Consider the following 282,001-nt stretch of genomic DNA (forward strand, 5'->3'; position numbering starts at 1 on the left):
ACTGCACCTTGTATATACCATGGCAGCTAGCCAGCCACACCGGGCAGAAGCAGCCCTGGCCACTTCAAGCTAGCCAGCTGGCGAGACCCTGGTCCCGGCCATGGAGGGCCAGGTGAGCTGAAGCGGCCTCAGCTCAGCAAAAAGGCAGAACCCTGGCCACAGCCATGCCAGGGTGGGCCCAGTCCAGTTTTCATGACTGGCAGGGCAGGCTGGAGCAGCCCCTTCCATGCCTAGCTAGGAGGATCACAGCACCAGTAGGCCCTGCTGCCCTGCACTGGCCCACTGGAGTAAACCTCACTTAACCATTAACTGATTAAATTATATAATTTTAATTGTTTAACCAGTTAACTGTTTTAACCAATATTTACATCCCTACTTGACATAACTTTAAAAATGCAAGTCCGGCCCAGCAGTACAATTTAAAATACTCCAGGATGGTTAAAAATGCAAATCTCCTTCTCTCTCACACAATTCCTCACTGACTCCTGCTTGTACCTTACAAGTTTTGACAATAGTAATTGAGCAATGCGGAAATATTTTCAAATGGGTGCTATGAAAAATCCATTTGCTGGAAATAATAAACAAAAACAAAACGTAGGAAAGACATTCACTAGCCCTTCATTGCTTATAAAAGGAGCCAGTGTGATAGCCCTAGAAAATAAACGTTCACTCTTGCAATATATGATATCTACATCAACAGCAACAGAACTCAAGCTTCTTATACTCCATATTAATAATACACCTCAGTTCACTTGTGATAGCACCATCTATCTCTAAGGGTGGTACTTAGATAGTCCTTCCACAAGTGAAGGGTGAAATTGTACCTTAGTATCTATTGGAAGTGATTTTTCCACTGACGTGCATGTTATGGAGTCTTCTGTGTGCAAAGTACATTTAAATTTACATTATAATTAGTAGCATTTGACATCAATTTTGCACAGGTGTGACCAACCACACAAGATGCCAGGAGAGAATCAGGCCTCAGAATGCTGAGATTGCCAATAAGGCCACCAATTGTAATGTTCAACTATTAAGTATGTATTGGAGTAACATCACCAATCCATTTAATATACTCCACTAAATGCCAGCATTAATTATTTCTATTCAGTAATAACCTTGGCTGGATTAGAACTGGTGATCAAGCAAAAGGTGCCATAATATAATATTAATCCCCATACTCAAAGACAGCATATAAGGTACTAGAACTAGCACATAGGAATAGAAGCCAAGGTTCCTAACTATGCCATTAGGTGTGGCCTCATTTATTTAAACTCTCTGTGCATTAATTTTCCTGTCTGTAAAAATGGAAATAATACAGGTTGAACCTCTCTAGTCCTGCACCCTCAGGACCTGACCACTGCTGAACTAGAGAATTTGCAGAACCAGGTGAGGTCAATATTGTCTAGCAGCATTACCAACACTTCTGCTGCTTACTGCTTCTTAGAAGACATTTAGTGGTAATTAGAGCTACATAACAGAACAGTACACTGAGAGCCTGGACTGGTGCCTGTCAACAAACTTTATGGGACCATGGCAAACTTGGCCACACCCATGAAAAGTGGACACTAAAATCATGCTGGTCCATGAATGCTGGCAGACCTGAGAGTGCTAGACTAGAAAGGTTCAACCTGTGCTATTTATCTATCTTTGTAAAATGCTTTGAGAGCTATACATGAAAATTACTAACCATGTGATGAGAATTTTGGCCAACAGTTCCACGAGTGACTAGAGACTTGGGATTTACTGTCTGGCCTAAAACACCTAAATTGGACCTGACTTTCAGAGGGTGACTCTTGGCCTTAGCATTTTTTGAAAATCAATAAAAAAAATTAAGTTGAACACCAAAAAAGTGAAGCACCCCAAAATCACTAGCAATTTAGAAAATCTGGGTTGTTAATTCATATTTAATTATCCAGTCTCCAGCCATCCTTGTTTACAATAAGAGCTAGATTACGTAGTTTTATTATACTGTTTAGAATTCTGCATTTCTCCTAAAAAGAGTGCTACGCAATGCAAGTCAAGTTAAAGTGTATCTTTCAGCCACAAAGAAATTAATATATATGTTACACACACAAATCCTCCTATAAATTTACTTTGTCATTTTGTGAGATACAAACATTTTAAAATTAATTATTTATTATGATGTAACTACAATGCACTGGAATAAAAGCAAGGAGAGTTCAAACAACGGAGAGTGGGAGTTGAGGGGAAATTCACTCCTTTATTATGGAAAAAAAAACCTTACCAATGGGAGCTAATGGAGAGGAAAGGGGGGAAAAATGAGATTTGTTGAGCACTGGAGATATATGTGGTATCAAAGGATAAAAACCATTCTTATATCTTAAAAATAAATTAATATGTTGCCTGTATGAGGCTACCTTTCCCATTTTATTCTATTCTTATTACTGTTATTATTTATGATTTTTTATTTTGCCAAATGCTTCTTGGAAGACAGAATCATAGCTCCAAATAACTTGTAATCTGAGGGATAGTTTCTATAAATTGAAAAATAAATGCCACATTTTGTCTTTTAAAAATACTTAAAGTACAGATGCCACAGGTTATCAGACATAATGAACAGTATTAGAGAGAATCAGGTTGTTTCATTTAAACAGAAAAAGGAGCTTTTCATAGTTGTAAGACGTGTCAGCAGGTTTTTCAATCCTCAATTGCAACAGTGATGCAGTTACACCAAAAGTTGCTGGTGTCATGCTGTTGTTTTGTTTGTGAACGTCTGAGATTAAAAATAAATGTCTAGATTTACTTCACATCCATGTAAATGTTAATCTGCGAGAGACCCTAACAGGACTGCATGTGTCATAGGGAAAACAACATGTGTATGGCATGCTGTGTATATTGTACTGTTATAATATCCCAGCTCATTAAAATAGCTTCAATTGTCCATATTAACATTAATTTTAAAAAACTAACAACATATTGTTTATGTTAAACTGGTAAGGGCCTCAGAAACACCTTTTGGAAAGAAAGATTATTAACGCAAGATTCAGTACCAGTCCTTCATAGTATCGCTTTTCAATGTTATTGTCTGAAAACCTTTTGATAGTTCAGTGAGTAAATGACCATTTCAGCAAACTGTTTATCTTCATTGTTTTCAGTTCAGGGTGGTTGAACTGATTTTCTGTATTTACTAACTAACTAGTCATTGACTATATGGATGCATTTCAGCCTCTCTGAACTTCTCTGTGTATGTTTGGCCTCTGAATGAAATCATCCCGACTTAAAACAAAATCATCAGCAACAACTGAAATCCTGCCTTTGCTACTTGTTTACCAGCTCAGACTGGCAAATCATAACACAAAGAATTTCTCTTCCATGGGGCACTAGACAGTGGCAATAAAAAAACCCCACTTCGGTATCCAGTGGAGTCGTAGTTTATTACCACAACCCTCCCAAGTCAACCAATGGACACCAGTTTCAAGCATGTATAACTAGTGCAGATCTGCCTTGCTCTCACTGACCTGAGTTTGCTGGTCCTTCTACCTGCCTTGCTAGGCTGCCTACAGGTCCTGAAACATTATTAAAAGAAACGTGATGATCTTTGTGTGTGAGTGTGTGTGCATAGGAGAGTGTGTGTGTGCGTCTCTCTCTCTCTCTCTCTCTCTCTTTGGGTGTAACGGGCCAGCTGTATGGCTGGCGAGCCTGTCCTTCAGCCCCTGAGCCAATGGCAGGCTGCCTTATATAAAAATGAATGTTTTCAGTCTCTCCGGCTTGCATGTACTGTATGTGGAGCAGTGTACAGTGGAAACCCAGGCTGTGCTGTGAGCTCGTCTCTTCACTTTCCCATAGAGAAACACTGACTGGCCACTGAAACACACACACACTCAGGCACACAGAGAGGTAAGTGCCCACCACCCAGCGCCTTTCCCTTCTCAATCCAGGCAGGAGAGGTGCCCTCTCCTCACACTTTCCTTTTTTTATTACTCACTTAACAGCACTGGGGCAGCCCCCAAGGACTCCTCCAGCAGCAGCCGCCGCCGGGAGGGTGGACTTGGAGGAAGGCAGAGACCTTTCCATGTCCTGGGCTGCTGCTGCTGCCACAATTCCCAGTCACTTTTCCTCCCTCGTTGCACCCCAGCCTTCCTTTCAAACTTTGGATGGGGTGGGGGGAGTGGGCTTGCTTCTCTCGCTTCCTTCCCTTCGTTAAAAGGCCAGGCGTGGAAGGCGGGTGGAGGGGGGAAGAGGTGAATTGCAATGCAATGCATAAGGGAAAAAAATACACCGGGGTAGGCCAGCCAGTGCCAGGCTGCGTTTGAACCAGTACCTCTCACCACACAGAGGCAAGAGCAGCAGCAGCAGCAGCAACAACGGAGGACCGGGGCGGGGGGGTGCAAAAAAAGAGGGAGCGAGAAGCTGGAAGAGAGAGGAGGGATAACAACAACAAACCAGCCACACCGGCTGTGCGTTTGTGAGGGGGCTTGACAGGGAAATTGTGGCAGCTAGAAACGAAACTTCGTTCCGGGGGGAGGGGGGAAGTGCGTTGATTTATTTTCGTGGCCAGGTTTCTCTGTGCCACTGAAAAAAAAAAGGGGGGGGGGGGGGGAAGCCAACATCAACCAGGCTCAGTTGCTCGCTTTGAGAGTTGGGAGCTGTATTTTCCGGTAGAGCCATCCGTGCGATGCACTCCTCCTCCTCCTCTAACAACCACCAAAAATGTTGTAATTTACTAGAGAAAAAGTGGGGATAGTGCAAGCCGGGGAGGAAGAAAGAATACAAGGGGGGGGAGGGACGGAGGAGGAGAGAGGCTGTGTCAGGATTTTGCATGAATGTGGGATTATGTTGTGTCAATAAGTTTAAGGTGGAGAGAGAGAGAGGCTGGGGGGAAGGAAGGCCTTGGCTGTTTAAAGTCCTATTTCTGAAGGTAAGTTGTGACATTGGATGGTCGCGATGACAGAAAACTTGGAGATAATTTGCCCCAGGAGGGGGTTGGTGCCTTTAATGGGGGTTACTCAGTCATTAGGAGCCAGATTGGTGTTAAACTGTTATTTGCTGCTGCGATATCGGGTCGCTGGTAAATTACAGAAATCAGACTCTCTTCCCCCCCCCCTCCCGTTTCTCTCTCTTCTTCCTCTCTCTGTTATTTGCAATGTATGAAACTTACATGGCTAGGAAGAGAACCGATCCAGTGTAGGTTTGCAATGGGGGAAGAAGGGAGGAAACAGCATTGCTCCTGGGCTCTGTAAAACGGCAGGTTTGGGTTAGAAATATCTTTTTTACAGCCCGCTGCCGCTGAACGAGGAAGGTAAAATGAAACGATGCAAAAAGAAGCTGAGACAACATGTACGACAGAGAGAGCGAGCGAGCGAGAGGCACCGACAAGCTATTTTTTGCTTTCCTTTTCTGTAGAAAGGGGAAAGAAAATGCCTGGGTCTCTCCCACTCCCTGTGAGCAATGGCTCGCTGCTTGTCTTTTAACTGTGTGAGGGGCAAATTAGCGACTTCTCACGAGAGGATCTTGTTTAAAAGTTTTTAAGAGGTGAGAGTCTGTGTTGGGGGAAAGGCGGGGAGGGGGAGCAGAGCCTTGTGGAAGGTTGGTGGCGAGAAATCAGCCAGGCTGCTGAGGATGGTCACTTGGCCTGGGGCTTTGAAACCATTGCCTGTCCTACTAATGACACGTTCAAGTCCCAGATCTAGGCACGGCAGAGGTGGGGGCCGCTGGCCAGCCCTCCCCAGCCCCACTCCCCGATATTAACACGCTGTGGAGATGGAGCAGGGACAGGAGTCCAGGTCTCCATGTGGCTCTTTGCAGCAGCAGCAGCACCTCCTCCCCGGTGGCAGCGGCAGCAGCGGGATCAGCGCCCGGGCCCGCGGGGAGGAGGAGGGGAACAGCAGCAGGGAGGTGTTTTTTTGCCAGTCTGATTCACCAAATCTCGTTGGGGAGGGAAGGCTGCAGGGTGGGGGGGGGGGGGAAGCCTCCCCGTCGCCCCCTATTCCCCCCTTTCTCCGTCCCCTCCTGAAAGGTGTTGTGCAGACTTTTCCCCCTGGGAGGGTGAGATTTGTGCATTACATTATTGCTCCTCTCCTCCCCCCCAAAGCAAGATGGACTCTCTTCTCTCTCTCTTTCTCTCCCCCCTCTCCCTGTGTCTTGTCAGCCTTTAAGATCGACATTTTGTAACTAAGATGCAAACTTGATGGTGACCAGGAGGCAAAAGGGAAAGCCGGGGGTCAGTCTCGCCTCTCTCCATATTTAATACCTTCCCTTTCACCCCACCCCAGAGCCCGGATTCCGGTGGCCCTACACTTCGCACAGGGGGTGGCGGTGGTGGTTTGCAAATGCATTTCCCCACGCGCTGTCTGGATTCAGGTCTCTCTAATCTCCGTATGGATTGCGAGGGTGGAGGGGCTTGTTTGGCGTTTTCAGGACTCTCCAGACCTGGAAAAGGGGAATGGGCATTACCTGGAACTGTGCTACAACGTTACAGGCGCCTCTCCTCCTCCCTCTGTGTACATCTAGTACCTGAAATCCGGGCTTGTTGATTTCCTAATATTATTACTACGTCGCTGAATTTACCACGCTGGGGATTGAGCCAGGGCACTTGTGTAAATCGTGTGGGTTTTATTGTGGCTTATTTTTTTGTGATCAACTTTCTGCCTTTTATTTGGATGCGGCGCATATTTTCATGGGGAGAGCGAGCAAGAAAATAACCCACCCCGCTGATGCACACTCAGATGATTTGTTCCACTTGCCCAGTCCCAATGCCCTTTAAAGACATGGTGCATCTTTTGTTTGCTGTTTAAGGGTTCCTGTGACTGTCAACCTGCTTCCCGTTTTAAGGAGAACTTAGAGGCGGGGGGAGGGGTGTGTGAGGAGGAAGCAAGTTTCAAGTTTTGGGAATTTCTCCTCTTGTTGGCGTTGTGGCGAGTTGCAATACTGTAAAATCATGGTGTACTGATGATGTGCCTGTATTTGATACTTTATAGGTCACTATCACATGACAAAGGCTCGGAGACAGCTTCATCTTCCTCTCTCTGTTATTTCCATTTGCCTTCCTGGGTAAGTATGTAAACTGTTCACCCAGGGAAAAAGTGTAATTGTTGTTAATGAGATCCAGCCTATCTCCCTGTTCCTTTTCATGGGGAAGATGGTAGTTCAGGATTTAGCAACCCAGAAAACATGTTTTCTCTTGGGTCCTCACAGGAACTGTCATATTACAAAGTTTGTATTTTAGCACTGCAAAAGGGATGGGTTTCACCAACATGTAAATTAGAAAGCTCTCAGTTTTGAGATCTTATTAGGTCACTTATGAAAGAAAAGCCCTTGCCTTTGAAAGAACAGTTTAATTATGGGAAAAGTTTTAAAACAATGATTGGTTTTAAGTGCAACACTGTGAGTTAAAAAGTTATTAGCCATAAACAGACTGTATAACTTGAAGCTAGGAATAGGGATGGAAAAATATGAAGGGATATATATATTTAAGAAATCCATGAAGTGTCTGTTAGGAGTTGGGGGAAAGTTGTAATGCTAGGTTGACAGGAGTTAACTTAGTTTTAACATGCAAATCCCACTTTCCTGGTAATTCTAGTGCTTTCTGTATCTTTTACTATTTCTCTTCCTGAGATTGGTTAATATAGGTAGCTACTGAATTTGAAAGACAAATTTTAGTGATTAAATTGCTAATATTCCAAAGTACTTTTAGGTACTACCGCATGTTTGTTTGTTTATTTTTGGAAGAGTTTTATACTGTTGAACCAATGTAATTGTTTCAGAGATTCGAGCAATGCAGGCCAAATAAAGAGCTGGTATAAGTGCGTGTAACTCAAGTGGTGTTGGTGCAGTTGAACCTAGCCCCAGTGGTCTGATTTTGGCCACTGATGATGGAAAAACAGCAATATTGCAAATATTGAGAATATATAGTTTAAAAAACCCATATATTTAGGGGATGAGATTTGTTCTCATAAAAAGCTCATAAATAACACAGTCTTGATCTTCAGCAGTCCCTGTATGGCAAACATGTGGTATGTGGTGATTTCAAATAGGCAAAGGAGGCTGTTGAGAGTAGTTGTTCTTATGGAATCTTTTGTAATGGGTGTAGCCACAATACTAACTATTGGTATACTTGTAGCAGAGAGACTGCGTCCCATGACTTGTCAGAATGTTGGAGGGAGGTGGATTCTGTCACCAAGTTAACACCTAAATTCCAATATTCAGTCTGTATGGGCAGGCAGACGGTTGGAATATATATGTGCCTTTCATCCTTTGACATATACTATAATGGCAAAAGAAACTGAATGCAAAATAAACCAATTAAAATTGTATTGCAAGAACATTTGCATTGGAAAAATATAGCTTTCAAAAACTGCTAGCCAGACTTTATAATCTTATTCACAAGAATTGCATTTTCTGCAGAATAATTGATGCAACAGTCTTTACAAAGTGAAATCGTAGTACAAAAATTCTAAATCTTATAGCTAGGACTCCGACTATGTGTTCAGATTGGAGCAGCATACATTGACTTCTGAAAAAAAAAAAAAGTTCCATGCATACACTTGAAATCAAATTAGAATTCTGGACCGACAAAAGGTTTTATTTGGTGTATTGGTGTAGGATTTTTGAGAAGAATAGAACTTTGAGAGCTTGCATCATAACTGATAAATGGTCCTGGCATGACTAAAATACTATCCTCAGACCTTGCACTTAATATATTAGCTTACAATACAATATGAAGATGTATGGGTGCATAGAATTCTTTTCCATAAGTGTTGGGCTGATTGTGTTCTCCATACAGCTCTACAAGATAGTTGAATTCTACTTATACTTACAGAGTCAGTGTAAACGCAGCTCCAAATAGCATTGAAATGGTATTTACAAATTACGAAGCAGAGAAATGGTAAAATATTGTATTGAGGAGAAGGGATACTTGAAGCTTTAAAAGAAGCACTAAAATAATTTTTGTGGAATTGAAAGAGTAATATAAAATGTATCTAGTTAACAGCAGAATGGAGATTTTCTCAAGTTTAGCTATTACCAGATATTTTCATTACTTTTGGGAATTCTTTTGTTTGATGAAAGTTATGATCACATGATTTTAGGAGATATAATGACCATATAATTTAAACTGAATTTAGTAAAAAAAATTCCATATAAATCCCAATATAGTATAGAGCCAGAGTTTGATCTGTTATAAACTAATCTATAATAATCACAATGAAGTCACTTGTTGAGTGCAGGGGTGGAGGGTTGTTTCCTACAGGATTTATATGCAGAATAGACCTGCCATGCGCAAGTTTCAGACACTGGCTTATAATCTGAAATGGTGGGTATATCATCAACATATACAACTTGTCTGAGTTACTAGAGCAAAATAGTAAAAAGGTTTCAAGTAAATACACAATTCAAAATAATGTAAAATGTTCTTTGGTGCTTTTGATAAGCACAAAATGTTTTACTGACTGGCCCATTAATGCCTGACAAACCTAACACCTGTGTCACAAACCTACTGCAAGCTTATTGACATCAGTGGACGTTACCTTCAGCAAAAGGCCTGTAAGAGACAGTGATGCAAATTTGAGTATAGATATCTTCCTGTCCAAGGTGAGGAAGAAAGCCCTAATGCCTCTTAGTTGTTGTTTGAATAATTTAAGATATTAAATGTCAGTTTTCCACATTCAATATCAGTGATGATATGCATTTTTATACCGAACATTTTTTTCTTTCATCCCAAAGGATCTCAAAGCACTTAACAACCTATGACCTCCAACCCAGCAGATCATATAAATAATTTTAAGCAAATGAGTGGTCCCATTGAAGCTGCTCATCTGGTTAGTATTATTCCCATGCCTAGGTGATAGCTGGATAGGAGGCCTAAATACTATACTTACAACAACACTAAAACATCACCAACAAGGAGTGAAAAATGACAGTCCTCTTGCATACCACACATGATGTAACAATGTGCAGAAAGAAATTTTTGGCCTAGATCATTGGGGTAAATCTTTCTTTTATGTAATGTGCAAAAGGAGGATCAATACACAAAAAGTAGCTAAATCTTCTGTTTTCCTTTTTATGATAGATTTATTTGTGCAGAGTAATTAGATACATGGTGTGTATAGGTTGTTTATGCATTAGTTCACCCAGCACCTGTGAGGCAAACCATGGCATTTGTTTTAGGAATGTAAAATGCTGTTTAATCAGTTAACTGGTTAAACATTGCGTATAACTTGTTAACCGATTAAGCAGGATCCCACGGGGTGGGGAGCATTCACTGGTTAACCAGTTACCAGTTAGTATCACCCAGAAAGTATTACCCATTCACACCCCTAATCTGTTTCATAGGGTATAGCATCCATAGTATGCAAGATTTCATGTATATTCAAAAGAGTTTTAGAGCAGAAGGATGGCATAGATTAGGCCCTGGAATAGGATTTAGGAGATCTGGGTTCAGTTTTTGCCTCTGCCGCAGACTACCTGAGTGACATAGGACCAGTGATTAAGTTCAGAAAGTTTCAAAAATGGCCACTAGTTTTGCCTGACTTACTTTTTCAATGTGCTGCCTTGGTCTGAGCAGCCACAGTTCCAGCTGAAGTCAGGGGGAGCTACAAGTGTTCAGACTGAGTCACCCTGAACTGGAGACTGCTTTTGAAAAGGGAGGCTCTTATCTCCCTCTGCTTCACTCTTCCATCTATACAACTGAGATTAATAATATTTCTTTGCTGTAGGAGTGTCGGAACATTAAACCCATTCATATTTGCGGGATACCACGGTAATGTGGGCAACAGAAGTATCTATGTAGATACGTAATGCACATACTCTAGCTCACTTTTTTGTACTGTTATATGTTTCATCTCTAGGACTGTAAAAAATCAGTTAATTAGGTGTAACTGCTGCAAATCTTAGCAGTTACATGGTTACACACTGCGAGCTCTGCAATATAAGCTTTATAGTGCAGGGCGGCAGCTGGCTTCCCGGGAGTGGGGCTGGGAGCCATTGGGTAACCATTACGGTAACCAATAAGCTCATGGTTATTGGTTAACCGTTTCAATGGTCAGGGCTCGACAAATAATACAATCTACTTGCCCGTGGCGAGTAGATTGTAACCCAGAAGAGCCGGGTTCGGGCGATCTGCGCATGTGCAGATCACCGGAAAGCGCGACTGGCGAGCGGGGCTTGCCGCAGTTCGGCGAGCCCTGTTGATGGTTATACTGATACATCCCTAGTTTCATCTACTATATATTTGAGAGAGTTTGCCTGGGAGAGATTCATGCTTCGTCCCTATTCCTAATTTGAGGCATTCCAGCTCTGGGAGGAAGGAGGGCAGGGGCAGAGTTCGAATCAGGCGATTCGTGGTGCTCAAAAAGTGCTGGGAGGGAGGAGGAGTGGGAAGTAGGAGGCTCTAATGCCCCCGTGTGTGAGAGGTGTGTAGGATAGTGGGGCAGACGGGGCAGTCAGCAGGCCGCAGGTGGAAACCAGTTGCCATCACTGATTTAAATGAATCACATACATTTTCATTTTATTTTCTAAAAAACCAAAAATGTACTTGACTTAACGACCCAAGCAACACTAGGTACATCTTCTAGAAATTACATAAATGGTATTATCTAAATAGCTTTTATATTTTCTTGTTACTTTTATAGGCTACTTTGATTTTAATACTTGAACTATATGTATTAAAATTACCTTTAGGAAGTGTTATTTAGTTAGCTAGTTTTGTCTTTTTTGAACCCATTTTTAAAATTTATTATATGAAAATGTTACTGGTTCAGATCCTTATTTGTAGGACCACAATGACAACCGGTTCTGTTAGCTACGTTGATGGTCTCAGTTCTGTTGCTAGTGAACATTTGTCAATTTCACAAAAAAAGACGGCTACAGCTGCCATTCTCCTCTGTAGTTTCAGAAGAGCCCAGGACTGAATGAGCATAAAGATGAAGTTAATTTTAGGAGTGAGCTACCAAGTCTCTGTTGAATCACATTGGTGAGGCCATGTGGGGACGTTTGCACTAACAGTGCTATTCTTGTTCTAAAAATAAATAATAACAATAAGAATTAGCAGTGAGAGGTCCTGATTCAGAAAAGCACTTAAACATGTGCTTCCAGCAAAATACTTGAACCACGCTAGAGTCATAAATCTCAGAAGGGGGTCAACATTATTATCCCCATTTTGCAGATGAGACACCAAGAAATAGAGAGATGAAATGGCTTATGCAAGGTGGGGGCAGATCCAGGAATAGAATGCAGATCTTATCCCCAGCCTAGTGCCCTTTTCCCTGGAACATGCTGCCTCCAAAATCCTGATTCAGGTAGTTGCTTAAGCAGGTGCCCTGAGCATGTTAGATGTCCAATTGCCTTCAGTGGGACTGCCTGTATGCTTAAAGTTAGGCAACATAAACATCTTTATGAATTGTGGATTTGAATTTACAGGACTCCAGCTGTGTCAATTTGCTCTCTTGCTAGTGTTCAGTAGTATCCACTTAAAGGTACTAGCTTAAAAACACTTTTTGCAACTAATACTCAGCTGTTACTTTTTCATGATAGTCAGATTTATAGACAGGGGCTTCTAAATATCCAGCAATTTATTAACCTGAGGCTTTTGTCTTTTCTATTAAGTTCATCAGGATTTAACCAACAGTGGATAATTTTTCACTTCCCAGCATCAAGTTTTACAAATAAGATGTTGCCTTGTAGGCATGTGGTAGTACTGTAAAGGAAACAATGTACTAACACTCACCTTCCCCCACACTGAAATTATTTTAAGATTTATAATTCATCTAAAAGTCGGTATTAACTTAGATATAAAACGTAGAACTTTCTGAAGCAGCTACTTTGGCTATATGACCATATTTTGGTAAATGACAGTGTCCTATCAATTTGAACTTTTACTTCTGAGCTCAGTAAACATATTTCAGTGTATCAGATTATTCAGATTTGCTGATTACTGTTTCTTGACTGAGAATATATTAGCTTTGATTTCAAATATACTTGAACCTCTTTTAATCTGGCAATTTTGGAAAACAGAGAATGCTGGATGAAAGGTTTTGCCAGGCCAAGGAGGGAGCTGAGGGGTCTAGGCATGAGAGACATGAGGCTAGGGCACTTACTTGGTGCCCTGCTCCCTTGGACACATGTGGCTCTGTGCCACTCCCAGATACCGCTCCCCCCGCTACCCTCCCACCACTGTGGGAGTTGGGAGTGGTGGGGAAAAGCTGCAGGGGAAGTGCACTGCTGTGTTGCTGCTTCCCCAGCTCTGGGAGAGGGCGAGCAGTGGCATGCAGAGCTGCTTCCTCCATACTCAGATTAGGAACAAGGAGTATGGAAGTTTGAGTGTAAAAATTCTCTTTTGAGAAAGTGGAAATACTCTACTAAATGCTCAGGTGTAGAGCTATTTGTAGTGCGGGCTTTGATAGTGGTGCTTTATTATTTTTAATATTTACACGGTCACGTAAGAGAGTAATCAAGAAAGAAAAAAATGTTTTTCATAGAGAAAGCAGAAGGGTTGGAAGGTCTTTCTCTGGCACAGATATGCATAATGTAAAAGCAAGTCCATTCAATTTTTTTTTTTTTTTTTTAATGAATAGGAAATTTCAACAATTCAGCATGTGAAACTGTACTGGTTTTAGGTACTTCTAACTTAAAATTTTTAATGCAAAGAAAGCTACTGAATTTTTTGAGATTAGACTCAGGATATTAGTTGCTTAGGAAACACAGATTTTTATTATAATAAGATGACTTTCTCACTACAATTTTGGTGGAAGAGCTTTTATAAGTAATGTAGTTCTCCATAGGTGCAAAAATTACTTTGAAAATATGAAGTAGCACGCCACTGGTCTGTAATATAACTAAGGGCCGTAACAATCAGGGGCCTTTTTCAACACAATGTATATTCAGTGGACTTCCAGGAGACAGGATCTGTGGATCTTAATTCAGATTTGAAAGACCAAAAATATATGTCTGTCTTTGCTGTGGATCTCACTCTCACCAAGCTTTGGCTCCCCCTTCCCTCACTGGTTTGCAAGTTAATGGGAAGGTTCATTTCCTCCAATGCCTGTTTTTCTGCAAAGTAGTAAATACGATAGGCTGCGTCAGATTCTGCTCTGAGGTTTGCCTTTATAAATTCAGAGTAACTCCAGTTCACTGTAGTGGAGTTACTCTGTGTATGTACAGGTGTAAGTGAAGCCTTCACGTCACCCAGTATGCCTGAAAGTGTGCATAATAAGGGATTCATCCTGGTTCCATTTAGGGACGTTAAATTTAGTTTAATCAGCTAATTGGCTAGTCGATGGAACTAGTCAGTAAGCGAGGGAGCCACAGCGGGATTAGCTCCCAGCCCCGGGAGCTAACCCTGCTGTGGGTCTGCTTTTAAATGTATTAAGAGCCAATAGGCTCTTAATACATTTAAAAGGCTGGTGCGCAGTGCTGGGAACCTGGCACATGCCAGGAGAGCTGATTCCCAGCTCCTGCCGTCCGTCGCTGTGCTTCTGCTTTTAAATATATTAAGAGCCCACTACCCTCTTGCCTCCCGTGCCCCCCCCCCCCATGGAGACAGTACTGGGGGCACCAGCATTTAAGCCGGCTCTCCTCAGCACTGGTGCCTGCTCCTCTCCCCCGCTTGCTGCCTCTATGAAAATTTTATTATAATAAGATGAAGCAGCAAAGGGGGGGAGGAGCAGCAAGGGGAAGAAACAACTATCCAATAAGATTATGCTTATTGGATAGTCAACTAGCTGCTTACATCCCTAGTTCCATTGAATTTGGTGGGAGCAAGATCAGACTCTAATTAGAGCAGTATCAGGCCCTTCTAATGTCAGTGACAGCAGAATAGTATACAAATGAAGGAAGACCCGAGGCCTTTTCAGTCTTTGCACTGTAATATTTTCAATGAGCTCCACCAAGACCTTTCAGACTGCTTTGACACGGGTCTCATTATGTGTGTCCCACAGTCAATCAGGAATTATTCAAGACTACTAGCAAAAGTTCTGGAAACTCAGTAATACAGATCACATGATAATAGTTAGGATTATACTTCTTGCAGAGGAAAAGTCGTCTTTCTCCAGCCAGTGTTCTTTTTATTGGATTTTTATGGTTAAAGCAATACATGTGAGGATGTCATCACAAGAGATTTGGAGGTGAACTTGGGGTAGAGAAGAAACAGGGTGGCTAGAACTTTCTCCTACACCAGCTTAAATCCGGAGCAACTCAAACGAAGTTGTTAGAGTTAAACCGATGTAAGAGTCTGATCCAAAACCTGACAGCAAAAGCCCCAAAAGGAAGTTTTTTGCCAGGCTGCTGAAAATATATTGTAGAGTTTAGCTAGGTTTGATTTGGTTTCTACAGATGGTCTTTGGACTATAGCAGCCAAGCAACAAAATACATGATAGTGCTTTTTGAGAGAGAGGAGAGAGAAATTGATTGATTGATTTTTGGCTTTACTGTCATTAGAGAAGACTAGGGCTTAATTCTGCAACTGGATCCATGCAGTTGTTTCTTCATAGAGCCACAATGACTTCAGTGGGGCTCCATGTGAGCATAAGAATTCACCCATAAGCATTTTATTGCATGATTGGGTTCCTAAAATTATTAGAAGCCTCTAATTTTCCTCAGAGGAAGCAGCACATTCCTTTGCTTCGCATTATTATTAATTATCACGTATATTACAATAATGCCCAAAAGGCCCAATCTGGGTCATGGGCCCATTATGCTGGAAATGCACAAACCCATACTAAGAGACACTGCAAAGCCTGAAGAGTTGACAATCTAAGATGACATGAAGAGAGGGGAAAGAGACAGAGAGTTCAAATATGTAGATTCCTGTGACTGAGATGATATTCTCCCATTTTATGTTTTCCAGTGTATTTGTTGATGAAGTATATAGCACACACATTATGATTTCTTGCAGTAAAACATACTACCCTAATTTGACCTTGGTCATAACAAGAAGGATCTTCTCTGTGCCGAACTATCATTTATGTCTTGTTTAAACTACATTACCGGTAATGCTTCCCTAACAGACAGATACATTTGTAAGTTTAAGAAAACCATTATGCTTCCAAGATTTGGTATTTGAGTTTCAATACTCATCAAAAAATCTTGTACAGACCTTCCATGTAGATTTCCAATACTTGTTATTAAAGAAAAATGTTATTGCCATTATAGTTCAGAGCAAAACCAGCTTTGAAAAATCTTAGATATCCTTGATATCTAAAGCTAGGGCCATACCACAACCAAAGGTTGGCTTAAAGTATGCAATTCCATAGAAAATGTAGCTGGAGTCAACATACCTTAAGCCGAGCTTCGGCACCATCCTCATAGCAAGAGGTCAAAGGGAGAAATGCTCCTTTCAACTTCCCTTATTCTTCATGAGGACTAGGGGTTCCAGCATTGACAAGGGCACCATCAGCTTTAATAGACCCACTAAATCGAACTCAGGAAGATCGACTATTGCAGCACAGCGTCAATCTTCCAGAAAGTGAAGGCGTGGCCTATGTGAGGTAAACTTCTGGTAAATCAGAAATAGATTTATGTATGGGGGAAGAAATATTATCACACCCACCTTTCTTTAGCATTTCTTACTCTTTACAAATGGCATCTTCATGCCTTAATTTCCAGTTGACTAACACTGATTTTATGCAATATGGAAAATGATATACATGGCTCAAATCACACCAGTCAGTGGGCATTCCATGTGCCACACCTGCAAGATCAGAGCATAAATTTAACTTGAAACAGTCTGTAAAATAGATTTTAAAAAATGTAGAATTCCTTTATTTGGTTTGTGTGGGATATTATTTCTGTACATCATGTTAAATATCACCACTGAATATTTTAAAATAAGTGTGCAAAACTGCAGCATGATCAAATACTGATTATGAAGCTGGTGTACACATAAATATGCAAATTAAAATAGCATAATTAATTTCCAGCTCCATTAAAAGAAACAGAGGCATGGAGTAGGGGAGACAGAGGAGGAATTCAATGTCTGAAAAATAGATAGCGCCAGAACTGGTAGTGAAGTGGGTTGTGCAAGTATCTATTCAAAATGTAGTTTTCTGGTACTATTGAGAAGAATTTTCTTAATGCATAAATAATAACAATAAGTTCCAAAATCATGCAGTTAAGCAGGTTAGACTAAATAGAGACAGATACTTTTTCAGCTAGAAATATGGGAAGTAGTTTTAAATTTTGTTTATTGGTATATAAAAGATTAGCAAGAGGAGGTAAAATATGATGGGCTAAATGCTGTCCTTGGAAGTATGTGTGGAACTGCCATTGACTAGAAAGAAAATGTCATATGTGCATTTGGGGGCAAAATTTTGCTTTAAGAGTTTGAATGCAAATTTGGTAACACACCCATACTTGCTGTAAAGCCATTCATTGTTTGTGCCTGTTGCCAAATTACAATACTGCTTTATTCTAAGCCAGTATACAAAGTACTCCATGTTGTTACGCTGCACTCAGTGTTGTGACCAAGCAACTGCAAGGTATGTGAGATGAATTGTACAGTCAAAAGGTGAACTATATGGCAAGGCTAAGATTTTCAAAACTGGCAGTGATTTGGACACTCAGTTTCCATTCAGATGAATTAGATGAGCATCCAAAGTCCTTTGGCAGTGTTTAAAATCATGGCCAAAATGTTTAACTTTTAGAAATGACTATTTTGCCTGTTTGCAGGAATAGTCCTGTGTCCCCTTTAAAAAAATCTTTCTACAATTGTCTGATATTGGTCAGTAACAAAAACCTGATCTTTCCTAAGTTGTTGGAGAAAGGCCACTGATCACGTTCAGTACAATCTTATAATGTAATTGTTAAGCATCCAGTTTCCATGTACTGTGTGGAATTTGGGCCAGACTGACTCAGAAAAAAGAGGCAGCTCAGAAGGCCTGGCCTTATCAGACATTTCACTAGTTATGAGAAGGGATTTCATGTAAAGAATTGTGATTAGCAGATAGCTCTGGCCAATAGCCAAGTGGCTAGTTTAACTGGGGAGAAATCCCTTGCCTGATGGATCTGTAGAGTAGCACTTTGGTATATGCTGTAGCTTTCCCACTAGTGTGGTCAGACAGAGAGACTACAAAACAAAGCTGTCAGCAGACTAGGTGTCATCAGGGTCAGACACACCCTGTCCCACTGATAGGTGGAGACATGGGATGTACATGTGTGTCCACCCCCCATTAAGGAATGCAAAGTTCCACATTTGGTTTGTAGGCTGTGAAATGTAGTGCTCGTACAATTACACAAAATGTTTATATTTTAGATGGCTTTTTTGAAGTAGCAGTTATCCATTTATAGGTGTATTCTAGCTCTTCCTCCTAAAACATAGGTTTTGTGATCTTGTCACATAATCCAGTTTTTCCATATTCTGTCCTAATCAGTGAAGTTGATATTCAAAATCTTAATAGTTATGGTGACTTTTGTATGCCCAAATATCTCTAGATAAGATTAAAGGCATACATAGAAATTAAGTGCAACTCTGAAATAGAGGTCAAAATTATTTTGTAAAGCATGAGTATTTGGAATAAGAAAATCTTTCTGAAAAAAGTATAAATCGGGGTCATCTAAAAAACAGATGGGAGAATTACTCAATATTATCTACTCTTTTTCCTAGGAGAGCAGGCCTAAATAACAGGAATTGGTCACAATGAAGCGATCACCATTCTCATTTTAATACATATTTGAAACTAGTGCAGTCATTTATGGGATTTGGCGAAAGCCAGATATTTGGGTAGCTTATTATTTCTTACTGAAGCTGCAGGTTAGAGAGACACTCTGTGAAAACCTCTTTAAAAATAGCACTTGTTTAATATGAATATTTTGAGCAGACTACTGATGTGGCCAATTTTCATGTAACTTCAGGTAGTTTAACTATTCTTAACTGGTATTTTTTTTAAATGTAAAATATTTTGGATATTTTCCTCAAGAGCTCCTATGGTCTGAGTTGTGCCTCTGTGTTTGGATCGAGATTTTCAAGAGTGATTGGTGATTTTTGGGTTCCCAAACTGAGAGACCCAAAAAGGGTCTGCTATTCAGAAAGTACTTATCTGATTTTTCAAAGGATGGTGCTATGTAATGTGTTTCATATTGGATATGCAGAAACATTGCCACTTATTCACTAGTCATATTTGAAAATATGTACTAAAACTTTTTTTTTTAATCGCTCTCATAGTCTTTGGGCTGAACACAGACTTGGTACAACTCTGTCAGCCATAACTGCACAATGCAAAGACAGAATTTGGCCTTTTGTTTATCATGAAAGCAGTGGCTAAGCCAGCTAGGAGCAGTGCATGTTTGATAGCATGTAGTTAGATTCATGGAAGTTAGGTCCATCAATGGCTATTAGTCAGGATGGGAAGGAATGGTGTCCCCAGTCTCTGTTTCTCTGGAGGTAGGTGACGGGACGGATCACGTGAGAATTACCTGTTGTGTTTCCTCCCTCTGGGGCATCTGGTATTGGCCATTGTCAGCAGACAGGATACTGGGCTAGATGGACCGTTGGTCTGACCCAGTATGGCCGATCTTATGCTCTTATGTAGTTGGAAGAACTTTTATCCATTTTTATGTTTTATGGCTACAGATAAAACTCGCTGTTTCCCTTCTCTTTGATGTATGTGATGATTTTCCTAACTTGTTGAAAATACCTCCCCAATAGTCCAACACTGCTCTTAATATATCCTTATGTATGGGCACTTATAGAAAATCTTATCCTCATTATCAAATGACATAATCTCGTAACAGGAAAGACTCCACAGTGAGTCGGATCATGCTCTTGCTGAAGCCCGTGACAATATTGCCATTGACTTGGTGGATATAGATGTCGGTTTAGAAGATATATCTTCATGAATCTTTCCTAGGCCTCAGCTACAATTAAAAGTTTTACCAGTATAATTATATTGGTTGGGGGGGACGATGGGGGTTAGATAGTTATACCAGTAAAAGCCTTAGTGCACATACAGTGATACCAGTGAAAAGGTTCCTTGCATCCATACAGCTTATTCAGCTTCTCAAACCAGAATAAACTGTACTAGTATAAGCACTTGTATATGGGTGTAAGTGTGTCTACGCTAATTGGGCATTGCCACTTTAACTATACAGTGTATCAGGTAAATTCAAATAAAGCTAGATTAATGAGTTAAAGATAATACTTGCATGTTCCAAGCTAAAGAAAGTGTCACCCCTCTGAAGGACAGTGACTTAGGCTTTTTAGATCTATTCTGCAGACAAAGCAGCCCTTAACAAAGTTCTGTGTGTTCTTACAGCAGCCTACCTGTTTGGTACAAAAGACCCGGGCAATCATCTGGGTTCTGCCACTGACTTGCTTTGTGACCTTGGGCAAATCACTTTGGGCTAGATCCATGAAGGAACTTAGGTGCCCAACAGCCTCTTGTGGTGCCTCAATCCAACATTTAAGTGCCACGGACATTCTCAAAAGCACTGCTCAGCTGGTGCTTAACCCTGCAGGCATCAACTTTTCCCCTGAGAGACATGCAAAGACAGCTAAATCCTGATTCCACCCCACAGCTAATGAGCTGCTCAGAGCTCTAGCTAATATCTAAGTGCAGTGAGATTCTCAGACTTGGCTTTTTCCTATCTCTCCACCTGTGGCACCCAATCTGGGAAAAAACCACATCCCTGAGCAATGTAGTTATACAGATTCTTAACTCCACCCTTCCCCTGTGTAGATAGCACTGTGTTGGCATAAGAGCTTCCCCCACTGACATAACTGCCTCTTGTCAAGATGGAGTTAAGTTAATGGGAGAGCTTTCTCTCATTGGTTTAGAGCAATGGTCCCCAAACTATGGGGCTTACTTCTCTGGGCATGGAAGAATCATAAAATACTAGAACTAGAAGGGACCTTGACAGGTCATCAAGTCCAGTCCCCTGCCCTCATGGGGACTGATCTGGGGTGGGGTGTGAGGGGAGACATGATATGGGGTTTGGACCAGACCGGGGTTGAGGGGAGAGAGCACCATGCTTCCAGTCCTACTCCATCACCAGACTAGCTCTGCTCCTCCCCTATTGTCTTAGGCTACGTCTAGTCTGCAAGATTCTTTCAGAAGAAGCTTTTCCTGAAGAGATCTTCTGGAAAAACTTTTTTTTCAAAAGAGAGCGTCTACACAGCAAAAGCACAACGAAAAAGCGATCTGCTTTTTCGAAAGATAGTGTCCACATTGATTGGGTGCTATCTTGCATTTCAGCTGTGATTACCATGTATGGAGTGGCCTCTTCTTTCGAAAAAACACTCTCTTCTGCATCTAGACGCACCTTTTTCCAAAAAAGCTTTTTCGGAAAAAGTCATCTTCCTCTTAGAATGAGGTTTACCGCTGTCGGAAGAAACCCTCTGTTCTTTCAACTTTCTGTTGAAAGAACACAATAGCAGTGTGGACCTAAGTGTAGTTTTTCCGGGAAAATGGCTGTTTTTCCAGAAAAACTCTGCAGTGTAGACATACCCTTAGAGTGTCATGACGAGATGTGCTAATTTGCAGTTTTGTAACATAGACCTGCCCTAATTCTCAGTTTCACTATTGCTAAAGCAAGGGCAGTCAACCCTACTTTGTAAAGCCTTTTGTAACCTATGTTGGAAATCTTTTTGCTGTAGAGCTGGTCATAAAGTTTGAAATTGCCCCTCCCCGCCTCCCCAAAAGATTTTACTCATTTTTAACTCTGTTTCATCTAGTGAAAACACTTAGTATTAATATTATTACTACCAGTTGCTGTTTGGCATACTCAGCACATGAACCTATTCAGTTTTGGTTTAATGTGCTTGCAGATGACCTGTAAGAGTTGGAGAAAACATTCTTTTCAGTTCCCTGGAAAGCTTGAATTTGGCTAGATTGATTTGTGGCTTTCTGTCCTGTCATAGAAAGGAAATGAATCTCTCTCTAAACCAACATGATATTTAGGATACATCTGAATACATACAAACTAGGAAAGGCTTTCACATTATACAAACCAAAGCAGCGGAAATCCTATTTTGTCAAACAGGGAAAATGTATTATAAGTAACAACACTTAGTGCTTTAATTGTGAACTTTACAGATATTAACTTTTGAATCCTTACAACATGCACACGTGAGAGTTATTCTCATCTCTATTTGACAGATGGAGAAATAGACCCAAGGTGAGGCCAAACATTGAATAGCGGTGTCAAACGGTACTCCTGAAATTCCTGACTTTTCAACCTAGTTTAGTCCACTAAACAATGCTGTCTCATTGGTGTTGTAAATGAAGTACTGTATATGCAAACTCCTTGGCTATGTCTAGACTGGCATGATTTTCCGCAAATGCTTTTAACGGAAAAGTTTTCCATTAAAAGCATTTGCGGAAAAGAGCGTCTAGATTGGCATGGACGCTTTTCCGCAAAAGCACTTTTTGCGGAAAAGCGTCCGTACCAATCTAGATGCGCTTTTCCGCAAAAAAAAGTCCCGATCGCCAGTTTCGCGATCGAGGCTTTTTTTCACAAAACAAATCTGAGCTGTCTACACTGGCCCTTTTGGGCGAAAGGACTTTTGCCCGAACGGGAGTAGCATAGTATTTCCGCAAGAAGCACTGATTTCAGACAGTAGGAAGTCAGTTCTTGCGGAAATTCAAGCGGCCAGTGTAGACAGCTAGCAAGTTTTTCCGCCAAAGCAGCTGCTTTTGCGGAAAAACTTGCCAGTCTAGACACAGCCTTAGTGTCTGGAAGAGAACTGTTCCCTAACTAATAGGCAATATGTATGTATTTAATCAGTGATGACATTTCTCAAAATCATTCAGGGTATGTCTACACTACAAAGTTAGTTCGAACTAACGGACGTTAGTTCGAACTAACTTTCATAGGTGCTACACTAGCGCTCCGCTAGTTAGAATTTAATTCGAACTAACGGAGCACTTAGTTCGAACTAGGTAATCCTCATTCCACGAGGATTAAGCCTAGTTTGAACTAGCTAGTTCGAATTAAGGGATGTGTAGCCCCTTAATTCGAACTAGTGGGAGGCTAGCCCTCCCCAGGTTTCTCTGGTGGCCACTCTGGCCAACACCAGGGAAACTCGTCTGTCCCCCTCCCGGCCCCGGACCCCTTAAAGAGGCACGGGCTGGCTACGATGCCCATGCCAGGTGCAAGCCTGCCAGCACCCAGCCAGCAGACCCTGCACCTGGCACGGATCGAGCCACCCACCCGATGCCCCCCAACCCTCCCCCTCCTCCCGGGACCAGGCTGGCGGCTCCCGGGAGCTTGCCCAGGACCACAAGAGGCGGGCACCCGCCTGGGCTAGTGCGGACATCGTGAACCTCGTCCACGACCTCCGCACTAGGCACAGGAAAGTGGCCGGCTAGGGCAGGAGAGCTGCCAGCCTGGCCACCCAGGAGCAGGTGTGCATGAAAATCAAGGTGGTCCACTGAGACCCCCGACCCTGAGCCCTGAGCTTACAATGGCCGTCCTGGGTCAGACCAAAGGTCCATCTAGCCCAGTAGCCTGTCTGCCGACAGCGGCCAACCCTAGGGACCCTGGAGGGGATGGACTGAAGACAGTGACCAAGCCATTTACCTCGTGCCATCCCTCTCCAGCCTTCCACAAACCTTGGGCAGGGACACCACTCCTACCCCCTGGCATTTAGCACTCCATGGACCCAACCTCCATGACTTGATCTCACTTCCCTTTAAACTCTGTTCTAGTTGTAGCCTTCACAGCCTCCTGCAGCAAGGAGTTCCACAGGTTGACTCTTTGCTTTGTGAAGAACAACTTTCTGTTACTAGTTTGAAGCCTGCTACCCATTCCTTTCCTTTGGTGTCCTCTAGCCCTTCTTTATGGGAACTAATGAAGAACTTTTCTGTATGCACCCTCTCCACCCAACTCCTGCTTTTAGAGACCTCTATCCTGTCCCCCTTCCGTCTCCTCTTTTCTAAGCTGAAAAGTCCCAGTCTCTTTAGCCTCTCTTCATATGGGATCTGTTCCCAACCCCTGATCATTGTAGTTGCCCTCCCCTCTCCCACCCTCTCTCTTCCCCTCTCCCACCTCCTTTTCCCAGTCTCCCCCAGTTTTGTTCAATAAAGACAGATTCAATTTTTGAACACAATTGTCCTTTATTTTGTACATCAAGAAGAGGGGCTAGGGAAGGGTAAGTGGAAGGAGGTGAGGGAGGAATGGGGTACGCCCCCCCGATGGGGAGGACTGGGCTGGCTCTGCGGGCTTCTGGGGGTGGAAGCTCTCCTGCAGCCCCCCAATTTCCCCCTCTCCCCAGATGGCAGCCTGCGGCAAGTGCAGCCGGTCTGATGGCCGAGTGTTGTGATGTGCCCAGTGTAGGTACTCCGGGCAATCCAAGCCAGGACTGCTTTGCAAGCGGGGTACCCCTGAGAACTGTCTGTCCGGGGTGGGGGTCTGGACCCTTTAACACAGCCCTTGGCTAGCCTGAGACAGCATCTCCACGCTCTAAGTCCTCCTCTGATGCCCTGCTGGCACTGCTTCCGGCCATCCTTAACCCCGGTTCAGGGTCCACTTAACCTGGACGCGCTAGTTCGAATTAGCAAAACGCTAATTTGAGCTAGTTTTTAGTTCTAGATGTGTTAGTTCGAATTAGCGCTGTAGTGTAGACATAACCTCAGATTTCAGTATTATTAGCTATGTGTATGCAGGTTCAGACTAAACCTTCTTAGTGTCCTGGATCTATATATTGTGAAGTGTTGTATATTCAGGATGTTGTGGTGCATGATAAGAACTCTGTTCTGGATCACACCCTTTAGAGCATGGATCCTCGTTCTGTTGATCAAAGGCTCTACCTTTAATCCCTTGCCTTCAATGCATTGCCTTGCAATTTTCATAAGTCCCTAAAAGTCTCGAAGGGTATGTCTACACTTGCACCCTAGTTCGAACTAGGGATGCAAATATAGGCATTCAAAATAGTCAATGAAGCGGCGATTTAAATATCCCTCGCTTCATTAGCGTGATCTCGCCAGCGCGTTACTCCGAATGCCAGCTGTTTCGAAAGTGAAAGTGCGCGCCGGGACGCGTTAGTTCGAACCAAACCCCTTGGTTCGAACTAAAGTTACTCCTAATTTTTTGAGGAGTAACGTTAGTTTGAACCAAGGGGTTTGGTTCGAACTAACGCGTCCCGGCACGCACTTTCAGTTTCGAAACAGCTGTTGATTGAAGTAACGCGCTGGCGAGATCATGCTAATGAAGCGAGGGATATTTAAATCGCCGCTTCATTGACTATTTTGAATGTCTACATTTGCATCCCTAGTTCGAACTAGGGTTCAATTGTAGACATATCCTAAGACAGGCAATGCTTTCTACTACAGGCAGTCCCCGAGTTACGCGGATCCGACTTATATCGGATCCGCAGTTATGAACGGGGCCGTCTCCCTGGTCTCCAGCAGACCAGGGAGAGGAAGCAAAGCCGCGGAGCTCGCGGGCAGCGGACAGTCCAGACGCGTCTGGGCTGTCTGCTGCCCGCGTGTTCCGCCGCTTTGCTCCCAGTCCTCCTGGTCTGCAGACCAGTGAGACGGGGAGCAAAGCAGAGCAAAGCCAAGGAGCACGCGGGCAGCAGGACAGCCACGGCACGTCTGGACTGTCCCGCTGCCCCCGTGCTCCACGGCTTTGCTCCGGACGCCTGTGGTACAGCAGCTGGGGCGCTGCCGGTTGGTCCCGTAGTGCCGGTCTGGCACTACGAGGAGCGGCGGCGCGACTGGACCAACCCAGCAGCACCCCAGCTGCTCTGCCCCAGGTGTCCCCAAGTCAGCCGCTGCTGAAACTGACCAGCGGCTGACTACAGGAAGCCCGTGCCCCGGGCTTCCTGGAATCAGCCGCTGATCAGTTTCAGCAGCAGCTGACTTGGGGATGCCTGGGGTTCTTAAGTTGAATCTGTATGTAAGTCGGAACTGGCGTCCAGATTCAGCCGCTGTTGAAACTGATCAGTTTCAGCAGCGGCTGAATCTGGACGCCAGTTCCGACTTACATACAGATTCAACTTAAGAACAAACCTACAGTCCCTATCTTGTATGTAACCCCGGGGACTGCCTGTACTCTCAAGATCGACATCACTGGTTTGGAAGCCAAAGCTGTGTTTTCTGAGGGACTTGATAATAAAAGTCCCAAAATGTACTTTGTCAGCTTTCTGAAATGCAACAGTTTAATAACATAGGCAAAATAAATGACTGTCTACAATAAGCAAATTGGCCTGAAAATCCTTTGCTCTCACTCATGCTTTTCAGTGGCTAACCCTGTTTTCAGCTCTAGGTTTTTATGCTTACTCAAGAGTTCCAAACACGTTCTCCCTCTTACTAGATGCCTCATCTGAGCAACTAGAACTCCATTTCTCAGAAAATTATTACCAGACTAAAAAACTCACCAAAGTGTTAAAACCTGCACTGTATTGAGATTTTAAATAATTTCCATTAAACTTGTTCAGAACTTTTGAAAATGTACAACTTCTGGGCTGGTATTTTCCATGCCTTCCTTCTGGTCAAAAGAGACTTTTATGGGGTGGGGTAATGGGGAGGCTTGCATGAAATCCCTTTTTTTAGTTATTTGAGAATGAAATATATATATTTTTCAGAATAATAAAATATACCCTATCCTTTCCCCAAAAACACACATGGATACCAGAAAAATCAGCTAAAGTCTGGAACTTGGCATGAGGACTAATACTTCAGCTTGGCTTGAAAAAAAATTATTTTTTTTTCGCAAAAGTAGGGGTTCTTCAAAATTGTGCCTTGATCATTCATATTAGACCCAGGTCTTTAATCCTGCAATTGCACAATTTAAGTCTGATCCTGCAACAGTACAATATGTGCATGCTCCTAAGCGCATACAATTGTGTAAGTCCTTGCTCCTACATGTGTACAGCTACAGTAAAACTCCAATAGTCCGGCATCCAATAGTCCGGCACTCCTGATAGTCCCGCATCAAAATGGCAAGAGCCTAGTGAGTGAGCTTTGGCAAAAAATGAGTCACAAGGTAACAGCGGCAGCAGCTGAACTGAGCAAAAAGGGTAAAAAAGTCTTAAAAAACCTAAAACATTACAGTATACTGTATACAGTATGTACAATAAAAAGGGTTAAGAACACTTTATATACAGTATATAATGTATGCAGTATATACATAACCAGCTTATAGTACCTCCTGATAGTCCGGCATATTTGATAATCCGGCACCACCTAGGTCCCATAGGTTCCGGATTATCGGAAGTCTACTGTAATTAAGGGCCTGCTGCCACATTCAGATCTGTTCCTATCGATACCTGTGTGCATATGGAGTTTTCTTGAGGCCAATGGAGGTCTGCTTAGGTACTGCACTATATCCAAGCAGATTTGATTGTGGGTAGTCGTCCATACTCCGAGAACATGGAGGTCTGTCTAGCAAAGCTGATGGAATTTGTAAACTGCATAAGCTGGATCTTTTTGAGTCAAGGAGCCTGTACATTCTATAAGCTGAGTCATTCCAGACTTTATCCCATTTTTTAAGAGATGCGGGCAACTGAATGCTGGGGGGGGGGGAGAGGAGGGTTACAAAGTTAAGCATACACAATTAGCATCAATAACGAGTAGTCCTGTGGCATCTTAGGGCATGTCTACGCTGGGGAGTTATTTCGAAGTAAGAAGGCGAGCGTTCACATGACCAAGCCAGTTATTTCAAAATAATAACTCCTGCTTGTGAAGAGATATCAGCTTATTTCTAAATAGTTATTTTGGGCATTATTATTTCAACATATAACTTATTTAGAAATAACTCTATAGGCTAACAAAAATGTGGGCCTGAGTTTGCCGAAGGGGCAGAACCTTTCCCTCTGTTCTGCTCAGAGATGTTTCCCATTTCTGGCTGAGGGGAAAACTGTTTTGGTCAGTTTTCATTACCGCTGTTCAGTGCCCCACAGACAGCAATGAAACTGAAAAGAATCCGATCCTGTTCTGTCTGCTGCTGCTTGGGAAAGCTGTGGTCAGTAGTGGAGGCAGTCACTGGATTTATTCCCTGGGAGGAAGACTCTCAAAGACTGGGAGAAGGTAGGGTAGAGGAGAGCCAATCTAGCTTTGCAGTATCCAGGCAGGGAGATGCTTGGTGCTGGATTCTTGCACCTTTTTCTGAGGCACCTAATGCAGGCTACTGCTGGAGACACATACTGGGATGAATGGGCCGTGCTCTGGTCCAGTCCAGTGTTCCTAGTCACTTCAGTTTTTCCTTTTCAGCTGTGAGAGGTTTAGATATGTTACCTTATTCCTTCAGGTAAATATTTTTAAAAATACAGCACTCTAGCTGAGTGTAGGGATAGGTAATGCCTTGGTAGGAATCCAACCACCCATGACTTCCCCAGCAGCCAAAACAAGGGAAGGAATTGTTAAATTCTCCTTGTGGTTTCACTGCTAGATAGTGCTTGCTTCCCCTCGCTTTCCGATTGGTCTTTGACATTAGGTTTAGTTCTGTGGCTATTGCATTGGGCCTTTTAAAATGTAAAGGGATGCGATGGTTAGAAAAAGAGAAAACCCGCTTGCATAGTGGTTAGGGGAGTCCATGATTCATGAAAGTTCTCCCAATGAAGAAAGGGGAGTGATAAAATGAATGCTGATAGAGAACAGTTGCTTTGTCATAGGTGGATAATAACACTTTGTTCCATTCCAATTGACCGAGATATCATGGTTGCTTCAGTCTGCTCTATTAGATGTTAAAAAACAAGTGTGTGGTTTTTTTAATACTTTGAGTATGAATGAAAGCCGTCGTTCCTGCCATGTTTTCCTCTCTGGAAAAAGGTGTGAAGATCTGTCATTCTTGCTTTGGAATGAGTTAGGATACTAAAGCCTTTACCAAATATTTGCTAAGTCTCATTAATAGGCTATCAAACACCTATCAAAAGCCTGCTCTGCACCTAAAGAGAGTCCAGAGGAGTTAAATTCGCCCAAGAGGGTCTGCTTCATCTTGAATATATGGCAGTGTAACTTCTCTCAACTCAGTGATAAATACTTCCTTATTTACCTTGGTGTAAGGGGAGAATTGGTTCCTAAGTCTTCTCACATTGCTAAACCTCTGCCTTTTTCACAAATCATTTGCTTCTGCCAAGCCTAAAAGAGGACAGTATCATTTAGGTTGTTGTTTAGATTATGGATTTGTCTATATTCCACTTTCCTCTATTCTCTCTGAGGATTGGAGTAGCACAGGTTTTATTTAAATATAAGCGGGGACCTAGCAACCAGATATTCAAAGAAAACCCTGCACCTGGTTTTTCATTGTTTGCCGCTTGTGTGGTCATTGGCACCTGTGCTAAATGGGTTTGGAAAGCTAGCATTCTGATGGGGTACCGTTTACGTTCACTTTACCCCCACAAACACAAGTGTGAGTGACTGCACCAAGTGCTTGTTAGAATCTGGAACAAAATGATCAATTACCAGCTTGCCTCAGCTACATCCTCCTCAGCCTTCTGTAGCGTACACAAGTGGAATAAATCTGTCCAGTGGGAGAAGGGCTATGAAGTAGAAAGTCAGCCAGGCCGATGAAAGGTTCACATGAAGTCAACGCTGCAGTCGTGGCAAGGAGAACGCAACTTCTGAGAGAACTTGACAAATGTCATCAGTGATTTGATGTCAGTGGGGCTGCTCACACTAGTCAAGCACATGCACAAAAATCATTGCAGGACTGGGGCTTAATGTGCTGTTGGAGTCCGTAAATATTTCTGATTGCCAAGAACAGTAGTCATCAGGATTTCCCACCTAAATTTATGGAATTTCTGTGTGGGTTTTATTTCAGAGATGTGGAATTTACATTGGGTGGTGACTGTAGTGTTTGACCTGACTGTATTTTTTATTAATTTTAGACTTTTTTGCAACGATAAGTGGATGCCGGCTAATTAAAATCATGCCAGACCATGCATGTTGCTGGGCCAGAGAGTGCCAGACTAGAGAGGTTCAACCTGTATTAAAAACACAATCCATGTGAACAATAAATCAGCAGTTTATTGTCACACACAAAGCTGGAATTAGTAAACCAGGAAACATTCAAAATAACTCTGCCCTTGTTCCCCACGCTTTCCCTGTTTTAATCTTGGCTACTGTAAAATACAAGAAGGGGCATTCATAATTATTTATTCACTTAAACTGATCTGCCTTTGCTGCTGCAGCAGCAACAGCAAGCTTCTTGAGAGACCCACAAAACCCCACAAGGTGGCAGGAGCTAACTATTTTAGATCACAGACATACACAAAAGAACAATTTTCCCCCATTGGTCCATGTACTCAACTCCTCATGTAACTAATGGGAACTGTGTAGATGTGACTGCAGAAGTTAAAAAAAATTAACTCAGAAGAAATTGAGCTAAACAACACAAACCAAAATCCCTCCCTACTTCAACAGCATACTCCACTGCACACACTGGGTAGAAAATGGGAGGGCCATCTTTTTGTTTGGTGCTTGTACAGTGTTTAGGTCTGGATAACAGGGATTTTGGCCATGAACTTAGGCTGCAAGTGCATATAATACGAATAATAATAACAGACATGTCAGATGTAAATCACATTGCTTAGTCCACTACTAGAAGGCGTTCTGATACTATGAAGAAGAATGTGGTATAAGAACCTATATTAAAAGAAAAATTAATTTATGTTGGTGTTGCACAGACTTTGGACTGAATCAGGAAAGCAGCCTAACCACTAGTATACTGATGTGAGAGAGAGAGTGAGCGAGCAACATCACCGTAGAAACTTGACTTTATAAAGCTGCTAAATGGCAGAGAGTGAGATCCAAAGTTTGAGAAACTGGCAGAGAGTGTGAGTAACCTGCACATTCATCCAGAGAAAACTCACCTTGGGAAAATTGAGCATGAATGCAGACACGAGCCAGGGCAGAAGGACTAGGTGGAGAAGAGAAGACATTCTCTACTACATTTTTTTTTTAAATAAAACTCTCCAAAAGACCATGAAGAATCAAAGCTGCATGATGGGGATTTGAGGATATTTGGAAGGCATGAACGTACCTATTAGGAAGGCAGTATAGGATAGAGGATTAGGCCCTAGACAGTCATGCAAGACACCTCATTTTTCTTTCCAACTATGCCACTGGCCTGCTGGATCACCTTGGTAAAGTTACTTTTTTCACTGTGCTTCTGTTTTCTCATCCAATCCTTCTTTGTTAACCACTTTGTGACCTGAGGATAGAAATACTATGCAGACTAGAGGTTATTAATTACCCAGCTTCTTTCACCAAATACATGATTCCAAAAGATCACTGAATTTGTAGGCATAGCTGCTTAAACTCATGCCTTTGGTCTGAGACTGATTTCTCAGGTTTACCTCCAAATCTCATGACTTTTAACTATAAAAGTGACAACATACTGAGTACAGGAAAAATTGTGACGGGTCCTGAGCAGGCCACAATTCTTGAGACTTGCTGTTGATTGGAATCACTTAAAGTTGGAGAATACTTTTCCTGATGATTTTTCTTTTTGTATACCCATGGCAGAGTTTCATTTTTATCCTGAGAGGCCACCTTGGGGACAATGGCAAGGGGAAAAGTGAATACATTTTGGGGAAAGGAGTAAGTAGAAAGGTTAGAAGAAATTCTGCTGAGTTTCATTGTAGCAGCCAGGTATTTCTGAAAGGTTGAACACAATCCTGTTTGTGCAGAAGGATTTCAGGATCCTTATTCAACCCATTAGACTGCCAGGTTGTGGGTTGAACAAGGTTGGAAAAAATACAGTGACTTGAAGCAAGAGTTGTATCTTAGGAATAGAAATAACTTTTACTGCTGTGTGAAGTTTGAGTGTTCTTCCCTCTTTCCACCCATCCTATAACACTGTACATAGAAAGAAAAAAGGCTATGAAAGTAACCACAATGTTGTTAATATCTGTAATAATTTCATTTAATGTCTTGGCATGAATTCTTCCATGCTGAGCTATGAAATCATGTTGATCCCTTCCCACTATGTTGATGGAGATGGACCCCTTAGTCGATTAAGGAAATTTACATTCCATTCACATTTGCCTCACCAGGATGCTCAGCTGAGTTAGGTGCATACTCATACAGCTTGCTTTCCAGAGGAGAGACAAATCATGCTGTAGTAGCAAGCACACTCATCTGGGGTTCAATCCCTTCAGAATGCTATGCTACCAGAAGTTAGAGGGGATATGTCCTTTTTCAAGCCTCTGTATTGTGCATATGAATTCCTTAGAAAACTGACGCTTTGGGTTTAATTTTCAAGGTTTGCTCTTAGCCTAGAGATGACTACTTTTTTTTTTTTAAGTGATCAAATTCAACTTTTTTTCTTTTAAGTGTGACACATGGTGATTTCCAGTAATTAAGCTGTTTAAGTGCTTAGTGTTTTTTATGTTCTGTGTCTAGATGAGGTTGTTTTAATGTTATATTTATTCTCTCATTCTTCTTTCCCACTCCCAACTAAGCAAAGACTTAGCCATTAATGAGTATGACAGAGTGAAATATATATTAGCCTGCAGACAGATTTCAAGAAATCTGGTTCACAAGCGATGTAAAACTATGACAAGACTATAGATGCATGATGTGTTCTTTTTTTCCTCATTTCTTTTCATAGAAAAACATGATATTCTAGCTGCATTGACAATCATGCTCATACTTCATTGCACACTAAAATGAACATAGGTATATTGGTTTCATTTGCCATGGCTGAGATTTTCCAGGTCACCCAAAGTTCTTAGATGCCCAATTCCTATTAAAAACCAATGAGAACTGGGTATTAGATAATCTAGACTACTTTGAAAACCCCACCCTAAATATTTAAATAATACATGCTCTGGAATATGCAGAGCAGAGCTCGCAGTAAACACATTTGATGCTTTACTTTACAGATTGCATAAGTACGCACATGTGCCAATTTCAGAGGCATCATAATTTGTATCAAAAACTTTTATACCAAAAGAGGTCCTGGTCTTGATGGGGAAGTGATTAGCAGAGCTGTCCTTCCCCTGGCATATTCAGAATCTAGCAGAAATTAGATGTGGTTAGAACTAAAATGTAAAAAATGTTTTAAAAATAACCGCTAAAAATCTTAGTACAGTAGTTACATAGATAACCGTTTTTGGTCAGGTGGGGCTGGGGAGGAGAGGTTATTGGAGGAGTGCCTCCTACAGGCTCTGCAGTATAACACTTATATTGCAGAGTCTGCAGCACAGCTGACTCCCTGGAAACGGGGCCAGAGCTGGTGCATGCCAGGAGCTGGCTTATGCACATTGGCTCCTGGCTCCCAAGGAGATGGCTGCTGCCCTGCATTATGAGATTTGATATTACAGAGCCCACAGTACAGGGTGCAGTCAGCTCTCCAGGAGCAGAGCTAGCAGTTGGGAGCCAGCGCTCACCAGGTGCCTGAGTGCACCTTCAGGGCAAAAGAGTTTAACCACAATGGAACCAATAAACTGATGCTTTATGGATTTTTTTTTTAATGGCTACACTCTTACATCCATAATTTGAACACAAAAGAGACTTTACACTAGTTCAAGGGAGGTTTCTGATTGATAGAAGTGCTATGGGCCTGAAAAATTAAGCGAGGATTTGATTGCTTATTGTGGTTTAATGAAAATGCAAACTTGGAAGGATTGGGTTACAAGAAGAGCTTCTATTGTCAATCATCTTTAGTTTCAAGGAAAATTTTTTGTTCACAAAAAGTTTGTTGTGACTGTACCAGCGCCCTGTGGAGTAGCACAGAGACTTGTATTTATTTGATTGCAGCCTCAGTGCAGAAAGACGCTGCAATGTGCACAGCCTCATGTTCTCTGGTCCAAGAGAGGCCTTTCAAAGTACAGCATATAACGGGGTATGCAATGCATTTAGAATGCATTACAGTGAAACCGAAGGCATGCATAGATTGCTGAGTAATTTTGTGATTAGTGACACTGCTGTATAATTCCCACTTTGCTGAAAGCACTAGTAGGGCCCTCTTGCCCAGTGCAGATACCCATCTCCAGAGCTGTATTTACCTTCCCTATTGCAGGCTCCAGACCATGACTTCAAACTCTCAGCCATGCTGGTGGTTCCAGTTATTGAAGGGGCAGCTAAGGCCAACTCATCTTCTAGGGCATGTTTCAATGAGATACTCAGCACTTCTAGCTCTCACTGACTTCACTGTGAAGTCAAGGCTTTTGTACCTTGCAGGACCACCTACTGGAATAAGAAGAGGCCTCTAGTAAATGCCTAACATAATAGAGAAGTCTGTCCAGCCAGGCATACCTACTGGCTGTTTAACCGGCTGGGTCAAATGCATTCTTCATGTTTCTTGCTTGTATCAGGATTTAGGTCTTATGGTTTGTATAGCACGCAGGGTCTTGACTAAAAATTAAAGGTTCTGCACTCTTACCAACCCTAACCATCCCAAGCCATCCAATTCAAACACAGCATAGCTTGGATTTAGCCATCCATAAAACTAGACATAATGTTTTCACACACCAAGACACACTTTCTCCAAGCTGACCAGGATGCCAAAGATGATTCAGTTTATGTATTTCCTTTTAGCACTCAGGAATTGGAAATAATAATTTTGCACTCAGAATTTATTTTAACATTAAATTGTCTTCACATGAAAATTGAGCTCTGTGAGGTTTTCAGTTGGGCTTTTTCTTATATGCAGTTCTTTGTAGTTGTGCTCAAGTAGAAGAATTATCAACTTAATTTTTATGTATGGTCTTCTTAGGGATGGGAAAAATACTAGTGGAAATAATGAAATAAGTCACCACTGAGGACAAGTTCTTGATATCTATCTAAGGTATTTATAGAGCGTCAATCGATTTAATATTTAGGAGGTAGTATAATCTACAGTATTGCTAAACAGACAAAGCTTGTCTTTTCAATAGTTTTGGAGAGAATTAAGGGATATTTAAGTGGCATCAGTTGTCCAGCAAGTTGTGAATGTTACATGTGACTAATGCTTTGAATAGATCCTTACCCAGTCATAATCCCATAGAAATCTATGTATATGCAGCCTAGTACAGAAATATTTTTTTCTAAATAATCTCTTCTAGAGAAAATATTATGATATAATTTTTTAAATCAATACATCATTTTAGTGTGTTGAAGGTTTAAGTAAGTGCCTATAGACAGGGGTTATTATGTCTTTGTGGTTGAAATAGTGCAATGGTCTGCAAATTAAGTAGCTGAAGTTCATAACCCACATCCATACCAGAGTCAAAAGATTAAATTTATAATAACAGGACTGCTTTAGGAGAAACAAACAAACAAATAAATAATGAAACCTAACAAAAACATCACAGGACTCAAATCCCCTCATGTTAGTTACAACATGTGGTTGTACATAGAAGAGACAGGTTGTGTTTTTCACTATGGGCAACCTGGAGCAGCTATACTCCTGTTTTATCACACGTTCCATCCAAAATACAATGGAGTAAAAAAACTACATGGCACATCTGTGGGGTCCAGGGAGAGCAGGAGACTGACTACCAGTAATTTCTCTACCTTCCCCACTTCTGCAGGTGTGTGTGAAGGGGCTTTCTGTATGACTTTGTACCCCTGTGCTTCTCTAATAACACGGTTGTCCCTTTTGGTCAGAGTGATAAGTCAGTATTCAAGAATTCTCACATTAACCTAGTGGCATCAATCCACTACACTGGGAGCTAGGTTAACTTTTTTTTCACAGCCCTAAATGATTTGGGCAGGTTTTCACTAGACAATTAGGGTGGTTTAATTACATTGGTCAGGGTTGTGAAAAATTCACCCCACTGAGTGGTGGCGTTAAGCCAATTTAAGTCCCTGTGAAGACTGCACTAGATCAATGGAAGAATTCTGACAATTTTGCTTCTGCTTTTTGGGGAGGTGGATTACATACACTGTCAAAAGAATGTCTTCTGTCCACATAGGTAGTATCTACACTGAGTACTACAGCAGTGCAGCTGTAGGGCAAAACTACATTCCTCTTTCGAAAGAGGAATGTAAATTAGGCAGATCGAAAATGCAAATGAAGCGCAGATTTAAATGTCCAGTGCTTCATTTGCATATTTGCATCTGAGTGCTTTTTTGAAAAAGGCTCTTTTGAAAGTGAAAGCGCAGTCTAGACACGGTTCTTTCAAAAAAAAAATAAACTTTTTCGAAAGAACCCCTACTAATTTTTTCAGGAGTATGGGTTCTTTTGAAAAAGGGTTTTTTTCCCGAAAGAACAGAGAAAGTGCTCAGATGCAAATGAAGCACAGGCTATTTAAATCCGCGCTTTATTTGCACTGTCAATTTGCCTGATTTACATTCTTCTTTTGAAAGAGGAATGTAGTTTAAATATGCCCATAGTGTTTTAAGTGTAGACAAGCCTTTAGCTAGCTTAATCTGATTAAGAATAGACCAAGTCTTAGACAAAGAGGAGAACTGAGTCACTAGTTATTATAGAACATCTGAGGAAGAGCTAGAATTGGAACGCCTGTCACTTCAAAACCATTCTAGTGTCCTTTTTTTTATTAAGTACCCCTTTTAAAAAAAAGTACCCCCCAGTACCTAGAGTTTTCGGACACAAAATAATTTTCTACTATTGCAACACATTTGTTTAAACAGCTTAAACCGTAGCCTTGCAGGCGATTAAACTTTTGAGTGTAAATAATACAAAAATAATAAAGCACTATAACATTTAAAAGAAAAATTCTGTTTTTTCCAAATTTCAGTTGTTGAAGTATCCCCCAGACATCTCTTCATTACCCCTAAGAGTACTCATATCACTGGTTGAGAAACAGTGTAATGGTAAGGTAGAACAGTATGTTGCCTCTTTGTATAGGAAGAAGTGACAATTTAGAACTATAAAAATTACGTTCTGCAGAAATGGAGAGTTTATTTATACAGTTCACGTTTGTGAGTTAATATTTAGACAGTGGCTGGATCCTGTGTAGACACATTTGAATAACAGTCATGGCCCCCTTCTTCTACAAATTCTTGCTTAACTACATTACAGACATGGTTTATACTCAGTTTGTATCTACCAATATTCCTTTGAGTTGATTTTCCTTGCAAAAAAGTATGCTGCATTTATATCTTTAACACTTAGCAGTATGCATATTACTTCTAAGTCATTGGCTTCAATTACCACAAGAGAGATTTTCTCAAGGATATAAGTGATCCATTGTTTTTAGGAAAGGGTGAATATTGGTAATCTCCCTTGTACTTTTATGCTATATACATTTTTACACACACACACACGAAAAAAACTATGTCAATTTTTGATTGATTAGAAAAGGTGAATAAATCAGTTTTAGGCCCCGTGCTTACAAACATCATATAAATCGTTTACTATATATTTTAGTAATGTGCATCTGTCTCTGTGAGACTGTTTGTTCAAGAACTCCTTCTAAATGTTAAGAGTTAAGATTACCAAATGTGGTATGCAGCTTCGTCTTATCATAGCTTAAAGCAAGGTCAGGGTTTGGTTGTGCCAGAATAGGATGTGCATGGAATTTGGTTGTTTCTTATAAAATGGAAAGAGGAATCAGGTAGGAGAGAACTATATTGCAGAGTGATCAGAGGGGCAGCCAGGGGTCTCAGACGGGGACTCGGACAGCTGTAATCCCATTGGGCCTTCAGCTACGGTTGCCAGGTGTCCGGTATTGGCCTGGACAGTCTGGTATTTGTGGCCTCTGTCTGGTAAAAAAAAAAATAATCAGAAAATACTGGATATGTTTTTCTCAGAAGGAAGGCTGCTTGGTACATTGTTCCCCTGCCATGTCTGGCAGGGTTGGGGGGAGCGAGGAGCATGGGGATTTAAAGGCGCAGTGACTGTGGGGGTTTTATGGCTGTTTTTTTGCTCAACCTATTTTTTCCCACCATGTTTGGTATTTTTTGTGAAAGTATCTAGCAGCCCTATCAGCAGTGGGCAGGGACGGAGAAAGGGACAGCTATCTAGTGTATATTTCAGAGAGTTTGTTTGTGTGTGTGTCTGTCTGTCTGTCCGTCCCCCAGCCAGAGGACATTCACCCCTCCTCCCTGGCTGTGCCTGCTGCAGTGGCCATGGACAGGTGCTTCTCACCTGGCCCCAAGCTGTTGCAGTGAGAGAGGGCTGGGGTTGTCCTTTCTCTCAAGGGCTGCCTGCATCTTCATTCTCAGAACAATGATTTAAATGAAGAAAAACAAAATGCATTTGAGTTAAGGACCCGAGCAACGCCGGGTAAATCTTTTAGTAGCCTTAGAGAGAAAGGGATTTACAAAAGCCAGTGATTCACATCAGCTTACTGCATTATGTTTTCATATACAAATGGACTTCATAATGAGCAGGTAAGACAACTATTTATTTAGGGGAGCAGAATTTCAGTATGCAGATTTTTTTTATCAAGGTAAAATATTAAGTGAGATTGCAATTAGCTGAAGCTAATCCATTATTTTATAAAGAAAAATCATTCATCATAAATGTACACACTATTGGATGGATGAAATGTGCAGAAGAGATCCTCACGGGGGTGGGAGGAAGCTATACTATGGGTCAATTTGCATACAGAATGCTCCTGAATGTGGTTCTTTTGTGGTCACTTAGGCCTTCATCCTCAGTGCTTCCATAGACTTCTGTAAAACTGGTATTGACTTCAGTCACAGCTGCCAACAGGTTTGGCTGGGACTGTTCCTTGTTTCAGGCATTAGTTCTAGGGTGTGTTTTCCGGGTCCTGGCCATTGTTCTGGGTAGTAGGGGCTCTAGCTTGGCTTTTCTGGTTGCAGAGGCAGCATGTGATCAGTTCCTTGCTCCCCCTGCTGGCTCTTGTAAGCTTTAACACGAAGTCTCTCCACTGTTCTCAGTGAGACTGAAAGCAAAAGGCAGCTGCTTCCACTGACGCTGAGACACACACTGGAGATGCCTGGGTTGGGTGATCAATATTTTACATAATGCCAGGGAGGCCAAACTAGGAATAGCCTTGGGCAGTGGTAGGATGGTCCTTCAGGGGCAAGAGAGGGGAGCATCATGGAGTGGAGAGGGGAAATGTTGCAATAATTAAGGGACAGATACAGACCTAAAGTGTGGGTGTTCTGGGATCCTTCATGTATGTACACACACTCTTCCCTCTCAGGATTCCAGTGAAGCTTTAGTTTATTTCCTCTGCCTTTTTTAAACTCTTCTAGAAAGAACTTTTGTGGTGAAAAATACAAGGTAAAATTTGTCACAATGAGGTTTATGGCCTCCAATGCTTCCAGACACCTCCCGGTGATCTCTTTCACTGCCTACTCCAATAGAGGCTGCTCTTACTTACACTGGGGGCCGAGCAGCCTCTGGCTTTCCCCAAAATGTGAGGAATACAAAGATTTCTTAGAGCCACCCTTGCCTCAACTGCCTCTTTTCTGCCTTCTCACTCTTGCACTTACTTCAAGAAAGGGACTTCTCGGAATTGGGGCCTGTGACTTTCAATGGGAACAAGACAGGCCTCTACAATCTTGAACTATAACCAAGAGACAAGTAAAAAAACCAGCAAGCAAATGGTCTGGTAGCACTTTATAGACTAACAAAACATGTAGATGGTATCATGAGCTTTCGTGGGCATAGTTCACTTCTTCAGATAACCATCTTGAAGAAGTGGGTTGTGCCCACGAAAGCTCATGATACCATCTACATGTTTTGTTAGTCTATAAAGTGCTACCAGACCATTTGCTTGCTGGTTTTTTTCCTGTAACAAACTAACTCACCCCCTGAAGCAGCAAGAGACAAGTGACTCTTCAAGCCTCTGACAGGCACAATACCCATGTGCAAGTACGCTGGAGCCCTGACTTCAAATGGAGTTTTAGAACAGTGGTCATCAACCAGTAGATCGGGATCTACTGGTAGATTTTGGAGCCTTTGACAGGTGATCCTAACTGGTTTGGCCCGGTGGCTATCAAGTGCCGGAACTTCAGCTGTTCCTCCTCCTGCTGCTGGGCATCTCCTGCCCTTTGCCTTGGAGCTGTTCTCCCAGGAGCCTCCTGCTTGCTGTGCAGGGCAGGGGAGGCAAAGGAGGGTATCAAGGTGCCCCCTTCTCCCACCCTGTGTCCTATCTCTACAGAGTGGGGAGGGGAGCACAACAGAGTATAGGATGGAGGGAGTTTGCTGGCTGCTTTTGGGAGTGGTGCAGAGCTAAAGCAGGGGTGAGCCTACCTTAGCCTCACTGTGCCACCAAGCAGGAGCCACTTGAGGTAAGCAGCATCCAGCTCAAGTCCACATCTGGACCCTCTACCCAAGTCATGAACTGCCTCTTATACCTCAAGTCCCTGCCCTAACTCTAAGCCCCCATGCATCCATATACCTTCCCAGAGCCTGTACCTAGAACCCCCCTCCTGCAACCCCGCTGCTTGCCTCATGCCCAGTTCAGAGCCCCTCACACTCTAAATCCCTTAACCCAAGACCAGAACCTGCACCCCAACCCTCTGCCCCAGCCTGGTGAAAGTGAGTGAGGATGAGGAAGGGAAGGAGGACGGAATGAGCAGGGGGGGCAAGGAGCATTAAGTAGGTGGGGCAAGGATATTTGGGTTTGAGGTAGAGCTTGGATTGCACTTAAATTCAAAAAGTGATCTTGTGTTTAAAAAGATTGGAGACCACTGGTACTGAATTATCTTTAGCTTCTGCACTTGTGTGTTGCTCTTCATTTTTGCCTAATAATAAGCAGCCAGGTAACCACCAGTTTCAGGCTTTACAATATACAAACTGACCAGTTCATTTTTAAACTGTAGTGTATATAGCCTGTATTCAGAACTCATCCATAATATGTATTAGTGTGCTTAATAAAACTTTTTTAATGTTGTAAGTTAAACTTCCCAGGAATCCAGTGTTGTACAAAGATTTAGTCAATGGCATTTGAAGCTAGAGGAATTTCACCTGAGAGAAACTGCATTATTTGGCCCAGTTATTCAAGAGTTCAATAAAACAGTTACACATATTTGAACAGGAAATTAGTCAAACAAATAGTTATATATGGTGTCTGGTTCTAATTGAGCTTGATGTTTTATCTGTTAGCTCCCCATTTAGCTTTATGCTTGCTATCTTCCTTCCTAATACAAATTAGTGGGATGAGAGGGATTTCTTTGCAACTGCTCTCAGCAGGTTTGTCTCTTTTTAAAACAAATATTTATTGAATGCTGCAACTTTAACAGTACAGCATTGAAAGAAAAGAGAATATCACACTGTAACGCAGCAAAAGGATATGCCTTGTTCATATTGCCTCTAATGTTAGTGCTATAAAATGAACAGAGGAATATATTAATGCAGCTTTTGAAAAAATCTATTTTGCTTTTCAATCTTGGATTCACTCCCATTATTCCTAAGAAAACAAAAAAATCCTTCATTTTATAAACGAGTTAAGGCTGAAGATGTGTTTTAATGGAGTCCAGCTAATGCTCCATGGCATTACAGAATTATATATATATAAATATTGTGCACCTTAAAACCCAGTGTAAAAATAAATAGTTATCTACCAATATCTGTCTCTTGTAGGGTTTTGCAGTGCTGCCCATCACCATAGTATCTGAGTGCCTTCCACACAGAATGAAGACCAATAGTGGAGACCCTAGCACAGTATTTTGGGGAGGTAGGAACTCTGCATGTGGTACGCTTTTGGTTTTGATATTTTTACACCTCTCTCTCTCTCTCTCTCTCTCTCTAAGTAGGCCTGTAATGACATAGCTGAAGCCCGGCCCTCCCCAATGGCCGGGGGGTGAGCTGGGGTTGCCTGCTCTTTCTCCCGCCCCCCGAGTTGGGGGTACAGCCCCCTAGTTTTATTTATTTGTATTTTTTCTTTTCATTCATCCCCATCTGACCTCATAGTTTTGCCGCTTTTGGGGTTACTTTGTAATGGTGATATGGTGTTGCATGCTCTGTCTAAAAATGAAGTAAATCTCTCAAAAGATGCATCGTGCCAAGGTTCAATAATTTATGTCTGTTCTATAGGTTCTTACAGTGTGGTAGTCTTATGGCAGTGGTCCCCAACCTTTTGAGGTTGTCGGGCGCCAGGGGGCGGGGACACTTGCGCGCCCGGGAGCGCCCCCCCCCATAGCTGCTTGCCCGGGGCCGGGGGCCCCCCCATAGCCACGCGCCCGGGGCCGATGCCCCCCCGCAAGCGCCGCGCGCCCGGGGCCGGTGCTGCTCCCCCCCCCCGCAAGCGCCGCGCGCCCGGGGCCGACGCTCCCCGAAAGCGCTGCGCCATGTGCCCGGGGCCAGGCCAGCCCCGAGCACCTGGCGGGCGCATTCAAATGCCCCCGCGGGCGCCATGGCGCCCACGGGCGCCGTGTTGGGGACCACGGTCTTATGGGAATTGAAGAATATATTTATGCACAAAAGGAATGATCTGTGTTATATTATGAAACACTGAGTGTTGATTAAATGTTTTTTGTAAGTATTTTGGAATTGGCTGTTTGTACTATATTATCAACTAGCAGGATTTTTTTTTTAAACTGGTGAGTACAAGTATTGGAAACTGATCCATTAAGTAGGAAGTGGAATTAGTAGAAATCATAATTTATTGACCTTTACATATATACATATTTATTTATTTATTTATTTATTTATTTTGCAAATTTTAGGAGGCAATGTTGTTGAAGAGTAGACGAGCATTACAAATCTGGTTCAGTAGTGGTGAGTTGTCATATGGCAGTGAGGAATTGTTTGGATCAGTTAACTGATAGACGTGATATTTTCTGAGTGTTCATAGGAATCCAGTGAAAGATGCCTTCAACCTTATTTTCTTTATAACTGTTATTTCTTCACTTCATATTTTTTTTCCATCTCTTCTCTCTTTCCTCTCCGCTCCCTCCCTATTTGGTTTCTTTCTAAGTAATTTTAGAGCTTAGGAAAAAGCATCAGATTGACAGTCGTCTCATAAATCCACTGAGCCCTCTGCTTCGTTCATCTTCCACTGTTGGAGCAAATCTTAAAACAATGTGAATTAATTCGCCCTCTGTCACTAACCTTGGGGGGGAGTTAGAAACCCTGTTAAATAAGTTTGGACAATTCTAGTTAACTAGTTGTAAAATGTCAGAATACTATTGATGATGGGACATCATATCCATTAGACTGTAAAAGGTGTGAATTAGAAATTTAGACAGTAATTCAAACATGACTTGAAGGAAAGCAATATGCAAACTGGCAGGTATTGATTTGCCAACATACTCATCAGAACATTCTGTGCTTTTTTCCCCCTGTTATACAGTAAATAATTCCATAACCATTAACTGATCCCATTTGATGGTGGTAATCCTGCAAGATTACCCTCAGCATGGTCTACACCTCCATGGACAACATTTTCAAACCCTGTAAATACCTAAATTTACTTAGCACCTACATTTTTATTCCTTTGGTGCCTAAGTTTCTGCCTCTGGTCATGCACAAAATGTCTCACTTTAGGCATCAGGATACCTATCTATTATCCAAACTCACCTATCTCATATCCAAGATCCAAGTTTATTCTATATGTAGATTCCTATGTTGAATGCTCCATGCAGTGGATGTTCCCTATCCTAAGGATAGCATAGCACCAAAGTGATTAGAGGCATAGAAAGACTTCCATATAGATGAGAGGTTTATAAAATGTGTCATATACAGAAGATTAGTTGGGGACCCCTGTTGGCCTTAATACAAGGATGGAGAACATCAAATGAAATTAAAATGGTGACACTTTAACTTGTAAACTGTTTTCTCCCAAAGCGCACTGTTAACCTCTGGAACTCATAACCACACGATTGAGGCAAAGCACTTGGAATTCATTAAATAATTAGGTGTATATAGAATAAAAACATCCTGCACAATTACACTAGCTCAGTTTTTGAAAATATAGGAGATATCTATTTTCGTGATTTTAGCATATAACCCAACCCCTAACTACCTGATGTTAGGAAGAATTTTTTTTTTGTAGGCATGATGTTTCCCATTGTAGCACTTCTACTCTTTCCTTTAGAATATCTGATACTAGCCATTGTCAGAGATAGGGCACAAGACTAGAATCATTGGTCTGATGCAGTCTAGCAGTTCCTTCACAGTTCTGTTAAATGACTTTCGTATTTGAAAGATGTGCTCCAAACAGCATTTTTCCAAACTGAAATCTATTTAGTTGCTGTAACATTCTGTTTCAGCAGATCTTTGTACTGCCCTCATTGCAGTGGTAACTGAGTGCCTTACAACAGTGTGATAAGCAACATTACTAACATCTGTATTCTTATTGCTATGAATCAATTCGCAAAGACAGCATTTTCTTACAATTAGAAAACAGCTAATAAAGTCCTTTTGGAATTTGCACCTCAAAGGCACTCTCAGTTCTTCGGGTCAAAATTATTCTGTAAATAACCTCTGTCCTTTCAACTACAAAATTTATTTAAAATTACTCCTGTACAATGAGCGTTGATACTGTTATTGAAAGTATGCTCATCTCTTTTTGGTGCAAGAAAGGAATTCAGGATACTTATGAAAGCAAGTAAGTCAACCCATTATTGAAGACTGGGTTTCAGATTTACTTTAGTTTACAAATGCAAACAAGTTTGATGCTGCATAGTTATAGTTTGAGTAGGCAGCCTATACGGGCAGTCCCCGAGTTACGCGGACCCCGACTTACAAACGGGGATTTTCTCGCCCTGGAGGACTGGAGCGGCGGGACGCCTGGTCCCGCCGCCCACCTCCTCCGGGGCAAGAAAAGCTGCTCCCCGCCCCCTGGTCTGCTGGGGGAGCCAGCAGACCAGGGAGACGGGGAGCAAAGCGACGGAGGACCCGGGGCCGGACCCGCGGCGCTGATCTGGAAGTGCCGCGGGTCCGGCCCCGGGTCCTCCGCCACTTTGCTCAGCGTCTCCCTGGTCTGCAGCTGATCTGGAAGCGCCGCGGGTCCGGCCCAGGTCCTCCGCAGCTTTGCTCAGCGTCTCCCTGGTCTGCTGGGGGAGGACGCAGCTAGTGCCCCCCCCCCAGCAGACCAGGGAGACGTGGAGCAAAGCCCGGGGCCTGTGGTAGAGCAGGTGGGGCGCTGCCGGTTGGTCCCGCAGCACCGCTCCTTGGCGCTACTGGACCAATCCGGCAGCACCCCAGCTGCTCTGCCCCAGGAGTCCCGATTCAGCCGCTGCTGATTAGTTTCAGCAGCGGCTGAATCAGGACGCCTGGGGCAGAGCAGCTGGGGTGCTGCTGGGTTGGTCCAGTAGCGCCGAGGAGCGGCCGCGCTACTGGACCAACCCAGCAGCACCCGAGTTGCTCTGCCCCCGGCTTCCTGGAATCAGCTGCTGATCAGTTTCAGCAGCCACTGACTTGGGGACGCCTGGGGTTCTTAAGTTGAATCTGTATGTAAGTGGAACTGGTGTCCAGATTCAGCCGCTGTTGAAACTGATCAGTTTCAGCAGCGGCTGAATCTGGATGCCAGTTCCGACTTACATACAGATTCAACTTAAGAACAAACCTACAGTCCCTATCTTGTATGTAACCCGGGGACTGCCTGTATACAGAGGAACCATGTTGGGCCGAATCCGAGGTGCATGGGCAGGTTTGTGTGGGATCTGCAGGAGATGCTTCAGGTCAGGACTTAAGTATCTTGATAGAACTTCAGAAGGAAGTTTGCATATGTTACCTGTACTATGGCCCTGTCTAGTGCTCTCAAGCTCATTCTTTCATGAGTGGCACATGAGAGGGACTGGTGGTGGTAGGAGGGAATTTATTGGTGTTTGTGTTAGCAGTAATACTGGTATTTCAGTAATGCAGTGGTATTCAACTGTATTACCAACAAAAAGCTATAAGCGAATCGTGTCTCTGTTGCACTTTTCTTTAGCTCTGTTCCTTTCTATTCTGCTCTTGGTGCTGTTGAAATCAGCTTCCTGCTTTTCAAGAAAGCTCTTCTCCTCTAGACGCTAATACTCTTCCTCTGAAAGAATTATTTTTTATAAGTCTGGAGTCAGTTTCTTGGCTAGCTATAGGCTTTTTCTGACAAGCTAACATGACAAGCTAGGAAAGCAATATCATCATCATTTTGTTTTGTTATCACATTGTGCCAATATTGCAACCAGATCTGCAGACTGCTGCACTCAAATCATTTCTGTGACAAGTGTGTGACTGAAAGGCTAAGCGGTGAGTAGGTTTTAGACTCTGTAGATCTAGGTAGTTGCTAAGGTAGGGCTTAGTTCTTAAAACTAATTAAACGCAGTATTAGGAAACAAGCAATTGTTGTACTACACCATTATTAGTACAGTGTGCTCCGGTAGCGCTAGTTCATGCCCATTACAGTATATAAACACTTATGGTGTTTGAAGTAACTATTCTTTGATTTAAAGGCATACATAATTAATTGTTTCAGTAGTTTATAGCCATGGAACAAATGGCAAAGGTAAAATTTACATTAAGCAGCTAGAGGTAGACAAGTACTTAGATGGCTCTAATAATAGCAGAAAGAAGCTATTTTGATATTTTAATATTAGTTGTGGAGATAATCAGAGTAGCCTGATATATCTGAGGACTTTATATGCGGTAAATATCACTATGGATATCCAAGAACTTAGGTTTGATTTTAAAGTTAGGTGCCCAAATCCCTAGTCTGTCTTGAAAATCCCAGCTATAAAACATTGGGCCCAAGTGTGGTAACCACTAGATAAAAATACTTATAGTGAGAACATCTCTGAGTTTTTTACTAATATTCAGAAGAAAGTGGTAAGGAAGGAAGATGACAGGACACTACTAAAATGGTAGTAGTTGTGAAGCTAAAACTATATAGAGATGTCAGGTCAATGGAGAGGTAGAAAATAAGGCCCCGACGCTACAAATGTTGATGTCTGCTTAAGTTGGATTTTTCACTGGACATTCTCACATAAGCTAAGTGTGTGCATCATCATTGACAGGATTGGGATCTGAATTTACAGACTACATTTTATAGAAAGAATGTAGTTATCTGAAGTCAAGGTAGTGGCACGAAAGATTGTACTAAGACAATACAGTCATAGAATCATAGAATACTAGGACTGGAAGGGACCTCAAAAGGTCATCGAGTCCAGTCCCTCATGGCAGGACCAAATACTGTCTAGACCATCCCTGATAGACATTTATCTAACCTACTCTTAAGTATCTCCAGAGATGGGGATTCCACAACCTCCCTGGGCAATTTATTCCAGTGTTTGACCACCCTGACAGTTAGGAACTTTTTCCTAATGTCCAACCTAACCTCCCTTGCTGCAGTTTAAGCCCATTGCTTCTTGTTCCATCCCCAGAGACCAAGATGAACAAGTTTTCTCCCTCTTCCTTATGACACCCTTTAGATACCTGAAAACTGCTATCATGTCCCCCCTCAGTCTTCTCTCTTCTAAACTAAACAAACCCAATTCTTCATAGGTCATGTTCTCTAGACCTTTCATCATTCTTGTTGCTCTTCTCTGGACCCTCTCCAATTTCTCCACATCTTTCTTGAAATGCGGTGCCCAGAACTGGACACAATACTCCGAGGCCTAACCAGCGCAGAGTAGAGCGGAAGAATGACTTCTTGTGTCTTGCTCACAACACACCTGTTAATGCATCCCAGAATCATGTTTGCTTTTTTTGCAACAGCATCACACTGCTGACTCATATTCAGCTTGTGGTCCACTATAACCCCTAGATCCCTTTCTGCTGTACTCCTTCCTAGACAGTCGCTTCCCATTCTGTATGTGTGAAACTGATTGTTCCTTCCTAAGTGGAGCACTTTACATTTGTCTTTATTAAACTTCATCCTGTTTACCTCAGACTATTTCTCCAATTTGTCCAGATCATTTTGAATTATGACCCTATCCTCCAGAGCAGTTGCAGCTTGGTATCATCTGCAAACTTAATAGGTGTACTTTCTATGCCAATATCTAAATCGTTGATGAAGATATTGAACAGAGCCGGTCCCAAAAACAGACCCCTGCAGAACCCCACTAGTTATACCTTTCTAGCAGGACTGTGAGCCATTAATAACTACTCGCTGAGTACGGTTATCCAGCCAGTTATGCACCCACCTTATAGTAGCCCCATCTTACAATAGTATGTAAAAATACCACTTATCTAGCACTCTGTCCCCTCTCTCCTGCGGACACATACAAGAAACACAAGGCATCTTCCTTTCAGTAGTTAAGTGAATACTAGCCTGAGCTCATTAGGCTGGATTTCTATAATAAGCTGTCCTAAGTAAATCGTAAGTGTTTGGTGATATTCCAGTTTATTATTTAACTTTCTTAGCTAGGAATGTGAAATGTTAACCATTAAGCATCACCGTAACCCATGGGTTCTCAAACTTTGTGATATCACAACCCCCCTCTAAGTTGTTCGTGACCCTCCAGGGGGTTGGGAAACGCGACCCTAACCAGTTCTAGTTGACCAATAACTGGTGGGGGCTCAAGCAGATTCCCACGTGCTATAGATGGGGGCTGCTTCCTCCCTACAGGGGGCTTGCCACGGACAAGGGTTACCCTGGTCTACAGCAGCCTCTGTCTGCGGTGGGCCTAGGCACCCTGCAAGCAGGAGCTGCTGCGGTGAGAGCTGGGAGCCAGTGATAGCCACGCAGGAGCTGGGACACAGCAGAGCCAAATGGGCTGGAGCAGTCCTCAGCCCAGATCTGGCTTAGTTGATTAACTGGTTAAACATTGCCCCTCATGCAACCTTACTTTTACTTCCTGCAGCTGCTGTGTCCAACACGCTAGCCATGTGTGGATATTTGGCCAATTGAGTGTGGCTAGTTGGCTTGAACAACGTAGCTGTTTGGTTGGTTGAGTGTGGCTAGTTTGCTACAGCAGTAGCCACTATCCGTGGCTGCTGCTTCAGAACTGGTTGGACACCATGGGCTTAGAGACACCGAATTAGAAGTACATTAAGTAAAATCTGAAGTTTTTTAACTTAACCTAATCCAAGGATAGTTTTATTTTTAATGCTATCTTCTCCAGTTCAGAGATTGAGAGAGGACTGATTTCCCTCCCTCCTCCCCTCTTCCCTCCCCCCCCCCCCCCGTACAGTGTGGAGTGGCTAAGTGCTATAATAAAACCTTAGAAGAGGAGCTATATTACCTGCTTCAGAGAGGTAAGTAGTTGTTCAGAGAGATAAGTAAAGTCCATATGTTCATACTGTTGTAGAAAGCACATTGGTCCTACCCCACACTAGGGATGTGAAGGACTAGTCGACTATCCGACAAATAAATGCTTATGGGATAGTCGACTAGTCGCTACCCTCCCCCCTTTGCTTCCTCTATCAGAAAGAGGCAGTGCGGGGGAAGGGAGGAGAGGAAAGGAAAGGGTACCTCAAAGCAGCAGCGCTACTTGAAGCCTGGGGCCAGACACCGGGCTCCATACAGCGCTGCCGCTTTGAAATGCCGCGCGCAGCCTGGGACCAGTTGAGGTGTCCCCAGGCTGCATGCAGTGTTTCAAAGCGGCAACGCAACATGGAGCCTGGGATGAGTGGAGGATTCCCCTGCTGACCCTGGGCTCCGTGCAGTGCTGCCGCTTTGAAACGCCACAAGGAACCTGATGCCGGGTTCCTCGCAGTGTTTCAAAGCAGCAGTGCTGCATGGAGTTGGGGTCTGTACAGAGCCCCTGGGAACTCCCCGCTGATTCCAAGCTCCATACAGCACTTGCGCCTTTGAGTGTAGCAACAGCCCTAGTGCTACATTCAAAGGCGAAGATGTCCTATCGACATTCAAAGGCAGAGATGTCCTATCGACTAATCGAAAAGTTGATGCAAAATGCATCAACTATTCGATTAGCCAATTAGTCAATATATAACATCCTTGTCCCATACTTTACTGCTGCCCCTTTCCTTTAAAAAGGATGAAATCTGGGCCCCTCTGAAGTAAACAGGATTTCATCTTTTTCTTCTACTGCAGATCCCTTTTAAAGTAATTAATAGCCACAAGAAATCTTCAATGTGAGTATCACCACTGGCTAGCAATGTCCCTTTTCTGCACTAGGCAGATCTCCTGTCCTCTGAAAGGAATTAACAGACCAAGAGATAAAGTATGAAAGAAATCCTGTACATCGATCATAGATCAGAGTTTTCAGTGAGTTAGGTAATGAAGTTGGTACATTGAAAGTCACAAAGAATCTGAAATAATCACAGCAGTTATAATATGAAATATAAAATAGCATAATAAATTCAGAGGACAATGTGGCAAGGAGAAATCTTGATGCTGAGAAGTAATTGACTACTGAGCAATGCAATAAGGAAGAAAAAAGAGTAAAGAATATTAGAAGCAAGAGGATAAATTTGAATACACCTGGGTTATTTTTATTGGTTTATTTTTCTTAGTAGCTTAGATTCTGTTTTCTGTCATGAAGTCCTCCCCATGTTGCCTAAAGGGACTAGAGACAGAGATATCAACAACATACTTTGCATTCATTAATTTTAGCTTTATTTGAGCAATGGTTCATATGTGCTCTAATTGGAGGAAAATTAAATCCTTGGACAGTGTTTAGATAAAGTTTGTTTTCCTTAACTGTCGTGGAAGAATTTTTACTTTTAATGTTCTGAATGCTTCTGGAGACATTCTCAATTTGAAAACAAAAGTTATGATAAATTCAAATGGCGAACATGAGACTTGTGGTAAGATAGGAATTTTGATTGGAATTGCAGGAGCATTATAAGTTAGGATTAATGTTTATTGGAACGTGTTTGCAGAGAATTTTCTATAGCAATTGTGCTGTGTCTGATTACTGTAAATCGGCACTAAGTAGAACTACATTTATTTGAAGTATGTTCTATTGACAGATTTATATTGACCTAATATGAAATGTGGGGACAGATAGTTATGAGTTTAATACTCAAGAAGCCAACAAGTTATCACCCAGCTACGATTGTTGGGGAAGGTTATTACAAATGTGTTATTGAACCTCTTCCTGTCATTTCCTGATCTCTTGTGTGTCCCTTAGCCATATGCCTAGTTTCAGGATTGTGTGTAGTACACAGAGAGAGCTGGTTGTTATGGTCCTTCACCTCTTATGAATTCACCACCACAAGATCCATTCCTTGCAGCAGAATGGTGCTTCAGAATCTAAATGTTCATTAATTCAACCCCTGTGAAGGTAATATGTACACTGGAATAGAGTGTAAAAGAAGAGATCTAGGGGGTATCTGCAGCTCTGTGCACCTCAATGTCCTGATTCTGAAATCTAAAGGTGACATTTTTAAATTGTCAGGAGACACACTGAAAATGCAAGGACAACACATAATTCACTATCCGAGTAAATAACGCAGCAGCTAATGTTGGTTTTGATATTTAATGTGATTTAAACCTCCTTTTTAAATGGAAAGGAAGGTCAGTCACGGATTTGCTCATTCCTCCCTGAAGAGATCTCAAAGTATAGTGGTGAGTACTTCCGCCCTGAATGCAAATAGATGTGCGATTCCATGGGAATCTATCTTCTCTATCCCACTTGTTCAGTGTGTAGGTATGTTTGCTGTGGGAGGCAGACATTTGGTCTGCAGTGTCCTCAACGTAAGTAGAAGAAGAGACACTCCTTTTAATTGAATCATTGTTACAGCAAGTATTTTCCCCTACCCTCCAAAGGGCTGAACTGTCTTAGACTAGTCCAGATAAGATGTATGTAAGAAAGAGGAAGCACCTGGAGAAAGGACAAGATTTGTTACGTGTACCTTGCGCTGGGGAGTGTATGTCTACTGTGGGAAGTAAAGATGTAAAAAAATTATTAACCATGTAAGCGGCAGCCATATGAAGAGTGTATCTGGTACCAGTAACAGATAAGCATTAGCTTATTGGTTAACTAATTACACTCTTACATCCCTAATATCTATTCTCTTATGATATGATAAACAGTGGCTGTGTCTACACTGGGCCACTTATTCTGGAAAAGCAGCCGCTTTTCCGGAATAAGCTGCGAGCTGTCTACACTGGCCACTTGCTTTTCCGGAAAAGCAATGATGATCTAATGTAAAATCGTCATTGTTTTTCCGGAAAAACTATGCTGCTCCCGTTCGGACAAAAGTCCTTTTCCGGAAAAACTGTTCCGGAAAAGGACCAGTGTAGACAGCACAGTAGTCTTTTCCGCAAAAAAGCCCCGATCGCGAAAATGACGATCGGGGCTTTTTTGTGGAAAAGCGCGTCTATATTGGCACGGACGCTTTTCCGGAAAAAGTGCTTTTCCGGAAAAGCATCCTGCCAATGTAGAGGCACTTTTCCGGAAATACTTATAACAGAAAAACTGTTCCATTTTAAGCATTTCCGGAAAAGGGTGCCAGTGTAGACGTAGCCAGTGGGGCGGTCCTATGAGATGTTATTACTGTTGGTTTTACAGGTATCTGCTGTGGCATGTAGTGAGTCTGTAATCTTTGTTGCCCTGTAGGCCACGTTCTTTGTTCTCCAGTGCAGGACTTATCTCACCTCCTTGCCTTGTAACCTTCAGGTAACATACTTAAACCTCTACAGTTTCAGTTCATGCCCATTTTTACTGGAAAATTCCCAGGTTTTTACAGAAGGTGGTATTCAGGTTTTTCTGATTTTTCACCTTACTCTTGTATCATTCAAATATATTTTTAAAAACTACTTTTATTAGGAAAATACAATATATTGCATGAGATTTGTGTTAAAATTTTATATCAGTCTGTGTGTGTATACAAAGCTGTCTGTTGTAGTAAGGCTATGTACTAATCTAGAAGATACACACAATAAACAAATAGGCATACAAACAAGCTATGAAGTGCATTCAAATCTGAATGTAATGATGAATCTCACGCCTACCACTTACACATTTCAAGCTATTAGCAAATAACAGTTTAAAGATTTGACTCACTAAAATAGACAGAAAATGAAAATCTCTGTCAGAATACGTATCGTAACACAAGGAAAACATTTTAAAAACAAAAACAGGGAAAATGATTAAATTGAGTATATGCACTTCAAAAGGTGTGGCCCAGTTATTAAATGAAAATATTTATAGGCTTGCAGTTCTAAGTTTACAACAATAACTGCTTATTCAAATGAAACATTTTATTTGTAGGGGGTTAGAGGTGGATTGTTTTCCTAAATTCAGAGGTGACATTGTGTTTTGAATTCTATTTTAGTTCTGAAGCAAATCACATTGATGAATGGAGTTCAAAGCATTAATCTACTGAATACATCCCCCTCTGTCTTTACATCAACCTAATAAACCCCAATATTTATCCATTAAAAATAACAGTTGTGTCTTTTTTTTGCATTATTTTCACCTGATTTTTTGTAGTGGTAATAAACACTGAAAAGTTCCTGAGAAAAATTAAATAAAATAAAAACTTAAGGGTCCTAAAACATACTTGAAAATTACATGTATTTTTTCAGCTAGTGATAAATGCAGTGGGCCCATGTATGAGATAAGCTCTGAGCTTCAAACAAGCTGTCCCTTTACTTCAGAGCATGATTCAACATAGTGGTTAAATGTGTGGGGCCAGAATCTTGGCTCAGGTAAACTGGCATCCTTCTACTTAAGGTAGTGCACTCTATTTTACCAGTTGAAGATCAGAAATACATTGTAAAGTGCTTAGCGGTTCAGGACCTGGTTGGAAGCATGCATCTTTGATCTATTATGAGAGTTATGCCCAGTGGTTTGGTTTTATAGTTTGTTCCTTTGACTAATGGCAGGGCCGTTTTAGTGGAGAAGTGTGTGCTTGCCTCTAGTCATCTGCCAGAATGTGACATCATGTCAGGGCATAGTGCAACATTTATTTGTATGGCCAGTGCATTAAAAGATTTTTGGTTTAGTTTAGTAGTACAAATTTTGTTGTTTGTGTGTCTTGAAGGTTTTAGGAAGTTCTCGTTATTGTCTTTCGAGCTTAAACACTACTGTTTTTATATGTGTAAGATACTCAGACACTCAGCAGTGGGGGTAACATAAATTGGTCTATACGTTCTCTAGTCCCTTTTGTTGCTAAACTATTTGGATCCCACAACTACATCCAAAGGCCAAAATCCTGTACTCTGATCCAGTAATACAGTTCCTTGGGCTTGTATGGAGCCCTGCTGCTGTCCCTGAGACTTGATGCAGGTACATGTGCGTCCACTCTTGTGGATTCTGATGCAGGGTTAAAGGACTAAGATTGTTTTGTGTGGACGCTACTCAGGCAAGAGTTATAAATATCAAAAAAATCAAAATTCTAAAAACTACTGAGGTGGCATTAAAGGTGGGAGGTCAGGGAATCCTATACAGGGACTCAACAGCATCCTTTTTGAGTGCTTTCAAATGTTATTTAAGATCACTGTAAACTTAAATGTCTTCCAAAATGTGAAGTGGGAAGAGAGCAGAGAGTAGTGGAGGCTTCAGGGGGAGAAGAGAATATTTTATAAACTCTCACAGCAAAAAATAAGTTTCTGTCATACTGTTTTAAAATGCCATTTAAAATGGTAGTTTTTGAAGTGATATTCTTACTGTGAAATTCATTCAATTAAAACAACTCAGTGAAATGATTTCAGATACTACTCTGAAGACCCCTACCTATTCTTGTCCATTTTACCATTTTGTTTCTCTTTTTTTTAACATTAACAGGGGAATAACCATCTATTGAGAGGAAACCATGAAATACTCACTTTGGGCTTGTTTATTCACTAATTGTACCAGTTCTGGAATAGCTAAAGCGGTATAATCCCCTTGTACTGATGCAATATAAAAGTATAAAATCCGTTACACTAGTGCAGCTATGTGAGAGAGGAATAAGCTATAAGGGCATGTCTAAACTGCCGTGGCTTTCGAAAGAAGATATGCAAATTCGGTGTGAATTTGCATATCTTCTTCCGATCCTGTTTTCGGAAGAGTTTTTTGAGGGGTAAAAAAGCAGTCTAGACGCGGTTCTTTCGGAAAAAAAACCCTCCTTTTTTTTTTAAAGAACCCTGTACAGCTCATTTTTTAAGGAAGAAAGGTTCTTTCGAAAAAGGGGTTTATACTTTATATCAGTATAAAACTGTGACAGCTTTTGTACTAGTATAATTATGGCTAGGTCTTCACTGGAGGGTTAACTCCTGATTAGTTAGCCTAGCTCAAAAGAGGGCAGGTAGTCTGCAAAACAATATACAAATAGAACACAGTGGTTGCATTAGTAGCTGAAAAGCTGTTAACTTAAGCCAGTTGTCTCCAGACTTTTTAAGTGCAAGATTACTTTTCCAATTTAAGTAAATCCAGGATCTGTCTCAAACTCAAATACCCTTGTCCCACATCCTTTCCTATCCCTTCTCCAAGGTACTACCCTGCTCATTCTGTGGGGGGAGGAGGGGTAAGGGAACATCCTTACATCAGTGCCCCCCCCTTCTGCCTTCCCCACCTTGTACAGCAAAAAGAAGCCCCCCCCCCAGGAGCCTCCCAGCAGTAGGGGAAGGGCATCTGAAGTGCTCTAGGTGTAAACCAAACCAGTCAGTATCACCTGTCACAGGCTCCAAGATCTACCAGTAGATCCTGATCTACTGTTTGGTGACCACTGACTTAAGCTATACCCTGTACCTCCTGAAAAGCCAACAGACTTTAGGAAAAAGCACCACCACACCCATATTAAAGGTTTTTGTTTATGAACATAGCTCAAGTTATTAATCCAGTTAGCATGATAGTGACAATAAGTCCTGCATTAGTTAAAAAAGCCACACTCCTAACATAAATTGTTAGAGTAGCAGAACAAACATGTGCAGGCGGGATCTTAGCTAGGTGGTGTTAAATACAGAGAGTAAACCAACTGAAAACAATTTTTTCTTCTAGAGAGGAGTAAAAAAGAGGATAAATAGTGACAAATAGAATGAATTCTTTTTAGTACTTTCACTTCTGGTTACCTACGGTGTTATTAATAATTTAGATAAAGGCAGGTGTATGGTTATAACTTACGGGTTTTGTTTATTTTGCGTTGTTTCTTATAGTGTCACTTTAACACATTGTGTGGACAAGTGCTTACTCCCGACTAACTCCTGTGTGGGCATTCTTGTTCTTTCTCTTAATGTATTTTTGAAATGGATTAAAATAAACCATGAACAAGTTATCCATTCTAAAATAAATATATCTGTACAGGAGGTTATTCAGGAATATCGGCTGTGCTTTAAATTCGTACTCTACCTTAATTCAAGCTAATGTAAGTATTTGGAACCAACTTGTACATATTAGGTGCTGCTTCAAAACACCCAACCAGCTACTCAGGTACAGTATAGAAGCAGAATCTCCTCAAATTGCAGCTATCCACCACTGGGATCAATGAATATCATTTGCTTCCTCCTGCATTAAAGTGTTTAAAGGGCAATGTAGCAACCTCATAAGTTCTCTTCTATTTTGGAGAAAGTTGGGAAATTGGCAATAAAGTAAATGCAGGGGGGGTTTTCACTGATAAAGTGGCTGGAAGAATTAAAAATGAGGCCTAAAAATACAGAAATAATACTCTATGGGAGAGAGTTTTTTTTGGTACATTGGGTATCCAAAACTCTCTCCGTTTTTTTCAGTGGAGGTGCATCGACGCAGCACCCTAAACTCAAAATAAGATACACAATTTGCACTCCGCAAATTGCTTATCTTATTTTGAATCTATTTTGAAATAAGTTATTTTGAAATTTGGTGTGTCTTATATAGTGCCAAATTTTGACATAATGTGCTATTTCGAGACATTCCTTAACCCTCGTAGAATGAGGGTTACCGGGATACTGAAATAGCATGCCCGTTATTTCAAAAAATATTTCAAATTAACAAGTGGTTTGTGTAGACATGGGGTAGCTAGCTGTGCAGTATAGATGTACCCTGGTGACTAACTGCCCTTTCTATCTTTGACTCTCTATTCCTAAATTGTACATTTTGAAGTCTAGCATGGATTCATGCTATTGATGTGGATGACTAGAGGAACCTAAATTGACTGTAGTGATGCCAGTGTCAAGGGAGTGAGGTACTTTCCTACAGAATGTTTTAAACATATTAATTTACTCTGTGAAATACCTTCTCTTATCAGTGTTTTCTATTAACGTTTCCACTTACACATCTACAGACCAATGCTTGCAGATATAAAAGAAAATAAATCACTCATGTCTGCCAAGTGCCTTAGCGGTCCTGCAAGTCAACAAATGTAGGCTCTTTAGATGATAAGGGTGCTTTCTGATGAGCATGCGCTGCACCCCAGGTCAGTGCATCTGCAGACTGACTGCGCAAATGTCTCTGGCTAAACTCAGCGGCCGGGATAAGGCACAGAGAGACCTCCTGACTCCTAAAATACACCAGTCCAAAACAATGATATGTTTCTAAGGTGTACAACAGCTCTCTCTGCCCCCTGACATTCCCAAGTGGTTTGGGGGTCTAATCCCAAGCAGAATAGACTGTGTCAGTCTTCCCCAATGATGACAAAAGTATGAGTAATGTGATGAGGCTGATATCTGAAAGGAACCCCTGTAACCTCCTTGCCCAACACAGATAGAGGGAAGCAGTACCTGATCGATGCTCTCTGGACATCTACAAGTAGCAGAGGTTCCAGTGACAACCTAGATGGCTGGAAGGTGGCTAGACACTCCACCGGTAGACATGGTTTTACCTCAGTAGTTGCCTCCAGTTGTTTTCTCAAGCCTGCCAACATTTCCTCTGTCCCTGCGTTACTGGTGTTTTAACCATATGGCTCTCATCTGGGCCACGAGCTCTATGCTAGATTGACTCGGCTTCTCATTCAGGGTGTGACGAAATAGAGAGGCAGCTTCGAGTGTCACCAATGGTACTCATGACCTTTCCAAACCAAACCATCTCGTTACCTTTTCTGAATACCCCCACAATTATACATATTCTAGGGGACAAAGGAGCAGTAGATTTGTATTTTAATTTCATAACGCTTTGTGCAAAATTCATTTTCCAGGTCTATGTGGTGGATCTTGACTAAATACTCTGTTCTCCAAGAGAGTGGGGCATCCGTAAAGAGAAGGCTGAATTTTAAATTGATGGTGTGGTGAGATGAGAGCAGAATTTTACCCTTTGTTCTAGAGCCTTAGCTGGCATAAGTTAGCATAGCTCCCCTGAAATAACTCAGTTGTCTGATTTCTACCAGCTGAGGATCTTGTCCTTTATGGGGAGAGATGCTGCATACACACATTTACTTAGACAAAATAACCATAAAACTAGAACAGGTCAAAAGGGTGTGATGGAAGCACTGGTAAGAAGACTTGCCTCGCGCATGATTACAGCTTACATCACCATAGAATGTATTTTTATCAACACGATCTTGCTTTAAAAAATAGAAAATAGATCCAAGCTCATACTAACTGAAAAATATGGATTTATGGAGTTTGGTCTATGCCTGGGCCCCTAGGTGCTACAGCAACACAGATAATAGATATATAAGATGAAGAAATGCTATGTATACAAACAAAGAAGCACTGGAGGATTGTTTTCTAGTGTACGGGTTCCTGAGGGCAGCTACTTAGCACATTGGCTGCGTCTGGACTGGCATGATTTTGCGCAAATACTTTTAACGGAAAAGTTTTTCCGTTAAAAGTATTTGTGCAAGAGAGTGTCTATACTGGCATGTGCCTTTGTACAAAAGATTTGCTTTTGTGCAAAAGCATCAGTGCCAGTGTAGAAGCTCTCTTGCACAAGAAAGCTCCGATGGCCATTTTAGCCATCGGGCTTTCTTGCGCAAGAAATTAACTTGGCTGTCTACACGGGCCCTCTTGCGCAAGAATACTTGTGCAAGAGGGCTTATCCCTGAGCGGAAGCGTCAGAGTATTTGCACAAGAACCACTGATTTTGTACGTTACAAAGTCCGTGTTCTTGCGCAAATAATCGCAGCCAGTGTAGACAGGTGGCAAGATTTTGTGCAAAAGCAACTGCTTCTGCGCAAAATCTTGCCAGTCTAGATGCACCCATTGAGTCTTCACTCTGGATCACAAATCAGATCAACTTTCATCCAGATTAGTGCAGTAGACATGGGAGTGATCAGTGGAGGCAGCCAGTTAAGAACACAGAGAAGCTAAGTTGCAAATTTAAATATATTTAAGGTGGTGCTTATTCCAGACCATTTTGAGGGAAATATCTATTCTTAACTCTTAATTGCAGGCAGTTGCTCGTTTGTTTTGTTGTTTTGTTTCCCTAGTGTTTGTTGTTCTTAGCAGTTTGAAATATATTGTTGTCCAGAAGTGCTAAACTATCAATGATAATTCACACATCTGTAGAACCTACAATTTGAAAATATCAAGGTAATTGATAGACATCAATGAAAGCCCCGTAGTGCCCCTTTGAGTTAGGTAACTGAGACAAATAGAGATTCTGAAGTGGAGAGATTAAAAGGTCTCATAGCCTGCCTTAGCGGGTGATTAGGAGAACCCATGGTTCTTTAATTTCTCCCTCCCCCTATTCTGACTTCAACTTTCAGAATTAAGTAATAAAACCTCAGACCATGTGGGTAATACATTGCCTATATCCTTGCCTTTAATGTGCAACAGCATGCATTTCAGCAATTTCACCCCATGTAAAAGTGCAATAATCTAGGTTGAAAACATTAAAAAAAATGACTCACCACAATATTGTACAATTGTCTTCCACTACTGAAGAAAGAAAAGCAAGCTACACCCTTTTGTACTGTTACTGCATGGGATATTGCTGGTGAAATACCCATGAGTGTGGGTGGCTTGATGGAGTTACAGTATAGCACTACAGCAAATGGTACACATGAACTTGAGGAAAACTGAAATGAGTTACACTTGCATTCCATTTATCATAGTGCTTGCATTTCTTGTCATAAGACATCTGAAAAAAAAAATAAACAAAGAAAGCTAATCTGAATTTTTAACTTTTTAAAAGTTTTTAAAAAACTAGTATAGTGGCTACCCAAGAATTAAAAATCACCATTTGTCAAAGAAAGATGCTCAGGCACAATCTGTGAGATAAATCTTCGAATTGTCCTAACAAGTGTTCTTCCTTGTTAACTCCTGAAATTTTCCTGACTGAGGAAATTGAGTGGAGAATTAAGGCTGCAAGAGAAGGGAATAAATGTGCTTGATATGTATAATTTAATTTGAACATTTAAACTGCTATCACCTTTTAATTATTGTGCTTTTAAAAATAGAATGGTTGAATTTGACCTCTTTTATATGTGGTAAACTACTTTAGATAAATAAAGCTTATGTGGCCCACATTCCTGTAGCATCTGAGTACTTCATAATCTTTAATGTATTTTTCCTCACAGTTCATCTGTAAGATAGGAAAGTACCATTGTCATTTAAAAATGCTGAAATGAGAGAGTAAAGGTACGTCTACACTGCACAGCTATTTCGGTATCCTGAAATAGCTACTCCATGTCTACAAAAACCACCTGTTATTTTGAAATATTTTTCGAAATAACGGACGTGCTATTTTGCCATCCCGGTAAACCTTGCTGAATGAGGGTTGGCTCAAAATAGTGCCTTTATTTCAAAATTTGGTGCTGTGTAGATGCCCCAAATTTCAAAACAAGCTATTTTGAAATAGTTTCAAAATAACATACATAATGTACCTACTGCAAATTGAGTGTCTTTTTTTCGAGTTTAGGCTCCTGTTTAGATGTACCCTAAATTACTTGCCCAAGATTATACAGGAAGTCTGTGGCAGGGTGCAAAATTATCCTGAAAGAGTAGAAATGAGAATTCTATTAGAGATGACAAATGTGCATCATTAACAGTATCTGAACCTGGTACCTTGAAAATGTGGAGTAGATGCAGTCTCGGTGTCTAGTACAGAGTTTGATTACAGAAGTTGTAACTGTATTACTAACAAAGATGGTTTTCATGTGTGTGTTTGTGTACACACACATACACAATTTTTAATCATGAAAATTTTCTACTCTAGTAATATTTTTATAATTATACATGTAGCATTGATTTTAAGTATTACAGTCAAGTGTTGTGTTTTTCATACTTCAAACAGCTGTTAAACATTGTAACTAATCTTTGCCTACTGTGAGTCAGGCAATTGTCATCTATATTTTTAAAGGGAAACTCAGAAGACTTAAGTGACAATGAGTCAGTAATAGACCAGAGTCTAGAACCCTGGACACTAGATAACACTTGAAACTGCAGTGTGGTCTATGTAAATGTAATCAGCGGTTCAGGAGAACACTTTGTCCCCCTTTGGAATGCAGCTACTTCTGAGAAGACAACTGCACTGAATTTAGTTATGTTTAGGGCACAATAAAGTATTTAAGAGGAAATTAGGGGGTGGAGTGTAGCAGAATTAAAATGTGGTTTGGATTGGTGCTGGTACTCTCTACTTGCCTGAAAAGTGCCACTGTACATCTAATGGTACAAAGTCAGGCCCAGGCCCTCTGTTTGTTTTATTCGAAAGACTATCTTCCCAGCAGCAGATGCCTCCCATCACTATACAGAGATATCCTGTGACACTTACTGAAGAGCCAGCGCCACTTTCTGTAGCAATTAGGTGTTTATTGGAGTTATAATCCTGGCCCAGGCCTCAATGTGTAAGCTTCAATATAGTCATAGTGCAAGTTAGAATGACTGCAAGTATTATTTTAGGCCACCAGAGGGCTCACGTGCCTTTCTGTTGGAAAACCCCGACCTGCGGAAATTTTAATACACTACTCTGTGTGTTTCTTGTTACTTTCCCTTTTCAAAGTTAAGAAACTAGCTAGGATTTTAGCTATAAGACAAGGCATCTACAAAAATCACTAACTTGTGACATTTCTCAGTAGGAGTTTGTGAAAGCACCTAGAATAAAATTCTGAGTTCTGGTTTGGTCAGGGAATTCGCATGGGCAATAGAAACCTTAGGTAGCTAATTTTGTGGTGGTCATTACTTTCATTAACTAGGCTGCAAGTGATGTCTGTACTGTTGCCGGGCTCCAATGTTGTGGCTTCTAGGATTTGTACAAGTTCAAAACACAAAATAAAACTTAGCTTGTAGCTGATGGTTAATTAACATTATTAACTTGTGATTGATCCTCCTTTCATCTTGTTAATTAAAGTAAACGAGTAAGACCCACAAGAATGGAAAGTAATACTCCCTACTGAAATTCTGCAGATTTTGGAGGGACCAAAGAGCCCAGGTAGAACTTTACACAAATTCTTGATAGATTACAGTACTTGCCCTTTGGGCAGTTGAGCTGATGGAATACTTTTCTTAGCGCAAGGCACCAATGTTGCTGCTGCTAAAGTTAATAAAGCAATAGTTATTATGATGTGTGTGCAAAATATTTGGCTACTGCATCTGTGTCTAAAATATGCCATGTTCCCTTTGTTGTTCCATGTATTTTCTGAAGCATTAACTTCTGGTTTGGGTCCAGAATAATGAATTGATATTGTTCATTAACTTTGTTTAGTTCTCATTAATAAACCTATGGAGAAAACACACATGATACAGAAGGGTGTCTTTAAAAAAAATCCGACAAACCTCTTCCCTTAGAGAGATGTGACTTGGCTCTTTTAATGTCTTGCGAAGGCTTTACGTTGTTGCTCAGATTTATAATGTGCTGTGGGTTTCATGAGAATTCCAAAGTTTGTTGTATCTAATGTGACAGGTGTGATACTGTAAATGATTCCATCTTGGGAGTGCACATGATGTAAGAGCCATGCACTTGCCAGCCCTTTCATTTCCACCTTGTTTGAAGGTTTTTTTCTTCATCAAAAGATCTTCCTTTCTCTGCTCTGATAGTAAAGCCCTTCTGGTATGCACAAGATGCCCTTCTGGACTGGTTGCCTAAAATAAAGTGTTAGATTCTGGATTGAACGAGCTCTTTGCAGATCAGGAATGGATGCTTTTTTTATCCAAGCATTACAGTAGTCCTTTCAGAGGTGTATATTTACCAGGCAGTGAACTGGGGCTTGATTATTTGAACTTGACTATTCACTGCCTGATGGTGTAAAAGCAGCCTCTGGAAAGGAGAGTGGGTTTTTTTTTGTTTTGTTTTGGTAGGACTCATTCATGTATGTCAAGCTGTTGACTTTTTGGATTTTGAAAGTGTATTGGATATAAGATGAATATGTATGATCTTGTATTTTCAATCCAAATAATAGTTCTTAAGTTAAATCTAATATTGCTTAGTTTCTGTTCATTTGTTGGGAAAATAATTTCTAGCACCTTTATTGAATTAAACCAGGGTCATAGAAAGTCATCCGCATCTATCTTTCCGCTGCTGCTGCTATTATTGTAACAGTTAAATTGACTGACCTGTCCTATTTGCTTTTTAAACTTGAAACGTCTTAGTTTCAGTTTTGTAGTGATTTTCTTGCCCATTGTAACATAAACCAGCAGTTTTCCCACTGAATGTGGCTAGGGGTGCAGGAAGGATGGAAAGGAGCAATTGTTGACACAGTGTGTTCCTGATTTTCGTCCTGCATCATAGTGTAGTGTAATTCCTGAGATTTCAGTGCAGTTACTCCTGATTTACTCCAGCATAAAATAATTGAAGTTACATGAGATCGTTCAACTGAAAAATGCTTACACCAGACTAGATGGTATAGTTATTTAATTTTTTAAATCTCATTGTTCCAAGTCTAAAAACTTCCCATTGTAGCAGGATTTAAACTTTCATAAGCTGTTAGCTGTTGTGTGTTTTCTTGCCCTTAATGCATGCTTTTTCCTGTTGCAGAATTGTTTGTGAGAATTGCAGAAGCTATAGAGGGCAGTATACTGTATTGATCAAAGTGGGGTAAATGCTGTGAATTGGGAATTTGACACAGTTTAGCTGATCAGGCAGTCAGAATGGACGGTGCATCTTAATTTCACTTGCATCTATGTAAAAGGAACTGTCATTCATGTTTGTTTTCTCTGCAAGCTTCCTTGTATAAAATTTTCAGGACTCAGGTTATGTCTACACTACAGTGTTAATTTGAGTTAGCTTAATTTGAATTAACTATTTTGAATTAAGTTAATTCAAATTAACGTATTTACACACAAAACCTATTTCAAAGTAGCATTTTGCTCTTTCGAAATAGCGCGTCCACACTCAGTGGATCCTGAACCGAAGTTAAAGCTGGCTGGAACCAGTACCGGCAGGGCATCAGGTTAGGACTTTGTGTGTGGGGCTGCTGCCTGAGGCTAACTGAGCTCCATGCTTAAATGGACCCTACTCCAACCCCAGACAGACAGTTCTCAGGGTTCCTCGCTTGCTTGTCTACCTCGATGAGGGACAGCAAAGCAATCCTGTCTTGGAGTGCCTGCACTCAGGACACCACAGCACTCGGCCACATGGAGCCAGAGCTGCCCCTGGGCACACCGGTGCATCTCATGGGGTCGTTGCCATCAGCCCGGCTGCACTTACTGCAGGCTGCCATCCGGGAGGATCTGTCGGGGAGCTGTCAGGATCCAGGAGGCCCTGCGGGAGATCATCCACCCTGAGGAGCCCTCAGAGCCACCCCTGTCCTCTCTACCGGGGGCCTGTGACCCATTCCTCCCTCATGTCCTTCCACTTACCTCTCTCTAGCCCTCCTTCCTGATGTCAAACAAAAGACATGTATGTTCAAAAACAGAAACTGGGTTTATTGAACAAAACTGGGAGAAGGGGGATGAACCTCTGGGAAGATTGGGGAAAGGAGGTGAGAGAGAGTGGGAGAAGGGAGGCGGAAATCTGGGAGGGGGGAGCTGGAAGGGGGAAGAAGGGGGAGGGGAAGCTCAGGGCCCAGGGTTGGGCGTCTCGCCGGACCAACTTGATTTTCATGCAAACCTGATCCTGGGTGCCCAGGCTGGCAGCTATCCTGCCATAGATGGCCGCGTTCCTCCGTCTAGTGCGGAGATCATGGACATTGGGGGCATCCCCCCCAAACCTGAATAAGGTCCACGATCTGCACCCTGGACCAGGAAGGCGCCTGCCTTCTCCAGCCCCTTTCAGGCTCCTGGGAGTTAGCAGACTGCTCCTGGCTGCCAGTGGCTTGCTGGCTCATGTTTTGGGGCCACTGGGTCGGGCCCCAGTGGCCACTGCTGGCTCTGGGCTGGCACGCTTGGTGCTGGCACAGGCACTGTGGCCGGGGTCTACCCCTTTAATGGCTTGGGGGCTTGGGGAGAGGAGAGTAAGTTTTCCTGGTTGTGCCCAGAGTAGCCACGAGGGCTCCCTGGGAAGAGCTGGAGGCCTCCTATTTCGAATTAAGTGTCTACACAGCACTTAATTAGAAATAGCTATTTCAAATTTGGCGTTACTCCTCACAGAATGAGGTTTACCAAATTCGAATTAAATGCTCCGCTATTTTGAATTAATTTCGAAATAGCAGTTTGCATGTATAGACACTATTAAAGTTAATGCGAAATAACGTCTGTTATTTCGAATTAACTTTGCAGTGTAGACATACCCTCAGTGAAGTGTTGGAATTTATACATCTTATCTATCAACTGTTGAACATCTCACATTGAATGAAGTAGGGAGACAAGGTGGGTGAGGTAATATTTTTGGGGGGGCCAAATTCTTTTGGGGTGAGAAACAAGCTTTTAAGAAGTTGGTGCAAAAAAAAAAAATTACCTCAGCCATTTATGTCTATTATTCTGGAACCAACACAGCTATAACTACACTGCATTTCATGAAGTTGTTCATCTGGTATAGCAGTCACTAGAACAACTAACTTCGTATGTACTTTTTGTTCTAGTATCCACTAGTTGAAGTGAATTGATTAGCTGTACTGAGAGCATAGTGGAAAAGGAGTGAAATTCTCTTTCCCCTTTTATACTGCTGTAATGCTTGTTTAGTAGTAGTAGTTGTTGTTGTTGTCTTCTGTTCACAAGTAAACCAATGTGATAAGAAAACCACTGTGGACCTTTGTGTTACTTCTTCATTTATTAACCTTACTATAGAAACATCAACCCAACTGATAGTGGCTAAGCACAATTTAAGAAAAAAAGCATTGAGAATTGTTTGAAAGTACTGATAGTGAGCTCATTGTTGCACAAGATGCAGGAAAGAACTGACTGTCCCAGAAAGACAATGCAAAAAAGTACAGTGAGAGTCATAAGGAACTGTTCACTTGCAGTTTACGGTGCTTTGGGTTGGTTGGTTTCATTGATGGGGTTGCTAACAGCCGTTTTACTGATTTGGATTAGTGGTTTCAGGGGTCAAAAGAATTTGTATATATAGATAGTTGCAGCTGCATTTGCAGGATAACAGATGTGTGTGGATTTCTTTCCACTGGACCACAAGAAAAGATTTGGCATAGCAAAGTGACATGTGACATTTTTGTGCAATCAAATTCTCATGTCACTTGAATCAAAATGTACTGATGTTTTGTGGGGTCTGAAGGTGTTGCCGGGGCCCAGGAATGTCACTCAAATGATGTTTTTAGTAGGGATGTTAAATTTTTATTTAAGTAATTGAATAGTCGATGGAATTTCCATCGACTATTTGATTAGTCAATAATGACATCCGCATTCCACCTTTGAAATGCTGTGTGGAGCCCAGGGCCAGCGGGGGACTCTGTCAATTAGTTGTTTACATCCCAGGTTTGTAGGAGGAGGCATTGTCCTTCTCTCCCCAGCTTGGTCCCATTGCCATCCCCACACTACCACAATCATGCCCCTCGCAAAAGTTGAGTTTTAGCATTGAAAATATTACTGGGAGCAAAGCCCTGCTCCTGCATCACGTGAAAGAGTTTAATAAAATCCACGAGGAGATTTTAATGGAGTTAGGAAATCTTTGATGGTGGATGCAGAAGTTGCTTCAGTGGATTGACACGGTGGATTCTGTGTTGACCCTTGAATGCAGACTTCCTGCTAGCACCTTTTCTTAAATGTCTCAGTTGGTAGGAGTTCACCATTCTCTTTTATGTGCTGGATTCAATTGAAACAGTCCATCTTGAAACAAGAACCTTGAAGTTTTAATTGATCTTGAATCAGACGGGGAATAGTTTCATGGCTTGGCCTTTCATCTCAAAATATCTGTGTTTGTATCATTATCACCTTAAGTGCAGGCAACGTTTCACTAACATAATCAGCAAGTTTCTATAACTGGAGTAATCCCCAGCATAAGTTTTTTAGACGTCAGACTTGCCCTTCCTTTTCCAGTCTTGGCATAATTTTAAGACTAGTCTATTGTTTCTTCTTCAGTGTGGATGTTCTATGATGCATATCCCGAAGCTGGCTTTGAATATGGTTGGGCAGTCTATATTTTAGGAACAGGGGTCATCAGTTAACTCTCATGGTGCATGTGTGGAGCTGGCTTTTAAAATGGCTCCCCAAGGGTGCGCCTACACTGCACCATAGCTCAAAATAAGATAAGCAATTTGAGCTATGCAAATTGAGTATCTTATTTCGATCTTATTTCGAGAGAGCTTATTTTGTACTTTGGCGCTGTCTACACAGCACCAAATTACGAAATAACCCGCTATTCTGAAATGTCCCTTACTCCTCATAGAATGAGGTTTACAGCGATATCGGAATAGCGAGCTGGTTATATTTTGAAAGTTGAGGAATAGTTACTTTGGGATACTCTGGTATCTTGAAATAGCATTGCAGTGTAGATGTAGCCCAAGTGTGCCAGCTCCAGCAGAGTTGCTTCCCACAGAGGCGGCCGCGTGTGCAGTGGGGAGGCCAGAACTGGTTCTCCTGCCTGCATTCTGCATGTAAATGTGTAACTGCTGAAAATTTCAGTGGTTAAACATTTAAAAAATAATATCCCTCGTTGCCTCTAGTACTAATTTTCCTCAATCTCAAAAATATACTTTGAGATGAAGCCATTCCTCCAACTTCTGAGATCTAGACTTGCCTTAAGGTAGAGCCTGTTGACAATGCTGTGTATCAGTAAGGCCCTACTGAATTCACAGTTCATTTTGGCCCATGTCATGGCCCTAGGATTTGAAAATTGGTCAGCATGTTTTCAGATGTTTCAAATCTGAAATTTCACAGTGTTACAACAGTGGGGGTTAGATCCAGAAGGTGATTGTAGGAGGGATCACAAACCTGTTGTGTGGGGGTAGGTCAATGGATTGCCACCCTCACTTCTACGAGAACAGCCCCTGTCCGTGGTAGGTCCTGTGCAGGGCTGGAGCAGCCTCCTGTCGAGAGCTAAAGCTTCCACTGTTTTACCAGTTAACCTTTCACATCTCTAGCCCTGTCCGTATGGGACGTGAGACTGTTGCAGTCCCAGCTACTGAGCCTGGTTCTTTAGCTCAAGTTGAGAGACTCATGCTTTCGGCAACAGAGTTTCCAGGTTAAATCCCTGGCACTGGCCAAGACAACAGCTATTATTTAAGATGACTAGGCCTGGCGAGCCAGTTGCCATAGAAGCAGCAGTCGAAAGTTGTGGATTCACCTAGGAGATGGATGTTCTGTCTTGTTGGGCTATGTGCACTGTGAGCTGTGCTGCTCCAAATTTGTGTAGGTGAGTTAAGTTATGTATTTGGAACCTATTCGGTTAGTAGGGCTCAAATTCAATCAGAAATGGGATTTCAGTGTCTCAGAGAGAAGTTAAAAGCGCCATGAAAAGCAGACATTTTCTGTGGAAAAATCCTTAAGTCAACAGTCCAGTTTTTCATCAAAATAGTATCAGTGGAAAATTTTTGACCAGCCCTGGGCTCTGTCATTGAATGATCACGTAGCACTGGGCGAGAACATTCCATACCATGCAGTTCAGCAAATACTTATTCTGCAAATATGGGTTAATGGTTAATTATGTGTAAGTCTAGAGACATTCATACAGTAATTACAGTTAATTACCAGACTGCACAGGTAAATTGACATCTGCGAGGTCCCCAGAATACTCTGCAATTATGAGATGTGCTGTTGGGGAAGGATCTGAATATTAACCCATCTTTTTCCCATATAACAGTATAAATTTAGTTCTTTAAAACCAATACAACTACAAAAGAAATGCTAACTAGTACGTAGTACCTGCAGGGCCAGCCCACAACATTTTGGCACCTGAGGTAGGGAGCTCAAATGATGCCCCCATGCCCTCTCGCTTGGGCCGAAACTTTGAAAGGTCTCAGTTCTGCCTTCTTCCTATTCTACTCCTCTCATGGTACTGCTCTGCTACCTGCATACGCACCAGCAACAGACACAATTTTCTACACTCTGGGTCCTAGTGGTGCTCTCCCACAGTCTGGTATCTGAGGCGGCCACCTCAGTTCGCCTCATGGTAAGGCCAACCCTGAGTACCTGAACTATTTTATCAAAGGTTCAGAGAACCTTCAACTCCAAAGCCAAATTCTCCCATTTGGGAGCAGTTCTCAATCCAGCTTAGTGAACTTTTTCATGTGTGTATCTGAGAGCAGAATGTGACCATGGGGCATCATAACTAAAGCTGCTGTGTGGCACAAGTTGACCCATTTCTCTATTTTTGATCTAAAAGCAAGGTAGGACACAGGTAGCTTTAACCTACTGTATTTTCTTGTATTGTTTTTTGATTGTCCAGCAGCCTGCCTGACCCAATTTAGAGCAGTCCCCAGGGTGCTCTAGCTTCAATGAATCTCTGTCCAGCAGCCCCAAATACCTGCTGTGTTTCTCCCCTTTCCGTTCCTCTCCAGTGATTTATGAATGGGCATAGAGTTTTTGCAACAGCTCTGTGCCACCTGACCTAGCCCCATGGTCTCGAGCCTGCACGTACTTGTACATAACTTGAACTAGATCAATATCTCCATCAAAGTGACTGCTCCTGATCTTTAAAGTTGGGCACCTATATAAGTATTTGCAGGCTCAGGGCCATGGCTTATGATGCACCATGTAAATATATCGGCACTATCTAATTTAAAAACTAATAATAAAAATATATTGACAGCTCAGAAGTATGATAAATATGCTGTCCAGTAAAGATCTCAGAATGGTTCATTGTGACGTTCTATTTAAGTCATTAAATATTTACAAATTATATTGCTTAAATAAAATTTAAGGGGTGAGGTCCCAACTGCTTGGTCATTCTACCCAGTCAGTAATTGCAGGAAATGCAGTACGGTAGAGTTTTCAACCTATGGTCTGCAGATGTCTGAGAGACTGCAAGCTACATTTAAGGAGTTTGGAAAAGGTTGTTGTTACCACAAAATAGTGTTGTTTTACCTTTCTGCCATCACAAGGCAGAAGCACCAAGTTCTAACTGCCCCCCTATTTTATGCTGCTTTAGAGGGCAAATACCCTGTACTTACGGGGTAATTATTTTTGTCAGGCAGTGTGTGGTTTGTTTGTTTTTTAAACTCCAAATAACACAGTGATTTTAACCTCTAAAGCAAAATTCCTAAGATTTCATTTACCTTTCAAGCATATCCCTGGCAAAGAGAGAACCTGTCACAAAAGTGTTGACTAAGAATGGAATAGCCTGAATATGTAGACAGGCAAAAGGTTTTATTCTACCTATTTTAATGTCAGAACTCAGGTGTGACTATTAGAAATAGCTTGCATAGGTCTCCAGAGTAGCCTTTTCATAATCCAATCATTGACTGCTGCTCAATCCCAAACCAAGAAAATAGAGGCAGCTATTCTAGTCCATTTTTGAAACTGCCTGTTTCAATGTAGGAAAGTGTATTTTAAAATCAACTAATAATTTACTGCTTCAGGGCTTATTTTCATCCATTTGAAATGAATACAGACTTTTTGTCCCTAGAGGGGGGAAGAAATTTAATAGTTTCATGTCATTTCATCTTTTATCCATCCTACTATTTTCATCCCTTCTGGAAAAGCCTTATAGAACTAAATAAGGATTAAATCAATAGAGTTATTGAAGAATTATAGTTTCTCTAGATTTTTTTAAACCATGCTGTAGTAATCTAAGAAAGAATTAGAATTCAATCGAGAATTATATACAGAGGAGCCAAAACACAGTTTATATTTATTTATTAAACACAGTTTAATTCTACTAAATTTTAGGGGGCTGTTTCATACCCAAACTCTTATTTATGTGTATTGCAGAAACTCACAGATGCTCAAATCAGAATGCAAGGCCTCACTGTACTGAGCACTGCATAGACATTACCTAAAGAGACAGCTCAGATTGTGAAGACCTTGCAGACTAAAGTATAATGTATTTGTTTATTAAACAAATGGTAATTGTGGAAAAGACAAACTCAATAAAAGTTTTGCCTCCCCAACAGTCTACTGTAGCACTCTGCCTGCCTGCTTTCTAAAATTAAAGTGTCTTCTTGATAACTGGTTTGTAGGTCAGTTTGAGGAGCATGCAGATAAATGTTTGAGGGCTGTGGTTCCTTAGAGTTCAATTTTATTTTATAAAGAGATTTGGTTAAAATGGCATTGTCCAGATTTGTCTTTCAGTGACTCAGTGTCGGGTATGTTGAATCAACAAGTCACAAGCTGATTTTGTTTATTATTTGCCGTTCTTTGAAACTCACCCACCTATGGAAGCTAAGTTGGTTCACTCTGGCGGATGCATTATTGCCAGATCAGTAAGAGAGAGATGTTTAAACCAGGTTCTGTGCACAGTTACATCTGTGCCAGCCCACAGTTTCAATGCAGAGGAAAGAGGAAATAAGTCATGTCTGTAACCGTGGACAGAAAATGGCCCTGCAATTAAAATTCGGTTAGTGAGCCTGTTAGTGATGTGAGAGTCAGAATAGAAGCATGGTCATTGTGGCTCAGCAAGGAGCAGAAAGTAAAACAATTCACCTTTTGTCATGGACGTGAGCAACTCTGTCTTTCAATACGCAGCATGAACAGAACTTTTCAAAGGAAAGGCATGTTTAATGGCAGACTAACATTCAAATCCAGAAGCTTCAGAGGGGTAGTCGAGTTAGTCTGTAACAGGAAATACTTTAAAAACAACAAATATTCTTTAAGGTGCTACTAGACTGTTCAGATCCAAGTTAGCTACTCTGGTAGCAAATCCGTACTTTTCAAAAATTTTCCCCATGAAGAGCTTGCATTATATACAGTAAATAGTAAGTGAACACAACTGTCAGCAACCAAAGTCGTTTGGTTTGGTACAACTCAGTTAAAACATCAGCACTTACGTTATTTCCAAGGTAGGCTTTGCATTCATACTGTTCAGATTAAGGAAGGTATATGTGTACTGGAGTTCATTGGGTTCTGCTGTTCCCTGTGGAGCTAATAAGTCATCAGTGCATTGATTTACAGTCTGTAGATTGTTCTTGGGCATACATAGGAGGGCTAGACTATTTAGGTTTTTTTTTAAGTATGTATCTTTAAATTTTACACAACACAGGACAGTCTTGGGGAATTGCCTGTGTTAGCAGAACTGCTGGCCCTTTGAGAGAAATGTGGGGCCCCAGGTCGTCATATTCACTAGGCCTCTCCCTCACATTTCTTGACTGAAAAAGAAATGTCAGGGCCTCAGTACAATTGTCCTCTCTTTTCCCCCATTCTCTCCAGTCCTGCGTGTGCTTCTCTCACAGAATCCTGTTATCCTGGATGCTGACATCTGTCTTGTTTCCCTATGCTTCTGAGTGAGTAATGCTGGGCCTGATGGGAAATCTAAGCATCTCACAGTTCCCTCCTCCCTTCTCCCCCATGTCATCAGGGTGTTGTCTCCTGGAGCACAGACTACAGATCCTACCCCAGGTACCAGAGGTCATCCAGTGGTGCTTTCCTGCCTTCTTTGCATCCCATTGATTTCCCCACTCCCTCAACTTCTTGATAGGATGGTTTCAATTAATCAATGCTTTATCAGTAGCTGCCCCCAGTCCCTTCCCTAAAGGGCAGTGGATGCTCCTGTCTTGCAGAAGTGGAGTACATTGTTTACTACAGCTTTTAGGCTTTCTACCACAACTTCCTTCCTGGACTTTGTGGGGGCTACTGCTGAGTCAGTATTTGCAGTACAGGCAGTCCCCGAGTTACGCAGATCCGACTTATGTCGGATCCGCAGTTACGAACGGGGCTTTTCTCGCCCCGGAGGACGGGAGCGGCGGGATGCCCAGATGCGCCGCGGTCCGCCGCCCCCGTCCTCCGGGGCGAGAAAAGCTGCTCCCCGTCTCCCTGGTCTGCAGGGAGACGGGGAGCAAAGCCTTGGAGCACGCCCGCAGCGGGACAGCCCGGGCGCGCTTGAGCTGTCCCCCTGCGGGCGTGCTCCAAGGCTTTGCTCCCCGTCTCCCGACCAGCAGACCAGGGAGATGGGGAGCAAAGCCTCGGAGCACACCCGCAGTGGGACAGCCGCGGCGCGCCTGGGCTGTCCCGCTGCGGGCGTGCTCCAAGGCTTTGCTCCCCGTCTCCCTGGTCTGCTGGGGGGGGTGCAGCTAGTGCCCCCCCCCCCAGCAGACCAGGCTTTTCTTGCCTACCCCTGGGGTAGAGCAGCTGGGGGCTGCTGGGTTAGTCCTGCAGCGCCGCTCCGGACCAACCCGGCAGCACCCCAGCTGCTCTGCCCCAGGCGTCCTGATTCAGCCGCTGCTGGTCAGTTTCAGCAGCGGCTGAATCAGGACACCTGGGGCAGAGCAGCTGGGGTGCTGCTGGGTTGCTCCAGTAGCGCCAAGGACAACCCAGCAGCACCCCAGCTGCTCTGCTCCAGGCGTCCCCAAGTCAGCCGCTGCTGAAACTGACCAGCGGCTGACTACAGGAAGCCCGAGGCAGAGTTGCTCTGCCCCAGGCTTCCTGGAATCAGCCACTGATCAGTTTCAGCAGCGGCTGACGCCAGTTCCAACTTACATACAGATTCAACTTAAGAACAAACCTGCAGTCCCTATCTTGTACCTAACCCGGGGACTGCCTGTACCGGAAAACTAACCCATTCAGAAATCGTTTCAGCTCTCAAAAAATCATCAGATTAGCTTTAAAAAAGGTGATTTAAAAGAAATGGGGGAGGGACCTCTGTTATTTGTGTTCTTGTTTTTGAGCTTTTTAGGGTGCACTTGAATCATGTTTGAAAACATTTCTCAATAACTATGATGGCAGCGCCAAGACAAACTTGAGGGTTTTTGCATCACCTTGCCATTCCCAGATAGGTGTGCCACTTGAACAATTTAGCATGTCCTTATTCAGTTATAGTACCAAATTAGTGCTAGCCCTTTCTATAGGATGCAATTTGGTTTTTATTTGTTAGGGGAAAAAACACCTTTCCCTGATATGATGAAGTTAAGTCTCTGAGATGCTTTAATCAGGAAGCAGACAGGTTTTTCTATGTACACTTTGGGGTCTATCTTCACTGAGACAGTGGCTGTTTGCTGCACTTCGGATATATTGCAGGGTATGTGTCTGAGGGAACTAAAAGAATTTACAATTGGAAATGCATCATTTTTTTAGAGACAGCAATAACTCTCCCCTCTTATGTTCTCCCACCATTTGAGAAGGTGGTGGTATATTCCATAGATACTGGATGATCACTCAGTGGCAGCATGAGTCCTAAGGAGACTCTGGAAAGTACAGCTGCGAGGAAGGCCATCCACTGGAATTACCTAGAATTTATGGCATTATGCTCTGTTTTCCCTGTGGTTGTTTAGGATTTAGGAACCTCATTTCATTGTAGGGGAGTATCCAGCTTCACACACACATCCGTCCACCTTCCACAGTCATCTGCTCTGGCACGCAGGGAGAACCAGGAAACAAGTATTTTACGTCAGTGAAGGGCAGTTGGTTTTCAAAATGTGGACACTAGAGGGCAGCCTGGTACTTTGCTGCCTAATTTAGCTACTGAATTGCAAACTGTAAAACTACAGAATTACTAAAATCTAAAACACACTGATGCATGAGTAGAATACATATTTGTGGCTATTGGCTTGTTTTAATAAAACAAATTAGAAAAACAAATGTTCACTTTAGTTGAAGATTAACTAGAAACTGTCTTCAAAACAGCGATGGTCCCTTTCTGTAAAAGAAAACCAAAAAAGCACAGTTTGGAAAGACTTTAAGTAGTGATGTGGCTATGTGTTAGCAGCCTTTCTACTATTAATACTGTAGAGCATTGAGATTTGATTGGTTTAACATTGTGACATTATGGAGCAAGTTTAACTTTTATTCTAGGTAATGTTTCTATGCAACAGAAGTGTGTGTGTAAATGCACCACACATAGAGATTAATTGGTTACTCAGCATTCAGCAAACTGACTAGAGAAATCTCATGAACTATACAGGTCAGCAAAAGGAAGTCAAGTTACTGAAGCTTAGGACCTAAATAGCCATTGTTCTTCGTTCTGATGCAAATTACATAAGGAGAAGTGAGAAGCTACTACATAGTGAATACTTCGCTATTTTGACACAGTGATTTTCATCAGTGGATATTAAAGTCCTTGACAAAGAATGCAATATCATCTCTATTTTTTACATGAGGGGAAACTGAGGCACTGAGTGGAGAACTGTTTGTCACTGTCATGCAGCAGACCAGAGCAAGGATTAGAAGCTAAATCTTCTGAGCCCCAGTTTAGTGCTATCCTATAGGCCAGTGTTCCTCAACCTTTCAGATACCAGAGATCAGCTTTCTGCCTTCTTAAACTGTGTCAGGGAGTAAGGATGTTAAGAAGTGGGTAATTGACTGATTGTGTACACAATTAGTCGATAAGCTGTGGCTCTGCAGTTTAAAGGTAGTAGGAGCCGGCGCTCAGGCAGCCCAGCCCTAGTGCAATTAAACTGCAAGCCACAGCAGGAGTAGGTCCAGGACTCAGCAGTCCTGGCTCACGCTGGGTCCCAGACCGCTGCTAGCTCTGCTTTTTAAATGTAGTAAGAGTCACCTGACTCTTACTATGTTTAAAAAGCAGAGCTAGGAGCGGTCTGGGACTGCTGAGTCCCGGCTCATGCTGGGTCCTCCACTGTGGCTCTGCCTCCCCTGCTACCCCCTCTGTGCACTGCAAAGATGGTGCTGGGGGGAACCAGCCTCTGATAGAGCGAGGGGGAAGCAAGTGGTGGCGTAGTGACTTGAGTACCCGATAAGCTTAGGCTTATCGGTTATCACTTATATCCCTATCGGTGAGATCTCAAGGACTGGCACTGGTCTACAGACCAGTCATTGAGAGAGAATGCCCTAGACTACAACTCTACAATGCTGATTAACAACATTTTCCACAAACTGCATGAGACATTGGAAAACGAGACCCAATGTATGAAGCAATACAGAATCAGGCCCTTTTCTGAAGATATTAGATGATGAGGATAATCCACAAATTAATATTACAATCATATTTTTCCAAGTACACAAACTAACAGATTAATTTTACCTTGAGCCCAGACTTAGAATTTTCAGTCCCATGTATTTGTCTTGGCTGTCTCTTCTTCCCCCTGAGAACAGACTTATTAATAAATTATGATAATGAGAGTTGATCTGCTCAGTACATTTCCAGGATCATAAAGGGAGCTCTGATTTATCATGTAACCTCAGAATATTTTTTAAAAAAAAGAGAGAGAGAGAGAGAGAGAACAGCTGGTGTGTACAAGATCAGGGGAGGTCATTTAGCAGAATTACTGTTACAAAAGAATGGGAGAGTTTCTTCCATCAACACCATACCCTCCTCCCCCGCCTGCAGTGCAGACCTCATGGTAACTTGACCTAAGGTTGGTTGACTCCAGCTAAGTTATTAAAGTTGTGTACCTTTAGTCGACTTTCAGCTGTAGTATAGATTTAGCCTAAGTGACAATCTCAGCTTTCATTAAAAAAAAAAAAATTCAACCCCTCCGTTTCAGAGAAACATGCAGGCTTAAAAAGAGAGAGGCAAATTAAAATAATCCGTAATTTATTGTATTGTATTTAATCTCATTATTTTTAATTCAGTCTCATCTTTTGGAAAGGAGGGGTCTGTTCCAGGATGCTTGAATATTTGGGATTAGCAATATTGTTACATCTATTCACTCGCCCTAATAGATTATATCATCTACTCTTTCTTTGAAAAAATGTGCCAGGAGATTGAAAAATAAAAACAAACATGTTTGTTTCATCAGACTCTTTGGTGGCTCTGAGAGCGAGAACACTAAACAAGCCATCAATCTCTCCCCTCTCTCTTTTCTTTGTGTGTGCGCGCACAATTGGCTGGGGCCTCTTCAGTTTCAGCTCTGTAGCTCATACAGCTAAATATCCTCATGCAGGACCTGGGGAAATGTGTGTGCCATCAGCATAATGGCAAACTCCCATTGTATACAAACATACCTCTCAACCTGCCAAAGCTCCAATGTGGGTGGGATGCAATGTGTAACAAAACCAAAGCAAAGGATGCAAACAAATTATTCCTGCAGAAAACTTAAAATGCTGTGGGATTCCTTCCTTTGACATAAAGAACCCTTTCAACCACCACCGTTTTTATTATTCTGTGTCACTGGTGTAAATAATTTCTTGACAATAAAAGCAAGGGGGCAGCAAATCTATTTGGAGCATAGATAACTTTGTAGCTAAATATGGTCTTAAAATGAGCTACAGTTGAAAGCTATGTACTCAGACGAAAGAGACAAGTGTCTCTCCCTTCCCTCTTTCAATTATGTTGGCATTTTTAGAGGTTACTTATAACAATAGTAGGTACAACATATTCAGATTTCAATTGTGATATTTCAAACCAGTAGTGTGCTTGTTAAAATCCTGGATTGTTATTGACTGATTAAAACTACTTCACTGGTCGAAACATCTTTTCTCAAGCAGGTGACCTTCTCACAGTCCGAGTACCAGGATGACACATTTATTTGAATAAACACTAGAAATCACAATACTGTTTTCAAGTTTCATTGAAATTGTATTGCAGCCCCCTTTTTTCTATGTTTCTTTCTTCCTTCGTGTCTCCTTTGTGTTCCCTCCTCTCTCTCTCTCTCTCGAGACTGCTTCCCATCTCCTCCTCCTATTCAGGGCTTCTTATTACTGAGTTGCATTTTCTATGGCTGTAAGTGATCTCAAGGTTCTGTCAATAGTTGGATAAACTCACTTTTACTTTGTACGGTAAAAGTTTAACTTACAGCTTTTGATTAGTCTCTTTTTTCATTTTGTTTCTTTTTTCATTTTTTTTCCTTTCATTTCTTTCTTTCGTTTTGTTTCTGTTTGATTGTTCCATCAGCTGTTAGGTAGCATGAGCAATGCAAGAAGGAACCATTGCTGTTGCATTGCTTTTGAAAATGTAAAACAACTTCCTTTCTCCTCCCTTTCCACACTGGAGGAAATGGAGGCAGAAAGCACTTTAAGACCTCCAAACAGTAACACAAGTTTCATGTCTTTCTCCCCAGTTTTCCATGCATGACCAGATCAGCTGATTAATTTCGGCTTGCACCGAACATTGACTGCTCCTGAACAATGTTTTGTCCAGTGAAACTAAATGGCTCATTACCTTGAATCTTCAGTGTAGTTCCAAGGTGAGGCTGGTTTCAGAGCCACAAGAGGAGCTAAGAGGAGAGTGCTGCATCAAAAAAAAAGAGGATGGAAAAATTAAAATGGAATAAAACAATTGCATTTAGTTTTTCCCTTCTTGAAATTCCCTAGAAGCTTTTATTAGGCTTGATATTGGTAAAGATAAGCTTCTACACATCAAATATAGAATGTGTGCTGGATAATTATCAGAATTACTGGGATCAGAAACAGGCAAAGAGAGAGCTTAGGAGAGTGAATGAATATCTTCCCATTGGATTCACTGGAGTGAGAGTTGAGCCAAGTGTGTCAATTCCAGCCCTAGGGAGGGTGAGTGTGTTTAAAAGTTCTTTTGTATTCCTGTATTCTAGGGAAGTTAGGGGCCTCGCTTGTACTAATAAGCCCTGATTCCTGTGGGGCCTGGCTATTAGCTAGGATGGCCAGGGATGCAACCGGGTGCTCTGAGTGCCCCTAGCCTCTGATTGCCAGAAGCTAGGAGTTGATGACAGGGGATGCATATGATTACCTGTTCTATTAGTTCTTTCTGAAGTACATGGCATTGGCCACTGTTGAAAGACAGGAAGCTGGGCTCGAGGGACCATTGGTTTGACCCAGTATGGCTGTTATGGAAGATGATGACAGCCGTAGTACAAGTATGCAACAGATGTACATCCTCTCCATCCCCTCATTCTACCGTCTGTTCCCTTCCCCTGACATGCCCGCTGTGCTTCGCGCTGTGGTTCTGAAGACCCCTTATGCTAGCTAGGGAGGCAGGAATTATTGTCATTTGCTTCTTTCCATCCCTATTAAGGTCCCATTGAACTGCCAGAGCAATATGCCAGGGCCTGAGCATTAATGAGTGGCTGGAAATGAGGAAACCCGTCATAGCAGTTTTGCAGATTCTGACTCCCTTTTAATTCAGCCATGTTCATAAACCTCTTGTTTACGTCATGTGAACAGCCAAGTGCATGAAGTGTCTGTGCATATGGATGTTGTCGGGAAGCCCATTCCAGGCCTGGTGCCAAGCATTGTTTTAATCAAGAAATGAAATTTGTTCTGCAATCTAATTAAATTTGTTTCAGGCAGAAGCTGAGTTCAGCTAGAAAGGTTACATATGTCTTTCATTCTGAGATTAGATACCATAACATGGCTCAGAGCTTCCCTTCAAACCCCTCCACCCTCTGTGGTCAAACCTGTGGAAGAAGGTCATGAAATGAAAATCCCTGAGAGGCTCAAGACACTCTTTCTCCTCTCTGCCCTGTCTCAGGAGGTAAGATTTGGGCCTCCCCTGTGGAACAAGCTTCAGAATCCTCCCCCAGTTCTGGTCTACTTTGAGGACCCTGTGCCCCTCTTCACTGGATTTCCCATCCCCCATCTCTCCAATTTTCTCTTGGCCACCACTTCCTCTGGATCCCTTCAAGTGTGGGAGGAAAGCTCTCTGCAGAAAATATAACATGTAGCTTTGACTTTTGACTAATCACCATAGGGTTAAAAAGGGGACAACATTTTCCTCCAGCCTGGCCTTCTGAGGCTGTAGCTCTTCTGCTCAACCCTCATCATGGATTTGAAACTATTTGGATAGGTCTCTACCTGGGATCTGTGTGGATGGGGAGGGAGGTGTGTGTGTTCTCTGATGTGTTACCATTCTCTGTAACCAGGGCATTTTACCACTCCATGTCTACAGTATGAGTCATTGTTAATTTAACTGATTTTTAGTATCTTTGAAGATGGAAAGTTATGTAAGAATGAGGGATGTAAATGGTTAACTGGTAAGCCTCACCCTTAATGGGTTAGGCTTATGGGTTCTGGTTAACCAGTAGGGGTTGGAGCAGCCCTTGTCTGTGGTGCCACCCTGGCTACAGGTTGCAGGGTCTGCTTCCAGAAAGGCTTCATTGCAGACTCTACAGCAGCGTTTCCCGGTAGCGGGCCACGGGGAAAAAAATACCCGGCCTCAGCGTGGCTGCCGGGAGGGAAGCAGAGCGGGGCGGACTGGGAGGGGGTGGCGGGGAACTGGCCACCCAAAAGCAGGGCTGGGGGCAACGGGGCTGTCCCGCGGAGATCCGGGCGGGCAGGTGGTGAAAGTAGGGCTGGGGGCAGCAGGGCTGTCCCACGGAGATCCGGGCGGGCAGTCTGCAAAAGCAGGGCTGGGGGCAGTGGGTGCTGTCCCGCGGAGATCCGGGCGGGCGGGCAGCAAAAGCAGGGCTGGGGGCAGTGGGGCTATCCCATGGAGATCCGGGCAGGCGGGTGGCAGCAGCGGGGCTGTCCCGCGGAGATCCGGGCAGGCGGGTGGCAGCAGCGGGGCTATCCCGCGGAGATCCGGGCAGGCGGGCGTGTGGGTGGAGAAAGCAGGGCTGGAGGTAGAGGGGCTGTCCCATGGAGATGGGGTGGGGGGGGGGGGCGGTGGGCAGCAGAACCAGGGCTGGACAGGAGCTGGGGGGGCTGGTTGGGGGAGGTCAGGAGGAGGAGGACGGGAGAACCAGCTGCCGGAAGTAGGGCTGGATGAGGGCAGCAGGGCTGGTCAGGGGGGTCGTCAGAGGAGCGGGGCTGACCGGGGGAGATTGGTGGGGGGCAGGAGCACCAGCTGCAGGAAGTAGGGCTGAACTTGGGAGATTGGGAGGAGAAGCAGGGCGGGGGAGCGGGACTGACCTGGACACATGCAGATCCTGGCAGACGAGTCAGTCTGGCCGGGCATTGCCAGTTGCAAACTGCCTGGCAGGTAGACACACTCAGGCAGCGTGAGCACATCTACCAGCCAGGCAGTTCGCCGCTACGGACTGATACACCTAATTATAATAAAACTTACCTAATTAGAAAATAACAGGCATTTTATATGTCTGGTAATTTCTCAATTTCTTTCCCGGACAAAACCCTCAAATACTGGACTGTCAAATACCCTCAAAACTGGACACCTGGCAACCCCACCCTTCCTTGCACCCTCCCTCCTAGCCAGATACCCTACCCCTAATCAGCTCCTGCTCCCGCCTCCTGGAGTGCTCATGCGGCGCCGGGTCCCCCAAGCCCTGGCCCGGGCTGGATGGAGGATGCAGCCAGGTGAAACGCTGAAAATTTATTCGTTTTACATTCTTTTTTTAATATGCGTTTATATTTTGGGGCTGCAAAAAACAGTACTAAAAAAAACGGGTTTTAACTACAATAAAAAGTTTGGGAAACCCTGATCTAGCCAGCTTTCTATCCATCTTACAGCCCATTTATCTAATCCATATTCCCTTAACTTGCTGGCAAGAATATTGTGGGTGACTGTATCAAAAGCTTTGCTAACGCTGGCACTGAGGGCTTCGGGAGGACCAGAAACAACATATTTGAATATTCATCATTTGCTTAATGAATATGCAAATATGCAAATGAATGTTAACGGTCCTCCAAAAGCTTGTGAATGGATTTAGTGGTCCCCATGTCAAAAAGTTTGGGAACCACTGCTCTACAGTGTAAAGCTTATTATACTGCAGATCCTACAGCATGTATAACCGCTAGGATTTTTAGCGGTTACAAAGTTACATTTTTAAACCACTTATTACATCCCTAGTAAGACTGTTTAAGAATTCAGTGAACTGTGAGCTCCTTGCAGCAGGGCCTGTCCTTGAGAGTTTGGAAAGCATGTAGTACATGGTGAGTGCTAGCATACATAGAAAACAATACTTTGGATCCAAGCCTTACTACAAGGCGTAGCATGTATTATAGGGAGAAGTCCCGCTAATTATAAGGCCATTACTATTGTTGAGGTGACACTTAAGCTCCAGGTACAAACTAGAAGGCCTTGTGTGTATGTGTGAGGAGCTTTTTTTAAAAAGCATCTTGTTATAGCATCTCAAGTACACAGAAGTTTGTTTGAGGAAAACTTTCAGGTGAATCTGTTTTTCCCTTTCCCCAATGCACTTACATGTTCTGACCAGATGAGCAAATAGTGTCTTTCTTGTAATTGGTTTGTCTGGTGTTATAAAAAGAGCCCATTTCAACAAAGAGACTAATCCTCATTATTATGAACCTTGGCTATGTCTAGACTGGCATGATTTTCCACAAATGCTTTTAACGGAAAAGTTTTTCCGTTAAAAGCATTTGCGGAAAAGAGCGTCTAGATTGGCACAGACGCTTTTCCGCAAAAGTACATTTTTCGGTAAAGCGTCCGTGCCAATCTAGACGCGGTTTTGCGCTATAAAGCCCCGATCGCCATTTTTGCCATCGGGGCTTTTTTGCGCAAAACAATACCGCGTTGTCTACACTGGCCCTTTTGCACAAAAGCGTTTGCGCAAGAGGGCTTTTGCCAGAACGGGAGCAGCATAGTATTTCTGCAAGAACACTGACAATCTTACATGAGATCGTCCGTGTTCTTGCGCAAATTCAAGCAGCCAGTGTAGACAGCTGGCAAGTTATGGCAGCTGCTTTTGTGGAAAAACTTTCCAGTCTAGACGCAGCCCTTGTGTTTAGGTTTTTCAGTTTCAGTATGAAATTTGACTCTTCCACTGGGGCAGGGCTCTATTTTCCATGTAGACAAGAGCTCTAGAATAGTTAACTGGAAACATTCTAGATCACAATGTACAGGGCAGCAGAGGTTCTCTGGTCTGTTAACTTGGAAAACCTCCTCCAGAATGGAGCACTTCTAGGGGAATGTAGTTAGGATTATGCTATCTTCTGTATTGATGGTGTTCCTTCTGGGGCGGAGTAGGTGAGTCTTTAGAAGTCTTTTTCAAGTGTAATAATATCTCTTTTAAAAATGTTCTATGAACATAGTTTCCTGGAGTAGTTGCTGGAGAATCTTAAGGGGAAGAGAGATGGTAACCTCTTCCCATCAAAACAATGACAAGAATGATTTGCCTTTTTTTTTTTTAATAAATAAGTAAATAATATTGGCCCAGTTTCGTACCTGTAGCCCCATGGAATTCACTGGGGTTGTGGTGATGTACAACAGTTTTTCTCAACCTTTTTTTATAAAGTACCCTTTTTAAAAAAAAATTATAAGTACCCCCTTTAAAAAAAAAGTACCCCCAATATCTACAGTTTTCAGACACACATTTTTTTTCTGTCATTACATTTGTAGCCAGGCAGGTGATGAAATGTTGGGGTGTAAAAAGTACAAAAATAATAACATGCTGTAAAACTTAAAACAAAAATTCAGTTTTCTCCACATTTCAGCTGTATTGACATTCCCCCCTGATTTCTCTCGAGTGCCCGTAAGGGTACTCGTACCACTGGCTGAGAAACACTGATGTACAATATCTGCGGGTTTGTATCACTGTTTTTAAAAATAAGGACTTGAAAGTTGAAAATGCAGTGCTGTCTAGTTACATGTTACTTGCAGTATTTGTTGTGTGGGTTTTCAGAAAGCCACCCTGTACCCAAGTCTGGTCTTGGTTGCTCAACCCCCCAATTTTATTTTAAAAAATACAACCTTAAACTAACTCTCAGCAAATCTGATAGTAGGGTGTTTGTCTCAGCAGATGGGGAGTGAGGTGGTGCTCCTAAGCCTGCAGTCTTACAATCAGGGGAGACTTATTAGAGTGGAGATGAGGTGATGCCCTGGCTTACTGCCAAATGCTGCCTGTCTTACCCAAGCTTTCCAGTTTACTTCAGGCAAATATCTCACTGAAAACACAGGGCTTTCTTGCATGTGTGGGTTAAGCAAGATTAGGCCCATAGTGTGCTCCTGGACTGTGGTCTGACTTTGGAGGAAAAAAAAAAAAAACCACACCTGATGGCTATAATTGGGCTCTTTAAAATAGTAAATACCTTAGAAATGTCACCAGCCTACAAACCTTCCTCTTGAACTTTGATCTCATTACTATGACTCATGCCCTTATGGCGGCATTATGGCAACAAGCTCTCCATTGACTAATTGAAAAAGCCTTTCCCTTGCTTGCAGCAGCTGCAGACCATGGTAGCAAAGACTGCTTTCTAGGGTAGAAAAAGAAATTCTGTGTGCATATTTTTTTTCCCATGCTCAACTAACTGCCGTTTAGGGGCATGAATTGTATTAGTCATTCTTAGAACCTGAGGACCTTGTTCATTTCATTGTGATGTGTAATAGCAGGTGGTTTGGGGAGCCCCTGAGGGCTTACAAGTGTGACCTCTGGATCCCTCTCTCTGTAGAATGTAGGGATGTAAAATCCCGCTTAAAATATTAACTGGGTCCCCTGAGCTGCTGCCTCTGTGGGGCTCAGCAAGGCGGGGGGCGCGGCAGGTGGTTCTGCGGAGCAGGCTTAAAAGTTTTCTCCCCATGGGCACTGGCTCTCCTTCATCCTCCCTTCACCCCTGCTGCCTCTGGTACAGAGGCAGCAAGGGGGGTGTTGTGGGTAGTTGATCTGATTAACCGATAAGCCCAGGCTTATCGGTTAATCGTGTAATCATCTGCATGCTGACATCTCTACCAGATAATACATACATTTACATACCTAGTGGAATTCTCCTCAATTTTGTGTTGAAAAATGGTACCGCTGGACCAGTGAAAGAATCCACGAAGTTTTATGTCTTTCCATTTCAAAAAAGTGTTCTGCATGTTGCTAGATGCCATTTTAATTTGTCTGGTGCACTTCTACTTCGGTCCTTTTAATGGGCTTAAGTCTTAAGTTGGTGGCATTACAGTTACTATTGTGCCTGAATCAAATTCTTCTGATTTTCAATGGTTTTTTACTTGCCTCCTAGTTTTTTGAGCCTGTACAGACAATCATGTTTTCACTCTCCTCTTAACTTTTCCAACAGCCTTACGGTCAAGAGATGCTTGTTGAATAATCAGATTTTTCAAAAGTACAGTTTTAACTATATGAAAAGCCAGTTTTATGAATCTGCTTCTTTGCTTTGAACATTAGCTAATTCATATGTACTGTCATAGAACCATGTATAAAGAGTGATGCTGTTTTCTCATTGTTCAGCCATCTCAACTGGTATGAAGTAGTGATGCAATGGTTAACCAGTAAGCCTCACTGGATACGGTTAACCAGTGGGAGCTAGATCAGCTCTCCTCTGCTGGCAGGTGGCTGTTCCAGACCCACAGGGCCTGCCTCAGGTAGGGTTGCTCCAGCAGTCCATGATAAGCATAACCTGTGAGCAGCCCCCCTGCACACCTCCCCTTTAATCAGTTAGACACTACATTTAACCAGTTAACCAATTAAATGGGATTTTTATTGTCGTCTAGATACTTAAGTGATGAAGTGTTCGGAGCCTGAGGCCTTCAGATATTTTCAAGAGAAAAACATGCGGTTTCTCTGTTCATTTCCCCCATCAACCTCTGGCCAAGTTGGGAGTAATGGGTTCCTGATGCTTTTGATTACTCCTCCAATGAGTAGCTCCTGACTTTCTCAAGTCATCATCAACAGAATGGAACTAACCTGATTGTCGGTTTAATCTTGGCCTGCGAGATTCTGAGTAGCGTTGTGTTTATTCTTTCTGACCACAGCAGAGGAAAAAGATTGGACCTTTAAAAATGTTTAACAAAGTTCTGATTCTACAGGAGAGTGCCATGTATTATTATTAAACTACTATAATTAAACCACTGATTTTTCTTGCAGATAAGGTTTGTCTTACATGCAGAGTTGTGCCAGGGTAATTTGAGGTGCAATTTTTTTTATTAAAAAAAAGCAGTTTAATTAAATCAGTGCAAAAAAAAAGCTATGTTGAGACTCTCTTATTAGCTTAAACTAGGCTTATTTCATTTCAAGTCAGTTAGGACCAGGTTTAAGCAAAATCGAAAAAAGCCCCCTTTAAACTGAAATAAGGTGTCCACACATAGGGTTGCAAGGTGTCCAGTTTTGAACCGGACAGTCTGGTATTTGAGCTGTCTGTCTGGGAAACAAATTGAGAAAATACTGGACATATAAATGTATGGTATTTTCGAATTAAGTTTTTATTATTATCATGAGTATCAGTACGTAGTTGCGTACTGCCTGGCTGGTACACACGGTCACACAGCGTGAGCGTGTCTACCAGCCAGGCAGTACACAACTATGCAGTATAGAGGAGTGGAGCGGGATGGAATCCCTGGGGCCAGACTCACCCATGCGCCCCGCCGGGACCATGTGTGGGACGGGCAGCACTCCGGGATCTGTGTGCGCCTAGGCCAGCCCCGCTCCCTGCTGGCCAGTTCCCCCCCTCCTGCTCCCACCCCAGCCAGCCCCACTCCCCCAACCTCCTTCTGGCCAGCTCTGCTTCCTGCTGGCCAGTCCCTGCCCCCGGCTAGCCCCGCTCCCCCCAACCGCTCCTGGCCAGCCCTGCTCCCCTCCCGACTGGCTCCCCCCCGACTGTGTCCGGTATTTTTTTTTTTAAACCATCTGGTAACAGTATCCTGAACTGTATATTTAAACTAAAGGAAGACTATGTGTAGGTGAGGCCTAAGGTTTTGTTTTTCTGTCCATCGTGCAGTAACTTACATGTAGCTATGCTTAGATTTCAGTCATAAAACTGTCTCAAATCAGTTCAGTGAATGGACAGAACTCCTGTAGTTGTACAACAAATGTTTGTTGCTAAAAAAAACAAATGTTTCAAATCATACACTGAGTGGAGTAATGAGAGATGCCTTAATTTAACAGGTGTTCATGTGTAGTTCATTCTGCTGTTGAACACTAGGGCAGCACAGCTTGCTGTTTTCTAGGGTAGCACCTTGCAAGACAGACATCAGTGTCATGAAAGGGACACTTCTCATGAGCCTTTTGGAAATATGAACAGAGACTTTACGAGGGCGTGATTGTTTAGGTTCTTGTAAACACACACACAAAGTTAAATAAACTTGTAAAGCCACAAGTTCAAGAGGCCCTGGAAGCAAAGCTATTTCTCAAGCATGTGAGGGCTAACATTTATCCTTTTTTGCAGAAAATGGGTCTGATTTCAGTAAAATAATTGCTCTTTATTCCATTTTACCTTTGGTCACATGCAAAGAAGCAAGACCTTTGTTAAAAACCTCTCTTAAAGAACCAATTCACACCAGCTAAATTTGGGTACTTTCTTCCCCAAATGCATATCATTGATATGAATGGATCTTCTGGAGACTTGTAATAAAATGGAAAAATAGTACATATGTGAGAGGAGTTTATCCTCTGCAATGCTGAAATTAATAAAGTCTTAGGCCAGCAATGTTTATATTTTTACATCCCATCTCTGTCCTACTCATACCTGCCACCCGGTAGCCTGCCTCTTTTGGAGGAAAAAGGTATACCTTCCCACCAAAATCCTGGCTCTTTCATTGCGATGTATTTGGCCTTGCTGTGGACTACCTAAGATTTGGTTCTTATACTAAGACATCTAGAAAGTTCACCGGTGGTCTCCAGGCATCATCAAATAAAGTTGTCCATTTCAGTTTTCTTTCTTGCCAAGTTTTTTTTCTCTGGGAACATTTGCTACGTGCTTTCTGTGCTTTTGAAAAGGGACAGTCTCAAACCGCTTCAGACTGACTAGGCAGGCCCTTTAAAGATATCCAACAGTTATCTGTGTCTCTTGAAATAATGCCTTACTAGTACAGTCTGGCCCTTGGGTTGGTCAGTCAGCGATGATCCCAGTGTGCCACCTGCATGCCACATTTCATACGTGCTAATTCAGATTCCTTTCTGAGTGCAAAGTTAATATATCCTTAGGTATGACTTTTGTCCTGAGTTTCTCAGATATCTGCCATAATAGAGATTTTAGGTTTGTTTGGTTTTGTTTTCTGTTTTTTTTTTTTTTAAACCTCATTTTAACACATCCATCAAGAGATACCCTTAGGTTTTTCTGGCCTAAGTCTTACAAAAGATTTAGTATTGTATATAACTTGTACATGGGAGCTATTCTTCTACTGCAAAGGGCATTAACTTTTTTTTAAAGGAAGAAGAAAATTGTGTTACTTTACAGAGATTGCTTTTTAGTAAAGGAGACAGAGAATGGTATTCAAAACATTTAGGAATATCGTGGAATAATTTCTACAGACATGTGGTTGATTAACAAAGATGGTCTCTAATACAGGTTTCTCTGTGGATTTTAGTTCTGTGTTTTCCCAGTAGGAGGCCTTGGCATATTGTATGTTTTATACTAAAACAATAAGTAGATGAGAACTTTAGAATGCATGTGCTTAGAGCCAGGGCCTGGGTATTCCTGTATATTGGAAAATTTACTGCACATGTGGTGTGCTATTGGTTTCTGAATAATAAATAATTGCACCCTGCATTGAAAGGGATGAATTAAAGAAATTGCAAACGTATGCTGTCAACAGCACTGTTGACAGCTTTCCCTTCAATCTCTTAGCATTACAAGAAACACCTATGATTATTACAATTGAAAGAGATTAGTCTCTAGTGCTTGTTTGTTTGCTTTACATAAATTTGACAGCACTCTGTGAATAATTATGTACACTGTTGCCTTTGTATAGTCAGTCAGTCAGTTTCCCGTTAGACTGAGTCTTAGAAGCAGTGAAAGGGGAGCAAGAAATCATTTTATTATAAAAGGAAGCCAATTGTAAAACCACAAATATTAGCAGTGGGACTCAGAGAAACATGTGAAGTGTCTCCAAACTGCTATTAGCTCTGAGAGGTCCAGGTGGGAGTGCCCCCTTTAAAAAGAACTTGGGTTTTATAAAGACTCTCAGCTACCGAGGCAGCGAGGACTGTAAAATACCTGAGAATAGAGACAGAAAAAGGAACCTGTGTGGATTATTAAATATCCAAAATAGTGAAAGGGGGTTAACCTTTTAGCTGGAGTGCTTCACTGCACCTGTGTGCTGATGTCAGCCTCTGACATCAATTAAATGTTCAGGCTTGCCTAGTGCAGTCACTTTCTGCAGGTGCGTGCTGCCTGAGTGTACTGGGAACATTCAGCATCAGTTAATACAGTTAAAGTAGGGCAGTAGACTGAGGTGTGGTAAAATCACTATTCCAGGCAGTGTGAGTGAGGAGCTAACCAGTGCCACTCATTCTTATGATATTACTGCAGGCCTTGTACTAGGGGTGTAATAGTGTAGTCAATTAACCTGTAATCTTTTGCTTATGGGTTAACACATAGACTACATGCATTTCCCACCCCCTTGCCAGTATATTTTTTTAACAGGCTGTCCAGCAGCCCAGCTCAGTCCTGGCTCTCACTGGGTCTGGGACCTACCACTGCTGCAGCTCTGCATTTCAAATGTATTAGGAACCAACTGGGCAGGCAACCCCAACTCAGTTCTGGCTCGTGCCAGGTCCAGGAGCTCAGCCCCATCCCTGGACAAGGTCTGTTATCATCCCGTGCTGCTGCCTCTTTATCAGAGGCAGCAGCACGGGGTGACAGGCAGCCGGTCCATGAGGGAATCTGGCTGTTAAACTGGCTCCCTTCGTGTACCAGATCCCACCTGGCACCCCGTGCTGCTGCCTCTGATACAGAGGTAGCAGTGTGGAGTGGCAGGGGGCTCCTCGGGAATGGGGCCAGAGTGCAATGGCTGCCTGTTCCACCCCCAGGGACTATAGAATAGTCGAGTAACCAATAAGAATTCATGAGGTTAATCGACTATTCAATTAACCATTATTTAACATCCCTACCTTGTACAAAAGCTTCAGAGGGGTAGCCGAGTTAGTCTGTAACTGGAAAAACTTTAAAAACACCAAATAGTCTAGTAACACCTTAAAGACTAACAAAACGTAGAATTATAGCTGGTATCATGAGCTTTCATTTGACTTAGGGGTTTATCATAATTGTCATTTGTAGTTAAGAGTGAATTTCACTTTGAGGGCTTAATAATCTATCATGTATCATTGACCATTCTGATTATTATTTCAATGCCATTGAGGTGCAAAAGCATCTGTTGGTATTTCTTTCCTGGATGTTGTTTAAAGATTTTCCTTTTATTCTGTTTGCTTCAGTTGTTTTTTGAATGCCAGGGAATTAGGCCGAATGTTCAGAAAGCAGATTAACCAGTGAAACTATATGTTTAACCAGTTAACATTTTAAACAGGATTTTACATCGCTGCCCAGGTAATTAAATGTGGCAAATACACAGTGGAAGACCCTAACAGAAATGGGGAAAGGGGTTGATTCCTCTTTTGCTGCTTCATGATGTAAAAAGAAATGGATTTTCCCCTCCACTCTCAGAAATATCAAATCTTGTTTTACCTGTTTTGTTGGAAAACTGTAGTAGGAGTTTTCTCTGCCCTTGGTTTATGTGGCAAAATTGATGAATCTTTCATAATGAACTATTAATCTGAGTGGGTGTTAGGAACTGAGAATTAAATAGGCGATGATATAAACAAAAATCAATTATTTTTAGTAGTCTGACTAAAATCCCTTCTCCTTTTTGCTTGCTTAGGTTTCAGTCTCTTGTGATGTCATAATCCTACTAGTTCTCCAGGCTGCCCAGACTCTTCACACAGAAGCAGGTAAATCAAATTGTAATGATCCAGGTTCCTCAGTTGGTGCCAGCATAACTACAGTGTGGCCAATGGAACTATCCCAGTTTGCCTCAGCTTTTCTGTAGCAATGACCTTTTCCTGTGATTTTAATTTTGTCCTACTTGGGGAATAATCTACAATGAGAAGATTGATGTGGGACTCTCAGTTGGTTTGGCTTTGCCACATTTTATATTTTGAGTGAGGCAAGCTTGAGAGTCTCAATAATGAAATACTTAATGCTAGCACCAAACTGAGTTCCATCTAGAACCAGCTCTTCTAAGCCCTCAGATGCAACTCTGCTCTTAAATTGGGAAAGAGGGATTTTAATCTGGGGCAAATGGAAAAAGCAAAGGCCAATAGGGCAAGCAATCTCTACGGATACTCTAAGTGGATTTTGGGACACATTACACCACGCTGTTGGTTGGTGCACCTGCATCCGCTGCTCCAGATGAGGACCCATTCCACAAGAGTTCAGGCTTCAACCATGGCCATCTTCCACAGTGTGTTGCTTCAAGACCTGTAGAGTGGCCACATGGAATTCAGTATGTACCTACTCTGTGGTGCAGTCGTCTACCACAGATGCCTCTTTTGGTGCAGTGGTCCTCCACTCAACCACGCCATCCTCACCCTCGCACGTTCCTCTGACTTGGGTGCTGCTTATTAATCACCCTCAATGAAATACAAGAGGGACCATCACTCAAAGAAGAGGAGATTATTTATCTGGACCTGGAGGTTACTATTACTCCAGACGCATGGTGTGCATGCATAAACCCTCAATGCAATACAACTAGGGACAATTCTTCACACCGTGTACCACTAACCTTTGTAACTCATTGCCTTGGAATGTGGTGATGACCACATATAACTGGGGTCAGACAAGAACTAGATAAGTTCATGGAGGATGAGTCCATAAATGGTTATTATTGAAGATAGGGATGCAATCCCATTCTTGTGATGACTCTAAACTGGCCTGCTTGAAGACCGGGGTGGATCACCTAACTGTCCTATTCTGTATACCACCCCTGATGCTCTGATAGCCCTGGTCTACATTAGGGAGTTATTTCAAAATTACTCCCCTCCCCATTTTGAAATAATAAGTGGAGTGTACACACTTCTAAGCCCTACATTATTTTGAAATAATAACTCCTGCTTTCCTGGAGGAATAACTGTTATTTTGAAATAGCAGAAGTGTGGACGCTCTACTTTGGTTAAGTAAACAGTCAATTAGCTGTCTGTACTCCTGGGTCTTCAGTCAATCATACACTATTACTATTTTTTCTGAGCGTATGAGTCTGCCACAGGAGCTAAAAGTTTTTATTAGAAAAAAACACAAGCTGTTTGGCAACAGTATACTTTAATTTCTCTCATACATACACACACGTGCACACAGACACACGTGCACACACATATTACTATAAATCTAGCAAAGTTCTTTCCAAAGGTAAGTAAGTATCACCCCTCTTTTTAACAAATGGAAAAATAAATCCTAAACAGTTAAGGTCTAAATTTTCAAAATAGGCATCAAACTTTGGGTGCCGAACATTCAACTCCTTTTCTCCTGAAGTTATATATCCAAGATTAGAGATTACACTGAGAATTTGCACCTACTTGATTTGTACAAGGTCACACTCTGAGTCAAAGGCTCAGTTTGGAACTGAACCTAGCTCTCCTAACATCCATCATCATGCTAATCCTCGTGGTCTACTCTGTTTGATGCTAGATCCACACAGGATAGAATCGGGTTGTACTTACTCTTTGGGACTTCGGTGTATGTTCCCCAAAGCTTTAATTAGGCTCTGGTCTTAGCTACCAGACAGCATTCCATAACCTAGAACTGGCTACTATTTTGGGAATGGTAAGGAAGAGGCATTAAATGGGGTTTGTCTAGTGGACATGGGTTAATTATTGTTAACCTATGTTGCTGAAATGTCTGGACTCAGGGAATTGTAGGGTTTGCTCTCTGTTGTTTTTAATGGTTTCTCTAGATAAGATCTTTTAAAGGCTTGATCCTGCAAAATGCTGCAGATGCTGCCCTCAATTCAGTCATCAGACTGCTTAAGTGTATACTTTAATTTTTAAAAGTGCTTATTGTTTTAGGTCTTGATGTTGCAGTGCTAAGTAACAGATTTTTCTGTTTAAAAATGAAGAGTTAAGAAAACCACTAGGTGGCGCCTGAAAGTTGTGTAATCAGACATTGCACAACCTTCTGGAGCTTTAATAAATCCAGAAGGGGCTTCTGCAGCTCATTGTGGTTAAAAGAGGCAGAATGCTTTTGCAAATACAGGTTGGGGCGGTAGTAGGGGGCCTGAAATGACCTCCTTTGGTCCAGAAAAATCCCTCATCTGGGACCAGTCAAGTCCTGAGAATGCCAGACCAGGGAGGTCCAAACCTGTATTTTACACACATACAAAAAGAAGTACCGTATTTTCCGGCGTATAAGACGACTTTTGATGCTAAAAAAATCCCCCAAAAATCGGGCGTCGTCTTATACGCTGGGTATACAGGCGGCGGGGCAGCCCAGGCGCGCCGTGGCTGTCCCGCTGCCGGGGCATCCTCAGAGGCTTTGCTCCCGGTGTCCCTGGTCTGCTGGAGACGGTCCCCAGCAGACCAGAGGCACCGAGAGCAAAGCCGAAGCGGCGGCGGTGTGCCGCGCTTCTGAGGCTTTGCTCTGGCAAAGCCTCAGAGGAGCGGGACCCCGCCGCTGCTGCGGCTTTGCTCCCAGTGCCTCTGGTCTGCTGGGGACCGTCTCCAGCAGACCAGGGACACCGGGAGCAAAGCCGGGGAGGCGGAGGGGCGCTGGGGTATAAGACGAAAACCTATCTTTTAACTAAAAAATTAGGGGGTCGTCTTATACGCCCAGTAGCCTTATACGCTGGAAAATACGGTAGAGTAGCAAACCTTTTAGTTTGTTAATTTTACTGTGGCTAAATAGAGGCTCTGAACTAAAGTATTCAGTGCTCTAAAAATCTGTTTAAAATACTTTCTGCTGTAAAGGAGGAAAGCATAAGTGAGAGTGAATTTGCTTGCTCATTGGATGTTTTGTAAAATGTTTGATCTCCAGTTTTTTGTTTACATTCTGTTTTTTAATCTGAATTTTTCAAAATTTTAAACCAAACTTGAGAACAAATGTATCCTAACTTGAGCAACTGTCCATTTTAACAAAATGCTACTTTATTACATTAAACTTTAAGTCTTGCATGTGTCATACTAGCTAATTAGTATACCACCACCCATCAAAAGTCCACTAGGGAAGATATGACAAGGGATTCGAATTCATGGGCACAAGTGCTTTTCACACTGTAATTCTATCAGCAGAGTCTTGTAGCTATCTCATTTAAACAAACAGAAGAGACAGGGACAGCTTGATTTTTGCAGGCTAGGTTGTGCTATTATGTTTGACCATAGCTAGGAATGTATATAAGATCATCTCAGGATATTTCTCTCGATACGGATTATGGGCATCTGTCTTGTTTAAAGTGAATCCAGAGTGTTTTCATTTACTCCTTTTTTTTTTTTTTTTTTAAGATGTGAGAATGCTCCAGTGTTATAATTTATGGCCTAACAGTACTTAATTGACGAGAAAATCAGGTTAAATACACTGTAAAGACATTCATTTATCTTGCTTCTACTGTCAAAAGAGCAGTGGGTGGCAGTTATTATGATAGTTTATTAACACTGGTATTTTCATCTGTTGTACATGAGTTGAAGGTGAAAGCGAAAATAATAACAAACACTGGGATTGTGCAAGAATATTTTATGTCCCATTAAAAACGTATTAAAGGCTAATACTTTCACTTGCTCCTATAACTGTATATTGTTCCCTTGGCTCCTGCAGTAATTGAGTGAATTTTATAATAAAAGCTGCATTGCGTGTAGTCAGGCCTGTTGAAAGTAATTTTGGGCCCCTGTACATTATGTGTGCTGGAGCCCTACCGTGTTGCTTTTTACTAGAGATGTGAAAGTGTAATTGTGTAAACCTTCATGGTTAACACATTGGCTTCTTGTACACACAGGAAACCAGCTCCCTACATACACTGGCTCCCAGGGAGCCACCCCCACCCCCTGCGCTGCTGCCTCTGTATCTGCAGTTACACAGTTATTTAAACACATTTTAGCATTTTTACCCTGGCTACTGACACCTTTGGGGCCCCTGAGGTTGGAGTACCACTTCAGTTATCCCCACTTTTCCCCTTGTCAGCAGTGCATGTACTCTGAATGGATCACACCCATGATGCACACATTAATACTATAGAATCATATAAATGTAGAGCTGGAAGGGACCTCAAGAGGTTTCTAGCTCAGCCCCATCACTGAAGTAGGACTAAATATACCCAGACTATCCCTGGCAGGTGTTTCAGTGATCACCAACCAGTAGATCAGGATCTACCAGTAGATGTTGGAGCCTCTGCCAGGTGATTCTGCCAGGGTTTGGCCAGGTGATTCTGCCAGGGTTTGGCCAGGAAGCTACCAAGCGCTGGCACTTAGTTGCCCCTCCACCCAATGTCATGCTGTTCCTGCCCTCTGCCTTGGAACTGCCCCCCTGGGAGCGTCCTGCTTGCTGTCCAGGGTGAGGGAGGGAGAAAAAGGGGGGTGCTGATATCAGGGTGTTCCTCCCCCACTCTCCACCCCTGTACCCTATCTCCACATGGAGAGAAGGGGATGGCAGGAGCTTGGCAAGCAAATCTCTGTCACACACACACTGTGTGTGTGTCTGTCATTTTCACAAACACACACTGTCCTTCACTCTCATCTACTGACCCAACACATACATGGGAGGTTGTTGTTACTACTTCTACTGCTTGAAAAGTGGGTTGTTTTTGACTAATCTGTGCATTTCATAATTTTCATCTCTCTCTTAAGCTTAAATGTAATTCTTTGGGTAGTGAGTTCTAAAATGCCAAACCCGTCGTAGCTGAAGTCATTATCTGTACGGTAATTGATGCTCCTGGCCGTGTCTGGCATGTCCCTGCAGCCCCTAAGAAAGGCAGAGTAGGAGGTCTTCACATGCTGTCCTTGCCTGCAGATACCGCTCCTGCAGCTCCCATTAATCTGTAATGGGAACGGTGGCCAGTAGAAGCTGTGGGTTCAGTGCCTGTAGATGAGGGGCAGTACATGGCGCCACTGCTGTACATGCCAGCTGCTTTCAGGAGTGGGGCAGGGCCAGGGCAGGAGTAAGCCTGCCTCAACCCCACTGCTCCACCATCCAGAAGCCTTCTCAGTTAAACGATGCCCTGTCAGAGCCTGCTTCTTGAACCCCTGTCCCTGCTGTGAACCTTCTCCTGCAACCAACCTCCTGCCCCAGATGCAAATCCCCCCTGCACCCAAACTCCTTCCCAGAGCTTGCACCCTGAGCCCCCTCCTGGATCCCAATCCTCTGCCCTAAGCTCCGAGCCCCTCCCACATTCCAAACACCTTGGCCCAAGACCAGAGCCTGCATCCCAACCCCCTATCCCAGCCTGATGAGAGTGAGTGAGGATAGGGGAGGAATGGAGTGAACAGGGTGAGACCTTGGAGAAGGGGTGGGGCAGAGCCTCAAAAAAAAGGTGGGGGAAGGAAGCGCAGGGCAAGAGTATTTGGGTTTGAGGTAGACCTTACATTGCACTTACATTGAAAAAGTGATCTTGTGGCTAAAAAGGTTGGAGACCACTGCTCTAACCTGTTCTTATAAACCTCCAATGATACGGGTTCCATTGGAAGCCTACCCCAGTACTTAACTATCCTTATAGTTAGAAAGTTTTTTCTTAATATCTATCTTAAATCCCTCTTGTTGCTGATTAAGTCATTTATTGTTTGTTTTATCTGCAATGGAGATGGAGAACAGTTGATCACTGTGCTCAGCCCTTAACATAATTGAAGAATATTATCAAGTGTGCCATCAGTCATCTTTTCTCATGACTAAATTGACCGGTGTTCTGCATCTTTCCTGATTGGTCAGATTTTCTGGATCCTTTATTATTTTTGCTCTTCTCTGGACCCTCTCCAATTTATTCATCTCTTTCTTAAAGTGCACTACCCAAAAGTAGATACACAGGCCTCAGCAATGGTGAGAAGAGCTGCACAATTACCTCTTGTATCTTATGTACAACACTGCTGCTAATACAGCCAAGAGATGTTAGATATCGTATATTTTAGTAATCGGGTACTCACAACAATTTTTAGCAGTTACACGGTTACTAAAATACTCCCTGAGGCAGGGTCGGCAGCTAGTGCAGTCTTGTCCCCACTCCCAGGGAGTCCCTTGCTACCCCATGCTGCAACATCTGATACAGGAGGGTGGCACTGAGCTCCCAGCAGACGCAGGCTGCTCTGGAGACAGGAGGGGCAGGGGGGACCAACACGTGGGGAGCCAGCTTTACGCCGGCTCCCTCGCGGCTCTGGCTATCGCCTTCCCTTCAGCCCCTTGCTGCCTCTGATACAGACACTTAGATAAACCAATAAGCCTAGGCTTGTTCAAACAGCTATACGTTAACATCCCTAATACATCCTAGGTTAACTTTAGAATTTTTTCATTCAATTGGTGAGCCATGATAATCCTCAGATCCTTTTTCATCAGTGCTGGTACTTATCCAGTTATTCCACAGTTATAACAGTGTATTCGATTTTATTTTTCTATCTATATTTAGTACTTTGCATTAGTTGTTGAATGAATTTAATCTTGTTGATTTCAAACCAATTCGCTAATTCTTCAGGGTTGTTTTCAATTCTAATCATGACCTGAAAAGTGCTTGCAACCCATCTCGGCTTGAAGATATCGGAAAATTTTATAAGCATCCTCTGCTGTCCAAGTGGTGGCGGTGATGATGATGATTGATAATAATAATAATGAAATGTACCGGAGTCAAGGCTTATCCCTTGAATGGGACTCAACTACATGTAGTGAAACATTGATAACTACTTATGGAGTATGGGCTTTCAACTAGCTGTGCTAGTAATTTCAACTAGACTGTGGCTCTGATGCTCCCTTTTGGCCTTAGACATTTTATTAGTTTGCTTACATTGTCTTGTTTTTCAGAAGACACTACCATACATCAACAAGAATTAAACCAAGAGCAAAACAATGTCCCTATTCAGGCTTCTCTATCTTTCTTATACCTACTGCTGTCAGCCCACGGCAGCACAAACGTCTCCTTAGCTTTACACCTTTGCAGTGTGCCAAAGGGATTTGGCTGTCTGTGCCATGACTGGACAGCAAAGGATTTTAATGCGTCATATTGGATAGAATTAATGAGATTGGTGACGTGCATGTGTGCGTGTGCGTTTTTGTTCCATTTTTTGAAAATTCAAAACAAAATGCAAACCTTTGCTTTTTTCAGGTTTAGTGATGAATTTTCAGACGTGTCCTCTAACAAAGAATTATTGCACTTGCACTGTCATTCTGCAATAGCACACATGACAATTTGGTGATGATGTGCCTACTAATGTCTGTATCTGTTGGCATTTAATTCCTATTTCAAATAGAAATCTAGAATCTGGAAATATTTTAAGCAACGAAGATGGGGCACGATCTTCATCTGGTGTTAACAGCAAATATCTATAGACTTTTGTACAAATTTATACAGTTTATAATCTGGGCCGATTACCTGAATTGTAGTCAGAGTTGCCAATTCTCACAATTTTATTGAGTCTCATGATAACCCTCCAATGCTAAATAAAAAGAAACCAACATATTCCTTTTAATCATTGTTCCATATAGGTGCAGGAGTCTGCCCATGTGCAGCAATATGCAGGATCAGGGCTTCTGATTAATTGTTCTAAATCTGGAAGTAAAGAATGCAGAGGCATGCCATTAGGTTTTTTTTCAAGCTTTCCATCTTATTCTCCCATTCAATCAGTGTCTAGTACAGTAGTTGGGAAGAACTAGACCTAGGATTAATTAAGGTTTGTTTTTGTTTGTTTTGTTTTACTTTCAAGATCATAACTTAAGTGGAAGATAATTTGAAGAGAGTCTCCATTGCCTGGTATGCTGGTCTTTTTGCCAAGCAAATATTTGGGAAGTTAATGACATTCTTGAACTGTGTCTGGGAATTGTTTGGCTCTCTGACTCTGCTAGCTCCACTGTCCTGTAACAGATGCTTATGTAGCTTTTGGAGCTAGACTGTGATTTGACTGAACCTGCCTTGAGGAAAACGTATAGCTGTGCTGCCTCCAGAGCAGAGTCAGAAATCACTTTCTAGTCTCTGTGTGTATTCCAGTAGGAGAGTAATCTGCTGCTGCTGTGGACCAATAATACATTACTTCCTTCTCTGTTACCTCAGCTGCACTGACCAGTAAGAATCAGGGCTTCTCCATTCCTCACCCCTTCCTGTACATGGAGAATTGACTGTGCTGAGCAGAAAGGAGGAGCTTGTACACTCCTTTATTCCCCATGTAGGCATGTAGGACTTCTGTAATCTTGCCTTTAGACTTTATTCCTTGTTCTTTTTCTGTCCCTGAGGCTGTCTCTAGACTACATCCCTCTGTCGACAGAGGGATGTAAATTAGACACTTCAAAATTGCAAATGAAGCGGGGATTTAAATATCCTGCACCTCATTTGCATAATTGTGTAATGGTGCTCTTTCAGACAAGTGCCATTTGGAAAGTAAAACCACGGTTGTACAGGATCTTTCGAAAAAGCCTGCTGTTTTCGACAACCTTGTCTAAACCACAGTTTTAGTGTCGAACTGGCGCTTGTTCAAAAGAGTGTCATTATGCGATTATGCAAATGAAGTGCGAGATATTTAAATCCCCACTTCATTTGCAAATTTGAAGTGTCTAATTTACATCCCTCTGTTGAAAGAGGGATGTAGTCTAGACACAGCTTACATATCAAAGATATTTGCAATGCCATGGAACGCCCAGCCATCCATTTATTTTTTTGCCCTGCTATTGATCAGTGTTTTTAACCTTTTTTTAAATAAAGTACCCCCAGTACCTACAGTTTTCAGACACACACAATTTTTTTCTACCATTGCAACACATTTATTTAAATAACTTAATCGTAGCCGGGAGGGCTATGAAATTTTTGGGTGTAAAAAGTACAAAAATAATAAAACGTAAAACTTAAAACAAAATTTCAGTTTTCTCCAATTTCAGTTGTGTTGATGTACCTCCCCTTCCCCCCCCCCCCCCCAGGCTTGTCTCAAGTACCTCTAAGGGTACTCATACCACTGGTTGAGAAACACTGATCTAGATTATATCCATATTTACTGATATGAAAATAATCATCTACACTTGCAAGGGTGGGGAACCTTCAGCCCACACGGCATTTGTCATGGTTAGCTGCTGGCAGGCCATCAGACGCATCTGCAGGCATGGCCACTCACAGCTCTTAGTGGCTATAGTTCACCATTCCTGGTCAATGGGAGCTATGCGAAATGGTGGCTTGGCTCATGCATCTTCCCTCAGCACCCGTTGGCCACAAACAGTGACCTGCGGCCACTGAGAGCAGTGGGGCTCTGTGCCTGTGGATGCTCAGGTAAACAAAGCATCTGGCAGACTGCCAGAGGCTAACTCTTAACACCCTGCATGCAGCCAGCATGCCAGAGTTTCCCCACCCATGATCTATTACAGTATTCCCACTAGATAAGGATCCATTGTTATTTTGTGATGGCTTCTGTTTCTCCTTGATTGTTTTTCATTACATTCATGCGCACATATCTTAATATGCTTCTGAATTTTCTGATATCTGCTTTGCCTAACCAAGGTAACTGCCAGACTGAGCTATGCAAAACCACTTCCTGGACCCCTGTCCTTTCTTTCCTAGTCCAATGAGTATTGTGTTTTTTGAATGCACGAGGAGTTTGATACTTCCTCTTCTTAACAGGAGGCCATCCAAATGAACTAGTTGGTTCCTTTCTGAGCCAAAAAGATGACAGAGCCTAGTGTGTCAAGAGCAGCAAGTATATTTAAAAACTACTACCTGCTGCATAGTAATTTCCCTGTAAGATACTTTTGCAGTCAGTATTTGAACTCCTGACAGATTCTTTATTATTGCTGTAAAACCAATTCTGGTTTAAAAGATATGATGAGACTAATTATTTTCACGTGGTTTTCTGAAGTACAGCTAGTAAAATTCTATCGTGCATTTCATTTAGGAAAATAAATCATATTGTATTACTCTGCATTTTGCTAGCTTTGGAGTTATAAGTTGATTCATTCAACCTTAGTCACTCATGTCCTCCAGTTTTGGGAAACATTTTGAATACATGAGAACTTCAAGAAATCTGCAAGTTGGTTTGACTTCACAGCTTGCAGTCAGCTAGCATTATAGTGGGAGAAATGTTCTAAGCTGAGAAAGAATAAGCAAGAGATTGAGGGTCTTGATATTATTTAGGATATTTTGGGAACCCTATGTGCATGTGTGTGTATGTATAAATTAATTAAATTATCTAGGGTGATGTCATTGATTTTAAACTGCAAAATACAGTTTAAACAATTTGAGGAATTCATTCAGCAGTTCATTTTCTTTTAATGTCAATTTCTCGTATTTATAAAATAGAAATTTCTAGGAACGTTATTGCTGAATTACTCATTAAATGAGTATTTTGTTCTGTTTTAAAGGCAAGCATCTGCTAACACTTCAATGCAGGCGCACACAGTTCTTTTTTGCAAAACCACATGTGTTACTATATTATATTTCTTGATCAAAACCAGTTAGCTGTTTTAGCTCTGTTGCTGTTGTGCATGAAAGCCAGTTGTTGAAATTAAAAGCAGTTTTGTGTACAAATACGCTAGCAAGCACTGAAAAATCTCAGCTGTCTGGTGGGCAGGATGTGGAAAGGAGGTTGATTAGAGTTGGTTGTATTTATACTTTGTTCAGTAGCAGTTCAGATCACATAGCACTTGGCAGACATTGAGTTAAGTTTCACAATTCCTATGAGATCGATATTCTACCTATTTTGCAGATGCCTCAGTTTAGCTTTAGAAGATGAAATGCTGACCTTAATGAAATCAGTGATGGCTTTTCCATTGAATTGAGTGGGAGCAAGATTTCACTCAGAGTTTAATCAAATACTGCAACACCTTTCTACAAAACAGTTTACTCACACGGATTAGTTAAATGCATCAGGTCAAACTAATATCATGTCTCTTGCTTTAGCTCATTGAGGTCAGTGAGTTATAGCTGGGATGGATTTGGTCTGTCTTCTTAAACTAAGAACTCTTTATTTTAATATACTGCTCCGCAAACTTTCTTTCATAACTAGTCTTTCTAGAAAAGAGATAATTGCACTAGGGATAATTGGTGTCAAGCGCCACAAAATTAATTAACAGCTTTCTTTCTTTTCTTCTTTTTTCATTCCCTTTCTCTCTTAGGGTGTGTCTAGACTACAGGGTTTTTTCCGAAAAAAGTGGCCTTTTTTCGAAAAAACTTCCCCTGCATCTAGACTGCCGCCGAGTTCTTTCAAAATTAAATCAAAAGCAAACAGCGTTTGTTTGGTTTTTTACTGCGGTAAACCTCATTTCACAAAGAAGAAACCTTTTTTTTCGAAAAAAGGCATTCTTGAATGGGAACAGGGATTTTTCAAGAGAGAGCATCCAGACTGCCTGGGTGCTCTTTCGAAAAAACGGCTTGCTTTTTCGAAAGTACTGGTTGTAGTCTAGATGCTCTTTTTCAAAAGAGGCTTGCAATCTAGATGTAGCCTAAGTGTCTAATCCAGTCAGAGTGCCTTTCAGAGCGCCTTCATGTCTTTCCAAATCAATGGAAATATTCTCATTCATTAAATGTCAGTTGCCTGAAGCAGGGATACAAGTGTGTCTGGGCGCACAGAGTATTTTTGCTTAGAATAGGCACATTTTACTAGACATGAAATCAAAATATTGTAATATGTTCTTGTTCCATCCTGTGCATTTGCTGCCTCATGTGGCTTTCATTTTAAAGGGGTATTTGCTTTAGAAAGATTCAGCAGATAAAGAGCCTTCACCATCCTAATTAATGATAGCTCTTTAGAGTCATGGTACTGTAGTTACGAAATGCAAATCTAAAACAATCAACACAAAAACACAAGTGAACATAGGTATTCCTCTTACTCTGAAGAACCATGAAATAAGATTGCTGGTGTGTGCAGTTTTCTAACACGAGCAGAAGGCTTGTAAATACTAACCATAAAGACTTGTAATACTAACCAAACAGCCTCGTGTGAGAAATTCCATGGGTAGCTTTCACAGGTTTTTTAGGTACATTAGCAGCTCCATAGTTTGGATCGCATTGGACATTAGCTTTTCAAGAAAAGTAAATTGTCTAAATGCTTTATTGTTGACAGCCCCAGACCTAATTAGTTAAAAATACTCTATTTGGACCTTTCACTCCATCGCAGTGGTGTCCAGTAGTATTTAAAGCAGGCGTGGGAAACGTTTTTTTTGGTTGGGGGTCACTGATCTAAAGAAAAATCTTTCGGGCTCCACACACCAGTGAAAAGCAAAAAACAAAAACCTCTCACTGGCTCCTCCCTCCTTCCCAGGAAACAAAAAAACAAACAAAAACAAAAAGAAGCAAACCTTAGGATATGTCTACACTAGCCCCCTAGTTCGAACTAGGGTGGCTAATGTAGGCATTCGATCTTGCTAATGAAGCCCGGGATTTAAATATCCTGGGCTTCATTTGCATGTTCCCGGGCGGGCACCATTTTTAAATCCCCTTAGTTCGAACTGACTGCCCGCGGCAGTCAGAAGTTAATCCGAACGAAGTCCTTAGTTCGGGTTAACTGTTACATCTCATTGTAGGAGAAGTAATAGTTAATCCAAACTAAGGACTTAATCCAGATTAACTTCTGACTGCCGCGTGTAGCCGCGGGCAGTCAGTTCGAACTGAGGGGATTTAAAAATGGTGCTCACCCGGGAGCATGCAAATGAAGCCTGGGATATTTAAATCCTGGGCTTCATTTGCAAGTTTGAATGACTACATTAGACACCCTAGTTCGAACTAGGGGGCTGATGTAGACATTCCCTTACTGGCCTGGCTTCCCTGAGGAACGAACAAACAATGAGGCTCTCATTGGCCTGGCCCCCGAGAAACAAAACGAAAAAAGACACAGAGTCACACTTGGGGCGCTAGGGCTCTCTTGTGCTGCAGCCCCCTGGGGCTGGATCTAGCCTTCGGCTTTCCTTGATCTGGCTTGCGGTGATGTTTGGGGCTTCTCTTCCCCTTTCTTTCCTCCCCTACCCCTGCAGTGGGGCAAGCGAGCACTAGTGCACCAGCACTTGAGGGTGCAGGAGGGGCATGGAGACTTGCAGCACACTAGCACCAGCTCCCTCTGCTGGAGGAGGGTGGAAAGGGAAACCCCAAGTCTTGCTGCCGTCCGGACCACGGGAAGCTAGGGGTTGGATCTGGCCTGCTGGTTGTAGGTTCCCTACCCCGGCTTAAAGCTGTATAACACCTATCATGTATGGTTCATTCTCTCACTTAATCTCTAGAGGGAGAATTGCATATGTGTTGGAGTGTTTATTTTGGTGGAGGGTGGTTTTCCAAACTGATTGTGCTATATGTATTATATATTAGAGAATGCATATCAAAGAAGTATACCTGGCAGTTGGAAGATGAGGTTTGTGATGGTCATTATTAGCTACAGGGGTTTGTCCATATTCTTAGTCTAGCTCCCGTGAAAGTCCTTTCTCCTGCACAAATGAGCTTCACTTACATGGAACAAAGTTGCATTGTGCCTGAGGAGTGGAGCTGTTGACCACAATCTTCATGCTGGAGTCCCAGGATGGTGGAGGCCCAGGCCATGTGGTACCTTGAAGTTAAGGACTGAGACCTTAAACTCAAATCTGTAGTCTGTTAGAAACCCATGCAAAATGTGGAGCACAGGTCTGACGTGAAGTAGACATGAAAAGTGGTATGTCTTGTCTCCTTTCATTTTTTAGCATAACTAGAGTTAGAGGTGTAGGTGTATGCAATATGTGTGGTTTTCTTGTATTTACATTGTCTGTGTCTCAGTTACTCTGTTGTACCCTTCTGGAGGACATGAAATGAATAATTCCTAATGTTTCCAAGTGGGAAAAAAGTTTGTGAAAGGAAGGGAAAGTCTTAATAATGAGTGAAGCAAAGGGTTGCCACTGGAAATGAGCATCCTTTTCCTCTCATATGTAACAGGTTTTTTTTTTCCCCTTGAAAGCTCATAATTTTTAGTGGGGAGGAGAGAACACTTTTGTGGACCTTCCATGATGATTTAAAACACAGAAATTCAAAAGGTGTATTATTTTTGGGGTAGTCTTAAATAAATACAATTTTAAAACTGAGAACAAACGGAGCAGTCAGTGAAAATTCAAAAAGAGATAAGGATTAGTTTAATTGCTTAAACAGGAAAGAGAGCTTCATTAAAAATTAAGTAAGAATTGTTACTATGTTAGTTACATGCGGTGACAGTCTATACCACATTTTTGCAGGCAGGCAGTATTCCATTTAGTCACAGCATGTCCTCCATTAAACCATCACTTCTGTGAAAGTTAGAAAAACTCATTAGTGACTCTCCGCTGTGAAACAAGAAGAAATACATTCACTATCTGGTCAGTAATTAGTATCAATTAATTTCCTTTCTTCCTTATATCAAGCTAAAAGAAATTCTGCGGGTCAAGTTTACTCCAGAGCTAAATAAGCTATCTAATTCAAAGCATAGTCTTTTTACATTTATAGATAGATATACCATATTACATTTTATTTTTAATTAAAGTATAAAGAATTGAGCTTCTCCACTTGGCGCAATGGAGCCGTGAGAGGGGCAAATCAATTATTTATTCCCCAGACTTGGCCTAAACTTCTGTACTATATCATTCCCTTGCTTCCTGGTTGAGACAACTCACCACATCAGATCATTAGCCGTATCAGTGATTCAATGCTTTCTTCCTTTCTTTAAAAGTAGCTTAGAAATTTGACTAGTATGGTATGGAATGAACATAAGAATGGCCATTATTGGGTCAGACCCAGCATCCTGTCTTCCAACAGTGGCCAATCAGTAGACGACGCTGAAAAACTACCTTAACATTACCTCATTGCTGCTCATGTCCGAATATTCCATGTGAACACAAGAGCCCAGTTCAGCTCCAGTAAAGTCAGTTTGACAAGCTCCTGTTGAAATCAAGTGGAAGTTGGAGGAAACCTTTACAATCCGAGTTGTCAACATCCCACTTGATAGTCGCAACAGTTTAGGTTTAGTTCTGTTCATAGCTTACATTAGTTTTTGTCTTGGCATTTCAAGCTACATTACCAAGTATGTTACAGTTCATTTGCTGCAGTAGATAACGGCAAAGAATACTGATTTGTTTGCTAAAATGTTGGCTGTGCCAGAGATATCATGGCAAGGCAGATTTGGTCTGCGATAACCAGACACATTCTGCTAAAATCCTGCCATTTTTACATATTCCCCAGAGAAAGTGTTGGCCCATTGTAATCTTAGACCACCTAGGAGTTGCCATTCAGATCCCTGGAGTTTTACTTTTTCAAGTAGACAGTGTTGATCTGGTGTTCCTTAGACTTAGAAACATTGATTAATAATAATTACAAAATGTACACATAGGCAAAGTAAGAGAAATCCTGCTTGAGAACTTCTTAGAATTTGATTTAGGTATGTTTACTTTCTATATTTTGATAAAAGATGTTGGAAATTAGTGTTTTGACACTTACGAAGCATAACCGTTTTGATATGTAATGACAGACATTTGAGTAATTAGCTGACATCCTCCATAATTTTCTGTAATTGTAAAAATATAAATTGATAAAAATAAATGTTTAAAAATAAAATGACATTATATATTGAAATTACAAAAAAAAAACCTTTGAATTTTGCCAGTCCTATTAGTATACACTAATATAAATATCCTGCTACTGATTACTTACTTGTGAAGACATTTGAAAAGATTTTGATGATCACCACTGTAAGTACATAATGTTGTAAATGTGCCATTAGTGGAACTATCATTAATGCCAGTGTTAATGCAATATGTAAGGATAAGGAGTCATGTAGGCAGTGTTCCCAAGCTTAAGACAATGGAATTGGACCGCTGTATTTACATACTCTTTGATGAATAATCTAGGAAAATAGGGGGAGGGCAGAAGTAGATGCCATAGGAAAGGCAGAAATAAAATAGTTTGGGATTTTTTTGAATTTTTAAAGATGAAAGCTTCTATCTAATTCTAAAACTAAATTTAATAAGAAACTGTATATTAAAAGGTGTAAATAACAAAAATAAAACTCTCAAAGCTTGCGTCTTCAAGTCAGTTGATTCAGTTTTTTTCCGATGAAAGCCTGAATTGGATGGTTTATGAAGTGTCAAACAAAACTATTTTCAGGAACAGAAGGAAGATCAAAGATAGCCAAAAGGAAAAGGCTGAAATAATATTTTGACAGTTCTATTGGTAAAATTTCTCTTTCCCATCTCATCTACATCTCTTAAAGGTACTTGTAAACAGTCACCCTGGAAGTATCTCTGGTATCAGTGAACATGGAATATAAGCTTTGACAAGAATTGTGGTGCTGTTAGCAGGTGGGACTCGTTTTAATTAAGGGTGTCATATTTTGTCCATTTTTTTTGGAACATAACGTTTTTCTCCTCTTTATGTATCAATTCTTTATTGTGCATGTCCCTTACAATTGCTTGTTATTTAACAAGACTGAGTTTTCAGTTTCCTTTTCTCTTTTTATATTAATGCTGCTTAAACATTATTTTATCTATATTATCATTCCTTATTTTTAGAGTGTCCATCTGTATTAAGTTGGAAGATACCAGATAACTCTGCTGACATTGTTGTTGTTGTTGTTGTTCGTCCATCGTATTCGAAGAGGACCTTGACATCTAATGGGTTATGGACTGTCTATGGTGTGTCCGCAAATGGCTGATAAGGCCGATACGGGCACGGAATGTTCTGCCACATGTCGGGCAGACATGTGTGGGCACCACTGTTGCAGCTTTTGCAACTCTGGCTTTACGGAGTGCTCGCTTCTCTTGTGCTATGGTTGGGTTGTCCTTCTGGCTTCAGATGTTTGACAGCCTTGGTAGATCAGCGTGTGCCATGTTGATCGGTCTTGTGCCAGGGTCTCCCAGGAGGTGGTGTCAATATCCAGGGACTTGAGAGAGGCTTTAAGCGTATCTTTGTATCGCTTCTTTTGTCCCCCGTGCGATCGCTTCCCTTGAAACAGCTCACCATAGAAGAGCTGTTTAGGGATGCGATGATCTGGCATCCTTGCAACATGGCCTGCCCAGCGTGTCTGAGCTTTCATCAGCAGGGTGTAAACTGACGGCAGACCTGCTCTAGAAAGGACTTCTGTGTCTGGCACCTTATCCTGCCACCGGATCCTCAGAAGTCTGCGGAGGCAAATCGTGTGGAAGTGGTTCAGTTGCCTAGCGTGCCTCCTGTATACAGTCCAAGTCTCACTGGCGTACATCAGGGTAGTTAACACTACTGCTCGATAGACTTTAAGCTTTGTAGCAAGGCTTATTCCACGGCGGTCCCACACTTTGGTCAACAGTCTGCCGAATGCAGAGCTTGCCTTGGCGACTCTGCAGTTGACCTCGATGTCAATTGTCACTGAGCGGGAGAGGGTGCTGCCAAGATATGTAAATTGGTCCACTGCTTGCAGCTTTTGTCCCTTCACTGTGATGGTGGGCACTTGATGTTGAGCTTTCGGAGCTGGCTGGTGCATCACTTCGGTTTTCTTTGTGTTGATGAGAAGGCCGAAGTTGTCGCATGCTGCTGCAAATTTGTCCATGCTGGCTTGCATTTCCTGCTCTGATCCAGCATTCAGGGCGCAATCATCAGCAAAAAGGAGATCTCGTAGCACAGTCTCCTTTATCTTGGTGACAGCCTGGAGTCTTCGCAGGTTAAACAGTTTCCCATCGGTCCTGTATCTCAGTCTGATTCCCAAGGAACTGTTCTGAAAGGCGTCTGACAGCATGGCTGAAAACATTATGCTGAACAGGGTCGGTGCCAGCACACTCCCTTGCTTGACGCCGTTTGTGATGGGAAAGGCCTCTGAAGCTTCTCCATCATCCAGAACACGAACCGTCATGCCGTCATGGAACTGACGTACCATCAAGATGAATCTGTCAGGGCACCCAAACTTCGACATGATGCGCCACAGACCTTCGCGACTGACAGTGTCAAAAGCCTTGGTGAGATCCACGAAGGTGGTGTACAGTTCATGATTCTGTTATTGACACTTCTCTTGAAGCTGTCGGGCTGCGAAGATCATATCCACCGTGCCACCCTCTTTGCGGAAGCCGCACTGTGTCTCAGGTAATAAACCCTGTTCCAGGTGGTCAATCAGACGATTCAGCAACACTCGTGCAAGGATCTTATCTGCGATGGAAAGCACTGATATTCCTCTATGATTATTGACGTTACAGGAGAGTTGATATGTCTCCTGATGTGATATACTTCATAAATTGCACTTAGCAGAATTGCAGTTCTGTTCAATGTACACTAATGTAACTGTTCTTTTGTTACCCTGACTGGTATTGCAAGAGTAAGGCCTCAGCCCTGTAAATAGATCCCTACCTAATTCACAGCCCATTTTCGTCCATTTCACAGTTACAGGATTTTTAAAACCATAAGGTCCATGATTTCTGGTATTTAAATGTGACATGTCAGCATTGTAACTGAAGGGGCCCTGATCCAAAGAAGACTTGTGTTGAGGATCACAAGGATGGGGGGGGGGGGGGATAATGGTATCGCTACCCTTACTTCTGTGTGGCTGCTAGGGATGTGGTGGCACTGCCTTCAGAGCTGACAGCTGGAGCGTGGTGGCTGCTGGCCAGGAGCCCAGCTCTGAAGGCAGAGCTCCTCTGAGCAGCGCACAGAAGTAAGGTTGGCATTGCATGGTATTGCTGTCCTTACTTCTTCACCACTGCCTACAGAGCTTGGCCCGCAGTCAGCTGCTGGCTGCCCAGCTCTAAAGTAGTATCAGTGGTGTGGTATGGTATTGCCACCCTTCTGTACTGTGGCTTGTAGGGTGCTGCCTTCAGCCACTCTTTTCCGACCATTAGCTACCACTGTCCATCCACCTGCTCTGAAGACAGTGCAGAAGTAAAGGTGGCGATACCGTGACCCCGCTAAAATAACTTTGTAACCCACCGTATCTCCTTTTTTGAGTCAGGCCCCCCAGTTTGAGAAATGCTGCTCTACCCTGCCAGATCTTTATAGCACACAAAAGACAAGATTTCACAGGGAGAGACCAACATTTATAGTCCGTGATGGCCCTGAATTTGGTAGGGCCCTCTCTATAAAGACTCTTGCATGTGCTTAGCATTCCTATGCCATGAGTAATCTTGATGCTTTCAATGGGACTAGTCACAGTGTAAAGCTAAGCAAAGTCCTATCAAAGTCCTTTCAGGGTCAGAGCCTGAATCAGCAAACATCCCTCCAGAAAATTGGTCTTTGAGAGGCATGGCAGCCCCCACTTTTTTTCTTCTTGTACAGGAAACCCTCACCATTCGCAGTGGTTGAGTTCCAGGAGCCGCAGGGAAGTCACTGCAGCTCTAGTCCCCGCTGTCCTCCTCACCAGGACAGCACAGGAATACATGGAACCGTGAACAGCACTTCTGCGAATCGTGAGGGTCTCTGGTATAGAGTGTGCCTTGCCTAATAAACTGAATGACAGATGCAACAGTGACCATGCTGATTTTTCAGGCACCTTTTCTGTCTTCCCATGAGATGGTGTGGAGATGCAGAATCAAGAAAGCATTTTTATATTACTATTGGTGGCATTGTGGAATGATTACTGGAGACCTATTAATAGTTTTACATTACAAACTGAGGGCATTGCCTTCAGTTTGTATCACTACCATATGTTTATAGAGCAGTGTGAAGAACACAGAAATGTCATTTGTAGTCAAAATATAAACTTTCCATTAAACCATGCTATGTTTATTTGTATCTAACCGATTACCATGCTATTGATTTCATATTAAGAAAAAAGGATAGACATAAGAACCCAAATATTCAACTAAATGAATTCCAATAATGTTCCAATAACTTAATCAATAAGTAAGCAATAGTAGTACAGAAGAAGATACTTTTAGCTGATTTATGTGCTCATTTGAACTTTAATTGGATTTTTTCCAAAGTAGTAATACTGTAAGTAGCCAAGAACTTGAAAGGAAAAATGAAGGAAATTATTAAATTTGTGTGGATTAAGAGTATGTTAAGCAGCCCTTGGTAATCTACTCACAATGACTGTATGTCATTATGAGTATACTGTATCTGTGGAGTGCCTGGGCAGAAAGGAGAGAACCTAGTTAAAAGAAAAACATTCAACGTGTGGTATCTCAGCTTCAGTCCCCAGAAGCAAAGGGGACTGTAAAATTTGGTAGAGACTGATAAAGTTTCTATACAATGCTTACATCCACTTACGTTGTGAGAGACTTCTGCCCACAGGAGAAAAAAAAAAAAAGCACAAGGAATAATTCTCGGTAGACACCAACACATTTAAAACTACTGTGAAATGGATAGAGCAAAGATTACAATAAAATGTGTGCTCCCCCTCCCATAAAAAATTCAGAAAAGCTAAAACATTACAACATAGTGATCCAAATAACTTGAAAATGCCTACTATGACTTGCTTCAAAGTTTGTGCCTTGGTGGCACAGGGTGTAGCTTTGCACACTTCCTGAGAACATTGCCTTTTGTTTCCTTGCCCTGCTGCCAAGTTAGAGGGGAGACTGAAAACTGGCCTTGTTGTGACCCTGATTGTTCTCCCACTGAAATCCTAGCAAAACTCCCATTGACTTGAGGGCCTGTGTCTGTACCCATCAGAGACTTCTCCAGCCTTGACAGAGGAGAGACAACGTGTCTCTCTAGAGCAGCAGTGCTAGTGAATGGACCTCGTGACTGGGCCTCCTTCATTTCAGTGGGCCTCGAGATGGTCATAACCAAGAGGGTCTCCCAGGATAAGGTAGTTTTGCTTGCATACCTAACATTTTTGGCGTGTCTTGGCTGAATTGTAGCAGCACTTTGATTGGATGCAGAGGTAAGCGCACCACTTTCATAGTCCAATGTTGTGTGCAGTCAGCACGCACCTCACTTCATTGTGCCTTTGCTTTGTATGTGTGTCACTTTAGTAATACTGGTAGGAAAAAAGTCCACAGATGGAAACCAGCGGAATCTGGCAACCCCCGAGTGTGAGCAACGGTAAACAAAATGTCTCACGAGCCACCAGGGGTGGCCCGTGAGCCTAGGCAGACTAGCCTAGGCCAAGGGCACTGCTGGTCCGGACGCCCGATGATGATGTCACGGCCATTGATGGCCGTGCAGGCGGGGGCGCTGATGGAGCCTTCCGCCTGGGGCGCCAGCTGCCTCAGCTGGCATTGGGCTGCTCCTGCAGCCACACACAGAACCCTGATAGGCTGCAGGTTACTCACCACTGCTCTAGAGAGATCTACTTCTCTATTATCTAGGGCTTTGAATGATTTTTAGTACTGCAGATGCAAGTTTCTTGTTTTCTAGTTATGGTGAGTTGGCAGCTGCCTTATTCAGAGTCTTGTAATAGGTGAACTGTATCATCTTATTGACTGCAAGGGTAAAATAGATCACAAGTTTAAAAAACTAACTAATGTAACTAAATTGCAGGAAGCTGGATATACATACATCTTTACCCACTCAGTGCAATGAGTACTTAATTTAGTTAATTGTTTTTAAAGGATAATTAGGTACTTAGTGTTTGGCCTCTGTGTAGTATAAACAGTTGTTTGTGAGTGAGGAACAATTATAAATAAAGATCACAGCATGAATCCCTTAGGGATTTTAGAAATGGCTAATGTTCAGGTTCTGTTTACATTTGTCTTTTCCAAAACTATATGCTTGGATAAATTCTCAGATATAATTGAGAACACATATAAAGCATGCAGTGGGATTGCTTGTCTTTTGTGAAGACTTGTCTTAATCCTCTTTAGAACTCAGGGGAACAGAAAGCTTCCTATTAAACTTGATTTTTGAAATAGTAATGAGACTTCTTAGTGGTTACAGTTAATTATCAGTGAAATAACTGACGTGAAAAGCAGTTTAAGCGTTACATGGGAGATCAAGATGGTACAAACAACAAAGCTGGTACAGGAAAGCTGCTAAGTCACAAAGCATCCTGAACTGAGTGGGTCCCTGATGTGTGAAAGGGGAGAGAGAAAACAATTTGAATGCATGTGTGTGAAATTACCAAGACGGTACAAGTGGTTCCAATTTTCAAATAATGGAACCAACTTCTTTTGAAGCCGAATTTTTCCTGTTTCATTGAGGACTATTGAAATTACACAAGTTAGAACTTACTGTGGTAGTTTCTGATGCTTGCAGAGCTGGCCCAAACATATAGGCAAACTAGGCAGTTGCCTAGGGCACCAAACTTTAAGCGGCACCAAAGTGTATGGAAGTACATTTTTTTCCCTGTTTAAAAATGTTGTTAATATGTTCTCTCTCATAAACCAATCTCTCAGAGATTGTGCTTCTAATACAGTGCATCTTTGCCATGTCAAAAGTTGAGTTCTGTTATTTATGTAACATTGTGGAGCATGGCTGTGAATGTAAATACAGTTAAAATGTGTCACGGCACAGCTTCAAAAGAGCGCTGCCTGGGTTTGCTGCCTGGGACCAGTATTGGCCACTCATACAGTTGAGTCAGTGTTGCTCACCACTTAGTGAAAGCCAGTCAGCGACCTGCAACAGTTGTTCTGCCATATTGCGAGATGTGAACCAAAAAAACCTCTGCACAATATTAAAACTGAAAACTGGGTTTGGAATGGAACATGTAATTTGGCCTGAATAAAAGTAGCTGTTTCAGGTGACTACTAGACCAAACGGTTAAAATAACTTGTTTTAGCTAATCTTTATTAATATGGGTGTGATAAACACTGTATAGTTTTCCACTGTACCTTTTACTTTAAAAAAAGTCACAATGGTTCCCTCTAATGTTTCCATCCATGTGCAGAATAAATTTTACGTGCACCAAGGCACCGCCAAGAGTTGTTGTTAGAAACCCATGGGTATATTTATTTTTCAAAAAGAAAAGCTTATTTAAATAATGAAATAAAAATCCAATTTAAGTTAAAACAAAATCTGAGGTTTTTAATTTTTTTAAATCTTTAATTTGTATCCACTATGCAAAGAGGGATATTGTGCCTTATTTCAAGATACACCTGGTTATCAGATCTCTTGAACAGGATGTTAATATGTAATTATTATGTATTATACCGAAGACAGATCTGAGATACTTACTACAAAACACAAATATGCAAGATAGTGGATAAATATGATCTGTATTGTGTGGGTATGCACTTCATTTTTCCAGCGCAGGATTGTATTGTGTACATGTTCACATAGACCAGCACTTTGAAAATGTTGTTAGCATAATTGCTTCTTGTTGTTTGCTTCAAATTCATAATTCATCCCTCTAGGACTGGATTTCCCTATTGCACTTGTTAATGGCACTGGGGAAATTCTGGCTCATGGTGTCACAGGATTATATATAATCTTTGCTAAATATAAGTGCATATTTGCAGATGAGTGGCTGACGAGATGTTCTGGTGCTAAAAGAAGAGATTTCTTGGCTTTGCAAAATGTGAAATATTGTAATAGACACAAGCTTGGAAGAAGCTTGAAGCTTCTTGCTCACTGAGCTGATGAGGTGAATACTCTGAACTGGAGATTGAGCAAGAGCATATTTGAAAGTTAGACAGGGCTAGTGTTCCAATTAAAGAGTTGAAATCTGGGTGTCACAGAGCTACTAGAAGAACTGAAGTGAGTGTTAAGACAAGAAAGGATTCATCCTCAGTGAGTTCACATGATGCCATATAAAAATAAAGGTCTATGTTTAGTGTTGTCAAAAACAATTAGGAGAATTTTGTATTCGATAAACCTCTGAATTGGCATCAGTTTGTTCAGCTATTCATGGGATGATCCCTTACGTTTAACATAAATAAGTGATCCGCATGAATTTGGTAAGATGACTTTTGTGGCTATTTTTGTATGGCAGGTCACAGTAATGAAAGGCAGTAATCGGAATAAGGATCATTCACCAGAAGGAGAGGGAACTGGGAAACGACCAAAGAGAAAGTGTCTTCAGTGGCATCCACTACTTGCAAAGAAAATCCTTGATTTCTCTGAAGAGGAGGAGGAAGACGACGAGGAAGAAGATATCGATAAGGTAGCCTGTCCCTTCCAAAAGATAAGCCCTCAGCATTACTCCATTTGTGATGAGAGGCAGTTCCGTAAAGATCTTTAAGTTGAGCATTAAGAGCCAGGAGCATGGTTGATAAAATAACTTTCTTAGGCACAGGAAAAAAGCATAATTAGTTAGAAAGGTGTGACAGATTTGAGGACATTAATGTGTTAGGTTTTGGGTTACAACTCCTTTTATCTTTTACTACTGTGAGGAAACAAAGGACATTGGAATAGATTTGTTGTAGGCTGAAGACACTTAATTTGAATAATTTAATACAAATATTCAGTGGTACATAAGATGTGTACCAAGGTCTATTTAAGGTAATTCAACAAGATTAAAATGAAAAACCAACGTTGAGTTTATTACTGCCAGGCCCACTGACACAGGGGTGGGGAAACAAAGGAGGTAACTGCCCCAGCGCCCAGTGATTCAGAAGAGTCCAGGGCTCCTGGCCACTGCCATTGTAGTGATGATGGCAGCTGGAGCCCCAGGCCCTTTAAATTACTGCTGGAGCCTCATGTGGCATGTTCCAGCAGTGCTGAGGGCTGCTTGGGGGAGGCTAGCCCCAGCTCTGCTCTTCCACATAAGGCCCCACCCCTTCCAGTGTATGGCAGCATCATATTTAGTCTATAACTTTCCTGTGCTATCAAATGGGCATCTGTGATCTTTGTTGTTATTCCAGGGACTTTCACTAGTCATCTGTCAGGTGGGTCTTGCCACATTGACACTTGCATCTATAAGCCCAAGGCTGAATTACTGCTGTGTATTCCAGCTGGGGAAAGCATTAGTCAACTTTTTTGTTATTGAATTGCCGGGTGCAGTAACACAACTTTTGAGTGGAAAGAGTTGCTGGGATTACACTGCACTAGTCCTCTGTGCTAGCTAATTGTTCATTTCCAGTGACACTTCACATTGTTGGTTGCAAGTCATATGGTCCAAGCTAGGTTAGCTAAGCTTGCCTTTCTCCTTTGTTGCCTTGTGATAGTTATGTAGTGGATTACTTTTGGTTTCAATTCCTGATGTTGAACTCTCCAGTGCTGGTGGCAGAGAATGTCCATCATTCGTTCCCTCTCTTAGTCTGAGCTTGAGTCTGGCAGAAGAATTTCAGAGTTGAAACTTTGGCTTGAATAAGCTTTTTACTGATCTTATCTTTGGTACAAGATGTTGGCAGGTTTTATGTGGACATATTTTAGGAGGGGTGTATGTATATCATTGTTTCTGTTATTTATATCCATTCTCACAAACTTTAATACAATGGCTAATGCTTTACATGTTTTATTGACTGATTTTTTTTTAATATTTAATATTTTGGTGCTAATAGGTACAACTTCTTGGAGCTGATGGTCTAGACCACGATGCTGATGAAACAGAAGATGATGAATCTTCAGAGCAGCGAGCCCGCAGGCCAATGAACGCATTTCTCTTATTTTGCAAACGTCATCGTTCCCTTGTGCGGCAGGAACACCCCCGTCTGGACAATCGTGGTGCTACCAAGATATTGGCAGATTGGTGGGCTGTTCTGGACCCAAAAGAAAAGCAGAAATACACTGACATGGCCAAGGAGGTATGTACTGTCCAAATAATGGATGGCTGTCACCAGAATTTGTGTTATTTGTCTCCTCTTCTGTGTATTGTCTTCACATTTAAGATCATATATTATGTATCAATACTTATTGTATCAGAAATTCTTTCAAGTGCCATTATGCAAGGTAAAAATCTGTAATTTGTGGTTTTGTACAATGCTTTAATTTTAAGGTATCTGGTGTGTATTACAATCAGTACAGTAATTCCTCATTTAACACTTGCCCGCTTAACACGTTTTCGCGATAGCATGATTTTTTTTTTTTAGGGAACATTTTTTGAATTACACGACCGTCCCTGGAATAACATGATTTACCCAGCCGATCCGTTGCCAGCAGCTGCATGGGGCTTCCCCCGCCTCCCTGCAAAGTGGCGGAGGGTTCACCGCTCACCACGCCGTTCCCGGCGACCCTCCCTCGCCTGACGCAGTGCAGGTCCTGGCAGACCTGTCATGGGCATACTCCCAACCCCCTCCACTTCCCTTCCCCAGAGCCAAACGCCTCCCTTCCCTGCTGTAACCCAGTCCCCTTTCTCCCCCAACCTTATGTCCCGGTCCCAACAGACACCACCGCTTGAAACACAACCCCCACCTTTTCCATTATTTTCAATGGGAAAATTGACCCCGTATAGCACGTTTTCACTTAACATGATCATTTTCTGAAACATATCTATAGTGTTAAATGAGGAATTACTCATGTTATTTTGAATCCGAGTGCAAGGGAAGCAGTCTGCTTGTATCCAAACTACCTTGCCCTTGTGTAATCTTATGAATGCATACAGCATTTGTATGATGCTAGCATGTAAATGTCATCTGCCCAAAAAGGCATTCCAGGAATGTCCCCAGTGAAGGCATAATGAATAGTCCATTCCATGTTAACAAACAGTACTGATAGAAGCTTCAGTTAGCCTGTACAGGACAAACTTAAAAAACAACAAATGGTCTGGTAGCACTTTATAGACTAACAAACCATGTAGATGTTATCATGAGCTTTCGTGGGCACAACCCACTTCTTCAGATGACCAGAGTTAAAAGCTCATACCATCTACCTGTTTTGTTAGTCTATATAGTGCTACCAGTACTGATAGAGGAAGCTATCTTGAACTGTGCATTTCCTGTTGATAATAGAACCTGTTAAATTTGAACCCAATATTCTGAACACTTAAATCTTTTTTTCTTTACTAATAAAATTAGTGTTCACCAAATAGTTTGGCCAAATAATTTGTAAGCTGTCAGTAAACCATGAACTTTTCACGTTGCCTATTCATTATTCTCTCTCTGATGTGTAACTGATCACCTGGCAAGGATTGCAATGACAGAATCCAATCCCCCAATCAATGAAAAATATGCCCTCAAAATCCCTTATCTGGGAATTATGTTAGAAGCTCCTCATTTCATAAAATGTCTCGGCTTCTTCTCACAATTTAAATGTGAGGCTTACTATGGGAATAGCTTTCCAAGTAAATTGGTCCCAAAAAGATTCCAGGTGCTGATGTGGGACAGGATTGGCCCATAGCCAGTTTTATAGGATAGATTTCTGAGCCTGAAACAGAAGATAGTAATTTGCTGTTTTACATGGAATGCATAGGGAACAATAGTGTTTGACTTAAAACAAGTGTTGGGGCAATGAAAAAGGAAAACACGGTGTCTGAGCTCATGGACTATACAGCAAGCACTAGATAGCTATTCTTAGGACAGTTAAGGAGATATCTATAACTTGTACATCTCATTTAGGTTCATTTGCTATTGTTTCCAAACACGCATGTAGTTTGGATATCTTGAAAGGAACTGCATTACATTGTGCGGATCTCTGGAGATCCACTTATTTCTGGAGCTTCTGGGACATGTTCAGAAATAGTAAGAAAAGATAAGCATTGTATGTGGCATGTACAAACTTTATAAATGAAAAATTATAAAAGAGATGTAAACAATTTCTGAAGCACCCAGTGGTGTTTACAGTCTGTGATAGGGTATTAAGGTGGATGAACTATGGGTTTGTTCATATTATTGCAGTTCCTAGTTTATTCTGCCCTCCCACTTCAAATTAGGCAGTGCTTTTAAAAATTAAAAAAAACTCCAGTGAGGAGATATGATACAGATATGGGAAAGAGGTTTTTTTTTTTTTTTTTTTTAAGAAATAGTCTCATATAACTGCATCTAATGTGATTGCTTTTTAAAAAAAAAAAAAAATTCTCCTGCTGAAAGAAACTTTTATTTAGTAATGACCAGAAGGGAAATAATTACATGACTCATAAGAAGTGACAGATCTGGAACTATTAATCATACTATTGTATGTCACTGTTCCTGTAATGATTTAGTTTTTCTTGGATTTAAGAACATGTTGTATGTTTGCTATTGAGGAGAAACAATATACCCAAAGGAGTTCAAATCATTAAAATGAGTTTCAAGAATGTGTGCAAGATATAAAGCTTATAATTTTTATTCTTCAAACAGTTGTGTAGTACAACAAAATAATAATTAACAACAATACTTTGCAACTGAATATCTTTAGTGCATCTTCATAATCAGGGTTAGACTGTAAAAATAAACCTATCAACTGAAACTCCATTTTAAATTATTACTTTATATTATTTAATACTTGCATTTGTTGTGGGGGTATTCTCAAGTGGGGTAACACAAATCCTGTTAAGAAATGTTGTTTGCCTTTTCCTAAAGACAGGTAATTTACAAGCTAGCAGTTGGCCACCTACAAAAGTAAAGAATAAAATTACTTGCATTTTGCTAATTTTTGTCAAATTATTGAACTGTCTAAACTGACATATTTCAGAAAATTATTATTTGAGATATTTCATTAAAAGCTTTTGACTGTGGTGGTTGGTATTCCACCATTGCTATTATCAGATCTCAAGATCTTTTACTGCAAATGGCCAGATTTAAAAAATTGAAGACCTGGAGTTTGATGTCAATGAACAAATTTCCTCAGAGTTGCAGAGCATCCATCAATTCTCATGTACTTCAGCAATTTTGAACTTCAGATCATTTATTTAGTTATCTGAACGTGAACTTAGAAATCTAGCTATAGGTATGAAGGCCAGATTTTCAAAGGTATTTAGGCACCTAAAGATGCAGGTAAGTTCCTAATGAGATGTTTAATAATTCTTAAGCAGATTGATTGCTTAACTTTTATTGCTTTTCTGGGAAATAAGTCTATCTCACTGAAGTGGAATCTTCAAAAGTGCCTATCTGCATCTTTACAATCTTTGAAAATCTGGCTCCTCGTTCTGAGAGTACTTGGAATTTTTGTTAGTTTAAAACATGGAAGTCAATGGAAGTTCTGCTATTGTTTTCAGTAGCAGCGACAGCAGACTTTTGATTTGTATCCTGTAGTCTTTGTAGATCAGCTTCAACTTAAACTATGAAACTCTGATTGCACAAAGACAAAAGCTAAATAGCAGCTAAAAACTCCCAGAAGAAGCATATGTGCTCACTGCTACGATAAGACTGAAAAAACCATTTTCTCCTTACTAGTTTTTATTCCCCAGTCAGTTACAGCTTCAATTGTTCATAAATACAATTGCCTGTTTTAATTACCTGAATGCATGAAAGAGGGGTAGTGTTCATCTCTTCAAAACGTCTCCTACTTCTCCCTTTATATTTGGGTTAGAATTTTTCAAATTGCGTAAAAAAGGGGGGAAAGGACATTACTGCAAATGCTTTGTTGAGAAACAGTTTTAAAATATGTCTTCGAATCCACAATATCTGGGTCAGCAGAATGGTAGGGCTCTTTCCTGTGGTGAACAGCCTGATGATGCAGACTGTTGCCACTCAGCAACAGATTTGAGCACTTCACACTGTGAGGACTCTTGCAGCTATTTCACTGACAGGATTGCACTCCGACCTTGTTTTGCTGCTGCTTTGAGAGCAGCTTCAAAATGAGAGGAGACAGATATTTTGCTTTCACTGATGGGAGTTTTGTTAGAAATGCCAGGAGAGCTGTGGACAATGATGTGTTCCTTAGCCAAGGCTGTTGCAGATTCACCAATCTGTGAATGGGCTAGATGCCACTAGAGGGGGACAATGCCACACCAAGCAGGAATGGGTTCTGTAGCTTCTGGATTAATATGATTTGTCAGACTATTTCTTTAAAAAAAGAGAGAGTTTATCAAATTTCTGGCCTTCCATAGTTACAGAAAAAAGCTGGAAACGATAATAATATAATATCTATTGTCATCAGTAGATCTCAATGCCCTTCCCAATATTTTGATCCTCCTAACACCCTTGTGAGATAGGGAGGTGCTATTGTCCCCATTTTGCAGATGGGGAACTAAGGCTAAAAGACTTGCCCAAGTTCACCCAGGAAACCTATGGCAAAGCAGGGCATTAAACCCAATCTTGCACATGCCCGGCCAGCCTCTTCACCCCTGGACCATCTCAAAACCACAAATTCTCAAATCCCAGAAAAGAAACAGAGACCCAGAATTTATTATTTTGAGTCAGTCTCATGATTATTTTTCTTATTCGTGTGTTGCCTGATTTGGGAGATTTAATTGCTTGGGTTTGCAATACATGGCTGACTGAAAGGAAATTTGCCATGGAAATTTGTAATGCTTCTTCCAAGAAGTGCTGGCCATCATTAAATAACTAATTAGACCGTTGCTCAACAAAACATCCTGTGATAGGAAGGCCATATCAGTTAGAGTGCTGCCTTGAACCATCTATTTTCATTTTGTTTTAAAGATGTTATTTTTAAGAAATGTTTTTAAGGACATATTCAGATCTTATTTGGGCTCCCAAATCTTTACAAGTCACTAAAAATGAATGGTGATAGAAATGTAGCCGTGTTAGTCTGGGGTAGCTGAAGCAAAATGCAGGACAATGTAGCACTTTAAAGACTAACAAGATGGTTTATTAGATGATGAGCTTTTGTGGGCCAGACCCACTTCCTCAGATGTTAAAATTCGACACTCTCCAAAAAGTAATGAACAAACACTCAAGCTATCTTACCCATTACCAAGATAGCTTCCCCAATTATCACCTCTAATACCATTAACTCACAAACATCCCACTCTCCCCACCTCTAATATCATCAACTCACAGACACTTACCTTCCTTCCTTCCCCCCCTCCCCCCCGCATCCTCCTCCTGTTCTGAAATGTGATTTGTCCTTTTCATGTGTTCATTTTTTTTAATTGTATCCTTTGGTAATATGGTTGTGACTATTTTCTTCCACTATTTGATCTGAGGAAGTGGGTCTGGCCCACGAAAGCTCAACATCTAATAAACCATCTTGTTAGTCTTTAAAGTGCTACATTGTCCTGCATTTTGCTTTAAAAATGAATGGTAATTGAACAATAGACAGGATTTTTTTTTAAGTATAAATAGATGATGTGTTATAACCCTGAGGGCTCTATTCGGGATTCTGTGCTTTTAACTGTAGGAACAGGAAATCTGATTCATGAGTGGGCTTCGTGTTCTAACAACAGAAAGTAAAGCTCTTTCTGTGTGTGTGTGTGTGTGTGTGTGTGTGTGTGTGTGTGTGTGTGTGTGTGTGTGTGTGTGCGCGCGCTTCTTGCCTTGATGAAGCTGTCTGCATGTAATGCACATTCACTAGTAAAATTCTTCAAGCTGAATTTAAAAAAATTAGGAGGCGCTATTAATACATGCGCTCTATTCAAGATGTACAGAGAAAATATGTGGGTCAGCAGCACCTACAAATTATGTACAGAAAAGCTTATAAATAAATAGATACCTCACACACTTGGTTTACATAATATTATTGGGGTTTTTTGAGGTGGATTATCCATATCCATTCTACAATCGAGCTGGACAGCAACAGTTGATAGATTAAGACTGAAATAGAAAGTACAAGACACATACAAACAATGTTAATACTGCCACAAGACACACAGGGATTTGCAGTTCACATGAATATTGATCCGGAAAAGCACTGGAGTAGATCTGTTAGAGAACATGGTTTTAATCAGTTGCCAAAGGATTTTTTACATGGAATCAGAATACTAGACTGGAAGGGACCTCAAGAGGTCATCAAGCTTAGTGCTCTGCCCTCGCAGCAGGACCATCTACATCATCCCTGATAGATGTCTCTCCAACCTGCTCTTAAATATCTCCTGTGATGGAGACTCCGCAACCTTCCCAGGCAATTTATTTCAGTGTTTAACCACCCTGGCAGTTAGGAAGTTTTTCCTAATGTCCAACCTAAACCTTCCTTGCTGCAATTTAAGCCCATTGCTTCTTGTCTTGTCTTATAAGAGGCCAAGGAGAATAATTTTTATCTCTCCTCCTTGTAGTACCCTTTTATATACCTGAAAACCACTATCATGTCCCCTCTCAGTCTTCTCTTTTGTAAACTGAGACCTTTAATCATTTTTGTTGCTCTTCTCTGGACCTTCTCCAATTTCTCCACATCTTCCTTGAAATGTGGTTCCCAGAACTGGACACAGTACTCCAACTGTGGCCTAATCCGTGCAGAGTAGAATGGAAGAATCACTTCTCATGTCTTGCTCAGGGTGAAGTATGAGGGATCATACAAATGTTTAGCATACCTGGCACATAAATACTTTGCAGTGCTGACTACAACAATGCCATGCAAATACTTGTTGTAATCAGTATTAGTCTTACTTTCAAGTGACATTGTAAATAGGTAGCAGGCAGCATTATCTCTCATAAGTGTAAACAAACTTCTTTGAGCAATTGGCTGAATAGAAAGTTGGACTGAGTGGATTTGAAGGCTCTAAATTTTTACATAGTTTTGTTTTAAGTGGAGGTAAAAAAAATTGTACATTTGTAAGTTGCAGTTTTATGCTAAAGAGATTGCTCAACAATATTTGTATGAGATTAATTGAAAAATACTATTTTTTATCTTTCTCTGCAAATATTTGTAATAAGAATAATATAAAGTGAGCACTGTATATTTTGTATTTTGTGGCGTAACTGAAAGCAATATATGAAAATGTAGAAAAATATCTAAAACATTTACAGTAAATGTAAATTGGTATTCTATTATTGTTTAACTATAAAATTAAAACTGCAATTGATCTCAATTATTTTAATCAAGTTAAATTGTTTTGAGTTAATTGCATGAGTTAACTGTGGTTAATTGAGAACCCTAATATGGGACCAAAAAGCAATTTTAATATTTAAAACATCACTGTGATATTACAAATTGAATAAAACATCTTCTAACCAAATCTCCATCAGAGCCAGGATTATCTTGTGTCTAGATAAAGTGGCTAGTCCCTCTTGTTGTCAGAAATGTACTCAAACAACTTGGATATATGGTTTGTGTGTTCGCAGCCACAGTGCATTCTAATACTATAGACTGCTATGCATTGTGGTAAATTCTGATTAAGGGCTAGGAAAAAAGTTTCAGATGCACTGTCACAGAAAATGAGTCAGTATCTCTAAGTACTTGGCCTTGAAAATAATATAACTCAAATATCATAAAATACAAAGTTGTCTTCCTCCCTCTCCCAAAAAAAAGCAAGTGCAGAGCAAGAAGCCATTAAATCTTGCTATCCTTATCTCTGAATGGTTTTTTTTTCCAGCTACTGATAGCACACAAGTTTTATCTGTGAATGTAGTTAACTAAATAGCTGTCCGATTAGATCAGGGATGGGCAAATTCCAGTCTGCGGGTCGGATCTGGTCTGTAAGGTCGGTCCCTGGTGGGTCTTCACCTCTATATTTACCTGCACCTCTGCAGGTATCGGGTAATTGCAGCTCTTGGGGACAGTGGGAAGCAGCATGGACTGGGACACCACTTACCACTGTTCCCATTGGCTGCGAACGATGATCCGTGGCCAACGAGAACGGTGATTGGCTAATACCTAAAGAGGTAAATATAGTTGCGGTGACCCACCAGGGACTAACTCGGGAAAGATGCCTTTATTTGATCCTAAGAGTAGGAGATCTCTTTGGGCTTTGTGAGAGGGGCAGAGAATCTATTCAGATGGAACTATTTTCAGAATCTAGACTTATGTACACTCTAGATGGTAAACACCAGGAAAGAGAGGAAAACCTTTGTTATGTTTAAATTCAGTTTAATAACTTCATCTTGTCAGCTTTGTTTTGGTGTTCAGACTAAACTTAAAGCACAGGATTAGAGATATGACTAAGACCTTTGAAACTCCACAGTTGAGAATGTGAAAGTCTATATGCTGAACTCAACACTTTAGTGAGTAGAGTGCTCTCCCATTGTCCTGTAAATATCAAACTGCCATGTCTGAGATAAATATTTTCCTTACTGCTTATTATTTTTCCTTTCCTATCTAGTACAAGGATGCATTTATGAAGGCAAATCCTGGCTACAAGTGGTGCCCTACGACAAACAAACCTGTGAAAACCCAGTCATCCACTGTTACAAACAGGAAAAAACTGTGGGCTTTCCCACCAGAATCTGCAAAAGATTTATCAAGCCCCAAGAAAGTGGCAAAGACTGAAGAAATGCCTCAGCTGAACTTTGGAATGGCAGGTGAGCTTTCTGTCTTTGTTCCCTGTGAGCAGGGCTGGCCAACCTATTAAAGGCAAAGTGCCACAATAGTTGGGGGGACAGTGCAAAGGGCCACTTTTGGTTGAGCAAATAAAAAGGAGGACACTGCCCCTTTAAACAAAACTCCGGATGGCTTTTTGACCACATCAGACTCCCGTCGGCCAGCGCCATCTTGTCGGTGCCATTTTGCTTCGCTGCACCAGGCAGCGAGCATAGGGAACCAGGGGTCGGGATCAGTTTTTAGGGGCACTGGGATGGCTTCACGAGCCACAGGGGGGAAGAGCCACATGCGGTTTGCAAGCCGCGGGTTGGCCAATCCTGCCTCTGAGTATTGGCACTCTCCCTGATGGCATTAGGAGAGTCTTTGCTGAAAGACAGACAGACAATCTTTCTCTATTCCAAGAGTAGTACAATTCCATGTTCTCCATTCCATGTTACATACTGGATAGAGCCTTATTCAGGAAAGCACCCTACTTAGGTGCTGTGTACTGTTCTGAGTAGAGGTAGACTTAAGTTCATTTAAGCTGACTTACGGGAGCCTGATGTGGGCCAGAGATCTGACAGCATCTGAAAGTGGGACAGTTTCTGGTCTAGATCCAAAGCAACCCATTAGTTAGAGCTAGGTCTTTTCCCTATACAGGCAGTCCCCGGGTTACATACAAGATAGGGACTGTAGGTTTGTTCTTAAGTTGAATCTGTATGTAAGTCGGAACTGGCGTCCAGATTCAGCCGCTGCTGAAACTGACTGCCAGTTCCGACTTACATACAGAATCAACTTAAGAACCCCAAGCGTCCCCAAGTCAGCTGCTGCTGAAACTGATCAGCAGCTGATTCCAGGAAGCCCAGGGCAGAGCAACTCTGCCTCGGGCTTCCTGCAGTCAGCGCTGGTCAGTTTCAGCAGCAGCTGACTTGGGGAAGCCTGGGGCAGAGCAGCTGGGGTGCTGCTGGGTTGCTCCAGTAGCGCCGCTCCTCGGTGCTACTGGACCAACCCAGCAGCACCCCATCTGCTCTGCCCCAGGCATCCTGATTCAGCCGCTGCTGAAACTGACCAGCAGCGGCTGAATCAGGATGCCTGGGGCAGAGCAGCTGGGGTGCTGCCGGGTTAGTCCAGTAGCGCCCAGAGCGGCGCTGCGGGACCAACCGGCAGCGCCCCAGCTGCTCTGCCACAGGCGTCCGGAGAAAAGCCTAGTCTGCTGGGGGCGGGGGGCGTACTAGCTGCGCCCCACCCCAGCAGACCAGGAAGACGCGGGCGGCAGACCGAGACGCACCACGGTCCCGCTGCCTGGGTCCTCCGCGGCTTTGCTTCCTGTCTCCCTGGTCTGCTGGAGACCAGCAGACCAGGGAGACGGGGAGCAAAGCCTCTGAGGACGCCAGCAGCGGGACAGCCGTGGGGCGTCTGGGCTGTCCCGCTGCCGGCTTCCCCCGAGGCTTTGCAAAGCCGCGGGGGAGCTCGGGCAGCGAGGCAGCCCAGGCGTGCCTGGGCTGTCCCGCTGCCGGCTTCTCCGCAGCTTTGCTCCGTGTCTTCCTGGTCTGCAGACCTGGGAGACGCGGAGAAAGCCCCGGAGTACACGGGCGGCAGGACCGCGAGGTCCCGCAGTCCGTGTCCTCCGGGGCGAGCCCCGTTTGTAACTGCGGATCCGACGTAAGACAGGGACTGCATGTACATCAAAAAAGTATACTTACTCACTGTATGTGTTTTCTTTCTGGAATTGCTCATGGCACTGTGCTATGTTTATCAGTCTCATGTCAATAGAAATGACACTAGAAACTACTAAAAAAAAGTTAGCTATGTCCCTGTGGGTGAAAATATTTAAAGAAGCAAATCCTTTATGATGCTAAAGATCTCCTACGAGGAAATTTCATTTAAACCTAATAAAACAAAGCCTGCTTTTATTTTTATTTTTTTTTTACTGGAAAAGTCAGCATGGATAGGGGATAGAATGAGTGATGTACTAAGCATCCTCAAGTCTCATTGATTCCGTGAGAGATGAGTATGGCCAGAACTTTCAGGATCGGGTCTTTGATCAATACAGGCTGTATGCTTGAGTTCTAGCAACTTTACAACCTAAAATGGCATAATTGGAAGCCACTGGAAGGGGACAAAACAAGCTCTTTTTCTCCCTATCTCATGTTTTTAAAGTCAACATTTTCACAGAGTGCCACAAAAGGTTTCAGACTTGTTTAGTGTGGTCTGTGCTATGCTTGTGACAGATTAGAAAAGCCCTCTGCATTGGAGAGCCTACAGACAAAGGTGTAGGAGAAATTTGTGTGGGGAACAGGTTTGAAAGGATAAAAAGCTTATATCCAATTTTGCTCAACTCAGGGGTATGAAAGTTTCCATAATGAAATTGTTCCTCAGCATGAAGGAACTGTGAAATGTATTTCAAAATGAGGCTTATCGTGCTAGTAAATTACATAATTTGTGTAGCTTGTTATTTGAGAGCCCAGCATCAGATACTGTAAATCCCTTCATTCCATCCTGCTTTTAACATTGGCAGAATACCATTAACCATCTTTAAGTGTTCTTGAGATTACACGGTCAGCAGCTAGAATGACTTATTCCTCCTGAGTGTAACTGCCTCCCCTCTGTACTGATAAACACATACAGTTTTCTTTAGTATAAATAGGGTTTTAATCCAGAAAACATGAAGGATAGCAATTTAAAGTTAGTCAACCACTGCAGAAGAGTTAAAATCAACAGAAAAAACCACTAGATTTCAGGTAGGATCTGCTACATTGAATGAAAAGGAATCCTTCATCTTCCTCGGAGTAAACAGCAATCATCTACAAGCAATAATAGGAAGGTTTATAAGTTCTGGTCCTAACAGTACAATTAATTATGCAGGTGCTTACCTCTGCTCAGGTGAGCAGGCTACTTGTGAGAATGAACATACAAACTCCCAGACTGAATCAGACCAAAGGTCCGTGTAGCCCAGTATTCTGTGTTCCAACAGTGGCCAATGCCAGATTCCCTAGAGGGAGTGAACAGAACAGGGAATCATGAAGTGATCCCTCTTCAGTCATCCATTTACAGCCTCTGACAAACAGAGGCTAGGAACACCATTCCTACCCATCCTGGTTTATAGGTCCTAACAGCCATGAATTTATCTAGTTCTTTTTTGAACTGTTAAAGTCCTGGTCTTCACAAAATCCTCTGGAAAGGAGTTCCACAGGTTGACTGTGTGCTGGTGAAGAAAAACATCCTTTTGTTTGTTTTATACCTGCTACCTATTAATTTCATTTTGTGACCCCTATTTCTTATGTGATGGGAACAAGTAAATAACTTCTCTTTCTCCTTACCTGTCATGATTTTATAGACCTCTGTTATATCTCCTCCCAATCTCCTCATTTCTAAACTGAGAAGTCCCAATCTTTTTAATCTCTCTTCATATGGCACTCACTCCAAACCCTAATAATTTTTGTTGCCCTTTTCTGAACCTATCTAGTGCCAAGGTATTCTTTTTGAGATGAGAGCACATCCGTACGCAATATTCAACATGTGGGCATACCATGATATTCTCTGTATTATTCTCTATCCCTTTTTTTAATTATTCCTAACATTCTGTTTGCTTTTTTGGCTGTCGCTGCACATTTAGTGGACATTTTCAGAGAACTCTCCAAGAGAAATTTAAGCATAGATTTGTTTAGTAGAAATAAATTACCGTATATTCCGGCATACAAGACGACCTCTGATGTTAAAAAACATCCCCCAAAAATCGGGGGTCGTCTTGTACACCGGATGCCCCGCCGCCGGAGCCCCTCCACGGCTTTGAAAGCCTCGGGGGAAGCCGGCGGGGGGGCATCCCAGGCGCGCATGGGCTGCCCCCCCGCCGGAGCCCCTCCGCGGCTTTGAAAGCCTCGGGGGAAGCCGGCGGCGGGGCATCCCAGGCGCGCCTGGGCTGCGCCCCCGCCGGAGCCCCTCCGCGGCTTTGAAAGCCTCGGGGGAAGCCGGCGGGGGGGCATCCCAGGCGCGCATGGGCTGCCCCCCCGCCGGAGCCCCTCCGCGGCTTTGAAAGCCTCGGGGGAAGCCGGCGGGGGGGCATCCCATGCGCGCCTGGGATGCCCCCCCGCCGGCTTCCCCCGAGGCTTTCAAAGCCGCGGAGGGGCTCCGGCGGGGGCGCAGCCCAGGCGCGCCTGGGATGCCCCCCCGCCGGCTTCCCCCGAGGCTTTCAAAGCCGCGGAGGGGCTCCGGCGGGGGCGCAGCCCAGGCGCGCCTGGGATGCCCCGCCGCCGGCTTCCCCCGAGGCTTTCAAAGCCGCGGAGGGGCTCCGGCGGGGGGGGGGGGGGCAGCCCAGGCGCTCCTGGCGGCTTTGCTCCCGGTGCCTCTGGTCTGCTGGGGACCATCTCCAGCAGACCAGGGACACCGGGAGCAAAGGAGGCGGAGGGGCGCTGGGGTATAAGATGAAACCCTATCTTTTAATTAAAAAGATAGGGGGTCGTCTTATACACCCAGTCGCCCTATACGCCGGAAAATACGGTAAGCAAGTGGCCTGGAGTGGATGGGGGAACAGAGGGATCTGAATTGACATTAATCCTCCCATATGTGCTGAGTCCAGTCCAGCACCTTGTTTCCAGACCTCCCTCCTTCTGTGGAGACCACAGTGTTTTTATGTTGTCTAGGAATAGTGTACTGCAGTCTGTGTGTCACAGATTAAGTTAGTAGGGCTTCTGCTCCTACCAGCACACAGTTGCACTCTATTACTGATGAGGATATGTTCCACCAGTACAAAAGTTGTCTGTGAAAGTACTGCATGGTCGTAATGGAGTTCACATCACTGAATTGTGAAAGGGCTAAGTGTTGCCATACAACTAAAAAATCTTTTTGACAGTTCTCTATAGGGATGTAAAGGGTTAACTGGTTAACCGTAGATGGGGGAGAGAGGACTGTTCTAAAGTTAACTGGTTAAACGTAGCGTTTTATCTGTTAACATTTAAAGTATAATTAGCATCCCTAGTTCTCTACCCGTTGCAGGTAAATGTACCTTGCTGAAATCCTCCTTCCTCATACTTGCAAAAACTCATTCCCATCTGACTGTTGCCTCCAAGATAACGAACTTTGAAATCCCGACCATCTATTGCTAGGAAACCAGACAGTAGCTGAACCTAGGAAGAAGTAAAAAGCACAGGATAGTTGTTCTTTAAACCACTGGTACTCCCTTAATAACATCCACCTTCAGGAAACATATCTCTAGAAAAATGTGTGGTGTGAAGGACACCGCATGTTACCAGTTTCATTCAGCATGTGTTGGTAAATGTTTTCTCTGCTTTTATGTGTAGTAATATTAGGAAAACAAATACATTACGGAAAATCCTTCTTGCCTTTTACAAGTTGTGTCATTGGAGTTAATAGGAGTTACCAATACAAGTATAGTACAAAATTTGTCTTTGTTTTAAAGAAGGGTACTTTCTGTACAAGAAACTTCCATTTCACCCCCTATATTTTTGACCTTTTAAATCAGATATATGACATCTGACACTTACATTAGACTATCTATTCAGTGTCACTAGCAGGGTCTTTATTTATTTATTCCTAAAGCAAGATAGAAATAGTAATGGAGTATTATTAAAAGATGTCTCTCTCTATGGGGTATCTTCTAGGGCACGAGGCAAAACTTAAATAATTTAACATGCAGACATTCTGTACAAAGTCTCTCTTGCATAGACATTTCTTGCAGTGTCTGTCTTTTTATTAGATATAATCCAGTAACAGTAAAGTACATCATTTGCAAAGTGATACTCTTGTTTGCTTTAACAAGAAAGAAAGCCATAGTTAAGGTCACAAATCAACTTCCATGATACTATTAATATTTAATATTATTTTCTGAATAAAACCTATAATGAGAGAGATCTCTTCTTTATTAGTGTTGAATACCTGTACATAATTTTAAAATAGTATTTACCATTTTAAACTATCTTTCTTAGTTTGTCTTTAGTGCCATAAATAACACTTAAAGAGAAAAGGGTAGACACATAATGCAGTGTGTTATCACACAACTCTTCTTTTCCATTCTGTTACTTCATTTTGTAATTTGAAACCTTGGTAGCAGTATTTTTGTCCTCAAGAGCAGACAGCTAACCTTCAGCTCTCTGCTTCAGCTGCAACATGACTATTCTTTACTTTCTTAAGCAGAAAATTAAACTTACACTTTCCACTAAGCTGTCATTTTTTCCCTTTTTATTTCTGTTTTTAAATTCATGTTGCAACTACAGTAACACTTTAAAATAAAACCCTAAATCTTACCCTGTGATAAAGAAGGTACTCATTTAAAGGGGAGAGAAACAAGACCTTCTTTTAGAAAATAAAATGAGTAGAAACGGAGATTTGGAGCAGACGATCATAGACATGGTCATTTGTATTTGAAGGATAATATTTTCCTTTCACCCACCAAATTCCATTGCTTTGATGTCCCGCAACTGGAAGGACAAGAACTGCTGGCTGTCAGTGCAGTTGGACTGCTCTTCTGGTGAGGAGGGCTTTTAGAATTGGACAGTTTGGTCTGGCAAGACAGTATTTCTGTTGTGTAGTGTGCCTGAATTCCACTCCTGTCCTGCCTTCTGCATCTAGAGTTTTTTCTGTCCCCTGCTTTTTAAAAATTCCACATCAGTGCACCAAACCAGTGTATTTTCATTTTGAGGATTACTTTATCTTCTCCTTACTACGATGATTTTAAACCTGTATTTGGCCCCATCAAGCTTCCATTTTTTACCCCTGAGAAATTAAATGGGAAAGTGGAAAAAGGCTCCTAAAGTTTCGAGAAGAAAAATGGTTGTCTGATCAACACAATGGACAGGAATTTTGGAGGTGTGGGCTCAAATCTCAGCTCTGTAACAGACAGCGTATGAGACTTGGGAAAGTGATTTTATCTCCCTGATCCTCAGGGTAAGCCTACAGAGTATTGTAGCCCCAGGTGTGTAGGACCGAGGCTTGTGGACTCTCTGTTTTCCAGCCTGTATTTGAGCATCCGTGCTGTATTGTAAATCTCATCTTAAAATTACTAGACCCAGCCATGCTAATCTATACTGTAGTAAGCAGCTCTTCTAATTTGAGATTACGGTTTGACCTCTGTCTGCACTGCAAAATGCCAGGACACTTGGACCCACTTCACAGGCAGGCTCACACTTTGACCCACACACTAGCATGGTCCAAGATCCAGGCCCTGAATGCTTGCTGACCAGAGTCAGACTGATTTTTTTTATTTGTGTGTGAACAGAAGCGGGGGGTGGGCTCAAACCTGCATCAAAGTCCATGCTTAGTGTTGAGTATAGACATACTTCATCTGTAAAATAAGGATAATTATTTTCTTTCTCCTCCCCTTGGTCTATCTTGTAAGTTCTTGTAGTGTTTTACTGTAGGTACAGCACCTAACATAACAGGGGAAGCCTAGAGGCATTGCTCTAATATTAGTTACTTGTAATAATAAAGAAGGCAAGTTTTGAGAGATCCCAGAAGAAGACACTCTGTAAGTGCACGGTGTTACTGTTTATTGCTTTCACTGTTTTTTACTAGTAGAATTCTTGACATTCAGGAAGGCCTGGGAGGAGTAATATCAAAATCAGACATTTATTTTTTTAAGATTACTTCAACCCTACCTCATACGATATTGACTGGGTGATAACTGGGCCATTTGCCCAACCATATGCCTGAGCTGTATTGGTGCTATGGATGAAGAGAAGGCTTCCTTGTCCAGAGCTGTCAGCCTGGCCTACTTGAACCCAATTCAGCTCTGGTTAAAAAATAATCAAAAAGCAAACATGCTTCTCTCTTGTTAAAAGAAAGCTTCCTCTTGTTCTGCAGCTGCGGGAGGGTTACTCCCCATTCTGAGCTTTCATTTCCATAGTAAATATTTGTGATTTTAGTCCTGTTTTGCATGTGCTTGGTATGAGATCGTACTTGCAGGTTTAAAGATGTCTGTCCACTACTACAGTGCTTGGAACCTGTGGCAGTAAAATTGTAAATCCACACAAAGGAGAGAAAAATCACACACATCCAATGAAATCCCTCATACAGCTTTGAATGTCTATCCCAGAGGGAATGTAGACATGGTGATTTGTGATTCTCTTGGACTGGCTCTGTGGCATCTTGCTTTGGACTATCTGTGACACGTAGCCTTTTAAGGTTTTTCACTATGGACACTGGGTCCTTTCTGCATGCAGATGAATCCCCTTCATATTTGTTTTTCTCTTGAACAGATCCTACACAGATGGGAGGCCTGAGTATGCTGCTTTTAGCAGGGGAACATGCCTTGACTGCACCAGAGGTAAGTAACTGTCTCTCCACCCCAACCCATCAGTTAGTAGCAATGCCGAATAGGAATGTTCGACAAATATTAATGTATTTTATATTATTTTATAAATAAATATTAATGTTGTTATATATGATATATTAATGTGCAATATATTATATAACTAATATATTTATATTAATATATATTAATTCAGTATACATCTTAGCCAACATTTCGCATCCGTGTGTGTGAAGCATGGCTTGATTCTCTTTAAATCATGATTTTGGTGTGTTTTTCAGGCCTGCTAATGGGGGGTGGAGGGAGGCAACTGCCCCAGGGCCCAGTGATTCAGAGGGGCCTTAAAATCGCTGCTGCTGCCGTACGCGGCATGCTACAGAGCACCAGGCAGCACACTTTGGAAAGGGATGCAGTCAGGGCAGTGCCATGGGCTGGTTGTTCTGGTCCCACCCCTTCCAGCCGAGGCTCTACCCCTAAGGAGCCAGGCCACCCCCGAGTCTGCCAACTCACCTAGTGTCTTCTGAACTGTAGCCATATAATGTCGCGGATCGACTTCAGTGATACGAGATGAGAATAAGACCCCTTACATACTCCTATTAAGAGATCGTTGTTGTCAAAACCAGAAGTGCTGAAATGTTCTGATTCTGTTAGAGCATGGATTGCAAGGACTGTCTCTGCGCGTGTGTGTGTAGTGCCTGGCACAACTCGGTCCCTTTCCTGACTTGGGTCTTTGAAAGAGAGAGCAAAATAAATAGTTAATAATATATTTACATTGGCCATATGTAAGCTTTCATCTTGAAAAGGCTGCAAGAGTTAGCATGCATTCAAGGTATTATAGCCTATTCCTGTTATTTAGGGCTCGGTTATGCACAGCAGGTATAAATGTTTTTTAATTCATTCAACTGTAATACAAACATTTTACATTTATGTAGGATCTGGTAAATAAAAAAAGTCTTTTCATTTCTCTGGCAGCAGAGGGACCCTGTGGGTTTCAGCAGATTGGTTACTATTTAGGGTACATTTGAGGGTTCAAATCGTACATTTGGTGTCTCATGCCAAACCAGTGCATTATGATGGGCATTGTATACCACAAGTGAGATGTTTGATGCCCAGCTTTAAAAATTTGGACATGTGACACACATTCCTATTCCAAAAAGTATATAAAATGACCTGCTTGGCTCCAGAAGGGGGGGAAATATTTTTCCTGTTGCAAATGCTGAAAACAGTAAGGCTACGTCTACACTGCGGAGCTATTTCGGGATACAGGAAGTATCCCAAACTAGCTATTCTATGTCTTTAAAGCAGCCCGCTGTTTAAAAATAGATTTTGAAATAACGGGCACACTATTCTGGCATCCCTGTAACCCTCGTTTCATGAGTGTTAAGGGACATTTCAGAATAGCCTTTTATTGTGAAATTACCTTGAAATAAGCTATGCAATTTGCAGTTATCTATGTGGGCCTGTCTCTAGACGGCAAGATGAATGCTACCAATGAGTTTCACAGCTATTTGCTAGTAGCCAACAAATGCTGAACTTCAGCACCATCCAGGTTCTATAGCACCATGTACTCTAATAGTTATAGACCCATCTACTCTTTATCTGCCCTTCTCCTTCCCTGCCCCTATCTCCCCTTTCACTCCTCCCTTTCCCCCACAAGGTCCTGTCCTTGACAGAAAAGACAGTTGACTTGCTTTTGATTCTGTTGCTAGGTGCCAGGGCGTCCCACAGCAGCCAGAAAGAGCAATCGTAGAGAAAGTCCAGCTAAGTCACTGAGATGGCACTTCCAAGGCTGTTGTGACAATTAGTTAAGATTTAAAACATGGTGTGTGAGTGCTACAATTCACCAGAATGCACATGCAGCCTTGCACTGACTAGGGACCTAGCAGATTCCAGGCATCAGTTATTTGGGTAGTTGTCCTTCACAAATCCCTTTTCAATGCTGGCATTTACACTCCCTCCAGCACAAGCAGCTGCGCTCTGCTTCTGAAGCAGGGGGCTGAGAGGTGGAAATCAAACTGAAGATCTGCTACTATGTAACATGAGTTCAGCTTGGGGTATATTCACAAGAATCATGTCAGTTAACCCGTCTCAGGATCCTTTGGCAAATGCAGCATGTAGTAGTGTCATCCTGTAGGTGCATTTAGCTCAGGGTGCACGGTGTGAAGACCAACCCATGATGGTAAAACAGACCCCCAGGAACAGGCATCACTGTTGAGACAGTAATATGGGCTAAAGTGCTTTACTAGTTATTAAATCTAAATTAAAGAAGGGGGACACTAGTCTTAACATACATTTCTTGGAGATTAACTGGAATATGAAGATACAGAACTGTTAATCCTCAATAAATTAGCTGACATTCATGGACTTCCTTGTTAAGGCTACATAAAATGAGGTGCCAAATGTTACTCATAGTTGTAAAAGCTGTGAATGTGTATATATGAAGAAGGAGAAAAGATGAATCAACAGTGGAATTTGCATTGTAGCGCTGTAGTTTCTGCCCCCATTCCTTTTGTTCATCATGCTGCCAGCTACATCCCTGTTTTCATAATTGTTCAACCAACTACACTGTTTTCCACTGTTGGTTCAGTTTTGCTAGCCAACATAGTGTTTAAACACAAAATTGAGTTTATTAGACAGGTGGTCAGGAGACATTAAAGGTGCACACAACAAAAGCAAAATGCTTTATGGGAACAACAGAATCTGAAAAAGGTTTGGGATGTGTTAACTTGTCTCCAGGGGAAATGCCTCTTGTTTTCAATTTGACATCCCACGGACAATATCCTGTTATCCTGTTAGTGGAGATTTTTGTTAGACTTATAGCAACACCTAGTGGGTTCGATGAGTTATTTCAGAGAAGTTCCTCTGAACAGTAGTGCTGCAATTTTGCTGTCACTCATTATTCCCCCTGCCCTCAATCTGTGTAACCCATTATAATCTTTTGCAGTCAAAAGCAGTGCTTCTCAATCAGGGAACGTATACTCCTGGGGTTCGCAGAGGTCTTCAAGGCGGGGATACATAAACTGATCTAGATATTTGCCTTGTTTTACAAGAGGCTACATTAAAAAGCACTAGCAAACTGGTACAAATTAAAATTTCATACAATGACTTGTTTATATGTGTTCTATATACTATTCACTGAAATGTAAGTATATTTATATTCCAATTGATTTATTTTATAATTATATGGCAAAAATGAGAATGTAAGCCAGTTCTCCAACATAATGTGCTGTGACACTTCTGTACGTTTATATCTGATGTTTGTAAGCAAATAATTTTGAAGTAAAAGGAAGTTGGAGGGTACACAAGACAAATCAGCCTCCTGAAAAGGGTGCAGTTGTCTGAAAAGGTTGAGAACCACTGGTCTGAAGTATTTTAAGGTGCCAATCACTGCAGGTTTTTTTATTTTACTCTTTTTACTTTAGGCTAAGTTTGGGGAATATATGAGGAGAAGCGAGAATATGAGCAAAGCATGAGGATGTTTCTCTTCTGCTTCAAGTAGAAGGGATGCATTGTGCTGTTTGGGGGATGGATGTTGAGCCCTTGGCTCAACTGATAACTACAAAGAGCTACATTACTAGGGTGTAAGTCACAAGAGATGGTCCAGTGTCAGTTGTGTGTTGCCGAGGGTAAGCTGATACCGCGTTGGAATGGACAAGAGAGGAACAGCAAAAGTAGAGGTTTAGTGATTGCCATTACCATTCTAGGCCCTGATCAAAGACCTAACTACATTCTTTCACATCAAACTCAGCTGGGCTATTCACATGCAAGTCTTTGCAGTGGTCTTAGACTCTTTCATTGTTTCAATTCCAAATTCATATGGGTACATCTGAACCTGGACTTGGAAAAGCTATTCTTAGCTTGGGAGTAAATAATTTGGTGTAGTGGGTGGGGAATGTTTGGCAGAACTGAGGGGAATTCAAGGGAAAAAAATCAGACTTGATTTTTAATTAATTGATTTTAATTATGCCTATATCAAACCCTGCAAGATGAATATTAGTCCGGGCTTATTACCTATAGCCATGGTTATACTGCCATCCCGAACAGTTTCTTTTTTCAGTAATAACTGTGTTTTTGTAGTCACACAAACAGCTTCAAGCCAGAAATTCTGCCTAGTCTCCAGCATCACTGTGTGTGCAAGTGTAAGGTGACAAGGAACCTCTTCTCCCTTTGCATGTCCACCCAGGAACAGAGCACATTTCCAGCCCTTGACTAGCCCCATGCAGGATATGTCCACAAAATGGTGGGACAAGGAGGTGTGGAGTAGGCTCTCCTCTCTAGTTGCTTTGGGCACCTCTACACTGCCAGGCAAAAGGTGAATTAAGATAGCAACTTCAGCTATGTTAATGGCGTAGGTGAAGTCAAAGTAGTTTAACTTGACTTTTGGCGCTGTCTACACAGCAGGAAGTTGAAGGAAGAACATTCTTCCTTTGACTTCCCTCACTCCTCATGAAGTGAGGGTTACAGTAAGAAGTAAGGTCAAAGTAAGAAGTCCTCCAGCTCAATATTATTTCAAAATAATGTCTTGCTGTGTATACGTGCTTTTTGTTATTCCGAAATAACACTGCTGTGTAGACAAACCCGTACGGGCCTGCAGAGTTCTGCTTCTGTTGGGGACTGTCTACTGCTCCCCCACCATGTGGAGCTCTGTCTGAAAAGCAAAATTAAGCCCTCGAGGATATTTCGCACTGGTATTCCACGAGCTTTTATGATGTCAGACTTCACTAGTGGCTGGAGTAGCATGACAGTTGAATTGAGTTTTATAAATTTCATAAATAGGGGCCAACTCTGAGGAACTTTACTTTGGGCATATTCCCCATCAGTGTACTGGCCTGAAATAAACCAACTCTGTTAAGTCAAGGAGTGTGTTTCACAAATGTTCCTTTTTCAACTGTTGTGATGATTATAATTAGGTTCCAATAATTTATGATAGTCTGTCCTATACTCACAAGTGCTGTATTTTGTGATCTTGCTACAACTCACTGATGCTAGACTGTGGTTGAAAGGAAGCAAAATAACTGTTCAGAATAGCAAATACTGTTTGATGAGGTTCTATTGGGATATGAATTACCAACAGTCTGGAATAAAATTGGTGGGGGTAACTTCTTTAAAGAGGGGAGATGGCAGGAGGGTGTCTAGATAGACTTGTGGAGTTTGTAGAATCTCGTTCACTAGCCGCATGTGAATTGCATTGATCATCAGGAGGGCGGCGGGCGTGGAGGCAGTAGTCCATTAGTAAACATAGAAGGCTAAATGAGCTGAGAAATCATCGGCAGCATGGTGAGAGCAGAATCTCAAGTAACAAATTCCTTGCCACTACCTGCGCTTAGACTGCAAAGAGTAGTCTGTAGCTAGGACAACTGTACGTTCTGGTGCTTTTTCTGTACGTTGTCATGCTTACAGCCCACAGACAGGTGTGTTCTCACAAATATATACAGTCCGTGAAGTCCAAAGTTGCACCATTTCAGTTGCTGCTGAGTCAATTTTTCAACTTGCATATGAATGAATCAAAAAAGAGTACTTCTCCAGGGTTCTCAGTGCCTTTCACTCATTTACAATACAATTTAAAATACAATACAACCAGCAGTCTCCCCTCACCTTAAAACCAACATTTCCAACCAGTAAATGGGGAAGATAGGGTGTGGGGGAAGAGAATGTATCTGGAAAATCAGCAAGGACATTTGGGGGCCTCTGTATTTTGGTGTGCAACATCTGTTTGTCATTGGCAAATTTACCGTGGTGAAGAATTTAAGACATCAATGCTGGGGAAATTGTCTTGTTTGCTTATCAAATATTGATGTTTTCATGCAAATATTTTAACATCTTCTTAATGCACGAAATTACATATAAAAACTCTGTGGGGAAGTGTTCCTAGAGCCTGTCATTTAATATGCAAGTGTGAGAGAGTGTACATACCCACAGTTCCACATAGCCTCTTCACTTTTAATTGGCTATTGGTCACCTTACAAAAGGTGCATAATTTTATCATGCCCTGCTTCTACACACATCTATTAAGCTGCAGATACAAGTCTTCTGAGACAAATTTCCTGAGACAGCAGTTTACCCTGAAAAATTTTGATGTTTCATAAATATACTATTTTATATTATCCTTTAAATGGGACTTGTTTTCCTAAGTCACTTACGTGCTTTTGAAAATCAAGTACAACGCATAATCAATCACAGTAGCCTTTATTCTGACCTACAAAACAGTGTTTTAAATGTTCTATTTTGGTTAGTTTGTTTTGTGCTAAGTGAATGTCAGTGGAAAGTCCTAAATCATCATAAGTCACTAAGGGTATGTCTACACAACCACCCTAGTTCGAACTAGGGTTGTAATGTAGGCAACCGGAGTTGAAAATGAAGCCCGGGATTTGAATTTCCCGGGCTTCGTTTGCATATTGCCGGGCGCCGCCATTTTTCCGTGCCCCGCGGCTACACGCAGCACAGACTAGGTAGTTCGGATTAGGCTTCCTATTCCGAACTACCTAGTCCGTGCCGCGTGTAGCCGCGGGGTACGGAGTCCGCACTAGCGGACATTTAAAAATGGCGGCGCCCGGCAATACGCAAATGAAGCCCGGGAAATTCAAATCCCGGGCTTCATTTGCAACTCCGGTTGCCTACATTACCACCGTAGTTCGAACTAGGGTGGTAGTGTAGACATACTTTAAGCTCTTTTGAAAATTGCATGCCATGTCTTTCTTTATGTGAGCAATGCAAGAGTTAGTGACCATTTCCTTGCTTTTAAGTACATGGTTTCTTTTTCAATGTTATAAGTAAATTCATATTTGTTACGTAGCAAACTCCATCAGTTTTGAAATAGTGAGTTACTGTTGGAATATTCAATTTTTTTCTCCATAAACAATTTGCAAATAGAAGCTGCAGCAGTCCCCACAGCATAAACAACACAAGTTATATGTATGTTTAATATTTGGTTCATCAACTATGATGAAGTTGAAAATCAAAACCAAATACCGTTATTTTGGGGCCTAACTGCTGTTTAAACTATTGTGAGGTGTATTAAAAAGGATAATAAATTACTGATTTTGGCTTTGATACCATTCACTTCTATGTATGCACAGATTGCCCATCTTCTGTTAAACATTGCTTCTGAATGCTGCTGTTGCTACTGCACAATATTACTTGTTACTAGATATTGCTTCTGCCTTTGTAGGCACATCATTGATGTTTTATTCCCTGTTGTCACTGTTTCAGGTTTCCCCAAGTACTTGCCAGTCTGATGCATCTAACTCTACTGAAGCGTGTCAGAAGTCACCATTGTTCCAGTTTGCAGAGGTGAGTTTCTAAAAATAGGAGGATCCTTTTTTTTTTTTTTTTTTTTGTCAAGGGAGGAAAAAAAAAGAAATCCCAAATACTTTTGCTGAAAGAGACTGGTCTGTTATTTATGGGTAATGGTTCATTACCAGTTGGGGAAGCCAGATTTGAGCTGCAGAAAAGTGAATGTAGAACATGATGGAAACCCTAAACACAATGCTGTAATAGTGTTCAGAGAAGTATTCAGTTAGATATAGTGTAGGAATGGCCTTAGGTAACATGGCCCTTTACTGAGAAGCCAAGGTTGTGATAGAGTTCTGTATTGTTTAATTACATATCTGAACCAGTGTAACCATTTTAGCAGTTGACTCAGTCAGAAGTAATTGCATGGCTTCTATGAGCCTGTGGACGCTCCACAGTCTTCCTTTATCTACAGCCACAGAGCTGACCAAATGCTAAGGGCCTGTTCTTGCAAAGACTTAATCCACCTTAGTCGCTACAAATGTGTGAACAGTCCCACCTAAAACTATGCCTTGTTTGGATTGTGTCCTGAATTCTCAGTTGTCCTAGAAGGCAGACTTTGTACTTTATATCCCTTTCACTGTTGCCTTTCTTTCTAAACCTTCAGAGCTTCTTTTTGGCGCTGCTCGTGTCTTTTATGAATAGTACACAAACTTAGTTAAAGTGTAATGGATTCATTGACGTAGTATCTGTTCTCAGAGAGAATCTAAGCTCTTATTGACCATCTGTGGCTCCTTTGAGTAATACAGTTTTTTTCTGGTTGGTTAAAATAATTGTAAATAATGAAATGATGTGCACATATAAACATATGAGCAGTGCAGTTCTTGAGAACTGTCCAAGGGGTGTTTTGTGGCTAAATTCTGTACAGCTCTTGGATTAAAAAATGTAAGGGCTAATCTAAACCCATTTGCAGAGACACTCAGTTAAAGATGAAGCACTTAGGGCCAGATCAATAGCTGGTGTAAATCAGTCTAGCTCCCGTGCAGATAATCCAGCTTTGCAGATAAACACCAGCTGTGAATCTGAGCCTCTGTCCTTTTAACGCTAATAATTTTGCCCCCTCCACTTCCACTGCCAAAATAAATAAATGCTGGCATGTACAGAATGGGATTTTTGTCTTGGCTTCAATCCATGAATCCCAAGGTTCCAAGTTAAGATCCTGGAACCCCTGACATATATTAATAGGCTGATCCTTTACATGTCAGGAAAGATAATAGCCAGGATAAAATGTATAATATATGCTTTGAATTCTTAAAAGCTAATGGCTTCACTTTTGAAGGGAGGGGGAATGCAGTCTGCCAGATAGTAATATCACTTATCACCATTTTAAAATTTAATCAAGTATATTATCCATTTTTGGTGATAGTGGGGATAATAAATAAATATTCATCATCTAATATTTTAATGTTGTATTTTGCACAATTTCTGAAAAATAGCAAAAATCACTATTTTCCACAAGTGCCTTTTGCTTGGGGTTTCCTGATAAGCCTGTGAACATACAGAGGAAATTACAGCTCACCTGCTGACTGCATTTGCTCATTTTGCAATGCCTCAGGGAGTGGGCAGGGGGACATTGTGCAGCATTTTTTAGGTGCTGTATTTAGGCCCGGTGACCTCCCACTAAATTCCATTGGGTTTTCCTCACCCAGTGGAAGGGTAGAGTGCCAATCCACTGCCACAACTGGGAATCCATCTTTTGGTAGGTGAGCAAGCTGGAAACTACTGATATATGCTTCATGTAAGAGGCCTATCTGTTGGCCTGCCTTAATTTCCTTGGAAATTAAAACCTGCTTCCAGTTGCATTGTAGGCATTTATGGCAGTAAAAAATAGATCACAGTATAAACCCAATGTTCATCTGAAATTCTGGTTCCTTCTGTGAATAACCCAATCCATACTAACATAAAGTGTGGTGTCTTTTTCTACTGGAATTTATCCAGTGCCTTGCTGTAGTTTTGTGCAGCCTTTGTGATGTCTGCATCCACACATGTTCCAAACTAAGTTGCTTGTTGTGCTTTGTAAATGCCAGCACACTGGAATGAAATAACTCTTTCATTGAACTCTGAAACATGAGACGGTGTTACTTTTATTATATTGCTATTTTAACTCTACAATGAGCCAGTAAAAGCACTTAAAAGCTATTATGTAGTATTCATTCTCATAGTGATTTTAAGAGTGAAAGTGATGTATTACCATTGATTAGTCCGTTAGGAAAGACAAGTACTCTCTACAGTAGTTATCTTCATGGCCTTGGATATAGGGAGTCTTTGTACATTTGGTATGAGAAATGAACAATGTTGAAGCTAGATAATTAGTCACAAAACCATTCTTTTCCCCTACAGCTCTCTTCAAGCCCATCACAACCGGATGCCCCTGTGGCTGCAAAACAAACTGAGGAGTCGGCACTGTTTCAGTTTGCGGAGGTATAGCAACGTAACCTTTTTTTGTTTTAAGTGGGAGAGAGGAACAGATATTGCTAATTATGACTGATCAGCCTTTGCACGCATAGCGGGGGAATGGAGATGTACAGGCAATATTCTGTGTGTCTGTACACTCTCCTTCTTCCTGCACTTCAGCTTATCTCTTTGCTCAAGAGTTGCCCCTGCACTCTCCCTCGCTCTAAAGGTAAGCCTACACGGGAACATTATTTCGAAATAACTTAGTCCACATCTGCACAGTAGGCAGTTATTTCAAGATAACGTCGAAATACTGTCAAGCTGGAGGACTTCTTACTGCGACTCCTGCAACCCTCATTGTTCGAGGAATAAGGGAAGTTGGAGGAAGAACGCTCTATTTTGACATAATTGCAGTGCAGATGCTCCCCATTTTGAAATAAGCTATTTCAAAATAAGCTACACAATTGACATGCCCCGAAATAAGCTATGCAAATTGAGCTAAGCCCTGCTGTGTAGGCGCACCCAAACAGAGACAAAATCCCAGTTTAGAGCTGTTAGGTAATAGCTAAATTTAAGTCCACAGGCTCTGTAGCATCTAGGGGTAACAAATGCTCCCCTCCCATCTCTCTCTGTAGGCCCATAAAACACTCCATGGTCCACCAAACATTATCCTTCCCTAGTAAGTAATGCTAGAATAGCTTTGACCCATATCCAAAATGGCAGAAGGACAGAGACTCCACCCTCATGGCAGACACATATTTTGGTCATGTGTACAGCAGCTATTGAGTTCATAGGACTGTTTTTAACTCCTCAGTAGCCTTTCTCCATCTTTTTCACTCTGATTTACTTAGCTTTCAGAGGGTGATAAGGGTGCAGTGACCACAATGGAAAAACTTCCTATAGTCTCAGGATAGCTACCAAGCATATCCTATAATTCTTCGATCCCTTTCTGGAAACTCCCTGGGTCCTTCTATCCGGGTTACCCTGCCCTGCTCTCGGCATCTCAGCAGACACACAGAGTACCCTGATAAGATCCATGCCTCCTCCTCACTGCATATTTCTTCTTCCTCAAAAGAATCAGTCAAATGCTGCAGTACAACGTGTGTGGCTTACACCAGGCAATATCAGTAGAAGCAAAAGGAACAAGTAGTAAAATCCCAGGAGCAAGATAGAATTGATTTGCACCTTCTGCTAGGGAAGAATGTTAGTGTAGTAGCCAGAGATCCAGGTTTGCTGTTCTAACAGCTGTAATACACCGTACATAACACGCCAGGTGCCACATATCCAAAAGCGTTGGAGTCAGGGATATTATGTCTTTCCGTACCGAAGAACAATCACAGAATTTTATTCCAAAGAGCCTCCTAATTTAGATCAAGGGAAACAACAGCAGAGGCTCCAAAGTAGTTGTGTGTGCTTCCTTTGTAAGGAACTGCAGCAATTGTGGAGTAACAGCTGCCTTTGCAGACTGGAAGCATATACTTCAGAGATAGAGAGAGAGAGCATAGAAATCAAATCTGAAGGGTTACAAGGCCACCTAATCCCATGGTGGATCAATAAATAATGCACATTAGACAACGTATCCAAAAATACCTTGAACATGTGGCTAGAGCTTCTTACAGATGGCAGAACAAGGAACAGTGGTCTCAAGTTGCAGTGGGGGAGGTCTAAGTTGGATATTAGGAAACACTATTTCACTAAGAGGGCGGTGAAGCAGTGGAATGGGTTACCTATGGTGGTGGAATCTCCTGGCTTGACAGAGCCCTGGCTGGGATGACTTAGTTGGGATTGGTCTGGCTTTGGGCAGGGGGGTGGACTCAGTCACCTCCTGAGGTCTCTTCCAACCCTTTGATTCTATATTTTTTCTGCTCTGTATACTTGAATCTCTACATTATGATATCAATAATGTTAACATCGTTCCCTCTGTAGGAATATATTGTATGTATTTAATAATGTGGTCACACTTTCTTCCAGTTTACTTTTGGGAGTCTAGTATTATTTGTGGAGTTAGATATTCAGAGTCTCTGCTGTTTGAGCATAAGAATTGGGATCTTGTCTGGCCTACTCTTGGCTGCGTTATGGGATCCAGGAACCTTTGTAGTCCCCACTCATTGCCCTTTGTGCTCATATGTTCTTGGATATAATCTAGCCCAGTGTTTCTCAACCTTTTTTTATGAAGTACCCCTGTTAAAAAAAAATTATAAATACCCCCCCCCAGTACCTACAGTTTTCAGATACACACAATTTTTTTCTACCATTGCAACACATTTGTTTAAACAACTTAATCATAGCCTGGCGGCTGATGATATTTTTAGGCTGTAAAAAGTACAAAAATAATAAAACGTAAAAATAAAAACGAAAAATTCAGTTTTCTCCAAATTTCAGTTGTGTTGATGTACCCCCCAGACTTCTCTCGAGTAACCCTAAGGGTATTCGTATCACTGGTTGAGAAACACTGATCTAGCCTAGCGTCTTCTTTTGTGTTAAGCTTTAAGCTAATTATGTGTTGCCTGGATATGATGGACAATCCAGACACAATTACTGACAAGAGATCAAAGTATAAAACATTAATTTACAAGTAACCATTAAGGGGTCAGAAAATGTCCAAATAGCAGTATGCTGGCAAGATGCCCTATAGCATGAATATACAGTAGTTGTGAAGGACTTTCCAGATATACTAAATGTTTTTCTTTATAAATCAGACTGGGCAACCTTCATGGGAAAAGCTTAAAGCATTTAGTAGGACAAAGCCGTAGGGTGAGACTTTTGAAACTAGCTACAGGATTTCAAAACACAACTCCTGTGAATGTGAATACCACAAATGAGTTGTGTAACTAAATCCCCTCATTTCCTATTAAGATCTCTACTATTGTTTGGGTGCTATCCAAATGACTCTGTTAACAATAAGATGTAGAACTGAGCAGAATACGACTGCTTGCCTGCAGAATTTTCAGACCACTCTAAAGAAGTTAATAATCATTGTATCTATGTTTTTAGGATTTCCTCTATTAAAATGTATAACATTCCCTAGATTTCTTGTAGGAGTGACCCATAAGTGAGTTTAATGATGCACCTGCTTCTTTCTTCTAGTTTACCCAATATATTGAAGATTTTATATGAAACAGTAGCCTTCAAGGGGACTTGGAAGGTGCATTTTATTAATTAATTTGAAAGAGGGATTTTTTTAAAATGTAGGATCTGGGGGGAGGAGGGGGTCCCTGTTGAAAATATTAAAACCTTCCCTTATTCTGTTACATGTAACTAGGAGATATTTCATGTTGAAAGAAAATAATTTCTGTTCCAAACGGGTCTTGCCTCTGAAGTTTAGGATAACCATTTGCTTCAAATTAGGGAGCTGAGAGAGAAATATGGACAGAGCCATAAAAACCACTTCATCACCAAGAACCTTTGTTCATCCCATGCGTCATGCTAACGTCTTAGTACAAAGCATCAGGGACATGGTATGCAGCCGGGTTTTATCCAGGTTGTTCCAGGGTAAACACACAATAAGCTGTAGTATCTCTGGTTAAGAATCTGAAAGTGGGAGGCATCTTGGGTGAAAGTGATCATGAAATTGCCGTGTTCATGGTTCTAAGGAATGGTAAAACAGGGAAAAGAGCAAAATAAAGAGAGTGGATTTCAAGAAGGCAGACTTGAGCAAACTCAGGGAATTCGTAGGTAAGGTCCCATGGGAAGCAAGTGTAAGAGGAAAAACAATTGAAGATAGTTGGCATTTTTTCTAAGGAGACACATTATTAAGGACACAAGAGCAAACTATTCCACTGCATAGGAAAGATGAGAAGTGGAGCAAGAAACCACCTGGGCTTAACCAGGAGATCTTGAATGATCCAAAAATCAAAAAGGAATCCTACAAAAACTGGAAATTAAGTCACGTTACAAAGGATGAATTTAAACAAATAACACAAGTATGTAGAGGCAAAATCTGAAAGGCCAAGCCACAAAGCTCAAACGTTAGTGATGGACACCTAACATAGGGAATGCAGGTAATAATGAGGTAGGTTCAGGAGTTAAAATAAGAAAAGAAGAAATTATGTAGCCATGTTAGATGTCTTCAAGTCACCAGGATCCGATGAAATGCATCGAAGATCACTTAAGAAGCTGATTGAGGAGGTATCTGAGCCATTAGGGATCACCTTTAAAAAGTCATGGAAGACACGAGAGATTCCAGAAAACTGAAAAGGGGGTGTATATATAATGCTCATCTACAGAAAGGGAAATAAGGACTACCCAGAAAACTACAGAAACTGCAGACCAGTCAGCTTAACTTCTGTATCAGGGAAGGTAATGGAGCAGATAATTAGGGAATCCATTTGCAGACATCTAGAAGATAAGGTGATAAGTAACAATCATCATGGATTTCTCACGAACACACCAAGTTGATCATGTTCTTTAAAAGGATAACAAGACTTGTGGATAAGGAGGAAGCAAAAGATATAGTATAACTAGACTTTAGTAACGTATTTGATACAATCTTTCATAATCGTCTCATTAATAAACTAGGAAATACAACCTATATGGGACTACTACAAGGTGGTTGCAAAACTGGTTGAATAACTATTTCCAGTTAGCAGTAGTTCACAGTATGCTGGAAGGGCATAAAAAGTGGGGTTCTGCAGGGATCAGTTTTGGGACCAGTTCTGCTCAATATCTTCATCAATGATTTAGATAATGGCATAGTGAGTATACTTAGAGAATTTGCAGATGACACCAAGCCGGGAGGGGTTGCAGTGCCTTGGAGGATAGGATTATAATTCAAAATTATCTAGACACACGGCAACTACCTTGTTACAAGGAGGAGGGAGAAAAATTATTTTGCTTAACTCTTGATGAGAGAACAAGAAGCAATGATCTGAGGTAAATAGGAGGAAATTCAACAAGGACAAATGCAAAGTACTCCACTTAAGAAGGAACAATCAGTTTCACACACAGAGAAGAGGAAATGAAGGGCTTTAGGGGTCATAGTGGACCACAAGCTAAATACGAATCAGCAGTGTTACCAAAAAAAAGCAAACATCATTCTGGAATATTTTAGCAGGAGTGCTGTAAGGAAGTAATTATTTTGCTCTACTCTGCGCTGATTAGGCTTCAGCTTCAGTATTGTGTCCAGTTCTGGGTGCCACATTCAGGAAAGATGTGGACAAATTGGAGAAGGTCCAGTGAATTGCAACAAAATGATTAAAGGTCTAGAAAACATGGCATATGAAGGAAGAGTAAAAGAACTGGGTTTGTTTAGTCTGGAAAAAGAGAAGACTGAAAGGAAACAAGGTAACAGTTTTCAAGTGTCAAAAAGGGTGTTACAAGGAAGAGGGAGAAAAATTGTTCTCCTTGACTTCTGATGATAGCACAAGAAGCAATGGGCTTAAATTGCAGCAAGGGGGGTTTAGGTTGGACATTAGGAAAAGCTTACTAACTGTTGGGTTGATTAAGCACTGGAATAAATTTCCTAGGCAGGTGGTAGAATCTCCATCACCGGAGATATTTAAGAGCAGCTTAGACAGACACCTGGCAGGGATGATCTGCATGGTTCTTGGTCCTGAGTGCAAAGATTGATGACCCAATGAGGTTCCTTCCAGTTCTGTGATTTAAGTCCTTTTTTCTGCTCTTGGCCCTGCTTCCGCTTGATTCTAATACAGGACTTTCATTCACACAGGGCATCTTTGTCACATTTGGCAAATATCCTGTTTCTTGCTCTGCCACTTCTTGCTGTGCCCAGTCTATTAATGCATTGCTACCATTAGTAAGAGGAGTTATGGTAAGCAGTTTGCAACATACTGCAACGAGCAATGTACAGTGCCATTAAAAAAAATGAGTGAAAGTAGATATTTAACTAGTAGCAGAATAGTCCTGTGAAATGATGTGAATTGCAATTGTGAGCCGGTATGCCTGGGGATTCTTGGCTGCCATCCCAGACAACGTTTTGTTCTGACTGGGTGTTCCTCATATGTTCCCTTTCTCTTTAGTCCCTTCACAGCAGGAGAGAATAAGACCGACTCTTTGTGAAAAGAATGACCCCATCAAGTAGATGGGTCACTTATAATGGCCATCTTTACCCCAGGAATAGAATTCCCCTGTCACTCAAAGACACCTCATTATGCAGCATGGCATTCTTACTTCCTGAGATTCCCAGTATGCCTTTCATCTTCTTGTTTTCACCAAGTACTATATATTTCCATTTAAACTGATATATTATGTAACTAATAATGCCTGCCCGTTCTTGCCTGGCTACAACAGGAAGACAAGAGCAAGAGCCCTCAGTAGCGTGCAGCATGCCTGGGTATGCCTGCCGATGTTATAGAGATGCTTAAAAATCCATAGGAAAGTGCCACTGATCTGAGAATTATATTGAGTTAAGGCCCTTGCTCACCCTATAGTGGTCCTGACCGCTTAATGAATTTGAAATGTTGTCCCTCCATGGGATTTTTCCATGGAAGATCATGATCTAAGTCAGAGTTTGGTCAATGGACAATGGTTTGAAGTGTACTTGCTGGTCGTGGCTGCAGAGCTGTCTGATTATGTGCTGCTGGCTGCTCTTCTCCTTTCCAAGTGAGGGAAACAAAGCAGATGGAAACCCTTGCTCTTGAGGCCTACTGAATATCTGTTTGGCAAATGAGAACAGATGGTGATGACGGCTGTGTAATGAAGAACTGCAAGCTCCTCTTGGGTTTACTTAACTAAATTCTCATCTTTTATTAAACAAAGAACATGTTTCCAAGGAATGATGGCAATAAAATCAACAATCTAATCATCTCAAAAAGCAGTACTCTTCTTTTAGTTGCTCTACTAAAGCTTTTCACTAGACTAACTTCAAAACAAGTGGAGCTAGTATTCTTCTTGACATGTCGTATCATTTCCTTTTTGATTCCCTCACCCTACCTGCCATCAGGAGACGCAGGAGCTTGCGGAGGAATTCCTTCTCCGTGCAGCTTCACTAGCCCACGTGTTGTAGACTTAGAGATGGCTTTTTATTTTTTGTTGGGTGTTGTGCAAAATGGTTAAATCTAGCAATTCAAGGCAAATTGCTTGTAAATCATGTTGCCTGCAAATTAAAGGTTGCCCTAGCGGCGTGATATTTGTGTACACAATAGTTGATTCATTATTTCACCTCTTTCCCCAATCCCAAATTTGGACAAAAGTCATAATCTCACTATAGATATATTCATCATTATATAAAATATGCAAATATGCTTGTAGTATTAGTGTCATTTAAGGCCTTAACTGTTTACTAAATGTCTGAGTTGCCATATATGTCATGGGCAACAAAAAGTGTAAATATGGGGCATGCATCTCTTCCCCCAGCTGTACCCACTGGAGCTGCAGCAACCATGGAGAGGTGCTGCTCAACTGGCTCTAAGTTCCTGTGGTGAAAAGACCTGGGAGAATCCTCTCTCCCTGGGGCAACTTGCCTACTCAGCCCCTCGTCCCCAGCCCTATCCCAGAGCAATGATTTAAATGACGAAAAATAAAAATTAATTAAGGACCTGAGCAATGCCCAATCGTCTAGTATTTTTATAAAGTAAATTACTATAAACTAGAAATGCAAGAAACTTAAGGCCCAGATTCTGCAAGCCAATCTGCAGGAAGATCACTGGAGTATTCTCACTCATGACTATAGTTGGGCTCTGTGGACTTAGTGGGTGCTTCTCTGGCACTTATTGTAGGATCAGGATTTTAGACTGGATGCTCTTTGGGGCAGGGACCATGGCTACACAGTGCCTCGCACAACAGAGACCTGCTTTTGACTGGGAGCTATGGTAATTGAAATAATAACTATTAATAAACATAAAACAAAAATGATGTCCCATTGTATTTTAAACATAGGCCTACGGTGAATAAATGCCAATTAGATGGAGGTTTGTTTGTTTTTCATTCAAAGTATCCCTTGAAACTGCAAAGTAAAGGAATCTATTCCAAAGGAAAAATACAATCTAAAATCACATTGTCATCCAGGGGTGGTCTAGCATGCAATCATAATTCAGTGACTTTGTACATCCCCAAACTGGAAATATAAATCCGTGTGTTAAGAAGAAACTGTCTCAGGAATACCTGTGCCCTAAAAAGCCAGTGTTCAGGAATGGGGCCTCTCATTCCTACCAATGTCGTTTACTTTACAAAGCCAAGGTCGGGATAGCACAATGAACTGGTCTCTGTGCTGTGTGCCTGCTATTAGGTTAAAATGCTCTTTCTGCTGTGCCACCTGTAGCAAGGTAGTTCTGTCGAGTGGCTCACTAGGCTGCTGCTGAGGCAGGCATTGCAGCCTCTGTATAAGAGGGCAAATAAGACCTTATTGAGCCAGAAAATGTTCCCTACCAAAGCTTTTGTTTCACTTTAAAGGAATACATTGAAGTCTGCCCCCTTCTCAAACAAACTGTTTTAAGTAGCTTCACAGGGCTCTGCCCCAAAGTTTCCAGTATAAATTTATATTTTCGCAAAAGACCTACCTCTGCTAAGTAACATTTTTTTTCTGGTCTCTTAGGTGGTCACTTCAGAAAAGTTATGTAGAAAAGCCTACATGCACAACATGTCATCTATAGAGGTTACAAAGCCACTAAAAATGTGGTTACTCACCTGCACCCTGATTCAGAAAAAAAAACTCATGCACATTCTTATGCCCTGTTGACTTTCATGGAATGTCAGCACCTGCTTCTTGAAGAGAGATGCTTTCCTAACTTGGGTCTCAGGAGAATGCAGGTGCCCTGTGTTTATACTGACTCTCTGCAATAGAGAGAAGTTGGGAGTCCATCTTTTTTTTCCCCTTCTCTCTTTCCCTAGTGACCCTGAAATGTCCTCTTTTCTCTTTGTTCAAAATGTAGATCTCATCAAATACTTCACAGCTGGGGAATCCTGAGCCCGTAAAGCACTGTGGGAAGTCAGCACTCTTCCAGTTTGCAGAGGTAAGGTTTCTGTTGCCATCATGATGTGAATATGTTTGTGCATGTGTTCCCAAAAAGTGTGGATTTCTCAAGTTAGTCTAGCACCAAACTTAGCTTTAGCAGCCAGGGAAAAAAAGCTATCCTGAGTAATAGCTCAAGTAATAATGCTGTGGTTGGGAATACTTACTGCTTACCTTTTAATTCATTTATTCTGTAAACGTATGTGGCCCCTTAGAAAACAGGGTAAGATTCCTGTCCTGAAAAACTCACAGGACAACTTGGACAAAAAAAACATTATTCAAGACAACAGCTAAAGAAAGTGAAGGTAACAGTGATATTGTCATTGCGAATGCCAAGGTTACGATTTGGAAAAGTATGCACTTCCGTATGTGACTTGACTAGGACTTACAAGTAGGAATGCTTTCCTGGACTATGACCCAATGTAGGAAGCAAGAAGCAGGTTTTGAGGAATGTGAGGGTCTATATGAAGAGTGGAGGCTGCAATCAGTAGCCAAGACTAAAGTTACCATGTGACTATTTGATGGCGATTAAGCAAACTAGCTGAAACTTAGGTGTTCCAGACTCTGCTGGAAGTCCTTGATGCATCTGAAATGTCAGCTGTTTGTTGCTGATAAAACATACCCCACCCATTTAAAGTTTGGATTTCAGATACTGCTTTTCATATGTTGATAAACTACAAATTAAAGGATGTCTGCTGAGTTTCCTGAGGTATATAAGGAAAAGGGAACTTTTCAGCTTGCTGGTCATGAATTATTTTTGTTTATTATGCAAGACCAAAGCTTGCAGATTGCAGTGCCCAAAGTGGTTCGCTGACACCCCTATAGCGATATCACAGTATTCATAGAGCTGGACGGAAATCTAGACTCTGGAACCCCTCAAAAAAACTCTAGAATTTGGACACTTGTAAACTGGCTTCTTTTTTTCCCTCGAGCTGTATAACAATAATGCTTTGTGCCTTCTTGGTTAGAAAATAAGGATACTAGAAAAATAAATGTTAAAGAAACATGCATGAGTGGAAAGAAGAGATTTGCCTTACTCTTTAAGCAGTCCCGAGGCTCCATCAGAGTTCATTAGTGTGTGTGTGTGCATGCTACATTGCCTGCAGAGTGCATGGTAGGGTGATTGCATTTAGTAGGAGCTAGTGATCTGTAGGGGCATGTGACCTTTGCAGCTTTGAAAACAAACCAAAAAAGTTAGTGAGCACTAGCAATGTGGTGAACTATCCCTTTCCTTTGCTTATTAGGCAGCATTTTGTACATCCGTGGTCACCAACAGGTCGATCGCGATCGACTGGTTGATCACGAAGCCTCAACCAGTCAATCGCGAGGCGTCCTGTCCACCACGCCCCCATTTCCCTCCCACCCCTTGAGAAGCCCCACTACCTACCTCAAGTGAAGATGGAGGTAGTGTTGGCTTCCCGGGAATGGACAGAAGTCCCACAGCTTAGCGCCACTTCCAGCGATTCCGGAAGTGCGCTTGCTGCTCTGCGGGGCGTACTGCAGGAGGGAGCATCAGCTCCCTGCATCACACAGGAGTGGTGAGTTAATTCCGGGGCAGGCGCGCGCGTGGGGTTTCCCTGCGCCGTGGGGGGGGGGGGGGGGGTTGGGCTGGGACAGAGGCTTCCCTCCGTGGCTGGTGTAGGGGACTCCCTGCCCCCAAACCTTGTTCCCTCTCCCCTGCCCCCCCCCCCCGCCCCCTATTCCTTCTCCCCTACCCCCCTTCTGCGGAAACCTGGCCCCCACTGACACCCTGGCCCCTGGTGCGGAAACCTGTCCACCACTGGCACCCTGTTCCCTGCCCCAGAACTCACTAGCACCCCTCCCTAGTACTGTGTCCCCTGCTCCCGACTGACTTTTCTATGGGTTAGTGACCCCTGACTCAAGGCAGGTTCCCTGCCATTCTCATAAATAAAGACAATGCAGACATTTTTTGTGTTTGACCTAGTATTTTATTTAAAAATGAAGCCTTGCCAAAAAAAAACCAGTTGGGGCCAAGCCCCCATCTGGCCACAACCACTCCTGCATTCCCCCTTTTTCAGACCCTAGATTTGAGCCTATCATGCACTGGAGCCCCCTGCCCTGAGCCCCTCACATCCCCCAACTCAAATTCCTGCACCCTCACATCCACAAGCCTGTGGCTTGCTTAGTACCCCAACACTGCCCAGCCTGGAGCCCCCTCCCTGAGCCAATGTCCCCTTCTCCACCTCCTCCTGCATCCAGATTTCCTCCCAGAGCTTGCACCTCTCACCCCTTCCCACAGCCAAATCCCTCATTCCCACCCCCGACTACACATCCTGTCTCAACACAGCAAGGGTCCAGCTAGACTGCAAGAGTTTTTCAGGATTCTGGAGATTCCCAGAAAAACTCTTCTGCATCCAGGGTTGCGTTTGTTCTTCTACTTTTTTTAGTGGAAGAGCAAACATTCTCTTTCGGTCACCCCTATATTCCTCTTTCTACGAGGAATAAGGTGGCTTCCAAAAGAAGGTGTTTTTTTCTGACATTTGGTTCGGTCTAGACAGGCCAAATGTTGGAAAAACCTCTTCCTACAGAAGAATTTTTTTTTAAAGCAGCAGTATAAGGATTGGGGATAGCAAGTGATGGAGAGGAGGAGAATAGAGAGGGCGGGGCTTCAAGGAAGAGGCAGGGCAGTAGATCTTGACTTGGTCTGTCATTTAAAAAGTGATCTTGGGTGTAAAAAGGTTGGAGACCGCTGTTGTACATGATCTTAATGTTGTGCCCCTATCGTAATACTGAGCCTGACTTCACTGGAGTTACACCAGCTTGGCAGCGGAGTAACACTGTTGAATCAGGCCTGATGTTGGCATGCCGCCACTGGCTCAACGTCGGACACCTCTTAAGAAGCAAATCTTTAGTGTCATAGGAAAGTCCATATGCTGGCCCACCGGGGTGCAGAGTTGTAGCACAATTGAAGCAGAAGAGGAGAGGGAATCTGGTGATACAAAACTTTTATCTGAAACAAATATCCAGGAGCTTTCTCATGATGACTATTCAGATAGGTCCATCCAAACCCAATTTAATATACAAACTAAAGGCAATACACTATCTCTAAATTAAATATGTTAAAAAATGGCAGACATTCTCCACATGTCCTTCTTAAGATGCAGCATATGGGTCAGCCTGAATTAGCCTGCCCTTGTGGCCGTGCCTGCACAAGTCACCTTGTCGCCATGGTTTTGTCCATTAGTCTTGTGGAGAAGCTTTCATAGACTTCAATGTCAAAAGGGGCCATTATGATCATCTGGTTTGACCACCTGCAACATTGCAAGCCACAGACCTCACCCACCGATTCCTGTAACAGACCCCGAATCTCTGAGGACATGTCTACACTAAGAAGTTATTGCGAAATAACTTATTTCAAAATAATAACTCCTGAAATAGCTATTTTGAAATAAGCATTATTCCTTGTGGAAAGCAGGGGTACAGATTTCGAAAAAAGCAGCCCGTTAGGGGTTGGTAGTTTGGACTCTCCACTTATAAACTCGACATAAGGGGAGTTATTTTGAAGTAACGCCCTAGAGTAGACCAGGGCTGGATGAGTTACTGATGTCCTCAACTCATATTTTGAAGATTTCAAGTTTTAGAGGATCCATCATTGACACTAGTTTAAACCTGTAAGTGACCTGTGCCTCAAGCAGTAGTCTTTCTTGGTGAGGTGCTGGTACCTCACAACATAAACTAATAATCTTTTGCCTTTCCCAGGCTCCACAGTCAATTCTTTCCCATTCTTCTACAGTGAGAGATGACTCTCAGGTCCCTTAGGAACCTCCCATCTTCCAGAGCCAGTCATGGGGGGTAGCTGGACTCGGTACTGCAATTCTCAATCCGCCTCCAGGTCATCTGTCTGGGAGTTACCCTTCTCCCGAGTCTACCAGATAAACAAGGCCATCTGATTTCTAGCTGGTCAACTGGGAGGCTATGTCTACACTGGCCCCTAATTCTGGAAAAATCATGCAAAGCAGGAATAAGAGATCCTCTGGAAAAGGGCTTTATTCCGGAGGATCGCGCCAGTCTAGACGCTTTTTTCCGGCTTTTCCGCAAGCCGGAAAAAAAGCGGCGGACATGTTTATTTAAATCCCCCGCAGATTTCCCTATTCTGACTTACCTGCTTTGCATGACTTTTCCGGAATTAGGGGCCAGTGTAGACGTAGCCGGAGGGTCACTGATTTTCCATAGGTGAGGCTAGGCCCAAGTACCCTTGTCCAGCTAGTCTGTAAAAGGCTCCCATAGGTGTTTTGGTTTTGTGTGCTCTGAGACACGTGATCCCAGTTGGACCATAATACATGAGAGATTCTGTTCAATTTTTGAACTTCTTGACTCTTGAATTACTGCCGGGTAAGCAGTTCAGGCATTATTTTGAAGCTGCCCTGTCTTGCTGTGTTTACACCCCTGAAATGAACTCCAGCATTACAAGTTCATTTGGTAGGCACTTGCATTGCACCATTGTAATCCAAACATCATATGTTGTGTGCTGGAGAGGAGCAGGTTTCCCTGCTTCCAGCCCAGAGAGAGCCCTGAACTTTGGGAACCTATCATGCCTGCTCTTCTCCGTCACACATTGGATTATAATGAAGCTGGAGCCCAAGAAGTAGATCAGGGTTTTTCCATACCTGAATTCTTGCCTGTCTCTTCCCCCTTCCCCCCCCCACTTTCTTATTTGTATGGATTAGAATCAAACTCATGACTTTATATCCATATTCTTTTAGCTTGGATTTTTGTCGGTATTATCAGTACAGCCAGTACAATGCCACCAATATATTTAAAAGTTGGCCAACTATCTTAGTATAATTCTAGAAGGGTGGTTGAAGTAAGTACTTTTAGGGCTACAGTCTGGTATCTGCTTGGAAGACAGTTCAGATGCGTTTCATAGGAACCTGCATCTCTGTGCAATCATACTCTGTCCTGTCGCTAGGAGAATCATGTCAGTGAGCAATGTTTGCAATGTCTCTGTGGTTGAGTGCTGGGATTCTGGTTCTGCTGTAGATAGCTGAAAACTCTGGAGGTAGTTTATAAGCAGTAGAGCCCCAGCAGTGGGCAGCTCAGGGGCACTGAAGATTAATTCTGAGTGATGAGGAGATTGTGTGCAAGGATGCAGCCTCCTCAAGGACACTGAACACCAGTAGGATATTTTTGATCTTTGTCTCTTCCTTCTATGGTAATGATTTGGGGGGCAGTTCCCATAAAGTAACTATTATAGCTCTAGTGGGGTTACAGGGAAGGACCAAAGAGAGTGGTCCTCTCAACTCTCCCAAGTTTTGCTCCTCACTGCCTGGAAATAGCTGTGCATCCCCCATTGCATGGCTGGTGTAGAGCCTAATTGGTGGTCTCAGAGTTTTGGGGATATAAAAATAGCTACTTTGCAGGAATGTTGAGGTCTAACTTTGAGATGCTTGGATTGGTGCTAAAGTACATTTGAGAAAGTGTTTAGAGTCTTCCTCAACACTTCTTCCTCACACTCCTTGAAGTACTGAAACGAGCACTAAGCTAATATAAGGTGAAAAGTACGTTTAGGTCCTGTCTCTACTTTCCTCACTAGAGATTGATCTTCTGGCATTTGATTTAGTGGATCTACTGAGGACTCGCTAAATCAAATGCTAAGGGTGCCCCAGTCGGCGCTGGTACTCCTCGGAGTCGCAAGGAGTAAGGGAAGCCAGCCGAAGTGTTTGCATCGACCTCCCAAGTGAAGACAACGCCAAGATCAGCTTAAGGTATCTTGACTCCAGCTAAGTTGTTTTTGTAGCTGGAGTTGCATACCCTAAGCTGACCTTCTGGTTCTAATATAGACCTGGCCTCAGAAACTGCTTGTTAGATTCTTACTAGCATAAACCAGAGCCAATAGACTTACAGTAATGTACACAAGCAGGTGAACTTGGCCTTCCTGTCAGCCTTCTCCTAAATGATGCCCTGATTAATAGAGAATCCAGAAGTAGAAAATAATCCTTATTGCTATTCCAGTGGCATTGTGGCATTGTCTATGAGGGCACTAAATTGTTATTTATAAGGAGGAGAACCCAACAGTCAGGAATATGGAGATACCATGAATGCAATTTTTTCTCATAATGTGAACTTTCATGAATGTATTGTTGGAAGAAAAAGTCATCTTCATAAAAACATGTACATTCAACATATAGGAATGATGTATCAGTGAAGTAATGTTTTTTTCTTTCTTTGTTTTTCCTTAAGATTTCCTCAAGTACATCCCATTCAGACCCTCCCGATTTAACAAAGCAGTGTGGGACGTCAGCGTTGTTTCAGTTGGCAGAGGTAATATTAAAATACTGGTGATTAATTACCACTGGTGCAGTGGGGAGGAGAAGTTAATAATGCTGATTGCCTGAGTCTGGCAGTCAGAACAGTGGCACAGTCATAATTTATGCTTCTATAAACAACAATACTAATTATCACTTAGGTGCCAGGAGTCAAGATTTCCCTAGACTAACCATTAAAGCACAGGCTCTTATGCTACTGAATTAACAGTTAAAAAGTCAGAACCTCTGATGGCAAAGGGCTTATCTGATTTGTATTCAAATTATTTTAAATGAACACTTCTGGGGTTTTATTTAGATCAGGGCATTGTCATTGCAAATATGTTTTAGAAGGATTCAGTCGCTTCCATTTATTTCCACTCCGCTCCCATGCAGATTGTTATTTTAAAGTGATGAATACATGCATGGATGTCTGACTTCTAGAGGATCTGTGTTGTGATACTATGCAACTGGCATCAGACTGTCCTTCCGGGGGTAGTTACTGTGAATGGTCCCCTTGTGGAAACATTAAAAGTTCTCTTTTCTCTAAACCTTACAAATCATAAGACCACATGCCATGAGTTAATTTATAGCTTACAACTCCCAAAGTCCCTTTCATAGCCACACAGCTAAAGCAGTCCAAATTCTTCTCTGCTGATTACATTACAGGCTTAGGAAGAAAAGGTGTAGAGCAGAGAAGAAGGTTAAAAATGGAGTTCCTGTGACATGAACAGGATATTTTTAAGATCTGAGGTTTTCCAAGCTTCTTAGGGGATTTGAAAATTTCAGTTTATTTTAATTAAACAGGCTATGAGGGTATGTCTACACAGCATCTTTATTTCAGAATAATTGATATTATACTGAAATAACCTGGTCCGTGTCTATGCTACGAGCAGTTATTTTGACATAATGTTGAGCTGGAGGACTTCTTACTCTGACTCCTGTAACCCTTATTGTACAAGGAGTAAGGGAAGTCGGAGTAAGAGTGCTCTTTCTTGGACTTCTTGCTGTGTAGGTACCGTCAAAAGCCGATATAAGCTATTTTGACTTGAGCTACGCAATTGGTGTAGCTCAAGTTGTGTAGTCTATTTCAGCTTTAGCCCTGCTATGTAGACGTGCCCTGAGAGATTATTACAGGGATTTCTTTAGATGGTATGTTCCTTATAGCCAATCTGAACTTGTGAGAGAATTATTTTTATTGTTATTTGTGTTAAAGAAAAATAATATCACGCAAAGGATCTCTACTTTTACCGATTTAACTAAAAAGACCTATTGAACTGTAAAGCAGGTAGAATAGCAGATTATCTGAGGAAATAGAAAATCTTCAGTTTTGTAGTGACAGAAGGGCTCAGAGAATTTTCAAATTAGTACTAGGGAAGGAGACATCTAGCCCATTGGCTAAAATCCAGCCCAGGTCAGTAGGTCAGAACTACCTTCATGCAGTTCTTTTGGTGGCCTCTTTTGAAGGACCTGATGGTCGCTGTGTTTTGGTTGGTGTTTTTCTAAAGTTTTGGACATTTTCCTGAAGGAAGCCTTTAAGGTAGCTGTTCTTTGGTTGGATAGAGGGATTCATTCTCCATTACTGGTATTAATAGGAGGGTTGGCTCCAAAGCAGTAACACTTCACATTTCTGTATTAAAGAGGGTTGTGATTGGGGGGGAATTTTTCTGTATTATGTTAAAACTTTTGTTTTGTTTTGTAAATTGAATAAAGAAAAAAATCATAGTATCAATTATTAATTAAATCCTTCATTCACTGGCCTTTGAAAGTAGGAACCAGAGTTATAAGGAGGGGGTAGAATAGTTTGCATATTGCCTTGTTTACTGTGTTTAGGGTACTGCTTGTGTATTTTCAATGTCAAGGTCATCTACAGCTAGGTTCAGGTGTCTTTCCCTGAGACCTAGAGGTTATACAGCATACTGTCTTGAATGGGAGCGGGGGGCGGGGGGGAATCCTAACCAGGGCCTTAGATAATTGCCCCTTTCTAGTATTTCTGTAAAACAAAATAAATTGAATGATAAGGTCATTTAATTGGTGGTGATTGGTTGGTTGTTTTAAACTTCTTAGATGTGCCTTGCATCAGAGGCGGTAAAAGTGAAGGAACCAGGGAAAATGAAAGTGGAAACATCAGTGGATGTGAAAGTAGGCGATTCAGAGGAAGTGAAAGTGGAAGAATTGGAGAAGGAGAAAGTGAAAGACTCACAAGAAGTAAAAGTGGAAGAATCTGAGACAGTGAAAAATCAATATGATGAAAAGACAAACACTGAAGAGCTGGAGAAAGTTACAAAATGCAGCCACTTGACTGATCTGGCAGCAGACAGCAGTTCTTTAGAGATAAATAATAGTCCCAATACAAAAGAGCACACATGCCATTCTCCAGAGCTTTCACTTGCTGACTTGAATACCCTGGGGCCGAGCAAACCAGACAAGATAAAAAAGAAAAAGAAAAAAAATAAGCTGGACCGGCACACGAATGAAAAATCCACCCCCAAGAAAGCTTGTAAAAAGAGGCAGTCCTCTGAGTCCGACATTGAAAGCGTCATTTATACTATCGAAGCAGTTGCAAAGGGCGACTGGGGGGCCGAGAGACTTGTCGAAATCCCCCGGAAGAAGGCCCGCCCTGCCTCAAACATGAAGGGAAGTATGCTGGACACAAAGTCACCAAAGAAAAAAGTGAAATCAAAAGAGAAGAGAATATCAAAGGAGAAATCCTCAGAGACCACCAAAGAATCAAAGCCTCCCGACTTTCTTAGTATTACCGCCAATACGGAGGTACCGCCTTGTGAGGTATCGGACAACATAAAAGCAGAACCATTGACCCCGACAGAGGATGTCATACCCCAGAGTTTACCTGGCCAGGTCAAAACAGCAGACAGTGACTGTAATAAAAAGACTGAAACCTGTGGCTCCAGGAAATCTGAGCGATCTTGCAAAGGCGCTCTTTATAAGACTCTGGTGTCTGAGGGCATGCTCACGTCCCTGCGTGCCAACGTGGACAGAGGTAGGTGATATTTGCCATATTTGCTTAAAAGGAAAGAGAAAAATACATCCAAGGGTCTTAATTAGATTGTGTTTGAACAGCATCTCTCTCTCGTAGTCTGCCATGAATCCAGTTGCAGACTTATAACGCAACTAGAGATTTATTTGGCTCAATTAGTAGATACATTTCTCTCCCCCTTTACTGCATATCTCATTTCAGAAAATAGTCTTTCCAGCACATTTTGCTTTAAAAAATATATGGCCAATCTGCTGGTTTGTGCAGGTCTTGCATTTTTGTGTAACCCTAAACAACTACACCGAAGCATTCATTTCCTATATGGAAAAAAATGTTTTTGGTCTCTTGGCATAGATCTGAATCCTTGAAGAGAAAGATGTGTCTTGCACTTCTTTCTGAGGCACAGTCGGGTCCTCAGATAAGGCACATAAGCAGAACAATTGCGGAGGGATCTAGAAGCAGCGTGGCATTTGTTCTGAATAGAAATAGGGAGATCAGCACGTGTCATCCATTTTCTAATTTAGCATCTCCATTGTGAAAATTGGATGGTGATAATTCTTGAAAGAACATTGAATTTGAATGGAAAGGTGAATTTGGGTTCCAAATATGAGAGGTCCTCTTTCAGTGGGATGCATTTAAAAAGCATTTCTCTGAGCAGCAAACCAAAGATCATCATCTGAACAGCTAAAATGAAGAGAGAACCCCTTGAGGTTGCTGTAGATTAAATCTGTGAAGCCTTTTCTCCTTGGTTACACCTCTGCAGATCCTCACTGTGGGAGTCCTGCAGCTTAGCAGAAGGTTCCAAAAGTGGGGACTTTTAAGGTAGTAAATGTGGACAGATCCAGTTGTTAGAAGGTAATCTTGTTATCCCTTGGGAAACCTAAGTTGACATGGAACCCATTTTAGAAGCATGTGAAGAGTCGGTCAGCAGAGCATCAGAAATTGCACTGTTGAGTGCTTGGTATTCAGTCTCCTTGTCAGCTCAGTGCCCCGTGACACAGATTCCATAATAAAAGTCAGAATCTTTTTCCTCTTCCTAGGCAAACGAAGCTCAGGAAAAGGCAACTCCTCAGACCATGAAGGATGTTGGAATGAAGAAAACTGGGCCTTTTCCCAAAGTGGGATGAGTGGGAGCAAAAAGCTTAAAAAACCTAAGCCAAAGGAAGAATATGTTCTGGGGTGAGTTGTTATAATCCATTGAACAGATTTTTGTACAATCAGGATTTGTTTCCATTCTGTTTTACTCTATAAGGGAATGGATTTGGTTGTTGTAGTGGGAAAAAAAACAAGCAAACAAAAAAAACCTCTGTGAACATTCCATTGAAAAGTAGAATAATATGTAGGGCACAAAACTGGGAACCACACCTTCCTGAATCCAGGTCTTGACTCTGTTTTGGTTTAGCCTTAGGCAAAAGACATAGATCGACATTGTTAAAACGGACTTTGATTTTTCATTATTTATTAATTCCATTATCGCACCAGCTAAGAGTTGCTGTTTTCCTTTTTATGCGTGAAGTGAATAGAGTAAATAAAGGATTTTTCCATCAGGGAGGCAAATTCTTAAATAGGAGATAAGTGGATTAAAGCAATGCAATAAATCAGTAGACAAATAATTATTAATTGTTTTTTAAAATGTAATGCAGATCTACACAGAAGTGGCTCACGGGAGTATGAATAGCAATTCTCATAGTACTAACAGATATATTTAACTGCAGTGATAGTGATGAAAAATCTACTTAGCCATGCATACTTTGAAAATCCTTGGATATTTCTAATTATCTGAATTCAACGGGAATAAATTAGATAAAAGAGAATAGGTAAAAGAGAATAGACTCTTTCCATATTTAAGGCTTAAAGCTTTAATAAGTTTTGAATAGGTTTATAGTCACCTATTCAAGCTTTTGAATACGCTTATAGTCACATTTTTCATAACCTGATATTAACTGAAGTTTAGTTATAATATATTTTATAGAAAGGATATTAATATTGAAAATCTTAAAGTGTTGTTTTCTGGAATACACTAGGCAAAAGAATGCTGCATTTTTGTTTTTTTTCAGTACATAATGTACTCGTGAGTGATACCGAGTTTTTGTAAAGATCTCATAGTACGCATTGTTTCATCATAAAGTTAACCAGCCATTCATTTATTTAATTACATTAAAGCTTTAGGTCAGCTGAGGAATTCCACAGCTCATCAACTACTCTATAAAAATATAGATGTAAATAATTTATTCAGGGTTTGCCAGTTAAGAATTGTGAATAATTTATTTGACAAATATTGTTCTACCATCTGTACAACTTGTGAGTTAGTGAAGATTTGTACATGAAGATAACTTGTTTCCTGACTCAGCAGTGTCGTTCATTAACATTATTCAACCAATTCTAGTAAAAGATACTTTTATAATACATGGACCTCACATGCGTACCAAAATTTCAGAAACTATGGGTATGGCTACATTATAGATAGTAGAGCTTGTGGTGCTACTTCAGTAGAATAGAACACTAGAACTGGGAGGGACCTCAAGAGATCATAAAGTCCAGCCCCCTGCCCTCACAGCAGGACCAAGCACCATCTAGATCATCCCTGATAGATACCTGTCTAACCTGCTTTGAAATATCTCCAGTGATGGAGATTCCACAACCTCCCTAGGCAATTTATTCCAGTGTTAACCATCCTGACAGTTAGGAAGTTTTTCCTAATGTCCAAAGTAAACCTAACTTATGGCAGTTGAAGCCCATTGCTTCTTGTCCTATTATCAGAGACCAAGGAGAACAATTTCCCCCCCTCCTCCCTTTGACACACTTTTAGATACCTGAAAATTGCTATCATGTCTCCTCTCAGTCTTCTCTTTTCCAAACTAAGTGAGCCCAATTCCTTCGGCCTTCCCTCATAGGTCATGTTTTAGACCTTTAATCTTTTTTGTTGATCTTCTCTGGACCTTCTCCAATATCTCCACATCTTCCTTGAAATGTGGTGCCCAGAACTGGACCCAATACTCCAATTGAGACCTAATCAGAGCACAATAGAAGAATGACTTAGAAAGTGGAAGTCAAATCCTAGTGAGGTAAATAGAAAGGAGCATGAACACTGCCAAATTAAGTGTAAAAATGTAATAAGAAAAGCCAAAAAGGAGTCTGAAGAACAGCTAGCCAAAAACTCGAAAGGTAATAAAATGTTTTTTAGGTACATCAGAAGCAGGAAGCCTGCTAAACAACTAGTGGGGCCCCTGGACAATCGAGATACAAAAGGAGCACTTAAAGGCGATAGTCATTGCGAAGAAACTAAATGAATTCTTTGCTTCAGTCTTCACAACTGAGGATGTTAGGGAGATTCCCAAACCTGACCTGTCCTTTGTAGGTGACAGATCTGAGGACTTGTCACAGATTGAAGTGTCATTAGAGGAGGTTTTGGAATTAATTGATAAACTTAACAGTAACAAGTCACCGGAACCGGATGGCATTCACCCAAGAGTTCTGAAAGAACTCAAATGTGAAATTGTGGAACTAACAACTATGGTTTGTAACCTAGCCTTTAAATCAGCTTCTGTACCCAATGACTGGAAGATAGCTAATGTAACACCAATATTTAAAAAGGGCTCTAGAGGCAATCCCAGCAATTACAGTCCGGTAAATCTAATGTCAGTACCGGGCAAATTAGTTGAAACAATAGTAAAGAACAAAATTGTCAGACATAGAAGAACATAATTTGTTGGGCAAAAGTCAACATGGTTTCTGTAAAGGGAAATCATGTCTTACTAATCTATGAGAGTTCTTTGAAGAGGTCAACAAACATGTGGACAAAGGGGATCTAGTAGATATAGTGTACTTAGATTTCCAGAAAACCTTTGACAAGGTCCCTCACCAAAGGCTCTGATGTAAATTAAGTTGTCATGGGATAAGAGGGAAGATCCTTTCATGGACTGAGAACTGGTTAAAAGACAGGAAACAAAGGGTAGGAATAAATGGTAAATTTTCAGAATGGAGAGGGGTAACTAGTGGTGTTCCCCAAGGGTCAGACCTAGGACCAATCCTATTCAATATATTCATAAATGATCTGGAGAAAGGGGTAAACAATGAGGTGGCAAAGTTTGCAGACGATGCTAAACTGCTTGAGGTAGTTAAGACCAAAGCAGTCTGAAGAACTTCAAAAAGATCTCACCAAACTAAGTGACTGGGCAACAAAATGGCAAATGAAATTTAATGTGGATAAATATAAAGTAATGCACATTGGAAAAAATAACCCCAACTGTACATATAATATGATTGGGGGGGGGCTAATTTAGCAACAACTGGAAAGAGATCTTGGAGTCATCGTGGATAGTTCTCTGAAGACGTCCATGCAGTGTGCAGGGGCAGTCAAAAAAAGCAAACAGGATGTTAGGAATCATTAAAAAAGGGATCGAGAATAAGATGGAGAATATCTTATTGCCCTTATATAAATTCATGGTACACCACATCTGGAATACTGCGTACAGATGCGGTGTCCTCATCTCAAAAAAGATATACTGGCATTAGAAAAGGTTCAGAGAAGAGCAACTAAAATGATTAGGGGTTTGGAACGGTCCCCTATGAGGAGAGATTAAAGAGACTGGGACTTTTCAGCTTGGAAAAGAGGAGACTAAGGGGGGATATGATAGAGGTATATAAAATCATGAGTGGTGTGGAGAAAGTGAATCAGGAAAAGTTATTTACTTGTTCCTATAATATAAGAACTAGGGGCCACCAAATGAAACTAATGGGCAGCAGGTTTAAAACAATTAAAAGGAAGTTCTTCTTCACACAGCGCATAGTCAATCTGTGGAACTCCTTGCCTGAGGAGGTTGTGACGGCTAGGACTATAACAGGATTTAAAAAAGAGCTAGATACATTCATGGAGGTTAAGTCCATAAATGGCTATTAGCCAGTATGGGTAAGGAATGGTGTCCCTAGCCTCTATTTGTCAGAGGGTGGAGATTGGATGGCAGGAGGGAGATCACTTGATCATTACCTGTTTGATTCACTCCCTCAGGAGCACCTGGCATTAGCCACTGTAGGCAGACAGGGTACTGGGCTGGATGGACCTTTGGTCTGACCCAGTATGGCCGTTCTTATGACTTCTCATGTCTTGCTCACAACACTCCTGTTAATGCATCCCAGAATCTTTTTTTTTTTCAGTGTCATACTGTTGACTCATATTTAGCTTGTGGTCCACTATAACCCCTAAATCCCTTTCAGCAGTACTCCTCCCTAGACAGTCACTTCCCATTCTGTATATGTGAAACTGACTGTTCCTTCCTAAGTGGAGTACTTTGCATTTGTCCTTATTAAACTTCATCCTATTTACCTCAGACCATTTCTCCAGTTTGTCCAGATCATTTTGAATGATGACCGTATCCTCCAAAGCACTTGCAACCCCTCCCAGCATAGTAGCATTTGCAAACTCAGTATGCGTACTTACTCTATATCCCAACATCTAAATCGTTGATGAACATATTGAACAGAACTGGTCCCAAAACAGACACCTGTGGAACCCTACTTGTTATGCACTTCCAGCATGATTGAGAACCATTAATAACTACTCTCTGAGAATGGTTATCCAGCCAGTTATGCACCCACCTTGTAATAACCCCACCTAAGTTTCTGGAACACACTAGGCTGCTCTTTTGTTTTTCTCAGTACATAATGTACTTGTCAGTGATACAGAGATTTTGTAAAGATCTCGTACTACACATTGTTTCATCAAAAAGTTAACCAGCTATTCATTTTTTTCATTACATTAAAGCTGAAAGTCAGTTTGAAAAGATGAGTTTCTTTGTCACATCTAATTTTTAGATGTAGACCAGACCTATTTATAAAAAACAAACGTCTCTATTCAGGGTTTTGCATAATCTTATTCCCACCTACCACTCTGATTTTACTTCCTCCTCCACAAACTCACATTGTTCCTCTCACCTTACAGCTCCCTTCTTCTCCCAGACTCAGATTTGTACCTTCTCTTATACTACTTGCCCGTTACCATGGGAACATTCTCCCTTTCCTTGTCTGCCAAGTATCTTCTGCCGCCTTCAAATTCATCCTCATTAACATCTACTGTTCCCAGGTAGCTTCCCTGCCACCTCTTCCGCTGTCAATTTTGCATGCATTCCCTAGTGTTACATGTCCTATTTCTCTTGCCTGTGACCTATCATGAGCTCTGCCCGGGTAGACTCAGCCACTGTACAAGGGCAGAGGTCTGCCTATTTGAATGTCATTACAGAATTGGGGTCTTAGATTGCAAACTTGTCAGGCCAGCTGATGTCTGTCTGTATGTTTGTAAAGTCCTCTGTACATTTATGACACTGTAACTGCTTTTTAAATAATTAAAATCACTGGCTTCCTAATGGCAGCATCACTGCTTCTCCCATGTCATACATGCGATCAGTTGTCTGTGATGGTGGCTCTTCAGCTGTCAAAAGTTAGGCTTTCTACTTAAATGAGAGACCACAGGCAGGTGCAGTGGGAGTTGGGGATAGAAATAGGACAGCCAAATGGGAGAGCATATGTCAGCCATTACCACAACAGAGCTCTACTTACTTCATGGATGTCGAGGTACACATGATAGCAATACCACCTGTTGCTTCTACAGACAAAACACTTGCTGTGAACCAGATCTGTGTTTCATACTGCAATGTAACTGAAACCATCACTCTTCTGCATGGATCTGATTGAACGTCAGAGAAAGATGAGATACATTTAAAAAAATGCAAAAGGAATTAGTAAATCAACTCCAGTTTGCACCTTTCAGTGCCTGTAATGATGCTTCCTTCAAGAGCTGTTTCAAAGAAAATTGGAAAACTTACACTTTTGCCTTTCTTCTAGGCACTGCACAGTGCTTAGAGGCCGTTTCTCCAAACGGTCATGTTTGTTCTCATTGTCTGCTGGTCTTTTTTAGCAAAGACAATTAGGGAGAGCTAGGAAAACTCATCCTTCCCATGACAACACTGGTTTTACTTACGCAATGGCCAGTTCTCTCTCCTGGGCTTTGCAATTTGCTTTTAAAAAAACATTCCTTTACAGCAGCTCTTCGGTGTGGCTGCTTTGCTATATAAATGTATTAAAGGAACGTCAATACAAAAAAAATACCACCACCGCCGCATGGAGTCATCTACTATTACCTGTCCATCAGTGGCTTGTGTGCTGTTGAGTTGGCCACCCCAGTTACGTTGACCTTTAGAGCACACTGCAGAGCCAGCTGGGTCATTGAGTTGGTGTGGGATGTTTGGTTTCTTGAGAAGATGGAGTAGCTGCATTGGATGCGTTTCCCCTGGTGGAAATCATGGTGTTTTTTTTTTTAATTTACTGATTTATTAAAAACAAACTGTACAAGCTCAGATAACATGTGCAGGAGCTTTGGTTGGACTACCAACAAATACATTTACAAGCAACTAAAGTATTAAACAGTTCATTCTGTGTAATAAAATAATATGACACCATATCAATGCAGCAGCCAGTCAGGTCCAAATGCATCCAAAGCCTGATGCTCTTAGTTTGTCCCAGAAGCACTATTGAAGAGCTGTATAGGTTAGGTAGCTTGGTTGCTTAGCTTTTGTCAATTGTTTTTCTCATCGTCTTGATTTGTGTATGTGTGTATTTGTGAGACCAAGTAGAGCTTTAATATAAAGGCACCCTTTATAAATAAAAAGAATATATTTTTAAAACAAACAAGTTAACTTTTTCAGAAAACCTTTTTGATCCTAATCTAATTAGCAATATAAACATTTACCTGGTTAGCCAGTAAGCATTGCCTTACCAGCATGCTTATAGGGGTCACTGGATAATTGGCACCTGACCCAGCTAAAACAGCCTCCCTCTTGTGGCCTGCCATGGGTGGGGAGCAGGACTGTTCCAGCCTGACCAAGGTCCTCTTTGCTTCGAGGGACACTCCAACCCAGCTGAGTCAAAGCAGACCCGTGTCACAGTGCAGCTGGCCCAGCCCTTATCTGCTGCATGCCATTGGCGGGGGGCTGCTTCAGCCTACCCAGGCTCACTGTGCTGTGGTTGGGGGGCTGCGCCAGCACCCTCTGCCTCTGGCGTGGCAGGTGATTAACCAGTTTAACATACAGTTTAACCAGTTAACAATTTGCATGTGATTTTACATCGCTAAATCTAACATTATTTACCCATTGATATTGGTGCCATCCTTTTTCACTGTTTCTTTGTCTTTTTTTTATCATTACATCACCCTCATGTTGACAGATGCATCTTGATGTGCAGAAATTAGGCTTGAATGCCTCCCCCCAAGGGTTCATATGAAATATGAAAAGACCTCACTGTGATGAATTCAGATATCAAAGTACCAATACTGGTAACCTGATTTTAAAATGTATCCGTGTAACCCATGTGAATTTTTCTTCTCCATCTCTCCTTTTAGTTTAGCAAAGTTGGAAGAAGAATTTGAAAAAAAATTCAACAGCCTCCCTCAGTACAGTCCCATTACGTTTGACCGGAAAAGCGTATCTGTTCCAAGGAAAAAGAAGAAGGTTGGAAGCTGTCCAGCTGAGCAACCAAAATCCAGCAAAGGTAAGGTGCTTTCTGCGGTACATACGTAATCTACAATGGCTGCTGTGCTGAGTTCAAGCGTTGTTAAATTCTTACCTCAGCATGCTTGCCTCCATATGAGGAATGGGGAATCAATGCTCCTTTCTTCGTTGTGGCAAAATTAGCTATCACCAAGACTTCCACAAATTTTATTTTAATTTTTTTTTCTTCTAACTGCTTTAGCATGTTGTTACTCTGGAAATAAAACATTTCTGTAGTTATGCCTTCCTTCTGAACCCTCTTAATGCCAGTACTGTCTCTCATGAGTAGAAATGTGCAGTTCTGTCATGTTCTGTGGCAGTTGGGTAGTGTGGTCTAATTCTTTAAGCCTATGGCATGAATACAGTGTGTAAATATAAATGCCTCAGGAAAGGAGGAATGATTATCAGTATCTCTTTCTGAAGAGCGGAAGCAATCAGATGCTGAATACCCTGATAAAATGACACCTTGCTGTGTCGATGTCACTGACTACATTTGCAGCTCTAAGTACTCTGTTCAGACATACATAATTTAGTGCTGTTTGTTTGAATCATGAGCAACCATGGGACAGAACTGTTTGTGATGTTGTTTATGCAGCTTGCCCAAGACAGTATTGATTTTGTATTTATGTAATTAGAGACAGGCTAAGCAAGTTCTGGCAACATTAGCCCTTGTCCATAATATTTCCTGATGCCTGATTATTGCTAATTGCAATTTCTAGAATGTGTCTGACAAAACTACAAGTCTGACCAGAACGAATGAACCAGTTCTACAATGCAGTAATCTAATGGTTTATTATGCATGTGTTGAGCCAGCTACTAATCTGTGGTGGTAATCAGAAGTTCCCAGACATCTAGCAACAGCACACACTGTTTGGTGCTGTACCAATCATTTCATATGCAGGGAGGGATAGCTCAGTGGTTTGAGCATCGGTTTGCTAAACCCAGGGTTGTGAGTTTAATCCTTGAGGGGGCCATTTAGGGATCTGGGCCAAGTCTGTCAGGGATAGTATTTGGTCCTGCCATGAGGGCAGGGGCCTGGACTCGATGACTTTTCAAAGTCCCTTTCAGTTCTATGAGATAGGTATATCTCCATATATTATTTCAGAAGGGATCTATTCGCTAGTCAGTTGAGTTCTGCCCTTGGTTTTGGTAATAAGTTGGTTTAATTCTCATTTCCATTTTTGCACGTTACAATTAGAAAGCCTTGAATTTTTCCAGTCTCTTGTCTCAAGAGAAGGTCAGGAATACAACTACAGGTGTGTAAGGGTCAAATATGAGTACTGCTAGCATAGCCCTCTGGGTAAGATTATGTAGCACTTGCCTATCCAATGGGTACATTTATACTTCCTGCTGATGATGTAATTCACAGCTTGCAGAGACATAATTGTGCAAGCAGCCGTCGAAATAATGTGCTAAAAATAGAGCATAGGAGGAGGATCTAGTTACTCCAAGTAGGTGCCTAGGTTCTCAAATGGGTATGCACTATAGCGAGCTTTATTTTTGTTGAATGTGTCCCTTTCAGCTGGTTATCACACCCTGAGCTCAAAGTGTAGACATACCTTGTGTCTGGCCAAACCACTGCCACCAGTTCTTTGTTTTCTTGCAGCTACTGGGTGAGATCCTCAAGGCTGGTGTAAGTCAGCACAGCTCCTCTGTGAGCTGGCACTGAGAGTCCAAGATGTTGAGCGGGTCAAAATTTTCCCATCAGAGCATTTATTCCATTAAAAAATGTCAAGTTATCCAGATCAAAGCCCAAGAACATGTTGATTTTGATATAATTTTGTTGGGGGAGCGGGGGCTTGAAGGGAAGTGTGTTGGTGTCTCTACATAGGAATGAATGTATAGATATATTGTTTCCAAAATAATATACAATTAAAAGATATGTATTAAAAAGTCTCAATCCAACTTAGAACATTTTGGTCCAACACAAGAAAAATTTCAGAAATGTCATTTCATGGAACATTTCAAACTTTGACCATGTCATTCAGGTCAGATACAAAACCCTGAAATGTGGCATGTTCCCAAGGAATGGAAATTCCTAATTTCAATGAGCTCTACTAAGCAGTGATTGCTTTGGTGCCAAGAAATGTATCTTAGGCAGATGAGTAGTCCAAGGTGGATAGCAGTTTTTGTAAAGGAAGAGGATCAGATCTTCTGAGCATACGGGCTCACCTGCAAGGATTGTCACTACTGACTGTTACAGGAGCATGTTTTGTAATATGGTATTGACCATTGACGGATGTAAGGGAGGGAGTTATAGGAGTATGTGTAACATCTTGGGGAATTAGTTTGAAAGTACATTTTTTCACTGGGATTGTAAGAACATGTTAACACCTGTGGGGAAGACATGGAGCACATATTATGGGAAGAGGGGGAAAATGTGAACAGTTGGGTCACTTTTCCCTTGGTAATACATATTAGTATGTTATACCCTTCTCCCTTCAACAAGATTGCCAGGTGGGACTCCTCCTGTCCTCTTCACTGCTTCCTTCTGGTCAATCAGTTCACCATATGTAGCCCTCCCCAAAGCAGGGCTGAGTCAAGTTGCAATTAAACGGGACAGTAATGTAGCTTGGTTAAAACTGAGCAAAATTAATACCTGCCTCACAGATGTCTAAGATGGGAGCTTTGCCACAGGAATCCTTCAAGACTAGTAAAACAAGGCCTGAGACTTAATGGGATAAGTACATATGCCTCCTTTGTTGGAATACACAGTGCGCTAGCCATTTGATCCATCCTTCTGATAGATATTTTTTTCAGAGGAAGAGGATTTTTTTTAACTCCGCCCGTGAAATTTTGAACAATGCTGCTACACTTAGTCATACACCGTCTGTTCATTTTCTTGCTTGCTATTTTACTCTGCAGCTGCTCTTAGCCAGATTCTCACTAATCCCAGAGTGGGGCATATTCTTTCTGAAATCAGGGAGCCTAATGGACAGACTGAGAAGTAAACTACAGGCGGTTCCCAACTGCTGCAACACTGAAAACACAAGAAGAAGGGGAATTATGTTATGTTAATGGCTGAGAAATATATGCAGGGAAAGGGTTTACTTTAAACCCAAGACAGCATGACAAAAATGACATGTAAATCATTGTAGCCTCAGGAGTTTTTCTTGGGCAAAATCATTTCAAGACATGCAAGCTTTTAAGGTTTGCTTTTCAACCTTAAGCTTCTGGTGAAGTTAGTGCTGGTGGATGGAGTTGGGTTGACCTCCCTGGAGACTGTCTCTCTCTCTCTCTCTCTCCATAGAACAAACAGCAGCTGTGTAACTTTCCCTGGCCAGGAAGTCTCCACTTTGACCGAGAGAGACTAGGGATGTGAAAGGTTAACCAGTAAAGCATCATCCTTAATGGGTGATGATGACTGATCCCGATTAACCAGTGGGGTCTGGAGTAGCTCCCTATCTACCACGGGAAGGAGGCTGCTTCAGCCTACCACGGACAGGGGCTGCTCTGGTCATCCAGAGCAGCCCCTGTCTGTGGCAGGCCCGAGTGCCCTGCAGGAGGGAACTGCTCTGGCCAGGCTGGAACGGTGGTGGAGAGGGCAAACAGGGAGAGGAGGGCACTCCAGCCCATCCTTGGGAAGGGGTGCAGCCTTGCCAGGGGCGGGGGAAGGGCAGGGCAGGAGCAGCTAAACTGGCTAAACATAATGTTTTTACATCCCTAAGAGGGACTGCCTGTAAGATTGAAAGAGTCTTTGATCTCCATGACTGGCTTGTTCCTTGGCTTCTACTGATAACAGAGTGATACCTGTCTGCTGGTCTCTGAGCCTGATATTATCTTAGTATTTGTTTGTTTGAATACAAGAGCTTTGGTTCTTAGAAATATAGGACTGGAAGGGATCTCAGTAGGTCATCTAGTCCAGTGTTTCTCAGCCAGTGGCACGAGTACTCTTAGGGGTATGCGAGAGAAGTCTCAGGGGGTATGTCAACAGAACTGAAATTTGGCAAAAAGTGTCCAGGATTTTGCCTTTCAAAAGGGATTGGTTAAGGGGTTGCGACACATGCCTGTCAAATTGAACGTTCGGAACCGCATGCCCGGACGTTAACAGATGCTCTGTGCATGCGCCCCAGCACCTGGCGGGAAAAGCGTGTGGCTGCGGCAGTTCCAATGAGACTTGTAATTTTTTTTAAAGAGGTACTTTATAAAAAAAAAAAGTAGAGAAACACTGATCTACCTCATGCGCTAAGGCAGGACTAAGTATGATCAAGACCATCCATCATAAGTGTTTGTCTGACTTGTTCTTAAAACCCACCAATGACAGAGATTCCACAACCTCCCGAGGTAATTTTCAAAATCCTATGCTAGTATTATCACCGGCAATACAAACTGCATCTGTAATCAACCCATCAACCAACTGACTAGATTAACATGAAGGAATTTTTCATGGACTCAAAAGACTTTTGCTCTTGGACCATAGTAGGTCATAAAGATGACCTGTTTTCGCTTTTGCGCCACTGTAGTCATTTGTTTTGATGCCAACAGATGTATCAGATCAAGAGAGATTTGTAGGGAAATGTTCTCTGTCTTGGACTACACAATTTTTGTAAAGAAGGATGTTCTAGTGCCTATTGCCATTGGCTATATGAGAAGGAACGAGAGAAGTGGAAATCCTAGAACCCAGAATGAGGGGACAGAGGAGAGGTTCTTTTCTCTGTCACTGAAGTCCAGGTCCTTGAGTTTCCATTAGAAACCAGACATTTTCGTGAAACCTGTACCCTCTGAGGGGGCTGTTTCAATGTTGTGATGCGCTCATTAGAAGGAATAGTAAAAAGAGGATCATAAACAAAACACATTCTTCATTCTGTGTAATGTTTGCAATGCTTATAACCTATTTCTGTCACATTCATAGTCACTGCTTCTGTGCTGTACTGCTCAGCAATCTCTCTTGACACAGCTGAGCGGTACTTTCCTATGCAGTGTTGATATAAGATGCAGATTTAGAATGGCAGTATAAACCTCTATACTGTTTTATAAGGTGACACGTATCCTGATAACCTCCTAGCTGAAATCACCCCTTTGGACATTTCAGAAGCAATTTTCATCTTTTAGGCCTTGGCCTTTCATCAGGATCTGCTAGCATAGAGCTCCGCACCGATATTCGGCCTGCTGGAGCCTTAACCCCATTGACATCAATGGGAATTTTGCCATTCACCAGCTCCACACCACTTCTGGAAAACTTATATTTATCAATTGGTGTCTCTCTTGCTTTGGGTCGTGTCTTCATTCTGAGGCTTTCTTCTACTCTCCTTGTTGCCACTCAGCACTCTTCAGTGTACGTCAGGTGCCACAAGTTACCCTTTTCTGTACAAAAGTGCATGGATCGTGCTTACCTAGGCACACCAAATGCTCCTGCTCTTTCTAGCTCTGGAGGGAGGGAGCGGGATGGCATGAGATGTTGCTGTAAATAAAGGCAACTTGCTCTTAAAAGGACAAATATCAAATCCTGTCAAAGAAAATAATGCCTTCATGGAAATCAGAGGTTGAAACTGTTCTGTGGTGCTGACTAACTGTATTTCTGGTATCACTTCTGCCCCCTTTAACATTTACAGTAGATTAATACCAAGCCAAAGTACAGAGAGCAAATTTATCTGCTCTTTTGTTATTAGAGATATAAAAAAAACTTGTAGATGAGAATAGCTTTTACTATAGAATAACTTCCCATGTAATTCTAGCATCCTGGCTTGCCATTGTAAAGACTGCAAACCTAGCAGGACAAATTCTGGACTAAAAAATGTCAATGCAACTGAATGGACTGCAGAAGGTTTGAACTTGAGACTAATTTGGCCTACTCTGTTGAAGTTATTTAACTTTTATCAACCAGTTGTTATTAAATTGGATCAGATGTAAGCTACATTTACCAACAATGGGTACTACCTGAGAACGGGCCTTTTTTTGCATAGTGCTGTGACTTTGTATGATTCCTTACTATCATATCAAACTGAAAACATTGACTAATGACAGGAACTTCCCAACCAAAGTACCTCAACACTTTACAGTTTAAAAGTTTGTTTCTTGGTTATACTGCTTTTATCTTTATTTATAAGTATGGTGATCCAAACTGAAATATAAATACAGTAGACTTCTGATAATCTGGCATCTTTGGGACCTAGGTGGTGCTGGATTATCGGATATGTTGGAATATCAGGAGGTACTGCATACTCCGAACGCAATTCCCCACCTCCCTCCACCAGCCTAGAGTTGTGTTAGCTCTCCAATTAATAAAATCTTACTTTTGTCACTGAAACCAAAGAGTTCTGACTCTAAAAATAGCATCTTTCTCCTCCAAACATCTACTCTGTGTGTGTGTATATAATCAACTTTTCATGTCATCATCTCTCTCTTCAACTACACTGGTGTCTCTCTTTCATGTTGGAGGAGAATGATACAGCATTTGCTGAGGTCCATGGGAAGCATCCCATTACCTCCAGTAGGAGTTTGATCAGGCACTATACGGGATCAGGCATTATACTATCTAATCAAGTGGCATGCAGTAGCCATCAAAGGGGAAGGGGAATTCTACATGCTAAATTGTTTTTCTGTATAAACACTTCTAATTTAAAATGAACTATTGTTAATATTGTCTGTAGGTTCATTCCAGTATCAGAAAAATAATCTATTCCACAAAATTGTCAGCAGATTAAGCTTCTCCTTTTTGTGCTTATATGTTCTGGAAAAAGGTACTAGGACATTACTCATTCCAGGTTTCTGGCCACCTTCTTTCTGAACTCTTCTTGGGTAATGTTTTCATGCAGAGGATACTCAATTCTGTGTGTGTTTCACTCTTTTGGCCCTTTGTTTCACTTTGTCTGCTTCAAATTCACCAGCTTCTGGCTCTGGCAATATCTTCCCTCATTTCTATATTTTGAAAAGCTGATTAATTGCTCTAATAACCCTTCCACCTCCTCTGCTCAAATCTTACCTTCCTCTCTAGCATCAGGAGCTGAGTTATTGAAATGGATCCTGAATTCTTTTCATGTGCCACAGCTCTCTAATGTTGGCTGCTTCTGTCTCCATCCGCCCTGTAGCAAACGTAGCCTTGAATATTCCTTTGCCAAAATTCTTAATCACGTCTCCTCTCATTTCATTGCCTCCTGACTGGAGTAACACTGGTTTTAATGATTTCCCTGTGTCTCAGTTGTGTGAACTACGATTGTCCAAAAGGTGACCTTTTTTCCACACCAGCACCGAAGAATACACCCCCCCCTCACCGACCTTCCATCTTCAGAAATCTTTACTGACTTCCAATTCTTCAGAAAAATCATCCTCCTAGTCTTCAAGTTCCGCCATGCATTTGTCCCTCCCTCCACCTAGCCCCTTAGAGCTCTCCAAAATCATTTCTGTTTCAGTTTGAGGAGTCTGATCTGCATTTCCAGCACTCCCAAAATTCCCATGGGAATTTTCAAGTGATCAAGTTGTGCAGAATCAGAGTCCAACTTGTTGACCAAGCTTTTCATTATGTATTGTTTTTCCTCTTTTCTTCCCATACCCATTTGGACATTCACCAATGGATAGGAGATTCTTCCTCCATATTGACCCTACTGCATGGAGGGTCCTTTTATTTAATTGACTCCTTGAACCTCTTCAGATTCTATTGCAAGACTCTTCAGTTCATCCCAGTCTGAGTCCTGACCCACTTTATGCAATTCCTCCGATAATGCAGTCCTACTCCTCCAATTCTCCCATTTCCTCTATGCTCATTCCTTCTCTCTGGAGCTTATCCATGGGGCCCCTTTTCATTCCCTGCCCTGTTGCATGTACTGATGTTATTTTGTCTGTGCGCTGCGTTCTTACCTGCATGGCCTACTTCTGCTATATTTGCATAGACCATCCCCAGCTGTGAAGCAATCAGTGCTAAAGAAATGCTATGTCATCAGTGGTATTCTGCTATACATTTGAGAGAATGAGAGTGTGTGTTCAAGAACTCCTCCTAACCAGTAAGAACTGGGACTACCAATCTGGTATACAGTTTCCTCTTATTGTAACTTTAAACCTATGTAAGGGCTTGGTTGTGGCAGTGTAACCCATACACCTACTGAGCAATGCAAATGGTACCTAGACCACAGCAACAATTAAGATCAAGAGACCTCTACAGAATGGGCTGGGAGCCAGCTGGCTTTTAGCTCCGAGGGTGGAGGCTCCTATTGTCAGCTCCTAAGGTCCCAGGTTCAAATCCGCCTGGTGGTGGTTACAAGTGGGGGCTCGTCAGTATCTCAACTGGGTCTCGGAAGCTCGGGACGTGCGTCCTCACCTAGGGGAAGTATGTAACCCACACATCTAGTGTGGTTACTGAGCAATGCAAGTGGTGCCTAGACCACAGGAACAGTTAAGATCAAGAGACCTCTACAGCATGGGCTGGGAGCCAGCTGGTTTTTAGCTCAGAGGGTAGAGGCTCCTATACTCTGCTTCAGAAGTCCCAGGTTCAAATCCACCCAGTGGCGGTTACAGCAGGACAATGGGATGTGCCTGAATGGAATTGCTTCTCATGAAACCATACAGGAGAGAGAGAGAATCACCAGGTAGCTGAAAGGGGCTGGCTGGAGATGTGCCCCCTGCTCCAGGTCTGTGCCAGCCCTGAGCCTCCCACTCCCTAAGCCAGCCTTTAGGGAGGAAGGAGGGGCTGAAGCTTCCTCCCCATTCATATGGGGACATTTCAGGCTGTTCCCCTTCATCAGGGAGCGAGGGGAAAGTGCAGAGTTTGCCGCATTCCTCCCTCTGGCTGGAGAGCACAAGGAGCAGACAAAGCTGGCCCTGTCTCAGTGAGGGGGGGGCATGCACCCCCTCCCCTGGCTGCGCCGGCTGGAGCTGCAGCAGATTTCTTCTCATCAAACCAGACAGAAAAGAGGCAGAATCACCAAATCAAGCACAGGCCTCAAAACTGACGTAATTGAGCGAATATTGAAAGATGGCTCAGGAGAGGGCAGGGCCTCGGAGCAAGGGCACAGAGTGTCACCTCTGCCCACCAGCTGGGGAGCTGAGGTGCCATAGCAGCTCTATTCTGGGCCAGCAGAGAGCTGTGCCTCTTCTCCAGCTGTGGCAGCTCCGTGCTTAGGTCAGAGGAGGGGGGCTGCTTCATAAATAGCACTATGAAAAGTTTGCCATGTTTCTTCAACTGATTCTACATGTGCATTCTCTTCTCACTTTTTTGCAAAGGCTTTGGCAAAGTCTCCACTATTCCTTGTGTTCACACAGTTAATTTTTGGCTTTCTGTTCACTGTGGTTTGATGGAATTTTTTCGCTTTTAGTTTTGTTTTACTGACAATGAGGGAGTGGTCCATGTCAGTCAGCACTATGATAGGTACATGTGGACTTTACACAGTTTAGGTCCTTTCTTGGCGCGAGTGGCGCCAAGAAACTTTGTGGCATTCTTTTCCAGGGAAGGTGTTTGTTATGCAGAGTTCATTAATATAACAAAATTCAAGTAGCCCTTGGCCATTCTCATTCATTTTCCAGTGCCATGATGTCCCAGGCAAATAGGCCATGATGAAGTACTCTTGCATTGAAGTCTCCCAGAATGAAAAGTTGGTTACCTGATGAGAGAGAATCAGCTACTTTATGCAAGCTCTCATAAAAGTGATCTTTATCTGCGCTATTTGTTGTCAGAGTTGGTGCGTAAGCACTGATGATGTTGACGTAGCCTGATTCAGTGAATAGTCGAAGAGTCATGATGCGCTCGGATACAGCACTAGGCATGTCTATTGACTTGAGCAGCAAGTTGCAAATGGCAAAACCAACTCCATACAGGCGTTTCTCATCACTATGTTTTCCTTGCCAAAAAAAGGTATAGTGGGACTCTCTTATGGATCTATAATCGACAGATCTAGTCTCTTGTAGGGCAGCAATGTCGATGTTCAACCTGATGAGTTGTTGGTCTAGTAGCACAGATTTTCTGATGATTATGGTCATATCATCGGACACGTGGTTCTTTCGTTTCACGTTCCCAGTCTGAAATTTGAGGTTTTTCTATTACTGCTAGGTACATGATTTTGTCTGCTTTTTTACTTTTGGTCTAGTCCCATACACCCAATGAGACGGGCAGTCGTGGTGGGTCAGCACCTAATTGTCTGGGGACTGCCCGGCTTAAGGCGAGCGGTAGCTGACCAGTGGAGTGTGATGACTCCTCCCACCATCAAAAGTGACCCCTGGCGTCTTCCTCTTCGCCCATTTAGGAAGGCTTATAACTGGTATCTGCTACTTTCTGTGTTATGACCATGCTTAACAACAAGGATGAAGTGTCCTCTCCATGTTGTCTTCTGCTGCATTTCCTGGGCAGGTAATCTGGAGATCATGCATTGCCCAAGGACTCTATCCCCCTCTCGAACCTTCCAGTTAAGCCCAAAGGAAAGACAAAAGTCTATATGTTTGGAACTGGATTGATTGTAGGAGATGCCGGAAAACAGATTGGACGTGTCCTTCCTGCTAGCTGCCTTAGGGCTCCTGATTTTCTGTTTGGGTTTACTCCCGTAGTCTTTGATTCTTCCGAAACTACTCGCAAGGCAGTGAGGGATTTTCTTTCTGGAGTTTCTTCCTTTAGCCTTCCACCCTCCCAGGCGAACCCACAAGGCAGTGGAGGCGGCAGCCTTATTTAATGGCAGGCTACACTCACCATGTCACAACGCCGTCATTGGGAACATGTGATTTTTTTTTTTTTTTTTATCAGTACAACGGATGCCAACTGATGTTCCATCACACCCTGGTAGCATTGCTGCCACTGGTCCATGGCTGCATATTAGCACGATGAGACGTGCGTATTTTGCAGCAGACCTCTCACAAGAGAGGCTGCCTCCTATCTGCCACCTGGAAACATGCCAGGTAGCAGGCAGCTCTGCTCTCCCATTACCAGGGACCCTTATCGGGTGATGCTTACCCAATAACTGGTTAACCAACAGTCCTGCCAGGCTGCAGCAGCCCCTCACCCACCCGTGGTGTGATACAGGTAGGGAGCTGCTCCATGGTTAAGCGGTAAAACATGGTGTTTAACTAGTTTACTTTTTAAAGGACAGTTTGCATCTCTTGTATCATTCTGATGTAGTAAACTGGAAAATCTGTAGCAGCTTTAATTAAAAGTCTCTTATTTTAATGTAAATAATCAAATATATAATGAGAAATTTCCCACTGTGTTTAATTTGGTATAAAATCTTGATTAGAGCTGGCCTCGTTTTCTGCATGTCACAGATTTTTTTGCACTGACAATACACACCTGCATAAAAAAAATGAAAGTGGGGAAAACTGGATGTTTTAATAACAGGGACAGCTGGAGCTTGCGTGGCACCTGGTAAAGCATGGGAGGTAATTTGTGATTGTGAGATATGACCTTTAGCTGGATGTTTCAGCTAAAAAGCCGTGAATAAGTTAGACAGATTGAAATGTAAACACTTGCGTTTAGGTTTTAGAGATGTAACATCATCATGGAGTTTAACTGAGGGCAGTTTACACTTCTCAGTACAAAATAATGTTTCATTTCACTCTTAGTTCATGTTTTCAATGTTTTCTTGGCAGCCATAAGATCTAGAAAAGCGTGTGTGTATTTGTGTAATATATGTTGTTTTATTGTCTTGAATAGTGCCTGGGAGTGCCAGTCAGAGAACAGAACCCTGTTATGCTAGGTACTGTACAAACACAGAATAGAAAGACTGCCCCTGACTCCCAAGTGCTTACCATCTAAAAGAAGACCAAACATATAAATACAGACAGGAGAGTAGAAGGAAAACAGTGAGACAGCATTGTGTAAATAGAATGGACACAGGGTGGGGGGAAGTTTAGAACACAATACAGTGAACAATGGAATGGTGGCAAATGTCATGTTGATTCCATTTATTTTATTTTGGAGTGAAGGGTTGGTTACTTAGACGGGGATCAGCTATCTGGAAAGTAAGTGGAAGGAAAAGGAGTAAGAGGAACTAGTGTAGGATGAAGTTGATGAGAAGAGATTATTAAGAGAAAGTAGAAAGATTGGCACAAACAACCAATCAGCACAAGACAGTGAAAGTCAGAGAACATGCTCTTAATTTTCACTCAGGTATTCAGAAGTTGGAGAATTCCTGCATTGGCTGCTTCTGGTCCTCTGTCATATGGCAGGCTTCTCTCTATAGCAGGGGTCTGCAAATATTTGCAATCTCCCCCCCCCACACACACACACCATCATCACCGTTACCATTCATGGAATTTGTTGCATGTCCCTCTCCATTACTTGTAATCTGAAACTCTTGAGGGGGGTTATTTATTATTAATTTGTTTGCTTGTTTGTTTTGCAAAAGCTCTACTTTGTACCAAGACTGGGATCCCGCTTCCATAATAGTGGGAAAGGGATAAAAATTCAACAAACAGTGTCTGAGCTGTGGTAGTGGGCATGGTGGAAAGGGATCAGGATTTAAATAATAGTCCTCCCACACCGCATACAACATGATCGCCCTAGCCCACCCGTCTCTAAAAGCAGCACCGCCACCAGCAGCAGCACAGGCATAATTGTGGCAGTGCTGGTAGCATTGCTGCTTTTAGAACAGGGAGGCCGGAGAGTGGGTCCTGCAGGACTTCAATGTCTTCGTACCCATCCATGAGAACCAATTTTGCCCCTCTCCTCCATATCTCACATGTTTGGGGGTGGGGAGTTCTGCCGTGGTAGTGGGTGATTGCAATGCAAGTTTGAATTCTGGAGCCCAATTCTTGCAGCAAGGATAAATTCCATAGCAAATTCTGCAGTTGCGGGGTTAAGGGATGTATTAGCACAGTTTGCACACTTATTTGGATTTTGTCACCTCATAGTCATTTTGTATGTGGTATTGCTCATACCAGCTATTTTTTCTTTGGATATGAAAGCTTTTTTTTTTTTTAATTTCTTAATTCCAATAAAGCAGTGGTTTTAAGTAATTGGGCATGAGAATGGGAAGACAATAGCTCATCACCTTCCTAGTCGCTGTCAGGCACAGTGACTGTGGTGACCGTAAGGAGGGTGCTTGTGGGGAAGATACGGATTACTCCCAATTACTGCACTGGAAAGGGGGTAGAACTGAGCAACAAAATGGCAAAGAAAATTGAATGTTGATCAAGGGGAAAGGGTGCACATTGGAGAACCTATATATATAATGAAGGGGTCCAAATTAGATGTTACCACTCAGAAAGGAGATCTTGAAGTCATTGTGGCTCTTTCTTCAAAAATATCCACTCTGGACACCGTGGCAGTCAAAAATGCTAACAGAATATTAGGGCTCTTTAGGAAAGGGATAGATAACAAGAAAAAATGCTGTTATACCAAACCATAGTTACGTTTACATCTTGAATACTGGGTACAGATGTGGTCGCTCCACCCCAAAAAAATATATATATCGGCATTGGAAAAGGGACAACAAAATGATATGGGGAATGGAACAGCTTCCATACGTAGAAATATAATAAGACTGAGACTTAGCTTGGAAAATAATTGATTTAAGAGGGAATATGACAATGGTCTATAAAATCATGACTGGTGTGGAGAAAAGAAATAAGAAAGTGTTATTTACTCCAATAGAACTCTCTCCCCTCTCCCCCCAGCCATGCAATGGTTGCCAGCACTGCCACAATTATAAGGAAATTCTGTTATTTACCACAGGAACTAGGGGTCACCTAACGGAAAATAATGAGCAAGTTTAAAACAAACAAAAGGAAGTTTTTCTTCACACCACGCACAGTCAACCTATGGAACTCTTTGCCAGAGGAGGTTGTGAAGTCCAAAACTATAACAGGGTTCAAAAAAGAACTAGATAAATTCATGGAGGTTAGTTCCATCAATACTTATTAGCCAGAATGGGTAGAAATGGTTTTCCTAACTCCTTTTTGTCAGGGGCCGGAAATGGATGATAGGAGAAGGATCCCTTGATGATGACCTGTTCTGTTCACTCTGGGCCACCTGGAGTTAGCCGCTGTCAGAAGACAGGATACTGGGCTAGATGGGCCTTTGGTCTGACCTGGTATGGCTGTTCTTATATTACAGTAAAGATGAGTCATGATCCCCAACATCAGCTCAGCACTGGTTGGCAGTAAGATAGGTGCATGCGCCTCATGACAAGGCATAGCAGTGCCATGCTGCTCCTGAGGGCAGGATGCTTGGGCAGAAAATCTGCTTGTTGTTCTTCATGCATGAGTTGCCCCAGGAGCTCTGAGGCACTGTACTACCTGGTCCAGCATCCTGGGGACCTGACCATCGCGAATGAGGGAATTTGCCAGATATGGGGAGGTTTTCTGCCTTCCAGGATGCTCCCCCTTCCTGTGGCTGGCTCCGCTCCAGCCCCACAGCCACTGGCCTCCAGCCTGCAGGGCTTGGACTTGGGTTCCAGCCCACTGGGGCTTCCCAAAGATGGAGCTCCCCAGCTGCTGTGGCCCCGCTTCTCCCCCACCTGACCGGGAATCCCTGGGGATGGGGCTTGCCGGCTGCCCTGCTTTTGCCACTGGCTGCCCCACTGCTGCCCCGCCCAGCCAGCACTCCCCAGGGACAGGGCTCGCTAGTCCTGCTGCTTCCCTGCCTGTCTGGGGTTCCTTGGGAACTGGGCTCCCAGCCGGTTCTCATTCCTGAGCACCGAAGCTCTCTGATCTAGCAACATCCGAGCCCTGCTGGACCACGGATGTTGCCAGAGCGGAGTCCCAGCTTTTGGAGGTTCAGCCTGTGTTCCCAATGCGCTGTTTCGAGTCCAGCAATAACCTAAGGGGCCAGATTCAGAAAAGCTTAACCAGGCTGAAAAAAATCACCACTTCAGTTTTTTTTAAGCCCTGTGTTCTTCAGGGACTTTCATCCCAGTGGAGAGCAAGTAGTGCTACTGTGGCTGACTTACTGGATGTGTGTAGTGTAAGCCATGTGTAGGCCTGCAGGGGTTACATTTCTATTCCTCTAGGCCAGCCATGATCCCTGCAGGCAGAAATACCAGGTGTTCTTTATCAGAGGGCCTTCATCAGCCACAGCCCTATGCTTTCTAGATGAGAGCCGTGTATGGGATAAATAACATGACCTTGGTTTTCAGCTCCGTGGGAATGTTGGAAGTGGCATTGAGCCAGTGCACGCACACTCAGTAAACAGCTAGGCTACGTCTACACGGGCCACAATTTCCGGAAAAGGGATGCAAATCAGGTAAGTCAGGATAGGGAAATCCGCGGGGGATTTAACTATCCCCCGCGGATTTAAATAAACATGTCCGCCACTTTTTTTCCGGCTTGGGGAAAAGCCGGAAAAAAAGCGTCTAGACTGGCGCGATCCTCCGGAATAAAGCCCTTTTCAAGAGGATCTCTTATTCCTACTTTGAAGTAAAAGGGCTTTATTCCGGAGGATCGTGCCAGTCTAGATGCTTTTTTTCCAGCTTTTCCCCAAGCCGGAAAAAAAGCGGCGGACATGTTTATTTAAATCCGCGGGGGATATTTAAATCCCCCACGGATTTCCCTATCCTGACTTACCTGATTTGCATCCCTTTTCCGGAAATTGTGGCCAGTGTAGACGAAGCCCTAAGGTATAAGATCATTGGGAGTCTGGTCCCTAACCTTGAGGGTGCCCAGATTTCCCCCAGCTGGAGCCACGTCCACTGCAACCCTGGTGCATGGTGACGGGACTCCCTGCAGACTTAAGGGACATAAGCATTTCTAAGTGCCTGTTACTCTTTTATGCATTGCCTGCACTTATTGATGTGTCACCTTGCAGTAGCTGTGTAACCATTTGGCAGTATTAACCCTGTAATAGTGGTGACATAAAGAAATTAATAAAAGCAACTATCCCTAATCGTGTTGAAGTGAATCCATAATCCTGTTTGTCCATGGCCCTGTAAGCTGACAAAATGGTATGGGAAGAGGGTACCTAATATAGAGAGAGTTGCTTTCATTGTGTGTCAGTGTTCCATTTAGGCTAGGCAGGCGAGAACCACCAAGGGGAAACATCAAACCTGAATTTTCTGCTAACGCAGAGTGGTAAATATTACATTTTGAAGGTAGATGTCACATTAAGAAATCTAGAAACCTAGAAGAAGAGTTAACTGAAGTCACATATACCTATTAAAGGTTTGCCTTTATGGATCAGATGGTGAGAATAGATTTGGGGCTGGGGCTAGGGTGAAGAAATTCAACAGAATAAATTCAGATTTAAATTCATGGGGAAAGAATCAGATACTTAGCTTTGTGTCTAACTATGACATTTCACTATTTCTTAAGCCCACACCTAAGAAGTAGGAGTCACCAAATGAAATTAATAGATAGCAGACTTAAAACAAATGAAAGGACGTTTTCTTCACACAGTGCAAAGTCAACCTGTGGAACTCCTTGCCAAAGGATGTTGTGAAGACCAGGATTTTAACAGGGTTCCAAAAAAAATTAGATACGTTCATGGAGGTTAGGTTCATTAATATTTATTAGCCAAAATGGGTAGGAATGGTGTCCCCAGCCTCTGTTTGTCAGGGTCTGGAAATGGAAAGACAGAGAGGGATCACTTGGGCTGTGTCCAGACTCAGGGGTTTTTTCGAAAAAAGTAGCCTTTTTTCGAAAAAACTTCCCCTGCGTCCAGACTCAAGCCGCGTTCTTTCGAAATTAATTCGAAAGAACGCGGCTTTTCTTTTGATGGCGGTAAACCTCATTTCACGAGGAAGAACGCCTTCTTTCGAAAGTTCCTCTTTCGAAAGAAGGCGTTCTTCAATGTAAATAGGGCTTCTTCAAAAGAGAGCATCCAGACTCACTGGATGCTTTCTTTCGAAAAAGCAAGCCGCTTTTTCGAAATTTCTCCGTGCAGTCTAGATGCTCTCTTTCGAAAGAGGCTCTTTCGAAAGATGCTTTCGAAAGAGCCTCTTTTGAAAGAAGCCTGCAGTCTAGACATAGCCTTGGGGTATGTCTAGCCTACATGCCTCTGCTGACAGAGGGATGCAGATTAGGCAGGTCGACATTGCAAATGAGGCAGGGATTTAAATATCCCATGTCTAATTTGCATACAAATGGCTGTCGCATTTTGCTAACTCAGCACTTTGTTGGTAAAAAGTGGCGGTCTAGAGGGGGATCTGTCAAGAAAGAAAGCCTTTTTCAACAGATCCTGTTAACCTCCTTGCAGGAGGCGTAAGGGATCTGTCGAAAAAGGCTTTCTTTCTTGACAGATCCCCCTCTAGACTGACACTTTTTGCCGACAAAGTGCTGAGTTGCCAAAATGTAGCGGCCATTTTTATGCAACTTAGACACAGGATATTTAAATCCCTGCCTCTTTTGAAATGTCGACCTGTCTAATCTGCATCCCTCTGCCGACAGAAGGATGAAGTCTAGACGTACCTTTGACTACCTGTTCTGTTCACTCCTTCTTGGGCATCTGGCATTGGTCACTTCGGAAGACAGATACTGGGCTAGATGGGCCTTTGGTCTGACCCAGTATGGCCGTTCTTATGTTCTGACGTTTTACTCTTTCTTTTTTGTTTAACCTTCACCTTTGCCTATTTTCCTAATGGTTTTTAATCTCTTCCTTTGTCTGGCTGTGTCCAGACTCCATGCCTCCGTCGACGGAGGCATGTAGATTAGCCAGATCGGAAGAGGGAAATGAAGCCGCGATTAAAATAATCGCGGCTTCATTTAAATTTAAATGGCTGCCCCGATCTGCCGATCAGCTGTTTGTCGGCAGATCGGGAGAGTCTGGACGCGATGCCCCGACAAAGAAGCCTTTCTTCATCGACACAGGTAAGCCTCGTGAAACAGACTCTCGCGTCCAGACTCTCCCGATCTGCCGACAAACAGCTGATCGGCAGATCGGGGCAGCCATTTAAATTTAAATGAAGCCGCGATTATTTTAATCGCGGCTTCATTTCCCTCTTCCGATCTGGCTAATCTACATGCCTCCGTCAACGGAGGCATGGAGTCTGGACACAGCCTCTGTTCTAACCATTGCCTGTTTCTTCTTTCTGGGTTTTTTTTGTATACATTTTATTAAAGCTAACAATCAAAAATAAAATCAAGAAAACATATTAAGATTAAACCATTGTAAACTCTTCTAAACTAAAGATTAAATTGTACAGTTTCAAAATAAGGTCAAATTAAGATCAAGTCACCAAATCAAAACATTACTTGTAATTCAAAGGTAGAAAATCATTAGATTAGCACACAAATCAATCTTTATAAAACACAAAATAGGACATCTAAAGAGGAGGCTGTCAATTAATAATATCTATTATTACTTTTTTAAGTGGAGTCTTCAAACCCAGTTGATTTCACTAAATCTAAATTACCAGATTCACTAGATTTCGCTGTTGCATATAGTGGGTCAATCTGCTTACTGCTCTTCCCCTGTCTCTTGCCCAGCAGTAACACCACATTACTGATGCATGGAGGATAATAGCTTCTGATAAGTAGAAGTGATAGATGAGAGCTGCTGTATGCTTTTATCAAATCTAGAAACATGCAAACAGACTGAATTATTTTTAGAAGACCAGATTTTAGGGTGAACTAAATCTAGATATTATTTGTTGGCACTTCCCCCTGAGGTCTTGAGAAGTGCTAATGCATACAGTATGCACATCTTCAAATCATGAAAGAAAGAGAGAGAGCTCCTGTTGAAAGACACCAGCTGGTTGTAGCTAGATTGACCTAGCTACATTGCTCAGGGCAGTGAAGAATGTTGTGCCCTGTGTAATAGTTAGGTCGACCCATTAGCTATGTCAATTTAAGAATTTGAATGTTGACCTAGCTACAGCCCCCACCCCACCCCTTCTTGGAGAGGTCACAAGTACAGAGATGGGAAAACCCCTTCTGACTGTGCAATGTAGACATATTTTACAACTCTTCCATCCGCACAACAGCAGCACTGTCATTATGCTGCTGTAGCTGTTGTTCTGTAGACAAAGTCTGTATTCAGGTATACACTAGTTCTCTCATGTAATATTTTATTCCTTGTCTGTTTTCTCCTTTTACGTGTTTACCTTTTAACCAGTCTTATTTAATTCCCTTTCATCATTTCCTTATTTGTGTATTTATTATTCTTTAAATGGGCAACAATATTATCCATTTGAGCTGACAGCAAAGTGTAGGTGGAGAGAGTAAGATTGAGAATGAAAGTTGAGAATTCCAGTGTTCTAATTTTTCTTTGACTCAACACTCTCACTTTATACTGATCATTTAACCTATCTTTGCTGACAGTTCCCCTATCTGTAAAGTGGGGATTATCCTTATCCAGCTCCCAGAGGTCATTAATTAGTTAACTCCCTCTGAAGACGAAAAGCACTGTGAGTGCTAAGTATTGTGTTGTATCACGTCTACAGCAGACTACCGCTCACCAAAAATGTCCTCTTGCAGCAAGAAGTGGCAATACTTTGCCCAACAAAGGAGATTGGGCGAAGGGGATACAGCAGCCCAACAGTGAAACTGTTTGCACTCGCTAAATCCTTTTAAAACAATAGAAACATGTCTCTCAAGGAAACCTGAAAGAACTGGTCCAATACTGTTCCTTGCAAACCCAAAATACAGGATGCAGTTCACAAACATGGTTTGAACCGTGAACATTTCATGCAGTCCTATTCCCAAGTATAGTAAGTGTCATGTGTGTTAATAGTTAGCAATTGTATTGTTTTACATTTCACTTACAATTGTAATTGACTTGTCCTTTTGCAGCCATACTCACAGAAGACAAAAACACCATTGAGCCTGCACGGAAGAATAAAACTTGTGTATCTGTCCCAAATACTCCAGAGCCAGCACTGCTGCACGAACCCTTGGTCGGTAGCCAAAAGAGGAAAGCGAGGAAAACTAAGATCACGCATCTTGTTCGGACAGCAGATGGCCGAGTGTCACCAGCAGGAGGGGCTCAGGGTAAGGAGATGAGTAAATTTATGATAAATCTAGTTTGTCAAGAGTGGTTCGGAGGCGTAAGCTAGTAGAGAATCATATCCTTAATAGGGAAGAGGTACTAAGCCTGTACTGGAAAAATAATTCTGTAAAAACACATGTACTAATTAGGTCATACCACCTAGGAAACCAATTAGCTCCAAACAGGCAATTTATTGTTGGATAAAAATTTTAGATGTCAAAAAAAGTCTGTCTCAACTCTTATATGAGGAGTGGAAGGGGCATACAGAGACTGTTGGAACTTAGTTTTCCTTTCCTAATATACCATGCTACCAATCCAGTAAAGTGAAGGTAGTATGTCTTGCACAGGGGGTACAGTTAAATTTGAAATTTGACCCTGTAATGTGTATAAATACAGGGGTAAACTGATGTCCCTCGTGGGGTTGTCAGCAAAGAGGATTGAACTTGGGACCTCTGGATTTAAAAGCTTGAGCTGCTTCTGCTACCTGAACTAAAACATCCAATTTTGATAGATCACAACACATAGCAGATTCATACACTCCTATATCATCTAGCCATTAGAAGAGGACAGAGTGCCCCAGTAAGTAAATTTGGAATACACAGATGATAAAATCTCCAATTAATTATGGAAAAATGCATGTTACCCCCGCTATATTAAGCACTGTTCAGTACACAGCTCTAGCCATTCAAGATATTGATGACTGACTTTATTGCCCTGCTGCCTGTAAGTTTTTTAATTTTTCTTTTGTTGTAGAAGAAAAAAAGGAGCTACCACAGAGTAGTTTTCAGAAAACATCAAGTGCAGAGACGGACTGCAACGACGAGCGCTCTAGAAACACAGAAGCCGAGGAAACACATAGTATTACACCAGGCATGCCAGCTGTGTCTGCATTCTTTAGCCTTGCTGCTCTAGCAGAAGTAGCGGCAATGGAAAATGTACACAGGTCAGTGTATGCTTCATTCCTGCGTTGTCTGACAGAATTCTGCTTACCACCACTTATGCAAAATGAATGTGAAAGATGTAACATCTGAGTCCAATTGGTTTTGTCATTTCTTTTCACCGTTACTTCTCTCTTGACTGCTTACTTTTTAGTAAAGTGAAGTTCATACTGGCTTAATTACCAGTCATAGTGCCTTTTAATAATACACCAAGGCTGCGTCCAGACTGCTTTCTTCTTCCGAAAGAGAAAATGCAAATGAGGAAAACAGAAATGCAAATGAAGTGCTGATTAGCATGTTCGCGCACTTTTGCATATCCTCTTCCGATTCTTTTTTCGGAAGGGGTTTTTTGAAAATAAAAAAGCAGTCTAGACGCGGTTCTTTTGGGGGAAAAAAACAACCCTTTTTTTGAAAGAACCCTGTAAACCTCATTTTTTGAGGAAGAAGGATTCTTTCAAAAAAGGGTTTTTTTTCTAAAAGAACTGCATCTAGTCTGCTTATTTTTTTTTAAACCTCTTCCGAAAAAAGGATCGGAAGAGGATATGCAAATGAAGCGTGCAAACATGCTAATCAGCACTTCATTTGCATTTGCATTTTCCTCATTTGCATTTCTTCTTTTGGAAGAGGAAAGCAGTCTAGACGCATCCCAAAAGAACCATATTGCGCAACGTCGACTTGCTGAGAAGGGAGTGGGGGAGGTGTGGCATTTATTCCCTCACAGTTGTGCTTTACAGTGCAGAAGCACACACCGTGCAGAGGGCATCCACGTGGTTTTTGCTTGCAAGAAATATGAACATTCTTTACTGTCATTGAGAAGAGCAGCCAGTTTAACCAGGCTTTTCCACCACGTGCAACAGTTATGCTCTTTGTGAAGGCAGAGACCTTTCCTCTCTCCCTACACGGTGGCAGCATAAGAGTGAAAAGAACAAGTATACAATAATCTTTTGTTTCTCAGGTCTCCAGCTGTGTCACAATATGAACAGCAACGCTTGTGTGCCTGTAATTTATCATTTAGCTGTGTATTTTACGTTGTGCTTCTGTGGCCTAATCAGATGTCCCATTGGCTTGCAGTCTATTCAGAGAGCATTTTCTGTGACTATATCCTAGTATAGAGATGGGCAAGAGTGCTTCCATGGGCCAGATCTGGCCTGCCAAGCCAGTAGACCCAGCCCGCGGTCACCCTGCCACTCCCCCGCCCTCAGGCCGATTGAGACCTGGGGGCAGGGGAGCACACAGTCTCCTTTCCCCCCGCCAGAGGCACTTGGAGGCAGGGGTTGAAGGACTGGTTGGCCTGGGGCAAGGGGAGTATATGAAATCTCCTCCTGTCCCAGCGCCTAGAGGAAAACTGCCAGCTGTTTTAAAATAGCTGGCGATTCTCTCTAGGCGCCGGAGGTGGGGGGAGCAAAAACTTCACATGCTTCTCCACCTCCAGGCCAATCAGGGTCTGTGGGGAAGAGAAGCCTCTTGGCCCCACCCTGCCCCTTCTGTGGGGTATCCCAGGGTCACTTCAGAAATTTGTGAAGTGGCCCCCTTTTAAAAATTACTCCCCACTCCTATCCTAGTAGCATGCCACAATGTAGATAATATATTAGTGCGACATCAGCTGCAATTTATGATGCTCTAGAATAAGACAATTAAATAACTCCATCCAGGCATTTCATCCTTTCTAGTTTTAAAAATTATATTCAGCATATAATTATGGGTGTTTTTCTCTGGTTTTGTTTTGTGTTTTCCAGAAGTCAGAGGGCAGCGCCTCTCCCACGTGATGGACAGCCAAAAGAAATGTCTCAGGCTCCAGTGCTGATATCCTGCGCTGACCAGTGAAGCTCCATCTTCTTGTAAAACATTGTGCTTTACCTAATATCCTAGCCTTGTCTTTACCAAGGGAAGCTAGTCAGTCCATACGACGGAAAATATAGACTGCAAACAAGTGCTTATTGCTGTTAGTGGCCCAGTTTTCACTTGAAGCCAGAAGTTAGCAACTTGGGCCACGTCTCCTCCAGTTGGAACCCAGAATCTAAGAGGGTGGAGTCATTTGTCCAATAATACAAAGAAATGGAATGATCCTGGAGCTTGCTTTCTATTGAAGGCTTTTAAACAGTGAACAGGTGTGTGAAAAAGGCTGCCTCTACAGTAGCTCACACAGCATCTCTTTTACCAACCAGAGGGTATGGAAACTAGTTTCATATAATACCTAGTTATTCTAAACAAAAATACAAAAAAAAAAAAAAAACACTGACGCACTGCACTAGTTATTAGATATTCTTAGTCATTTTTGTACATGAAGATTTAAGTTCTAAGATGGTTTATATAATAGGTTATGCCTACATTTATATTGTAGAAGGAATTAAAAAAAAAACCTGTTATGGAGAACTCAAGGCAGCATGGACAGATGTACCATTGTTAGTGGTGTTTGCTCAACCATGTGGTCCGGATGTTCTGCACTTTTATATTTGCCACCACAGTGGTAGAGTTTACTGGCAAAAATTCTGACAGGCTGTGTTTGATTTTGTTTGTTTGTTTGTTTGTTTTAATTTAGCATTGAATAACCAGAATGGTTTGCATTAGAAAAAGGAGTGGCATATGGGAAAGAATAACACTGAAGATTATTGATTTGTCTTTCATGCATTGGAGGGTTCCGTTATTTTGCATAGATGTCTAAATGACTGAGTGAAATGCTCATATAAACAAAAACAGTACTACAAATGACATTGTTCAGAAGTGACCTTAGTATTACTTCACTATTCTGAAAACCTTGAAGACATGACTTCAATATACATGCACACTGATATACCTACCTTTTGCATTTTACAGACACTGGAATTGTTGTAATTACTATGCGCAGTCTAACTTGGCTTTGTAGGTTGTATAAAAAAGAGCCAGTTATAGTTTGTTTTGGTAAAGTAATAAGTTGTTTGCAGGTAAACCATGATTGAAGAATAATGTTTGACTAAAGTTAGGCTATCCAGCAGAGATCCATCTGCCAGTTCCTGTCCTTACTTTTGTTTTCTTTATGTATTATGCTCTCATAAATACATCCCAGAAGCCAGCACCAAGTGTATCACTTGGATTATATCTTCACTATATTGACTTAAAATATTGTATAAGCCAGGCGGTTGTTTCCTACCAACAGATGCAAAATGATTACTAGAAATAAATCTAAAGCTACAAATTCAACAGGGTACTTCTTCCGTAGCACAAGGTGTTTCCCTACTTTTTTTGCACCATAGCACAAAGATTTACCAGATTGGATCCCAGCAATAATTTTCTATTAGTCTTCTTCATACTGGCTGAAGTTTTGATAGTATTAGGTTGAGTTTGAAGCTCTTTTAATTAAGTCTTTAAATAATGAGAGTTTACATGGTTCTATCAGGCATTCTTATTTATACTTGACTGAATTGATGTGTTTCGGGGGGGGGGGATTTGTAATTCTAATTTGATGTAATAGCCATATGGAAAGTAACTCTATTAATAGTTGCTAGATTTTAGCCTTTTGTTGCCATAGAGAAGTGCAATTCTTCAGTTTCAATGTTGGGAAATGCTATATACAACAGGGAGTTTCAAACTTTGGTGGTAGCTTGTAAGGACAAGCCACTTGCTGGACACCAAACACTTTGTTTACCTGTGCCTCCACAGATAGGAGTGATTACATCTCCCATTGGCTATGGATCACCGTTCCTGGCCAGTGGGTGCTGCGATCGTCCGTACCTGTGGAGGTGCAGGTAAACAAAGCATCTCTCAGCCAACCAGTGGCTTCCCTTACAAGCCATGCCCCAGAGTTTGAAAACTCCTGCTATACAACATACCACACACGTTGTAACAAATGATGAAAGTGTTGATCAAAAGTAGGTAGCTTGAGAAATGTGATTAAAATACATGTAAAATAGCACCCTCGAAGATGCATGTACTGGAGGAAGGGAAGTAAAAAGAAATAAAGTTTAATAGTAATAGGTGCATTATAAAAGGCTTTTTAAAATTCAGGTAGAAATAAGACTGGTAAAAAGCTCCCAATTGTGCCATTGTAGCATATGGCAATATTTTTAATAAAATTTTATTAACCTTTTCTAAATTATTTTAACTAGACAGAAAAACTGTCAACATTTAAAACTGTTGGGTCACAGTGAGGTGGCTGTTAAGAATTTTGGACCACTTTATAAATTATAATTAGCTGAAATCCAAATATTTTATGGTTCAGGCTATTCACCTTGACAATGGTACTAACTTATTTCTCTAAAACCCACTAGAATAGATATATTTTTTTTGCCACAGCACCCCATCATTCTTCAATTTAAATTTCAGTATTGTTTCTTAAGATACTTCTGTATATTAATGGTACCTTTTTAAAAGAAACAAAAAAACATTACTTTTTTCTATGTGATTCAATATCTTACTTGATCTTGATCTTTTCCTTAGAGAGGGGGTGAGTTTGGGTCAATTTACTGGATATGACTGTTTTCAGATACTTATAAACCTTTTTGTAGATATGCTTAATTTTTAAGCGATTAGGCACTGAGAGTAGCAGAAATCCTGCAAAGCTTTATAGTTCAGTAGGCATTTGCCTGTGTTGGCTCTTCGAGAAATGTCTTGATTTCAGTAGCAAGAATTTTCCCTGAATCTACTAGAAGGGGTATCAGTATTTTCAGGTAACAAAATTTGTTAGCACAAGAAAACTTCAGACCAACATTTTTTACTGTATTGGGTTTGTTTTTTGTTTTTATAATTTCTGTTATTTTCTGTTTCATTTATTTTGGAAAATAATATTGCTGTGGTGTGTAATTCAGCATACCAGCAAATATTCTCTCCCATTTACACGTGTCCACAAATGCCTCTATAAAAGAAATTGTTGCACCTTATGTATCTCTCAAGCAAACCAAAATATTATGCTTTTCTGTTTTGTTTATTATGATTATGTTGTATCCTTCTTGACTGAACCCATTCTCACTTAGCTAAGCCTGTTGATTTTTTTTTTCATTTAAACTTAATTTCAGGGTCTGAACCTGTGTATAAATCTTTGTTTTTAAAAAAACAAAAAGCAGTTATCCCAGTCCTCTCTGAATTCTTGATGGGAGCGAGGAATCGTGTCTCAAGTGTAAAAGGCAGTACTGTTCCAGTTTTCATTTTCTTTTATTTATTTGGTGATCTTTGATATTTTATGTGTAGTTTTGAGATATACAAAGTGTATTATAGTAGCTAAAGCTACAGACATAAGCAGCTGGGAGAAAAATACTGTAATGTCTTTTTAATTGTTTCAGTACTGTAAATGAATTTGGGAAGAATGTTCTGCAAAGCATTTGAGATGAAGGTTCTGATCCCCACCTTCTTTTTATATTCCAGATTAGACCAAAATTGATCAAAAACAGTATGGAGAGTAAATCATGCTGTTGTAATTATGGCAGTATTTATCCCTTGAATGTGCTGTAATTCAGGATGTAGATTATATTTATTTAAGATGATTGAATGCTCTTTTATACTAATTCAGTGTCCTGAGGTCATGAGCAAAGGATTTTTTGTTAGTTGCAATTCCCGATTGATAATGTCAGTGCATGAGTTTTGAAATGAAAAATAAACATTGGTTTGGGAAGGGAAACAGGGACATGGGATTGACAGAACTATATTAGCTAATATTTAAATTCTCTTTTGCCATTTTCCCCCTTATTTTTAGTTGAGTGACAGTCTGCCCTATGTAGCATGAAACTGTTAGGCACTGTGCAGTCTTTGACTCTGTGTATTGCTACTTTGCATCCATGTCGAAACCCAAGAGAGTTGTAACTTGGCCCAGAATAAGGGCAAACGTTAATCTGGATGGCATCTTTAATGCTAAAGAGTACATCTTTTAGTATGCGGAATTAATGTGCCCCAGTTCTAAACTGTGCTTCCTGTGTAGCTACTGGACAAATTCTGGACTATGCTTTGAAGCCATAGAGTTGATATAGTTAAAAGGGTGTTCAAGAAAAAGGCCTCTTCTCAGTGTGGTGAAGCTATGGCAACAAAGGGGAGGCAAGAGGTTTTCCTTTCTGTAAAAGAAAAAATAGGATGAAAAATGATTCATTGGGTTTGCATGATGCTATTGTGTACCTTGATGGTTGGCTGCACCACCTCTTATGAATGCTAATTTTAATAGGGCTGCCTCTGCTAAAATGCTAATTTTGTTGACTGCCATTTGCTTTCGAGCCTCATTATGCAATCCATTCAGCCATCAATGCCATTTGTATATCATGGTGTGTTTTAATTTCCAAGAACAATATATATACAGAGGGAACAGTGTAATGCAAAATATACAGTGAAAGCCGTACTATTTATATTATTGTTATGCTTTTGACTTTTGTGTCGTGTGCATATAGATTATCAGACATCATCATTTAGCTCTTATTGGGTCAATAAGATGTTTTTTGTGACAACAGAAAATGTAGAGCTCCTCAGGTGGTTAACTTCAGATATTCCCAAAGGAAATGTAGTAATCCAAAAGCTGCTTTTAATATGTAGTAGGTCACATTCACTAGATCATGATTTCACCTGAAAACATAATTGTGCAACTCATATGTCATAAAACCATGTTTTATCCATTAGACACCCTTTGCTGTGCTTGTTTAATTGTAGAGTTCCTAGGTACCTTTGTTGCATTTTGTAACATTTCCAGCCTTAATTTTCTTGACCCTATACATGTAGATAACTCTTTCATACAACTGTCAGAACATTAAATCATTTCAGGACGTACAGAGCTGTAAATTAATGCATTCAGGCTATGGCAGAAAAGTTTGCCTCTTCCCCTGAATTCCGCAATAAAACGTCACCACAAGGTTTACACGTTAAATACCAAGTTAGCCCTGCTAATTTCCTAATAGTGAAACGTACATCTTTGAAGAAGACAGTTGCAAGGACACACTGTACCTTCAACTTGCCTCTCTGCAGTTTAAGGCAGCAATCTGGGGAGAATCAATTTTAGGCCCTAATTTAGCAAAGTCCGGAAACTCAAGCTTATGAAGTACATACTTAGGACACCACTCTTCAGCACATGCTTAAATGTTAAGTGTGTGCTGTCCTGACTGTGGATGTTTTTGTGAATTGGCTCCTTAATTCACATTGGACTTAAAACAACTACTAACACTCATTACATTTTTTTCAGAGTGTAGTTTTCTAATTAAGTGTCAGGTAGAAGCACCAGATGCTTCAGAGGGAAAAGAGATGTGTTACCTCACAATCTGTAATAGAAATTACTTGGCTAAACGTGCCTCCTAAAACAACACTCTAATCCTACTACTTTTTTACCCACAAAACTAAAACAATATCCCTACCCTCACCACCAGTGACTGGAGCTTTGAAAGTGACCAAAGAAATGTACCTAATGCAGACCAGTGACCTGCAACTTTTTCTCTATTACCTAAGTATTTTACACTCTGAAGTTCAACTGTAAGATGGTCTGAGGTTTCTCACACTATCGTTATCTTTTCTTGCATCGGTTTCAGTTTTTCCTTTGCATATCACATGATATGATAAGATTTTTCAAAGTGTTTAAGTGAGTAAGAAATACACACCCCATTGGACTACTCACTTAGCCGCTTTAGAAAATCCTACCCCTAAACAGAGTTTGCTTTGGCCATCCGATCTTTCAGTCTGCCTTCAGTTGAAAAATGACTGGATTTCTATTGTCCATTTTCATAGGGCCTGATCCTTCAACCTTTATTCACACACACAATTCCATTGACTTCTGGTCCATAATTTAGATTTATTTGCTCTAAAGTTTGGTGTAAACATGCCTTGTAGTAATTGTTTCCATTAATTTGTCTACTAGAACTCTTGCCTTCTTAGATGTGTGTAGTTAAAGTTAATAATCACATTTATAAAATGCCTTTCTTTCTTCAAAAACTTATTCTTAATTTGATATTTTTAAAATGCACATGTTAATTCATGTGTCTAATATACTAAAATACATTAACTGTGATCATGAAACTGAATAAAATATTTAAAAACAACCTTTCAAACAGATTATTTTATATTCACTCTATTTTAGGTATCCAGTATGTACTTGTAAATTCCCCATTTTAAATTAATGGATGCAAATAAATACTTTAAGAAAGTTAAGCTTCTTTGATATTTCACTTGCTTCGATATTAAGTACCTGTTTAATGTGACTAATGCAGTAATTTATTATTCTGGCAGTGAATGAATTCTACTAAAATTCAGATTGTTTTTAAACTGAAAAATCTTATTAGTCCCTTGAAAAGAGGTTATTTAAAAATGTAAACTAACCTAGAGTGTCATAGTATAATTTCTCTTTAAAACCAATCATATAGCTACTCCAGTAGTTGATCTAAAATATGTTGCCTGGGTGTGTCGTCGTTCCTCAGAAAATGTGCTCAAACCAGCTCATTTTGATAAGGTGAGCTTTTAGTTTGTTTTAAAAGCTGTTGGGCCTAGTCCAGTGCTATTGAAATCAATGGCAAGGCCCCTAAAGCGCTAACCATGCTTTGGATCTGGCCCTTATTGTGGCTAATGCTGGTAAAGCACCATGGAATTACCACAAGTGGAATTACTCTAATGCAAAACTGGAGTAGCCAAGTGAAGAATCAGGCCATTTGTCTATCTCTGCTTTCTTAGATTTCATCTTCCATACCTGGTGGCACATTTCATCTACATTCCAGAGACAGTTTATTGAAATCATCTTTACTTAACAAAGCCCTCGCTTCATCTGTAGCCCTAGGACCACAAGGGATTTATTTATTCATTTTTTAAATGGATCCTTATTTAAAAATGTAATGCTGATGATGACTATAGCTTAAGGTTTATATTGTGGTGGCACTTCTAGACATCAGCCAGGTTGTGCCCTGTTTAAATTTGGATTGTGTTGAGTCCGCACAATTCTCTCCATTGTTTGGAAAAAATTTAGATTATTTTAAGGTCCAAATCTCCACTCTTCATGGACCTGAAACTTCCATTAATGTCAGTGGGGCCTTTTTGGTGTGCATAGAATACAAGATTGTGCCCACTCTGAATAGTGTGTGTATATATAGGAAATAACACTGGTATCTGATGAGGCTGAGGTCTTGTGAATGCATATGTGCTCTACTGGCCACAGCAGGTGCATGCTTATGGAAAGTAATGCAAGAGCCCTTTATACCTATGACAGCAGAACTGACTGCCTATAAGAGAGTCAAAAATAATGGCAGGGAGTCCCTAACTTTTTTTTTTTTTTAAATCCTGAGCCTGTCCTCATTTACACAAGGGAGTGGAACATAGGAGCTGTCCTTCATCCCCTCTTTCTGAAAGCTCCAGGCTGCCTCCTTACAAAAGCATACCTGGATCTGAAAAGATAAAGGCAATGTTACAACTATGAAGAGATCACCATAAAAAAGGGAGGACTTGTTATCATGAAAGAGAAATTCCATGGGCGTATCTCATTTTCAGGAGAGCCCTAGATCTTCCACCTTATACTCGAAGTCTGTCACACTAGGGAATTTTGAATCACTATCCTATTTTAATAACACAGTAACTCTAAAGCGTGTTTATCTTGGCTTCATTACTCACTATGTGTATTTTTGTTTGCTTTAATTTTGTGCTTACCCACAAAACTTATTAACAATACATTTTAAACTGGCTCCAAGTGCATAAGATTTGTTCTGAAACTCAGATCTCACTCGCCTTGTGTCTGCAAGCTGCTTGACATTACATTTACATTGTCAGTTAAGAGAGACATATCCCTTGTTGCATTATGACATGGGAAAAAAATAGTTTGTCCTATTAATATTACGTAACAGTTCAGAGATACTTTCACTCTACACTGTTGACCCATTTTCCCACTATTTGTTCCTTTCTTTAATATGCAACTAATCCTATCAGAACAGATTTTTTTCAAGGGGAAACAATAGTACTAAAAATGTACACAAGCATTCCATAAACAGCCTAAAGATCATGGAATAAGCAGTTCCGCAGTAGGATACAAGCACTTTGTAACAAAATGAGATACATTATATATTTGCTGCAAAGTTTTGTTTTTGTGTTTTTTTTTTTCTCAAAAATAAAACCTGTACGATATCAAGTCTACAATCCATTCAGTGTGAACTTCTTGTGTGGGACCATTTCTGGCACAGGAACTATCAGAATTTGAGGCTTTAAACAGTTAAACTTGAATTGTTGTATTTAAGCTAATTGTACTTTAACAGCTTTCCATTAAGACTAGACAGATATTCAGCTACTGTAAATGTGAATCGCTCCATTACGTTTTAAACCAGCTGAGACTCTAAGGGCACTTGAACACTGCAAGGTTATTTTGGAATAACTGACATTATTTCAAAATAACATAGTGTATGTCTACACAGCAATCTGTTATTTTGAAATAACGTGGAGCTGGAGGACTTCTTGCTCCAACTCCTGTAACCCTTATTTCACAAGGAGTAAGACAGCACCTAAAGTCAAATTAAGCTATTTCGACTTTAGCTACGCAATTGATGTAGCTGAAGTTACGTATCATAATTCAACTTTTTCCCTGCAGTGTAGATATGCCCTAACTTATTGAAAGTTAGACAAGTTCTTTCACTTTCAGGTGTGCACAAAATCATCCTATTTTTCAGTCCTTGAGAATAAACTGGAAAAGAGAGACCCAAAATCTATTCAATAAATACAGTTAGGCTACATCTACACTGCGAGTTTTTGTAGCAGAAAATATGCTAATGACGGATTCATTAGCATAAGTCGCAATATCATTACCATATTTTCTGCTGGTTTTTTTTGCGCAAAAAGAAGTGTAGCCGCTTCTGTTTTGCGCAAAAACCCCGTTTTGTGCAAGATCCTTAAACCACAACTGTAGCATTTTGTCCATTTTAAATCCATTTTGTTCCTTTGCTATGTTAGTGTTTATTGGAGTAATTAGTTATGCTTCTTAGTCACAATATCTAAAGTGCCAGGTGGATTTTTTGTTGTTTCATTTTGACATCTGTTTGCTCAGTTTTTCCTGAGTCACAGTACACTGTATGAATGCAGTTTGTCTTTGATCCATAAAAGTGTAGGAAGATTTCATGTGCACTTAAACCCTCCATCCTTGCATACAAATAAGGACTGCATATTGAGTTACTAGTTTAGCTGCTTTCATTATATTTCACCACAAATTCTATTTTCAGGCCAAACAAAATCTGAATAGCTATGTGCACGGTAGTAAAATTGTGCTGCATCTTTTGCAGTGCAAGAGAGAGCAATGGACATTCAAATATTTGTTCGATTTCAAACATTTCAAAAGTTAAAGGGCCAGCTCCTTTGTCCTGCTAAAGCTATGTTTTGCTGCATTCATGCCTGCTTTTCATGATTCCAGTTTCTTCCTGTGCTGGAGAATCCTTCAGGGGGCATAGAGTTGGTATAATGACTCCTATGCGATCCACTTTCAGCCTTCTCTACAAGGTGCATGGGTGGAGCTAAACCAGGATGTGGTCAGGTTGTCCCTGTTCTCTGGGTGTCACCTGTAGTCAGGCTGATCTTCTGAGCTCTCCCTGGCATCTCAAGGTTAGAACTGAGAATCTGATTGTAAAGTTTAACAGAGTTCTGTGTCAATATGTTGTGTATCCCACATTAGTCAGTAGTCATTGTAAAAACAAAATTTTGACTGTGTGGCTTAAAATTAACTTAATAATTTGTCTGTTATTCATTAAGGGTGTGTCTAAACTACAAATGAAGCGGGGATTTAAATATCCCGTGCTTCATTTGAATAGAAATGGCCGCTGCTTTTTGCTGACACCGCACTTTGTCGGCAAAAAGCAACAGTCTAGACGGGGATCAATCAACAAGGAAAGCTTTTTCCAACCGATTCTGTAAATCTTGTTGCACGAGGCATAAGGGATCAGTCGGAAAAGGCTTTCCTTGTCGACCGATCCCCATCTACACTGCCACTTTTCGCCGGCAAAGTGCGGCCGCGGCAAAAAGCGGCGGCCATTTCTATTCAAACGAAGTGTGGGATATTTAAATCCCCACTTCATTTGCAATAGCGATGTGCCTAAACAACATGCTTTTGCCGGCAGAGGGGTGTAGTTTAAACACACCCTAAGAAACTAGCTTGCAACTTCTAAAATATTCCCTATGGAATTATCCTCCATATACATATGTGACCTGATGGTTTTTGCTCATATATTTCTTGCATTCTTCTATTTGTTCTTCTTCGGTACCTTACATTCTACCTACATCCCCCAGTTTCCATCTGGCTAGAATTTTCAGTGAAACTGTTTCAACTGTAGGTCTTCAGCTCTGTCTTTTGCTCCAAATATTGCTTGGCGTGGGAGCTGGCACAAGGGGTGATGACACAGCCTTTCCTCAGCCCAAAATCTCAGACAGAAATTGGTGAGGTTTCTGTGTGTGAAACATTGATGTCAGTGTAATTGGTGGTGACAAAACTGAATGACTAGCAAGTTAGCTGATGACTAATAGTGTTATATTCTAGTGGCAAAGCTGTCTTGGGCTTGGCAGGAACTAGCAAGCAGTAAAAATTAACTGACAGTTAATTTAAAATCCCATTCTTTGCTGTGCCTAAAGAGCAGCCTGCCATCTAAGCCTCCTTGGTCAGATCATGCTAACAAAAAATCCCATGAAGCTGGAAAAGAGTATGGGAGTGGGGGTGGGGGGGTAAGAGAGGCTTTTGAGCTCAGATAGTATCCTCCTCCTTCGAATTCCATGGAAACTTCTTTGAGTCTGAGACTGTGGGTGTGAGCAACATTACCCTCTCTTTCAAAACCAGCCAATTCATTGCTGCTGATGTCCGTGTTATCTTGCCCTGATTCATCTTCCATATGCCAAACCAACTTCCGTAGCTTAAGGAGTGGGAATTTAGGGTAGTTTCTGGCAGGGGCTGGTTGATGTGAGGGGGAGACACTTTGTAGTTCCTGGGATGTAACAAAGTTATTACTGCAGTCTTTCATCCTGATTTGCATGCCAGAACAGAGGGTTCAAATGCACGTGAGAATATTCAAGTGTTGAACTGAGGCAGGAAATACCTTCTTCCATTTAAATACAAAATAAAACTATATGAACTTCCTAGTGACTCTGATGTAGAAACTTTTTTCTGATAAACTCCTTGAAATTCCCAATAATAATTGACACTCGGCTGTTTAGCATCCTTTCAGATATTTCTGTGGTAATATTACAGTATTTCAGTTTGAATTTATCTTGGTTAAAAACTTCAACAGAATGCCAATACTGACCAGCATTAACAGTCTATTTTTTTCTAAGATACTCAGGGATAGAAACTTATTTTTCTGATCTGTAGTCCAGCGCTAGTATTAATAAGCAATAGTACTGAAAGCATCTGTACTGGTCCATCAAACGGTTTCTGGCCAGGCACACGATCCAATTTTAAATCACATCATTCTGGTCACCCTCTTGCTTTTCAATCAATTTCTACTTGGGATGAGTTGCTGCTGCCTAGCCATCTGCTAGAGTTATGAGTTGACACTTGGGTTTCCTAGCTTCCCCAAAACATTGGAACGTGAGGAGTTATCCAAGATAGTGGCTGTTAAAATAATGTTACCACCGAAGGGTTTTAAAAATAAAGCTGTAATCTCAAGTTTCAGGTCTAGTATCTCAGACAGTACAACCTCAAAAAATTTACAGTGGCTAGCACCATGGGTGTCCTATCCTGATTGAGGCCTGTAGGTATTACTACTCCAAGAGACATGTTTACCAATAAAGTGTTCGATGTTCAGGAACTTAAAACTCGTGTTTAAATTATCTGCCACTCACAGCTTCCCAGTAACTTAAAGTATTTATTTTTAGTCCTGTTGCACAATATGTTGCGTCTTGGAACTATAGGTAACCCCGCAAGTCTTTCTTTGGCACTAGTCCAGGGCTGAATGCTTCATGGTAAACCTGAGACTCAGGTAATTTTCAGTCCTTCAAAACTGTTTATCCCTGTGTTCTAAAATGGCCTGTATCCACATGCCTGTGATATAGTCTGCCCAGATTTAAAACTGGAGTTTGCAAAAGATTATTTCTGTTATCGCAGAAAGGAGAGATGGGAGAACAACGTGCTAGGTCTCCATTCTTTGGTCAACAAAATACCATGCCCTGAATTGCATTCTAAATCCTTAGCCTCGTCTAATTCAAGCTGACTCAGCTGAACCCAAAAGTTCCCTTGGTTAAGCATTAAATAGGAAGGGATGCTAATTTATGAAATATGTCATGGCAGAGAGGTTAGTAAGCTTTGTCACAGTAAGCTTTATTACTTCCTTGAAGAGATGTGTCTGTTCAACAACCCTTCTGCCAGCCTCCCAGTCACAATCCCATTCAGGATGGTTTAACATTCTTGTGACCACGGCAACATTTTTGTCTTAGTGAAGCCAATTCGTTGTCTTGTGTGCAGCTGCTCCACAGATGCCCAGGCCCTTTTACAAAAAGACGTCTGTAATGACAGCTGGAAATGAGACAGAAAGGTCTGTACTACAGGACCGTCTAGACCTTCACAGATCTTACTTTGAGGATTGCTGATGGAGCATATAACTGCAAAGACGGTCATATGAACATTGGCTCCAAAATTACGTATTAGAGCAACAAGATAGGTTGCTTTCTGGAAAAGCAGTGTGTTCTATTAGAAGTCAGAGGGTGCAGAAATTCCCCATTGCAGCAAAGTTTTGTCCCCCCAGGGGTTCTCATTTCAAGACATAAGAAATCTAAAGGAAAAGATAAAGTTAGTATGTGGTCAGGACACAGCTGCAGTGGGTTGTTTTAGTGCATGTGGCAATAATTTGTCAGAATGTACAAGATACTTGTGGTATGATGCAGTTTTCAAGCAACATGAAATACGCACTCAGCACCTGGCCAGAATGCAGTTAGCACATGTATTCATTCACATACTTCATGTCAAGCGCTCACCATTGTCCTAATTACAGTTTACACAAACTTCTGTAAAATGTACTGTGCTCTACTGATAGATGGCATAGACTTCCGTGGAAAGGAATAGGTAGAAGTCTAGAGTCTGGTCATTGGTTTTGGTGTATGATTGTTATCCTAAACCTTACTCCCTGTAATTCTGTAGAGTACGCTTTCTGCTTTTTTTAAGTTGATTACTTGATCTTTCATATATAAATCAAAATCACATACCCTGTGAAATATAAGAAATGCTTAGGTAAATGAGAAACCCACATATTCCTGACACTAAGTGTGCATTTGTTTGGTAAATATTTATTACATCGATCAAAGAACCAGATCCTCAGCTGGTACAAATTAGTATAAGGGATTGTGGTTTTTTGTAAATGTGTCACTGCTTAATTTTTTAATTAAGAACCTTATTGAAAAACAAATGTCCAGAGTTTTCAATACACTCTGAAAAGAGCTAGGTGCTCTTGCCTAGGCAGTCGAAGAATCATTGACAGATTTCCAGGGTGTTTTAATTCTAATCTGTGTTTCAAATATAAATCAACATTGCCGGGAGTTTTTTGTGTGTTGCCCTGTTTTCCACAACTGAGCATTGTGAAGTTGCCACAGGCTACAAAGAGAGATGTAGAGTGGTGGCTATAGGACACCCTAGATATTAAAGCACAGCACTCATTGATATGTATGACAGCTGCCCTGTGAACTGGAGGCAGAAAAGTGGTAATCATTAAAGAGTCAACACATGCCAAAAGTTACCAGATGGCAAGGTCTCAGATCCCCTTGTTTTCTATTTCAAGGAAATATAATAAGGATGTTAAGAAGTGGGTAACTGGCTAATCGTATCGACTATACCATGGGTTCCCAAACTGGGGGGCGTGAAGAAATTCCAGGGGGGCATGAGGTGACCCAGCCTCTCTCCCCCCCCCCCCATCAAGTTTTGCTGCCTTATTCAGATCCTTTTTTTTGTCAACAAGTTTTGCTGCTATTTGTGGGGGAGGCGTGAGAGTTTTTCAAAAATCAAAAAGGGGGGCGTGATGCCAAAAATTTTGGGAACCACTGGACTACACAATTAGTCAATAAAGAGAGGCGCTCTGTCCTGGCTTGCACCAGGTCCAGGAGCCGCCCCTGCTGCGGCTCTGAAGTTGAAATGCGCAGGCAGCCTGGCTCTTCATACATTTAAACCGCAGCACTGCAGTTGGGGGTAGCTCTTGGAGCCAGCATGAGCTGGGGCTGAGCAGTCCTGGATTGCGCTGGTTCCAGGACCACAGCAGCTCTGCCCCCGATCTCTCCCCACCCCCGCCCCTCTCTCCCGCGCGCACTGCTGAGATGGTGCTGAGGGAACAAACTTTTAAGCTGGCTCCCTTCCTCCCCCCCCAGGACCAGCTACTGTTCCCTCCCCCCTTGCTGCTTCTGATACAGAGGCAGTGGGGGGGAGGGAGCGAGTAGTTGACGACTAGTTGCTTACATCCCTAGAATAGAAACATAGGTAATAACTGGCAGATCTCAGACACCACAAATTACTATTACCATATGTTGTTGTTTTTTAAGGTGGCTGCCATTATTTATTAGTGTTGTGCTGGGTGCTGTAGAAATATAGAAGAAACAAGAGAGTCCACCTTTAATTTGCTAATTAACCAGTTTTAAGCAAATCTATTCTGGGATCAATAGAAATGTGTTGCTTTTAACAAAGCTGACCTAATAACAGTAGAGTAGATTTATATGCCATGCACTCAGGGATATTTTGAGCTAACCTCTTAAAAGCATGGTCGAGGGGCTAGGATTTTGGATAGCATTTAGAAGACCAGATTTCTATTCCCAGTGTGGCCTTTGGTTGGTTAGATGACTTTGTACCTGTCATTTTCTGCCTCAGAGCCAACATTAAAATGGGGAAGATATCTTTATTATTTGAGGCCTCTGTAATTCAGTTTCATTTCTACATACAACAAATTGTGCTCTTGTGTTACACATATTTTGGAAGAAAAGCCTCATCTACATCTACAATGCAGGTACAAATTCTTCCATGATATCCACATAACAGCCTAATTATAAATTAGTGTGTGTACATAAGTCTGTTCCACATTTCCAAATCACAATTTCTCAACGAGTCTTTTGTTCCACATCCTCATCTGTATGTTAATAGCATAACAAAATACCTTTTTACAACATGTGTGTGTAAACCTAATGGAATACATTGGGGTGGTATGTAATTTTTACTGGTGTGAATTTTGGATGGCTGCGTTACTCAGGTCTCTCACACACACATAGAGTGATTGCATGTTACATATTAGTGATAAAGTGAGATAAACTGGTGTACTTTGTTTCCGGGTCTTTATAAAAATAAATTTCAGATCACCTGTAAGACTATGTTAATACATAAGCATTTTCAGCCAGCTAGAGTATACCAAACCACTCAAAAAATATGTAACTCATGTGAATGCTGGATATTTTATATACAGGACTGATAAGATTACAATAATGCATAAAAACTAAAATGAAAGCAGTCCTTTCATATCCTAATTCACACACATACTGTGCAGTTATGTTTAAAAAACCCAAAATACTATTATATAAACATACATTATCCTTTCCACATAGGTACCTAACTTCACAGTCTGTTTCCTTCTGGGATCTGAAAACCACTATTACAATGGGATAAAAATATATTTCTAGTGAGACCAAAATGTGTATGTTTTGATGTTTCTTAGAAGAAAAATATTCTTATCAATTAGCTGTTACAGTAATTTTGGGGGTGTGAGAACTGACATATCAAGTATATTTTTTATATATTTGGATAAAATTCAAGCATGCAACTAAATCATCAAAAACAATGGATGTCATTTTGAAATTACATATGAAGCATCCAACTAAATTAATTGCCTTGGCAACGCTGGTTGTGGCACTTCATCTTTGAGATGAGTAACGTCCTTTCTCACCATCCCTCAATGGCTTTTTGCTGAGAGTAATGGTCTCCTTCACTGGTGTAAATAGGCATAGCTCTGCTAGATTTCCATGGCTCTGCACCAACGTACACCAGCTGGGAGGTCCTGGTATGTTTTTAATTGGCAAGTGATTATGGTAATTATTGTACACTGGAACAGTATATTGACTTCCTTTTTCCAGAACCATTTGTTAGCTCTGGTATATAATTGGTCATTTCATTGTGCCTAAACCATATTATCCTAACCTATTATTTAAAAGAAATCACAAAAGGAGAAGCTTGTGTATTGAATATTATGGGTTCAGTAGTATCAGTTACTCAAGAAAAATGAATACTGAATGAGAACATCACAAAATAGAAGATCACATGCTGCTCTCCTCACGCCATGCTGAGGGCAGCTCCAGCAATGCCGGTACTTCTTGCAGTTGTCTCCCATTCGCCTCCCACTGCGAAGATAGCACCAAGTTCGGCTTAAGGTAAGCCGACTCCAGCTATGTTATTTACATAGCGGGAGTTGTATACCATAAGCCGACCTTTTGAGTATAGTATAGACCAGGCCTAGGGGCCTAAGTTTCTGCTGTCTAATGCCTTATGTCATCCTTTGTCTCTTCAAAGTGAGAGCCCAGTCAGTATAAACCATGGCAGGCCTGGTTCCCCTCTCTTACGTCAGTTATACACAGGTGGAGTGTCATTGATTTCAGTGGAATCACTCCTGAAATACCTTGGTGTGACTGATGGATCCCATGCTGACATTCTCATTTTATGCATTACATATTTTATTCATAAAATATTTTGGGGGTATTTTGTCCTGAAAGCTACATTAGTATCTTTGTGCAGAACATCTGAATCTTAGTTGGTTCTAGACAGGAGCTCTAAAAGCCCAGGGTTGTGAGTTTGCATATCAATATGTTGGACTGAAAGCCCACATTTGTACAAACAGGTCCCTCCTATATTTTAAAATAATAGGTCATCGTTAAGGTATAAATTGAAATGTTTATAATTGAGTACGAGAGGAAGAGGTCCCAGAACTAGGGTTTGAATACAGAACCCTTTAAAATTTAAAATTCATGCTCATTTGCTTAGTTGACAAGTTATAGTCACAATTACATAGATGGTAACTTTGAAATAGCATAATAATGGCATCTCAGGGCTTGTCTACACACCTGATTAAGTATTCCAGAATAAGAGCATCCACACAGAGAGTTAATCAGGAATAACTGTATGTGTAACAAAGAATAACACACAGATTAAACTCCACAAAATCCACAGGCCTCTCCACATGGTTGTAAAGGCTGGTTAAAGGTATCAGAATAAGCAATTTTTGTAGTTAGAAACAGTAAACAAATGAATCCACACACCCATTCATAAATCAATTCAGCATCGCATAGTGAATTTTGCTTTTTGCTTTTTTAATTTTTTGTAGTGTGTTGTTTTTGGTTCATTGGGTACTAATTATTAATAAGATCATGTTAAGTTCTCTATCAAACAGGTGATGAAAACTGTTAGTGAGGGCAACTTTTGACTTAGTTAAGTTTGAAAAAGTTGTACATATTCTATGCAGCAAAATATCTTCCAAGTATCTGTATTCATGAAGCCTGACACTCTGGCATGCTTTGAATTTTTTTTTCAAACAGGATTCTCAGTTTAAAAAACCTGCCCAGGAATAATGGGGAATTTTATATATTTAATTTTAATATAGCAAAATGAGCTCTCCTTGAATAATCAAACTTTTGCTAACCTCAAACTAGAGCTGAGTTAAAAATATTTGAATTTTCAATAACTTTTTTGCAAATTTTTTTTCCATTTATCAACCAGCTAATAGCTTGGTCAAAATGTTTCTGAAATGCAAAATGTTGATTTAAAATATTGTCTTGATAAATTTCAAGCTTTTATCCAGAATATACTCTTTGTACATTTCAACCAGCTCTACTCCAGAAAATGTCAAACAGGGTTTTATAGCTGGCAAGATTCAGTTTTCATATATGAAGAAAACCTAAATTGACTCTTCTCAGTGTCCTGGAACCATCTGCATGTGCTATTGAATTAATGGAATGCAAAGGTAGATGGAGAATTCGGAAGCTGGTTGAGCTCTTTAAATGTGCACCCACCCTGTATAAGAAATTGCTAGTGATTATCTTGCAAATGTCTTATGTGCCCTACTTTGCTAAATTACCAAGCTGCTAACTTCAGGAGCTTGCAGCAAGATCAAGCCCCCGATAAATATTGTAACCATTTTTATAAAGGCAACTTTAAATGTTCAATTTGTTTCCTTTTTAAAATAATGAATTAAAAATCTGGGGTGACATTTTTAAAGGCACAAAAGGGCAGTTCTGGCAGTTTGGTTCATATGTACTTTTCTTGCTTTTAAAACCGCATCCCTTGATGTTCAAATGTGTCTTTGGTGGATGTATGACAATTCTTAGCCATATCAGCAGAGAGATCCCACGCAACCTTTCCTCTAAAGATGTAGCTTTTATTCTAAAGGGTTTTTTTTAACCAAGGTTTGTTAATGTTCCTAAACCTGCTTGTTTTTTACTCAATACCTTTTTTACGGATTTGGTATGAGAAGTCTGTTTTTAAAGCCAGGTTGTGAGGCACAAATCAGACAAAGAAATAATGTAACCTGACTGCTTGTGCCTACTGACAGAGACCAAAAATATTCAGAGATCCCTTGTATATCTACATTTTTAGCCACTTGGATGGTGAACTCTTTGTATATACAGTGCATACCAAACTAAAGCTTTTATTTTGGCTATTTGTTCATGCTTTTAATGCAGCAGTTTTCCTGTGCAGATAATTCTCTTGTATTACTGGTTTTCTTTTTCATCGATGGATGCACTAAGATGTCATATCTAATTTGCAATAGATTATAGAGAGAGGTCTCCATACAGGACCTCCTCTCGCTTCCATTTAAGGCTATGAGGCCTTGTCTCCACTTACTGGAGGATGGATGCTCTGGCGATTGATCTTCCAGGGTTCGATTTAGAGGGTCTAGTTAAAGACCCACTACACTGAATGCTGAAAGCATCCTTACCACAAGGAGTAAGGGGAAGTCAATGGGAGCATTTCTTCTGGCAGCCTACTACTGTGGGGCTGCCCCAGAAAGTCGATGCAAGGAATGTGGACTCCAGTGAAGACATTCACGTAGCTGGAGTTGCATATCTTGCATCGATTTGCTCCAACAGTGTAAATCTGATCTTAGAAAAATATTGTTGAGTCTCATAGTACAGGAATTAGCACATATATTTATCGCTAAAGGTAAGCTGGCACAATTATTTTGTGCTTAGTTTGAGAGACACAACTAAACTAACCTGTATTTTCTGTTGGCGGCGGGGAGGGGGAGGGGGGGAGAAAGGCCAGTAAACTAATTTAAAAATCTTTGTTATTTCTAATCTGAGATGCTTATTTAAGTTTTGGTAGCTCTTTTCCTGTAGATATCTTTAATTAATTCTCATATATTCACTGTGTAAAGGGGACTTACTCAGCCCTCATTCTACATGCAGAGCTTCCCTTGCCATGAATGGGAGATCAAGCAGAGATCAAGGGCAGAGTATGTTTCTAAATATTACTGAAACTAGTTACTTTCACCTTGCAAACTGGCTCTGCCACATGGAGGATCCCTGAATGCAACTTGTATGGACATCAGTGAGAATTGTGTGGTCAGGGCAGAATCTGATTCCTTCAGCTGCAATTCGATTAGCCCAAAAATTATAGATTTGGTTTTTCAAAGGAACATAGGAGACCTAGGCCAGATGCTATTGAAATGTTTAAAACTGGAATATCTTCGAAAACTCTCACTGTAATCAAGATCTCCTACCCATCGATTGTCACATTAGGGCCAGTATTTCTAAAGTTGCACTTCCATTTTAAAAAAAGATATTTCCTCAACAAAAGTCAATGGCGATACTTAGCACTTTACACAAATTAATTCTCTCAATGCCCTTGTGATCCCCATTTTACATATAGGGAAACTGAAGCAGGGGTAAAGTGATTTTCTCAGATCTGCTTATTGAACATGGCAAGGAGGGGTGCTAAGGATGCTCACGCTCCCAGACTCACTTTCACGCCACCAGACCAGAGTGAAAACTTTATCAAACTTTATTTTAGTTGCAAATTAAGCGATACGTATGGCAGCCTAGGATATTAATGCCAGCAGAAATCCTTAGTTACGTCTTAAGAATGCAATTTTCCCCACCCCCTCTGTTTCACATGCTACAGATTGAACATCTTTAGACCAGCGTTCTCTAGTCCTGCAACATCCATGATCTAGCAGGATTTTAGTTAGCCAGATGTCCACATTTCATGGGTGTGGCCAAGTTTCTTGTGGTCCCATAAAGTGTGTTTACAACCAACAGTCCTGGCTCTCAGTACTGTTCTATGCTGTTATTTAGCTCTAAATTACGCCCCAAATGTCCTCTAAGAGCCCAATAAGCAGTGGAAGTGCTGATAATGCTGCTAGACAATATTGACCTCCCATGATTCAGCAAATTCTCTGGTTAGGCACCCATCAGGTCCCGAGGGTGCCAGGCTAGAGAGGCTCAATCTGTAATACAATAATCCTCAGTCCCCTTGCACCCATTGGTTTCATATGCTTATGACAGCAGGTAGGATGAGGATAAATAAAAAAGGATGGGTCACTTTCATCCTGCATTTTGCAGTTTCGCTCACTTCATGTGCAGTCTTGTATGTGTTTTCAAAATCACACATTTTGCTGACTCTCAAATCAGAGACAAACCTTTGATGTCTTTGGATAATTTGTTATATTTCTATGCATTTTAGATGTTCTCATCTTCGACTTTGCCTGTGTTTCTTAGGCTATGTCTACACTGCAATGCTATTTTGGGATACCGGAGGTATCCCGAAATAGCTATCCCGCATCATCACTGCAAGCCTGTTATTTTGAAATATAATGGGCTTGCTATTCCGACATCCCTGTAAACCTCATTCCACAAGGAGTGAGGGACGTTTTGGAATAGTGGGTTATTTCAAAATTTGGCACTGTGTAGACAGTGCCAAATTACGAAATAAGCTATTTTGAAATAAGATCAAAATAAGATGTGCAATTTGCGTAGCTCAAATTGCGTATCTTATTTTGAGCTATGGTGCAGTGTAGACGCACTCCTATAGAGCTTGTTGGGTATAACTCACCTATCTTCATGATATTTAATATTGATAGCTAAATGTTAACAAATGCCTTTAGTGTGAATTACAAATTTAGTCAGCAAAATGTGTAGAGCCTAGTCCTATAAACTCTCCATACACTGCATTCTCATTAAAGTATTTAAGTCGCAAATGGGAGCATGTTTGCTTTTATTTAATTTACATACACATCTGAATTGTGCAAGGTGTAAAATGTGTCCTGAACACAAAGTACAATTTTTACCTTTTCCCCTTATATTCACTCAGAATAAATAAAATATAAACATGTCAGAATGAATATCCCTACACAAACAGAAAAAGCCCAAGTCAAATTATGCACAGTATAGATGGCCTTCAAGCTCCAGTGTTTTATCTGCTATTCCAGAGCTGTTTATGTTGTGGAATCCAATCATTGCTTTTATAACCTGTCCCTTTTGGGTGCAGGTCTTCATCTGTTTTGCCTAGTGTGAAACTAAGATACACTTATTTATAGTGATGGGGGAAGCAATGGGAATTATCTGGCTTTACTGTCATGTAAGTATAATCAAATACTAGTGTTGAATTTAGTAATTAAATGTTTGTCTTCCATAAGTTGAAGTTCACTGCAGGTATGGTTATAAAATTCCAGCATCATCTATTCAACCCTTTTTTTGTTCGGATATCACATTGGTATATGGTTTATATGCAATGGTCTGTGTTATGAAGGAGGTGAAAATAGAAAATCACATTGGCTCTTTGTGGCCTTGAAATTTGCTACACTACATGAGCTTTCAGGTTTGTAACTTGGAATGTGCATTACAATTAAGCATTTTGTAAGCCATGGTGAATACCTGGCCAGGTGTCCAAACAAAGAATGTATTGCACTAACTGACTAAAACATTACAAGTGAAAAATGAATCTGAATATTCCTTGGGTACCCATGGCTCATTTATCTACAGTGGCATTCTTGCCTGAGTTACAACTCCAGATTGGGGCATGTGGCTTATATGGACTGGAAAATATCTGCTTTCTTGTAAGTCTGTCTATATCCAGCACAGTAAAGAGCTGGAGTTACAAAAGATAGACCAATCAAGTATCAAAATGACACTGTTGATTCTGGAGGAAGAATTTCTAAACTCCAGATATAAAGTGTATTCAAGGCATACACTTCATAGAGAGGAAAACTTCACAAGCAAAAATCTGGGCTTGCTTTGGCTTTGGATAACATTATGTTTGAAAGAGGCATTGTCCCTTTGTTTTTAACAGACAACCCCATATGAAAAGTTGCATCTTGTATGTGCACAATGATTGAAATTATATATCTGTGCATAGTGTTCTTATCCAAAGACCTAATCATCATCAACTAGAGACAAATGGCACAAAATAAGTGCCCAGTACTGCAAGGTGCCGACCATACCTCCTACAAATTGCCGATAGCCTTCCTCTACTTTGAATTCACTGCATAGCAGCTCATTCTAAGAGGATTACTAAAAAATATTTTCAGCAGAAAGGGACAGGTTCTTAGGTGATATTAACTTCTTGACTTTAATGAAGTGATGCCAGTATGCCTGTCAAGGCACTGGCCAAGATATGGAGAAGTGATTCCTTAAATATAATGATGGTTTTCATTACTCACATTCTCTGATGTTAGTTACTCTAAGAAAAGTAGACTATGGCTGAAGAGGACAGAAAGGCTAGCATCTGGTGGGGAGGAGGGAGGAAAGAGCTATCCTGCATGAAGGACTGCTAAGTTGCATGGTAAGACAAGTAATAATTTTTCCCTAGAAAACATAGCCTTTCTGGAAGTGGAGTGGAGTACATATTTTTCATTAGTACAGCACTCTGAATGAAAAATTTATGTTAAGATTAAACAACAAAACTCTGCATGCATATATAGGCTAGCTCTTCAACATGCCATCAGACTTAGACAATGTATTGCCGCATTATTGCTATTTATACTCAACGGAATTACTAACACTAGAATCACATACACTTGGTGTTAGCAATTATGGCAACATAAATAGCAGTCCAAATGCCTAGACGCATCGTTCTCGATGTTGATGGCAACTATAGCCATAGAAAATTTTCGCAGGAAGATCACTGAAGTCTCTATGCCAGCTAGGGTTGGCTAGCCTTTTTATATACCATTTTTAATATACTTCCTGAAATAAAAGCTTCGGAAAGGTACACTGCCTCTTTACATTTAGTCTAGGAACTACAGGTAGTTCATGTTATTTTTAAAATAATAAATATATATCTCTATTAACATATATATGTATACATAAGTTGGCCTGCCTGCCTTATTGGAAAGGCAGCTGCTGAACAAAATTCTGAGCTAATATTGTACTACCAAGTTCTTCTGTTTTGTAGGTAGTCATCCCTTATTAGATGAGGTTCTGTTCTTGCTCCACTAAAGGTGCCTGTGTATATAGCTCCTTTGTATTGCTTTCTGCAGAGTCCCTTATATATTTCTTACTATTAATGCTGTGTAGAAAATGAAATCCAGAGATTTTACTACTGATAACTAACCCTATAATGCCACTAGCAAAATAAAGATTGAGTTGTTTGAGAAACAGATTATTTATATTGTGTACAGTTTATTGCCTGATGCCTTGTTTGGTGACTGAATATTCTTTCCTTCTTCTGGATCCTTTATGCTTATTTCAGCGCTGGTGTTTACGCCTCACTTTAATTAACTAGCAGGCAATAAAGTATATTCTATGTTTTGAAGCCAAGTGGTATGCTGGTTAATTATCCATTAACAGGGCTCAAATGTGACTGGAGTCCAGCTTTCCCTCAGTCTTTTCCAAATGCATCCTGCTGGTGCTCAGAAGACAGCTTCTTGACAAGATTGAAGTGGTCAAGCCAAAAAATCTTTTTGTACTGAAAAGGAACCGAGCAGGAAGGAGTGTGGAGAGGGAATAGCCACTGCTAGAGGTGGTTGGTTTTGGTTTGTGCTCAACTTTAAGAATAAAAGAAAACCACCCGGACACAGCTGGGTTCCATCTAATCACACTATATATAAATATATAGCCTATTTATGTATAGACACTACTTCTTGGGCAAGATTCTGGGGTCTAACGCAACAGAAGACAAGCCCACTAGCAGCACGCCAGACTATTTAAAGGGATATTTCCTATTCACTACAAAGACTTAATGTGATCGTAGAATTACAGAAGATTAGGGTTGGGGGAGAACTCAGGAGATCATCTAGTCCAGCTGCCTGCTCAAAGCAGCACCAACCCCAGCTAAATCATTCCAGTCATGGTTTTGTCAAAAAAGGCCTTTTAAACCTCTTAAAAGGATGGAGATTTCACCATATCCGTAGGTAACTCATTCCAGTGCTTCACCACCCTCCTAGTGAAATAGTTTTTCCTATTATACAACCTAGACCTCCCTAACTGCAGCTTGAGGTCAGTGCTGCTTGTTCTGCCATCTACCACCACTGTGACTAGACTGTCTCCATCCTCTTTGGAACCCCTTCTCCCCCCCCCCCCCCTTTCAGATAGCTGAAGGCTGCTATCAAATACCCCCACCGATTCTTCTCCTCTGCAGACTAAATAAACCCAGTTCCTTCAGCCTTTCTTCAGGGGATCTGACATGTTACACAAGGACATATGTAACAGGAGAAGTGTCTACTTAAATCCCATCTGTGTGTGTTTGTGAGAAATTATCCCATCAAATTTAGTCTAACTTTATCTAGAAATGGAGGTTTTTGACTGAAAAATATTGTGTGGCATTTTTTAGTTTTCCAAATTTTCCAATGGAAACTTTTTGTGGCAAAGTTGAGCCAACTGGCTATTTTATACAACTTGGGGGGTTTGGTTTTGACCTCCTGCTTTTATCATCACCCTGTAATGACTGATTGATCAACTTTGTGCCCTGATACCACAGGTCACTGAATGGATGAGTGTAATCCTAATATGTGGGGGGAGGAGGAAGGGAGGGAGTAGTGGGTTGCAAGCAGAGGGTGATGATCAATTCACTAGGCCTGCCATTCAGGGAGGAGTGAAGCACCCAGGCTATAGAATGGTCTAGAAGATTACCCTTTCTTGTCAGGGCCAGAAGCAGCGGTCAGTTTACATTTCTGTTACGACAAACAGAAATGTGCATGCAGTTCAGGACTGCTGTTGAGATGTCTGATACAGTTTTGCTTTGGCCACAAGCCAGGCAGCCTGAAAAAGAAATAGGCTCTCGCTCAGAAATAGCATTGTCCAAGAGGCATCTGTAAGAGGCAGGTCAAGGGCTACAGTGAGGGAACTGCTGCTCCTCTGCTGAAACCAGAAACGGCTCCTCCATTCTCCTCCCCTCTCACGGTTGGGTGAGCACCATGCCCTCTCCTTTGTGACTGGAGCGATGTGAGCTCTGCCTCCTGGTTCAGGCTGGTTATCTGCTACCAAAGAAACAGCAGCCTTTGCTACACTGTGTTGCAGAGAAGAAGGAAGTAAGGAAGCCAGAGATGAGTGGGGGAAGGGAGCCTCTTGAGCGGAGAGGAAGTGGTGAGGGTGCACAAGCGCTGAATAAAGAGATGCAGAAGCATCCAGATGCTTTAACATAGGGCTGGATGTCACAGCTTTCAAAAGGAGGAGGAGTGCAAACAGGCTAGCAGAGCAACCACTGATTGGTGAAGGGGGTAGGGGACCGTGGAGGATCAGCTCACTACGGAACTGTGGCTCAGTGGTCTTGCATGAGTAAGAATGTCTGTGGGGGAAGAGGAAGTTACTAGCCCTCTAACCACATTCCCCTGGTCCTAGTTATGTTAACTTTTCACCTGTGCAGCAGTCTGTGAAGCCAAGTCAGTAGCTGAAGCTGAAGCACAGATGGGCATGGCAAGCGTTTGGATCTCAGCTGCACTGCTAAAAAGTGGGTAACCCGTCGGCTAAAGGGAACCACTTGAGAAAAGGGGAGAACCAGGTCTTCTGTCGCCGGATGTTTGTGGCTGCTCCACAGCAGCAAGTGCCAAGCCTTTCTTTCCTCTCTCAGATAGGGTTGGGACAGGGTGCCGAGGGCTTCTGTGAGGCAGGGTCTTTTGAGCTGAGAGGGTATCGCAGACAAGTGGCAGATTACAGACCAGCGGTGTAAATTGGTGCTGACTTCCATGGCGCTACACAAAGTTATGCCAGTGGAGGATCTGCTCCGACAGCTCATGCTGGGTGAGTGTGGGCAACCATAGCAGTAGGTTCACTTGCCGGCAGAACACACAGAGAGAAACTGCTGAGAAACAAGACATTGCCAATAGTACATGAGAGGAATTGAGATTGTCATATGATACGCCGGCAGGCCTGCCTGCAGGCCTCAGAGCAGGGGTGGAAACTTCTAGCCTACCTGTACACACATAGCTTCATACCCTGCCAGCGTAAACCCCGGGTGTTCCTTATCAGATAGCCTTCATCCGCCACAACTCCCTGGCTCTGTCTAGACTGGCCAGTTTTTCCAGAAAATCATCCGCTTTTCCAGAAAAACTTGCCAGCTGTCTACACTGGCCGCTTGAATTTCCACAAAAGCACTGACTGCCTACTGTAAGAAATCAGTGCTTTTTGCGGAAATACTATGCTGCTCCCGTTTGGGCAAAAGTCCCTTTTGCACAAAGCTTTTGCACAAAAGGGCCAGTGTAGACAGCTCAGATTTGTTTTGTGCAAAAAAGCCCCGATTGCGAAAATGGCAATCGGGGCTTTTTTGCCGAAAAGTGCATCTAGATTGGCCACGGACGCTTTTCCACAAAAAGTGCTTTTGCGGAAAAGTGTCCGTGCCAATCTAGATGCTCTTTTCCACAAATGCTTTTAATGGAAAGCATTTCCGGAAAATCATGCCAGTCTAGACGTAGCCCCTATGCTTGCTAGCTCAGAGCCGACTATGGGATAAATAACATGACCTCAGCTCTCAGCCCTGTGGGAATGTTAAAAGTGGCACTGAGCCAGCTGTGCACACTTGGTAAACAGCTAAAGTATAAGTTCACTGGGAATCCCATTCTTCACTGAGTCTCATTGGGGACTTCCAGCCTCAGACGTACCCCAAATTCCCCTAGCTGGAGCCACGTCCACCGCAGCCCTGATGCGAGGCATTTCGGGATTGGGACTCCCCGTGGCAGAAGAGGCGTAAACATTCCAAAGAGCCTTTTACTCCTTTAAGCATTGTCCAGTAGTGCTTTCGCTTGCTAGAGTGTACCCTGTGAAGTGTAGTAGCAGTGGAGTAGTAAGCTTAATAAAGTACATTATTCCTAATCAGCACTGTGTTGAAGCAAATCCATAATCCTGTTCATCCTTTGGCCCTGTGAGTTGCCAGAGGTTGTCACTAACGAGTGGATAATGCTCTTCTCTCTCCCTTCCCTACTTACTTGGAGGCCCAGAAAGATTAAATAATTTTCCTAGGATGACACACACAGTCTGTGGAAGAGTCAAGCGCTGAATGCAGAGCTCCAAATTCTAAGCCAGTGCCTTAACCACAAGGTCATTCTTTCTCTGATCTGAGCTGAATGAATGACCTGAACCCTCTCCCTCACAATAGAAATATCACCCTGGCTGGAGCGACTCACCACTGTGAGCGCCTACCTCAGGGCAAGCTGTCAGAAACAGGGAAGACTCCCTGGTGGCATGTTTTAGAATTTGATGTCACCAAGCCAGTAATCACTGGGAACATCTGGATCACTCTACCAGTCTTAACACGGAATCACAGATGGCCCCTGTTGACTCGTTTGCCCAGCTTAGCACCCAGGCAAACTAAACCCAACTTCACAACAAGTCACTCCCAGATCAGTTGGTACTACAGCTCTTACCCCAAAGACAATGCTGGCAGCCAGTTCTATGGGAGACAAACACAAGGTCTATTAGCTAAGAAAAGGAAAGGACAGTTATTAAGAAGATAAAGCAGGTAAAATATAACAACAGGTGAGTGACTGTTTGTAATTCCAAACTGGTGGCAGTGCTGTAATAATCAACCAAACTCCCAAAAGTCTTTTTCAGGGTGCCCAGCCTGCCTTTGGGAAGCTCCACTTTGCATCTGGTACACTTCTCTGTGAAAGCCCAGAGAGGCAGGCCACTTCTTGGAATCCAGTGTTATCTTCTCATAGAACACAACCTGACCATGTCTTCCCCCAATGGCTTTATGGTGAGTGAGGAATGTACTTTACAACTTTGCCTTCCATCATCCTACACAGTGACCACTTGCCTTGAAATCAGCATGTTCTGTTAACATCCTTCATCAGCCTTTCACCATATTTCTTGGATGGACTATAGCTTAGGGCAGGAGTTACCAAACTTTTTGAAACAAGGACCAGTAAATCCATTCACGAGCTTTTGGAGGACCGCTATCATTCATTTGCATATTTGTTAAGCAAATGATGAATATTGAAATAAGTTGTTTCTAGTCCTCCTGAAGCCCCAGTGCCAGCGTTATCAAAGCTTTTGATACAGTCACCCACAATATTCTTGCCAGCAAGTTAAGGGAATATGGATTGGATAAATGAACTGTAAGATGGATAGAAAGCTGGCTAGATAAGGGTTTCCCAAACTTTTTACTTTAGTTGGAACCCGTTTTTTTTTTTAGTGCTGTTTTTTGCAGCCCAAAAATATAAACGCATATTAAAAAAAGAATGAAAAACAAATAAATTTTCAATGTTTCACCCGGCTGTATCCTCTACCCAGCCTGGGCCGGGGCTTGGGGGACCAGGCGGTGCAGGAAGCAGGAGCAGGAGCAGATTGAGGGTAGATATCTGGCTAGGAGGGAGGGTGCAAGGAAGGGTAGGGTTGCCAGGTGTTTGGTTTTGTACTGGACAGTCCAGTATTTGAGGGTTTTGTCCGGGAAACAAATTGAGAAATTACCAGATATATAAAATGTCTGGTATTTTCTAATTAGGTAAGTTTTATTATAATTAGGTGTATCACTCCTTAGCTGGGAACTGCCTGGCTGGTAGATGTGCTCACGCTGCCTGAGTGTGTCTACCTGCCAGGCAGTTCACAACTACTCGAGGGAGGGTATGTGGGGAGGAGGGGCAAAATGGAATCCCAGCCAGATTCACTCGTCTGCCAAGGTCTGCATGTGCCCGGGTCAGTCCCACTCCCCTCCCCCTTCTCCTCCCGATCTCCAGTCCAGCCCTGCTGCCCCCATCCAGCCCTGCTTCCAGTGGCTGGTTCCCCCTGCTCCCTACCAATCTCCCCAGGTCAGCCCCACTCCCCCAACGACCCCCCCATTCATTCCTGCTTCTGGCAGCTGGTTCTCCCATCCTCCTCCTCCTGATCTCCCCTGTCCAGCCTCCCCTCCCCAGTCCAGTCCTGGTTCCACAGCCTGCCCTCCCTGATCTCTGCCAGACAGCCCCACTGCCCCCAACCCTGCTTCCGCCGGCCGCCCGCCTCCCCCCAACCCTGCTTCCTGGCGGCTGGTTTCTCTACACACAAACACCTCCTCCCAGCCCACCCCGCTCCGCTCCCCTCCCGGCAGCCACGCTGAGGCCCGGTATTTTTTTCCCGTGGCCCGGTAGCGGGGCGTGGCCCATAGTTTGGGAAATGCTGGCTTAGGGTAGATACAATGTAAATGTTTGCTATGACATGACAATCTAAATAGGTCCGTGAAAACAAGTGATATTCCACCTGTTTTCATATTTGAGGGCCTGAATACACTCTTACATTTACACTCACTCTGATCTATACTAATACACCTGTTGCCCTGGTCTGCCAGCATCACAGGAAACACCAAACTACCAATATGATTTTAGGAGAGTTCTACCTGAAGAGGTATTGGGACCAAGTGGGCAGGACAGCAACCTGGGAAGCTGAGATCTGTGATCCGTTCCTGACTCTATCCCGTTATAAATACTGGCAAATCAATTATTCTTCATTGTGTACCACGTTGGGGATTTGCCTCCCAGATGAAGACAGGAATGTTTCTACTCCAGGAGAGGTTGCTAACAGCGTTCACTTTCAGCAGAAATTCTGCAGCAATGATGCTTGCAGAGGCTACCAAAAAGAAAGCAGGGCCTCCCCTGACTGCATTCACCATATGCCCGCAAAACGCCAGATAGCAGACCTGCTTTTTGGATGACACTGCTCCTGGCCAAAGTGAGATTACAGCATAAGGCAATGATGTCTTCCTACGATCTGCCCTTGCACCTGGGTTTATGCTGGCAGCCTGTGTAAATCAGACATCAATCCAGCCCCTGGGTATTGGTATTTATCACTTCACAGGGCTGCTGGGGGGACTGAAGTCTGGATAGCACTTTGTGAGCTGCGGATAAAAGCGGTATAAAAGTATAAAGTACAACTTCAGAGTCATGGCAAATGCGCAGCCCATCCCTAGGTGGAGAGAACAGCTGGTTAAAACTTGGAATATCTGGGAAATTCCAAAATGAGCAAGAACATTGTTCTGAATCACACACAAGTCTAAATTTTGAAATGTCCAGAGGAAAAAAAATTCCTGTGGGGAAAGCCTGTTGCGAGGTGATTGAAATGTTTCATTTCAATACAATTGAAATGGTTTCATTTTCCACTTCATTTTTTTACCTAAAATGAAGGCGTAATCTTTTTTTTTAAGTTACACTATTCTGTAATATAAAATAGTGATTGGTTTTTAATTGGCCTTCTAAATAGGAATGAATAACAGGTTTTGTAAATGGGAAAACTTAAAAAAAAAAACCAAATAGCCTAGTAGCGCCTTAAAGACTAACAAAACATGTAGATGATATCACGAGCTTTCTTAGGCAAAACCCGCTTCTTCAGATGACTGGAGTATTAAAGTCCAGATCCAAGAATAAATAAGGGGGCAGGGGAAGAGGAGGAAAAAAGACAGTGAATAGATTGTGCAAGTTCCTAGTGGCTGATATGAACAATTAGTACCTCCATTGCTTGTTTGGTTAAGTCAAATAAGGTAGTGAAGGTACTTGTGTGAGCTAGTCACATCCTAACCAAACAAGCAATGGAGGTGCTAATTGTTCTTATCAGCCTCTTGTAACTTGAACAATTCTGTTCACTTGATCTTAGTCAAAAGGCTAAGAAGTGTCTTTTTTCTCCTTTTCCCCCCTACTCCTGCCCCTTCCCTTCTTGATTCTTGGATCTGGACTTTTAATACTCCAGTCATCTGAAGAAGTGGGTTTTGCCCACGAAAGCTTATGATACCATCTACATGTTTTGTTAGTCTTTGAGGTGCTGCTAGATTATTTGTTGTTTAAGTTTTTCCAATTATAGAATAACTCACCTACCTCGCTGAAGGTTTTGTAAGTGATATTTGGTTTGCTCATTCCCGATAACTGGACTGGGCTCTTATTGGTTTGGTATTGTAACTGTTTTCTATTGCATTGTAACTATTTTATTTCAATTTTTTAAAACGAAACAAATGGTCCAATGCGTAGATTTTTGACTAACAGATATTTTTCTGACAGAACAATGTTCCACTGGAAAACTTCAGAGGTGCTGTAATGGTGAGCAGGGTCAGATTAATTTGTCTGGGGGTATTACATTTTGGGAGGCTCTCTAGGATGTAAGGAGGCAAAAGTGAGGGGTTCAGAGTGTGAGAGGGGCCTGTGGGTTGAGGTAGGGGTTAGGAGCAGGCTCTGGGGTGGAGATGGAGAGGAGGCATTGGGTGTGCAGGAGGGGCTCCAGGATGGTGACAAGGGGTTTGGCATGTGGTATAGGGACTGGGCAGGAGTTAGGGTTCAGGGGAGCTCAGAGCTGGGGCAGGGAATCGGGATGTGAGATACTTACCTGGGGCAGCAGCTCCCCATTAGCTGGGCAGGCCCCAGGGTAGGGAGCGGGCAGGTGGCTCTGCGTGCTGCTCTGCATTTGCACCCCGTGCAATTCCTCTTGGCTTCAATTTCCCACCAATGGGAGCTGTGGAGAACGGAGCCCGCAGGCAAGGGAAATGTGTGAATGGTGCTTCCCTGCACTTGCAGCTCTAATCTAGCTGGGGGAGGGGAGAACTGCAGCATGTAGGGTACCACATCCTCCCCTTCTCTCCCCCTCCCCCAACATGCACACATACCAGACAAGCTCAGAATGCAGAGGCTTTAGTGGCTGCAGCCCAGAGCTTTGGGCAAAGTGGGGCTCATAAAAGAATCTGGACTTTTGGCAGCCTGCAGATCTTCTTGTGAGGTCCCCCTAGCCTAGGGCCCAGGCTGCAGCCCCGAAAGCCCCTTTTTTAACCCAGTCCTGGTGGTGAGGAGTGTCCCCCCACTTTAAAGTTTTCTGACACGCTATACTCACATTATTCTAGATACAGGACTTCACAAGTGAACTGTGGTTTGCACATAGCGTGCTATGTGGGATGGCGCCATCCCTCACCCTCGCTCAAGTGCTCTTCTGAGCAACATGCAGTGGGCTTGGTGCGAACAAAACAGCCTGCTGTAGAAGAAAAGACACCTGGTCAGAGCGCTGTGTATTGCAAACGAAGAGTTTCTGATTTCAGCTTTCTTGCTGCTGGGGAGGTGGGAGTGGGGAAGTGGTGCACTTGTGGGATGTCACAAAAGCTTTTTAACATGGTCAGAAATCCCCAAATTCACCCTCATTCGGTCCCTAGTTAGAACACACACAAACACCAAACATCAAGGACTTTGAATTAACTGTGCAAACTAGCGGACGCAAATGCTCTGATGTGGCCTGCTATTTCACTTAATCCTCCCCTTTTGTAGTTAAGGCACATGGGGAGGGGGTGGATTGGTATGTGGAATGTTGCTTCCTAGCAGCTCTGTGAGCAAACCACATTTGAGCACTTAAATGTCAAGTTGAAATTTTTTTAACAGATAGACCTTTCTCGTTCTGCAAATGGAAGGGGTGTAATTCATTTGGATTTAGTAAGCCATTCCCTGCACTTATTGCATTTATATCTACACTGCTGGGTCCCCTAGAGTCTGAGACCAGCTAGGTCAGGTCCCCATTATGCTAAGCACTGTCCAAATACAAAGTAAAAAACAGCTCCTGCTCCCACCCCCCTGGATTTCACAATCTAAAGAGATTTTTCAAAGGGCTGATTGTCACCTGTCATGTGTGCCTTTGCAAATCTCCCCCCTCCCAGATTGAGTGTCTCAAGAAATCCAAAAGCTTCAGGGGGTAGCCGAGTTAGTCTGTACAGGATAAACTTTAAAAACAACATATAGTCTGGTAGCGCTTTATAGACTAACAAAACATGTAAATGGTATCATGAGCTTTTGTGGGCACAACCCACTTCTTCAGGTGACCCATCCCACACTTTCCCCAGCACATAGGTAAGGACACACCCAACTGCAGAACTTACAGCACTGCCAGGGAAGGCTTGGCTTAGAAATTGTCCGGCACTCAAGCACTCCCCCTGTCTGGAGTGCAACCCAAAATGTTTCTCTCTTGTGCTGCACAGAGAAATGTACACTAATTGAAATTCATCCCCATCCTCAGTGTGACGAAAGATATGCACAGTTCCTCCCGACCCCTATCCCAGTTATGATATAGGGTTGCCAGGTGTCCGGTATCCTACCGGACAGCCCGATATTTGAGCCCTCTGGTAAAAAAAAATCAGACAATACCAGACACGTGCAGTGTCCGGTATTCTCTGATTTTTCCGGCTAGGCACCAGACGGAAGCCTGACGTGGACAGCCCCACCCCCGCCAGGCTTCTGTGAAATTACAGGTTCCCAGTGGTGTTCGCGGCCCCGCCTCCCGGTCGGGACTCTCAGCTGGGAGGCGGGGTTGTGATCGCCGCTTATCCCGCGTTCCATTTTTTTTCTCAACCAAAAAATATCGGGTGTCCACCATTTTTTGGGAGACCATCTGGCAACCCTAGTTATGAACTCCACAAACTGGATTAGAGAAACAAATCCAAGTTTATTAACTGCAAAGGATAGATTTGAAGTGACTAGCAGTGCAGATTAATGAGCAACTAAAACAAACACAGAAACTAAAGAAGCAAGTAGCAAATTCTCACCCTCAATGTTGTTTTAGGCAGATTGCAATGATTCTTGAAATCCAAATACACTGGCCTACAGCTTAAAACTTCAGATATTTCAGTCCCAGGCTAGATACTCTTCCAGCCTGGGGCCAGCCTTTCTCCCCAGTTCAATCCTTGTTCCTAAGTGTTTCATAGTGTCTCTGAGCAGGAGGCAGAGAAGAACTTGATGATTTTATCAAAGAGTCTAGTATCCGGTGTCTTGATCACATAACCCTGCAGCCATAACTGAAAGTCTGTTTGCAACATCCCCAGGAAGACTTTCCTGTGGATGATAAACATCTTTTGAGACCTGTTGTTTCCTCTGATGGCTCATCCATGCAGTGAGCCAGTGATGGGCAACCCAGTGAGTGGCCACATGAGTGGCCCTCCTTCATCTCGATGAGCTGCAAGACTATCGTAACCAAGATGGTCTCCCAGAATAGTGTCATTTTGAAAACTCTGCTTGTATACTTAGAATTTGTGAATCAACTGAACCATAGCAGCACTTGATTGGTTGCAGAGGGAGAGCACGGTTTTCTCAGTCAATGTGGTTGCAATCAGTACACACCTCACTTCACGTGTACTTGCTTTACGTATGTGTCTCTTTAGTAATAACAATAGGAAAATACAACATGAATGGAAACCACTTGGAATCTGGCAATCCTGTGCGTGTGCAACAGTCAACAAAATGTCTTGTGGGCTGCGCATGGACCCTTGGGCCATAGGTTGCCAAGCACTGACCTAGACTGTCTGGTGAACATTCCCCAGGTTCAGCCACACTTGTAATTGATACATAGTCAATGCATTACAAATAAAATAGGAGCCAAACCAGAGCACAAGGCATGAGTATCAGCTTCCCCTCTCACCGGGACTTGCTCTCCCTCCTCACATCCTGGCCCTGCCCCCACGCAACCATCCCCTTCTACAAGTCCTCACCCCTATTCTGCCTCTTCCCACCTCCACCTCTTTGCTCCCGCCCCACCTCCTTCTCCAAGTGCACCATATCTCTGCTCCTCCCTCTCTTTCTAGGAGCATCCTGAGCTTTGTGGCAGGTGGGAGATGCTGAGAGGGAAGGGCAGAAGCTGGTCAGCAGGGCTGCTGACAGGTGCAAGATCCTGGTCCAGTCTTGGAGCATCCACGAAGTTGGCCCCTATACCACAGGCCATTGAGCCTGTCCTGAAGACTGGGGAGATTCAGATCATACTGCACAGAGCCTTTCGCCCAAATGTTCTTCCATTTCTTGCTTGCAGTCCTCTTCAACTTTACTTTGAGCAATTTTTATGGAATGGCTGTCCCTTTAACAAACAGCCATCTATGGGGAATTGGATACAGCCCTTCTGTGATTAATCAACTGCCTCCCAGCTGACATGGAGGCCAGGGATCAGGTGACAGCTGTTATGGGCTCCCCTATGCTTTCTGAAAAATTGACTTGTGCATATAGATATGCATAACTCATAGATGCTTTTGACAAAATGCCTCATGTAACCCATCAAATTTAATGTCACAGTCTGTTAGATCTGCATATCTTATTCTGGTGCACGTATCATTCTTGTAAATGAAGTAAGAAATATGAAGCATGAGACTGTTTATAATTTTTAATGTGCTAATGAGAGCCATTACTGGTGCCCCTCCTCCCCCGCACCTACCCACCCACTCTCAGCCAGCCATAACTACTTGTAAATAGCTTTGTTTGTCCTTTATGTCCAGAAGGTGATTGGTCCTAGGAAAACATGTGAACATACCACTTGGTACTAGGATTTTTGAACATGGTATTTTTCTATGGCGAGGGGAGGAGGAGGTGTGTAAAACAGAAGATACCCACCCAGGGGAAGAGTCTATTTAAGCAATGAGAAGCCAGTAACCCATTGTCGTCAGCTAGCCTGGGAAACCTTGAAAGGATACAAAGAAGACTGGAGACCCAAATCAGAATAAAAGAGTCTTTATCATGAAAAATACGCTTGAAATAAGAAAAGTTCTTAAGGGAAAGAATCTGCTTTTGATATGTTTCTTATTGACTTGGAGCTAGCTATGCATTTTCTTTTTCATTTTAATTTAGTAACTTACTTTGATCTGTCTGTTTTCACTTGCATCCACTTAACCCCTACTGTTTGTATTTAGTAAACAATTGTAAATTATGAAGTGTAAATAATTATCTGGGGGGGGAACAGCCATTGTGTGTATTTTCCTTTCATTGATAATGAGGAGCTTTCACTGTGTAAAACTTTTACACAGAGAAAGACGGATTTATTTGGGGGTTTATGGTCCTCATTCAGGGGTTGGTTTCCTAAGTGCTGTGCCCTAGAACTACATCCTCCCACTGCTGAAGTGGCTCAGTGTCTGTATTGCTCTGCAGCAGGGAAGTTACCCCAACTCTGTGTTTTGTCTGGGGGAGACCAGAGGATCTAGCCCAGTTGGATAGGGTGGTGGGGAGCCCCAGAGAACAAGAAGGTGGGTGTCAGTGGCATGATTAGCACACCGGGAAACAATCCCAAGAGGACTTCTGTGACAACACCTTGTCACAAGCTTGAAGAGCCTCGAGAAGCTAGCAAGTAACTTGATTAGAGAGAGCTTTTACAGGTGATCCAGGGTCAGATTAATGAGCCACAAGGGAGCTCTCCATGGGGACCTGGCTGGGGATACCTGCTGAGTTGGCAACAGCAGAAGCCCTCTGAAGCAGGATGTAACATTATCTGAGTAAAACATGACTGTGTAGAGCACGGTTGCAGCCACGGTTGTATATTTGCAACAAATCTTGTACAAAGTGTCCCAAGTGAAGTGTCTATGAGAAGCTTATGATTTGCTGGCTAGGGTTATGCTATATGTATGCATGCATCATTTTTGCATTTGAAGTTATGGGCTTTGGCTGTGTACTTGTGTTTGATCCTGAGTCGCACCAATGAGGCAATTGGTCAGCCTGTTGTGACAGGACTATTCAAGTTGAATAGAAGTACTGGACTGACAATGGGCCTTGGGAGCAGAGCCGCATTATGACTTTTGTGTGCCCTAGGCACTTTTGCCTTCGTGGGCCCCTCCCACCATAATAATAGCAATATTAAAAATTATTTTTGATATAACTTTAAATACTTCAACATTTTATTTTTTTTCTGTTTTAGGCAAAATTTAATATATTTTCATGGGCCCTACAAATTTCATTTTTTTTCTGATGTGAGAAAAAAATTAAAACATTTTGTTTGACCCTAAAAGTTCATTTTTTTCTTCTGATTTTAAAAGAAATTAAAACATTTTTTTGAGCCCCTAAAAGTATCACATGGGCCTTAGGCACTGGGCCTACTGTGCCTAATGGATAAGTTGTCCCTGCTTGGGAGATGCTAATCCACTTCTGATAAGCTTTTCTGTGAATAACAAGAAGTCCTGTGGCACCTTATAGACTAACAGATTTATTGGAGCATGAACTTTCGTGGGCAAAGATCCACTTTGTCAGATGCATCTGTTGCATCTGATGAAGTGGGTCTTTGCCCACGAAAGCTTATGCTCCAATAAATCAGTTAGTCTATAAGGTGCCACAGGACTTCTCGATGTTCTTGCAGATTCAGACTAAAATGGCTACCCCTCTGATACTTTTCTGTGAATGTTCAGACTAGCATGGGAGCAATGGCTTCTACTTCCACATGGGTAAGTGATTTTGCCCATGTGGCTCCAAAGTCCATCTTGCTGCTGTACTTTTTTCCACAGCAAGAACAATGGGATTCCCGCCACATGGCAGAAGATATAAAAGGCCATAGAAACCCCTCTATTTTGTCTTCAAACCTGCTTCTTACCTCTGGAGGATTTTGGCTACAAAGTGAAGCTCTAAACAAAGACCCATGTGAAGTGGATGTACTCCAGAGACTGACTTAAGCCAGCAGTTTATTCTATCACTGCTACGAGCCTGAACTAAGAACTTTGCAATTGCTGTTTGTACCTGAGGGCATGTCTTCACTACAGCGCTACTTTGAATTAACTTAATTTGAAATAGTTAATTTGAATTAAGATAATTCAAAATAACGCATCTAGACACAAAAACTATTTCGAAATAGTGTTTTGCTATTTCGAAATAGCATGTCCACACTGAGTGGACCCTGAACTGAAGTTAAGGCTGGCCGGAACCAGTGTCGGCAGGGCATCGGGTTAGGACTTAAGTGTGTGGGGCTGCTGCCTGAGGCTAACTGAGCTCCGTGCTTAATGGGACCCTACCTCCACCCCAGACAGACAGTTCTCAGGGTTCCCCACTTGCTTGTCTACCTCGATGAGGGACAGCAAAGCAGTCCTGTTTTGGAATGCCCTGAGTGCCCGCACTCAGGACACCACAGCACTCGGCCACATGGAGCCAGAGCTGCCCCTGGGCACACCGGTGCATCTCCTGGGGTCGTTGCCATCAGCCCGGCTGCACTTGCTGCAGGCTGCCATCCAGGGAGTCCATTGGGGGGCTGTCGGGATCCAGGAGGCCCTGCGGAAGAGCATCCACCCGAAGGAGCCCTCAAAGCAACCCTGGTCCTCCCCACCAGGGGCTTGTGCCCCATTCCTCCCTCACCTCCTTTCACTTACTCCTCCCTAGTCCCCCTTCCTGATGTCAAACAAAAGACACGTTTTTCATAAACATGGACTGTCTTATTTAACAAAACTGGGAAGGGGGAATGAAACTCTGGAGAGACTGGGGAAAGGAGGCGAGAGACGAGAGGGTGGGAGAGGGGAGGGGAAAGACTGGGAGGAGGGAGCTGGATGGGGAAAGTAAGGAGAGGAAGGGGGAGGGGAAGCGGAAGCTTTGCGCTCAGGGGTGGGGGGCTCATCGAGCCACATGTCTCCCAGCATGGCGGGTGCAGGGGCCTCGGTGTCCCTGGGGGGATGGAGAGGAGGGTGTGGAGGTTGAGGTGGGGGGTGTGAAGATTGAGGAGGAGGGTGAGGAGGGAAAGGTGGGAGGGGGTCAGGAATGGGAAGAGGAACAGTAGCTGGAGGGGCAGCAGGCACTGGGGCGGCATGGGGCAGCACGCTCTGCGGCAGGACCTGCAGGTGTGAGCACATGGCATGGTCCTGAGCAAGCTGCTCCCGGCGGAGCTGCAGGTCCTCCTGCACCCAGCCCTGGATGGTGTGATGCAGGGCTCACAGGGCCCCCAGGTGCTGGTCCCAGTACCTCTGCCATGTTGCGGTGGTCCTTTGGAGCCCTTGGGTGCGGGAGCATGTCCCGGGCGGGGTGGTGCGCCCTGCACATGCAGCTTGTGCGGCTGTGGAGAAGGAAGAAAAGTGATCAGTTCTCCTTGGGGACGCAGTGGGTGATGCCCAATGCCCCCTTTGAGGTGAGGACGTCCGTGCCCTGCACCGTCAGAGCTGACGTGCTTGCACAGAGGCCATGGTCAGGATGTCTGGCTATGTCCGGGAGTGGGAGCTGCCCCAAGACCACACCCATACCCCTGTGCCGTGTATCGTGCGGCCAAGGCAGGGAGGAGATGTCCCCTGCCTCTGTGTAGAGGGGGCGTATGAAAGGAGGACGTTTTGCTGGGTCCCGCCCTGGGGTCAGGAGCATGTCAGGTATCTTCACATACACGTGTGGCTATTGGACCATGTTCCTTGTGTGGCACATAGCTGGAGCCACCTGCCCAAGGGTGGTACAGCACATACCTGCACGTGCACAAGTGGCTGCGTGATCTCTGGTAGGCAAGGCCTACGCGCATGGTCCTTGCTCTCCCTCCCCGCCCCCCCGGGGAGGGGACAGTGATGGCACTTACCTGGTGTGGCCTCCCCTGACGACCCTGCTGACTGCAGTGCTGGGACAGCTCGGGGGTCCCGCTGGCATGGCACCCTCCATGCTGGCATGGACCATCCCGCCCCCCAGGATGTGGTCGAGGGCGGGGAAGTAGGGCCAGGTGTCAGCCCCTGCTGTGGTGCCACCCCTGGTGGCCCTAGTGAACCCCTGCTGCAGCTCTTTAATTTTCAGGCGCACCTGCTCCTGGGTGCACCTGTAGCCTTTCTGGGCCATGGTGGCTGCTACACGGCCATAAACAGCCACTTTCCTTCTCCTGGTGTGGAGATCATGGATGTTGGGGGCCTCCCCCCAAACCTCTATGACATCCATGATCTCCGCACCAGTCCAGGCGGGTGCGTGCCGTCTATGACCCCTGGCTGGTCGCTGGGGGACTGGGCGGGGAAATGGCTGGCTGGCACTGGCTGTCTGGCTCATACTGGGGCCACTGGGTCAGGGGAAGAGACTGCTTGCAGGCCTAGCTCTGGCACATGCCGTCTGGCCAGAGTCTACCCCTTTAAGGGCTCCAGGGCTGGGGGAGAGGAGTTTTCCTGGTTTGGCCCAGAGTGGCCACCAGGGGAAACTGGGAAGGGGCTGGAGGCCAGCTAATTCTAATTAAGTGTCTACACAGCACTTATTTCGAATTAGCTATTTCAAATTTGGCGTTACTCCTCGTAGAATGAGGTTTACCAAATTGGAATTAAGCGCTCCGCTATTGCGAATTTAATTTGAAATAGCGGTTTCCATGTATAGACACTATTGAAGTTAATTTGAAATAACAACTGTTATTTCAAATTAAATTTTTAGTGTAGCCATACCCTGAGTCCTTTAAGAATTTCATCCTCTTTCTTTCTTAAAATAGGCTTGAGTAATGCACTAGGAAGCCTGGCATCACTGAATCTAAATGGTTCTGTGAATTCAAGATGATTGCTCTGTTCTTACTGATACCTCTCTGGCCTATCTCCACAGCAGAAAGAAGAGGGGGGAAAAAGGTTCCTTGCATCCCTTCCACAAGAAATGCCTGGTGCAGCCTCTGTTAATGTATTGTCTGGCCTAACCTCCAATATTTGGAGAGAATTAGAAAAGACAACATTATGCAACTCTGTTTTAAGTGTGATTTTCAGTGTTTTTAGTGGCTAGAAGTGTCAAAAGACTTCTAGCTAATTTTCTAAGCCGTGATGGACTAGTCTGGAGACAAATTTGTTCTCCTTTGAGCTGTGAGCTTTCTGGAAACAGGTTATTTTGTGGTTGGGACATCTGCAGTAGGTTTTCATTCTTCTAAGATGAACTCACTCATATAAATGTCATTTGATTTGCATTGAAATCAGCAGCACTTTTTTATGTGAAAAATTGAACAAAGACCTCTCACTTAGAAAGTTTGCACAGATGTGGTTTGTCTTGTGCTTCTTTTACCTGCTGGAACCGCAGTGACACAAATAGGTGACAGTGACAGACAGGAACCACACATGTGAATGTTAAAGCCCCTCTCAAGATTTTGTTTTTCCACAGTATCTTTTCTTGTAAAGCAAAGGAAGACCTGCACCAGCCTTACAACATATAGGACTCCAAATCAACAGCAGCTCCCATATAATGGAACAATATTAACTAGATCCAGACTCTCCTGCCTGGCCCTCATGAAGGAAATTGGGAAAAGTTTGGTAGTAAGATGATTCCTTGTGTTTTGGTCTTGCTGCCACAAGAGGAATCGAGTCAGTTTATTTGCTTCAGAGTTTGCCTGATGAAGAAGAAAGTGGGGATCTACTAAGTTAGTTGGTGGCTATATAACAAAGATTGGTCCTGAGTAAAATTTATTGTAGCTCTAAAATATTGTGGTCCTGTGCCTTATGTTCCTAAATCCCATGCTTTGGGGCTTCTGCCTGTCACTGGTAGAGGTCAGGAAGGAATTCTTCCCCTTCTGATGTATTCAGGGTTGTGGTGGTGTTAGTGTGTGTGTGTTTTGTTTTTCCTCTAAAACATCAGAGATGGAAACAGCTGGACATGGGACAAGTACACAGAATTATTTCTTAGGTGGTTGCCTGGTGGGTCCTGCTTACGTGCTCGGGTCTCAACTGCTCACAGTTTTCAGGATTAGGAGGAAATTCTTCCACAGGTTGGATTGGCAGGAAATTTGTGTGCTTGTTTTCTTTTACTTTCTGCTGCAGTATGGGGGCATGCAGCTTGCTAGGACCATCTGGGTTTATCTCACCAAATCAATCCCTTGCCATAGGTGCCCTTCAGTCACTGTTCCTCGGTCCATGGCACACAACAGTTTACTGTCTTGAGGGCTGTAATACTTCAGTCTAATCCAGGTTATTAGGTTTAAAGCAGGAGGAACAGGATGGAATTGAGAGGCTTGTCATTCACAAGAGATCAGTAGAAAATCTGGAGGTCCCTTCTGGTTTGAAACTCAGTGACTCTACGGGAATCATGTTTCAAATCTTGTTTTATATTGGAGCCACTCCTTCCCTATGTTGGTACTAACAGTTCCCCAAGAGGGTACAGATTCATCAGGAATGGGTATGGGAGGGGCCCTAACTTTGTACCATGTTCCTCTGAACCACACTGATACTGGATGCAGCAAAGACCATTTGGTACTCAGTGTCTCCCTTAGAATTTGGAGCCACTAAGCAGATGGCTGGCTACATGCACAAGTGCACTCAATCATTCGCAGTTAGAGAGGCTATCGGGATTTGGGACACTGCTGGAGAGTTTTGCCCCGTATACTACAACAAGGGCCGTTGCAGGCTATGACAGATGCTCTCATTTATTGCAGAAGATGGGGCCTGAATATGCTCCCATTGAAATCAAAGCTAATTTAAAGGGTAACCAGTGCTCTTTTCCTCAGGCCAGGCTTCTCAACAGTGTAGGTTATACAGCGGTAGTCTGTGGTTGGACATCAGATGACTCACTCTTAGCCACCCCAGGGTGTTAAACTTACAGTGCTTTCCCTTCCTGTGCATACATCTAGGAATGGTGAGACTCAAACCTGTCATTTAAACTTTCCTGCTACCCCACCGTTATTCAGCTAGGATATATTCCTGCCTCATTCCCTAGAGAAGTATTCACTGTGTATTCTACAGAGTGATCATTCAGTTGTCCAGAGAATACTTATGAAACTTAATCTCTTACAAAACAAACACATAGGTGCCAAACATGAGTTTTAGGTATGGGTTAATTATGGGATGCACATTCAGCACATATTTCTGAAGTGCAGAACTGTTATTGCTTCTTGGCCAAATCTACCCTGTGAAATCCACATTCAGGGACCAGGAGGATTTTCAAAGGAGCAAGATAATGAAATATATAAATATTTGCCAAAATTCAGAAGTGATGTGCACAAGTCTCCCAGATGGCTGACGTCCTTATTCAAAATTCTTCAGAGGTATATGGGTAATATTGCGATATGGATTGGGTTGGCCAGATAAGCAACACAGCTTGAAATTAAATCTTTGGGATGAAACCATTTATGCAATAATATGTAAAATATTGAATTTCTATTATGATTTAGCTGCCATTAAAAATGCTGGTAGTGTGTGCGAAAGCCACAAGAGGTCTAAACGAGGAAGTTGCACGTTCAGGATTCAGCTTTGCACCAAGGTAAGGGCTCATTCTTACTGAATACAGTCATGCAGTAGCAGCTCAGTTGCAGGAGCTCTGCTCCCTACATCTCTTATTCTTAGGACAATGTCAAGAATTCCAGCTCCTCTCCTTCAGGCTCTGGTATATTTTAGATATCAAAAGGTTCTGAAGGCAGGAGACCACAAAATGCTTGATAAACAGGTCAGAAACTCAGCCACGGGACCACGGATGAGCTGAAAGTAGCATCCAGCTGCAAGAAATGGTAAGTTTGCAGTCACTAGAATGTCTGCTGGGTAACTGTCTCCCAGCTTGAACAGGCTCTCCTTTACCTGGCTGGTTTATTAAATGCCTTAGTAAGCCAGTGCAATTTAGACAAGAAAGCTCTAGTGACTGAAAATTCATGACCGCGAGCAACAGAGAATGAATATGGTGGAAATAGGGAATAGTGGGGTTTTCTTGCTATGACTTTGTGCTTGGGTGATACCATTAATGCTGAATCTGAATGTGAACTGTTATGAGGGCGGGTTAAAAATGTGAACTCTGAAGTGTAACTTTAGAAGCATTTTGATCTACATTTGTTAACTGCCAGGTCTGCCCAGCTCTGGTGACAACTAATTTTGGAACACAGACAGGCACATGTTAAGGAGAAAGGGGAAACAAAGAAAAAGACAGGCAGCAGGAACAATTAGATGAACCCCATCTATGGTTCATAACTGAGCGAGTTAGTTGCTCACTCTTCATAGGAATATTCATCTAGCCAGCATATTCATATAGATGACACAGGTTTGGAGACAGACTGGAAGTGATCTCTTAACTTTTCAAACTCACTGACTTTATTTTTCTTCATATTTATGACTGGCCATTTATATCCAACTGAAAAAGTTCTTTGGTTGCTAAAAGGACAGAAGAATAGTCTGTCAAAGTTTAATAAAAACACCAAGATATATCTAATGGAGAGGTGTGACTTACAGTAACACCTGGGACCCAAGGCATATACTTGTGTGATAAACCCTTCACATGTGGCTATGCTGCTATTTTAAGTAAGATGGCTCAGATGTGGCTATCTGTGTGTTGCAGTCGCACCTCCAACTTCTGTGTGAACATACACCTAGTCATCAGAAAATTGTATGATGTGTTTGGGCCAGATTCTTAGGTTATGTAAATCAGCACAGCTCCATTGACCTCAATGGGATTATGTTGCTACACAGCTAGTGAGAGGCTACACCTTTTATTCACACAAGTCTCAGGTGAGTGGAAAAAAATTAAAAAGAAATTTCCTGTTGATTGAATCCAACCCAAGAAACCAAACCAGAGAAGAAAAAGAGATAGCAGACAGTTTTGAAACTTGAAATCCTTATGCAATTTGGGCATCCTTAAAGTTTTGCTTTACCAGGAGGTGAGGTATTACTAGTGTGAACGTTCCAATTCTCTTACAAGAGGGACAACCCACTCATAAGTGTGATACTACTAATAATGAGAGAATAATGTGTAAAAACCCCTCTAAAGGCTCTCGGAGGACTCTAAAACTGCCCACAGAGTTACACAAGGTGCAGCTCGATTCTGCACCTTGTGGGTAGCTCTGAGTGGTCCATAAACTCAACTGGATTACTCATGGTGTACAAAATTAAATACTGCTGAGGTCTTCGAAGGATCAGGACCTTAAAGCTGCATATTACCATTTGCTGTGATATTGCGAGATGAATAATGGCACAGTTCAGGGCCACACAAAGACATCTTGAACAATTACTAGATTTTACAAATTTAGCTTTGCCGCGTGTTATAGCCCTGTTGGTCACAGAGAGACAGGGTGAGTGAAGTAATATCTTCTATTGTACTCCTACACCTTAAGGTCAAATAAGATCATTGAGGTCATCTACTCTGGCCTCCTGCATATTGCAGGCTGCAGAACCTTGCCCACTCACTTCTGTGACCTGTTCTTGTTGAAAGAAATAAGCCAGATAGCACCTCACCCATCTTGTGTCTCAGCTTTGTACCTTCACAACAATCGGGGAAGAGTCATCATCTCAGTACTTTCTTTACTTAACTTGCAGTAAAGTTGGTTGATCTATCTGTTTGTCGCAGTCATCATAGGAGCACCAGACACACATAAATCAGACCATTCTAGTTCTCAGAGAAGAGGAGATAAAATGCATTTAAAGTGATTTGCAAAGAAAAAAAATTGTTGGGAAGTTCCACCCCCCACATCCTCGCCTCCCACTTCTCTCCCCCTCACTCACCTCCCCCAAGTTTTTCTTACATTAGAAATTTAGCTCTTTCCCACTCTGATTTCCTGGAACATTCCAAGGACAGCTGAGTAAATGCCAATCTTGATCTTATAGACCAAAGACAAGATGTAATTGGGGGAGTGAAACAAGCGAGTGGGTTGGCCGGGGGAAGTGCAGGCTAGAGGACAGAGTAACAGCCATAGGGTATTTTAGCATAGATGAGAGTTGTGTGCACAGTTAATAAGCCACACGTAACAGTTATCACAAATTGACACCCACCTAAACTGTGAACTTTAGCAATCTGTATTTCTGGGTAATTGCATCTTATTTACATATATTCCAATCATTAAAAATTCTGCACCCAACATACTGTCAATTGTAGAGAGAACTCAGTCTTTATCTGAAATCAACAAAAAAGACCTCTAGCAAATTTTTGGAAGACCAGATGCGACATCTAATACCGTTCTTATTTTAAAATTCCCTTTAGCCATCGTAAAGAAGAGAAGACACAACCTCCTTTTGTGTTCTCTGCCAGATCGCCCTTAAGTTATTATGTAGTTTCTTGGACCATAAGATAGTCATTAAGTTAGACACTGCTGTTGTACATAAAATAATCTCCACCCACCTGATTTTACTGTATTGAAAACTTGATGCACGGGTAACGTGGACACTCATCTTGGTCCTAGAATTGATCAAGCAATGTAAGCAGTCTAGTATTTCACAGCACAGGTACAAAATATTCTCCTTCCAGTTATCTAAGTATATGCTAAAGTATTTATCCAATCAACTGCATTCCAAAATCTTGGGATCTTGTAAAAAGGTTTGTGTGTTTGGTTTACTAGATTAAGGGCAGTAGTTTAGCATGTAATACTGCAAAGTAACAATCCAAAATGATACTAGTATGGTACTTAGAACATATAAGGTGGTCAGAGAACTGAGGTCTGCTTTCCATGTTTCAAGACAAAAGCCATCCTTGTCTGTCTTTTTAAAAGAAATGTATCTTCCACACTACTGGCAAAATGGTATGGTGTGTATTTTTGAGTCAGGAAAACTTCAGCAAGGAATGAAAAGAGGAACATCAAATTTAGGATGCAGACCTATTTTTAAGCATTTTATGTTCATAATTGCTTAACTTCCTCCTGCTAAATTGACAACCATATGCTTTTGCAGCTGAATTCTGGATGGGAACACTTCCATTTTAGCTGAGAAAATTAATCGACATCCAAAACTGAAGCAATCAGATTTGTTAACCTTTTTTCCACATTGAAAAACCAATGCTTTTCTGCATCCATTTAAGGAAAGGGGAACATGAAGAATCACAGCATTGATGGATTAATGGTGTGGTTGCTATTTTTGTTCAGGAGGGGACTTGCTTTAGTGTTGCTTATTTGACAATAATGTGCCTGAGTCGTCTTTAAATTATTGTGTGAAGTACTGAATTTGTTTGTAAAGCGCTCAGAGCCACAGAGGTGCACTGGGGAGAAAAAGTCTAGTCAGAAATATTTTCTCTGTGTGTGTTCTGTACAAGTCTAGTATCTGCTAATATTGAAGGAGGGGGAAGAGGCTGTCGTCTTAGTTCAAAGGTTTGTTTTACAGAGGTAAAACTGTGTTTATGCAGATGTTTAACAAAGGCTTAAATAAACCAACAGTGCTTACATAATACTGGTATGTCACTTTACATCCATTGACACACAGAAATATGAGTTTTGACAGCTTGTCAAAACACGTCATTGTTTAAATTTAAGGCTTAAAATATATCCATGTATAATATAAAAATAACAGTACCACCTACTACTGTGAGTTTACGTGTGTGCGCACACACACACACATATTCTCCAAGACGGTTCAACATAGCAAAGTCAGGGAGCTGGTTACATCTTCCTGATTCTTGTGCAATTTCTGTGGTAGTCCCAGCAGAACTTAGAAAAGCTTCAGATTGCTCTAGACCAATGTTTCTCAACCAGTGGTATGAGTACCCTTAGGGGTACTCGGGAGAAGTTTGGGGGTACATCAACACACCTGAAATTTGGAAAACTGAATTTTTGTTTTAAGTTTTATTTATTTATTTATTTATTTATTTACACCCAAACATTTCATCACCCGCCCGGCTACGATTAAGTTGTTTAAACAAATGTGTTGCAATGGTAGAAAAAAAATGGTGTGTCTGGAAACTGTAGGTGCTGTGGGTACTACTTTTGTTTGTTTGTTTTGAAAAAGGGGTACTTTATATATATAAAAAAAGGTTGAGAAACACTTCTCTAGACAATGCCACCTGATGAGTTCCCCAGAAAGTATCTGCCACCTGGACGTCACTGGTCTGTGTGTGTTTGACAGACTCTTGCCACACACCATCTCTTAAACTGACAATAGGAATTGGTGTCTAAGTTGATTCAACTATTTCCACATTAGCTGAGGACTCACCATAACAGAGGAATCCTCATGGGGGAAAATGTATTAAGTTGCTATCCTTTTTGTGCCATAAGAGAACCTAACCCAGTGGAGCAGCAGCAGCTGCTCCTAGAGAGCAATGGAACAGCTGATGTTGCTCTGCCGGGGACGCTTTGTCCCAGCAGGCGTGGCATCAGCTGTTCCGTTGCTCTCTACAGTAGAGTCCATATCATCCGACATATTCGGTAATCCGACCATGTGTCGGTCCCGTTTAGGTCGGATGATAGGCACTCTACTATATTTTGTTCCAAACTTGCTGCTTAAAAAGCAATTAAAAAAATAATTGCCTGTTTGCTGGGCTGTACGTGTTTTATGTTGTACATCCCGCCTCTTTTCCATTATTGGTTTCTTCATTGATAATTGTGATTGATTCTATCTGATTAATCAGACCCATTTTTTCATTTTTGAAAGTTATAATTTGCAGGAAAATGAGTAAGATCTGGCCAATGTTTCTCAACCTTTTTCATACCAGTGACTGGCTTGCTGTCTTCCTGAACTGGAAGCAGCACCAGTCCACAGACTCTGGTCATTGAAAATTTCTTTAAACCAAGTCACAGAAAAAATGGTTTTAAGTAAACATAGACAACCTGTTGCTTAACATTAAGGGCCTCCTGGCAGAGCTGGAGCAGATGCCCACTCTGTGTTCCAGGTACTGTCCTAATGTGTTACCTGCACAGATTTCTCACACACTAGGGACACATATCCTTATCCAATTTGCTACCCACACAGATTTATTTGTTGTTCATAGCCACACCAGGGACACGAACTTTTACCCAGTTCCCAGGGCTCCAGGTACAAACCTGTTAATTTAAACACCTACCCTCCCTGGTCCCTTCGCTTGGTTTCCTTTCCCTCCTGTTGCTTCAGAGAGAACATTTTGCCAAGCAGGTGGTGACCCTTTTTGACACAACACCACTAGAATTCTGCTATTGCTGTGTTAGTTCAGAGGTTCTCAACCGTGGGCCATATGGCTCCCCAGGGGCCACGCCCTACCTCTAGGGGGCCACATGGAAAAAACAGAACATTAGGTAAATTATGTACCTTTTTTTCCAACTAACAGTGGCTATGAGGGGAGCCACAGAGATGAACGAGGCTCAGAAGGGGGCCATGAGCAAAAAAAGGTTGAGAAACACTGGGCTAGATCAATATGGTCCAAACAACCTTAGGCTGCCCACATTCTCCACCAAATTTGTTACCCACACAGATTTCTCTGTCATTCACACACAATAAGGACACACATCCTTATCCAATTTCTAGGGCTCAGGGCATAACTTCCTGTGGGTCTTCAGGATCTTTTATCACTGAAAGAGCCTTACACAGTAATATCCTTACTCTCTATTTATTGACAGTTCTCTTGGAAGCAAAATACACATGCTAAACATTCTGGCTGCATCTAGACTGGCATGATTTCGCGCAAATACTTTTAACGGAAAAGTTTTCCCGTTAAAAGTATTTGCACAAGAGAGTGTCTACACTGGCATGGATGCTTTTGCACAAAAGACATCTTTTGCGCAAGAGCATCCATGCCAGTGCAGATGCTCTCTTGCGCAAGAAAGCTCTGATGGCTATTTTAGCCATAGGGCTTTCTTGCGCAATAAATTAACTTGCCTGTCTACACTGGCCCTCTTGCGCAATAATACTTGCGCAAGAGGGCTTATCCCTGAGCGGGAGCATAAAAGTATTTGCGCAAGAAGCACTGATTTTGTACAGTACAAAGTTAGTGTTCTTGCACAAATACTCGTGGCCAGCGTAGACAGGCAGCAAGTTTTTGCGCAAAATCATCTGCTTTTGCGCAAAATCATACCAGTCTAGACACACCCACAGTGTCATGCTTAACACTCCTGCTAAAGGCAGGCAAACATCCCATAATGGCCAGGCAAGATATGTCTCTCTGGAGCTCTCTGGTTGCTACATGTCATGGTCATGCACAGGAATTCTGGAAGCTGTGGTTTTAGGCTGGGTCTTGAGATGAGTTCTTCCAGATCTTTCCTCCTCCTTCTGCTGTTTCTTTCTTCCTTTTCCCTTTATTTCCTCTTTTCCTTTCCTGCTGGTTTCCCTCTTGGGCCCCACTTTATAACGTGAAACTTGAATCCTGCTTCGGTATACCTTAACCAATTATTTCAGTATGATTTTACTAACAAATTGTAACATACTGTAACTGAATTACCTAACTAATCATACCCCACCACTTTAGCTGATTTGCACCTAAGAAATTTAATCATATAACAGACAGAAACAATTAAAAACCAAACACAGAACATACACACAAACAATAAGAAAATGAGGACCATAATCATAGAATGAGGATTCCACAACCTCAACTATTGATAAACAGTTTCTTGCCAGACAAAATGCTGTTAACTAAGTTTTCTCTACCCATCTTGAGATCTAGTTCTTTATCTGGTGACCGTGGGTGCCATTAGGACAGGATCTCTTTCTTAACAGCCTGATGTGATGCTATTTTAATGCAACTTAGATGGAATGTGAATATGTGGTTCTAAGTTTTACAGCTGTGACTGCTGCTCCTAATTCTGGCTGCAGAGAAAGGCTTTAGGCCTTCTAATATGGCTACAGATCTTCCAATATGGCATATTGTTACAAGTGTAGGAAGAGGGATTCATCCTTTGGACTTGAATTTGGTCCACTGTGTTTTAAGGATACTTCAGGCCAGTTTCTTAAGACAGGCAGTTGTCTAATAAGTGTACCCTCTTGGATAACTTCATGGGGGTGGGAAAGCAAGGTACAAGTCAGCCATGGGCTAGGTGCACTGTGCTTAAAACAGAGAGAAGCTGGCTGTGAATGACACAATTTCCGTTATATTGTGGGAGCACTGGTCAAAGAACGCATATTTCAACCACACATGACCTTTTTGCCAAACAGTTTAACTGCAACACCAAAGATATGGTTAAAATACCAGGAAGCAAGGTATTTGTATGCGTCACAAGATGTAGTCACACTCATAGCAGCAAGCCCCTTAGCTTTTTTGCCCCATTGTGGACCAAAAAGGCTGAATGCTGGCATAAATCCTATTTTAATTGTTTTCTTGATGTCAGTGAAGTTAGCCCAGCTTTACACTGCTGTGAGAGCAAAATGAAGCTTCTCTCTTCAGTCTCTTTGTGGCTTAGAAGCATGATATCTTTTTTTCTGCTTTTGTTTTATAGACTCCCCACAAACTCTGTGCACATGTGTTTGGCTGAACATGCTTGGGCTTTGGTTTACTTTAGCTCTATGGATTTTTGTGGATCTCACACACATTATGTATGTGAGAAAAAACAAACTACAGTAGCTACATCCACCACCCAAATTCTCCTTGCATTTCCTGCCTTTAATGAAATCTTTCTCGTGTACTGGGCTATCATCAATGCTTTAAAGTAGCCAAAGCTGTTTTGGTATTTAATTTTGACTGTAGCTAGTGAATGCCAGGCACAATTACATTCTTCTCCTCCTTATAAAGGGAGAGGAGGTTTTTGTGGTAGATAACCAAGGCACTCTCTTTTGAGCTCTGTAGAATATTTAACTGCCTCCTTAATTTCTTCCTGGCACCTAGGAAGAATTACTACAACCTTCAAAATGGATGCTTATGGTTAGGCTCATTAGTCCATACCTATTAATCTAATGAAATGACCACATTTCCAAAAATGCTGAGTGTGCACTGATTGCTTTCAGATCCACCAGTGTTCATTTGGGCTTTTTGAAAATCTTGGCTTAAAGTGCCGGGCAGGAGGAACTGAAAAAAAAGTTCTCAAAACTCTGTGAAAGCATCTCCCAGAGACAAATGCCAAATTTTCTCCATGATAAGATTTTCAGATAAGGGTACATACAAATGAAGAGCAAAATAAGGGCAAAGCTCATCAAAGTCTGTCCCAAATAAAGAGCTGTGATATAGCACTGCCATGTTCTAGGGAAACTCCAAAGAAGAATTAAAAAAACATGGTACAGAAGAGGGCAATATATGTCCTATAAGTCCAAAGTCATATGGACCAAAACCAAAGAGGCTATGTCTACACTCGCGGCTTCTTGCACGAGTAATATGCAAATGAGGCTAAGCATGGAATATCACCGAGCCTCATTTGCATACCTAATGAGCCACCATTTTTTTCAGAAGAGGCTCTTGCGCAAGAAGGAGCGTCTACACTGCCCCTTCTTGCGCAAGAAAAACCCTCTTGCGCAATGCCGTTCTTCCTAAAAAGTAATAGGTGTACCGGCATTGCGCAAGAGGGTTTTTCTTGCACAAGAAGGGGCAGTGTAGACGCTCCTCCTTGCGCAAGAGCCTCTTCTGAAAAAATGGCGGCTCATTAGGTGTGCAAATGAGGCTCAGCGATATGCCACGCTTAGCCTCATTTGCATATTACTTGCGCAAGAAGCCACGAGTGTAGATATAGCCAGAGACTATTCATTTGTGTTTACTTCTTTACACAACAAATGTAATATGAAGGGACCACATGGGTGGGGTGGGTCCAGTTAACCATGTTTATTAAATACTAGCTGGAGTTACCCGGTGTTGCTCAGGAAACTGGAAGAACAAAATGTAGAAAAACAGTAGTCCATTATCTTTTTTAGAATGGTCAAAAAGTTGCACTGATTTCTATAGGGATTAAAATATAGGTCCACATCATCCCCAGAAGGGTGGGGTGCGACCCTGGGTGGAGGGGAGGTTACATGCGGAAGGGGTGCCCCAGCTTGCGCCTGGGGCTGCAGGTGCCGAGGGGGGGCAGGGTGGGTGCCCGAGCCATTCTGTACGTGGGGGTTGGGGCATTGCATGCTGGTGCAGGGCGGGGGGAAGAGGGTTGCTTATGTAACCTCATCAGTGGGAGGGGGCGAGTCCCGGATGGTGCTGGGGCCACAGGTGGCGGGCATGGGACCTAGGATGGGCGGGGCAGCCCCTGCAGTGCAGCATGGTGGGTTACTTTTTTATTTTTTTACAGCTTGAGCTCAGGCCCGATCAGGTCCAAAAGTACAGTACCTTAAAACCTTCTCCTGGATGAAAGGTTATCCCATGCAAAGTTTCGTTGTGGTAGCTCTTATAGTATCCAAGTTATTAGCGCACAAACTTACAAACATTCTCCTTTATATATTACATATACAACAGGCAAGGCCTAACTATATGCACTCTCTGCTGCCCTGGCAAGGCTCTGTTAGCTTCTAAAATACAGGGAGGGCCACCAGTGTGCTATCAAATTGTGTAAAGGGCCATTGCTCAATTTGTATACATGAGGCTATATGGCTGCTCAGAGCCCGCCTGCCATGTTCCTGCTCTTTTGCTAAGTGACAAGGTTGGAAATTCAAGGTTTCATATATCAGTCTCCTGTTTGCAGCAGAAATCGATGCTGCAGATTTTTTTTAATAAAGTACTGTGCAAGTTCCATTCCATTAAACTTTTGATAGTACAAAGCAGCTGTCATGGACACCTGTCTCTGTGAATCCCCAGACTCTCACTACTTAAACCTGTCTCTGTTCCTCCTTTAAGCCCTGGGCCTTCTATCTAGAAAGCCCCCTAATCCAGTGCTCTTCACCAAGGATCACATGGCTTTAACAAGTGGCCTGGCCTTTGTGTTGCTGCTCTGCAATCTCATGGGGGACCCCCCAGAAATGCTGTTCTTGCCCATCAGAGTTCCACACAGCCCCCTTAACATGTGTCTCGATCCAGTTGACATGTAACGTTTTTAACTTTTTCTGTGGGGAGCATCATTCTCAGTGATGGATCATGGGAAAACCTCTTGCCACCTCAATATCTGCCTATTAACAGGTGGAGATTGGTGTTTGACCAGTTGCAGTAATATTCAGAGAATCATAGAACACTAGAACTGAAGGGACCTTGAGAGGTCATGAAGTCCAGCCCCCTGCCCTCACTGCAGGACCAAGCACCATCTAGGTAATCCCTGATAGATACCTGTCTAACCTGCTTTGAAATATCTCCAGTGATGGAGATTCCACAACCTCCTGAGGCATTTCATTCATTTCTATGTTCATTAATAATGATGTTCTACCACTGGCTGGGCTGTGCAAATTGCTCAGCTCCACCAAAATCCTCTACAGTTATTATTATTAATAGTAGCCAATTAGCCCATCATAAGATGGGATTTTCAGGTCTCTCCTCCATGTTGGTCTTCTCTCTCTCTCTCTCTCTCCTCCTACTGCTTCCTCCTCTCTGTCTCTCAGCTCTCCTCCGCCTCCTGCCTCTCTCTCTGTCCTTCTCTCAATGACCTCTTGGGCTCCACACTCCCCGTGCTGCATGGGGAGCGCAGAGCCCAAATGGTTGCTTGTGCCACTTGCTCCCACGCAGTGGCCTGGCCGAGTGGCACAGAAGTCAGCTGAGTGCCACGGCGAGAGGCAAAGGGGGGGCGGGGTGGTGATGTTCACGGTCAGGGGGTGGGGCCTGGAGCCGCTGTCACACCGCACGTCACTGCCCCGCCCCCCTTCGCCTCCCACCGTGGCGCTCGGCTGACTTCTTCACCGCTCAGCCAGGCCGCTGCGGGAAGCAGCACAAGAGGCCACGTGGGCCCCGTACTCCCCATGCAGCACAGGCCGCCCAGAGGGAACAGCCAGCATTTCGGCGTTACAGACTCACAGACACTGGGACTCTATATATAGGATAACCATTTATAAATTATATAATATATCAATTAATATAATTAATTTAACTTTGAAATGTCCTTGGAAATAAGTTCTGGGTGGCCTCTGAAACCCTAACATGGCTGAAAACCAAATAGATGCTTTTCATGATAGTAAGGACTAGAGCCTTCCAGGCAGGCACAGGTTAACTCGAAAGTGTTTTACAGATGCTGCCTAGGGAACTTCAGCTGCTCAGAAGAGAGACTAAATTACCAGTGATTTTAATGTTCTTCATTCTTTGTCATGCAGGTAAGCACACAGTTCTGTTCAATATCCCAGTTCCCAGATCTATGTGTGTCTGCCCCTGGATGGGTTGGAGTGTGACAGGGGTATATTTTCTCCTATATTTATTACAAAAATGATGAGCCAGATAGAACCCTGGATTTACCCCCACTGACTTCAGTGGAGTTTGATTGAAAAATTGGCCATCTAGTCAGTACTACATTGTCAGGTCAGTATTTTGAAAACACTCCTGCCTCTTTCCAAGTGGCTTATCTTAAAGCACTAAACGTTCCATTTGTTTCCTGTGTAGAGTTGGTTATGATGTGACCTCCCCCTTCAGAAATGTCAGTGTTGTTGTTGACGCTGCTTTTCCGAAGAGGCAAATCATTGAAAGCTACCGTTACTCAGTTTCTTCATGGATTAATGTTGAAACCAAACTGCTCTACTTTTCCTTCACTCTTTTCCACTCTACCTACCAAAGGCCAAATAAAGGATCAAAACTCAAAATAAGAAACTTGAAAAAACAATGAATGCAGAAAGTTCCAGGTGATGGAATTTCTTTAATCCAGCTCCTATTTCAGGTACTCTGGCTGTTCTGGTGTTTTTAATATATCACAATAAAATCAAGATGTGGAGTATAGATTTGGGCTGAATTTTGCTGGCAGCTACCCCAGTGTAAAGCAGGATAACTCCTCTGAGCCAGTGGAGATACTCTGGATTAATTCCAAAAGGCCTGTGGCCTACATCTGGCCACTTTTTATTTATATCCTGCAGCCCATGCCACCGAATTTCCAGGCAGGGCTCAGGCATCATGATCCTATTTAAATGGCTCACAACTCCCAGTTGCAGTGCTACCTACTCAGGGACCAGAGCTGTGAGTCTTTTAAATAGCCACAGCAACCCTAGGTGGCTGCCAGGCAATGTGATAGTGGCAGGGCCAGGAGCCATAATCCCTTTAAATAGAAGCAATTTAAAGGGCTCCCGATGCCCGGCCTCACCACTACCGCGTTGCCTGAGAGCTGCCTGGGGTTACTGCAGCTATTTAAAGGGCTCCTGGTCACGGGGCTGCCCTGGCAGGGGCCGGAGCCAGGAGGCCTTTAAATAGCTGCAGCAACCCCAGATGGTTGCCAGGCAATGCAGTAGTGGTGGAGCCACAAGCCCTTTGCTCTGTTTATACTTCAAAGTCTCCAGCCCCACACAACTCCGTCCATCCTAGGCCTCACCCTTGCTGGGGGTAGGGATTGAAGCCAGCCCATGACAAGTATCAAAATCCATTAAGTGGCCCCCCCTGAAAAAATGATTGCCCACCCCATCTTACAGTATATAGGAATAATCCACAGCCACTTACTCAAGAGCAAACTTGACCCAGGAATGTAAGGGGGTTGTGTCAACTTATAAAAGAACAACCATTTGTCTTGTTAAAGGTGACGTAGACTTGCTAAGGATGACTCTTACAGAGGGGTGAACAAAATACAGCCAGTGGGCAGGATCTAGACTGCCGAACATTTCCCGCCTTCAGATTGCTAAAAACCCTGTGATGCAGCAGGGCGTTTAGGCAGGCTGCCTGCCTGCCATGACCCCAGCCTCGCCATTCCTGGAAATGGCTGGCAGCCGCCACTAGCTAATCTGTCTTTGTGTTCTCCCTTGGAGGAAGTAGGGAGGCAGGTCTTCATATACTGCCTCTTTCTCAAGCACTATGGTCACAGGTCCCATTGGCTGAAAACAGACCAATAGGATCTGCAGGGAAAGTGCATGTGGACACAGATAGCACAGTGAACCTGCTGTCCCCTCCCCACAGAAGGCACGCAGAGATACCTTTTCTAGCAGCAGCTGATTCCTTTGATTAATGTGAGGCCATCATGGCATGCAGACAGCCTGCCTGAGTTCCCTGCTGCACTACTGAGTGAGAACTGCCTATGGTATGCACCTCCTGGCCAGGGCCAATGCCCACACCTCACACCCCCTTGCAGGCCCTCAACTTTCTTCCCCGAGTCAGAACCCTCTTCCACACCCAAACTCCGTCACTGACTCTGTACCTCCTCCTGCACCTGAACACCTTGCCCCCAGGTCAGAAACCTCTCCTGCATCCAAACTCCTTCGCAGACCCCACACCCCTTGCTACACCACAAACCCTTCCCCAGAGCACTCTCCTGCACCCAAACTGTGTCCCAGACCATGAACCTCCTCCACCAATATAGCAGAAAAGTGCATCCTGTGACAGCTTAACAAAATTCTTGGAGTTGTCCCCTTGCAAAAAGTATTGCTCACCTCTGCTTGAATGCATCCAATTTAAGATGCAAAACTATTTATTAACAAAGGATTTAACAATTTCCCAGATCCTCAGGTATAATCCTAAATTAAAATTTCTAATCCTGTAATGGAGCCCTCTAGCAACCTAACTTCTCTCCTTACACATCTCTATTTAGAGAATGTGAAGGAGCTATATCATTCTTTAATACTTACTCGTTCTGTTTTCCTTTTCCATTGAGGGCCAGTGAGCCAAACCAAATCCACTGCAAGATGTATACTTTGGGCATGTTATTTCTCAGTGTCTGCCTACCATTTCTCTGCATTCTCTACTGGGAGTGTAAAATCTATTAGACTGTAAGCTGTCTGAGGCAGAGACTCTTATTACGTGTTTGTACTGCACTTGCCCAGGGTGTGACTGAAGACTGTGGGTAAGGCTTTGGCAATAATTTTTGCAGGGGGGGGGGGGCACTTAATGAATTTTGGTTACATGGTCATAGGACAGCTCCACCCATGGAAGAGGCAGAGCCTGGGCAAATGGGGCAGGGCTGGGGACTAGCCTCTCCTCAAAGTTGTTTGGGCCTGGAGGCTTTGAATTAAAAAAATACAGCCAAGAGCTCGTGGCTCTCATTCCTACTGATACCATGGTGCTTGGTAGCGGTCCTGGGGTTGTTGAAGCTATTTAATGGGCTTTCTGGTTTGGCCCCTGCTGCTTGAGCCACCATCTTGAAATTTGATGGCCCAGGCTGCAGGGTATAAATAGAAAGCATCCAGATGCAGTCCTCTGGCTGAATCAAAGTGTTAAATGGGCCAAATCTGGCCCCTGAGCTGCTTCTTGCCCAGCCCTGCTCTAGGTGCTAGTGTGATACAAATGATTAATAACAATGATGATGCTAATAACAAACGACAATCCTGCAATTTACCCATTCCTTTTTCCTTTCCCACTTAGGGCTGACGAGCCAAAACACCTCCATTGCACCGAGTGCAAAGATGGTCTCAGCATTACAGGGCGAAATGGTGAAGGCTGAGTGCGCGCAGAGCATAGAAGAACCAGAAGGGTTGGCCATAACTCTGAGAAGAAATGGCAGCTCTGCTGAGCTGTGTTATATACAGCTTGGAAATTTCACCTTTTGGAGCAGAAATTGCACAGAGCGTATAAACCTAGACTACAATAAGACGACAAAAGGGGTTTGGGTTGTTCTGGAGAGAGTCTCTGTCAAAGATTCTGGTGATTATAGCTGTACCTTGGACAAGATAATCCCTCCTCCTGTGAGAACTCTAGGCCAGACTCACATTTCCCTCTCCGTGGCAGGTGAGCCAGGACTGCTGTGTTCCATCCATCTCCCTTTCTGATTTTGATGTTTGTTTTTAGAAGGGCAGCCATGCAAATGCTGCAGTGCTCTAATGTGTGGGTCAGGGTCAGTCTGAAACGCTTGTGTGACATTCACTGCTGTGGAGAATGGGCTGCTTTGTGGAAACTATGCTCTGAAGTGACAATCTGAGCCAGTATGAGCTTCCCATTTACCATAGGCCTTGTGGTGGGGTGCATCAAAGACTCCCTCAGCTCCTGTGTAACAGCTAAGACCTGGTTCCAGGGTACACCCCATGAACACAAACACCAGTTGTTTTATATCCCCCCAGCCCCTCCCTCAGGGACTGAGCCGCTCTCACTGATGTAGCAGAGCAGTTCAGGGCAGTTGTGGAGGAGGCATCAATGCTCTGACCCTTGAGCCAGGCCCCTGGAACCCCACTTCATTAGCTTCACAGGAGACCTGCTGCTTTACCTCACCCAGCCTTGTGCTGTCCTGCAATGCCCCAGTTGCACAGGGAGTGGTAACGCCTCTGAGGCATTCGAGTAAAGAGCTGCAGAGAGGAGTGACTAGATTTCTTTTTCCTCTTTCAGCTCTTCCGGTTGTTGGGGTTTCTTTGGCCTCTTCTCCATCCATCGACAAAGAGACCATGTTAACTTGTAGTGCTTGGGACTTCTATCCTGGAGACATCCAGCTCTCCTGGACTAAGGACGGCCAGTTGCTCATTAACGCAACAAGGAATGACTCTCTGTTCCACAACAGCAATGGGACTTCCTCCTTTATAAGTAACCTAATTGTTTCTAGACGTGACTGGAGTGAATCTGCCCTGTTTTCCTGCCAAGTGAATCACTCTTCACTGAAAATGCCGGTTGTGAAAAACCTCACCCTGAAACAGCTCGATAAAGGTAAATGTGCACTGTGCATTACCAAGTTGTTGTTGGCATTTCAAGATGTTCATCTGTGTTTGTGTTAGGAAATATGTGCCAGCATTGATTTGTACACAGTGAAATAAAACCTTAAATTTCATTGTTTCCTCTGACACTTAAGCTACTTCTACACTACAGGCTTCTTGCACAAGGTTCTTGTGCAAGTGATCTTCCGCAAAAAGTTCTTGTGCAAGAAAGTATCCACATTGCATGGACGCTCTTGCACAAGAAAGCTCTGATTGCCATTCACAGAATAGCTGAGCACCTGTGCTTTTTCCGGTTGGCTGTTTTTGCACAGGAAACCCGTTTGCTGTTCACACACACCTTTTTGCGCAAGAGCTCTTGTGCAATAAGCCTTATTTCTCGTAGAAAGAGGAATAACTCTTGTGCAAAAATCCCTGTCTTCTTACAATGTACTGTAAATTTTCTTATGCAAAAACACACTTGTAGTGTGGATGCTCCAAGAGTTTTTGCGCAAAAACTCTGCAGTGTAGACGTAGCCTTACTGGGAGAGCTCACAGAGATGGAGTAATAAGACCAAGGCCCACATATTTAAAGATACTTCTGCTTTATAGTGCTCTGACTTGCAACTAATAAATAATTAACTCTCAGTTTCAAATGGACTATAAGTACATAGGAGCCAAAATTCCATCGGCAGTCCATGGGACACAGTTAAACAAAGTCTGAATGTTAGTATGATACTCAGCTTCTAAATACCAACCTCTCTGAGTTATTTAAGTTGCTATTATTTGTGAATGAATAGAAGCCAAGTGTCCTGAGTCCTAATCCAATGCTTATACCATTATGACCTTGTGAAATTAAAATTCTGTATGATTATCGTTACTAATCCAAACAGCAATTTTGTAAAAGAGTAGGAATGATAGCACTTAACTGTGTAATTGTTTGTTAGATCAACTATGAGATTTCATCCTACTTACAATATGTTTGCTGGAAAATGTCAATTTCAGTAACATTTTTCAATTTTTTAGAAGGGTAAAATTCTAAATCAAATGTTTTCAATTGACATTTTGCAGTGTCAGCACTTACACTGTTTCAAAAGAAAATATTTTTGGTTTGATCAAAAAAAAATTTAAAAATGTGTCAGCTTCATGGAATCTATTTTTTTCTGAACATTTGTTCCCTTAGAATTTCTGATATTTTGATTTTTATCTCAATTTAGGATGAAAAGAAACATCAAACTAACAATTTCCCACAGGACCGAAATTTCCTTTCCTACCAACTCTAGCAAATATATCTTGCCTGCCTAAATTCCCCTTGTAGTTTTCTTCAAAAAGAAAGAGTTTGTTTCCTGAGTTGTTACATCAGTGTGTATGCTTAAATAGCTGTTGTATAATTTACCTAAACTTTGTTTTCTAAAGCACCAACACCTTCAGGTTACAATCTGCTCTGGAACCTTGTCATAGCGATTGTTCTCTTGGCAATACTGGCAGCAATAATTCTGGCAAAGTCTCTGAAATTAAGTGAGTATTTAGCTCTTCCTTTAGTCTTTTTTTATTTACAGTTAATGTGATATATGCTGATTCATTATAACGCTGTACAAGTGGCACCATTGCCTTCTCTTTTGAAGGAATCCAAACAACTTCAATGTTTATTGTTAGGCCTCATGTCATTAGAGAGAAACATATCAACTTGATATAAGACTTAATACTAATGCAAAGTCTCACTTAAGTTAAGTGATAGATGCTGGGGGTTTACAGCTGAAGAGCTGCAACAAAAAAGCTAGGGAAAAAGCTTGATTAGTAGTAAACTAAAGGTGGTAATACGTGGGTTTTTTTTACATTTTATCTAAATATACAAGGAATGAGGTGGATAATAGGACATAGATAACCTTTGACCTCTAGGTCACCAGTCTCAATTAATCCTTAGCCCAAAGTGACCCAGAGTTTTTTCCAGCTGAAAGGTGACGTGTGGAAAATGTGTTGCTGGTTTCAGTTTTTCCCCGTCCATAAGGGTTCAGATAATGCAAATCTTCCCCACAATGGACCTACTTGATATTTTTGTTGGCAATCTGAGCAGGCAGGCCAAGGTCTGAGTAAGCATGGAGACTTAATGCCAACCCTTTTCCTCCAAGTTTGGCATTAAGGTTCATTGACAAGGTAGTGTGGGGCTGCTTGCATTACTGCTGCCCATGATCTACATATTATTTGGGTGAATAAGAGACTCCATGCCCAGGGCTGCCAGCCTTGCACCTTTCATCATCACTAAATGTGGGTGCTGATTCTGAAAAAAAAAAAAAAAAAACCTGACCGTGCTGTACAATTACAGCACCCATCAGGAATTGGTGCAGTGCCTTCAGTGTACCCTCTATTTTTTCTCATGCATGTGCAGAATACATTTTGCTATGTGCACCAATATGAACAAGATGTGTAGTGGGGGTGGGGACAGGGGGGTGGAGGGGAACAAGGGGTTGGAGTGTTGGATGAGCTCCAGATGGGGCTGCAGCGTTCAAATTACAGGAGAGGATTCAGGGCTGGGGCAGAGGTTGGAGGGATGACGGTTCTGGATGGAGGTGCAGGCTTTAGGGTGGGCGGGGGAGGTTGGGGTGCAGGCAGCCCTGGGGCTGTGGTAGAAAGAGAGGATTCCTTCAGCCCTCTTTCTGTATAGCAGCTCCTGGGCTGGAGTGGAGTGCCTTTCCCCATCACAGCAGCTCTAGGGCTGGGGTAAGAAGTGAGGCACTTCTTGCTACAGCACCTCCAGGACTGGGTCCAGGGGATAAAAACCTTTCTCTGCCATAGCCCCTGGGCTGGGGGAGTTAAGTGTGAATTCATTGATGGTCTTCTGCATGGCCACGCAGACATGCACTTTAAAGGGAACTCAGAATAGCTCTCCCAGTGGGGTGTCACTAACACATCTTAAAGACACACATGTGCACAATGGGTAGAATAACAATAAGGATTGAATAAAATATTCCCCACAAAAAGTGCTTGACATAAAAAAAACATCATCTGCTGGGTTGGTAAATATAAGCTTTAGTTCCACCCAACAGGAGAATTTAATAGCAGCCTTACAGTTTTGCTTTGTATTAACATTAGTGAGTGATGAAATGAGTGATGAAATTATACAACCTTATAAAAATAAAACTGTGTTCCTATCCGAGTACGAGGATGTGCATTGTCCCTCTGTGAAAAAAGCTACAGTGTGCATTGTGTTTTAAGGAATATAGTTGCATTAGCGGGTGAATATCATCTAACTCTAAGACAAATGTATCCCTATTCTATATAAATTAGAATATAATTTGTTAAAATACTGGAGTCACTTAGCACATTTTATACACATAAAACACAGCTTTGGATGTTGAATTGATTATTGATCTGTCTCGTTTGGAGCTAAGCGCTGTATTATCTACCTGTTTTAGGATTCAGGTCCACCACACAGAGCTTTGCGGGAAGCGAATTGACGGAGGTAGCTGAAACACATCCCCCACCAGCAAGCCAGAGTGATACAATCTATTCATTGCTTACTCATTATCAGGGATCTACTTTATGAGCTATTGTCAAGAGTAGTATGTGGGCGCTGAAATATAGAAGAAGAAAATGTTGCATTTCACTGCAGTCTTCTGTGTTGGATGTGCCTATCAGACGATTACGGACAGGAGCATTTAGACTCGAGCAACAGATATGACTTTGTTCCTGCTGCTACTGAAACCTAAGGCTGTGAAACAAGGGGAATAAAAGCAGGGCAACATAGATTGCGGGACACTCATTCAAATTCTCAGGAATAAGAAGATAAACATGTAATCAGGCACATAAGGGGCACTGAAACTCCTATAATATTTTTTAAAAGGTGCCCAACCTACTGCCAGGTTACCGTGTGCCTGGGGGAGACGATGCACTTCTTTGCAGCATTATGGACATGACCACAAGGTTAGGTGATTGTGCTCCTCCAGCAAGTCGTGGTACTCTTCCTTCCAAATCGGTATTGAGCCAATATCCCATCAGAACAGCAGGGGGATATTTATTCTATGGGTTCTGCCTTTCAGATGTCATGTTAAATCTAAGTACCAGTCACTTATGACCATTAAATACGAACTACGTCATGTGTAAGATAAGGAGTTGCCTGCCTGTTACATTCCAGTGTAACAGCAGCCTGTCAAAAATTCACCATCTAGTTCAATTCAGATACAGCATGGAGTGTGGGTGCTGTCACCAGTAGTGCAAATAAACCATTTTTACTGCTATGGGAGGAGGAGGGCACACAAGCAAAGGGGGCAGGCACGTGACCATCCCATGTGACTTTGGCCCACCCCCTGGCCAGGAACCCCCCACGCTCTTCCCCTCCCCTCCTCTCCCATCCCACATTACCTCTGTGGAATGGAGCTGGAGGCAATATGGCAGCCGGAGGAGGTCCTGACAGTTCTGCTCCTTCGTCTGTTGCCACTCTCATCAGGTAAAGAGGCAGAACTCCCAGTCCTTGTCCCTCCTCCACAGACCCCCTGGCATCTGAAGAAGTGGGCTGTGCCCATGAAAGCTCATGATACCATCTACATGTTTTGCTAGTCTATAAAGTGCTACCAGACCATTTGTTGTTTTTTAAGTTTATCCTGCACAGACTCACTCAGCTACCCCCTGACGCTTCTGCCACACCTGTGTAGAGGACTGTGGGGGAAGGGATTGGCAGTACTCCCAATCTCCCCGCTTCCCCTTCAGACTCCAGCACTCTACACAGAAATGCAGCAGCAAGTGAAGGGGCTGGGAATGGCGAACAGTCATAGGGGTGCCAGGTGGTTTCAACAAAAATACCGGACGCACTTGACATTACATCACAATCTACATTACATCTTATTTAGAAAATACCGGACATCTATATTTTCCTCAATTTGTTTCCCGAACAGAAAGCTGAAATACTGGACTGTCCGGTTCAAAACCAGACACTTGGCAACCCTACGTACAGGGAATTTTTCCAGTAAGCTGTACTGGCTAAAAATAACTTACCAGTACAGCTTACCCAGCCCAGGCTCACATGTGCCACTGGCTCACACATCTGCAATATTCCCCTACAGAGTTGGTTGTATTTCAGTAGCCAGTGAAATCATAGAATCATAGGACTGGAAGGGACCTCGAGAGGTCATCGAGTCCAGCCCTCCGCCCTCAAGGCAGGACCAAGCTCCGTCTACACCATCCCTGACAGATGTCTATCTAACCTGTTCTTAAATATCTCCAGAGAGGGAGATTCCACCACCTCCCTTGGCAATTTATTCCAATATTTGACCACCCTGACAGTTAGGAATTTTCCTAATGTCCAATCTAAACCTCCCTTACTGCACTTTAAGCCCATTACTCCCTGTCCCGTCCTCAGAAACCAAGAGGAACAAATTTTCTCCTTCCTCCTTGTAACCCTTTTAGATATTTGAAAACCGCTATCATGTCCCCCCTTAATCTTTTTTCCAAACTAAACAAGCCCAGTTCATGAAGCCTGGCTTCATAGGTCATGTTCTCTAGACCTTTAATCATTGTCGCTCTTCTCTGTACCCTTTCCAATTTCTCCACATCTTTCTTGAAATGTGGTGCCCAGAACTGGACACAGTACTCCAGCTGAGGCCTAACTAGTGCAGAGTAAAGCGGCAGAATGACTTCATGAGTTTTGCTTACAACACACCTGTTGATACAACTTAGAATCATATTTGCTTTTTTTGTAACAGCATCACACTGTTGACTCATATTCAACTTGTGGTCCACTATGACCCCTAGATCCCTTTCTGCCATGCTCCTTCCTAGACAGTCGCTTCCCATCTTGTATGTATGGAACTGATTGTTCCTTCCTAAGTGGAGCACTTTGCATTTCTCTTTATTAAACTTCATCCTGTTTACCTCTGACCATTTCTCTAACTTGCTAAGGTCATTTTGAATTATGTCCCTATCCTCCAAAGAAGTTGCAACCCCACCCAGTTTGGTATCATCTGCAAACTTAATAAGCGTACTCTCTATCCCAATATCTACATCATTGATGAAGATATTGAACAGTACGGGTCCCAAAACAGACCCTTGCGGAACTCTACTTGTTATCCCTTTCCAGCAGGATTTAACACTGTTAACAACAACTCTCTGACTACGGTTATCCAGCCAATTATGCACCCACCTTATCGTGGCCCTATCTAAGTTATATTTGCCTAGTTTATCAATAAGAATATCATGCGAGACCGTATCAAATGCCCTACTAAAGTCTAGGTATATGACATCCACTGCTTCTCCCTTATCCACAAGGCTCGTTATCCTATCAATGATTGTGTGTACAGTACATAGTTTGCAAGCTACTTTGTGAAGTGCGTGGGAAGGGTGAGGTTTTTTTTTTTTTAATAAAAGAGCAGCTGAATAAATGCAATGTTTTATCTCTGAGTGAAATAACCCTGTACTTTTCAAACATCACACAAATCCTTACTTTCACCATATTAGAGTATATTATTCTTTGCTTCCTTACCCAAAAGTGCCTTATGAAAGACACTCAGGATCTCAACTATCACCATGCAGCAATAAGAATAGCTATAGTTTTTTCACTATATTCTTACTAAACTCTAATTCCCTGGGTTTATACCCGGGACACTGGAGTATATTAACATACTGGACTGACTGTCTGAAATTTCTATACTTGATATAAAAATGGAGGTGTTTATGGAAGAAAATAGTGTTGCAGGTCAGGACTTTGTTAAGTGTGTGCTTGCTTGCTTCATAATTTGTTCTCATGTATCAATTGCATAATTGTTTTTCAATTGTTAAAGATCTTTTACAAGGAAAAATAGCTAGAAGGGAGGATAGGGAGTCTAAATATCCATTTGTGTCAGACCCAATTATTTCTGGTTTGTTTTTATTAAGTTTTCCAATATCCACTACATCTGAAATATTAACACAGGTATGTAAAAGGAAAAAAATGGAAAGAGGGTGAAATGGGCTAACCAGAAGTGAGAGGGATTTATAGGCAATCTGCTAGCTGCTCATAAGTTCTGAATTAACAATATAGCGGAGTCAAATTTTTAAAGCTTTTGTTTAAACCATAATGGGTGGGATTTTAACAGATGACTTGACATCCACTCCTGTTACTTTTAAAGGGATTTAGGCATCCCTTAGGCTGGCAGCTTCAAAAATCTCAGCCTTAATACGGTTTTCAAAGGAAAGCTTTGAGCCCAGCCATGCAAATACTTATCAAACATGGTTCTTATCTCTGTGTTTAGTTCTATTGGTACCTGTTGATTTGCAACCAGGGTAACTAAGATCAGAATCATGTCTCTGAGAAATAACACAAGGGACACTGTAGTGACTGTATTGTTAATTCAGCTATAACTCAATAGAAAAAAAGCTCTCCTTTTTTGGATTTATTTGGAGTTGTTGCTGAAACGTCAATGTACCATAGAATTCAGAATCAACTTTGCTACACAAGCCATGGGCCTGCACGCACAGTTTAGCTCTAACAGAGTACATAGCAGGCCTTAACTAAGCATCGTTTCATGGAGGACAATGCATTCTTAGATGTAGTAATTCTTAGGCTTCCAGGGCTGGATTGGAACAAGCCAGCACGCTACTGCAGAAAGGCTGTGCTTGAAATAACAATTGTATATGCCATCCATTTCCCCTGAGTTTCTCTTTCTTTACAATGAAGAAGCACTGTACACATACAATTAGCCAGCTAGTCCATAAAGAAATATTCCTAATTTAGAGATCAAAACTAATTCTAACCAGCCTACTCTCCCATGGCAAAAGTGCTTTCAAGTTTAGCATTATGTTCCTCAGCTTTCTAAACATAGAAAGTCAAATTTAATAAAAGCAATGAAGATTGGTGAAGAACGCAACAAAACAAACTAACTCCCCTAAATCTATAGCAGTCTTTACAGACAACTTCTCTAACAAAAGGATGTCCATATATGAGAGTCTGGGAAGAAAGGAACAGGCTAGACAAACTATCCCCAGAGAAACTGGGTTTGATACAGAAAACAGAACCAGTCTATAGAACAAAAAAATAAAATAAAGTTTAAGATTCTCTCTCAATGGTACCTCAGACCAGTTGGGTGTTAAAAAAAATGGGGGAAGAAATTGTGGTGAAACGAGATTTAATGCTTGTGGGGTGGACATGTCAAGTAATTAGACAGTACTGGGATGAAGTTCATAACCAAATATCATAAGGTGTGGGATATGTGTTACCAAATGGTCCTCTGATAATCATCTTGGGACTTCCTGGCAGAAATGTTTTAGAATTAACATCTCAGCTGTTAGCAGTTGCTCAGCTAATGACAGATTTTCACCAGGGAGGCAGGGAAGTGCTCTAGTCATAGATGGTAGGTATATGAGGCAAGGAGAGGAAATGCCTTGCATGGGTCTTAGTGGTCAACCTATCCCCTTCTCCTATCCCCATTCTAACCATTCCTAAGGCTCCCACAGCAGGCTGTTGTTGCTTAGGGACTGGGGACTCTTCCCCAGAAGCAGATCTTTTAACTTAAAACTGAAGAGCCTTACAGCTTGCCAGACTTATTAGCACTACATGGAACCTGTGAAAGAGCCATTCAGTGGGAATGAAACCAATGAATGGACATGTGCCTACCCTGAATTTACTGACTAAAACAGTTGTGCATTACTGTGTCTACAGGGCTTTTGTTTAAAATTTGCTTCAAGTATTTCATTGGTTTGTTGCTGAAGATTATGCAATCACACTTCTAAAAAAAACCCTTGCAGAGATATGCAGATGCACAATCTGAGTATTCAGCTTTAGCCTTAAATGCCTGGATCTTCAGACACACAGTTTTTAAAAATAAATTCTCTAACCTGCCAATTTTAATTAGTATAAAGATTGCTTCCAAAATCTTCCTGCCCTTTCTACCTATCCCTACTCTCCTTTTACCCCCTTGTTGAAGAGACTCCTTAAAGAGACAACATTCATTTTCTTCCAAATAGCTGGACAAATGAGTTTCCCTTTTCCTTCTGATTCTTTGATGAATTAGTTTTAAGAGAAACCTCCACCCATAAAATTCCTTCTTATGCCACAGGCACCTCCCTCCTCCATGTTGAAAGTTGAATTGTGGAATTAGAGGCTTGAAATTGTGTTGTAGCCTCACACTGAGCATGAAGGAGGTTTATTTTATGATCACTATCAAGAACAAGATGCATTAGGCTGCAATCTGTAGATTAAGCGCAGTTCTCAAGCATAAAAATTACAGTCATTCCCCACCAGACAAATGAATTTTATGTGTGGGAAGATTTCTGCTCATGTACAGGGGCTACTTAGACGTTACAGAGCTGATGGTAACCACAAGTATTGTTATTGTGTTGGTACTTTGCAGAGCATCTGCTATTCTCTCAGTCAGATCTCTCTCTTTGTTCTATCTCTTCATCACAGGGTTTGCCACAACTGTGTCTCTCCTCTTCTCTTCCTGAGCCTACCCCTTTAGGTCTCAACAGCACCTCATATATTTACCTCGCCTGCACTGGAATCTCACAATTCTCCTTCTTGTTCAACCTGGCCCTGAACTACTGCACTTTGTGTGTCACAGCGCTTATCCAGCAGGTCTCACTGAACTCTGCCAGGTGAAGCTTTCTGTTTTCAGCAAGGCTGTTACCAGTGCTGAATGCAGTAACCAGGCAGCCTTCTCAAACCTGAGGTATTGGTTAATTTGAATAGTTGGAACAAAGCTTTTGGAGAAAAAAAGATTTAAAAAACAACAGTCGACACCTACCTTACTTAAAGGTTTACCATCCCTTGTTGGCTATGCAAGCAGATCTGCCTTCTTCAGATGTCTCCAGCTGGTTCCAGTGTCTCATTTTGAGTTGGATACTACAGCGCCCCCTACTGATCTCCTTAGGAATCAGCTATTCAGCCATGGAGTGCCTTTGCTGGCTGGTGTCTCATTCTTACTTGTTTTCTGCAGTGGTTCAGGCCCTGTGTCCCTTCCTGCCCATGGTGCCCTTTCCTCACAGGACTGCCCTCCAGCAGTGCCCTCACATTGGGGTCCTCCCCTCCCAGGGAACCCCAGGCCTCTATACCCCCTTCCTTCAGTGACCACCCACTCCCCCAGTCATCAGTGAGCCCCTGTCTTAGGGGCAAACTGCAGTGTGAAATAGCTCCTCATCACTGCCTTTCCTTCCACACTTTCCTGCAGCCCTAGTACCCTCAGGCCTTAAGAGCAAGGCCTCAGCCTGGGAGTTTGCCTGGCCAGAGCTTCCCAGCTCTGCCTCCCTTTCCCCAGCACTTCTGTTCCTTCAGAATCCTCTCTGGCTTACCAGCTGTCAGGTCCTTCCAGCTCCACAGCTGAAGCAAGACTCTCTTCTCCTCCACTCCAGGAGCCTCAGTACATATAGCCCCAGCTGGGCCCTAATTGGCTGCTATTTGCTCTGCTGCTTGCTTGGCAAGATCAGACCTCTCTTAGGGCAGGATTTAACCATTGTTCCACCAGGAGCAGGCTGACTGCCCGCTCCCTGAAGAGTGAGTTCCTTTTTAAACCTACCAGGGTTCTTTTGATCTCCTTTGTTCTCAGGCCTTTTCTCATCCTGGCATTGTTTCTTAATAGCCCTCTAGTGTTTGGGGGGGAGGGGGGAAGAAGATTTATTTTGAGTCTTTTTTTCCTTTCCTACTTAGAAAAAAAATAACAGCTACCCTTACACTAAACCAAGGACGGGAAACCTTTCTCGGGTCGGGGGCCTCTGACCCACAGAAAAATCAGTCGGGGGCAGCACACCAGTGAGAAACAAACAAAAAAACCCAAACCCTCAATGAAATGGCCCCCGACTGGGAAAGAGAAAGACACTCCCCACATTCCCCTCACACACCAGAGTCTGGGGGGCCCAACCTAGTACATTTTGCATACTCCAGCCCTGCAGGGAGATGACAGGGAGGCTAGAACGCTAGCACAGGCTCCCCAATGCCGGAGGGAGCCCTGAACCTCAGGGGCCTGATCCAGGCTAACTGGAGGCTGCATCCAGCCCCTCGGCCCTTAGGTTCTCCATCCCTGCACTAAACCAATATTTTCATATGGCACACATCCCAGTGAACCAGGCCAATGTACAGTATTCATAGCTTATTACAATACAGCTCCAAATCCATTACAGTCTGTCAAATCTTCATTCTGTATATTTTTGCATATTTTATATACACTGCTCTTGGAGGACAAGTTTATTGGTAATTTCAATGTCCTCCCTTCTACTACACATTGAAAACCAGCTGGAGACACCATATTCCTATTATGTGTTTCTTAGGGCTTGTCATGCTTGTGTGTGTGTGTGTGTGTGTGTGTGTGTGTGTGTCCTTTGCTTTAAACCTAGTGTAATTTGCTCTCATGCTCTTATTTACACAACCAAGTTGTACTGGTTTCTTTACAGGTGTGATTTTTAGTTACAGATGTAGTTAAATAGGTGCAAGCCCCTGTCTGAATATTTTTATTTTGGTTTAATAGTACCTTATTTCCATATGGCTTAAATTGATTAGGAATCCCTTTGAGCTAAATCACAGCAAATCATTCTTATGCTGAAATCAGCATTTAGACAGGAAATTTACTCTGGTTTATTTAAAATTAGTTGAAAAATTGATCATATGTTAAACCAGTGACACTGTCTAATATAGGTAAGCCCATAAATTACATGCGCAAGCTAAACTCACATAAGACAGGTTTAATAGCATCTACACACACCAAGTTGCCCCAGTGAAACTAAAGCAGTTTAATATCATACCTTGATTAAACTGGTGTAACTTTGAAGATCAGAGAATAGAAAGAGCCAATAGGCCAATTCCTGTCTTCATACCTCATGAAATGCCGTTGACTTCAACAGAGCTGCAGCAGACTGAGGCCGGTTCTAGAGCTTTGCAATAGGAGGCTTTATACTGGTACCTACATGTGAGTCACACATCTCAAATACACAAAGTACTTTCAGTCAAAATTGGTGCTATGTGGCTCATTTGTTCAAATTATGTGAAATAAATGGGAACCCTCCCAAGTATTTGGTGTGTATTTCAGGAAGCTTGCTGTACAGCAGGAAAGGAGATGCCAACAATTATCTATCAGCAGGAAACCAAGATCCAGGGACGGCTTTCTATGCCTAACAAGAAAGCTAACCTAGTTGAGAGCATTTGTGACAGCAGCACTTCATTACTGATTTCATGACAAAAAGGTTTCACTGAAGTTAGCAGCACCATGCTGTTCCCTCTCAAACTCTAAACATTGCTCTAAAATGGTTTGTTTTGTGGCAGCCCACTTCCTGTACCTTCTAGAAACGATTACTTAGATGCGTACATGAGAGTTCCTGGTCTGGGAGAAAGACGGACAATTGAGCCCTACGTGGATGATGTCTAATGTGGCTCTGATGTTGTGCCTCCATATTTCTACAGAAAAATGTTTTTTAGTATGAATATGCATAGCTTGAATATGTTTTATGCAAAATGGGGCATGTAACCTGTCTTTGAAGAAGATATATGTGTATATATTCTATTTGTGTGAATGTGCTATTCCTGCATTTGAAGTTAGAAATATGAAATATAAACCTGTTTATTAATCTAGGTGAGCTAGTGAAAGCTATAAGTGGAACTTAAGTAATTTAATGATGCTCAGCACAATGTCCTATGATGAATCTTGTTCTTCCTGTAAGGCTCGACTATGGTTGGGCCTGCTAAGATAGACCTGGGCAAAATACAGCCCGTGGGCTGGATCTGGCCCACCAAGCCACTGGGTCTAGCCCGCGGACGCAGCAGGGAGCCCCAAATAATCTCTCCTGCTTGCCCTATAGTCCTGCATGCTGCTCAGAAAAGCGACTGCAGGACCTTTTCTCTTTCAAAACCGTGATCCCGGATGGGAGCGGGGAAGGCTTCAGGCGCTGCCCCCACCCCAGCACAATCCCATTGGCAGGTTTCTGGCCAGAAACTGGTCAATGGAAGCTGCCAGTTTGAAAAAAGGGCAGAACACGTAGCGCCATGCCCCCTTTCCCCCACTCCAGTTCAGTTATTCATACAAGCACATAGCTCTGCAGCCTATGCAGAGGACAGGCAGGCTGGCTGGCTGAGAAATGTTTTAAGCTCTGCAAGCATTTAGCTCAGCAGGCTGGTAAGTCTCCTGGCCAAAGCCTGCCTCTGGCACCCCAGCCCTTCCCTGACCCTCTGACCACCCCACTCAACATACCCAAACCCTCTGCTCCCTCCTGTACCCCTACTCCCTCCCAGATCAGGCACCCCAAACCCCTGCTATCTTTGGTCTCAACCCAAACTCCTGCACTCCAGTACCCTCCCCTAGGTCACAAACCAAACCCCTGCACCCCAGTCCCCTGTCCTAGATCACACCCCTCTCCTGTTCTAGGTCACATTCCAAAACACTGCACCCCAATTCCCTACCCTGTCACAACTGCCTTCTTCACCCAAACTCCCTCCCAGACCCCACTCTCCCTCCTGCACCCCAATCTCTTACCCCAAGCTCCCTTCTGCACCCAACCTCCATCCCAGACCCTGCACCTCATTCATTAATATTATGGAAGAGTGTGGCCCTCAAACACTTTCCAAAATCTTAGAATGCCGCCCCCGCCAAAAATTATTGCCCATTCCTGTGCTAAGACATTTGCCAAGTCACCTGACGCTGGCACCCATTTTGCATGTGTTACTTTTCCATGGACATGTAAACACATTGAAGCTGAACACAAAGAATTCCTGCCTTGGCAAAATTTATTTATAGGCAGGGAACCAAACAATAGGGGAGATGGCAGTTGTGAGAAACTAAGGCACCCTCTGCTTACCACCAAGATGACTACTGGAAACTTCTAAGACTAAACAGAGAGAAGGATCAGGCCCAAACTTAGAGGCTGCCTAGCTTGAGTGAGAGATTATTAAAATCATAGTTAGGGTAAGTAACTGCATGTAGCAAGCTTAATTGACACGTTTTGTTTTATTTTAGCTTTGTAACTTATTTAGATCTGTCTGATATCATTGTAACCATTTACATATGTCTTATACTTAATAACATCACTTTTGTTTATTATAGGCTGGACCTTCCTGGTCCTCAGGATCTGACCGGTCCCAGATGAGGGATTTTTCCAGACCAGAGGAGGTCATTTCAGGCTCCTCCCCTCCACCACATCTCCTTCTGGGATTCCTGGCTCTCCCACCCCCGCCTTTCACCTCCCGCAGCCTAGCTGAACCATATGGCAGCTCTGGGCCCTTCCCCAGCCCAGCTGAGCTGTGTGCCAGTTCCTGGCACCTCTCTCTCCCCTTGTAGCCCAACTGAGCTGCACACTGGCTCCCAGGCCCCAACCCCCATGCAGCCTTTTGGGAATCTCTGATCCTGGAACATCAATGATCATGCTGGACCATGGATGTTGCCAGACCAGAAAATCCCAGATTTTAGAGGTGCACCTGTATTAAACCCAGTGTAAATAATGGTTAGCTGTGAGGGAGGACAATAGCTGTACCTATCTCTCTTTAAGGGGGTGAACAACATATGAGCTTAAGAACATACAAATGGCCATACTGGGTCAGACGAAAGGTCCATCTAACCCAGTATCCTGTCTTCCAACAGTGGCCAATGCCAGATGCCTCAGAGGGAGTGAACAGAACAGGTAATCATCATGTGATCCCTCTCCTGGCCTCTATTCCTGGCCTCAGACAGAAGCTAGGGATTCCAATCCTACCCATCCTGGCTAATAGCCATTGATGGACCTAACCTCCATGAATTTATCTAGTTCTTTTTTGAACCCTGTTAAATTCCTTGTCTTCAGAACATCCTCTAGCAAGGAGTTCCACAGGAGTTGACTGTGTGTAACACTTACTCTGTGAAAAACTTTTATGCAAAGCAAGTTGGATTTAATCAAGGTTCTGGTTCCACTGGGGCTGTGCACATGAGTGCTGTGTCAAATACTAATGACAGCCTTCCCAGAGCTGAGCTGCTCTCAGGCCTGATCTATACTACAGTGGAAGGTTGAATTAAGATATGCAACTCTAGCTACGTTAATTACGTAGCTGGAGTTGACATATCTTAAATTGAGTTTCTGTGCCATACACAGAGCAGGAGGCTGATGGGAGCAAATGCTCCCATTGGCTTTCCTTACTCCTTGTGAGGAGCAGGCGTACTGGCAATGATGGGGGCACCCTCTGAGTTTGATTTAGCAGGTCTTCTCTAGACACCCTAAATGGAACCCCAGAAGATTGACTGTGGCAGTGTCTATCTTCCACATTTTGTCTATCTGCCCCCAGTGTCTATGGTGCTTTGCTGTGGGCTGTGCCCCCAATTCTGTGCCTTTTCTGTAGGAGACCAGAGGTTCTGACTCAGCAGGACAGGATGATGAGGCACCACAGAGATAATGGCCAATGGCTCTGCAATCACAGCAGCCAACTCTGTCAACACCCTTGGATGCACTAGATGTGGCCTTAGAGATTTGTGTATTTATCCATCTTTTCTGAATAGTTCTTAAGCTGTTCTTTTACCAGTGAGGGCTGCTCACCTCCTTCCCAAAATGATGCCCAGTCCAGCAGTCCGAGAGTTGCCCTTTTCTGTGAAGACCAAGGCAAAAAAAGCATTGAGTACTTCAGCTTTTTCCACATCATCTATTACTAGGCTGCTTCCCCCATTCAGTAAGGGTATGGTGACCATATTTCCTGAACCAAAAATGAGGACATATTAGGCACATCCCCTGAGCTCATTAGCCATGCCCCCTGACCCCTAAGGACCCACCCACCTGCCACAGGAAGTTCCACCCTCCTGGGGGTAGTACTTCTGGGGTCAAGATGGACACATGACTGGAATTAAATGGTGTCATGTGACCCCTCTAAGAACTGCCATCATCCTCTACCAACAGGGATGGGTTTGAGCTGCATCGGATCCCCCATGCAACTATTCTGTTGGTGGAGGACCCGGGGTCCCACAGGCAGGGACTATGCCAGTGACTGGAGCTGCCTCTCTCCATGGGGAATCCAGCCAGCTGTGAATAAGGGCTGCTCCAAGGGGGTGGCAGCCCCAATATGACTTAACATTAACCAGTTAACTGATGAATGGGAATTTACATCCCTAAGGAGATGGACTGCAACTGCATTTTTTGAAGTTACTACAAACCTATCAAGTGTCCTCTGTTTGCACAAGCCATAATGACAATACAGAACTAACCATGACTGTTACAGGGTGGAGCAGACCATGTCACTAACCCGCACCACCACTGCTTGAAAGGTATATTTCCCATGGAGGTCAATGGGTCTGGGCTATTTTATATGTAAAACTACTAAGAAATATATATGTCAATAGCATGATGGCAATGCCTATGTTATGTAAATAATACATACTAATAATTGCTAAATGCGACCACTTCCCAACCTGCTTACAAAGCACCTGATCCAATTTAAACTTTAAGCTAGGATTAGGCCCATAGCAATCTGTTGACATCACCCAAGAAGATTGAGTTAACACTTAGTCACCCTTCAAAAATAGAAGGGTAAAAGCCCTCTACTTGGTCAAAGATATCTTTGAAGAAAATTGGAGAGACTTTGAATTGACTTCTTCTGACAGCAGAGCTTTCTCTCACTGGACGTAGGGTCTTTAGCACAGGTTTCACTGTGTGTGTCAGAATAACTCAGAAATGTGTTGTCAGAGCTATCTCCATTCAGGTCTAGGCAACGTGCAGCCCAAAGACAGAAAAACAAATCCCTTGTAACTGGAAGTCAAAACATCTCACATCTTCACAGAACTCTCAAAGGGCTTGTTTACCCAGACACACAAGTCATGACAATCCTTTCTGGAGAGAGATGATATGGATGCACCAAATGTTTTCATGTGACATGTTAGCACACTGTTTGAATCACCAACTGCTTCGATGATGAAGACTGACAAAGAGTCTGTCCATCATCCACATTGAATGGATCTAGACCTGATCTTTCTGGGTATGTCTACACTATCCCGCTAGTTCGAACTAGCGGGGTAATGTAGGCATACCGCACTTGCAAATGAAGCCCGGGATTTGAATTTCCCGGGCTTCATTTGCATAAGCGGGGAGCCGCCATTTTTAAATCCCCGCTGCTTCGAACCCCGTGTAGCCACGCTACATGGGGTTCGAAGCAACGGGGATTTAAAAATGGCGGCTCCCCGCTTATGCAAATGAAGCCCGGGAAATTCAAATCCCGGGCTTCATTTGCAAGTGCGGTATGCCTACATTACCCTCCTAGTTCGAACTAGGAGGGTAGTGTAGACATACCCTCTGTGGGATCTTGTTGAGCAGCAGGGAGCTGGGATGGTGTCTTGGGGGAGAGGCCAGTGCTGCCTCCAGTTCAATGGTTCTCAAACTTTTTGGCCCATGGACCATCTGGCTCAATGTAGAACTTTCCGCAGACCACCAGTTGCTAATGAAAACTCACTGCTAACTACATAATTACACCCGAGCCATTTTGCTAGAGCTGCAGCTAGAGAGAACAGTTCTATTTAAATTATTAAAGCAGATTAAGCATTTTAACTTTCTTATGTTAGTTTATCAAATAAAGTAAAATATTAACGTATGTCCAACGTGAAAGGGTTATCATTGTTTTTGTCTTTATTTAAGGCAGGGGTGGGGAAACTTTTTTTGGATCAGAGGCCACTGACCCACAGAAAAATCAGCTGGAGACCACACAAGTGAGAAGCAAAAAATCTCCTCCAAAATCCCCCAGCCCTCACTCATGTGGTCCCCAACTGAGACACCTCTTGTGCTCCAGCTCCCCTGGGGTGAGAGGAAGGGACGGGGAGGACTGAGGTTCAGGGCTTCCCATGGGCCAAGTTTACTTTTCTGAGGTTCCAGAGTTAGTGGATTGTATAGACCCTCCCCTTAGGCTCTGGGGTAGGGACAAAAACAAGGGGTTCAGTGTGAGGGACAGGACTGTCTGCAAGTGGGATAAGGATGCGGTGCAGGATCTGGGAAGGAGATGAGATGCAGAAGAGGGAGAGGTTGCAAGGTCTGGGTGAAAGGTAGGGTGCAGAAGTAGGCTGGGAATAGGTGTCTGGCAAGGTGGAGGGAGCAGGAACAAGGGAGTGCAGTGTGTGCCAGGAGGGTGAAGGAGCAACGGTGGATGCAGGAGCAGGCTGGGGATAGGGTAGCATGTCTGGCCAGGGGGCAGGGGGAAGGAGCAAGGGAAGGTATCGGAGCAAGCTGGGAGTGTGGGCTTTTGGTGGGGTGAAGGGAGTGAGTGAGTGGGATTGAGGTGTGGGGGTCTGGGCATGAGGGGAGATGCTTACCTGGCTTCGCACCCCCCCTTGCAGTGGGGAAAGCTTCCAGACACACACTGCTGTTCCCCCAGTGGGGTGGGGAGGGGGAGGGGAACTCATCTCCCCACCACTCAGCAGGGTTTCTGCGCAGCTGCAAGTCTGCAGCACCAGTTCCAGCTTCTCGCTCAGAGGAGGTGAAGAAAGCCCTGACCTTCCCCACTAGACCTGGATCACAGAGAGTGGCAGAGCGAGTGGCTCTCTTCCCCCCCCCCCCCCCCCCCGAGCATGCCCTGCTCCACAGCGTCCCAGCTGGGCTCCACACGACCCCTCCTGGGGCTGAAGCAGTAGTGCCAATATGTCACGGTCCAGGAGTGGCTCCACTGGGTTTTGCCTCAGACCTGCCTGGTGCCCCCTCCACCCCAGCAGCAGTGGTGGCAGTGATTGTAACAAGTGGCCACTTGCAGATGAATGAGGAGGTGGCATGGCCGGACCAGAGACCCTGCAGGCAGTCCCAAAGGGGAGGGAGGAGACCACGCAGCACGCAGTGGTGGGACAGCCACAGTAGGTGGTGGGGGCTCACTGGATGGCAGTACAGTGGAACATGGACAATGCTCCAGACTCCGGAAACTGCATGCCACCGGCAGCTGTCCTGGTTGCCTGCTGGCAAAGTGCCACTGGAATGGGGTGGCAGGGAGGATGTTGCTGCTGCACCATGCTCTGCAAGGCTCTGCCAGCTGGGCTTACTGAAATGGCAGTGCACGCTCCGGAGCCACTTTCCCTGACCACCTTGCTAACATACCTGGAGAAACCCTTCTTGTTATCCTTCACATCTCTTGCTAGCTGAAGCTCCAGTTGTGCTTTGGCCTTCCTGCTTGCTTAAGCAACGTTTATATATTCCTCCCTCTTCATCTGTCCAAATTCCCACTTCTTAGAAGCTTATCTTTCTGTTCAAGCTTACCAAAGATTTATCTGTTAAGCCAAGCGGGTCGCTTGACATATGTGCTATTTTTTCTGCACATAGGGATGGTTTGTGCCTGTGTCCTCAATAGGGCTCCTTTAAAATACAGCCATAATTCTGATCCACATGTGAATTCAATAGATCAGGATAATTTCTACCAGGATCGTTCCATATTTCAGCTTGTTGAAGGGACATGGTGAAAGATTGGAAGGCCCCCAAACACAGCTTTGTATTTCTGTTTTGTTATTTTAAATAAATCCATGCTAAACTCATTGAAATAATAAGAAACATTTCCTTCCAAGGACAAATTGCAGGATTGAAACAATGCTTTTAGTAAAGAGTCTTTATGTAGAGGGGAATGCATGACAATCCCTGCTCCTGGGAAACAGCAGAAAGGCTTATGCTTTGAATGTGATGTGGGAGAAAATGAGGAGTATTATGACTATTCTGTTGGTTTTTAAATGTTTCACTCTGATATTAATCAGAGACATGAGACAACCTAGATCTCAAGAGAAACCCTGCAAAATTAATCTGCGTTCAGGAAGGAAGAAAAGTAAAACTTTGCTGAGGGAAGCAGTTTGTATCCAGGCTGTTCAGGAGCTTTTCTAAGCAGGTGAGATAATCTAACTCAATATGAGGAGAAATGTTTTAATTTAATAGCCTTTGTTTTAATACACTGAGATCCTTCCCGTGGATTCTCCGGGAGAATAGGTAGCATCAATTAAATTGTCATTAGGAGGAAGAGAAGGAAGGTGGGAGAAGATAATCTTGTGATAGTTGCCTTTTTAAGTTATAATCATATTCAAATTGCAAAATCCCTCTTTGTTCTGCTTTCTGGTGTTGGCTTTGCTCTTATTCATTGTTCACGTACTGGTCATTAACCACTGGCTCATGCTATTAACTACAAACTTAGTCATAAACTTGGTTCTTCTTCCTGTAGGCGCTCTAACAAGCAAATACCTTTAAGGTGATCATTCTTTGGCTCATTTTGAGAACTTTTTTCTTGTTCAATTTTGTTTTTACAGTTTAAATGGAAAGTTATTCTAATTTTGTTTCTTGTTTGTTTGCTGAATTTTTCAACTGATGAATGGAAAGATGAGTGAAATGAAATGGGAAAGTCGTTCATTAAATGAAATCTAAGTAGTAGAAGTAAAGCTTGAAATACAAATTAACAGCTGTCGCCAAAGAATCTGGAAGCAGTAGAAGCCAAGACACCAATTATTTGGAAGATCTATTGGGTAAGGAAATTATATTTTGATGCTGTCTCTTTTCTAAATTGTAATATGTATTGGTCATCATATTGGAAAACCACACAACTTGAGAGTTTGATGAAGCTTGTATCATAAATGTTTGCTTTCATCCTCAGCCATCAAAGATTATGAAGTTAATTTTCTTTGAGATATTCAGGTAGTGGGAGGTTTTTAAAAATCCTCAAAACACAACACTGATCCCAAATTGCAACAGATAGTGCAGGAGTTCCCAACCTGGGGTACGCGTACCCCCAGGAGGTACGAGAAGCTGGTCAAGGGGGTACGAGGAATATTTGATAAATAACTAGATTATCCTAATTGAAATATTCCAAAAGTACTAGTGTTAGTGGAAAAAAGTCTAGAATGTATTTCCTTTCATATTGAATAGGGGGTACGGGAAGGTTTACTAAAAGCCAAGGAGTTACGGGGACCGAAAAAGGTTGGGAACCCCTTTTATAGTGTATGGACCTTTGCACAGCCATGATTTCACTGGGACTCTGCTTGAACACATAGATTTGCTTTTGCCATCCTGATGAAAGATCAGGGCTCATATCCACATCCAGCTAAAAATTTTGTACATTGTCATCACAGTCCATACATAGCAGATTAAACATGGTGAGTCTATTAATCCTGTTACAGTGAAGCTGCTTTTCATTAAACATTCTCTGTTTGAAATCCCCACTCCCAGTTAGTCATCATACACATGCCACACACTTTCTCTTCCAGTTTAAACATAGCTATGTGATACCTTTAAAAAAGTGACTCACCTGTTGATGAGAATGCTTTGGTGAATTTCTGGCGAAAGAGTTCATGTGGAGAATCGAATAAAAAATGGACTGGCTGCAGTTCTGAGTGTTCCACAGCTATTCGCTTTGTACATGACAATACTGTGGGTGGGTGAGTGTTCACCCCCCCCCCCCAATGTATTTATGTACTGTAGTTGTAAACTTCTAGAGCACCGTTCTTACAGCCATACGAAAGTGCTAAATGCTCTCTTAGAAAATGTTCAGGATTTTGGTTTCAGTGATTTTTTTTGTGCCCCATGTTATGGCTTTTCCATGATATTCAGTGAAATAGTTTTTATTCCACTGAGAGCATGTGAAAATGTTAGGGATTGCAGGCTTTTTTATTTCAGTAATGTTGTGCCTTCCTCCCCCCCCCCCCCCCCCCACATGTCATTATTTTCATGAAATTCGGGGGAACAGCTCTTTTCAAATTGGAAACAGTAGCTCTCAGCCTTCACCACACTGGCACCTCACCAAAAATTAAATTTCACTTAAAAGTAAAATTCATACTTGTGGACATTTTTCATCAAAATGGGACAAATTTCACTGTTGAAATGAAAAGAAAAAAATCAAACCTCAAATTCTATGTAATTTTCTATTTTGTTGCCAATATATCACTATGTTCTCTTTACCTTCATTGAAAATTAAAAAACAAACAAACAAACCCAAGAGCTTCTCAGATGAGGCTGATAGCTCATTTCCACCACATTGAATGGGGAGATTTTAACTTCCCTTCACATTCTCCTCATTTATTGTATTTTACACAAACTGTTGGTGATATAGTACATGGTATGGTTACTGCTGAGGTCTAGTGTGCACTAGAAAAGGTTTGCCAGTATAGCTATACCTCCTTATGAAAGCACAACTTAAACTAACTAGCAAGAAAACTTTTGCGAGAGTAGTTAAAACCACTTTCCCAAACAAAATAAATTACACTATCCAAATGACTTATTGCTGATGTAATTTCCTGTACAATTCTGCCAGCATAGCCTGGTCAGAGTTAGGTGATTCTTTTCCTATTCCTAACAAACATAACTATGCTTTGAAACATTTTAAGTGTAGGGTCAGCCTTAGTCAATGCTGAACTAACACCTACGTCACATCAGCAGTTGCTTTGCTCAGATAAGCCTGGGCTACAGTTATAGAATCATAGAACACTAGAACTGAAAGGGACCTTAAGAGGTCATCAAGTCCAGTCCCCTGCCCTCACGGCAGGACCAATCCCTGTCTAGATCATCCCTGATAGATGTCTATCTAACCTGCTATTAAATATCTTCAGTAATGGAAATTTCATAGCCTCCCTAGGCAATATATTTCAGTATTTAACCGCCCTGACAGTTAGGAAGTTTTACCTAATGTCCAACCTAAACCTCCCTTGCTGCAATTTAAGCCCATTGCTTCTTGTCCTATCATCAGAGGTCAGGGAGAACAATTTTTCTCCCTCCTCCTTGTAACACCCTTTTAATTAAAAGTAATATTGGGAAAAGTGCACTTTTGCAAATGCCTCAACTTTCTAGGGTTGACAAGGCCTAAGAACCATTGAAATTGGCCTAATGTTAGTGAAACATTAAATCTGAGGTGTGAACTATACAAAAGTCAGGACAGTCACGGCTATTACTCTCACAGGAATTGCAACTCAGCCACATTGCACATACACATTGAAAAGGAAGAGTCATTATCTCAAGCACACTGTAGCTCCCTCTACCCTGCGAGATGTCTGGGTTTCTCAGGAGCTCTGCTGAAGCTTCACTTTGTTGTTCAAGCCTGTGAAAAAACACATGAGTCAGTGGGGCTCCCCGAGCAGCCTGACTGCAGAATGAAACCTGCACACTGTAGCAGGAAATGCAACATATGTGCTGGGGGAATGGAAATGAGAACTTCAATTTCCTACATTTGTATGGGTCTAAAACTCAGTCATGAATTTCTATTAAATATTACCTGCACTGGGGAAAAACAGATCCCTGACCACTTTGTTTCTTTGTGAAGTAGAAACAAGGCCTGACAAATAATTCTGGGGACTTGTGTGTGTTTTTATTTCCTTGGTTTGGTTTGGTTTGGTTTTCTTGAAGGTGAGTTCCTGCTTATTTGGTACTTTTTAACCTTACAGAAATATCTTTTCCTGTTTTGGCTGAGGTTTCCCTTAAAAGACTCAGAGAAGTGGGTTAGGGTTTTCTGAGACCTGGTTTACACTAAAAATGTAGATCAACCTAGTTATAGCACTCGAGTGAGAAATTCACACCTCCTGCTCACTGCAGCTGTGTCAACCTCTCTCGCCCCCCCATTCCTCTCGTGTAGAGGTGGCTGGGTTAACAGAAGCATAGCTAGTGCAGCTCAGGGTGGTACATCACATACATGATGGCGAAAAAATCCTTCTGTTGCTGTAGGGACACATCAGCAACGTAGCTACAGCTCTGTATCTGTGCTGCTCTAGTATCCATAGTGTAGATAATCATTCAACCTTTAACTGTTGAATTATTACTAAGAACATTTATGTCAATTGTTATATTGATGTTAAGCAGCTGTTAGCACAAAATAAAGGGCCTGATTCTCTACTGCATTAATACAGTTTTGCACTGGTCTCACTGCTCTGAAGTTTTGTCCATACACAAAGTGGTACAATTTTTTGTGGGCATTAATGTATACTGCCTACAAGTGTGCTTAGACCAGTATGGTATATTTCTGAGCGCAATGTGGAATAAATATAAGCACCTTTATACAAATACGAGTGCATTCACGCAAGATGTGCAGTATAAATATACTGGATAACCCCCCCTTTAATTCCCCCCCCACCCAGCAACTTCAAACCCTTAAGACACATGGTTATACTGGTACCTACACCCAGTGATGAATCAGGACCAAAGTATTTTAATACTTGACTAAAGATTACATTCTTTCTCATGAAATTAGGTTTCACTTACTTGGTATCTAATGCCAGAACCCTACCATTTTTCCCGTTTCCCGGAGATTCTTCCATGAAAAGCAGGATAGCAGCATCTGAATTTCTAATGTTTAAAAAAAAGGGGGGGGCAAGAAAAAATTAAAACAGAATAAGAGTTTGTGGCTGGAATTCTTCACAGCACATTAAAGGCCATGTCTACACTTGGAAACTATTTCGAAATTAGTACATTTGACTTAATAATTCCCGATTTAACAACTTTGAACTAGCGTGTCCTCACCATGGGGAAGCCTTGAAATTCATCTGGGAGAGGCTCCATTAATGTGAATGCATACCTTGACTTAAGAGTCCCAGGAAACACTGGGGAGTAATTGGTTTGAATTACGCTGGAGGGTAGTTATTTTGAAATAGCAGCACCAGAGCCTCCGCGTTGCCATTATTTTGAAATAACTATTGGACAATTTCTGCTCTGAGTTATGCTGCTATAGCTTCAGCTGAGTTACTCTGAATTTACATCAATGTAACTGGCAGCAGAATTTATTCCCGGAAGAATGGTTCTAATGTTTGGCACTGTCATAGCCAATAGCCCACATTCCCCTCAAGCTCACTCTCGACTAGACAGTAATGTTTGTGCTTTTTCTCTCTGTGTAGCTTCTTTGACTGTCAAGTATTTGTGAAAAAAGAAGAGTTGGGAAGAGGGTTTATGGAAAAAGATTATCAAGCACCTGAAAATGTCATTTTGTGTCTTTTTTATAGAAGTAGGCCCTGGCAAGGCAGTTTCACAACGAAGAGATGGTATTATGCTACATCTACTTGATTTGGATCTCAGGTAACTGTGCAGGGTTTGTTCCAATGCATTTCTCATTAGTGTACAGAAATGGAATTTCTTCCATTTTTTTAATGAATTCCATTTTAATAAAAATACATCCATTCATTGCACTAGCATTACACTACAGTGGAAGGTCAATTTAACATAGCAACTGCAGCTATGTTAATTATGTAACTGGAGTCGAGGTACCTTAAATCGCATTCCCACATAGCAGGAGCTGATGGGAGCAAATACTCCCATTGGTTTCCCTTACTTGTCATGAGGAGCAGGAGTACTGGCACCAAGGGGAGGGGGTGCCCTCTGAGTTTGATTTAACAGGTCTTTACTAGACCCACTAAATCAAATCCCGGAAGATCTTCTGTGTAGTGATGATGCCCATAATGTCTTAAGATACAGTCTGATTAGCAGTTTTTGTTTTATTTAGGGTAGCATCCCTTTAAATAGTTTGTGAGCTCTCTAGTGGTACTCACTGTGTTCTATGTTCTAGCAGCCACCAGCAGTTCAGTCAGAACAGCACAATGTATGTAGCTGGTCTTTCATGTTTGTATTTAGTTCTTAGGCTCAGTTGGATGATAAATAACCATACTTGTGTGGGGTCTTCGTATTGTTTTTGTTTGTAAAGAACAAATGGCATAACACCTATGAATTCAAGAAAGGTAGAAATGTGTGTCTGGAAAAGAAAATAGAGTCAAATAAAAGGTGGTTTGAGGGGGGAAATTCAAGGATTCTTGACTTTCTGTTGGAACGTCATATCTTAAGTTGTTATTTTAGGCAAGCTGGATTCAAAGGGCACAGCAATTTTGAAGCAATTTTTTTTTAGTAACTTCTTGGAAGCATTTGAATTAAAAGCACTGCTCTATTCACCAAGGGTGGTCTTTTGTTTGTTTGTTTGTTGTGAAAAGATGGTAGAATAAGATCAAAGTGTTTCAGTTCCAGTGACTCATTCTAAATACCTTTCCACAGTCATTCTTAGTCGCAATAGCATAGCTAAACTCATTGAGGGGTAATTAACCACAAAGAAAGACATGGAGCCTTAGAACGAAAACATTGAAATACATTCTGTATTTCTCTTTTATGAGTTTATTTGCTTTAGCTCTACTAAACAGATACAATCCATTTGCAGGACTTGGGAGGGGGGAGTTTAGGAAACTAGCTACTTGTTTCTGCTCATTCAAAAAATTGTGGTCTAAAGAAAGAGAGGTTCTCACTCTTTTAAGACTACAGGCAGTCCCCGGGTTACGTACAAGATAGGGACTGTAGGTTTGTTCTTAAGTTGAATCTGTATGTAAGTCGGAACTGGTACATATTGTAGGGGAAACTCTAGCCAAACATTTTTTTTAGTTTTGGATAGCATAGGGAAAGGTTAACTCCCCTCTAATGTTTGTTTTGAGGTCTGTTCCCCTGTTCAGAAGATTTCACATCTATTTCTGTCCCTGTGACAAACTCAGGACTAAAGGAGTAAAACTCATCAAATACCAAACAGCTCTGCACCATGCTTTGAGCTAATAGCTTTATTTCCACACACCACCCAGGGTTCTAGGAGGAGGGTCCTTTTTTTGCTAACACAATGAGGCCAGCACTTTGTTTGTTTTGGTGGAGTCTTTGTTTGCCCAGGGAGCCCAGCATGTATAGGGGGAGGAGGGGCGGAGAGGCTGCTTTTGTCTGCTGTTCGGCAGCCTGTTGCTCAGGGGAGGGGGCAGCCTGTTGCTGGCAGGGGGGGGGGGGGGGGCAGCGGGCGTGGGGAGGCACTTTTCCTCTGCCCGGCAGCTCTGCGGGACCCCAGTCGGAGCCGGCCCGAGGAGGAGGAGGATCCTAGGACCCAGGTGAGCGAGCCCCGGGAATGCTGCTGCGCATGTGCGGGAGTTGCCTCACCCCGTTCGTATCTAGGGATCCGACGTAAGTCGGATCCACGTAAGTCGGGGACTGCCTGTATAGTCAAGATTCATTGAATTGTATTTCATTCCTCAGGACAGTCAGAGGGCCAGACCCAGGGCCCATATCAGTTTTACAAAAGGAGTGTTTGGTCTCTGTGTTTATGAGACCTTGAAGATAGGGTACCTGTAGGGACCAGTGTTTGTTAAGCTGTTACAAAACCCAGTTGACTTGGGCACATGTACATCCTTAGGAAACACCACTGATTGGGCCATCACAGGTTGGCATCTTATCTACCCTACCCCCATCAGACTTCCTATAGGCTGAAATGCAAAAGGCAGCATCCTTGGGACATGGCCGGTGCTGAACCAGAGAATTTGCCAAACCACGGGAGGTCCACTATGGCCTGGGGGTTCTGATGCTGGCCCCAGGGTCCCAGCTACTGGCAAGAGGCTGCCAGTTTGGGGGCCCAGCTGCCAGCCCCAGGGAAGAGACAGAAAGAAAATTGGCCCAACCCACAATTGGATCCACAAAAGGCCATGGATGTTGTCAGACCAGAGAAAGGTTCAACCTGTAGTGACCTCTCCTCCCACAAACCCAGGGCCTAGTGGCATGCAGGGCCCAAGGCAGATCAAACTGCACAGCACCTCCCCCCGCCCTTAACACTTTTATAAAGGTGAAATCTGATGTGGGGAGGGGTCAGCAATGCTGGGCGCGGTGAGACACAATGGAGGATCACAAGGTCACACTTGTGCTACAGGCCAGGGGGCCCCTTGTGCTGAGAGGATCTCAGAAAATGGACGGGTCCGGGGTGGAAGGGCAATGGCTGGAATAGGCTGGTGCTGGTGTGTTCTAGTGACGCTAGAGCACAGGCAGCCGGTGCGGTAGCAGGCAATGCCATGAGCCAGTGGGGTGGAGACTGAGCTCTAAAGCCAGGCTTGTGAGCAAGGAGAGGAAATACAACATGTGGCTCTGTGGTGTGACTCTGATCCCTGCTGCTGGCCCTGGGCCCTCCTCCTAATGCCCCAAACACTTAACGCCACCCCTGCAGGTTGGCCTAGCACCCCTTGCAATTTAACCCTGCCCCTCCAGGCTGGTCTAGTGCCCCCCTGCACCTTAACCTCATCCCCCAGGTCAACCTGGTGCCCCTCAACTGTGAACCCCCATCCAGGCTGGCCTAGCACAGTCCTCACCCTTCTCAGCTGGCCTAGTGCCCCCTGCATGACACGCTAACATGCAGGGCCCCTCAAAGCACAAGGCTCAGAACAGGCTTGCCCCCAATTTACCCCATCAAGGGATGGCTTTGCCCCAACCCCTTCTACATGAGTCCTCAAATCAGTCTTCCTGCACACACAGCCAAATCCATATGGAGGATGAAGTATCAGCAGGCAACCTTTTAGTTTTTGTCTTTCATGAACCTCAGTTGCCAAAACCTTACTGACTCTCTCCTCCCTGATCCCTGTTAAAATTGTCTTCCTCTCTGGTCTGATAACAACAGGAAGCTTAGCAGTTAAAAGTTACAAAAAACCTCCTTTAGAGTTTGACCAGCAATTTTTTGCAGAGCTCTCTAAATATCTTATTTGGAGAGATGAGCCAAGAGGTTGCATATCGGCTTTGCAAAAACAAAACCTGAGACCAGGGGAACTTTTGATCCATGTTCTAGATCAGGGATGGGAAACCTAAGGCCTGGGGGCCAGATGTGGCCCCTGGCATGCCTAGATCCAGCCCCTGAGGCTCAAGGTCCCTCCCGCCAGCATTGGGAAGTACATGTTGGTGTTCCAGTCCCCCCACAGGGCAGGCGCACACACCTATGTTGAATGGACATGAACAAGCACCCAAAGAACTATTTTTATGAGACAGATAGGCAGGGTAGAAGAGCCATATTGGGTGGCGATTGTTGGCTGATGAACCTGGATTGTGGGATTAGGTAGAAGCCTATTTCCGAGACCTGCATAGCAGATACAATTATCAAGATATGTATCTTGGAGTTTCTGTAGTCTGTGTGTCATTGGCCTGCAGTCTCTACTGAGACCATAAGATCTATTTAGATTAGGCCTGGGCAAAATACAGCCTGCCAAGCCACTGGATCCAGGCATCAGAGGCCGTGGCGAGCCCTGGGCTGGCTCCCCTGCTTGCCTTACAGCCCCACACCTTGCTCAGAAACACAACTGCTGGGTTCTGTTTCTGTTTCAAAACTGGAGGAGAGGGGGAGAAGTTTCAGGAGCTGCCCCCACCCCCAGGACAATCCCACCGACTGCTTTCTGGACAGAAACTGGCCAGTGGGAGTTGCCTATTTGAATAACAGGTAGTGAAGAACCATGCCCCCTCTCCTCAGCTGAGTTATTCACAAAGCACATGACCGGGCAGGGAGGCTGGCTGGCTGGGAAACATTTTAAGCTGTGCAAGACTTAGCTCTGCAGGCAGGCAGGCTGGTTTGGCTGCTCGCTAGTAAGTCTCCTGGCCAAAGCCTGCCTCTGGCACCCCCGCCCCTCCCTTCCCAAGTCAAAATACCCAAACCCTCTGCTACCCTCTTGCACCCATACCCCATCCCACATCTGGCAGCCCAATCTCCTGCCCCAGGTCACACTCCCCTCCCACTCTAGGTCACAGCCCAAATCCCTGCACTCCAGTCCCCTGCCCTAGGTCACAACCACCTTTCACCCAAACTCCCTCCCAGACACCATTCTCCCTCCTGCACCCCAATCCCTTACCCCAAGCTCCCTTCTGCACCCAACCTCCATCCCAGACTCCGCAGCTCCTCTATTAATATCATGGAAGAGTGTGGCCCTCGACCACTTTCCAAAATCTTGGAATGGACCCACATTAAAAAGTATTGCCCACCCCAAGTTAGATTTTAAGATGTCTGAGGTAGAGACTGTCTCTTACTACCTGTTTGTACAGCACTTACCATGGCAGGGTACTGATACTGACTGAAGACTCTAGGTGCTAGTGTGATACAAATAATGATTTTAATAACAAATGACATTTGTTTTCCTTTCCCATTTAGGGCTGATGGGCCAAAACACCTCCATTGCACTGAGTGCAAAGATGGTCTCAGCATTACAGGGTGAAATGGTGAAGGCTGAGTGTGCGCAGAGCATAGAAGAACCAGAAGGGTTGGCTGTAACTCTGAGAAGAAATGGCAGCTCTGCTGAGCTGTGTTATATACAGCTTGGAAATTTCACCTTTGGGAGCAGAAATTGCACAGAGCGTATAAACCTAGACTACAATAAGACGACAAAACGGGTTTGGGTTGTTATGGAGAGAGTCTCTGTCAAAGATTCTGGTGTTTATAGCTGTACCTTGGACAAGATAATCCCTCCTCCTGTGAGAACTCTAGGCCAGACTCACATTTCTCTCACAGTTTTAGGTGAGCAGCAAGTTCCCTGTGTTCACGCCTGCAGATGGCAGGGGAGTTGGGGAGAAAGGAGGCAAAGGGGGTAGTTGCCCTGGGACCCTGCAATTCAAAGGGGCCCAGGGCTCCCAGCTGCCACTGCTGCTACTGCCGCATGGCAACAGCTGGAGCCCTGGACCCCTTTGAATTGCTGCCGAAGCGGGGCAGTGTCTCTGAGGTTAAGGAGTGTGTGTGCACCGTGGTCCAGCTGAGACTGAGTTGGCTGGCTATGGCCCTGCCCCTCCCTTTCTAGGGATGCAGAGCTGGCCCTCCACACACTTTGCCCCACAGTCTCCGGGGCTGCCTGTGTTCCAAATAACCCAAACGCTGCAGTGCTCTGATATGCGGGTCAAGGACGGGTTGAAATGCTTGTGTGACACGCACTGCTGGGGAGCGGGGGCTGCTTTATGATGACTATGCTCTGTAGTGACAATCTGAGCCTGTGCAGGTACTGGTATGGTTCCCTGTTTATCATAGCCTAGGCCTTGCTATGGGGCATCAAAGGCTTCCCAGCTCCTGTTTAATAGGTAATACTTTGTTCCGTGGTGCTCCCCATGAACACAGATACCAGTTCTGTGCACATGGTCTATATCCCCCCAGGTTCCTCCCTCAGGGACTGAGCCGCTCCCTCTGGTGCGGCAGAGCAGTTCAGGGCAGTTGTGGAGGTGACATCAATGCTCTGACCCTTGAGCCAGGCCCCTGGAACCCCACTTCATTAGCTTCACAGGAGACCTGCTGCTTTACCTCACCCAGCCTTGTGCTGTCCTGCAGTGCCCCAGTTGCACAGGGAGTGGTAACACGTCTGAGGCATTCGAGTAAAGAGCTGCAGAGAGAAGTGACTAGATTTCTTTTTCCTCTTTCAGCTCTTCCGGTTGTTGGGGTTTCTTTGGCCTCTTCTCCATCCGTTGACAAGGAGACCATGTTAACTTGTAGTGCTTGGGACTTCTATCCTGGAGACATCCAGCTCTCCTGGACTAAGGACGGCCAGTTGCTCATTAACGCGACAAGGAATGACTCTCTGTTCCACAACAGCAATGGGACTTCCTCCTTTATAAGTAACCTAATTGTTTCTAGACGTGACTGGAGTGAATCTGCCCTGTTTTCCTGCCAAGTGAATCACTCTTCACTGAAAATGCCGGTTGTGAAAAATCTCACCCTGAAACAGCTAGATAAAGGTAAATGCGCACTGTGAGCTT

At 42.4% G+C, this 282,001-nt stretch overlaps 2 protein-coding genes across 15 annotated transcripts; both read left to right on the forward strand.

Moving 5' to 3' along the window:
- The first annotated feature begins 3,710 nt into the window (after window positions 1-3,710).
- On the forward strand, window positions 3,711-192,808 carry BBX (BBX high mobility group box domain containing). 14 transcript variants are annotated; one of them, XM_075908083.1, is made up of 18 exons: window positions 3,711-3,858; window positions 6,939-7,011; window positions 41,284-41,377; window positions 90,042-90,111; window positions 114,049-114,219; window positions 115,559-115,801; window positions 124,069-124,267; window positions 132,476-132,543; window positions 139,738-139,818; window positions 142,159-142,239; window positions 151,041-151,121; window positions 157,322-157,402; window positions 159,451-160,384; window positions 161,419-161,557; window positions 168,768-168,916; window positions 188,491-188,688; window positions 189,440-189,629; window positions 191,361-192,808. In XM_075908083.1, the coding sequence occupies exons 5-18, from the start codon at window positions 114,058-114,060 to the stop codon at window positions 191,446-191,448; spliced, it is 2,694 nt and encodes an 897-aa protein (XP_075764198.1). In that variant the 5' UTR covers window positions 3,711-3,858; window positions 6,939-7,011; window positions 41,284-41,377; window positions 90,042-90,111; window positions 114,049-114,057; the 3' UTR covers window positions 191,449-192,808. The 14 variants fall into 14 exon arrangements, with proteins under 14 accessions (XP_075764198.1, XP_075764279.1, XP_075764232.1 ...); XM_075908164.1 differs by lacking the exon at window positions 41,284-41,377 and adding an exon at window positions 175,506-175,595; XM_075908095.1 differs by lacking the exon at window positions 3,711-3,858 and adding an exon at window positions 4,549-4,879.
- Window positions 192,809-234,511: 41,703 nt separating this feature from the next.
- Window positions 234,512-255,969, forward strand: LOC142819667 (tyrosine-protein phosphatase non-receptor type substrate 1-like). Its single transcript, XM_075908175.1, has 6 exons — window positions 234,512-234,972; window positions 246,163-246,244; window positions 249,414-249,776; window positions 250,368-250,679; window positions 252,080-252,181; window positions 254,077-255,969. Exons 1-6 carry the CDS (start codon window positions 234,970-234,972, stop codon window positions 254,205-254,207), a joined length of 993 nt encoding a protein of 330 aa, XP_075764290.1. The 5' UTR covers window positions 234,512-234,969; the 3' UTR covers window positions 254,208-255,969.
- The last annotated feature ends 26,032 nt before the right edge of the window (window positions 255,970-282,001 follow it).

This window comes from Pelodiscus sinensis, chromosome 1, assembly GCF_049634645.1.
Source record: "Pelodiscus sinensis isolate JC-2024 chromosome 1, ASM4963464v1, whole genome shotgun sequence".
NCBI classification, from domain to species: domain Eukaryota; kingdom Metazoa; phylum Chordata; order Testudines; family Trionychidae; genus Pelodiscus; species Pelodiscus sinensis.

Coding starts and splice junctions, on each gene's coding strand:
- BBX (XM_075908164.1), top strand. CDS start 114,058: ATGAAAGGCAGTAATCGGAATAAGGATCATTCACCAGAAGGAGAGGGA. Junction 124,268..132,475: donor GCTGAACTTTGGAATGGCAG/GTGAGCTTTCTG, acceptor TCTCTTGAACAG/ATCCTACACAGATGGGAGGC. Junction 151,122..157,321: donor CACTCTTCCAGTTTGCAGAG/GTAAGGTTTCTG, acceptor TTTTTCCTTAAG/ATTTCCTCAAGTACATCCCA.
- LOC142819667 (XM_075908175.1), top strand. Junction 246,245..249,413: donor CTTCATTCTTTGTCATGCAG/GTAAGCACACAG, acceptor TTTCCCACTTAG/GGCTGACGAGCCAAAACACC. Junction 249,777..250,367: donor CATTTCCCTCTCCGTGGCAG/GTGAGCCAGGAC, acceptor TTCCTCTTTCAG/CTCTTCCGGTTGTTGGGGTT.